At 29.2% G+C, this 288,358-nt stretch overlaps 12 protein-coding genes, 2 long non-coding RNA genes and 2 pseudogenes across 26 annotated transcripts; 5 read left to right on the forward strand and 11 right to left on the reverse strand.

Annotated features, from left to right (window-relative positions):
- Positions 1-12,469: 12,469 nt before the first annotated feature.
- On the reverse strand, positions 12,470-14,110 carry LOC149056223 (uncharacterized; annotated as a pseudogene).
- Positions 14,111-14,418: 308 nt separating this feature from the next.
- On the reverse strand, positions 14,419-33,362 carry LOC107161347 (sarcomere length short). The gene is made up of 9 exons (XM_015507719.2): positions 33,216-33,362; positions 32,932-33,021; positions 27,655-28,039; positions 23,597-23,775; positions 22,183-22,306; positions 20,857-20,972; positions 20,604-20,777; positions 18,721-19,308; positions 14,419-15,058 (listed from the first exon to the last, which is right to left on the reverse strand). Exons 1-9 carry the CDS (start codon positions 33,360-33,362, stop codon positions 14,795-14,797), a joined length of 2,067 nt encoding a protein of 688 aa, XP_015363205.2. The 3' UTR covers positions 14,419-14,794.
- A 159-nt stretch (positions 33,363-33,521) lies between these two features.
- LOC149056224 (uncharacterized) lies at positions 33,522-35,505 on the forward strand. 2 transcript variants are annotated; one of them, XR_016191382.1, is made up of 4 exons: positions 33,522-33,662; positions 33,962-34,144; positions 34,260-34,345; positions 35,303-35,505. It is a non-coding gene; the product is annotated as an uncharacterized LOC149056224 (long non-coding RNA). The 2 variants fall into 2 exon arrangements; XR_016191383.1 differs by lacking the exon at positions 33,522-33,662 and adding an exon at positions 33,754-33,895.
- mus81 (mus81 structure-specific endonuclease subunit) lies at positions 33,798-36,341 on the reverse strand. 2 transcript variants are annotated; one of them, XM_015507720.2, is made up of 8 exons: positions 35,980-36,339; positions 35,501-35,639; positions 35,301-35,416; positions 34,969-35,069; positions 34,704-34,905; positions 34,435-34,641; positions 34,246-34,359; positions 33,798-34,181 (listed from the first exon to the last, which is right to left on the reverse strand). In XM_015507720.2, exons 1-8 carry the CDS (start codon positions 36,103-36,105, stop codon positions 33,939-33,941), a joined length of 1,248 nt encoding a protein of 415 aa, XP_015363206.2. In that variant the 5' UTR covers positions 36,106-36,339; the 3' UTR covers positions 33,798-33,938. The 2 variants fall into 2 exon arrangements, with proteins under 2 accessions (XP_015363206.2, XP_089081688.1); XM_089225562.1 differs by having other exon boundaries at positions 34,704-35,069; positions 35,980-36,341.
- An 11,049-nt stretch (positions 36,342-47,390) lies between these two features.
- Positions 47,391-60,523, forward strand: Past1 (putative achaete scute target 1). The gene is made up of 6 exons (XM_015507723.2): positions 47,391-48,541; positions 57,038-57,146; positions 57,256-57,420; positions 57,514-57,703; positions 58,736-58,906; positions 59,420-60,523. Exons 1-6 carry the CDS (start codon positions 47,742-47,744, stop codon positions 59,623-59,625), a joined length of 1,641 nt encoding a protein of 546 aa, XP_015363209.1. The 5' UTR covers positions 47,391-47,741; the 3' UTR covers positions 59,626-60,523.
- A 1,718-nt stretch (positions 60,524-62,241) lies between these two features.
- On the reverse strand, positions 62,242-67,395 carry LOC107161346 (1-acyl-sn-glycerol-3-phosphate acyltransferase beta-like). 3 transcript variants are annotated; one of them, XM_015507717.2, is made up of 6 exons: positions 67,130-67,395; positions 64,734-64,964; positions 64,537-64,670; positions 64,280-64,461; positions 63,891-64,056; positions 62,242-62,918 (listed from the first exon to the last, which is right to left on the reverse strand). In XM_015507717.2, exons 2-6 carry the CDS (start codon positions 64,925-64,927, stop codon positions 62,764-62,766), a joined length of 831 nt encoding a protein of 276 aa, XP_015363203.1. In that variant the 5' UTR covers positions 64,928-64,964; positions 67,130-67,395; the 3' UTR covers positions 62,242-62,763. The 3 variants fall into 3 exon arrangements, with proteins under 3 accessions (XP_015363203.1, XP_015363200.1, XP_015363202.1); XM_015507714.2 differs by lacking the exon at positions 67,130-67,395 and adding an exon at positions 66,685-67,118; XM_015507716.2 differs by lacking the exon at positions 67,130-67,395 and adding an exon at positions 66,024-66,662.
- A 464-nt stretch (positions 67,396-67,859) lies between these two features.
- LOC107161353 (uncharacterized) lies at positions 67,860-75,798 on the forward strand. Its single transcript, XM_015507726.2, has 10 exons — positions 67,860-68,450; positions 69,108-69,188; positions 70,780-70,899; positions 71,040-71,702; positions 72,252-72,482; positions 72,562-72,677; positions 72,879-73,012; positions 73,705-73,921; positions 73,992-74,210; positions 75,566-75,798. The coding sequence occupies exons 1-10, from the start codon at positions 68,153-68,155 to the stop codon at positions 75,656-75,658; spliced, it is 2,172 nt and encodes a 723-aa protein (XP_015363212.2). The 5' UTR covers positions 67,860-68,152; the 3' UTR covers positions 75,659-75,798.
- Positions 75,799-82,298: 6,500 nt separating this feature from the next.
- spel1 (DNA mismatch repair protein spel1) lies at positions 82,299-96,534 on the forward strand. Of its 2 annotated transcripts, XM_089228011.1 has the most exons (16): positions 82,299-82,665; positions 83,874-83,923; positions 90,299-90,422; positions 90,489-90,622; positions 90,695-90,808; positions 90,900-91,256; positions 92,219-92,400; positions 92,484-92,681; positions 94,017-94,362; positions 94,427-94,601; positions 94,667-94,888; positions 94,989-95,221; positions 95,282-95,373; positions 95,492-95,714; positions 95,802-95,870; positions 95,930-96,534. In XM_089228011.1, the coding sequence occupies exons 1-16, from the start codon at positions 82,632-82,634 to the stop codon at positions 96,050-96,052; spliced, it is 2,676 nt and encodes an 891-aa protein (XP_089084137.1). In that variant the 5' UTR covers positions 82,299-82,631; the 3' UTR covers positions 96,053-96,534. The 2 variants fall into 2 exon arrangements, with proteins under 2 accessions (XP_089084137.1, XP_089084138.1); XM_089228012.1 differs by lacking the exons at positions 82,299-82,665; positions 83,874-83,923 and adding an exon at positions 90,093-90,228.
- LOC149056225 (uncharacterized) lies at positions 84,055-96,043 on the reverse strand. 2 transcript variants are annotated; one of them, XM_089228010.1, is made up of 2 exons: positions 95,911-96,043; positions 84,055-88,740 (listed from the first exon to the last, which is right to left on the reverse strand). In XM_089228010.1, the coding sequence occupies exons 1-2, from the start codon at positions 95,920-95,922 to the stop codon at positions 84,268-84,270; spliced, it is 4,485 nt and encodes a 1,494-aa protein (XP_089084136.1). In that variant the 5' UTR covers positions 95,923-96,043; the 3' UTR covers positions 84,055-84,267. The 2 variants fall into 2 exon arrangements, with proteins under 2 accessions (XP_089084136.1, XP_089084134.1); XM_089228008.1 differs by lacking the exon at positions 95,911-96,043 and adding an exon at positions 88,830-88,985.
- Positions 96,535-104,305: 7,771 nt separating the features above from the next.
- On the reverse strand, positions 104,306-111,866 carry LOC107172063 (uncharacterized). Its single transcript, XM_089227387.1, has 7 exons — positions 111,633-111,866; positions 111,385-111,500; positions 109,994-110,233; positions 108,558-108,797; positions 107,293-107,571; positions 105,505-105,582; positions 104,306-104,687 (listed from the first exon to the last, which is right to left on the reverse strand). Exons 1-7 carry the CDS (start codon positions 111,666-111,668, stop codon positions 104,471-104,473), a joined length of 1,206 nt encoding a protein of 401 aa, XP_089083513.1. The 5' UTR covers positions 111,669-111,866; the 3' UTR covers positions 104,306-104,470.
- Positions 111,867-114,525: 2,659 nt separating this feature from the next.
- LOC107172062 (uncharacterized) lies at positions 114,526-163,569 on the reverse strand. 7 transcript variants are annotated; one of them, XM_089225529.1, is made up of 11 exons: positions 163,400-163,565; positions 121,378-121,507; positions 118,579-120,423; positions 118,398-118,514; positions 116,013-116,086; positions 115,827-115,940; positions 115,689-115,760; positions 115,403-115,576; positions 115,227-115,331; positions 114,982-115,166; positions 114,526-114,912 (listed from the first exon to the last, which is right to left on the reverse strand). In XM_089225529.1, the coding sequence occupies exons 1-11, from the start codon at positions 163,430-163,432 to the stop codon at positions 114,837-114,839; spliced, it is 2,925 nt and encodes a 974-aa protein (XP_089081655.1). In that variant the 5' UTR covers positions 163,433-163,565; the 3' UTR covers positions 114,526-114,836. The 7 variants fall into 7 exon arrangements, with proteins under 7 accessions (XP_089081655.1, XP_089081659.1, XP_089081656.1 ...); XM_089225533.1 differs by lacking the exon at positions 163,400-163,565 and adding an exon at positions 140,107-140,222; XM_089225530.1 differs by lacking the exon at positions 163,400-163,565 and adding an exon at positions 124,427-124,566.
- Positions 116,643-118,389, reverse strand: LOC149056226 (uncharacterized). Its single transcript, XR_016191376.1, has 2 exons — positions 117,558-118,389; positions 116,643-117,517 (listed from the first exon to the last, which is right to left on the reverse strand). It is a non-coding gene; the product is annotated as an uncharacterized LOC149056226 (long non-coding RNA).
- Ino80 (chromatin-remodeling ATPase INO80) lies at positions 123,439-133,428 on the forward strand. Its single transcript, XM_015507722.2, has 28 exons — positions 123,439-123,929; positions 124,134-124,192; positions 124,441-124,637; positions 125,376-125,495; positions 125,563-125,736; positions 125,801-125,899; positions 126,028-126,186; positions 126,286-126,455; positions 127,042-127,246; positions 127,323-127,410; positions 127,471-127,586; positions 127,732-127,907; positions 127,973-128,175; positions 128,311-128,451; positions 128,516-128,625; positions 128,686-128,890; positions 128,964-129,060; positions 129,127-129,346; positions 129,410-129,761; positions 129,822-129,949; positions 130,018-130,112; positions 130,258-130,414; positions 130,480-130,554; positions 131,778-131,880; positions 131,938-132,110; positions 132,209-132,284; positions 132,346-132,420; positions 132,940-133,428. The coding sequence occupies exons 1-28, from the start codon at positions 123,808-123,810 to the stop codon at positions 133,059-133,061; spliced, it is 4,017 nt and encodes a 1,338-aa protein (XP_015363208.1). The 5' UTR covers positions 123,439-123,807; the 3' UTR covers positions 133,062-133,428.
- On the reverse strand, positions 143,628-144,163 carry LOC149056227 (uncharacterized; annotated as a pseudogene).
- A 1,696-nt stretch (positions 163,570-165,265) lies between the features above and the next one.
- LOC107161352 (putative glutathione-specific gamma-glutamylcyclotransferase 2) lies at positions 165,266-175,919 on the reverse strand. The gene is made up of 3 exons (XM_015507725.2): positions 175,258-175,919; positions 170,214-170,249; positions 165,266-167,109 (listed from the first exon to the last, which is right to left on the reverse strand). The coding sequence occupies exons 1-3, from the start codon at positions 175,414-175,416 to the stop codon at positions 166,645-166,647; spliced, it is 660 nt and encodes a 219-aa protein (XP_015363211.1). The 5' UTR covers positions 175,417-175,919; the 3' UTR covers positions 165,266-166,644.
- Positions 175,920-232,738: 56,819 nt separating this feature from the next.
- Positions 232,739-253,120, reverse strand: Delta (neurogenic locus protein delta). The gene is made up of 8 exons (XM_015507712.2): positions 252,419-253,120; positions 247,842-248,108; positions 244,628-244,685; positions 241,694-241,969; positions 238,106-238,166; positions 237,173-237,497; positions 235,602-236,821; positions 232,739-233,744 (listed from the first exon to the last, which is right to left on the reverse strand). The coding sequence occupies exons 1-8, from the start codon at positions 252,476-252,478 to the stop codon at positions 233,621-233,623; spliced, it is 2,391 nt and encodes a 796-aa protein (XP_015363198.2). The 5' UTR covers positions 252,479-253,120; the 3' UTR covers positions 232,739-233,620.
- Positions 253,121-288,358: the final 35,238 nt, after the last annotated feature.

Below are 288,358 nucleotides of genomic sequence, written 5' to 3' on the forward strand. Positions count from 1 at the left end.
TTTAGTCTTAAAAAATAGCTTTTATAGATTTTTATATGCAAAATTATCGATAATACTACATAATCTAGTTGTCTAGCAAGAACAGGTTTTATAGCAAGTATACCCAAACTTGAAAGTCGATCTTGGTCCATAGTTGATCGGAGAAAGTTCTTCACTCTTGCTAGTGTGCTGAAAGATCTTTCTGCTCGAGCTACTGTCACTGACAATGTGCAAAATAACCTTAGAGCTATACATACATTTGAAAAAATGTTTTTCAGTTTTTGTTTTATAGTATGTTTAGGAGGTTAAGAGGAGACAGGCCATTTTAGAAGTTAACTGCGGCTGAATTTAATTTTAAGTGATTTGTTTCTTCCACTCACAAGGTCTGCAAAAATGTCATGACACTGCTATAAAAGTTGATAAATTAATTTGATTTTTCAGCAAATTTTTCTGTTCAAAGTATTGGATATTTCCATAAAAAGTTAAACATTTCATCTATATGTTTCGAACAGTGTACCGTGTCGAGATATTTATTATGACATAGACACACAGTCATGTAAAATATAAAACACCTTCTTCTTAAACTGCTCTTCTTGATTGCAATTATCTACTTGAGTTGATCCATCAGCCAGTCTCTTTGTTTTCAGTCGTTTTTCTGGAAAACTTGTTGCACTATTTATATTGACACCAACAAGCTTGCACTCTTCCAAAAATGTTTCCAATTATTGTTTCTTAAATGTGTCATATCATTTAACAAGCTGTCTAAATTTTTCACTTCTACGTCAATAGTAGTAATCGATTGTGAACAGTACTTTAAACTAAACTAATCATATCGGTGACCCATTTATAACATAATATCGGTTCCACATTAAAAATAAGACCTGGTGGACTTGGCCAAGCTACGAGCCCTCTCAGCAGAAGCCTGGTCTGGCCCCCCTCTCGTAGGGCCTTTTCGTACACAGACTCTAAGCAGATAATTATACTAAAGCAACGCAATTTCATTAAATACGTTTACTAACAATTTTAAAAATGGTTCATTGTGTAATCATTGATGTTCGTCAGTAGTTACTCACACGGTATCTTTTATTCTTGTACACGATGTTGAAGAACGATTAACGATTTATGAAACAAAATGTAAATGCATATACTTGTCTTATATAGACATATAGTGCATAATTTTTTATGAGTTTTTAATATAGTTTCTATTAAATATTATAGATACATCATAGACGTGACTTTAATTTATATGGATTTAAGATTGAATTTTGTAAAAATTCGACATAGGCACGAAAATTAGCAAATAATTTGTAGTTGAAAAATTAGAAAATATTCCATTTGTATAGCTAAGACTTAATTATTTAATACAATATTCCTCATTAATATTCCATAATTACTAAAAAAAAAAATCTAAAATAATGCTATTGAAGTAAAACTTATTCCTTGATGTATGAATGGAAAAAATCATTACGAAAAATGAAACGCAACTATTGTTGTTATAGTGATTAGTGACAGTTATTACACCTTTGTTGTTTTATACAAATCTATAATATGTAATATGTATATATGTTTTTTTTATGCATATATTTCATATTATATATTTAATATGAAATTTATTTATTTAAGTAGAATAATAATTTATAATTCACTTATAAGTTCACGGTCCCCGGTAAAGAAGTTATACTTCCCCAGAATAATTATGTATTGTATTATGTTTTGGCGCTTTTAGAAACTATACTGAGAATTTTTTACTTTAGATCGCCCCTAAGTACCAACCAGATTATCTTTCTTACCATAAAAAAGATGCTGATGTAGAAAGTCAAAGTACTTTTAAATTGTAATGCCCAAAAGGTGATGACAGATAGAAAAAGACACACATTGTAAAATAAATACATTAATCGTTCCATTCAGAATCTAAGATACTATTTTAATACTTAGTAGTTAGTTTAATTTTGTCCAAACTTGTTATTTTTTTATAGTTTATTGTGTCATCTTATATTATATTATACTTACTACATATACTGTTTAAAGAAGAAAAATTCAATAAATTTGATAAACATTTAATACTTTTACATGTTTAAAAAGTTGTCATTCTCGGAGTTTAATATCTGCTATTTACTTATTACGTTTATAATATAATTTGAACAATTATTATTTGAATAGTTACTTACATAGTTATATTAAAATACATATATCACGCTCAGTAAAATATATAACAAACAAATAAACACTACCTTCCGGACTACCACAGTGGTTAGTATCCACTTGAAGGAATTGTTACCTATCGAAATTATGATTCATCCATTCGTATATGTGCATTTAAAAAAAGTAGTATTCATTCGGGCAAAAAAATTAAATCTTTGAAACACTAAATTATTTTTTAAATTCGTTTTGTACCTATTAAATTTGTAAATAAAAAAAAAATTAATATTATTATGAGTGTGTAACCGTGATATTTTTTTAACCCATACATAATCAGAGTAAGCTAAATACGACGATGATGTTTTATATCATGACGTTGATGTACAACTAATTATTTTGGATTTATATAGTAAAATATTACTAATTTTACTAATTATCACTATTATATTTTTTAATTTGAATTCGATTGTTTCATAACATAGGTAATAAATATTGTTATATCAATCATTCATACTTAGAAATATTTAAGTATTTAACAATTTAAAATTTCTAATCTAGCTTCAACTACGTAATTGATTATTCGATAGAGCATACAATACATATCAAAATATAAATATTTATATTATATTGAAGATTGCAGATTCCTTCTCGGCTGTCGATAAAATGAAAAATTAAATTTTATTCGGTTTTTGATATAATCGTTTTCGACAACGCGTATATTAGGTATTATCTGGTATTGAGATCATGTCCGAGAACAATATAACATCATAAAAGAAATTATATTGATAACTTATCGATAGGAACACAATATTATTTTATTATACAACTGTATTGCGTAGTACCTACAGACTTATAATATGAGCAGAAAAACCTTCTACAGCTCTCGAACAAATCGGCTTTTTAAAATAAATTTGTGCAATAATTTTTTTTTTTTACAAGCTTATACATATATCGTTAAGTCTTTACACGACATACCTTTTGTACTATGAAATATATTATTATGTTAAAATATTATATAAATGATATGTTATCATCGGACATCGATCATCCTTGATCTACCTTCCCCACCAAGAAAACCATAAAGTATAGGTAATAGTCTATATAGCTATAGCCTATAGCTCTTTCATCATTTCTAATGACACTTTTATACCAAAATATTATACATAGCGTCCTCGAACTGTATATAGTTAAATTATAATCGAAATTAATGAAATATAATTATAATATATACCTACCTATATATATTTATTTAATTAACAAAATAGCCTTATTTCTGCATTATAATTAATGTTTAATAAGTATATTATAATTTATAAGTATGGATATGACATATACATTTTGGTAAGCTTATATTCCACAAATATTTAAGCTTTTGGGCCGTATATCATTTGGACATCGTCTGTTTACCTGTCCCAAAATATCGTACATCGTTTGCGCATTAGTGGAAAATTATTATCGTTTACGCATTGTTTGATTACCTGTACCAAATGATCGTACATAAAATACGCATCAATATTCTAAACAATATAGAAGAGTCTAAAAAATTGTATTACATGATGTATATTATTATATAGATAGTAAATAATTTAAGATTATTAAACTTAAACATAATTAGGTACCATACATAAATATTTAGAGTTCAAATTTTGACAAAATTCATTAAAAACTCAAAAATTGAATTCTACAAAATTACATTTTTACTTAGTTTATTGTATAAATCACATTAGACATATGGAATATTTTAAAATTTAATATAATTACGTGAGCAAATTTAGAGATGAGCACATTTTAAGACCTAAGTTAAAAAGCAACTTGCGCATGGGGTGTACTATGCGGTGTACAGTACATCGCATATTTTTATTCCTATTGTTAAATAATATTGATGAGCAAATGATATAGGATCATTTAAACAGTCGATGCGCAAACGATGTACGATGTATTACCCAATAATCAAACGATGCGCAACAATCATACAAAAAAGGTCAAAATTAACTATAGTGATGCGCAAACGACAACCGTAAAAATTTAGTATCAAATAAACTAAAATTATAGATAAAAAATAAAAATAATGAAATTTTTCAAAACACTCCTCCATTTATACAGTTTCATCTTTCATGTAATATTCCTCCCGAGCAACGGTTAAAATATATTCTGGGTCAACTGCCTAGGTATGCTATATAGTCTGTCGTAGCACACCAGGCCAACTCAATGAGGGCACCTGAACAAGTTGGTATGTATATTATAATCAGTGACGTATTTAGGGGGGGGGGTCTAGAGTGGGCGATCGCCCCGGGCGGCATTTTTATAGGGGTGGCATTTTTACATAACCCATCTTCTGTTAATGAAAATAAAAATGAAAAATATGTGAATTATAAATATTTATTGTTTTGTAATTATAGTTGATAATAACTAAACCTATTTTATATTAAATATTTAAATGTGATTAATTTATAAAGATAACATAATGTTTAAAGTTTGAAATCTGCTTTTTTTTCTAACTTTTGTTCTAAAAAGGATAACGATAACGGGTTGTCACCGGAAAGTAAGCTCCAACGCGCTCGGTAGGTTGAAAAAATCAAAAAAAAAATTTGTGTGGGGGGGGCGGAAAAACATTGGCACCCGGGCGCCAAATTTCTGAATACGTCTCTGATTATAATGTATTATATATTTGATGAACTATACCAGAAAAACTATGTTTTCATAGAGACTGCAGGTTAGGGCCGTTTATTGTTGTAGAATATTGGGCTGTTTACCCCCGTTTGCCCATGAATAAATTTAAAAAAAACTAGCTTCCTCCCTGTATGGCTGTATACAATATATTTTACTGGTCATCCCAGACCACGTTACGCCTATATGTGATTATTTTGAAATGCGTAGTAATTTTTTTTAAATTTTGTGTTAAAATTCGTAGGTATACACTTCGTAGCTAAACTCAGAGTAAGAGTAATTATTATTTAGATAATTAATCAAATATAATATGAATTTTATGAAAGGTATTTTATAAGTTATTTGAATAAATGTATTCAAAACAAATAATATATAATCAGGTGTACCTATGTTTTTTTTTTTTTTTTAATAAAATAATATAAAAATTGTTCGTCTCCATTTATAATGAATAATTGCAAAAATGTATTATAATAATTTTTATTAGAATACAATTTTATTAATAGGTATGATTATTTGATGGTCATTGAAGAATAGCAATCATCATTTTCTTAGTCGTTTCAATAAAAAAAAATTAATAAACAACACGTTTGAATATACAACATTTAGTAGGTAAGTAAGATTTTTTTTTTTGAAAACTGAAATATAATTCTTGTTTATTTTTTAAACAATCAACCGTTGCCGTAATTAAAAACCCCCCTCGATGTCAATTATCAGACCATATTTTTACCAGAAAAAAATGTCCTAAGATACAAATAAAAAAACACATACCTACCTATAATTGTAAAAACAAAAAAAAGGCGTATTTAAAAAAAAAAACAAATATTTATAATATTTACTATATATTTCAGAAAACACAAACATCGATGTCAAGAAAACTTTTCGCGTCTACGATAAAAATTTCATCTTGCTTTATAATACCTGAAGTTAATATCATTATGTATTATTATACAGCCATACGGGTGAGGAAACGGTCGGTGAAGTGAACGAGCAGATGAAGCAGAAGAAGAAAAGGCAGAGAAGCAGTAGGTTAAGATGCAAACAAGTAAAGTAATAATAATAATGATAATAATAATAATAACAACAACAAAAATTATAATAATATAGCATAACAACATCCAAAGGGCGGAATAAGTGTGTTCGTCCGGGCGCGGCGGTGGCGGTTTTAATTCGTTTGCCAGTTTGTTTTGCAATGTTTTAACGCGTTCGCACGCCACGACTGTACACCGTACATATATATATATATATATTGTATACACATAATATTATATATTTTAACATTGTAATATCGCGCAAACCGAACGATATACCGTTCATTCTTTGCCGTCCATAAATTATAATGTCACTGTTGCCCGCTAGTTTTCGCAACTCTGCTGTTTCGGCTGTACACCACCCGAAGCGTTAATTAAAACTTTAAGTCTGCCGTTTCTGCGTGTACACAGCAGCTGCTCAATGTACGCGCACTACCTGCTGCTCAAGCAGTTTTCAGCTCGAGAGCGTTTCTGTATTATAATAATATGTATAATGTATAGGTTATTGTTATATAACCTATATAACCTATACATTAGGGTTATATACATTGTATATATAACAACTTTTATGGGCCCCACCTTCCCCGCGATAAGTATTTGCCGGATGGTGTATTTAGCATAAGACACTGCAGATCATTTCTAATTTCGACTGTTGACTTTTTTTAGAAAATATTTTTAACGTCGTAAGTTCAAAGCATTAAAAAACAAAATAATTTTTATTACATTTATATTAACATTTTTTAAAGTTGTTTTTATTGCCTTATACAACGTGCGAATTATTAATTATAAAGCACTAAGCAGAATGTTTTTTGGAGAGTAATTTCGATGTATACAATTTAAATTCCAAACAAGTGGTTAATTAGACATAACTTAATATAAGCATTTAAATTTATAATGAGTGGAGTAGTTATGTATTAACATTTTGCAGATAACTTCTGTACTACTCCATTCTGATCATTTAAACTTTAAATACTATCAAAACTCTTAAACTTGTCTTTCAAAATTTGATTTTTTATAGATTAAAATACTAAAAAGTACTGATCATATATCGCTTAGGAATAGGAAATCAAAAAAAAGCAGGTAAGTGAGTAACGTAGGTACTGCTGTACAGTAGGTGGCGAGTAGGTTTCTGCATAAATGACTTGTGATACATTTTAAGGTAAAAAATCATTGTAGGTAGGTATATGAATTCTAAGCGAAGAGGGTTTATCGGCCTATACTATATTTTATGGTATTATTGCCAATTAAGTAATTTATTTAACTATTAGAGATTAGACATTAGCAATAACTAAATAATTTTTCTCTAACCTTACTCAATCCATTTTAATCATAAATTATATTCTATTGTAATTATGACAAACAATTATTTGATTGTTAATTATTTTTAATACAAATAATGTAATTGGGCTCGTCCCGTTTTAATATAAATAAATAAATAACACAGAATATTTAGTTACACTTAATCTGTGTTTATATAATATCAAAACCACTTGCAGATAGGAGTGTTTATCATTTGCCTTGCATGCCCTCTTTATTTTCTATCCGAAGTCTGAAAGTCTATCTAGTCCTCAAATTAGTCAAATTTAATTTTTTAAGATTTTTATTTTCGAAAATAAATTCTCGTAACTATAAATATCTGTGTCCTATGTGTAATATTGTACTGATATACAGGCACCGTAATAGCCTAAGCTTTAATAATTATACTTAGGCTCAGTTGCGTAACTATGCGGGAGCAACGCATGCTTAAGAAAAACCTACAAATAACAAATAAAAAAATTATTTCATAATCAGTTGGTAGTGTTGGCACTATATAAAATATCTTAAAACAATCATAATTTATGTAAAAAATGTCATTTTCAAATTCTGTTAAACTTGTATACCTGTATTTATCCATTTTTATGATTTTATCGTGCCTTTTAACTGCAGGCAGAAAATACGATATAGCACGACGTCTGCAAGCTGTATAAGTATTACGCATGTTATTGCGATGAACAAGACCGGCTATTTCGATGAGAACCTGATACACAACACACATGCAACTGCGATAACTATATATTCATATAACTATCTAGGTCCTAAAGCATGCTCATTCTGTTGAAAATTGTCAATTATTCGTTTAGGTGACTTAACCTAACTATACCCTTAACGACTCAACCAATGTAGGTACTAGATACCATCAGTTACCCTCAAAATAATTTTATATAATATTTCATGCCTTGTGGTCAATGGTCATATAAAATAGGTACCACAAAATCAATACACCACGGCGCAACATTGTTTTAGTTGACGAGGCTATTTATAGTAAGGACTCATTATTATTATTGAATAATGGAAAAAAATACATATGTATACAACAAAAGAATAAATACAATAAATTAAAAATATAGTAATGATGACTAGTTTGTCAGAAAATAATTTCCTATATTGGAAAAATTCCTTATTTATCTTATTCTTGACCTGTAGACGCGATATTTTATGACGAGGTCAATCGTTGCATATTTTAATTGTCGAAAACAGCCAATGAGGGTAATAATTAATCAACACTCGCCGTCATACTTCCCGTTGCAAATACTGCCACCGCCGGGAAATCGATTTTTAAATGTGAAACAATAACGTGAGAGGCCGATAGGGTGTAAATTATGATATAATAATGAACGGCAGTTGCAGCTTGTGATTTAACGCGTTGTACTATTAAAACGTCGGACAGGCGCTTAAAGACTGTCCATGCCCCATTGCAGGGGTGGGCATCTCTGCCGTTAATTATTATGAATAATATATTATTATACATTTATAACATATATAATAGAGATTTCACACGCGTAACAATATGATATTGCGTCTTATATTTAGTCGTGTGTGTGTGCATTATTACTTTAACTTATTATTATTTTACTGTCATCTTGCGGCAGTGGTGGACGCGCCTCATCGTATGTATAGGCACAACATCTGGCGCAGAATTCGAGACCGCCACCACCCGTGCCGACGAGGAACGTCCCGAGGGAGGACGGCGGCCTGAACAGCGCACACTACACATACACACACAGCAGTGGCGTACCTATATATTTATGTGTATAATATAAGTATGTGTGTGTGCGCGCGCGCGTGTTATTATATTCCGTTGTTCGTCGGCGGGTTTTGTTTACACTGTGGGAAAGTGGTTAGTCAAGTGCTCCCAGCAATAAAAACACGCGCCGCCACTGTCGCCACTGCCACCGCGACCTTTGTGCGTCTCTCATCATATTATTTATATATATATATATACGAGGTGGCCACGCGTATTCACTAGCTGCGGTGTATAACCGCTGCCGTGGTCTTTGTTATCGTTGTTGTTGTTGTTGTTGTTGTTGTTGTTTTTGTTGTTGTTATCATTGTCGCTGATGGAGAGACACTTGATGTCGAAAAATTTTAATACAAGCATAAGAATGCACGCCTACACACCAATCTGATCAAGTGCAAGTATAGGAATTTTATTTTATGCTTTTATAATGACCGTTCAAATGTGTTAAGCCTATAAAGAGTCACGGGATACAACAAAAACGATGTGGTAAAAAATATGAGATAGTCTTATTCTGATGACAACTACTTGTTTTCCTCCGACAAACGACAAACCTTAGGAAAGGATTTATCACTTTATCATTGAACAGCTTTCGGGGTGAACAAAGCCTACCTACCAATGCCTAAGTGATAGAAATTTAACACTTAATGAGGACAAAACTCTTTTTATGACTTTTCCATTAATAAAGTCTGTTCAAATCTTAATCCAATAATAATTAATAACTGGATGCGTTGACGGGACACTCGTAATAATTTAAATAAATCTACCCATATCAAAGAAGTAACAATAATACTTGTATCATTTTCTACAATAATTTCGTGGAATCGGTTTTTTCAAAATTTGGTTGGTAAGCTACTCTTAATAATTAACAAATTTTACAAAATAACAAGGGATTTAATACCTATATCAATAATTCTTGTTATTTACTTTGCGTTCTTTCATCTATACAAAGTTAAAGACTCCAAGAGTAGTATAGGCTGTATTTTATCTAAAAACAAAGATACAAAATTTATAAAAATAAAAAAAAAACACAAGGATTTTAGCTCACAAACAAACAATTTATTTTTGATTATTATATTCATTTTTGTGGCCAATTTGCTATTAATTTATAAGTAAATAGTTATTGTGATTGAATATACATGTACCTATTTTATAAAAAGTGCATGTGTTCTCGAGGTGGGTGTATATTACTGCAGGTATCACAAGGAAGTTTATAAATATATAATATATAATATAAACTATATTTAAAATAATAAATTTCCTTGAACTACAATGATTAATAAGTGAAAATGCTTCTAACCAAAATTTAGTATAATTTATAGATATAGATACAATTCATGTAATTTTTTTTTCTTTTTATATATATTTCTCACTTTAAGCCCAATGGCCCATGTTGCCGAGGGTGTCAATAATAAAAAAAAAAAAAAATAAGCGAAAATATTTTTTATAAATTAAAAATTGGGTGGGTGAGTGACTAAACTTTTTTAAACTGCATTTGCTCTTAAAATACTATACTGTTTGTTATTGTATCTATTTGTACCTAGCTACTGCATCATATTATTTTATTACTTTATAGTTTTAGTTTATTATTCAAAGCCAAATTATACAACAATTGACAAAAAAAAAAAAAATGGTACTTATGAAAGTAGGTGGCACTGAAAGAGGTTTTTTTTGTTTTCAAAAGTAAATCAAGGTCTTTCTAGTCTGCTTATATAATAATTCATTTTCATATTTCTCAGAGCAAAAAAATCTGTACAGCTACCCCTTGCAATTTATTATACGTATTTACACTCACATATATTCACTCGTGTAAAACTTTAACGAAATAAGTTTAAACGGTGGCTCAGGCCAAACTACCTCATGTGGCGCAAAGCTTTAATGATCGTGTGGATGCCACGTTGATGGAGACTCCGGCGCTATCCCCTGAGGGACGCTCGGGAATTTTCTGACAACGGTTCGCACGGTCGTCATCGGTCGGGTCAATTGTTATAGCGCTTTTATTGCCGTCTGTCGTGCACATTAAAATAATAAATATAATGACATAATGTAGATCGCGGGAAAAAAATCATAATTTTCAAAACTATATAATATTTGGTTCGTCTGTTTATATTGGGCTTTAAGTGTACCTGCAGTATAATATAGCACTTGTAACTATCTGCAGGTCCGATGTAACATATAGATATTTACAGACAAAGGATATTCTACAAATTTTCGGAATTTTAAAATACACTCAAGGTTATTCATTCCATTTTTACATTGAAAAAATGTTGATGTACCTAATTGGACATTTTAATAATCAGTTTTTCAGTTATTAGAAGTATAAAAATGTTTTTACCAATAGAAGTGCATAGTCCCATCTTTAAAGTTGATATTTATTTTTATTTCCAAGTTGTTACTATAATAAGTTATTAAACTTAAATTAAGATAATATTTAGTCACCCAGATTAAAAAAAAAGATCTAAACTTAAAACAGGCATGGTAAAATAAATCATGATTTTGACTATAAATAAGTTAAAATGAGATAAATATCTCCAAGGATCTTCGTTTAACAGCCTCAAAAATTTTGGACTTATATATTAAAATTAAAATTATTTCATATAAAAAAATAATGTCCTGACTGACATTTCTCATTTCACGGGCCAGGGAAGAAATCTATAGTTATGATGACCAATCACCAATCTGCATTGTTTAGTCATCATTATCACGAAAATTTTCTTATCTTTTTATCTTATATAACTTATCTAAGTAATATTTTGGAACAAGATTTTAAATTTCCTTTGTATTCCTAAGTATTTTTATTTTTTACAATAGTTGTCTTTTATCCATTAGTTATCTAGATGAATAGCTATTAAATAAATATTTAAATGTTTTTGATTATCTTATTTAGATATTAATAGATAATTTTTAAAATATGCCACGTATAATACTAAAATAATATTATGTATTATAATTTATAGTCAAGGAATTGTGTTTACGGAAAGTATAAATAAAATTAATGTTGCACCCAGGCGCGGATCCAGCCTACATTAACATGAGGGTGGATTATAAATATCTAAATATATTTACTATTTACCTTCTGGTAAATACGAGTATATATATAATATAATATATATATATATATATATATATATATATATATATATCATGAGCGTAGGTAGGAAATATTTTCGGAGGGGTTTTTTGTCTAAATCTATATTAATATGATGAAATTAAGAATCATTTATTTGTATGTATTAAATAATATAATTTTAATTATAATTATTTATAACATAAATACAATATTTTGTCCATATAATTTACAAATTTAAAAATATAAAAAAAATTATAAGATAAAACTTTCTTTTCTTGGTTAGGTTAGATTGTTTTATTTAATTTCGGGGGGTGTTTGAACACCCAAACCCCCCCCCCCTTACCTACGCCCATGATATATATATATATATAAGCATGCACTAGTACTAAAGTACTTATAATGCAATAATTGTTTATTAATTATAACGAATACCTTTTTTTCTTAAACCGAATTGAATGTCTTTATTGAATAAAATATTACAATAAAATATTATATACAAATTTAAATGTTAAAACATATATTAGTTGCTAATCATATAATAAAGTCCAATCTACTGTTTTCTGATTGAGCAAATATGTCAATGAATTCATCATGGTTTATAATGATGAAAAATTCTGTTGAGCTGTTGCACCTGTAGATGGCAACGTGATAAGTATTTTTATTAAGACATAAATTCCAGAAAAACAGTCTGGGTCATATTGTTTGAGAGCTTCTAAAGGCGACAAAGATAATTGATCGTCTTATAACCAATTATTATGCCAAACTTCTGATTCACCCATTAACGTAGATTCTAAAATATCTCTGGGTATATTTATATCACAAGCTACTAGGTCACCGAATTGATTTATTACGTTTTTATTTTGTTTTCTAATTTACATTTGTCATCAAAAATAGATTTAATTTTAATTATGTTGGACAGCACCACGTCCAGATCATAAACTGACATCAAATCTTCATCAAATCTAGATTCTAAGTAATTTAGTAAATTATCGAGAAAGGGAATAGCGTTACTCTAAAATATTCTTCAGCAGATTCAGTTTGAGGATTTTCCTGTTTTTCATTACTTACGATAATCTTGGCTTATTAATTCCTCCTGAAATTCCCAAGTTAATTACTTGACTTTCAGTGGTTTTAAATATTTTGTTAAAACAGTTATAACTATATTCTCGTTTTTTTTCTTCAAAATACAAATTACATTTTTAATTATTATTGGAGCTGAAAATTTATCATGGCTTTTGGACTTCAATAATTTACTGATTGGAGATGTTATATTAAGAGGACACTACACCCGCGTGTGTCGTTCCGTCTTACACGCGAACTACATAGCAAATTTTCATTCGCTAGATTTAATATTGTGCTGTTAGTTTTGATATTAGAGTGAATTGACTAATTATCAAACTTTTTGGTAAGAACATTATCTGTGTTCTCATGTTGGTTTTTTACGATATTTTAATATTTAAATGAGTTATGTGAATTTTCAAATATTCACACTTAACATGCTCATAACTCATTTAAAAATTAAAATATAGTAAAAAACCAACATGAGAACACAGATAATGTTCCTACCTAAAAGTTTGATAATGGGTCAATTCACTCTAATATCAAAACTAACAGCACACTTGACACTATTGAATCTAGTGAACAAAAATTTGCTATTATGACTGTACGCGTGTAAGACAGAGACAACACATGCGGGTGTAGCGTCCTCTTAAACATTTCTGAAACAGTTATTAATGTCAAAATAAAGTCACCATACGATGATGATTTAGATAACAAATAAGTAAGTTGCTTGAGTTGCAGTATTTATATTATCCCAATCTGATATTTTGTCTAATGCCTCGATTATAGAACTTAACCCTGTTAAAAATTATAAAACACAATCATGTTTTTCCACCAATCTTGTTTCACATAATGAATAAAAATAAAAATAAAATACGACGATTTGTGACTGAATAATATAACAATACATAGGAAAACACAAAATATTAAATTTAATTAATACATTTTGCGAAAAGTACGGCCAACGGAGTGGGGCAGTCGCCCCTACCACCCTACTGGATCCGCACCTTGAACAGCCCAGATTAAGGATCGACCTGGGACATCGTACACTTAGTGTGTATTCCTTTCAAATTTAACTTCAAAAAACTTGTATCTCACATTGTAATTTATCATATTGGTATCAATTATTAGAAATAGAATATCAATTTAATATTTATAATAATTCATATTCAATAATTGTATTCAATTATGTGTGATATAAAAATAAGAACGTTTTTATTTTGTAATTAGGTACTACCTACTAAAATATTATTTTGTTTTATTGAAAACTGTTTTGAACATATTAAAAAAAAAAGTATTTGGGGGATAAAAGTGTGTCCCAAAATCAATGGACCCCAACTGTGCCTCTCCTGGTACCCCTATCCCCCCTATCCCCCTTAATCCAAGTTTAACCTTGCAAAATAGCTGAAAATTCACACGAGTCATAGTAAATAATATTTATTTCATCAAAACATAATAATAAGTATTAATCAAGAATTCATATTTGGTGGCTTCTTTACTCGCGTTTTTCTTTTTGTGTATACTCATGTGATCTTATATCATATATATATATACTTATTATGTTTAGTGTTAATTGAAATATATATTGTGTATTTCGATTTAAAATGAGCATAAAACCAGGTTAAAATATAACGCTATAATATTATAACAATAACAATACATTATAACGTGCGTTTTTGCATTAGTTAAATTATTGTTTTAATATTATATTTAACGACACAAAATCAATGTCAATAATAATTATCATTATTATAATACAAGTGTGTCGACATCAGAGGTGAACAAAGTGTTATTTTTTTATCCGAGTTCAGCTAACACCGAATTCAAGTCTTCTTGCAACACCAGCGACATCTCCTTTTGTTTGTTGACGTCGTCCTGGAGTCGTTCCACGTTGGCCTTGAGCAAGTAATTTCCTTTTTTAAGTGACGTCAACCGCCCCTCGTAATACTTGGATCGGCGACATAGGTTTTCTTTCTTCTGTTCGGGCGTGGCCGTTGCAGGGGCTTCACCCTCGCTCTGCGGTTCGTCGTCGCTTTCTTCACTCTCAGACGATTCGCTTTCCTGAAAACATATCACACGCCATCAACATTATCGTTTTAATTATAATTATAATAATCCAGAAAAAAATTAAGATTTTAATTATATGATAGGTACCTATTTGATATCTCTTGCTAAAACTAAAAAATGTATAACTTCACAATACTAATTTAAAATAACATCTCTTACTCGTACATTCATAATGAGATATTATTAATGACAATATATAGTATGTACGCGATAATAATATATAGTAAATAATAATAATATCTACAAATAAGGCAAGTGGAACCAAAAACTCTCATGCCTCGGGAATTTGTCAAATTGTTATTCTTTTATATGAACCATATGAAGACTTTTCATACAAGTCACATTGGTTTCTAAATTAAAAATTCTAATATCAGAATTTTCACCTTATAAAGTCTAAATATCATTTATTTACCCCCAAAAACTTGAATTTTGAAATCATATATATTATCGACGAATAAAGGATCGATTCTGTATAGCTGCTACCTCTTCGTTTGTTTTTGAAACCCGTTTTAAGTATTGAGATTCATATGCAATTATTATTTCGTTGGTATCTTTTTTTTCTAATTTTACAAATATTATTATAAAATAAGTATAAATAACCTGCAAGGCTTAATGTTTAATGCGCTTAATAAACATTTTTTAATATTAATGCGCACTTATATATTTGGTATATACGCCTTAAAATATGAATGAAAAATTCAAAATACATTTAAAAAGAAAATAATATTAAACAATGATGCAAAAATATTTTTAATAAACATTTTCAATAGCTAAGATACTGTATTTTTATTTTTTTAGTTCTTATTTACATTATTTAATTATTTAATCTTTTTTTTCAAGAATAACAGTCCGCAGAAACTGTGAACATTGGACGCGATATTACATTTATATATTGCATTAACATCTAACTATTAGTACAGTACATTAGTAGTTAAAAAAAAGAAACAAAAAAACAGAGACATGGTTGGGTATTGCAGTGATTAAATTAACTTCTTTAAAGTATTGTTGTTTAATGTTTTAAACATAACAATTTATTAAAAGTCTTGATATGTTATATTTTTTATCTGCATTTTTAATCGTCAACAACAAATTTAAAAATTATTTAGTCAATTTATTATAAAATCGTCTTTCAACCATAGTTAAATCTTTCACAAGATAAATCACTTATAGCCAAATAATTATGTTTATAAAAAATTAAAAGTAATTAGAAAATTACACAACAATGCCTGTATGTATAATATATTTTCTTCATTGGCGCATTTAGGAATTTGTTATGATGGTCTACATAATTTCCCCTACATAAAGCTGTAATCTGATGATTACATAATATATTATATCCATGTTTTTTACCCCGTAAAATAAATTTAATATCGTTATGGTCCAGTAGAGAGACCTAAGACACCACCATAAATATGACACTGATGTTATTAAACAGTTCTAAAATTTGTATAAAATTTAAAATATCTCAAATTAAGTTTTATAGTAACATTGTATAGTTAAGAATTTAATGATGTAAAACATGTATTTTTACCAATCTTAATTATTTCACGTAGAAACAAAGAAATACACGATCAAATACTGAAATACCACATCCCTACAAGTTATTTAACATACTTAACATGTTTAATAACACATAATTATTTATATAAATTAATTTTTTTGAACCAATTGAAATAATTATTAATTAAGTGATTCAAGTATTGTTATTAGATTACTTTTCATTATTATAGTTAGGTATCTTAGGATTTATTGTAGGTATGAAATAATATTATCGATAAATAAGTTAAGATAACTTTAAGTTTAGTGTTGGATAAATGAGTTTAGGAAAAAAAAGTGGACTAGTGGGTATCGCTCTGCAGCTCTGCTGTATAGTAGAAATGGAGAGTAGGTCACAACAATGGATGTGTTAAATTTTAAATTTAAATGCAATGACAGGTGAACGGAGATGATCTGTCAGTCTAGAATATATTTTATTATCTTTATTTAAATCATAATACATTTTATACGCGCACAATATTTAAATATAAATCTTATACGCTAACAAAATGTTTTCCATATTAACTCAGGAGTTTTTTTTTACATTTATTTGAAAAAAAAACTTATGGAGAACCTTGTGTTGGGTTTTTAACCTTAAGTATAAATCACAACAATTTTAAACTTCATAATTCCATGCAAATTTTTGCGATTTTGACATATTTTGTAAACATTTGAACTGTAAATGTTTATAAACAAAAATTGTGACTAACAATTTTTAATTTTTTTTTACTACAATAAGTATAACTTATAATAAACTTTGAATTAAATTTTAAAGATTTTTTGGGCATACAAATTTTTTTTGTAGGCATTTCAAAAAATATGAACTTAGAAAATCAAAAATTTCAATTGTCTATAAATAGCTTTAAAAAATCAAAATATTTTGAAAATTTAATCGCAAATAGATAACGTTAATATAAACATTTGGTGAAAATTTCAAGTATTTACAATGATTCGTTTTTGAGTTACTAGTAAGCTGATTATGGGTAAAAATTTCCGTTTTTTCGTTACTTTTTTAATGTTTTTCCTAACACTTTTGAAAACGACTGGAAACTTTTTACTTTTGAACCTCCCACAGTACCTAGATTTTCCTTTTCAAAGAAAAGCTGAACTTAGGACACAACAAAAAAACATATATATCATTATAAAATCTAAAATGTAAATAGTATATATGTTACGGTAAAAGTACGAATATCGGTTAAACCTAGGTTTCACCGACGACTGTTGGTAAATGTGCGAAATTCGGACATTTACCAATTGATTTCGGTTAAACCTAGGAAATACAAAATTATTCAGCCAAACCCCGAATGATTTTTGTAGTTTGTACTTTTACAAACGGGATTTGGTAAATCTTAAGATAAACAATCAATGTAAGTAAAAATAATAACTATTGTTGAAGTTCATTAGGTACTAAATTAATGACTAATATATAGTATTAGATACACACATTTATGTTATTATATCAAATTTATATTATTATTATTACATATTACTGCGATGTTAATAATTATTTTATTATTATTATCATTATAATATTAATTTACATGTTACTGCAAAAATTGAAACTATGCAATAAGTGACATTTTACTGCGATTAACTTAAACCATTTTTATTAAAATGTATTATTATTTAAGTATTGAGTTTGGTAATTTTTATTTCGACTTTAATTAGCCAAAAAGTTACCTATGTGATAAAAGTTGTTTCTATTTAATATTGCAACTGTCTTTGACTGGTGAATAAGAATTAATAAGGTGTTATTGCTTGAAAAAACGTATGAATAACAGATGTAAGTGCGATCAAAATATCAAATCAATAATTGGTAAATGTCCGAATTTCGCACATTTACCAACAGTAGTCTGCGAAACATATAGGATTAACCGGCATTCGTACTTTTACCGTGAAATATATATAGATACTACTAAATTTGAACTGTTTTTGAATACCTATCATATCTAATAATTATAATTTTCGTTTAAGTATAAAGGTGCAGTTAATTAAATTATTCTTCATTGATTTTAATATGTAATTATCATAAAAAAATGAGAACTTATCTCCATCTGTAATAAGTTCCCCCTGGGTTATGGTTATGTATGTAGAATATTTAGCACTTCTAGTCCACTTACTTCTTCCTCTTCTTCTTCGTCAAGTACTTCTTCGTCTTCTTCCTCGTCATCAGTGTCCCTCATCAGTTTCGCCATCTTGTCCACTTCTTTCTGCAAAATTTTGTACTTTTTCTTCTCGGACTTGAGCTCTTTCTGCTTCTTGGCCAATTCCTGTTTATACATTCGGCGATCCTTGAGTGCGGAAATCTGTTTGTCACGTACGGCTTTCAATTTAACTTCCAATAGTTTCAGCTCTCTGGCCGTCCTCCTGGCCTCGTCGATCTCCTGCGACGCGTCGCTAGAACCGTCATCTGAACTGTCATCGTCGTCTTCCTCCTCGTCTTCCTCTTCTTCCTCGGATAGGTGTTCGACGGATGGCATCACAGACAATTTTTTCATGGACATTTGTCGGGGGACCGGCTGTTGGGCAACCACTCGGCTAGACAGCGCGGCTTTCAGCTCCAACTCTAGTTTTTGATTTCTGAGCCAGGCGCTTTCAAGTTTCCGTCTAGTGCTGTCCAGTTCTTCGGCAGTCACGTGATACTTCTGCTCCATATCTTTGGCGATGTGGTCGGCTTCTAATGCCTCCGCTTTTAGTTTATTGATGAGCTATATAAAAACAAGACATACACATGTATTAATGCCCCTAGAACAAAGTTCCTTGAGTCGTTATCACATCAAACGCAGTGATATGGGGTGATTCATTTAACCTTAACGTATGATACTTATTGTTTCAGAAAACACAAATCACTACCTACTCAATAACGTACCTATTTAAAAATATGTCTTTAAAATAATGTTGATTACGATAATTATTAGGTACACTAAATTACACAAATACATTTCTTTCTATTTTTTAAAGTTTTCTTACTCATTTGAATGACTACATGCTTTTTCAAAGTCATATTCCAAAAGAAATATTATTCGAATTATCTATTAAAATTAAAATTTCAGACAAGTAAATTTAGTTTTAAGTACCCATTTAAAATTTAGATGACCGGAGTACCTAGTGTATAAATAGTTTGCGTAGTACCCCTGATACCACTACCACTACATTCCACTTATTTAAAATTTAAATACTTATAGAAATTCCCCCAACGGACAATGAAGAGCCCTCATCAGAAGATGAAGAATAATCAATACTATTAATATTATATTATACTGTATCAAAATTATTATTATTACTATTATTATTACATATATCATAAACTTAAAACTTATTACCATGAATTATATCATTACTATCATCAATTTAAATGGTAAGATTAAATTATAATCGTAAATATATTTGTGTTAGCACTTGGAGTGCTGAAACATTTTTAAAGCATAAATAAAAAAAAAAAAAATACTTAAATACTTTAAATAGTTATAACTCATAAACTACTCATCCAAAATTCGATTTTGATATATCGAAGCATTCGAAAAATATTCTGCTTTGGAATAATGAGTTAAAAATACATAATGCCACTAAAAAATTAAAAATTAAAACGATTAAAAATAGTAAATTGAAAAAGAATGTTGATTAAAAACGTTAATATAGCTATTGAAATGAATGCAATGACGTACATAGAGGGGGCAAACGGGCTAAAGTCCTCCCCTACTGACTATATTATTTATTATTATTTGTTTTTATATTTACCCATGATTTAATGCAATATATTAAATCGTGTGTTTACCTAGTTATTACAACCAGTCTATAAATATATATATATAGTATAATAATAACTACTATATAATAACTAATGAAGTATCTGCTTTATTTTTCAAACCTTATCTTGGGACAAATGAGTGATTTTTTATTTTCAAGTTCCTCCCCTCCCCATTAAAAAATCCTGCGTACGCCACTGATGCTATGCATTAAAAATGTTAAATGGATCACCCAGTACATATAATTAATTATGCACTTGTTGGTCTGTGTCTGATCTCATAGGTCCAGAGGTATTAAGTGGTTTGTCTTTAAGTTCTTCTTGTAAATTCGCAACTCTGGCCAAAAGTCGTTTATTTTCCCGTTCCAGTGCCTCTTTGCTTCGCAATTCCAATGCGAGCATTTGTTTGGCCGACTGCAAATCGTCTCGCACCTAAAACAATAATCGATCCGGCATGTATAAAAATAAGTGACTATAAAGCTAGTTATGTTATATCTTATAATGTGCAAACTTTATCAATGTCGTCGAGTTCGTCAGGCTCTGCAGCAGCGGCCACGACGTCAGCCATCGACACGGACTTTTGTATTTTTTCATCAATCGTTTCTTGTCTTCTAAACTTTCTAAGACCTAATTCAAAATATATACAGTGATGAGTCACTATACTCGATATATTTTAATTATTGTTAAAAAGTATTAAATTCTTTAATTATTTGAATAAAAAAATGAATCACCTTACTTTTTCACTCTGTACCTATGTTTATATATATATACTATAAATATATTTGTAATGTAACACCTTACTAAAAATCTAATAAAATCTTATAGATAGTATAAAATTATATAATTAATTACTGAAATTAAATAATAAATATTATTCGAATAGTTTTTGAACAAAAAATAAATTATAAAATACTGAACACTATAACCACTGCAGCTGTGATATAAAAACTTAAAGGTAAACCTCATATACTTTAGGCATCGTATAAATAAATAATTTATTTGTTTGTTAAATAAAAAAACCAACTCACAATATGATTATTACTTTTTTTTTATTTCCCTATAATTTGTGACGTCCAACAGTCAGTAATAGGTAACTTATTGTATTTTTTAAATTATTTTTTGTATTTATGTAATTGGATTTCAGTTTTTTTTAATCAAAATCAGGGTAGGTGATATTTTAATGTCATTATGTAAAATATTGTAATTTTCGTCAAGTTTTCTGCGATTCATAATAGTTTTCACCGTCCCTATGAGGTCTATCGTCTATATACATATATTAATATATTATTATTCCAATATAAAAACCTCATCGTACATCCGGGTAAGCGTCGTTATGTTAAGCAGAGGTATTCAAACTTTTTCATCACCCCCTGGGAGCAGGCACGTAGCACGAATTTTATTTTAGGAGGTGGGCGAAATACATTTTAATACATTTCTTAAACACGAATATAAATATTATTATTATAATATTTAAAACCTTTATAATAATACAAAATAGTCTATAGTAATTAAATATTTTCAACTAATGTCTTTAATATAAATTGTCTGTTTTTGAGCTATTATATCCAATACTTCATCTGTTGAGATAGACACTTCCCAATGTACTGAACTACTGACAGAAGAGTAAGTCCCGTTAAACGCTCATTTTCAGTTTTATTACGAAGCCGTGTTTTTAAGCAATTTAGTGCTGAACATTTTAATTTTAAGGATTAAAATTTTATACGAAAGAACGGAAAAATTTCCGTGGGGGGAGGGGATTACGTGCCTGCCTGGGAGCCACGACGCACAGTTTGAATACCTCTGTGTCTGTGTTATAAAATTATATAAATTATTGTACCTTCTATATACGGTTTGCTCTTGTCGTTCGTCTTTACTTTACGAAGTTTGACGCCGTGCTGGATGTCTTTTAGCAGCTGATGGTGATCGGTTTCTTCTGCTTTCGTTTCAGATTCGTACAAAAACTGTTGAAACAGTCACAATGCTATTATCGGGTACAAATAGTATTATTCACCAAGTCTACATCATGACCACATACTATATAAACGTGTAAGCAGTCTTGGGTAGTATAAATAAGAAAGTATTAAAAATACTTCTGATATAATTCTGAATTACTACTTAGAATATTTTATTCCCCTAAAAAAAATACTTTTTATTAAAGATAATAATTGTTTTTTTTCTGGGAAGTTTTACAATATATCTCTATACTCTTAAAAATTTTAAATCAAGGATCAACAACTGAAATTATATTATACTTAGAATTATTTAATAAGTTGACGTTAATTTCAAATTTTCTCTAAAAAAAGTATCATTGGTTTAATATTTTAAACAACAATCAAAAAACATTTTAAAAGTATACTAAATACTTTTTAAAAGTATTTTAGCCATGTTTGATATGATACATATCTGATACCTACTGTAAAATGTCAATATTACATTTTAAAAATTGTGGTTTATAGGGTTGTTGCAAATTGCAACAAAATTAGAATATTGGTATATGAGAAGTTGAGTGAATATCCAATACTGTAATTCAAATGCCCCATACAAATTTAATTTGACTTTCCGGTAGAAATTTTTTATTTCATAAGATTAGACAAACTCATGAAGAATCTTGTATTGAATTTTCAAGTCTTAGATTTAAAAAGGTAAATTTTTATGAACTTTTAATGCTTATTAAAAAAAATTGTGACTTTGTATTTTTAATATTTTTTAACTAAAATTGTAACAATATATAGGAGCCCTGTATCAAACTTTGAAGCTTTTCACCAACCGAATAAAATTTTGTCATTTAAAAACCAAAAAGATTGAAATTTTTAAATATCTATAAATAACTTAAAAGATTTGAAATATTTTTTTTATCAAGTACAGAAAATGCCAGTATAAACATTCAGTGAAAACTTGATGTATTTACAAGTAATTTGTTTTAGAATTGCACACCAATATCGGCAATATCTAAAATCGATTTTCTCAAAAACTGAATTTGCGTAAAAATGCCTGTTTTTCCTTAATTATTTTCATTTTTATTTTTCTCAGCGCTTTTAAAAACTACTAAGAATATCAAAATTTGACCTCCTCGATGCATCAACTAGATTCCAACCGGAAAAGCTACTGAAGTTGAAAATCAAAGAACTAATTTGACAACTTATCGTGTACGCTGCAGACACAAAAAAAAACACACATCATCATAAAATTATTACATTCATTCATCGCTCCGCTCAGAATCTAAAACAAATTATCTCCGATTAAACGCTTACCTGACCCTTGGACTTAGTACTAGGTATGATCGGAGCACTGCGATCATTGCACTCGACGTGCTTTAACTTCCTTCCGCTTTCCACTTCTTTCATCATGTCCGACCAGTCTGGACGTCTCCTCGGTCGACTTCGCAACGAATCCAACTTCTTCATTTTTTCCTGAGTCAGTGGTTTTTTAGCTGAGAAAATTAAATTATTAGATCACTAATGCACAATTATTATTCAAAATCTGACCTATGCAGGTGGATCTATTTGTAATATTTATGACACGCTCACACTAATAGTTGTCTTCAAATCAATTGCACTCGCATACGCTTTGAAATCGAAATATAATTATAATAATATAACATGGGAAGCAAACAACGGTTTATTAGTTAATCATTCTTATCGGACAAATTCTAATTAAACTTTTTGGTTGGAACATTTCCAACACTATATTTACGTTACATTATAGTCATCGTTCGACATTACTTTATACACTCGCACTCACGGCTAACACCTATATAAGTATATAACTATTAACTATGTAATCATTTTCAACCTTCAATTTATATTTTGCTTTACAACGATAATAGGCTTGTGATATATTTTGCCATTTTTCTCAAAGCAAAAATTGTTTGGTAATTACAAAACTTTTTTGCAAGCTAATCAAATTAAGTTTAAATTTCATGCAACTTATATTTAATTCTTATTATAATAATAGTTTTTAAATTTGAATGTTAATATAAGCTTATACTGTATACTAGTTTAAACTAATGTTTCTACAATAAAAAACATCGTTACTAAAATCAAATATGAATTACAAAAAAAACTTAAATAGGTACTACAAATAAATGATTCGTTTGAGAACTTAATATATAGTTTCAAAAAGTACTTTTTTTCGTACTGATTCATAGATTTACATTTTTTGACTTGTTTGGATAAAGGCCAATTATTATTTAGAGATGTTTATAAGGAACTTGTATGCACGACCTAGATCTTATTTCAGTATAATATAGTATCATTTACCGCACTTAAACTATTAAAAATTTCGAAATTATTATTATATTATATTAAAATGTTAGTAAAAATTTAATTTTCTACACCTCGTAAATAATCAGAATATTTAGTTGTTAGATGTAACATGTAATGCATATTAAATATTTATAAAACAAAAACAAATAATAACATTTCACATTTCACATTTTGAAACAATTGCTTACTTTATATAAAAATTGTTCTAAGCTTACAAAATCGTGAGTATAGCTATAATAGTATAATTATATTATATTAACTTAACTTTTGCGTATAATAACTATACGTATGTGTCTCAATTAAATTATGTGTTAGTAGATTATACGCTTTATCTTAATTACGCATTTATAGCCTTATAGGTATTATTATAACAATTTATTTTTATTAAAACTACAATGTGTATTTATTATTACATCAAATTCACAAAAAAATATCATTATAATTTATTCGTTGAAAAATGCGATATTTACGAACTAACCGATTTAAAACTTTCGACCATCATAAAAATGGCAATTTTGAAGATATCAACAAACTGCAAAGATCAAAGTTGTTCAGAAAAAATAAAGCAATCGAAATCCGGTCTTCAAAATAGAATTTCCTATTTAAGAAATTTTTATTTTAATGCGCATGCGCTGATAAAAATAATTAAAAATTAGAATTTATCAAAAACAGATGTATTTATAAATCTATTTGCAGTATAAAAATCCAGAATCAAATTCAAGGTCACGCGATCGAAATATTTCCTGTTACCTTTAAAATTGAACACACGGTATATATATTAACTTGTGTGTTTATTTAATATGTGAGTTAAACGACGATCATGAAACGCTAATAGAAACTCTTAGGTTCTTCTTGAACGGTTTTTTGACGGAGATTAGTGTGAAGGGTGAGGTTAGATATATACGGTGGACAGTAATTTTTCTTTATGTAATATTTTGAAACGTCTACATTTTTTAAAGATTTTTTAAGAATTACCCCATAATTGGAGACCATAGGTCCATATAGGTTTTAGTAGAGATTTGTACATAATTAGTTTAATGTTTAAATTGTAATAATTAATAAATGTATTAATTATTGTTGAGGAGTGTTTTAAACATTGCGTAGTCGGGAATTCAGCTGCAATCTTTTGGTTTTAATATGGTGTGCTCAGGTGAGACGGCGGTCGATTGTTAGTTCAAGATATTTAACGGTAGAAGTTGAAGGCATTTGAATTTTGTAGAGAATTGCAGGTGGATATTGTGCTTGTTTAAAGGATGAAAGTTGTACGAATAGATTTGGCTTGGTTGACTTTAAGCCGTCATTTTCTGAACCAGTCCTCCATTTGAGAGAGATGATTTTGGAGATAAGTGGAAGCTAGAAGCCTAGAACAGGGTCAGCGCGAATTGATATTATTGCCTTTTCATCAGCATATAGTAACTAAGGTGTTAGGCGTAATATGTTGGCTTGAGGTAAAAGTATTGAATAGAACTGGAGAAATAATTCCTCCTTGCGGAACGCCAGCTTTAATGTTTGCCATATTTGAATGTGCAGATCCATGACGGATTTAGAAGTAAAGGTAATCGAGATAAAATTTTATGAGAATATAGTAAATTGAGGGTAGACATTTCTTTAATTTATATAGTAGCTATCCGTTCCATACTTTATCAATAGCTTGAGACCAATCAAAAACCAAAAAAACTATTTTCATAACTATTTACATTACGAAATCGTTTTGAATCACAAGCATAAACTGAACCTGCTGAAATAGTGATGGATGCATCCGCAGTTCCCGAAGAAGCTAATTTCACTGACCACATAAAACCACCACCTTCGATTTTCATGAAAGGTGTATTGGATTTTAGAGGCCTTTGTTAAATTTCAATCTAGCTGATAAAAGTTGAAAATTTATATTACAAATCTGCCTCCCATTGACTAAAAATACAGACTGCAAATCCAGAATTGTATAGATTACTTATTCATTATCTAAAAGATCAAAACGCGGAATATCATACCTACCAACTAAAAGTAAATAACCCAACTAGAGTAGTTATACAACACATTCACCCTTTCACTTCTACTGAACTGATAAAATGAGAACTAGAAATGTGTCTCTATGAGGTCAGGCAGGTTAAGAACTACAATTCTACTCATGAAACCCCACCTAAGCTTTTTAATAGCTCCACCGATCGTTATGAATGCCATGACCTAGTTAACCAGGAAATCAAACAAAATGTTAAATTTAAAACTAACGACAATATTGATTCTGCAGTGAAAAATTTCACAAATGTAATTCAATCTGCGGCCACCCCTATAACCTTAAATACACTCTCCAAAAACCAATTTTCACTACGAAACAGCATACGTATGCTCATAGCAGAAAAACAGAGATCTAAAGCCGTTTATTAATGAACCCGCGACTACCATCCAACAGACAAAAATATAACATATTCACAAATTCACTCAAAAAAATCCTATCGAAAAACAAATCGATTTATATTGCAAATCACCTATCCTCGGCCCTATCGACTAACGATGGAAGTATTTGGAAATCAACTAAGCAATAATTATTACAACCCAAGCCATCCAATAAGAAAAACCGATGGTAATTTTGCCTCATCTGGCCTTGAGAAAGCTAAATTATCTAAAAATCATCTATATGATACGTTTCAACGCTACCCAGAAATAATTTTACCTGAAAATATAAATACTGTCCAAATGTAAAATATATATAATATTGGTTTTACCTAAATTCGTTTTTATATACGTATTACATTATGTAATAATAAAATAAACACATACGAGACAACCGCGAGTGAATGGAGTAAGTACCTCACAAACCTTGTATCATTTTCTGTTAGGTTATTTACCATGTTTAATAATTAAATTTCTAATTTGTATTATGGTTATATTATCATTGTAAATTTAAAAAGAGCACTCCTATTAAATATTCTGTACATACCTAAACTAATAATATATAAGGAGGTACCTACCAATAAAATAGTCGTAAGGAATATGGATTAGTCTACAAGAAGTTTAACATCGACAAAGTAGTGAATTTTCCTTACATATTGGTGGTAAACCGCTGTTGGAATTCGCCGTCACTGACAAAGGAGGTGGCGGTGGCGGTGGTGGGCCTGGTGCTCGGGATGGCATTACCGGTGGTGGTGGCGGTGAAGGCAGTACTGGTGCAGATGGCGGTTTTGGTGGCGGCGGGGGTGGTGTTGGGACCGATGTGGAAGTCACAGGAACTTGAACCACTTTGGTTGGCGGTGAAGATGGTGCTGGTGCTGAAGTCACAGGAATCTGGTCCATCTTGGTAGGCGATGGTTTTGACGTCGGTGGTGCAATAGTGGTTGTCACGGATGTCTTTTTTTTTATCTTTTCCGGAACTTGTGTGACAGCCACCGGCACGACCCTGCTATTGATCTGCAATGGACCTTGGTAATCGATCTGAATGTGCAAAAACAAAATTATGTACCTACTTGTTTAATATAATTATACTATTACGATTAATTATAGTTATACACTTATGGTCGTGCATTAGTGAAAATCTGCAGACTATCTATAACTTTTAAGTAGTAAATGTACTAAGCGCATCCTATGAATACCTACAAAAACGTTTTGAAAAATATACATTACAAGTTTTTGAATAACTTCAACACTTCCCAATCAAAACAATGTCATACCAATTTAAAATTAATATTTGATACAATATCTTATATTGCAATATGGTCGCGTTAAACTTTTTAAAAATCAATTAAATAATTAATTAAATTTCAACATCTTTAAATGGAAAATTAATAATTTTACTATATGGCAGTATTTGAATAAAATTAATTCCAAGAAGAATGGATGAATAAAACCAATTTCTTTTTTTTTTAAAGAGAACGAAAAGAGTTTTTTTAAGGAAAAAGAAAAACATTTTCAGTTCCATAATGAATGACTGAGGCACAATTTTTTTTTCAAAAACAGTTACAACACAAGTTATCTTCTATAAATAACTTGCCAAACACTGGTGACTGGTGTATGATAGGTATAGGTACATCGTACTAACCTCAAACAATGTCCAATATGAATGTAAAGACAAATATAACGAATAGAAAGTCAGTTTTAGTTGGTTAACTATTAATTATTATCTCATATTTACAATTACTTATCAGTAGAGTTAGGATGTTGATGACTTTTACATTTTTTTCCTTTTATTCTGTACAATGCTATCCTAGCTAAAAATTTGTTTCATGCTCCCTTGATGCAGAATATTCTAATTTTATTTTGCATTTTTTTGCATTTTTTGAATTTTTAGCTATAAATGCATTTTTTTGTTTTTTAACGTCATTTTTTCATCTTTTAGGGCATTTTTTGTACTTTTAATACAATGTGGGGAATTTTTCACAAATTATAGATTTTAGGGCAAATGTTACCCCCAAGTTTGGAAACAAATTTAATTTATTTAAAATCTAACTCTGGATTTGGACTATTAGTAAAAAATAATTTTAATATTAATTAAATATACATTTTAAATTTATTTATACCCATATCTATAATAAAAATTATTATTTATAAAAAAGTTTTTTCACTTACTTAATTAGTATTTCAGATAATTTTTAAGGTCATTTTTTAAAGTTTTCAGGGCATTTTTGCACTTTCTTTAGGGCTTTTTTGCATTTTTTTAGGGCATTTGTGTGTGTTTTTTAGGTCATCAACATCCTAACTCTACTTATCAGTTATCTGATGGATGAATGTATAGACTATAGAGAAGTTAAATTAATAAACCTTTTAACTAATTAAAATATTATAATTGCCAATATCATAATTTATAAGATTATTCAATGAATCTTTTACATCTCCATCTCGCCTAATCGCATTTGAAAACTGAAACTAGTATTGGTAACTCAAAACCAAAATAGAAAGAATTTAGTATTTACTCTACTTATAACCCATATAATTCTATTAAAAGGATATCAGCGCGACAGCGCACTATTTGTTTTATATTTCTGAGACCTAGACAAATTTTTTTTAGTATTTGACTTTTGAATAGGTAATCTTAGAGTAAAATTAGCCATCAAAATAATTATTAATAATAATATATTTGCGAGTTTGATAATTAGGGATCGGATTTAAATTTTCTAAAAACATCAAAAAATGCATTTATTAACGAGTGAAATTGTGTAGATACCTATAAAATATAAAAAAAATGAATAAACAGTCACATACACCACCGATTTAATATCCTTTAATAAGAAAATACTCCGATAAAAATTGTATTCAATTAAATCGGCTAATTGGTTGGTGTGGTATTCAGATAAATTTCAGCTTTGTCTAATTTAAAACCAGATTACTAGTAGTTATGTAGTTCAAAATGAAAATGATTTATATCGCATGTTAGTACTGAATTTTATTATTTTAGTAATAATTCGAAAAATAGATCAAATAAATGTCTTTTTTAATTTAAAAAAATGCGTTAAAAACTTTAAAAATGCCCTGAAAAGTATAAAATCCACTTAAAATGTAAAAAAAAAAATTGGAGCACTTGAAACACTTTTTTAGCTTGGAAAGCAACATGTAAGACATTCCAAAAACAAACAAAATGCAAATGCATTAAAATCCGAGCCTTAATGAATAATGATAATGTATCAATTTGTCTAAATGTTATCTATAAACAATTTATTATTCGTTTAAAATTTAAATCCACAAAAAAATGTTATTTTTAAAAACGAATATGAAGTTAAATAATAATAAAATATAATACCGAAATGTCAAACCTTCAAAATTATTATTTTTTAGTAGGTAATTTAGTATTTACCACTGAGATTATTTAAAATTTATAAAAACTGAATTTACATTATTGTGTTTTATCCATATTGCGCATGGATCTTAAAGATAAAATATCCATTAATTAAGCTTTAACAAACTCTTAACAAGTCTTGCGTCATGCATAGATTCCCGGAGATATTATATTAAGTATCCTATCCTATTATATTATCTACTCATAATTCCTCAATTGTATCTACTACTAATTAATAATTATATCTACCTAGTACCTACACAAAACTACCTTTATGATGCAAGTCTATCACCAAGAATACAAGACTTCGCTAAAAAACCCATTTTAATTCTTAGTTCTTACACAGTAAAAAATAGACACATATGTAAGTTCCTACACTGCATATATTATTACGCATAAATATAATATATATAATTTATAAGTTATTAATCTAATATCAGTCTTATATCATATGATATTGGCATACATTTTAATATAGGTAAAAGGTAATAATAAAAAGGCGAGTAAGTCGTGGATGTCGCTCTGCTGTACAGTAGGTTACAAGTGGGTTACTGTAATGGATGGAATTAAATTTGAATCCAATGATATTATATCATTGTATACGAAAAACGATTCTGAGCGAAGACGGTTTATCTGTCTAGAATATATTATAGATTATTAAAAATTTTCAAATCTTAGATTTAAAAAGAAAAATTTCTATGAATATATAGTTTAAAATAATTTGCGAATTTTCGTGATTTTTACACATGTTGTCAAAATTCAAACTTTGAATGCTTGTAAAAAAAATTGTGCTAATATATTTATTTTATTTTTCACCTGCTATTGTAAAAATATGTTAGAAGCCTTATATAAAATTTTAAATTCTAAGATATAAAAGGAAAATGTTTAATGAATTTTTAGCATAACATAATTTATGAATTTTCGTAATTTTTACGTATGTTGTCTAAAATTCAAACTTTGAATGCTTGTAAAAAAAAATTGTGACTAAGCATTTCTTTTATTTTTCAACTGCTATTGTAAAATTATGACAGGAGCCATGTATTAAATTTTCAAATCTTAGATATAAACGAAAATTTTTTTATGAATTTCAAGCTTGAAATAATTTGTGAATTTTCGTGATTTTTACATAATATGTTGTCAAAACTCAAATTTTGAATGCTTATAAAAAAAAAATGTGACTATGTACTTCTTTTATTTTTCAACTGCTATTATAAAAATATGTTAGGAGTCTTGTATTAAATTTTCAAATCTTAGAATTAAAAAGAAAAATTTTTATGAATTTCTATCTAAGATAATTTGAACATTGCCGTAATTTTTATGTATTTAGTCAAAATTTGAACTTTAAATGCTTATAAAAAAAAATCGTGCCTATGTATTTCTTTTATTTTTCAACTACTATTGTTACAATGTGTTAGAAGCCTTGTATTAAATTTTCAAGCTTTTCTACCGAACACATACATTTTTATCAATTTGATAACTTATTATAACTATAATATTATAAAAATTGCGTGTATATATTTTTTTTTTACCATTAAAATGTATGATACAACTTATAATACTATATAAAATATAGCATATTTTTTTTATATATAATATGTACCTGACTTTCACCGTATAGGAAGTAGGTATAGAAACTAACATAGGTACGTACCTGTTTTCCGCCGTGTAATAACTAATAAACGTACATTTTTTTTCGTGTTAAAGTGATAAAAAACAATTGTTGGCAATACCTACTTGATTTTTTATTGATTATTTTTATTTATTAGGCTTATAGCACGATAATTATAATAGTTATGTTTGATAAAAGTAATATTTAAATTAGGCAGATTAAAATAAAATATCTAAAAAAATATATGACATCTTTGCCTGATATCGTTAAGAAATGATAGCATGCCTATTTGTTTGCTTTCTGTACCTACATCAAATTTTAATGCCTTTCGGTTTCCTTGCTTCATTCGTATGAATTAGCCGTTTCGGTGTAATATATATATACATAATTAATTAATTAGACTAGTTAATGCGATATCTAGTTTGATATAATTATACATATTTTTTTTTTTTGTTAACCCTTATTTTTCACGTAGGGCGTATGCCTATAAGGCTGTTATGTATTAATGACGTCCTAGTGACTATCTTTTTACAAGTGCATTTTAAACGTATATACGCTTGGTAACGACATAACGCATTAGATCACCTTTCCAAAACGCACTTTAAGTCTATAAATATAATATACTATTACAGTGCCAATGCTGAAAAGGCGAAATGCATTTTTGTCAAAATCGAAATTCAGAATCGTTAAAACTTTTTTTTTAAATTTACTATCTGTATTTCATAACTCGATAAGTAAAACAGATGACTAACTTAACACTACTTACATACATAATAAAAATAACACATAAAACACAATATGAGAGAAATCATTCAGCGATGGTACCTGGTACCCTCCAGGTTTAAACTTAACTATAATAACTTGACAATTGTCTACCTATCAGTTACAATACAAGAACAACTGAGTATTAAAGGTATGTAAAGTTTGTTATAAGTAATTGTTTCTTACTTTGGGCACAATTTTTATTTCGGTAACTTTTCTGCTATCTGACGGTCCGACTTTTCTCAATTTAAAATGTTTTGCTTCGTCGGAGGCGGCCTGTCGACGTAGACGAAAAAAATAAATAGATTTATATCAAAATAACGAAAAGTAATAAATTATTAAGTCTGAGTAAAACGTTTAGCAGCGGTTTGCAAGACGCAAAAGTGCAACAGACGCGATTTTTTTTTTTAAGTGCAGCAATCAAATGAAACGCATCGCAAAAATATGCATTTATATTTAAAATTATATACCGCGATCGGTGGTTGGTCATTGATGCCGGTGGAAGCGACAGTTGCAGTCTTATCTTTGGTTCTCCACGGCACAGTAGCCTTCGGCACCGGGTTGAGTCCATCTTTCACCCACGGAGGACGAAACCTCTGATTGTTGTCGCCGGACATTCAAAACTTTTAACAGTACAATATTGTATAGATATCAAACGCAATATTAATACCGATGGACGATAGTGGTAATAAATAGCGATTCAACCGTTCGGAAAAAAATAATAATAAGCAACTAAATAAATATATTTGTATTTATTACATTTTACTAGACTATAGCTGGAAAGAAAATTCGTTAAAAACGCAGAAAATCAGAACGAATGGCAGTGGCGAACTGGACGGCATAAAAATAGAATTTATTATTATGGTGTGGGAAGATATTTCACACTGTTTGGCGACATTCCATATCAAACACTCGGAGTAAATATATATATTTATATATATCATATATAATAATATACAGAATGAGTGACGAAGAGAGGGGCTAAGATACGAAGAAAAAAAACTTGTACACATCTCAATGAAACTCAAGAAAACACCAATTAAACAGCATCATCAAAAATATAAATATAATACTATATTTTAAATATAAATGTAACACATATTTATTTTTATTACTTTCATTAATTTTCACAATAACATTTACCTAAAAAGTATTTATAATTTCATAATTAATCTTTACATTTATATTATAACTTAAACACGATTATTATTTGCAGAGAATATTTGAAACAATGTCTTGCTGATTGCTGGCCCAACAGTTTTGATTGGTGTACCATAGGATATATTTGCCAATAAAAGTGGATTACCTGATCTTCTAAACGCATTTATAAGTAATTTTGGACTAGGATATAGCTCAACAATTGCAAATGCTTTATGAACAGACAATCCTCGGATCTGAAGTAATTGTCGAATCAGCATATCTCGTACAGTCATGTTCTATAAAATTAATTAATAGTACATTACAGACAATAAAAAATTATTTCATACTAAATTAATATACCTTATTTTTTGCAGAACCTGACGAAAAAGTTTTAAAAGATATCAGTTTTACTATATTTAAAGAGTTTCCATAACCAGAATCTACTTCATCAATATGAGTTGTAAGTGTTTTGTCCTGTGAATATTTAAAAAAATATCTATTAACTTCAAATATACATTGATTTATATGGAAAGATTAAGATAGTTATACCTTGAACATATTTGTAAGTATATTAGAGAAGTTGGCAATATATTTCATAGATTCTAAATGATTTTCTGTTCTTACAATTGTAAATCCATCTATAACCTCTGTGTTTGCCAATGCTTGTTCTAAATGAGATATTGGTAAACCATGATATTTTTTTTCATTCTCGACTAAATAGATTTTGTTTTCAAGTCCACATTGTTTTAATCTAAACTATTAAAATTAAGTTTACAAACTTAATCTAAAATGTTATTGTTTCATAAAAATGCATTTACTTTCTGCTCGTGAAAACGGCCATCTTGAATACTACCTGATAGATCATCTAAACGTTTTCTTTCTAAGATATATGGTAACATAAGTTCTCTACCACTTTTGTCATGACAAATCCAAGCAAAATCTCCGACACTCAACCGTCTCATTTCGAAAGTCACATTTAAAGATGATAATTCTGAGATGACTTTGTCCATGTTGTTTTTTCTATTATAAAAAAATTTCCAACAATGAAGTATAAAGTTTCTAAAATATACACAATATACATACCGTAAACTACTTGATTCGCCTGTATCAATGAGCAACATGACAGTAAATTCATTTGGCCACAAAACAATCTTTTCTTTTTCTATAATGATAGGATTGCTTTTCTACTTAAAATAAAAAATTAAAGCATAAGCAATACATTTTTGATCTAGTAAAAATCTATCCATCTATCAATGAAAAAAAATCATTAATCTCTAAAACAAGAATTGATTATAGCAATTTATTTTTTTTTTTTTTTTTAAATTTATAATCTATCAGTATTCTAAAAATGCAGTGTTTAATTTAATGGAGGGATTCTGTTGTTTCTACCTAAAAGTTTTATATTTTATACTTACAGGCAAATCATCGTGAATCAAAGAAATGATTGAATTCTGATTATGGTTACTTGTTGAGGGTTGTAAGACATTGACAAGATTTGTATTTTTAGAAATGTCAGCCGTAATACCTTCATCTACAATATATCATTTAAATCTGTTAATATTAACATGTTATGTAGACAAAATAATTTAGTAATAAAATATATTTATTTAGATACCTGAACCTGAAGATATTTTATTATGTTGTTCAAGCTGTTTGTCTAATCTGGCACATAATTTAGGACCAAAAAATTTTAAAATTAAACATTCTTTACCACTCTTAAATGGCAATGGACATTTTCGTAATGAACTCAATGCCTATAATAATATGCAAGTCATTTAAAATTGATAAAATAATTATTGTACAGAGGTACAACAAGAGGTATATTATGTAATGGTATGGTACATATATTTATATAATTTCTTTTGATTTTAGAACAAATAGACAAAATAATATTTGTTAATTGTATAATTAAAAAATATTAATAATTTAATTTTAAAATTAAACAGTACCCTTAGTTAGTACTCAATTTGTTTAATGGTATGAGTAGATGTGTACATATAAAATAAATATATATATAACATTTAAAGAAATTGTTATATAAAATACATAAATGTGGATTTCCATAGCATAAATTTGAAAAACTAGATAACTTACACGTTGATAGCCATGACGGACTTCCAGACCTTTTTCAGTAGCTTCTTTTAACCATTCTGAAATCCATTGTTCAAACAACGGATTTGGTGTTTTACGGGTTTTACTTTTAGTTGCCCTATGTGACATTTTAAACTATTGCAATTCATAAGCGGGAAAATTTAATTTAAACTGAAATTTTGTTAGAATAAATAAACAATAATCACTATATTAAACATTAATGTGAAATAATGCGGTCACGTATTTTTCTAAAATACGAAAAGATTATATAAGAAATTAAGAAAACATTTGGACAAATACCGCAATTTTCTAGTGAAAAATTCAAAAATGTAATTAGGAGATACAACTCTGATCATTGGTCTAATAGTTGTCTTATTATCTAAATAAACTTGATAAATCTGTATCTTAAATCGTGGTGATAACCGCCACGACAATACGGTGTAACCAACCGTAATTCCATGACAAATTTGTCATGCGTAATAATTCCATATTACTCTGAAGGGCATCAGCAAAATGTTCACCAAATATTTTTAGACATGAATTTATGTGTATATTTTATGGGAAACTTTAGCTTGCGCTTGCCTATGCTTATTAAATTATTTTACTTACGGTTTTATTATAAAAAATAAACAATTTTTAATTTAATGTATTTTACATCGTATTTTTTTTTAATAATCTTCGTATTCAAATCTAATAGTAATATAAGAATATAATAAATAGTGTAATTATTTAGATTTATTATAGATAGGTAGTATTGTTTGTTTTTAGAATTTTCGAACATAATTTGTTTATATCCGTAATATATAATAATACATGTATTTATGTACTATATCTACTAATATGTATAAGATATGCATTGATTTTTGGGATATAGTATATTATACTTTATACAATTGATTATAAATACTAAATACTAATAATATTATAAGTAATCTTATTAATGCCTAATGGTTGCACCTTGGTGGCTAGATACGTGGATAGTTGGCTATGTAGACTTCTTATATAACTTTCATGTTTATAATGAATAGCTACATTTGGTATAGGTAGTTACAAATTGACAATTGTCTCCAAACTCCGCTCAAATACTCGACACTCGACTCGAGTAGGTATACGTTATTATATTATTCAGAAAATGAAGAAAATGTTATCTAATCTTCAATAGACTCTGTTTATAATATTCATCATAAATAATAGAAATAATATAATATATTACCTACCCAGTACCCACTAAATTACATTTAATTAATTAACAATTATGAATCTACATCACACTCATCAATTAAAACATTGAATAGCTGATAGTCATAATCAGTGATTAATGTAAAGTAGCTGCAGTGTAAAATTATGTAATTTTTTTTTTATCTTTTTTGATGTGGAAGGTATTTATTCAGTTATTCTTCGATCAAAAACAGTGCACCACAATAGGTAACGTTTTTAGTGGTCTATACTAAAATTATTACTTTATGCTTACCATATGCGGCAATGTGTTAGAAACCCCTAACAAATAAATTTTTATCGATATTAATTTTTAAAAAACTAATGATGATCGAAAATTGCAAATACCTATGAATAGTTCAACTTAAGTCGAAAATTTTTGAAAATTGCATGGTGGATAGAATATACTTATATAAACATTCGGTGAAATTTTCATGTATCTATGGTCATTTGTTTTAAAGTTACATCAAAAACCAAAATCGATTTTGTCGAAAACTGATTGTGCATAAAATTTCCCGTTTTTCTCTTAATTTTGAGTTTGTTTTTCTAGATTATTTAGAAAAGTATTGAAAATTTTTTACTTTTAACCCCCCAAATAAGAACTAACTAGGTTCACTTTCTGATCTAACATAAGGTACCAAAGTCGAAAATCGAAGCATTTTTACTTCCCCAAAACGTGATTACAGACATAAAAAAACACACATTATGGTCAAATAAATACATTCTCCGCCGCTCAGAATCTAAAATAACCATGGATCATTTCAATATTTTATATCTAATTACTCAATTAATTGTACGGACTAAAATCTTAGTCCATGATTAAATGTTAAAATAATAATAATAATAATATGTTAATAATTAAATAATGCAGGAAGCTAATTCGTCACTAAATAGCGATATGGTTCAAAATAGATCATATTATATTATTATTGTTTATTTCAAAATAAAAAGTTGTTTTTTAATGATATTTTTACATATTCATGTACATACTACATATTTGAAATACAGAGACCCAATTAATAGTTATTAATAAAGAAATTTTTTTCTAACTACATTAATTGTTGTAGCAATAGTTATATATTAGGGGGTACTGGGGGGCAACTTCCCTAAGGATTTGTGAATGTTATTACCATAAACGTTTGCACCCACATAAGTTTCTACCAAGTGCCACCTATGATGCTTATTGTAAAAAATCTTCCCTATAATTTTCATTATAGTATATAAATATGATTATTATTCACTATTTAATATAATGTAGGTACTTACAACTAATGTCTAAAAGGTTTAGAAAAAAGGAAAGTAATCAAAAATTGATCAATCATTTTTCAAAATACCTAGTTTTGATAGAATTTTGATCATAATCATTTTTTCAATGAAACTATATTTATTGACTAAATTTAAATAAACATTTGGTAAATATATTTATGTATAACATTCTGTATGGGTGGTGTTAAAGTCTATAGCTACTGGCTACGAGTTCACAACCGCTTACTTTTATCATAAGTCCACTGTAGTTGTAAACATCAGTTGCATAATTTAAAGCTTTTATCTTTGTTAGTGGTTAGGTAATAAATAATAATGCATAATAACTAATATATTATGGAATCTAATTAAATATTATAAATACAATGAATAAAACTTAATCAGACTGTAATATTCATGTTAATGTATTGTATTACACTATTACTTACTAATATTTACTATAAACTAATAAAGATATTTTTTTAATTTTTGTTAATTAAAAAGTATACAATTGAGTGGTGTTTAAAAATACTAGAAAGTTTAATTAATAGTACCTACTCTTAAGTATACTGTTTTATAACAGTCATAACTCATACAATAACACTCAATTCTAACTACATAAATTCATCAACTTTTGACATTAATATCCACTAAGCCTAAAGGTAAAAAAAGCAACATTGTTTGGTGCATTTTTTGTGGTACTAAAAACTTTAAATTTGGACCATAGCTTTCTTATATGTTTTCATGTAAACATAGAAGGCTTTAGTACCTGAGTCCCTAAACAATTCCAATAGCCCCCCTCTCTAAACATTTCCTAATTTTTTTTAAACATATACAACTTTATTATAGTATAGGTCCAACTCTACCCCCTCCAAATCTTAAACACAATTAAGAAGTTTAAATTTATTCTTCTTCATCTCTTTTAAACATTTACATAGACAAAATTTAATTTTTTACTTTTCTATAATTAACCATTACTAACAATAACTTGTTGACATAGCTGGTTAAATAATTAACCTTGAGATCAGCATATTAGATCAGCATATATGCTTGAACTTAATGTCCTGCCACAAGAAATTTTGCTTTGTAAAGCATACATACTACATTTACATTTATTTAAATTTTAACCTATTAGTATCCAATGTCCATACACCCACACCATAACTACATTAAGAAATATTAAATTATAATTTATAATTTATTTTGAATATATTTGATTCCAAATTCATTGAAACACTGAGATTAGCTATACCTAAATAATACTTTATAAACTTTAAATTAATTATCATATTTTGATTTATGTTTTTTTGAGGCACGTATAGTCGTATAATTAATATATAAATATTTATATCTATGAAAATATGTATAAATTAGATAGATAGGTACCTATAGTTTAAGAATTGTAGCTTCACAATAGGCGTGTCAATATGTCATATTGCCCTAAAATAATCGGCTAATATTATCATTTTATGAAACAATGATTATATATATATTCAAGTAATTGAAGTAATTCCAGTTTAGCAATGTTTGTAAAAGTTTAACTTAATATTATAAACACAATACGATTGTTGTTTACCATATAGTTTGGTGAAACATTTGACAAAATCTGATACCTAATATTATAAACCACAAAAAATACTACCTATTTTAATTTTAAATAACAATTTAAAAATAGTTTTCACATATAATGCATTATTCAATGATTGCGAATAACTTCCACAATACATTCATGTTTGGATATTATAAAAAATGAATATATTATAATTACAGTAGAATCTCTGTGGTAATCTGGACGTTTGATAATCCGGTATGTCCAGTAATCCGACTATATTAAACTATATTCTTTATCTGGCAAATAACCATAAAATTACTATCGAAGATGAAGTTGATAGAAAAGTGTTAAAAGCATCATTTCAGACAAAAAAACAAAAACAATAAATTGATAATTTTTTAAACCTGTCCTATCATAAGAATATTTCAACACAGTATGTAATAAATTAGTAAGTATGTACATATAATTATTATGTACAATAAGGTTAGGTATTCGTTTTTTAATAATAAAAAAAAATTTTAATTCAATACACTGATTTGATATCTGTCGGATTTTACTTTATCTACATTCTAGCTAGGTTGTTTCTAACAATTTCCCAATCTTAATGAAATAGTAAATAATAAAATTGTTTTACTATAATATAATAGTTTCCTGAAAATTATTAATTATAAATATAAAGTACAAGATCATAAAGTATTTTATGCAGCTCATACTGCTCATAGGTAAATAGGTAATTAAATGTAATTTCCTATAAATATTACTAATTCGATAATTTTTTTTTTTTGATAACTTTCAACACATCAATAATTATACTAACACCATGTCATAATAATTATAACTAAATCGATTATAAATTGCATTACCTACTTAAAATGAAAAAAAGTAATATTTATAAATTATAATACTTTGTACCTACAGTACTACATATTACTAATAATGATCCTTACATAAATATTGTTTAATTCATATTGAACATTTGTTTTTTATGAAATATATACATTAATGATGTTATTATTTCAACCATCAGATTGTACTATATAATGTATTATGTACACATGTAAATATGTAATGTATTGTTTACACCTCCTTGCCGTTATTTGTTAACTGCAGGAAACACTAAATAGGTCATTGAAAAATCAAATACTAGGTATATTCTTTATTTTTATTTAACGTAGGTATAATATCATAAATTATAAAATACATATTAATTGTATTAATATAGTATTAAGTAAGTAATAACTAGTTAACAATAATAATACATCAATATAATTATTGTGAATTAAAATACTTATTTTATTTATATATTATGTTTATATAATATAATATATTGTATGTTCAAACTTAATAATTCTTCGATATGATAACTGATAATTGACTAGTGAATTATAATCCTACAAATCACTTACGAGAGTCTTAGAGAGAACATAATATTAATAATTATAACTTTTTTTTTTTTAATTTGCCTTTTATAATTAAAACTTTAACCCATACAAACTAATGTGAAATTTATTGAATTGTAAATTATTTGATAAAATGTATACAAAAATGTTTTTAAGCAAATAATAAAGAATTTTTGTTCTTAAAAAATATATGTCAATATTGTATATAGAGATTTTAACTATTATTATTAATTATGTACATGAAATTTCTATAAAAGATTTAAAAAAAAAAATCTTTTAATGAAAATTGGACATTGAAATATTATTACAATTATGTGAATTTAATTAACTTTTTAAAAGTTCTATAATATGCAGCCGTAGTAGTCATCATTATTATATATTACATAAAATATGATATAATATAGTTTTTAAATACTGACGCTGAAGATCTGGCATTGGAGACAATAGTTTTATTTTTGATAAGATTATTTTTGCTTTTAAAAGACGAGCACTGTGTTTTACAAGAAATCGTTTAATTTTATCGATATTTTATATTAAATTATACTAATTATTAATAATATTGTAATTCCAACAATTGCCTCGATATTTTTTTGGATTGTATTATTTTATTGTCCTAAAAATTATAATAAATAATAATTATTTTGTTGACATTATTTTCCGATCGATCGCGACTATTGATTACGTACGATGTGCTGTGTGTAAAATTCTATTAGGTATTTAATTGTGTTCTTGTTTAATTGCTTGTTCTGTTCGTTTTCCGAGTTTATAATTATTTGTATTATTAATTAATAATAATACTTAATAAATGTTGGTATAAATTCACTATATGGATCACATTAATGACGATGAGATCGTTCTATTAATGGATGAATTTGAGGAGAACTGTACGTGGTTCTGAACTCAATGAAACTGATTTCCGGTTAGTAAATTGAACATTTATATAAAAAAAATAATAATTTTCATGAATACCTATTACGAATGCATATTATTTATTAAATGAAGATGTTACAGACGATTTAAATAAAACATATAATACCTACTAATTACTAATTAGTAATTATTGGCTCCTGTTGAACCCGAATTTTAGAACTACGCGTAGATGGTTTTGATCAACAAAATTTTGAAAAACCCAATGATAATTTATTATTGAATAGCTGTTTATTTAAAGTCAATTATTTTAGTTGTTTATTCTTTTTTTTTTTTTTATCTATATAGAAATTTATAGAAAATTATTATTTTTTTATAACTGATACATTTTTATTAATTATTAGATGTTATAGAATATAATGAAATTTTTAATTTTGGCTATCCCACTTAATAAGGAACATTCTACCACTGATGCACATAAATGGGGATTTGAAAGCGACGAGGAAGATGAAGATCACCCAATGCATGTACCAGCATCATATAGATTACCAGTGATTCATCGAAGACAAGGGACTCTTCCGAAATGGCGACAAAAACATTCTAAACCTAAACCACATCCATTTACTGGCAATCAGTATGTTACCAAATTGGTTACCACTTCAGAAGTAAGCGATAACTCCTCTGGGTCAGAATGTTTTCAACTGTATTTTCCACAATTTATTGTTGAACTTATAAAAAAAGAAACCAATAATAAATATTATGCATTTTCAATAATTCGATCCCGAAAAAGACATAACGTTAAAAAAAAATTCGATTTGGCAGAAGTGGAAGCCTTTAAATATTTCCAAAGTGTAATTTTTTTTTCTCTAATTTTACACATGAGTTTGGTAGAAAAATCACATATTAAAAATTATTGGTCAACTAATCCTGCTGTAGTCTTACAAACGACGTACTCTTCTAAGTTCGTGAAAAGGGATAGGTTTATTAGTATTTTTCCCATGCTATGTACATAGTAAATAATGATTAAATGTATTAACATAATTAATATGTTCGAAAAGGTCAACCTGGATATGACAGTTTATATAAAATTAGGTCTTATGTAAATTTTTTAAATGATAAAATGTCAAAATTATTTTTTCCTGGAAAAAATATCACCTTTTATGAAGAGGTGTGTCCTTTTCACGAGAGAGTTCATTTTAGGGTGTATATGAAAAATAAACCAGAAAAATGTGGTATGAAACTATATGCATTGCTTTGGATCCTCTAACAGGATACACATTAAGTTTTGATATTTATTCTGGAAAGAGAGAGGAAAATAATTAAATTATACCTATCTATTCCTCTATATTATATAATCGTTTATTAAAGCAGTATATCGACAAAGGCCATACTATTTACATGGATAGATTTTACACTAGTCCTAGTAGTCCTACGGTGTTAGAGTATTTTTGAGATCATAAAACGAATGGTGTAGGAACGGTGATGGCAAATCGTAAAGTACACCCAAAAGATACTGTAGTTAACGCGAAGTTAAAAAAGGGTGAAATGGTTAAGAAAAATATCGGTGAAAGTTATTTTGTTGAAATAAAAAATTATATAAATCGTAGACAATAGATAACATACTTCTTACCATTATCTTTGAATAGTTAATATTATTTTTACATACAATGATATTTTTTGCAAAATATTTAGTTTAATTTTAAGGTATTTTATTTTTATACAACGAATATATTATATTCACAGCGTTCTACGCAATATTTGTTTTCTTACAAGTAGTTATATCTTATTCCCTGTTCTAACATCCTCATTTTTTTGTACAGAAATTTATAAAAGAAATTATTTACAATAGCTATTATATAATATTTTAAATATTATATTTAGTTGTGAGTGAGAAAACCGTTTAGCAACAGCACATCTTCCCATGATTGTATGTGTTTATTTATTCAAAGCTGACCCAAATTTGATTTCAAATTTATTTCCCTAGAATATAAATTATAATATACTAATATCATAAAGTTTTATTCATATCACCCATTTATAATAGTTAGGTAGATACTTATTGCACCAATTAGAGGTATCTTATGTATATATATTTTAATATCGCTCCTTACAGTGTCGTAGGGGTATCGATATCTTATTATCTACACGAATTTATGATATTTTTTTAGTCAACGTTTCATAATTTGAAAAGATACTTTAAACTATTTAATCTCTCTCTGACACCCCCCTGCGTATGCCACTGGGTCCTCCATCATAGGGTTTAGGCCATAGACGCATATTGGTACCTAACTAAAATGGTTTGATTACCCACCAAGTCATATAAAATTGATATTTTGATAATAATTGTAAATTATTTAAAGAATCAAGGAAGAGTTATTCTGTAATGTGAAAATGTAATATAGCAGTGTAGCAGTCATTTAGAAGTTACCCAACTACCTATAAATACTACGTGACTAATTAATTGTATGAATCATATATTCATATATTATGTAGGCACTTCTGAGGTTCTATATTATACCTTGATCTTTTCGAATATTATTGTTTAAAGGAACTCGACATACATATTTTATTATATTATATTATATTAGTATATTCCGATTAGATATTATATTTATTCTAATACCTATTCATAATTTATTATTAATAATAATAATACCTATGTTAACGTCAAGGCTAAATAGTATAGTAAACAAGCAATCAAAAGTTATGTCTTATGTCTATCCCTATACACATAGTATATTAATATTTAATGTACTTATTACTTATAAACCTACTAACCTAACCTAACCTACTAACAGTTTCATTAATCAATGGATATAATAGATCTATATTCATTTGTTTATTTTATTTAATTTTCTTGCGCAAAGAAATATTAGGCATCACCAAAAAAAACAAACTCAATGGAATGTGAATATTACAATAAGATAAATTTAACGTACATAATATGATACATAAAAAACTATACCTACTTATATATAAGACCTATTACTATTACTTACTATTAATCATAACAATAAACAATAATATAATGTATTACAATAGTATATTAAATTTATATTGTTGTAAGAATGTTATTTATTTTTAAGCACAGTAATAAATGATAATATATTTATTTATTGATTAAATACGGGCTTAGGTTCAGGAGTAAATATTTACAAATAATAGGTAGGTATATCAGTAGAAGTGAGGCGGACGTAGGTAACGAAATTACTATAGAAATGAAGATTGAAGGGTGGGTGTTGGCTAGATGCGTTAATATATTAAATACCTACGATCAAAGGCAGCTGAGTTCAAGTTATTTTAAGAAGACGTCACAATTTTTTCATCTCAGACTTACAAACACGGTATCTATAGCATGCACATTTTGTTTAGTAATTCGCACGTTTAGTTTAGATTCGTTAATTTTAATATTTGGATAAATTGATCAAATTTTAAAATAACGATTTGTCTACATTTTACAGGGTTTTTCTTGGTATTTCAACTTAGAATAGGTAAATTGAGTATTATAAACAGCTATTCCAAAAGCCATCGAAAACACCACTATACAAACTACAGACAATATATTTTGTGTTATTATGATATAATAGATCGATTCACACTAATATTAAAGTTAATGAAACTAAACATGAAATGCTGAACGTAAATTTACCATTTTAATCACGTGCATGACGAAGAAAGCCGATGTGGGTACCTATTTATCCCTTAGCCAGAGACAGCAAAATTGAAGTAGGTTAGTAATTTTTTATCAGTTGAAAATGTTTCAAATGATAAAATGTGAGTAGTTATTTGGGGCTTAATCAACACTTGAGGGCTACAGTATCTAATTACATATATAAATATTCAGATATCCCGATTTAATAGGTACACGTTTTCCTTGACAAACAAGTTTTTCATTACATTTTAGAGTTCTTCTGTATTTTTTAAACGATGCTGCTGCAGAACAATGTTTATTATTACTTTTCATAAATTCCCATTGGCAATATTACAATAATTTAATAATTTATAATTCTTATAAAGAAGCGCTATAAATAATAAATTTATAATGATTACCTATATTGATCGTATGCCTACAAATTTGATTATAATGATTATATACATAGGCGCAAATAGACAAATTATTTTGGGGGGACTAAAGCCCCTCCTATAATATTTTGTAAAAATTATATATTCTCAGTACTAATTAATGACTTTTGAAACGGAGGGACTTGGCAAAAATATGGGGGGACTTAGTCCCCCAAAGCCCCCACCTATTTGGATGACTTGACACCTTAACATAACAAGACTATCGTAAATTTTAATAGACTACAAATTTGTCTTCATGTTATTATTTTTTATCAAAATGTCACCCTAAATTTTAGTTTTTTAATAATAAAAAAATGTATTCTAAAAATTGCGGGGGACCCTTAGTACGTCACTGGCTACAACGATTGCATGGCTATTTTGCTAATCAAACATGAGTACATGGCATTATTTTTTGTAAAAAAAGGAGAAAAAAATTGTAATTATATTATATTATATTAGGCTGCGGCTCGGTTTGTGCCACGAATTCGTGGTGTGTGTCAATCATTGAGGAAATTCTATAGCAGAAAACTTTTTTTTCAAATATTTCAATACCTACATACGCCAACGTTTGGACCGTTTGTTAGGTTGAATTCTTGGTGTTATTTTTTTAGAGCTCTTGGTGTTTAACCATGGTATAAGACATACAGTTTTTAAAAAAGTTAATCGTAATAAGTCGTGGTATAATAGATGCCAGATGGCCACAAAAGTAAAAAAAAATGTTGATCACGGAACTGGTTAATTGAGTTAAACAGACTCATGGCGTTTACAATGTTTGCAAACGTTTTACTCGTTTTAGGCTTCGTTTACCAAACAGACAGTCCGAATTTCTCCGTTGTCAAACGTTTGCATTGTTTGCAACGTTTCCCGCTATAGAATTTCTCATCGTGTATAATATTAATTATTATTACCCTAGTATGGTGTTACCGTAGAAAACCATAGATAATATATTATCTATGCGGAAAACCTGTTAAGGGGCAGCAGCTTGGTACACTTGTTTGATAAGATGCGACGCTATCGCGGCTTGCTGATAAGCGAACGTCCAACTCAGCCGTCGCGGCAGTGTTGTACTATTCAACTACTGTTGTACCTATATAGTAGACAGTATTCAACTATTGGCGTGTTGCAGTATTGCAGTGTTAACGTTAAGTCACTAATAGTCAGTGTTGTTGTCGTGATTACTAATTAATTGTTATTAAAGTCATTAAAGTTGTTAACGATTTCTTTTTTTTATCGTCGCCGTAGTATTATATCAGCCAAATTTCAATCTGACAGGTCCATTTGACATTTAGTATTCGTCGATTGTCCGTCTAATTGTCATGTATGCGGTGCGTGCGTGACACGACACAGTGTATTTCGAGACGTTTTTGGTGCTTACGTACGTGTGTGTGCCTTGAATACCTATTTTCGTTTATGCGAGTCTGCTGAACATGCTGGGCTGGTTAAGGAAAGATGATGGCAAGAAGATCGAGACGTACGAGTCCGTTTTGGACGGGCTACGGGAGAAGTACAAGTCCAAACTGTTGCCCTTAGAATTGGCGTACCAGTTTCACGATTTCCACTCGCCACAACTGGACGACCCCGACTTTGACGCCAAACCGATGATACTGCTGGTCGGCCAGTATTCCACGGGCAAAACTACATTTATAAAACATCTCTTAGAATCCGATTTTCCCGGAATTCGCATTGGGCCCGAACCCACCACAGACCGTTTTATAGCTGTTATGTACGATGAAAACGAATCAATTATTCCTGGTAACGCGTTGGTAGTAGACCCAAAACGACAATTCAGACCTCTGTCAAAGTTTGGCAACGCATTCCTCAATCGGTTTCAGTGTTCTTTAGTGAATTCTCCTGTTCTAAAGGGTATATCAATAGTTGATACCCCTGGTATTTTATCAGGAGAAAAACAGAGAGTAGACAGGGGTTATGACTTCACCGGTGTACTGGAGTGGTTTGCTGAGCATGTGGATAGAATTATTTTGCTTTTTGATGCTCACAAGTTGGACATATCTGATGAATTCCGTAGATCAATAGAAGCACTACGAGGCCATGACGATAAAATTAGAATTATTTTAAATAAAGCTGATATGATTGATCACCAACAACTGATGCGTGTTTATGGTGCACTGATGTGGTCTTTAGGAAAAGTTCTTCAAACTCCTGAAGTAGCCAGGGTTTACATTGGATCCTTTTGGGACAAACCGTTGCGATATGATGGTAATAGAAGGTAAAAATCATTCATAAATAATATTTTGTACAATTTAGTATAAACTATAATTGTATGTATTAATTGTGTGAGCTGTGATAATATTTATTGAAATCAAACTAGGTAGGTACTTTATCACTCCCTGATTGTTCTATTGCCAAATTTTAATTATTTGTGACTACCTAAATAATAACATGCCCATATCTATCTAGAATGATACCTAAACAATAGAAAATGTTGATAATATTATGATTGTATATATGTCATGAAGTCATACTAGTGTACAATTAATTACTTATTTAATTTTTTTAATTGAAATTAATATGTGAAAAGTTCAACATAAATTTATTTAAGTAGCCTTTGTTTACAATTTAACAATGTATCTAAACAATTGATCAGCCTTATTAGATTTATTTAATATTAATCATATTGTTTACAAAATCAATAAACTTTAAAAATTAATTCTTCAGCCAGTGTAATTAATGTGCTCTTTTGGATTTAGTGTAACTGATGCCAATTAGACCAATAAAACTAGATCGGATATTAAGTTTAAGACAAATGACTAATCAATTATATTTACATTACAACAATTGGCTATAAATTGTTCCAGTTTCTAATGATTAGAGATCCATTATATACATAATATATATAGGTATTGTTATTTTCTCTATGCCTAAGAAGATAAACAAGGTTAGTGGGTCAATACTTTCAAGACCATACTACTCACAATAACAAATGTTTTGACAATGTACAATAGTACAAACAATATTACTCGCAATATTATGAATATAATAATTTATTTAATTGAATCGTAGTTGTAGCAAACCAATTGAAAGTTAACTAGCGAATCTTAAACACGCGATAAATGTTGTTAAAATATGACTAATTATTTTTTAATTTATTGATTTACAATTTTATGTTAAATAATTTATATCATAAATTATTATTTAAATTAATTTACATTACAATTGGAATGCAGTTATCTAAATAAATTAAAGGTTTTCACTGTTTTCAGTTAATAAGTATATGTTATTATGTATCTACCTAAAACAAAAACAAATTTTTTTTTAAAATAATTACACATATACTTGTAAAATTTATAATTATATGATATTCAAGATTTGTATGAGATTTTATTCAATAAAATGGGATTAAATGTTGGATGGTCTAAATTAATAATTATTGTTGGCTGGTTGTTTTTATTGGGTACATAGATAGTTATGCTTAATATAATTTATTGAATTGCTTAATGCTTTTAAAGTACTTTTGTCTTATATTAACTAAATTTTAATAATATTATTTATAGGAACGAGTTAATATGAAGTAGATAACCATGTGACATTAATATAAGTGTAGTTAAGTACCTTCATAGATATTATCGGTGCCAATAAATAATTCAAAAGACAAAAATATCCTCATTCTTTTATTATTCAATTTGTATTTTTATATTATATTTACTAAAAAATAATACTTTTCACAGTTAGTGTTTTCAAGTGTGCGGCGAGAGGATAAATAGATAAATTACTGTCACGCCCATACAAGTTATTTTAAAAGCATAATTTAAGCACAATGCTCGCCAGTTTGTAATTTTCGTAATTATTTGTTGCATTTGAATACTTTTAATTTCAGGGTTAGAAATATCCATTGAAACTTTTTCAAATGAAATAATTATGATAAAGTATTTATTATATAAAATATGTATGTAGGTTAGGTTACCTACCTATAATAATTTAATGTTTGAACAGTAGCAAGGCGTGTGTTTATATAACTAGTAACTGCATCACAAGCAGGAGTTTGAGTTTAAACACACACGTTATTAAATACCGATGAAACAGACTATTAAAATTTATGGCGGCAATATCATATTTTATCTAATACGCGCATCGGCTGGTAAATAATATGATAAAATACGATGTGCCAATATTTGTATAGTTAATAAATATTTAACATCACAATTCATTGAAATTTAACTAGGTACCTATTACTGGCTATTACCTATATTATATTGTAATTTATACTTACCCATTTTTAAAAACGTTAAAAAAAGCGATCTTACTGGAGCCTGTAGTAGTGTAATAAGTACTACGCGAGTTTTCTAACAGCCGTAATTTCTTTTCCTTATATTAAACTATTGAGCTCTAGTGCACTACTAGTTAGTAGTTACTAGTAAGGTCAGTGACTAGAAATGCAATTCATTAATTGTATATAGAGATATAGACAACAGACCTTATATTCATTCTCCATTGTCACGTTGAATTTATCGTCATCCGTTTGCATTTATATTTACTATAAACTTTAAATTCCCAAGAAGTAATTAATTTCACATAATTCTTGTGTTTCTTCTCTATTTAGGTCTCGGATCGACATAGCATAGTTTTGTTCGTGCTTACTAAATTTGAAATAATAAGTATAAATTATTAATTACGAAATTAAATTATCATTAGAAAACACTACTCATGTATTTGTTGACACAAAATTTTTTGTTGATATTAGAGTGAATTAACCAATTTCCAAACTTGTTGGTATAAGAATACTATTTATGATTAAACGTCGACAATTCTTTAGATATTTTAATTTTCAAGAGAGTTATGGCCGTTATAGGTATTTGAAATATCACACATTTAAAATGCTCATAATATTATATCGCTTGAAAATGAAATAATAAAATAAAATCTGATGCTTAAACTTAGATTATATAGTCTTAAATAATAGTTTTATAATAAGTCATTTCAATCTTATATCAAAAATAATATCACACTGTATTGAAACTAGTTAGTGGACATTATAAGATGGATAAGTCAAACTCAATAGTCATTGGTACTTGGTAGTGTCTTCTTAAATTAAATTGAAAATTTAACTTGTTTAAATCTGCTGGGATTCAGAAAAAGTTATGTTAACAATTTTTACACTCTTTTGTTTTGTAATTATACGCCCTTAAATTTGTTTTATTAAATTTATGTTTCGGTATTATTTTATTATTATTATCGAGTGATCACTGATCATTCAAAATTCTGACAATAATTATACACATTAATTATGAAATAAAAGAAATTGGTGGGTATATAAAATACTATAGATTAATTTGGATTAATTATATAATTATGCATTTCGGAAAATTTGTCATTAAACTGATGTAATATTATTTTTTACATTTAACCTATAGTAACGTTTATCTGTGTAAATGTAGTCAAACCATATTTTTTTATCCTTATCTAATACAAATATTTGTTTAGACACTTTAAGTTTAGACTGTTAATTTGCCAAATGCTTAATTTTTTAGTTAGCTTACGCGTTTCTTATCTGTATACTTGATGATTCTTTTAACGGTAATTATTACATAATTTGAAATCAAAACAAAATTTTTGAAATCGATTTAAATTTTCACCACTTTTTTATGTTGACTTTTATAATGATAATATAATATACAACGAATGTCATATTCTGAAATTTCAAATATCTCAGACTTTTATAGTTTAATGTATTAGTTATAACTTATAAGCAGGCCTCAGATCTTTGGCACTAAAAATAATTAAAATAAGCGCTATAATATGACCTAGACATGAAAAATAATAAATATAAAAATTCATTCTGTTTAAAATTTAAAAAAAAAATATGAATTATTCTGTGCCACTTAACTCCGTCAAATACCTATGCAAATTGTATAATGTATTGTTATAAGTTATAACTAATTATAACTAGTCGCTTAAAATTTGATATAATTATTTTATTATAATATTTAATAACATAATAATCTATTACATTACAATTTTAAAAGATATGTCGATATAATAATGTAATTGTATACATAAATATTAGTAAAATAACGATTAAACACTTTGTTATCCATAAAAGTGCAACGTATTAAATTAACATGCAAGTTACAATTGGGTCGATTAATGAATGCTAACGTTTGAACTTCCTGAATTTAGTATAGGTACCTAATATTTTTCAATAATGTGTTTCAAGTACCGTGCTGATAATATGATCAGGAAAGTCACTTATAAGTTAATAAAATATTCATTCCCTAATATCAGGCATTAGCCGATGCAATTTATATTGATTCAACTGTGTTAGACTGTTATAATAATAATATTTATGTAATTGACATTGATGGATAGTTGGATATTTTCACTCGTAAAAGAGTGACTAATGGTGTATTTTTTTTTTTTTTTTTGCTCATCGGATTGAACTTGATAATCTATTACAAACACGAATACACATTATCCACGTGTAAATAGGTGTAATCAAACGCAATCATTATGCATTTATGACCAATGTACAGACTTGCTTACAACAACGACTTAAAATTATGTAGCTTATAATATAGTAGCCATAATATTTTAAGGGTTGAAATGGTTGAATTCGATTATCAACCAAACAATCACAACAAAGTAGAGAAACATTCAGATTATATCGGATTACCCAACCCAAGTTTTATACTAATTCAAAATAATAGTTTCATAGTTAATTCAAATATTTTATCGTTAAGTTTTATGATTACTTTGTTAACTCTGAAAATTCTAAAACCAATCGTGAATAAATCTGTTATAAAATTTGAAGGTAATTATTTATCGAGGGTATCTCGGTGGTTCGCTTTGATATTTTTATGAAGAAGCAAGTCTTGAAGCTGTACAATTTTTACATTTTAAGATGAACATAACTTACGTAAAAATAATAATAGAGATGTCCTAAGTAATATTATAATAATCTCACATTTAAATGTTTGAGTCACTTTACTCCAATTTAAAAAAAAAAACAAATTAAGATGAATTATTATTAGCAAAAAATTTGCTGTTGTAAGACGCAGACAACATATACGAGATCACGTCCACTTAACTAAGAAGGCAAGTTGGTTTATGATTTTTTCTTTTTGAGCTTTGTTTGGAAAAAGATATATCTATAGTTGGTTCAAAGAAACTGTGAAGGGGATTGATTCCCCCAGAAAACTTATTTTACTGCTAACGTTTTATATTTGATGGGGTAGGTTACTGTATGAGACTTACAGATTTTGCTAAAAACATATTATAATCCCCCTCCTCAAACCAAATTCCTAATTACGTCACTGTGAAGGAAAGATAAAAAACTGGTTTCATAAAAAATTATTGTTTACAATACCTTTAAAAAAATTTATATACAAGTGTAACAGATAGACCTGATAAAAAAAAAAAAAAATATGTTAATTCGACGTGTGACAAAAATTGTTAATGTTATGTGATAAGTAAATAATTTAAGAAATATATATTCAATTTAACCAAAAAATATTGAATTAAAAAAAAAAAATTTCCATCAAAATTGTTTTCATAATCAGATTTACAAATAGGCTATAATATTATAAAAAAATAAATACTAAACATGTTACGTAACGGGGCTAGGTAAATTGTGTCCGATATAAGTTTGGTACATTTTGAAAGCGGTAAATTGAGTCCCGCGGGGAAAAAATTGGTAGTAGGTAGTTGAGTCCCGGACAAAATAAGGCAATAGGTAATTTGAATCCCAGGGAAAAACGATTTTTGTGCATTTAAAATTTAAAAATGTGCACTTTAACATTTTTATTTGTGATTTGTGGACATTCATTGACTGCATGTATATGATTTTGAAAATAACAACATGCATTTTTATTGCATAAAAAAAAATTATGTAATTAATAAAAATGCATGTTGCTATATTAAAAATCATATGCATGCAGTCAATGAATGTCCACAAATCACAAATAAAAATGTTATAGTGTATATTTTTAAATTTTAAATGCATATAAATAGTTTTTCCCTGGGACTCCAATTACCTATTACCTTATTTTTTCTGGGACTCGACTTACCTACTACCTATTTTTCCCCGGGACTCAATTTACCGAGTTAGAGTCATTTGGGACTCAATTTACCAACCCCGTACGTAACACGGTCACTTAATAAATAAAAATATTCATTTGAACAAAAATTATTCTAAAAGTCAGTTTTATCTGTTACACCTTATTGTATATTCCATCTGTTTACAAAATAAAAATAAAAATAATTAGTAATAAATATAGGTAATACGATTGATTAAATATAGAATAGTCTATATAATATTATATAATCAATGGTAATACATTTGGTAAAATAAATTAAAAATCGTTTAAAATTAAGTTGACTAGGTACATCTACCAAAGAATCTAATTTTCTTTGAAATGAAACTCTTTATAAAAGTACATCACTGAAAAAAAAATAATTAAAAAATTATAACCCTGATAATAGACTTAGTTGCGCCACTAAACAAGCTCGTTCCTAGTTCTTTGATCATAAATTTGAATTCCATTTAATATTTAACATTACATCTAATGCTTGACTTTTTGTACCCCTATAAGTGTGATACGATATAAATTAAACTGCACTCCTTGAATACGATTTAATGATAGAAAACTTTTATTATAATTATAAGCACAGGAGTAGTGGTCACTGAGCGCTGGTGCTGGTACCTAAATAAATTATTACATATTTCTGTTGGAACTAATAGTTATTACTTATTATGTTACATGAGGAAAAATAATTTATTATTGTAACCCACTTGTTCTCAACCTTATATCAACGTGTAACACTTAAAAAAATTGTAATGACGACCAATATAATTTTCATTTATTAATACTAAAATATATTGATTATATTTTAGTTAAACAGATGTGTGTAAAAAGGAGCAGGATTATCTATTATAGATACTGCTTACAGAATCAATTGACATTGCTGTTTTTGTCCAGAAATCACTATCTATTTTCTGAAAGTATTTACTATTTGTTTGTGATTTATTACTGTAGTATGTATTCCATTACCTGTTACTATTATTATGATTGCATGTTTAATATAATGATTTTGGCTTGTATTTATAAACGATCTGAAGTGATCTGTATAGGCAGACTGTAGCAATTAATTTTTTTTAGCCAATAACAATAAAGTACCACGAAGAGGTAATACTTCTATTATAATAGATATTCTAAGAAATGATTTTATTTTTTTATCGCATTTATAAAAATTCATTGAAATTGTTAATAATTGTTACGCAATTCATACGAATTTTTTATGTAAATCATTACAACCGTATTAAATACACGCATAGCTTACAATTCGCAATTATTGTTCACTTCTTCGTCACAATTATTGACGCATTATTGTAATATTGCGCTCCTATAAGATTATTTGAATAAAATTACACTCCCCTGTTTTCATTTCAATAAAACGAAAATGTATGATGAAAAATTTTCCCTTGTAGGACATAATATGCATATCTGTATTCTGTTGAAAACTATTATTATTATTCACCCGTTAAATGTCTGTTGTAATATAATATTTATGAATTTGATTGACACTTATTAATAGTCAAATAGTTTAAAGTATTTACAACACCATATATTTTTACAAAATGATTCACACTTTATACAAACATTTGAATTTTATAAATAATGAAACATATAATGACTGAATACAACTCCAACGATGTAGAAAGAAAAAAGCTTAACATAAAGGTACCTGCAGGGAAATTAAATATGAAATAATCTGTTCCGATTGCTAACCAGAAAATAGTATCTGATTTTTTAAAAGAACTGAACTTGAGTCTAGAAATATTATAATTAATGTCTACAAAGAGTTCTATATAACTTTTTTAGTTGTAAAACACAATTTATTTAAAACCTCTTTATTATTTAATTTTCCTCTTATATTATTTTATATTCATTTAAAACTTCGTTAGAAACTTTGTTAGAAACAATAGAAACTATTGCCAAAGCTTTAGATTAATAAAATATAAATAAATACCTAAAAATATTTTTATTTTTTTTTCAAAATTATAAAAATTAATTGGTGCATTTGGTTTATTTCGAAAAAATAAAATTACTATAGTGACTTACTGAAGTGTGTGTTCTTTTAACAGTTAAAATGGATGGTAAACGTATCGATTTGTGAAAAACAATATAATAATGAAAGTAGGACATAAATTGGTACGAGTGGAAATGCCTTATAATATTGAGGGGCAATAATGTCCCAAATACCATTTATGACCTATATCTAATAAAATAAATAACAATACACCATATTATGCAGCACTGGAAGTACATTGCCCAATACTTCAGAGTTTATTGTTATTATTTGAAATTTTAAACTAATCGCTTATTTATTAGGTAGGTACCAGTAGTAACAGTAACAGTAGTACCTAAAAATCATGATATTATGATCTTGAGTTAGGTAGTTACTTGTGGTGTATATATAATATAGTTATTTATGTTAATATCATGGCAGAGTCGGTCGGTTATAGATAAATAATCTGTTATGTATGGTTTTATAGAATAATTTTAATATAAATAGGTACCCGTATATACGTTTATTTTTCACTGAACAAAAAGGACCTGTGAAATGGATAAAATTATTCTTGCTAATTCACTTATTACTTTAGTGAAGAAATTTCTTGCGATTTATTTTTATACAATAGGTTTTCAATCTTAAATGTACAAACGCCTCACACGTATATGATGTTAATAAGCTGTTGTGTATATTGTAGATTATTTGAAGACGAAGAACAAGACTTATTTAAGGACCTGCAGTCTTTGCCGGGAAACGCGGCGTTAAGGAAGCTAAATGACTTGATTAAACGCGCAAGATTAGCCAAAGTAATTATTATTGATAGAACTCGAACGTCATGCACTATTGAAATCCGAAATGTGGCACATATCACTAGCGATAGTTGTTTCCTTAAAAAACCGTTTCCGTTGTTTACAGGTTCACGCTTATATAATCAGTGCGTTACATAAAGAAATGCCAGCTCTTTTTAGGAGAGATGGCAAGAAAAAAGAATTGATCAAAAACCTTGGCACTATTTACCAAAATATTCAGAAAGAACAACAGATTTCGCCAGGAGATTTCCCCGATCTCAAAAAAATGCAGGTTTGTAAGAATATTATCGATTTCTGTATTAGGTATATACGTATTGTTTACGTATTATGATATGTTATAGCCTAAAGGTATATTATTTTTCAGGATGTACTGGTGAACTTAGATTTTAATAAATTCCAAAGTCTTAAACCGCATCTGTTAGAAGAGGTTGATAAGATGCTTGCCAACGACATCGCTAAGTTGATGGCTATGATCCCTTTGCAAGACATGAATAACCGTAAGATGAATAATGGAGACGTCGAACAGCAGCAACAACAGCAAGCGGTAGTCAAAGGTATTATTTTGATTTTTTCAAGTTTTCATATTCATATCTAATAATATAATGCTCGAGAAAACTTCAAATTTCCTCAAATATATGGATGTTTCCTAAAATGATCCTAAGTATTAGGTATTGTGATCAGTTAAGGTTAGTTAAGAATTTATAGTTAAAAAATATCAATATTGCAGATTATATATTCATAACTTAACGAATGAATTTCATAGACTCCAAATCATACTTATTTTCCATAAAAAATTTTTAATAGTTTTTCATTAAAAATAAAACATTTTTTTCTGGGTGTGAATCTTTAAAAACACATTACTTCTTTAAAAAATTGATTAACTTATTATAAGATTACATTTTAAAATAAATTCAACGGGCTTTATTGATTCCATTCTGACTATATAATATAGGTTCTTTTGGCTAATAATACAAAATATTGAAATTTTTCATTAAATATTAGATGTTCAAATGTTTAACTCAAAATCGTTCTTTTCTATAGATAGCCATTTAGATTTTGTCTTTCATAATAATTTCTAAGCATAATTATATAATTTTATTTCTGAAATTTCTATTTTACCAATAATTATTATATAGGTAGTTTATTTACGTCGTATAGAATACTACCTACCTAATTCGTTGGCTAAATTCAATTTAGATTCACAATTCTAGGGATTTTTTTCCAAAGGGTCGGAAATTTTTATTCCGGGATTCAATACAATAAGTGTTATTTTTAGATATTTTTGGTTTTATTTTGTTTTTAATTTTATTCTTTCCAAAACGTGGCAGCTGTTTATTAAATCCATAATTTGTTGACTTTTCCTTACATATTTGAAGAGTTAGTATTTTGTTTACATTTAACCCTCACTCATACCCCATATTTCGCATAGGCCGTAAAAATCGAAAATATACTAATACAGTAATAATACATCATTAATTATCATAGTGTTGTGTTTCAACTATGATGTGGTTCAACGATGTCCAACAATAACATTGAATTTATCATATTTATCATTAACAATAATGACATTCGTGTTCACTTTGTAGGTGGCGCGTTCATGAGCGTCCAGGACACGGCCAGTCCGTTCGGGTACAAGAGGGGAGAAGGTATCGACGCTGGCAAGGGCGAAACTGGTTGGGTGGTGGCCAAGGAACGGCAGAAATACGATGCGGTGTTCAACACGCTGGAGAAGTCTGACGGAAAACTGTCGGGAGCCGGTACGAAATTACATGTCATATAAAGCTAGGGCTATGAATTTAATTTACTATAAAATAGATTTAAAAACTATGAAGTAAATATGTAGGTACCTATTTGGAACTTACAGTTGTTTTTCATAAAATAAGTAGGTACGTCAAAAACGAATAAAGTATCCACTTATCTACGTACAAGTATAGTTTAAAATAAATGTGCAGTGGATCAAAAGTTGAAAGTTGTGAAGTACTGAAGTTCAATTATCATGTATCATCTAATCTTTAATCCAGGTAGTCTGCAAAAGGGGTTAAAATATTTCGGGTTTCATGTTGCAAACCAGGTACAATTTTTTGCGGGTTTAGTGTATCGTGATAAAACCGGTTAAAATTGTTTGCAGGTTTCGGGTTTAAAACCAGATTAACTTTTTGTGGGTATTGAATTTTGAAGTCTAACCTCCTCGTCGCTATGGAGACGATTATTTTTTTATATGTGAGACAGTGTGGGATGGTCTAACCAAGTTTTTCTCATTCTTTTCGCAGTGGCTAAAGCCGAAATGGTCAAATCGAAACTGCCCAACTCTGTGCTCGGCAAAATATGGAAGTTATCGGACATCGATCATGACGGTTTTCTGGACATCGACGAGTTTGCGTTGGCAATGCATCTGATACAAGTGAAGCTGGGTGGGCACGATCTACCCGTCGAAATACCCGATCACTTAATTCCGCCCTCAAAACGAGATATTTAGTGACAGACGAAAAAAAAACAGGAATCCTGTGTACATTATAATATATAGTAGACACAACCACCAACACACGAAAAAAATCGTACTCGACTGTACATATAATATTATTATATCATATAACATATGCAATGCGATTTTTGTTATATATATAATATGTGCATCATAATATGAATATATCGTGTACGTTAATTTATTTGTATATTTATATAGTAAATCGAACGAAATTTGTAGCACAGAGTATCCCTGTTTGAGTATGCCTCTATGCCGACCTATCAAATTTTTGAGTACGCTCCGTCGCTTTCGGAAGTTAAAACAACTAAAATTAGTAACTACACGCGTTATGATTATTGAATGGCAACCAAAGTTATTCATTAAAACACATAATATTTTAGATAATGTTTTTTTTTAATTTCATATATAATATTATATAATACCTATCTGTGTGATAAAAAAATGATGCTTTTTTGTTGTTATTATTAATGCAGAATTTAATTTTTATATTGATTTCGCAATAATCATGTGATATTTACTATTTATTATTATATATTATATTATATACTTAAAATGAGAAAAAAACGTCCATTTTTTTCGATCATTGATAAATTATACGCTATGCTAATGTAGATTATACGATGTAAATTAAATTATTGTTTTGTACTACAAACAGACTTATTATCGTCCAAAGTGTTTTTGCCCAAACAACATATTATATTGGCGGTGTTGGCCGTTTATATTGTAACAAGTAAACTACCACTATATACCTAGTAAATTATATTTTTATTATATTTGATAAATATTTATGTAATTTATCTTAAAGAAATGTATTTATATTTCATGTTACAAGTGTTATTTAAATTTGATTATATATTTTTGAAATTAAATGCTTTATTTATAAAAACAATATTCTGTTGTAGTGTCTGAAATCTTAGACGTGCATTTAACTTCGCTGTGCCAAGAAGTTAGAATTCTATTGGTATCCTTTGTAAAATGTATTTTAGAGGATTGTCTAAAAACCGTCAATGTACATTATTGGTTATCTATATATTTTCAAGTATCTATATCACAGTGGTAAAAATATTTTAGGTTTTTAATTTTCATCACAGCCATTGAAATTCTGAAACAGAATTTGACAAATATTAAAATAATTATACATTTATGTATAATATAAAATATTGTTTTAAAGACTGGGAAGGTTAGTGAAATTATTTAGTTAATAAGTTAATAACTTGCTATTTACTAAGTTAATTTTAAACTTTAACACAGAAACAGTAATTCTTTAGTTATTTAGTATTTGTAACACAATATTTCAAGTATCTGCGGTCATTTGTTTTAGAGTTACACCAAAATAAGGAAATCGCTAAAAGTGAAAATCCAATGTTGTAAAAATTTAAATTTCAAATGCTCATAAAAATTTAATTTGAATTTCCGGTGGACTTTTTATTTGTGATAAAGATTGAAAAACTTTTAAGGAATCTTGTATTAAATTTTCAAATCTAATCTTAAATTTAAAAAGAAAATTTTTTATGAATTTCTAGCTTAAAATATTTTGTGAATTTTTGTGATTTTTACGTATTTTGTCAAAATTCAAACTTTGAATGCTTATAAAAAAAAATTGTGACTATGAATTTATTTTATTTTTCAACTGCTATTGTAACAATATGTTAAGAGCCTTGTATTAAATTTTCAAGCTTTTCTGCCTAATAAATAAATTTTTATCGATATTAATTTTAAAAAAACTAACAATGATCGAAAATTTCAAATGCCTATGAATAGTTAAACTAAGTCGAAAATGTTTGAAAATTGCATGGTGGATAGAATATACTTATATAAACATTCGGTGAAAATTTCATGTATCTATGGTCATTTGTTTTAAAGTTACATCAAAAACCAAAATCGATTTTGTCGAAAAATGAGTGTGCGTAAAATTTCCCGTTTTTCCCTTTATTGTTAGTTTGTTTTTCTCGATTATTTAGAAAAGTATTAAAATTTTTTTACTTTTGACCCTCCCAAAGTACTAACTAGATTTACTTTCTGATCGAACGAGGTACTGAAGTCAAAAATCGAAGCATTTTTACTGCCCCAAAACGTGATTTCAGACACAAAAAAACAAAAAACAAAACACACATCATGGTAAAATCAATGCATTCATCGCTCCGCTCAGAATCTAAAAATGTATAAAATGCAAAGATTAACTAGTTAAAAAGTTAGTTAATTTATTTAAACTTTAAACTTAGCTTTTCGCAGTCAATTTAAAAATAATCCATAAAGTTAAAAACTTTTAGACGATTGTGGTTTATACGTAAATATTAATATAAAATAAAAATAATGCAATACTCTAAAATCACAAAAATTCGTTCTTTTTTTTTTTGATAAAATAATTTTGTATATTGAATTATTGATTTTTAATTGGTATATACAAACACAGTCACTCTCCATGTGATTTACATTCTATAATTTTAAAAATAGATTAACTTTTTTTAAACTGAGTTAAGTAAATATTTTTTCCCATATCAACTTAAATTTATAACTTGTTAACTTTTAACTTGACTTAATTATTTTCATAAACTTGCCCCCCTTTTAATTAAAATGTATATATATAAAAAAAAAAAACAAATACACTTAAAAGGGACTAAAATTTATTTTTAAAATAAAAATACAAACTGTACATTGTAGACATACATTTACAAATCTGTGATTAGTTAAGAAAATTGTTTGACAACAGCTTATAAAATACAAATAGTAATTTTTGGTGAAAATATATAAGTAGGTTCTTTAATCTTGCAAACAACTTATGCTCGTTTAATTCAGTATATTATTTTTCTTAGTAAAAAATAACATTTTTTTATAATTTCAAAAATAGAGTAACACATTTGAATATTTTTATTTCAAAGCGTGACAAATGCTATTTAAAAATGAAAAGACCATAAATATTTTAAAGTTCATGAATTACGATATTGTATGTCTTAACAAAAAAATAAAAAATATTTTGTCAAAAAATAAAAATACTGTAAAGCACACATTATTAGTACTGAATAACTATAAGCTTGATGTTTATTTATAGTTACAAAAATACTTTATCACGTTTAAACACACTAAAATATTGAAAGTAAAATATTCACATGAAGCAAAATCAATATAGTTTTAGCTGTCATTATAATATTTTGTTTTCAATTCTGCTGAAGATTTTGTGTATACTTCTTGCATTGAAGTTCTAGACTTCTCAATAAGACCAGTTAAGTCATCTTTGGTCATACCTTCAGTGGGTATTGGAGGCAATATTGTTATGACTGCATGACCTTAAATAACATAATGTATATTAGCAGTAATAATACTAAGAATTATATAATTTTCATGGAATTAAAAATTAAAAGTAAATACCTTTAAACCAAAAAACTTAGCATTAAAATCGGCTTCATACACGCCATCACTACGACAAAATAATATACAGTGAAAACTCTTTATAACAAAACTCGTTACAACGAAAAACTCTATTTTACATAATTAAGTTAACTTATAAGTTATAATGGTTGATTTGATTTAAAACCTATTAATTACTCTCTATTACAAAGTCTCAATAACGAAATAAATCACATGGTTTCTTCAGATTCGTTAAAGCGAGTTTTCACTGTAATTTAAAAGGACGTAAATACTGGAATTTGTAGTCTCCTTACAAGTGCGCAACATACCAAATTTACCCTCAGTTGATCACATGTAGCTTTGCTAGTTTAAAAATTAGAATGAATTGATCTCTTATGAAACTTAATGGTATGAACATTATCTGTGTTTGCATGTGGATTTTTAATGATAGTTCAGTTTTAAAGTGAGTTATTAATATTCTTATTTATGCTATTTTATACATGCAAAACTTGCTAAAAAAATTTAGTGTTGCAAAAAAACTTCATACACAGACAATGTTCTTGCCATCAAGTTTAATCAAGTTGATTCAGTCTCATTTTAAACTAATGAAGCTAAAAGTGATCTGCTGAGCTCATATTTGGTTTATCATACACATGTAAGAGACAACAAATGTCAGTGTTACGTTCTCTCAATGGTTTGAATTTAAACTTATCTATCTCTAATAAAAAACTACCTAATATGATTAGTTTATTTCTGTATGCACTGTTTTGACACAACAAATATAATTTAAATATTTTTGAAAATTAATTTTAGCCCTCGCTGCATAATAACGCACATATAATAGCAGTAACTGATTTTAATAAGTAAAAGATAATAGGATTAACATTTAACAGTCAACAATTATCATTTACCAGGATCAAATGTACGTTTTCCGTGATCCAAAAAGAAATATTGTGTCACAACTACTGGCTGTATTGGACATTGAGCTGAAATAGCAACATGGAATGCACCCTTTTTAAAATTTAAAAGTTCTGGTCCACCGTGCCTTGTGCCTTCAGGAAACATACAAAGCTTTGCCTGTTAAAAAATAAGTGAAAATAAATGTAAGAAATTACCAATACTGAATTTAATTTAAACAAAAGATTTTTAAAATATACTACCCTTTTCATTTTAATTATGTACTTTCACTACTTCTTAATGCTTATTATATAAGAAACATCAAAATATTCATTGGGACATCAAAATAAATTAAGAAAACAACTGTGCTCTAGAAAAGGATTATACTGTTAGCTGTAATTACTTGTTTTTGACGAATAGCTTCTCCAGTTTTATTAAGGGTCCTCTGAGCACTTTCTGCATTTAGACGGTCAATGAATATTGTTCCCCATAACCACGACGCTAGACCAAAAGGCCAAAAGTAAAATATTTCTTTCTTGGAGATAACGGTGCATTTTTCCATTACCGGATATATTTCAGACAATACTGAAAAAACAGTAAATCAAAAAATATACCGTGTTTATTATTTACAATAAAAACTCACACAAGTAACTCCTTTACCTAATAAATCCAAACAGCTTTGATGATTGATCAAAACAACACAACCTGAATTTTGAACAATATTTTCTTTACCCTTCATTTCCCATGTTATCCCTAATATTTTTGATACTTGGCGTTCACCCCATGCTGGTAATCTGATGAAATAATAAATAAAATATTAAACTAGATATTTTTTGCAAACATTTACATTTATTTACAATCCATTCCTGTAGTCCCTTGGTTTCCATAACATTAATGGTATGAATACAGTTGCAGAGATATATGACAATACTGTAAATATGGTATATTTGGCGTAATAACGAAAAGCATGACTAGAAGTGTACATGATGATAATAAACATGATCGCGACAGTGCTGGTTATTTCAAACTTATAGTCGTTTATCAGTAGCATTGTTATGAGGTCTAAGGTCGTAACATAATCAGGAGCTCTGGAACACAATAATTTATTTTTTGTTGAACAATTCTGTGTAGTCACAAGTTAAAACTATTTCAGGAGAAATTTTTCACAGTACACAAAAATTGTAAGTAGGTACCATATATAACTAAACATATTACCTAAGCATATGCTAGATGAAAAAATTATATATATAGAGTTTATGATCCCTAGTTTGTAACATTTCATTAACAATAATTTTGCTTGATATCTACAATTGAGGTCAACTATGTAAAATATCATAATATAGGTATAACTAATTATAATCATATATTTTTATAGGTACCGAGTAAAAATAATTTTATAATATGATGTTAATGATTTAATCAACGGAATAAATATTATTTTTTTCAACCATTGTTATGTAATTCTGATGACGTACCTATTATGTGGCTAAATATAATAATATTTAGTTCAGTGATTTAGCTAAGTGAGTATTCCAATTTTTAGGTTATTTGTTATATAGTTTTTGATACTAACTCTTCTACAACTATAACGCATTACTAAATATTCATAATACGATGAATTATAAATTGTTTATGATAATAAATAAGACACATTAATGAAAGGTAGGTAGAAATTATATAGATACAGTATACATTGTACAAAACTAATGGAATTATTTAAATTGTCCACATGTTAGTCTTGTCATGTACCTAACCATTAACCTAATATATTCAAATTAAAATAGGTGGGTACAGTTAGTAATTTATATTCATTATAATTTTTAAAAAAAAATGTGTTAATTAGGTAGCTTGATATTTAGCATTCATTATTGTTTCCTATATAATATATGTAATATAAAAGGTGCTGCGCAATATTAAGTGAGCACAAATTAGTCTTGCATTATTCAGAAAAAAAGGTTTAATTTATAAAGATGAAAGCAGATATGGAAAAAAATATGGATGTTTTAGATCTTAAATATCTAATTTTAACAGATTTTTTATTTTATTATTTGTCAAATCATCATGATATAATACCTACATACCCTATAGATATTTTAATTAAAACATGCTAATAAACTTCCTGAGATACTTCAAAAACGTGTACTTACAATATTAATTGATCAATTATAGCGTGAAGTTGGATTCGAAGGATTGATAATTGAATATTACAATATTGAAAAAATTATTATTTCATTGAATAGTTACGGCCGGCAAAATAATAAAAACGATAGGTAGCCAGGTATAGTTATTAACATTATTTAAGTGAATCTCGAATACCGAAGGTTTGGCACGTCGAGCGGTATCTTTAATAATGAGTATCATCCGATTTGGTTTCTGAGAACTATAATGAAGAGTTGTGGTGGAACTCGAAACGAAAAACCTGTGTAACTGTGCGAGGTCGACGACGGCGGTTCGTTATAATTATTACTTTTTAGGCACCTTATTGCGTAAACGAAAACTGGTCGTGTAATGACAATATGACATTGTTCAACTAATCTACTCTCTCGACGTGCGCTACATCGAGTGTCTTTAGAGTAGTAATAATAATAATAGTAATGAGATATAACGCTCAAACGATATTACGGAAATGTGTTGCATGCATAATTGATCAACATAGGATTGATTATGCGTCGAACCGCGCGACCGACAACCGGCGTAAGCAAGAATCAGAATAAATTGTTAATCGGGACGAAAGCGGCGATGACAGGAAATATTATTGAAGTTACACCGTTGGTTTTAATCCCAACTGAAAAAAAATAATTGAATTACCGTTTTTAGTTGAAGTATACTGCATTGCGTGTTCACGTTGTATGCATTAGTGTCTCACAGCGCGCGAAAACTAAGACGATGAGCGAACGGGCGTGCGGTTGGGAGAGTATCGACCGGTCGGAGTGTCAACACGTGGGGTATAATGTATAAAATTAATGATAATATTATATCATATCGATCAGAGGAGAGAAATGACAGGTAATTATCCGTGCCAAAAACAGAAGAAAGCACGTATCGTCTACGGCAGACTCGGCAGAGGGTAGTTAACTACACACAGTACACAATAGATTGGCAGACTGCCAGAGTCGAAATCTCGGAAAACTAAAATAGTAAAATCATCAATTATGAAATGGGCTCTCTATAAGGAGATAAATAGATAATACTAGACACGGACAAGACAGTCCCAGTGTCCCACAGGTCACAGTTAGTAGTTTAGTATTAGTACCACAGTAGCAGCTGCTGGACTGGTACATTCGGCTTGCAGCTGCAGTTGATAATGATGTTTTCGTACACGCACTGAAGCACGGTCACACTACAGAATGTAATATGAAACAATATATCAATATAATATTATAATATATCAATGGGTTGCACAAAAACACTTTTATGGCGTTTTCTACTACGCTCCACTGACTGCACCAGTGCATATTTTGATATTTCATCGGCAAGATTAATGTGCATTGAGTGGACTTTTTTATGTTTCACCTCAATGCACTACACCACTTTTTTGCACCCAGTGCAATGATAAGTACTCCAATTCCCTTAGATAATATACTATGGATGTAGCCACTCGGTATATTATGCTTGTGTATTGATATGAAGCCATAATGACTGAAAACGCTAGAGCTTGGCTATTACTGCGCATGCGTAAATGACTGATAATAGTATAGTATATGATCACAGAACATTATAATATATAATATTATTTTATATAATCTGTGATAATACTAAATATAGCATCAGATGTCGTCGGTTGGTCACATTGTACGGCGAGTGGTCTCGTCCATAGTAGAAAATAGTAATCGCCTCGACCTGACGTGGTATATGATGGTATACTGGGGTATGAATATTATGTCAGTGGTCACTGACTGTATCTGTATGATGTAAGAATATGTTACGCGCTGAACAATCCGCTGGCCCTTATCACGGTCCGTCGTGCGATAAATGATAATAATTATTAATTATTAATTTTCTGTGTAGTGTGTTCCGTTTCCGTACTTACTACTTGTCTTCCGTCCATGGTTCTCACTTCTCATTCCACGTCTTACACATTAGTTGTATTATAATTCAGAACTACAAAATACAAACCTAAGTTGTTAGAGAACTTAGAAGAGAACAAAACGTCATAATGAATGTTGTGGTGTCCAGTGAATGTAAATTAATATACAATTTAATATTAATGTTATAGTTGTTGAAGATCGGAATAATAGAAAATCGTATCATCTGAATCATCATCGAGTAACCGTGTATGCATATTATTCTAAGTACGAGACTTGCCCATTGCCCGGTATCAGTTGTCTTTGACACTACCGCTAACAGTAACACTAATAATAATAAACAGTTTTCCCGACTCTTGCGCTTTCTCAATAAAAATACGTTCGGGTCTAACTTCTGGTCGAATCTACATCGTCGACTATTTATGGTTTCACGAACAGATTTCACCTTTCCATCTGACAAATCTCTTATCTCGCAGAGTACCGTCGCTGTTACCGCAATGAACAGAAGAAAACTGAAATTGGACATGACACACTCTGCTTCAGATGGTGGTAAGTCGACAAAATCTCTTGCTGTTTAGGCTGATTGGTTGTAACTGTACTTACTATCTTCAAAACTATAATTTAATACTAATAACACTGGTTTTTTTCCTGATTGTTACGGAACACATAATCAATACATTATTTCTCACAACCCAGGGTGTATCAATTTTCATTGTTATTGAGTGATTTTAAATCAACTAAGTATCGTAGGGGTATCTAAGCGGAATATAGGCAGCCCACCTGAAATTTAGTTTAGCCTCCCATCCCATAAATTTATATATTTTTAGAACATATTATGTTGTCTGTCAGAAATATAATGAGCTATAAGTAGACTTTTTTTATAAATTATCATCTATGCCTATGCTAAGTACCATGACATGTTATCCTAATCACTTTTTAGTTACTTATGTTTTTTTCTTATACTACGTTTAATTGCTTTGTTGCATACAATTGGTGGTATTTCTTAGACAATTATAATGTAACTAGGCTTAATAAATAGTAAAAAATATAATGAAGTCTTAAAAAGTTGTGATATTGGTACAATTATTAATTATTTATAATGAGTAATGACAATACCTAATACTATATTAATTATATCTATTAGGTATATAGTTAAAAAGTATTTATAACCTGTAACGGCTGTAACTAATTAATTTATGTTTACAGAGTCTAAAGAAGTTGAAAATTACGTTAGTAATGTCAAAGAACAGATTATGAATGCAACTGAACTTAATAATTCTGACAATGGTTTGTACTTATTAATAGAAACTATTAGTTTTAACTTATTGTATTATTTTGGGGTACTTTTCCGTTTCCCAATTACTGCCTGATGCCGTGAATAATATTGTAGTAACTAGCTAATAAGATCATCTGGAATGCCGTGTTTGAGACGTCTTTGAGTTGGTAGATGTATTAAAATTGAAGTATAATGAACCTGTTGATTTATAAAGTGAACTATATGGAAATTTACAGCGAGGACAAATTGTCATTTATATAAGTATAACATATGTCAGTATAACGACAGAATAAATAAAATTAAATCAAAAGAAATTATACATGGATTTCTAAAAGTTCCTATGGGAGGTGATAAAAATACATCTGGCATATTGGATTTTGAACAGTAGCCTTTTTCCATGATATTCTTGTTTTTCATTATTTTTAGAAATATTTCAATATATGTTATCAAATGGATAAACTCCCCCAAACGATCTACTCTGGTTCTCTTATGTTTTTTACTTTTCAGTTTGGGAAAACTCCAAAGTTAGATAGGGTGATATGGCTAACTAATTCACTTAAAGTACTAAACTAGCTTATAACAATATACAAAGGCAATGACTGCAGTTGGCTACAACGGACTTTTGACTAGCAGTAATCGTGGCATTAGAGGTGGTAGTCGATATAACAAAATTAAGACCAACAGTAGTTGACGTAATGGAAAAGTTCCTTATTTTGTTATTTTATTTATAATTTCTTATAATAAACGATATATTTTTTTTAATATTTAAAAAAGAATAATTGCAATCTATGCTACAAGGCATAAGAAGTAAATTAGAGAATAAAAGTAAAAATAATTCACAACTGTGAATTATAGTAATAGGAATGCCATCCAATGATAGAACCCAGCATTATTTATTTTTATCTTTTTCTATATTAATCATAAATCATAATAAATGTTAAGCTCGGTGCAGACCAAGAAAAATTTTTTGGGAACATATATTGCTGACACTGTCATCGACAAATATTTATGTTACCGCTTATGATGGGAAATCAGAAACATTGTCGACGACATGTCGGAAACACTTGTTTTCGACAAATTTTTCTTTGGTCTGGACAAAGCCTTAAGTATATGTTTTGAATGAAATAAACATTTGTATAATAGTTGTATTACATTCAAGGTTATATTCAACAATAGTACTTACCTCTTACCTATGTCTAATGTAAAATATTTAAATTATTTTTTGCCATCTTGAAATGTTGATCAAGAGGACGTGATATCCACATGTGTTGTCTTAGCTTTACAAATACTTAAATAACATATTTTACACTCAGCAAATCATGTTTAGCTCCATTAGTTTTAAAATTAGAGTTATTTTACCTCTTATAAAATTTAAAGGTAAGAATATTGTTTAGACAATCTCTAGGGCTTTTCAATATAATTGAATTTTAAAGCGAGTTATAATAGTTTAAAAATACAACATAAAATACTTATAACTCGCTTAAAATATGTAGAGACAAACATGCGGGTAACATGAGTGTCCTCTTAATTAATGGATATTGAGCACTTATACTTGATAAACATAACTAATGCATGATTTATGTTTTTTTTTTTTTAATGTAGTATGGCAGGAATGTTATGATGATGTATCAGGTTTTATTTACTATTGGAATACCCAAACAAATAAAGTCACATGGGAAAAACCTGAACATTATGAAGCTGTACACAGTATTGAAAATCAAGGTATGTTGGACATTATTGATAACATTTCAAATTAGTGTACTATGATTATATATTATTATGAATTATAATAATTATCTTGAGGAATGATAAAATAAATCAAAGTATATGTTGTAATATTAATTGCTAAAATTATGTTTTAGATGTTGAAAACAAGACAAAAAACTCCAGAAAACGGCTTTCAAGTGATTCCTTACCTACCCTTGATTCAAATTTATGTAATGGTTCTAAAAAATCTAAATTAGAATCTAAAGTTTTAAGTTCATTGGTGGCTTATGGAAGTGATTCTAGTGAGGATGAAAATGAAGATGATAAGGATCAAAAAACTACTATACTTCAAAGGTTGCAACAAAAGGCTGAAATGTTCAAACAAAAGGAATTGGATAAATTATCTAAAGCTAAATCACCTGGTTTGTGTGAAACAAATGGTCAGCCTGATATTTTAGACATTATAGACAAAGAAGTACCTCCAGATTATTTAGTAGAAAAATCTAATACATCAAAATCTTCAGAAAAGAAAACTACTGGTGATATACTTGATATTTTAAAAAGTGAAGTACCCCCTGATTATGTAGATTCTATATCAAACAATAATACTGGAGAAGAAAATAAATTAATTGTTCAGTTGGATGCTAATGCAATTGGTAAACTACATTCAAAATCTATTGAAAATGATTCAAATTCTAAATACCATTTAAATACCGATGAAAAAATAAACAATTCGACTTCAGATTCTTTGAAAGAAAATTCATTTAAATCTATTAATCTAATTGCTAATTATGGTGAAGATGATCTTGAAGATTTAGGTAAATATTTCAAAGTATTCATAAACTTAATAACAATACCTATTTTGATAATGGAGAATTATACAGGATGATTTACCAAGCATGCTCACCCCTTTTTTTCTTTAATAATGAAGTTATTTAAAATCTGATTTTTGGAATCTTTAAATATACTCAAACATCATATTTTCAAATTCTTGAGATTTTTTGTACCATCCTTTAATCTTTTGAACAAATATTTTAATAACTAGGAAACTACTCGTTTGAATTTTGATTTTGATACATCAAAATTTTCTAAAAAATATCTGCTAAATAATTTGGAGTAAAAAAAGGGTTTTCATTTGAAAAACAAAAGTTTGTATTGCCACAGGATAAGTGTTTAAAAAAATTCTCAACTATTTAAAACATAGTCTGAGTATATTTAAAGATTCCAAAAATCAGATTCTGAATAACTTCATTATTAAAGAAAAAATGGGTTAGCATGCTTGGAGAATCATCTTGTATATGTATCTGTATATGATTAGTTATCTATTTTGTAATATACTAAAAATATTATTTTTGCATATATTATAGATGACCAAAAAAGCGAATCAACTGAGAAAACACTTGCATATGTCCAAGACCCATGTGCTAACATTAAAATTGGATTTGGTTATTCTGTCTCATCCAAACACAAAAATGGAGGTTCTATCAATTTTGTTAAAGGCGAAACAATAAATGTACATGATAATCATAACTTAAATAAGAATAATGTTTTCAAAAAACATGAAAAAGATACTATTAAAAACTTGGATATGAAAAAATGTAATGCATTATTGATTATTTTAAACTAATATTAGTTGATTTTTAATTATTGATATAGTAATTTTAATTTTACTTTTAGATAAAAACCATATTGAAGATTTGTCCTTACTGATCTCATCCAAATTACATTTTCTGTCAGATTGTGAAAATAGTGAAAAAATGTCTTCAGTTCAAGTTATGACTATTAAAATTGATGTAAGTTTAATGTGTTTTTAAAAATGAATTTTCTTTGTGAAATATTAAATTATATAACTGTATAATTATTAAATAGTTATTTAAAAATGTTTTATGATACATTAATCTTACTAAACAATATTATCTGTTAATGTACTTAAATTTTAAACCAAAATTTTATGTTCTTCTATTAAATTTTCAATAATATTTTGTGTTTTTTAGACTTTAATGGAAGCATGGAAAGATAGTTGTTTGAATGATGAATATTTCTCAAAGTGGTTGGATGAAATGGCTATTGAATTATGTACTTTAGAAGAGTCAGTTACACCGGACGGATGGACATGCCAATGGGACAAGTATGTGTCTTGTAATTTGTTAAAATTATGGACTAACAAAATATTTCTTTACAAAAAAATCAAAACATGTATTTTATTTACTAATATTCATTTAGAAGGGGGTTTATTTTTATTGAGAATTTTTCAACAAAATAATAGAAGTACTATTGATTATCAATAGTGAAAATATTTTGTGATAAAGGCTAAAACAGTATTTATTCTATTCATCAGAAAACAAGTAGGTATGTATGTGGGGATGCATCTACACAAGACATGTTCAACTTCAGTGCAGATGAAACAACGAAAATCAACAAAATTGACTTGAAATATGCAAATTAATTAATTATTTCTGTAATAATATTATATTTTTACTACTTTATATTTAATAGTATTCAGTTGTATGATTTGCATATGAGTCGTGTTAAGCGCAGGTGGAATAATATGGCAGAATTAATATCTACAAGACAGGTTTGTCTCCAACAGGCTCTACAACAACATTTTTTCATTATTAAAATGGTTATTTGAGTCAAACATAAGTATTATTATTCAATAAAGTTTTATATTATAAATTGCTATGTAAATTTACGAAAAAAAAAAAAAAGAAAAAATGTTAGTATAAATATTTTAAGCATATTTTTTTTAATTTTAAAATGTCTTTTCAAAACTATTAATACTGTTTGTTTTATAATGTTTTATTTTGGATATTATTTTAGAATTAACACGCGGTATTACTATCAGAATGATGTTGATGGCCGTACTCAATGGCAATATCCAACCGAGGAATCTGAATGTACCCCTTCACCACCTATGATATCTAATTCAAGCACTCCTCCTCCTCCAAATATTTCCGATCAAAATTCTTGTCATCCTGAACCAGTAGACATGGATATCGATGAAGATAACCATAAAGAAGACACAGAAATTATTGTTGTATGGAAAACACAATTGCGTTTGATAATCTTATTTCACTGTTATTTAGTTTTTTTTTTTTTTTTTATAGCCACCAATCCCTGGAGACGAACTATCATATGAATTGAATTCATTTTATGCCGATCTTGCTCAGTTTGAATCAAAACCAGCTGGACAAATTGAAACAATGATTGCTGTTCCACCACCTGAAATTATTGAAACTGAGTCAAAATTAAAAACACCTACTTATACATTAAAAAACACTCTTGAAGAAGAAAAAGATATTGTAAAACCAAAAAAGAAGAAAAAGGTTTTTATATTTTTTTTATCATTTCAACTGGTAGAAATTATCAAAATGGATAAATTATTTCCTCATAGTCTGTCTCATATCTAAATAAATAGATCATATTTTTGTGATACGCATACTCTTTCCTTGTATATCACATAGTTTTTTTATAATCAAATTGTGTCTATTTATTTAGTCATGGTCTGTCCGCAATATTTCAACACTGATCACTGATGCATTAATATTTTTAGAGTGTTATGAGCTTTTTAGATTTATACTATATTATTTATTTATTTATTAAAAAGTTATAATAGTACAATGAAGCAATATTTGGTTCATTATACAATAATTTAAATTGATTAAGTTCTAATAATGTTAGCAAATCTTAGTTGTGAGTTGGTATTTTGGTGATACATAGATATTGATAAAATTGTAACAAGTAAAATAAGTATAATCAATTTATAACATAATAATACTCGTAATTACAATAACAATAATAATAGTAGCACTACTACTATAGTGATACATGGATAATTGATCCAAAATGATGCTTCCTCAATGACAATTTTCATCACCATAATAAGGGGTTGGTCCATGGTATAGTTAGTGGTGCTAGTAGAAATAAGAAAGGAGGACTTAGCCTTATAGAAAAACGATGTGATTTTAAAGTTGATGCAATTTAAGAGGGACAGAGAGTCAATATCACCACTTAGTAGCTTACTGTGAAATTATGTTTACTTCAACCCTTCTGTCAGCTCGTAAGGGTATACTCTTGCGACTGCTGGTGGCCACAATTGATCATAATTACCATGCCACATGACCGCTGGCAGCCATAACAGAATTTGGCTTTATAATATCAACTTATTCATGGCATTACAACAATGCATCAAAAATATTGCCATGACGTAGTGGGAATCATTATACATTTTTTGATATAATAAGTATATTTAAAAAAAAAAATTTATATTATTAAACTTCTTTCAAACACATCAGCACATGGCAGTCAAAGTGGTGTACAATATGTAATATAACGTTAAAATAATGTCCACCTCCATTGAAAACATATACAATTTATTTTTAGAAGGTTACTGTCCAAAACATTTAAATATACATAAATGTATTTATGATATATCTTTATTATATAGTTATATGTTTTAAGTTGAATATGTATCTTATTAAAGATAGGTGTAATAGTCTTGTTTAACCAACTAAACCCTTAAATGAGCTCATACATTTTATAGCATAATTAAATCAATTGTTTAAAAAATATTCAATATTATATTTATGAATGTGAATAAAATAAGAATTAATTATAAGTTATTATATAACAAAATATTTAAATAATATAATGTTAACTGTTTACTATGGTTTTTTTACAGGTAGGGAAATTGGATGTAGGTCTGGGATTAAAACAAAAATATGTATCGTCACTGGTACAGAAATGGCAACAAATTCAAAATGAAATCAAATGACAACTGTTTTATCACTCGCCCCTTTGTTGTTTTAGATTAATTTCTAAGTCTTACCAATTGAAATTTTAACAATATGTTTGTAAATTATGTAATTACTTTAAGAAATATATTATAATATAAATAAATTTTAAATAAGCTAACTTTTTATGGAATTATTATGATGTGTTAAATCAGTTATTTAGAGGATGTCAGCAGCCTACACATTATTGTACACTAACAATTAGAATCAAAGAATCACAATGAAATAAGCTCACATCTAATGAGTTTGATTAAGTATAAACTTTCTTTATTTTAAGACAAGAACTTAATATAAGGCTTAACATATCAATAGTTACATGGCAGAGAATCATCTAAATTACACTTAGGGTCAAAGACACTTACCTAGAGAAAAATGTGTTTCTCCAAAGTGTATGCCGATATAATGTAACTATTGTTGAACAATTTTAATTTTATATATCCTTTAAAGGAATATTCCTACTTAAAAATTAATATGTCAAAAATCCTAGGTAATATTAAACAAATTTCATCTGTAGTATTTTTATTATATAATTTTTTCTCTAAAATCATTTTTTAATAATATTTGACCATTTTAAGTGACTATGTTTTCATCAATTAGTGTGCCTATACATGACCTCTTGTAAATTACTTAAAATATTATTTACTTCTTATATATATTTTAATTTGTAATTTGTATACAATTTTGTTGAATTGCTTACATTAGACCACATGAATAATGATTATGTTTGACATCCTTTCAATGCAAGTTATTATATATTATTGAACGATGTTTGATTTAGAACATATCAAACAGGCTACATAGACTACATGACAGAATTAAGGTTTTGTTTTCATCATGGCAATTTATACTCATAGTATGAACCATTACCATAGTATTACTGATTAAATGATGCAATTTTTAATACAATTTATAAAAATGTTAGTAAAGTAGAAGTTAGCAATGTACATGTTGTAAGGTATAATTTAATACAAGTTTTAATTGCTTTTTTAAGTTTTTAAAAGATGAATAAAAAAATAATAAACCAATCTTGGATTGTAAATCTTGAGTATAGCTCCCTTTTTAATTTTTAATGATGTTTAGTATTTATTAAAGGTAGGTACTTATTTCAACTTTGAATAATTTGTCAAAATTTTTTACATTTTCAAATTTATCCGTACCTAATGTTTGTTGTGTTATAAATGGGCGAATAATTAATTGTTTTTAAATCGTTTCTACCTATTAAAAGTGATCCTCCAATTTTTATTGCATAAACACACATTTTAAAAAGTATTTTTCACATATTTAGAGTTAACTATTATTTTTCCTATTGGGCTCATATTATCTTATTTTTTATCATTTTACAGCTCAGGGCTGGTAGTAGCTTCCATCACATTTATGACGGTTTTTTTCGACACACTGACACGACCACAAATGCAGTGGCCGGTCTTGAGAAAGATAATTAAATGAAACAATATAATTATGTTATATTAATATATTATATATATTATATAAAACAACATGGTTACTGACTGGCAACGGGCAAAAAATGTATAATTACTATAATTTATTGTTAATAACTATAATATAATATACTATCTCATAAGTCATAATAATAGAACAAAAACTTATCCAATATCACAGAACAATATCCAATGTATTATATTGTATTGTACATATTTTGTACTATTTGTACTCAAGGATTATGTCATGTGATACAAGACTTCATTATATATACATATCAAGGTGGATATCCACCGTGATACATATATTACCATTTAGGTACCATAGATAGTTTAATATCAATGAATATTACTTTATGATATGAACCACAGAATAGCTGATTAAATCACGGTCTAGTCTCAGAATAGTCAGAATAATAAATTATTCTGTGGTCTAGTTAGAATGTTAGAAAGATATCTTCTATTTATAGAAATACACCCTTGACCGTGGATTAAATCCACAGACGTCATATTCTTTACTAACTATTATAGAAGTCTGTGATTAAATCATAATGAAAACTGATAAGGGAATACACAGCTCTTATGGCCGCCCAAAAATATGATCATTTTTTGATTCTTTTTTTTTCAATCAAAAAAAATCATTTTTCAATCTATTTTGAAAGGGCTTATCAGTGTTAACCTAAAATTCAATATAAAATATCTTTAACACAGTAAATATTTAGTATACAATAATTTTTTGGATCTTCAGTTACCAAGTTAGCTTTTACTTCTGAAATTTACATGATCCTTAATTACATTATTCATTGTATGATGAGGCTTAATGGAAGAAAATTCATCTTTTTTCTTTATTAGCGCTTTTAACAAGACTAATAAGCTCAAAAATTAAAAATTACAATATTAAAATAAATAATTTACAAAAATTCAAACGAGGAAAACAGCTTTATGTATGAAAGAAATAATAAGTACAATGATACATTTTAAATTTGAATTTAGGGTACTTGTTTGTTATCGCCCCGCCAATACACCGAATAAAATTTATTGCCCCGCCACTCTTGTTTGTTATCGCCCCTCCAGTACATCGCATACAATTTATCGCTATTGCTAATCGTTTGTGATATATTTTAGAAAATGAGAAAACTAAATTTTATCATTTTTATGATAATTTTCGATTAGTTCGTTACAATAATTTGCAACAAGTGGGATTCAAACATAATACTGTAAACCACACGTATAATTTTGTCGATCCGGACACAGGGGCTCACACCCAACATATTGAGAGGTTGTGGGGTTCTGCTAAATGGGGCAATAAAAATCGTCGTGGGACTAACAGAAATTTTCTAGAATCATATTTGGCAGAGTTTATGTGGAGAACACGTCTCGGAAAACAAGACGCATTTGAAACTATCCTCAAAGATATTTCCGAATTCTGGCCTCCATTATAACTATATATTCATAATATATTTTCTACATTTTTCTACATATTTTCTACATTTTTGAATTTAAATTTTATACTATACATTTATATATTTAAAACTATTAAAATAAAATAACATAATATTATACATTGAAATATTTTTTTTTATTTATGGAGGGGCGATAACAAACAAGAGTGGCGGGGCGATAAATTTTATACGGTGTACTGGCGGGGCGATAACAAACAAGTACCTATAATTTTAAATATATTTTAAATAATCCAAACTATTAGGTACCTAGTGCATTAAAAGCATTCATAAACAAAGAGTTATCCAGTTATCGTATAAAAATAATATTAATTTTGTTAACAAAAAATATAACAATTATTATATTTGCCAATTTTCTGTAAAGTCTAGAATAAAATATAATTTTACTGTTTGAAACTACTAGAGTAATGATGTAAATTATCTTTATTTTTTTATGTTATTAAATATGTATAAGTAATTATGTATTTAAGTATTTTGGATGTTTTGGACATACTTGATTATATAAGACTACATTCTGCAATCTCCAAATTCTTCAAACGAATAAAAAACAATTCACAATAAATTAATAATTAATTTATTAAGAAGAGGTGACACCAGCATGAGTTTTATCCGTCTTACAAGTACAAGTAGTACAACATACCAATTTTTACGCTCAGCCGAACACGTGTAGCTCTGTTAGTTTGGAATTTAGTTTGAATTAAATATTGATATCTAATACAATTTAAAGGTAAGATTATTATATAGACAACCTCATAGGCTTTTCATAATATTTTAATTTTGATGCGAGTTATAAGTATTTTAAAATAGTAAATAGTTTTTACATCTTAGATAATTATCTTGCCTTTAAAATGTATTAGATTTCAATTCATTTTAAATTTTAAACTAACAGAGCTACACGTGTTCTGCTGAGCAGCTGAGCGTAAATATTGCCATGTTATGCACTTAAAAGACGGAGACGACACATATGCGGCCAAGCGGGTATCACGTCCCTTAGTAATGTATGCTTTTGTTCATTGACAATTAATTACTATTTTGAATTTGATTTAAACAATAATTGTATACTACTTTAAAAAATGAATTGATATATTTTTTTAAAGGATATACAATTAGTGTGCATATTGCTAAACTTTTAGATTCTGAGCGGAGCGAGGAATGTATTGATTTTACCATGTGAGTTTTTTTTCGTGTCTGTCATCACGTTTTGGGACAGTAAAAGCATTTAATCTATTCTGTGGTAAAAGTGCTTTGATTTTCGACTTCAGCATCTCATTCGATACTTCGATCAGAAAGTGAATCTAGTTGGTACTTAAGGGGGTCAAAAGTAAAAAATTCTTAATATTTTTCTAAATAATCGGGATAAACAAACAAAAAAATTAAGGGAAACACGGGAAATTTTACGCACAATCAATTTTCGACAAAATCAATTTTGGTTTTTGATGTAACTTTAAAACAAATTACCATAGATACATGACATTTTCACCAAATGTTTTATATAAATATATTATATCCACCATGCAATATTAAAAAATTTTCGACTCAAGTTGAACTATTTATAGGCATATGCAATTTTCGATCATTATTAGTTTTTTAGATTCTGAACGAAGTGATGAATGTATTAATTTTACAATGTGTGTTTTTTTTTGTGTCTGTGTACAGCATAACTAGTTTTTATTATACCGTGAAGTGTAGTGGCAATTGTCGTAGTTTCGAGATAGTTGGAGTCAGACTCGCTCACTACATTCCGGATGTATTCCAGCGACTATCAAATTATCATTTGTCATCGTCATCATCTCAAAAGACTGTCGCCGTTCCAGTCTGGATTCAACGGGGAGCAGCAGCACAGGTTTCACCGTTTTTTTGTGTATTAATTGTTGTACATTGAAATTGTATGTGTGTGTAAGCAATCAAACCTTTTGATTGACATACTATATTATTGTTTATTATTGTCTTTCCGCGTACGGGCCCGCGTAATTATTATTATTATTATTATTATATATATATATTTATTGTTGACAATATATGTCTGGCGACCATATTAATTAATAATTAGTAATTAATTAATATTATATTATTAAAAGACTTGTTTTGTACACCGTGGGAGATCCTACTCCCGTCCATCACTACGCGAGTCGTTAGTGCTAACCGCGAATTATAAAGTAGGAGCGGACGGCGCACAATTGATACATTAAATTTTCACCAAATGTTTATATAAGTGAATACTATCCACCATGAAATTTTCAAATTTTTTTGACTTAAGTTGAACTATTCATAGCTTATATGAAATTTTCGATCATTATTAGTTTTTTTTAAATTAATATCGATAAAAATTTATTTTTTGGGTAGAAAATCTTGAAAATTTAATACAAGGCTCTTAACATAATGTTATAATAGCAGTTGAAAAATAAAATAAATTTATACTCACAATTTTTTTTTTTTATAAGCATTCAAATTTTTAATTTTGACAAAATACGTAAAAATTCGCAAATTGTTTTAAGCTAGAAATTCATGAAAAATTTTCTTTTTAAATCTAAGATTTGAAAATTTAATACAAGATTCCTTACAAATTTGTCAATCTTTATCACAAAAAAAAATGTCCACCGGAAATTCAAATTAAATTTTTATTATCATTTGAATTTTAAATATTGACAAAAATTCGTCAAAACCATGAATATTTGCAAATTATTTTGTAGTTCAAAATTCAATTGAAAAATAAAATATTTGTTTCAAAATAGAATATATGACAATATTTAAATATAATATATCCTAGACTGACAAATCAACTCCGTTCAGAATCGTTTTTCGTATACAAAGATACCTATCATTGCATTCAAATCTATCCTACCCTAGTCAGAGGTCCACCCCACCACCTATAATGTACAGCAGAGCGACATCCACTTACTCACTTTTTTTAAAATTAATATCGATCAAAATTTATTTGTTGGGTAGAAAAGCTTGAAAGTTTAATACAAGGCTCCAAACACATTGTTACAATAGGAGTTGGAAAATAAAATAAATTCATAGGCACAATTTTTTTAAAAAAATATTCAGTTTGAATTTTGACAAAATACGTAAAAATCACAAAAATTCGCAAATTGTTTTAAGCTAGAAATTCATGAAAATTTTTTTTTTTAAATCTAAGATTTGAAAATTTTTAATTATCTATAATATGGTTAGATTCAAATTTAATTACATCCATCACAGTGACCCACTTGTAACCTACTGTATCTACAGCAGAGCGACATCCACGACTTACCCGCTTTTTTACTGATATTTTATTTGATTGATTTTGACATTTAGTCATTTTTTCTCCATACCCAAAAGTCATAAATTATGACTCCTAATACTTCAACCTAACATTTTAAATTTGTTCAAAAAATGATACTACTTGTTTTTAAGGAACTGTTCTATTAAATAAATCTTATCATTATTAATAAATAATAGTTTAATTAGTAATAAAATACTAAATAGTACCTACATTATAAAATTATAAATTTATAATACACTTACCGACTTCCCTAATATGTTCATCATACATATATAAACATAACAAAACAAGACTTTATTAAAAAGATTATTATCAGAAGTTTAAATAGATGTTCTATGGGATAATCCAGTGACTATACTGCAAAGAGGTTATACAAAACGTATTCTCAATTCTGTGCGATAGCAAACGCGACGTCGTCTATTTTGGCGCCAATTGATAAAGGAATATCGTCATATCGTGTGTGGTGGCGGCGTGGTGCGGAGCACATTTTAAGACTTAAGTTGTAACTTGTAGAGTTTTAGCACAGATAATATTATTATAATTATATTTATCTAAATCTAATTTTATAATATTTCTGTGGGTTTTAGAAGCGCCAGACACGGTTAGAAATATCTTCAATCGTGTCAATACTGAATACTGCTAACTGACAAGTGATGAACTATGAAGTGACAAGCCACAACTTACTTGTTACTGACTAAAAAAAACTCGTGCATTTTAAATATCGTTGTTGTATTCGACCTGTTCTGACTCGTACTTGCCTCGCAATTATCGTCGATTGTTTGCTGACGAAATGTCCAAAAAACCGATAAACCATTTGAATTTGGGTAAGTTAATACCTTGATTTATCAGAAGACAGAGACACTTAACTGCATTGACCAGCAGATACGTTTTATTTGCTGAACATTCCCGAAAATTTTAATCCATCGATGAAACATAAAACTGAGATTGTGATTTATACTAGATAACTATACAAATTCCATGACAAATCCTCATTTGTAGTGTTATTCCAGTCCTTGATCAGAGACCCAGGCACAAAGATTTCAATCTGTTTTTGAAAAGACTTAAATTGTAATGTTTTATTAAAATTTAGTCTCCAAGATAGAAGAAAAATTATAAAAAAATTTTCTGATTTTGAGTACACCTTATATGGTTGCTTTTTTCCCGACTATTATTTCTTAGTTATGATATTGTTAGTATATTTTACCATCCTCCTTTTTTGATTTTCATTTGTGCCATTTGTGGCTCCCCCAGATTGGAGTTGAACTGTTTGTTCACTGCTTGTCCACCATGCAGCATTATTGTATAAAAAAATACACTTGAGTATTATTTCCCCCCCCCCTCAAGCCATAAGCTAAGTTGTTACCTCTGACTTACTATCATTCTCTTGCTATTAACATATTAAAATGTATTTTTAAATTTTTTTTATAATGTTTGAATAATAATAAGTGTGTGTACGACTGTCGGCTTTACCTATCCATTGCTTGTTATTTGATTTTATCCCATAAACCAGGGGTGGCAAACCTTTTTTGGGTTTAGTGCTAAATTTTTGATATCAAGAGTTTGACAATTTTTCGCGAGCTCTAAATTTATAAACATCGAATAGAAAATAATAAATATAGTTATAATAATATTGTTAAATAATCAATTTTACATATAGGGTTATAGGAATATTAAAACTTTTAAAATGTTTAAATTATATTTTTTTGAATTTTTCACATGCAAACTTAGCCTAATTTTTCGCGTGTCATTAGAATTTGCCCAATATGTCACTTATGGCATGCGTGTCGTGGGTTTGCCACCTCTGCTATAAGCCCAATTTCGTCTTATGAGTATTATAATTGTATAGGTAACTTATTTCTACATTTTTTGGATGAAACTTATTACTGTTATTGGTTATTTATTAGGAATGTTTAATCCGTGTTTAAGTAACATGTTTAAATTAAATTTTATATGCAATTATATTTATGAAATCTGTATAATTATCCATGTTAGTATTAAATATTATATTTAGGTATATATTCTTTATTTTCAGATCCAGAACAGCAAAAGACATTTGTTCGGTTTCATAAATCATTACCTGATGTAAGATGACAATTTTTAATGAGTATCTATTTATTCTAATTTATAATCTATACATTGATTAAGAAAATAAATAACATTGAAAATATTAAAATAATTAAAAGTAAAAAGTAATATGTTAAAAAATAAGCAACTTTAATACTACTGGTATCTTTATTCAATAAATTAGTAAAGTAAATAAGTTTAACAAATTTTTAAATACATTTTAAATATTTACATTATATTAAATAATTTTACATTTAGTAAAACAAAACAAAACAAACAACTTTAAATAAATTTAAACAACTTTTCAAATATTGTTAGGTATAAATATTTTATACAATAGATCGGTTAGTTTGTTTAAATATTTAACATGGGTTTCCAGTTATGCTTGAAAAGCCTACTTTATCATTAATATTAGATGCTATCTGTTGAGCTTTATTCTTGGCATTTTCAATGGTACCTTTAAATTTATCTCCAATTTTTTTCCAAACTGAAGATTGTGTAGTTACGTTTTCTGAGAAATGATCATTATCTGAAGTCTGATTTTCAATTGTATCTTGTACAACTAATTTTGAATCTGTTTTTAATAATTTAGAATCTATAAAATCAGATTCTGGTTCAATATATTGTGTGTTTTCATTAGTGGTTTTTGAAAAGTGGGACTCTTGTTGACTTGTTTGTATAGGCATGCTTTTTATATTATGGTTAGTTGAATAAACTCTTTGAACATTGTCATTGTTTATGTTTACTGAGCTATTTGCGCCAAGAATTTCATGTTCCAATTGACCTAATTTATCGAAGACACTATTGTATTGAGAGTTGATAGGTCTATTATTATCTACTGATAATTGTCCAGTTTGTGATGACAATTTTGATGATTGAAAGTCTATATTTCCATATTGTTTTTTGAATGTTGGTTTGTGTCCTTCAAAATCATTTGTATAGTCAATAGTTTGTTGTCCTTTAAATGCTGGATTTTTCATTGACTGATCAAGATATGTTTGGTAATTAGTATACACATTTCCTTGGTTACCGTCAACATTAGTTTGTAACTGATCTGCGTTACTCAAATTAATATTTTTTTCTATTGTGCTTTGACTTTCAAACACTCCAATACTTTGCTGACCAACATATTTATTATTATTCATATTTTGTTGACCAGGCGTTCTGATATATTCTGTGGGTTGTTGTCCTAGTACTCCTAGGTCTAATAATTGTGATGTTGTACCATAATTTGATTTAAAAAATTCTGATCCTTGGATTTGCTGCCCAGGAATTGGTTGAGAAAATATTTGTTGACCCATCCCATATTGTTGACTTGATTTTTCATTTGTATTAATATTCACTGGCTGTTGTCCTATCAAGTTAAGTTTATTCTGATGAGATTCACTTTTTTTAAATTGTTGACCAGCTGGTTTATGTGGTGCATATAGGTTGCTAATGTCTACAGACTGTTGTCCTATTTGAGATGGTTTTGAATATCCGTGTAAGTCTACTGATTGTTGACCAACTTCTTCATGTGTTTGTGTTGAAAATGACTCAATTTTTTCAAATTTTTGACTACTTGGTGTTTTTGGTATGTTTAAGTTGCTGATGTCTACAGACTGTTGTCCTATTTGTGATGGTTTTGAATATCCATGTAAGTCTACTGTTTGTTGACCAACTTCTTCTTGTGCTTGTGTTGAAAAAGACTCAATTTTTTCAAATTGTTGACCAGTTGGTTTATGTGGTGCATATAGGTTGCTAATGTCTACCGACTGTTGTCCTATTTGTGATGGTTTTGAATATCCATGTAAGTCTACTGTTTGTTGACCAACTTCTTCATGTGCTTGTGTTGAAAATGACTCAATTTTTTCAAATTGTTGACCAGTTGGTTTATGTGGTGCATATAGGTTGCTAATGTCTACCGACTGTTGTCCTATTTGAGATGGTTTTGAATATCCGTGTAAGTCTACTGTTTGTTGACCAACTTCTTCATGTGCTTGTGTTGAAAATGACTCAATTTTTTCAAATTGTTGACCAGTTGGTTTATGTGGTGCATATAGGTTGCTAATGTCTACCGACTGTTGTCCTATTTGAGATGGTTTTGAATATCCGTGTAAGTCTACTGTTTGTTGACCAACTTCTTCATGTGCTTGTGTTGAAAATGACTCAATTTTTTCAAATTGTTGACCAGTTGGTTTATGTGGCGCATATAGGTTGCTAATGTCTACAGACTGTTGTCCTATTTGAGATGGTTTTGAATATCCGTGTAAGTCTATTGATTGTTGTCCAACCTCTTCATGGATTTGTGTTGAAAATGACTCAATTTTTTCAAACTTTTTACTACTTGGTTTTTTTGGTGCATATAGATTGGTATTGTCTACAGACTGTTGTCCTGCTTGATATGGTTTTGAATATCCATGTAAGTCTACTGTTTGTTGACCGACTTCTTCTTGTGCTTGTGTTGAAAATGACTCAATTTTTTCAAATTTTTGACTACTTGGTGTTTTTGGTATGTTTAAGTTGCTGATGTCTACAGACTGTTGTCCTATTTGTGATGGTTTTAAATATCCATGTAAATCTACTGTTTGTTGACCAACTTCTTCTTGTGCTTGTGTTGAAAAAGACTCAATTTTTTCAAATTGTTGACCAGTTGGTTTATGTGGTGCATATAGGTTGCTAATGTCTACAGATTGTTGTCCTATTTGAGATGGTTTTGAATATCCGTGTAAGTCTACTGATTCTTGTCCAACTCCTTCATGTGTTTGTGTTGAAAAAGACTCAATTTTTTCAAATTGTTGACCAGTTGGTTTATGTGGTGCATATAGGTTGCTAATGTCTACAGACTGTGGTCCTATTTGAGATGGTTTTGAATATCCGTGTAAGTCTACTGTTTGTTGACCAACTTCTTCTTGTGTATGTGTTGAAAATGACTCAATTTTTTCAAACTTTTGGCTACTTGGTTTTGTTGGTTCTGAAATATGATCTATAACAACTGGTAATTGACCAACTGGTGACAGATTTGAGTTCAGTGTTTTCTGTTTAAATCCTTGGTTTGTAAAAGAAATACTACATTTCTCATCACAGTTAATTTGATCTTTTGTATTTTGACTAAATGAATTGCTCATAAGGGGAGTAGTGGTTTCTAATTGTTTTTTATCATTAAATACTTGAGAACTAATTGGGCTGGTTTGATTGAATGTATATTTTTGGTTGTTAAAAAATGTGTTGTAACCATTGAATTTTTCTGTGTCCCCTTGTGGCAAATAAGTAGTTTTCTCTGAATTAGTATCTTTAATTAATGTCGGATGGGCACTTACTACACTAGATGATAAATATTCTTTTTTGAAACTTTTTGAATACCCATTTGGAAGTTGTTTTGTTTCTTCAAATTCCACAACACGACCATTTTGACCATCATTATTAGTAACAATTTCTTTTTTTACCTGAGTAACAATATTTCCATTCTTGTCTCTAAATGTTGATGTAACTCCTGGTACATTTGTCAAACTTTGATCTACTGTAGACTTAAAATTCGATTTAATTCCTAAGTTTTCTCCATTAGTAGGTATTACTTGTCCTTGATAATTTTGGAAAGATTGACTATATGAACTCAATTCGCCATTTGATAATTGTTCACTGTTATAATATTTTTCTACATTCAATGGTTTTTGAACAAATGTAGTAGGTTGAGATGATCCTATTACGCTAGATGATGAATATTCTTTTTTGAAACTTTTTGAATACCCGTTTGGAAGTTGTTTTGTTTCTTCAAATTCCACAACTCGACCATTTTGACCATCATTATTAGTAACAATTTCTTTTTTTACCTGAGTAACAATATTTCCATTCTTGTCTCTAAATGTTGATGTAACACCTGGTACATTTGTCAAACTTTGATCTACTGTAGACTTAAAATTTGATTTAATTCCTAAGTTTTCTCCATTAGTAGGTATTACTTGTCCTTGATAATTTTGGAAAGATTGACTATATGAACTCAATTCGCCATTTGATAATTGTCCACTGTTGTAATATTTTTCTACATTTAATGGTTTTTGAACAAATGTAGTAGGTTGAGATGATCCTATTACGCTAGATGATGAATATTCTTTTTTGAAACTTTTTGAATACCCGTTTGGAAGTTGTTTTGTTTCTTCAAATTCCACAACACGACCATTTTGACCATCATTATTAGTAACAATTTCTTTTTTTACCTGAGTAACAATATTTCCATTCTTGTCTCTAAATGTTGATGTAACTCCTGGTACATTTGTCAAACTTTGATCTACTGTAGACTTAAAATTTGATTTAATTCCTAAGTTTTCTCCATTAGTAGGTATTACTTGTCCTTGATAATTTTGGAAAGATTGACTATATGAACTCAATTCTCCATTTGATAATTGTTCACTGTTGTAATATTTTTCTGCATTCAATGGTTTTTGAACAAATGTAGTAGGTTGAGATCCTATTACGCTAGATGATGAATATTCTTTTTTGAAACTTTTTGAATACCCATTTGGAAGTTGTTTACTCTCTTGGATTTCAAATGCATGAGAACTTAGGCCGTTTTCCTTATTATAAGTTTCTTTTTTTACCTGAGTCACAAGATTCCCGTTTTGATCTCTGTATGTTGTGGTAATACCTGGAATACTTTTCAAGCTTTGGTCAACTGCTGAACCTGATTGTAAATTGAATTTTGTTTCCATATTTCCAAAATTTGAATTAGAAGGAAACTGAGATTTCTGGTGTGAAAAATCACTCTGTTGATATTCTGATGAAGTGGTTTTTAATCCATTTATTATTGGACTGGCATTTGTTGACAATCCAATGCATAACAGCAAATACAATTTGCAAACCTGAAATTTAAATTTAAAATTATTTTTAGGTAAATATTAAAATAAACTAAATAATATTTCATTCATCACTAAATTAAGTTTATTCTTACTTTAAGCATTGTTTGCATTTTTTTCTTAAGTTATTTGTATTTATAAGCTTAAAATAATTGTTGTTATATTAAACACTGTTCACATAAACCTAATTGCACAGAGTTAAACTTAAAGAGTGATCTAAGTTTAAACATATTCTTGAATTTATAGAATACACTGTCGTGTTTATTTGTTATAGTCTAAAAACCCAATAAATAATAATCATGAATTACGGGGAAATGGAAAATAGTTTGTATTGTTTGGACCTTGAACTGTTATAGATAACCTTAACCCCAAAGTTGTTTGAGAACTATGTTTTGTACATAGTCCATTCAATTATAAGTAACAATAATACCTTAGTAATAACCAATATTTTTAGATTGATATGACATACTGTTAGTTATTTTATTGTAATATTCATAGGCATAATTGGGTCACATTTTATAGTTTTAACTTAAATTTTTTTAATGAAATTTATATTTCAATAGAAAAAAATATTAAAGTTCCCTTGGAGCTCATTGAAAATATTGTAATTTGTAAGCACTAATTTCCCTAATCTCTGTCTTTTGTTAAAAATTGTAAAAAGTAATCTGTAAACCATAAACATTAATTAAAAAATTAGTAGCCACATAGATGAATCACTGTAATAAAACAATCACTTAAATCATTCTCTATTATAGGTTTGAAAATATATAATTACCTATTCATTATTTAATTTGTATAAAAAACTTAAAATCTAAAAACCATTTTAATAAAATTAGTTTTATTCAGAATTGTTTTTAAGATTATAATAATAATAATACACCCACTGCCCAGGGCCAATATTAGAAATCTAAATTTATATTTACTGACAATTTTTTGTAAAAATTTTTCCATGCTTTTGCTACATTTTGTTTAGAGAATTCTGAACCCTATGCTATTAATTTAATTAACTTTTATTCTTTTATTATTTAGTTTTCTAATTACTATCTATTGATTTGAAACATATAATCTTTATTGATATTTACTAGGTTGGCTGCAAGAAAAAAAAAATTAGCCATTGAATTTCAATTATATAGTGATAAATGTATTTATAATTTTAAATTTCCGTCATATATGATAATTAATGTTAATTGTACACCTTTAAGACAAACATTTAATTTACATATCTATTTCATACTCTTATTAAATGTAAAAATGTTATCAGTAGATTATTTGTGTATTTAAATTTATTGATATAGTATAATATTACAAAAAAATATTTTACTATTAAAAAAAAAAATATATATTTGAGTAATGACCCTAATGGCTTTGAATAATATTATGTCCTTGTATTAAATTATTATTATTGCGTTTTATAACATTTTATCTATATGAAATGAGTTTGTTCAGCCTTTAAATGAAAATGTGAAATCCCAGATTTCAGTAAAAAAGATAATGGTATACAATTAACACATTTTAATCTTTAGTAGTATTGCCTTGAACTCATGTCTTGGAGATTTAATTTTAGAAACCTTTAACGACTATTCGTTTTTTCAATCGGCAAGATTATTATACTGTCCATGGTCAAGATGCTACTTTTGCTGCTAAAGACTTTTACAAGACAAATCATTCGATAAAAATTATTGGGTCAGGTAACGCTTCTAGTAATAAGTTATTAAGTATAAATCTTAAATAAGAAATTGATTTTATTAATTTAGATGATGAGACACTGGAATCATTGATATTCAACAAAGCTAATTTTGAAGCATATATAAAACAATTGTTGTTGATCAACCATTACAGAGTAGAAATTTTTGTCAACAAAGGTGGAAAATGGGCTTTAGATTACAAAGTATGATTATTTTTGATGATTTTACTCTATAAAATCTTAACATTTTTCTGAATGTGAAAATTAATTATTTAGGGTTCACCTGGTAACTTATCTCAGTTTGAAGACCTTCTGTTTGGAAATGTAGAACAAATTGAAGCAAATATTGTTATTGCTTTAAAACTAAGCCCAGAATTCAAAAACAACAAGGTTTAACTATATACATAAACAACTTGATACTATATAATATCTCAATAAAAACAGTTATGTAAATTATTTACCTTTATTTTAAATTTTTTAGATAATTGGATTAGGAGCAGTAGATACAGTGGAAAATAAATTTCAATTAAGTGAATTTACTGACGATGAATATTTTTCTCACACTGAATCAATAGTAATTAAAATTTCGCCAAAAGAATGTATCCTTATGACGGATAGTAGCAATCCTGATGTAGAACAATTAAAAAAAGTAGTAGAACGTTGTGGAGTGCTTGTAACAATGAGGAAAAAGTCTGATTTCGGCACGGATACATTGATACAAGATTTAAACAAGCTTATTATGTTTGAAGAAGGACAGCAACCAAATGCTCATACTTTACCTGAATTACAACTTGAAATTGCTTCTGCTGCTATAGCAGCAGTTATAAAATACCTCGAAGTATGTTATATACTTATATTATTTACCTATATAGAGTGATCCATTTAATGTAAGACACTCATATATAAACAGAAATCACTAATGTTTTTGAAAAAGATTTCTTTACATAATTCTAATTCATAACAAAAGAATATTTTTGGAATAAAATTATATTTTTATTCATATCATTTTTATGTTTTTTATTCTTTTAAATGACAACATGTATGTTCCATTTCATATTCTAAAGCATAATATTATTTATTGTATTCTATAACAAAGGTATTCAAACTTTCTCATCCTGTGGTTCCTATGAGTGTTCACAATATTTTTACGGCCACCAAATCATTATGAAAAAAAAACAACACACAAATACAATATGGCCAATATGTAATATGGGTGATAAATTACTGATAATAACAGTGAGTACTAGAAATAAAACTTAAATGTTCGCGTTATTAGGTGTGCCGTTTTCATTTCCATAATAATTGTAAATAATATTTATAATAATTATACAAAAGATAGGTATGATGTTGGTTTATGTTCCTTTGACTCAGCTTACTTTGCAAACTCTCGCGACGCCCCTGGGAGTTTGAATACCTCTGTTATAAAAAATCACATATTGTACTATTAATCTATTAATTATAAATTTATAACTTAAGAGGATGTGATACACGTATGTATTGTGGCCATCTTACAAGTATGTAACTAGCAAATGTTATGCTCAACAGATCACGTTTAGCTCCATTAATTTAAAATTTAGTATGAATTGATCTCTTATAAAATTTAAAGGTAAAATTATTATCTAGGTAATCTCAAATAAGGAATTTAAAGTGCATGTTGTCATTAAATAGGTACAAATTAAAAATGTTTATAGTTTTTGATATAATGATTGTCTTTTGTTTAATTTATTATATTTATTACAAGATATTATGTATATTATCTAAAACAATATTTTATTTTGTAATAAAAATTGTAAATTACAGTTGTCATCTGATTCGGATAACTTAAATCAATTCAGTGTTGATAATTTGGGATACGACAAATTTGTTCATTTAGATAGTGCTGGTGTTCAGGCACTTAACTTATTTTCCAATTCTGGTAATATGTCAAAAAATGATTCTATTTTTGGAATTTTTAATAAATGTCGATCACCACACGGGCAAAGGTTAGTTGAATTTCTTTAGTACAAATAAAATTTTTAACCACTCTAACTCAAAACACATTCAAATTTTAAAAATCAAATATTAGATTGTTAACTCAGTGGATTAGACAACCGTTGAGAGATTTGAATAAAATTAATGAACGTTTGGATATTGTTGAAACTCTTGTTACGGATACAGATATTCGACAAGAACTATATGATCAACATTTGCGTACAATACCTGACCTCCAAGCTCTTATACGCAAGATTCAAAGAAAAAAAGCTAATCTACAAGACTGTTATAGGTAATAAAAAAAAATTTTGATAAAATAAAAATAAAAATTTACTACTAAAAGGGAGGATGTTTACACATTTGTATATTTTTTCCTTTAATAATAAAAGTAGCAGAATATAACAGAAATTTATTTTGTTACCTTTAGAACGCAAAGGTAAAATTATATGTTGCATATTATGTTAGCATATTTCAAGCTTTTTTTTTCAAATCATATTTTGTTTTATATTTTAATTTGTTGTCGTAAATTTTAATATTTAATTGACACAATTGTTTAAATTACTTATAACGAGTAATATTGATGTTTTAGTACAGAAATATTTTATGATGTACCTATTATAAATAAAAAAGAATTGATTTTTTGTTTGTATTGGATAGGCTCTGAAACTACTGGCCAATTTGAAAAATTGTTTTACCATTAGAAGCCGATCTTATCTTTGATGAACATATGCTACTTGTTATCACAGGAAAATGATTCATTCCTACGGGAAATGGGTAATAGAATGATGGGTAGCATGAATTATCCTTCCGTACTTATTTTTTTCACACAACTTAGTTGAACCGATTGAATTGAAATTTTATTTGGGTATTTGATGATTTCCTGAATTATTTAAAAAATACAAATAAACTTGGTAGGTAGCGCTACTGTTCGTATGTCAACTACTAAACAGTTTGAACAATTAGGTTGAAATTTTGTATGTTTATTTCCATAGTTTCACAGACACAAATGTATTAAGCCTACCTGCTCTATCTTAATATACATTAACCACATTATTTAAGCAACATATTTTAATTTTACTATCTTTGTAATTCAGTAACTAGTAACTGTAATAGTAATATAAATAAATAAATAAATAATACAAAAGCTTGAAGAACAAAATATTAGAAATGTACAAGCTTGTGCTAAGGAATCGAGCTCTGAACGTTACGAATGCCTTAGGAATTAGAGAGAAAGACAACAGACGTCAACGGCTAGAGTTCGCCATCGAGTTTCAGCTCACAGTAACAGATTGACTTACCAGGGTGACTGAATTTCACTTACTGCTGCAAGTTACATCCAAAAAGATTTGAACAATCACAATTTTTTAAAGGGTTTTCATTTTTTAAGGGCAACGAAGTGCACAGGGTCAGCTAGTATTTTATGTGTTCAAATTTTATTACATACTATCTGATATCCCGATGTATATTTTAATTCTTTGTTGCATATTTTGATGTTTAATAAGTATGTTATTACATTTTATAGAACATATATTAAACTTTCATAATGCATAAAAATCCACCCCAAAGTGATTAAATGTGTTGCTTTATTATTTGATTAATATAAGTATTATTGTACTGCTTTATCTAGGATATATCAAGCAATACAAAAGCTTCCAGACCTTGTACAAACATTGAGTAATTCTGATAATAAAACTCTGAATAATGTGATTACAACTCCATTAAAAGAACTTGTGGATGACATGAATAAATATCAGGCTATGATTGAGGAGACAATAGATTTCAAACTAGTTGAACGAGGCGAGTTTCTCATACAATCTGGATTTGATGAAGAATTGCAAGAAATGAGAAATCAAATGGATGACTATGAATCAAAAATGAAATCAAATTTGACCAAAACTAGTGGGGCATTAGGAATTTCTGTAAAATTAGATTCAAATTCACAATATGGATTTTTCTTTAAAGTGTTATTAAAAGTAATTCCCTGTTATATGTGTATTGATATTTGAATATAATTAAAAATTATATATTATGTTATAGGATGCCAAGACTGTCTCAAATAATAAATCATACGAAGTTTTAGATACCACTAAAGGAGGAGGCATGCGTTTTCGATCATCTAAACTAACTGAACTTAACACAGATTATCAGAGTATACATAAAAACTATTTGGAACATCAAAAGTCTATTGTAGTTGAAGTCATTCAAACAGCTAGTATGAAAAACCTTATATTTTAAAAACATTCCACAATTACCTATTTAATCATTGATCATATGTAGGTAGTTACAGTGCAACCATACTAAACCTAAGTCGAACCCTAGCGCAATTAGATGTTTTAACAAGCTTTTCTATGCTGGCAGCCAGTTCTTTACGTCCATATGTAAGACCGAGTTTACATCCTCAAGGTACTGGTTTCTTAGACTTAAAACAAGTGAGGCATCCTTGTGTTGAAGTACAAGATTCGGTGTCTTACATACCTAATGATGCTTACTTTAAACAAGGTCAGTTAATAAATACAGTTTAGATATTGTATAATGTATTAATTTTATTGATTAGTGCCATTTAATTGATGTATAATATATTAAATAAATTAAATTTCAGGAAAATGCACATTTAATGTAATAACTGGTCCAAACATGGGTGGCAAAAGTACTTACATAAGAAGTGTTGCTGTGGCCGTTTTTATGGCACACATGGGAAGTTTTGTTCCATGTGACGTTGCTGAAATCAGTGTGGTTGATGCTATTTTAGCTAGAGTTGGAGCAAACGATTCCCAGATTAAAGGATTATCTACGTTCATGGTTGAAATGATAGAAACTGTATCTATACTCAAAGTGGGTTAACAATAAATTAAAATGTCTATACACCTAGTTTAATTGATGTTTTCAATTTAGAGAGCTACTTCAGAATCATTAGTAATAATTGACGAATTGGGTAGAGGTACATCAACTTATGAGGGTTGTGGAATTGCCTGTGCTATTGCAGAGTAAGTGAGAGTATTTTATTTTCTAAATATAACACTAACTTTAATGGCATAAATGGATAAAAGCAAATCATAACAATTTAAGATTGAAGCTAAGTAAATTGTATTTTATATTCTATAGACGTTTGGCAGCTGAAACCAAAGCGTTTACTTTATTTGCGACTCATTTCCACGAATTAACTAAACTCCACGAGACTATACCAACTATCACCAATAAACACGTCTCCGCTGTTACAACAGATGATAGTCTAACGCTTTTGTACCAAGTGAAACCAGGATCTTGTGATAAAAGCTTTGGTATTCATGTTGCAGCTATGGCAAAATTTCCAAAAAACGTTATTCAAGTATTTACTCATTATCATCTTAATCAACATTTTCTAAGTATTATGTAATTTATAAATAATAATTTTTTCTTATCTTAAACCCATTAGGAAGCAGTAAAGAAACTTACTCTATTAGAAAGTTTTCAAAGTAACCAAATGATGGAAGACAATCAGAAAGTAGTTAAATATACTATTTATATTAAAACTGGGTACTCACAAATTTTATCATTTTTTAGGAAATCAACGAAGCTGATAAAGAAAAATTTCTTAACGAATGTAAACGTTGTGCACAAGAGTGTAGCTCATCGGACGATGAGTTGTTTAATTGCATAAAAAAACTGAGAACTGAGTTCCTATAATATTAGTATTCAATTTATGATAACAATAATTTTTTTTTTATGTACAAACATCTACTTGTTCATTAATTTTTGTAAAGATAAAATTAATGTTTTGAATGTAACAAAACATATATAGTAATTATATTTATTTGTGCTTATCAATTAAACTAAATCATAATACTATCTTTTTATACTTTATTATAATACATCCACTTAATTATTTTTTACAACTATATTTTATGAATACGTCAACAATTATTTGTACAAAACTTGCAATTTATTATTTTTGATTAATGTTAATACATTCAAAATAGATTATCATTTATGTATTATTTTAGTCGTATTGAAACAATTAATTCAAATTCTTAGACATAAAACATCAACAATAAGTCCAAATAAAAGTGTAATTTTAGTTTTGAAAGCAATATTTTTAAGTTTCTTAGTTATTTATTCAATTATTTATGTACTTTTCTCCTATTCAAATAAACTTTTTAATCATTAAATTTGGTTATTATTAAAATATAAATCTCCATAATGTATTTTCTTAGAATTCTACATGTTAGATAATTCTCTCTCAAGAATGATGAATATATAATGTATATATTTCTAGAAAATTGTTTCTGATGATTTCAATTTTCAAATATTGTTTTTGATATATTATTAGGTAACAATGATTAATTAAATTTAAAACTATCTAATATAATGTAAAAATTTTATGCATAGTGCGTATTATATGTTCAAGCACGTTGCTTAAAAAAAAATTCAATTCAATGGCAAAAACACACCAAAATATACTTTTTTGAATAAGCTAACTTTTAGTTATTAATTTAGGGTAAAAATACAATTTCGACATTAAAATAATCTTTTAAAATTATGTAACATGCATTTATGTTATTAACAACAAAACACAATCATTAAATACTGTTAAGAATCTTAAGTAATCATAAAATAAATTATGTTGATCGTTATTGATATAGAATTACTTAAAAATTCCACTAATCAGAATTTTAACAAATGTATTATAGTAGATTAATACATTTAAAAAAATATCACCCTTTACATTCATATAAATCATATTGTTACAGATTACTAACCTAACCGTGATCAATGTGGAAATAAATGGGTAAATACTAAATTGCAAAACTTAAGCATAATAAACAAGTAGCCTTATAATAATTTACTCATTGGGTATAAACTCTAGCAAATAAATGCATTTATATATATAAAAATAAAAATAAATAAATATATAATATTATGACTTAAAAAAATAGTATTGTTATAAATAATATATCTGGAACAAATAGTAACAATTTATAATTTATTTAATTCTGTTTTTGTGCATTTTTGTAGTCAATAGTTTTCTTAACTTTCCCATTCTACCCGCAAATAAAAACATTTTATTAATGATATTAGTAAAAAAAAGCTAACATTGGTTTTTTTTTAATTGTTTTGGTTGATCTTATCTATACAGGTGTCAGGTGCCTTGTATTATTTTCGTATGTTTTGGATTGTTATATAATATATCTAATGCCAATTGTAATTTTTTTCACAGTGGGTACTAAGATACAGGTAACAAAAATATTCAAATAATTGATGAGGGTATTAAGTTTATAAAGCTTAGGCCTACTTTTTTTAATTGAGGCCGCCCCTCCCATTAATTGAAATTCAGACTGCATACAAATTATGTCTCGATTATCTGAAATCAGAATATGCTTCAATTTAAAACTAAATGCAATAAACAATCTCGATAATAAGCCCTCAAAACTCATTCATAGGGAATTGTCAAATGACTTATCAACATTAATCAGTTATGATTTAACTCAAATTCACAAAAATATGCACCACACCGAGCATCTGTAATTCTCAAGTTGTCGAATAATAGGTATATTATAGATTTAAATAATTCATTGAAAGAAAACATCAAAAATATCCAAGATGAAAAGTTTCTATTAGTTAACACTAATAAACAGTAACTAGTTTGAAGTTCTTAAGTCAAGTTAACACAATATTTGATGGAACTCTTAAAAGTTACCCTGTATTTTTCACAATTAACGGTTTATCAAATGGAAATTACACACCGTTTTCATTTTTTGTATGTGCAAAATTGTAGAAACTTCTTCCTTGTATTGAAAGATTTTTTTTTTTGCATAATTATCTATTAAAAACTTTGTATCCGATAAAAAAACAACTTTGTACCTATCGTCATATGATTTGAAAAAATATTTCTACGTATTTAACTAAATTAATTTAAACATTATTTAGAAATCAAAGTATACTATGCACGATGCACCCCACTGATATAATATATAACTTTTTTTTTTGCTATTTTTTTACTTATTCTTTTATTCATATATTTAACGACGAAAACAATATTTTTGATGTAGGTACATAATATTATATCGGATACAATTAGTATGTTTGTTAAATATTAACGGGACATAATTCGTTTGAAAAAGAGATCTTGGGATGCAATTCGTTTGCTTCGCATATGCAACCTCTATAAGACGCAGCAATCGAAAATTGATTTTTTTTCCTTTTCCCACTCTTAACCCAAACTATCATAAGACTAAGACAGGAATATATTAAACTACCTACCACTCATAGTGTACCTATGAATATATTATACAGGGTGATCTGTTTAAGGCTTATGATTATTATTTCAAATAATTTTTAATTTTTCGAAATACAGTTTGTAGACTAATTTTCTAATTTTCTATTCCTTTGCAGTTCCGTAAGCACACAGCTTTAAAATAAGATGTATTACAGTTATAGCTGTAGCTCAAGAAGGGCTATTAAAATACTATATTATGTTAAGTATTACCATTGATTATATATATATTATTTATAATCGTAATTAAACCAACAAACAATAATTCCAAGTGGGCCATTCACCCATGCCCCCTTCAGCTACGGCACTGATTTGTAATAACTTATGATATTATGTTAATATAAAATTGATTTATTAAAATTATTACTTGATGGCTACAGACACCATGTCCATAAGAAAAGTATTTTAAAAGGTAAAAACAAAATTAATGAAGTTACTCTCACATAAACTTTTTTTTGCTTTATTTTTAAATAAATCCACATCATCTTTTACACTTTTGTATCAAAAACAAAATCAACTGATTTTATGAAATTGAAATTTTAGGAGCGTTATTATATGACGTGGAATATGGTATAATTGGTGTACAACATTTTACAATACTTTCATCGACAAATATTCCATAAGATATGCATTTTGTATTATCTATATTTGAAATGCCATGCCAAAATATGTAAAATAAAAAATAGATCATCGAATCATATGTAGGTACCTATCATTATGAGGTGATTCGTGGACCTAACACTGATGACATTTTTAGAAGGATGTTGTGAAAAAAAACATAAATAGCTAGATGGACCAATGAATGTAAATCCTATTTCCCGTTGGCGATTTATAACTTATAAAGTTATAAATGATATAATAATAATAATATAGTATACAATATTAATGAGTATGCGGCTGATAACATATGCCCCTTTCCCACAGATACAAAATATAAATGACCTTAAAATTAACGTGCATGATATTTCATCTTAAACTTCTGGTTACTAATTTTCATTAGAATAAAACTAGATTCTTCATCTTTTTTTGAATAAATGAATTTTTTTTTTTAATTTGATGAGAAGCATTTTTTTACAAACATGTTCATTGAAATATAACATAATTATTATAATTTAAGCCTTCTCTCTTCTGGTATAAGGAATTCAAATTCTTCAATCATATCTTCTTTGTCAGTTTCAATAGAAATTTGCTGTTCTATGAATATCAACATCAATTCATCGAGAGGCACTTTTGAGTTATCACTGCAACTTCATTACGAACGCTGCACGGTAAAGATATTTTTATTACTTAATTATTGTTCACTGGTCGGTCATGACTCATGCTGGCGATCATATTAGCTCAGAATAGATTAAATTAATTTTACTATCAACTATTCAATTAGGTACTATAATAAACATAAGACTTCATTATTAAGACATTATAAAATTAAAGACGTTATCATCGTCATTTGTAGGAAAATATAAATAGTAAATAGTGTTAATACGTGTGTGAAGTTGGCCCACCCACTTTAGAGTAGGGACTTAAAATCTTCACCAATATTTTGTGAGTTATTTGCGAGAATTTGCGAGTTCACTTTTAGAATTTGGGAGTTAGCCGTTTATGAGCAGCAAGCAAAATAAATGTTGTCCTAAAACTTTGAAATTGGTATCAAACGAGAGCCTCTAATTTGCAAGAATTTGCGAGTCCACTTTTAGAATTTTCGAGTCGACTATTTACCCACAAAACCCACTTTTTTACCGTGAAGTTGGCCCACCCATGTTGTCCAAAAACTTTGAAATTGGTATCAAACGATAGCCTCTAATTTGCGAGAATTTGCGAGTAAGCCGTTTGCGAAATATTGATAGGTTAGATTACAAAAATATAATTTGTTTAAAAAATATTGATTGAATTAAAAAAAAACTGAGGATAACAAAATATAATCAACTAAAAAACTTAAAAACATGATGTATTAAATAAATATATCTACCTACCTCAGTTGATAAAAAAATATTAATTGAATAAAAATAACATTGGTTGATATATTAAAGGGAATTTAATTAGATAATATTAATTGAATTAAAAAAATTAAATTAGTTTATTTGATTAGTTTAGTTGTTTTTTATTTTTATGTTATTTTATATTCAAAATGGCTTTTTTATTTTGCGTATTTCGCGTAAAGTATATTTTTGCCTTCTATGTTTCATCTTTTATTTTTTACTAAATTTATAAATTAATCAAATTTGAATAATGATTAACCTAACATATCTATAAATATAAAAATTTAAAATATAAAATGAATTACATTTGTTTATAACAATTACACTTTAATCGAAAAAATCAATGAAAATAATGTGAAAATTCTGAAAGTGGTCTCGCAAATAACTCTACTCTACTAAGGTATTAGCTCAACACATAAATAACATTATAAACGTAACCTAACCTAATACAATGCTTTTAACATATTGTAACAATAGCAGTTGAAAAATATTAAAAATACATGGACATGATTTTTTTTTATAAACATTTAGAGTTCAAATTTCGACTAAATACGTAAAAATTACGGCAATGTTCAAATTATCTTCGATAGAAATTCATAAAAGTTTTTCTTTTTAGATCTAAGATTTGAAAATTAAATACAAGGTTTCTAAAATATTTCTACAAGCATTCAAAGTTTGAATTTTGACAACATACGTAAAAATCACGAAAATTCGCAAATTATTTCAAGCTAGAAATTCATAAAAAATTTTTTTTTTAATTTAAGATTTGAACATTTTTAATAATTTATAATATATCCTAGACAGATAAATCGTCTCCGCTCAGAATTGTTTTTCATATACATCGATATAATATCATTGGATTCAAATTTAGTTCCATCCATTACAGTAACCTACTGTACAGCAGAGCGACATCCACGACTTGCCCGCTTTTTTTTTCTTTTAATGTCACTATAACAATTTATTCGTTGGATATTCGTTGGGTATTCAAATCACCGAAACTCTCTCATCCAATACCTCTTCTCTCTAACAATCCCAGGCAACCCTGGCCGGCGTTTAAAGCGTAGCTGGCGGTGTGATCTACTAGTCGACTATATAGTTAAAAGTCCACTAATCACTACTATCCCGCCATGAAGTGCTATTATTGAGTAGCTTCTTTATTCAAGCCAACTATGGCCTATAATTATGCACCCCTCCGTTGTGCTTATTGTAAATATTTCTCTTACAGATTGTACAAATTAAATAGGTAAATATGTTTAAAAAAAAAATTTTAATATTATGTATATCTAATATTTGTATCAAAAGTGTTACATTAAAATAAATTATAGCGCAAATCGCTGAATCAGAATAGATTATATGCAGAGCCCAGTGTACCTATTTACTATTTATTTTAAAGGTTAAAATATGGACCAGCATGCTTAGTGATTCACCCTGTATATAAATGTATTGCGATTTGAATAATAATACTTATAATTTACTACGTCGTGTTTAATTTTAGATCAGTGGCTGGTAGGTACTGAACCGTATCGCTGATAAACGTACCTATAGGTATTGTTTTCAGATAAAAAATATAGGTACCTACTTCATTACTATTTAATAATTATCATTATAAAAATAATAAATAAACGTTGAATTGTCAGATCATCAATGATTAAAAAAATAAAATTCATACCTAATAATACGATAATTGTTTATCTCTATGGAGTTTATAGTCTAGATAATTTTGATATGACGAATATAAATATAAAACAACCTATTTACATATTAGATAGAGCAGGAGTACCATTCGGGATATGGTTACAGGTGACAAAATATACTTGTACACCTTTATTTTTTTCTGCACCTTATTATTAGTTATTTGATTGCCATTAAATCCGACAGCCGATTCGTAAAAATTAAAATATATTATAAACACCATAATGCGTATATTATAAAATATATACATATATTAATACCTTTGGACTGTGAATGTACCTAATTATATATTATTGGTATGCATAACAATTAACAGTAGGTATGTACATATATTATGGGAATGTGGCGAAAACGGTAATCGGTAAAAAACGACAAAGTTATAAGTTATAATAATTAATAAATAATATAGTATATAGTATTATTATAGTAATATTTTTGTGCCATTATTTAATCAATAAAATTAAAAACCATGATGATTGTGATTTTTAGATAAAAATACATTTTTGACGTTTTTTACACAAGAAAAAGCGGCATGACAATGAACAAAATTAGTTTGCTTATATATTTTGTCTAAAAAATACTTTAAAGTACCATTGGATTAAAACTTTCGGATGGCCGTGCGTATATACACGACATATCACACTACTTTTAGTTATTTTTTTTTTATTCCTCTTGAGAGTTTTACACCGGTTACGAAAAAAACAAAACCCGAAAGCTGTTGACGCGTTTATTTATATAAAAAAATTTTAAAACGTTAAATATTATTTTTTTATGGAAAATATGCATGAAAATTGAAAGGATATAGTTTATTATGAAAATCAAAACTGTATAGATTACAGCTTTAAAAAAAAACTCAATCACAAATCACAATAGCAATGTTCTGAGGTGAAGCGTCGTTGTAGTTCCCAGATGCGTAACCATCCAAGTATTTTAGTGACAAATCTTCTCTTCACCATAATTACGTTTAAGTCGTCAGTCAGAATTACATAGAAAAAAAAAATTATTTTCATTTTAGTTTTCAAAAAACACGACACTGAAAGTATCACAACCGATTATGTGCCTGCAGTTTAGGGCGATCGACCCCGGACCAACGCATTCCACCACAACCATCTCTTCTTGTACATGTAATCGGACTGGCGGGAAAGACGACAGTCCCATACGCCATAATCTGAGTATTGTAACTTGCATTATTATATACCATAAAATTGTTATAATTAGGCTATCGGGAGTCGGGACTATCGACAGTGCTAATCTTCTGGTCAAGCTTTATAAGCCGGAATCGAGCTGGACGAAAGTCCATGTAAATAGTTATTGAATGAGTTGACACCTAGAGATATTTTTGAATAAAGAAAGCGTAATGTAATAAGTTCTCTTCTATTTGAATTTTTTATTTCTATAAGGCGGAGACACTCCTACACCGGTTTACCTATAATATTAAGCCAAATAATGAAATAAAACAATTATTGTTTCTCTCAAGGTGAACTGAAGTAAACAGTAATATTATGCAGTGATGTAAATATGAAAATTCGACCAACATGCAAATACCAAAACCGGCAAAACCTAGGTATGTAAAAAAAAATACTCACTATTCTGGAAGGCTGCGCCTTTTGTTTGGTATCCAAAACCGACACAAAGGCCTTATGGGCTCTCAACATTAGAGTCCAAATGGAGCCGAATCCCCTATTTAAGCCACTGAGTATTTACTCTATTCAGAATACAAATAAGATAATTCTACGGCAAATTTCTGCGCATGGACGTAGCTTTGTTCCAAAACATTGACATTGCGCTCGACTCGTGGTAGAGGAAGTGTCTGACCTTCGAAGGCAAAACTTGTCGCCGTAAAGATAACTTCTTATTCTGAATAGGCTATATAGTGTATAGGGTATATAGATATATGGAATAACTAATACCTAATGACTATAATAATAGCTAGGTAAAGGACATTTTAATAAAATTCACTATATATGTATACAGCATCGTACAGGATTATACGTCCACTGAGTTTTTATAATATTCTATATTTTTAATGTATTTTTGTCTTTATTTAAAAATAATACAACAATCCTGTGCGGCTGTGCCTACCAAAATACATTACTATATGACAATGGATAAAACTATCGCTGTATCTATTATGTGTAACGTATATACTACTTAGACTAGTTCCTATCTGCGATTATTGAATAAATCCAAAATAGTGTCGAATCTTTTGGATTCCATTTCCAATATTTTCTGTTGTACTTGTTTTTTTGATTTTTCTAATTGTTCATTATAATTTATCGTCGTCGTTTCCATCATGTGTCGTTGTTGTTCCCATTGATTGGAATCATCAAATGGGCCCAACGTTTTGGTCGTCGTGGTATTCTCTTCATTGTTCTTGCGACTATACGATATAAATATAATATAAATTAATATTATACAATATCAGAATAATATAACGCATACTCGTAAATATAGATAATAGTTAATATAAAAACAGAAAAGGAAACTGCATGTGTGTACTATTCACTATAGTTCATAAATAATAATAATCGTGAACATGACCGGTGACAAGAAATTGAGAATTATTTGAACCTTAACTAATCAAAATCAATAGACATTGATTCATCACAAATATGTTAAACCTGGTCGAAAAAAATTCCTTTTTTATATCTACTATCAATCGATTAAAATTCTAAAAATTCTATTTAAAAAAGCGGGAAAAGTGGGTATCGTTCTGCTATATAGCAGATATATGGTGAGTAGGTAACTATAATGGATGTGTTAAATTTGAATGCAATGACAGGTTGCAACGTAAATACGTGATACCAAAACGTAACGTCCAATTAGAATGCGATTTGATCGACGAGACACAACATATGATGTAGCTGTGAATCTGGGCTTTAGTCTGCAAACGTCCCTTTGTGTATTTTATATTGATATTATATTGTGCGCATTACAGAGCTATACATTATAATGTTACAGATAGGGGGTGTAGCGGCCGGGTGGATTAAGGCGTCGGTTGTGACGCGCACCGTCGCCAATTTGAATCCCGGCCATGGGCGGCATCGCTTTAACCGGATAGTTCACGCTTGTCTGGAAAGTGAGACCGCCCCCCCCCCCCCCCACCCGGGCATGGCAGAAACCTATGGGTGCCCATTCGAAATTCTGCCAAAACATTCTGTTACAAATATAGGTAGGCACTTAATAATAAAACTCACAGATTTGATATTTTTTTGCCATAGACACATGTGTAATTTTTATTGGTAGGTCTAATCCATTCCGCAGGCTTATAATACCTATAACATAAACGTTTACAAGATTATTAAAATTAATTATCTCCTTCAGCTTGTAATAGTGTAGACACAACTAGTAACTACACAATACAGCATTTCAGCCTAACGGCCGTATGATGCAATTGCCAATTTATTGTTAAAAATTAGACTTAATCTATCTTAATCTTTGAGCTGTAATAGTTTTAAACTAAAAGCGTTTTAAATGTTTTAATAATAATAAAAATATGTTATATTTCTTTAAATAATATGTTTACAACGGTATACAGCAGGGGTCACCAAATGGCGAATGCATTTTAACCGGCCCGCAAACTGAGAGAAAAAGCCAATAATTTAATTATATTTTCAATTAGTTTTAGTTAAACAATTAGTAAGTGTATATTTTAGATTCTGAGCGGAGCGATGAATGCATTGATTTTACCATGATGTGTGTTTTGTTTTTTGTTTTTTTTTGTGTCTGTAATCACGTTTTGGGGCAGTAAAAATGCTTCGATTTTTTACTTCAGTACCTCGTTCGATCAGAAAGAGAATCTAGTTGGTACTTTGGGGGGTCAAAAGTAAAAATTCTTAATATTTTTCTAAATAATCGAGAAAAACAAACTAAAAATTAAGGGAAAAACGGGAAATTTTACGCATTCTCATTTTTCGATTTTGGTTTTTGATGTAACATTTTTTTTAAATTTAGTAACCTTTTAGTAACTAATTGTAACCGGCATCAAACAATTTATAATCTAACTGCAGTTTCCGAAAAACCTCAATTTGTATTTTAGGGAAACAATATTTTATTAACATTAGATATTTAATAGGTACACAACGTTTCGATAATATTCCATTTATATTTTTTTTCAAACATAATATTTTAAGATGTTTGATGAAAAAATAAATATCTTTGATACACGACGAAAATACAAATTTAAATATTTTTAATTTTCTATAATGGATAAATTATAATTCCTTTAAAATGGATTTTATAATAGTTCTCTATACCAAAATTCCTAAAAATTTCAGTGCTTTGAAAGTATGATACTCTTGAAATCGCTAAATAACGTCATGTTGATTTCATACAAAAAAAAAATAATTATATCTATATGTAAGGTTTTCAGAAACTGTAAGGTGACAAATTGTTTGATGTCGGTTACAATTAGTTACTAAAAGGTTACTAAATTTTGGGATAGGTCCAGATTCGATAGGAAAAAGTATATAATATGTATAGATTGATTTAATTTTTGTCGAAAACAATGTATTTATTATATTATTAACATAACAAAGAATATTTAAAAATAATTATATAAATTCGTCAAAATTCTATTTTCAGGTACAAAGTAAATAAGATATACAATGCAAAATCAATATAATCGTTCTTGTTATACACTCAAATTCTATTTCAATTTCTAAAGTAAAAATGTAATTTATTTTAAATGCAAACCTAAAGGTAAGAGCAAGCGATGAGACCATCAACAAGTTAAAATTAATTAAAGCCATTAAAGGAACTCAATAGGTATAGAACTTTTATTTTTTTATTATTATTACATTAAGGTACCCCTAGCTTACGCTACGGTATAGAATTAAGAGACTTTCTCTACTATAAACTTAATTTAAATAGTTAAAAATAGTCAACTTATTACTCTACCTTGCTGGAGGTTATGGTTTTTAATAATTAATTAGCCAATCACTAATAAATTATAATAATATTTTTATAGATTGTCAATTATATACCTTGTAGGTAGTTCCCTATTAGCCAAAATAGACGAAATGGGGTCCAGAAATGGAAACTTTTTCTGTTTATTTCTCATAGTAACAACCGTAATATCGAATATCTTAGGTTTTGTCAGAATCCGCTCGGTGAAACTGTAATTTTTATGTGACAGATTGTAACCATTTTTCGGTGTTGTCTGATTTGGCGAATTGTCAGTCACGTTCTCTGTAGAGTGTTTCGGAGTTGTTGTCGGTCCGTTTTTCTGAATCGTAATGGGAGTTGTACTTGGTGATTGTGTCCTAATATACAAATATGATCATTGATCACGTGTTATATACTTAAATCCATTAACATAACAATATATTATATGTCTTTACAAAAATTCACTGAAAAAAAAAATAAAAGACAAAATTCAAATGTAAGAAGGTCCCTCCCTCTAATATATTTACATCATCCTCTAATATATTGTGTTATATATAATATATAGGGTCAAAAAAAATGTTTACTTCATTAATGCAAAAAAGACTATAGAACACATTTTATAATACATCATTATAAATTATAATAATACTTCTGTTTCATCCTCAATCCATTACCAACATCACACATTTCATCACAGCCGCCAATCTGCTAACCAAAATTTAATATAATTTAGATATAGATACAATTCATGTAATTTTTTTCTTTTTATATACATATACGAGTATGTCTCACTATAAACCCAATGGCCCATGTTTCCGAGGGTATCATTAATAAAAAAATAAAAATAATTCTGTTTCCCAAATTTGACTATCCTCGATATTCATAAAGATGTTGTACATTTATTTAAGAACTATTGAGATGTTGGAATTATGTATTTAACCTGCCAAACAATTTTAATTTTTGTATTGAAATGAGCATAATTTTATGATACGTAATAATAAATGTTGATAAATTCAAAATGTTTATAAGTTACTAATAAAATTTACAGATTTAATACAGAAGTGTTGGAGAAATTGTATTCAAATTTAAAATTAGATTAAATCGTAACCATTGGGTTAGATTCATCGAGTGAAAAATAAAATAACATCATCGTGAATATAAACTTAAATCTTTCCATATTATTGAATTAACTTAATGAGTCAAAAATATGAATTAACTTTCCTAGCCTCGCATGCAAAAAGTTGTGGATTGCAATAATTATAAATTTGAGAAAAATTTAATATTTTGTTACCTATTTATAAATTAATAAAAAAATAATAAGTTACAATAAATTGTATTATTATTTGTGATCGATATTATATACCTCGTAGACGATTCCCCAAGTTTTGTCTGATTGTAGTCGTTCGTCGAAGTCGGCTCAGTGGAACTACTGTATTCCTTGTTAGTCGATTTTGGCGAATTGACGATAACGTTCTCCGTGGTTTTACCGTCGGCATCGTCAGCTACCATAGTGTAGTTCAAATCCGTGCCAGACGGCGTACCCGAAATCGTTGTCGTATCGTACACCCCATTCGCGTTAGTAGTTGTTGTTATTTCGTTTGTCCTATAATAAGCAAATATTATTGCTTGTATTGGCATAACTCGCGCAGCAACTATTTTTCATTTTTAGTCGTAAGTCCCCTACTAATTTTATTTAAATTATATTTAACAAAATAAAAATTAAGGGAAAAACGGGAAATTTTACGCACAATCAGTTTTCGACAAAATCGATTTTGGTTTTTGATATAACTTTAAAACAAATGACCAAAGATACATGAAATTTTTAACTTGTTGTAGCACTGAAAACATGCATTTAAAATGTGATGTGAAACTTGACGCAGATTTTTCAAACCGTAGCTACAAAATAGGACAAGTGAATCGTGTCATAGGGTAGATGATAGGTCCCTCCCTCTAATATATTTACATCATCCTCTAATATATTGTGTTATATATAATATATAGGGTCACGAAAAATGTTTACTTCATTAATGCAAAAAAGACTATAAAACACATTTTATAATACATCATTATAAATTATAATAATACTTCTGTTTCATCCTCAATCCATTACCAACATCACACATTTCATCACAGCCGCCAATCTGCTAACCAAAATTTAATATAATTTAGATATAGATACAATTCATGTAATTTTTTTCTTTTTATATACATATACGAGTATGTCTCACTATAAACCCAATGGCCCATGTTTCCGAGGGTATCATTAATAAAAAAATAAAAATAATTCTGTTTCCCAAATTTGACTATCCTCGATATTCATAAAGATGTTGTACATTTATTTAAGAACTATTGAGATGTTGGAATTATGTATTTAACCTGCCAAACAATTTTAATTTTTGTATTGAAATGAGCATAATTTTATGATACGTAATAATAAATGTTGATAAATTCAAAATGTTTATAAGTTACTAATAAAATTTACAGATTTAATACAGAAGTGTTGGAGAAATTGTATTCAAATTTAAAATTAGATTAAATCGTAACCATTGGGTTAGATTCATCGAGTGAAAAATAAAATAACATCATCGTGAATATAAACTTAAATCTTTCCATATTATTGAATTAACTTAATGAGTCAAAAATATGAATTAACTTTCCTAGCCTCGCATGCAAAAAGTTGTGGATTGCAATAATTATAAATTTGAGAAAAATTTAATATTTTGTTACCTATTTATAAATTAATAAAAAAATAATAAGTTACAATAAATTGTATTATTATTTGTGATCGATATTATATACCTCGTAGACGATTCCCCAAGTTTTGTCTGATTGTAGTCGTTCGTCGAAGTCGGCTCAGTGGAACTACTGTATTCCTTGTTAGTCGATTTTGGCGAATTGACGATAACGTTCTCCGTGGTTTTACCGTCGGCATCGTCAGCTACCATAGTGTAGTTCAAATCCGTGCCAGACGGCGTACTTGAAATCGTTGTCGTATCGTACACCCCATTCGCGTTAGTAGTTGTTGTTATTTCGTTTGTCCTATAATATGCAAATATTTTATGCACAATCAGTTTTCGACAAAATCGATTTTGTTTTTTGAATGTTTATATAAGTATATTCTATCCACCATGCAATTTTCAAACATTTTGACTTAAGTTGAACTATTCATAGATATTTGCAATTTTCGGTCATGTGGATCATTATTTGTTTTTTGAAAATTTATTTTGATAACAATTTATTTGTTAGGCAGAAAAGCCTAATACAAGTCTCCTAACATATTTTTACAAAAATTAATTTTTTTTTAATTTTTTTATGCCATTATAAATGTCTACTGAATAAAAGTCTTATTTGGAGATATCTTGCTGTAGCTTTCAGCCCTTTCAGGTGTATAATTTTAACACTTTATAATATATATATATATATATAATTTAAATACTCGTATTTTATTTATGACATCATATTTGTAACAGAATTCGAAACTTTTCAAAGTTATTACAAAAATTCGAATATAATAAATGGAGATCCAACAAATCGTGGGATCTTTCCAACAACGTCCAACAAACCGTCAACAACAGTGTAGGATGGGTTTTATTGTGTTTGATTTAGTGCGTTGGCCGTTGATGAAAATTTGGCGATGGTTTTGGAAAATTGAACATGACTTTTTTTTTACAGTCCAAAAAATTTTAAAAACTATCCAACAATGTCTAACAAAATTGTTGGATAGGTTTAATTGAAATCTGTTACTTGAGTGCCGCCAAGTTCACGGACGTATACAGGGTGATTCTTTTATCAGACAAAACTCATATTATGTTGTGTATGTGTTGATACCACCTAGCATACAACTATAACACACAAACACCACTCAAAACCAGCCAACTTTGGGTGGCTATATCTTGTAAACGGACTAACAGAAAATGAAAATTTAAACGTGAAAATTCATTAAAAATCAGCCTTTTTAGTTTATGAAATTTTAAGTATAGGTTGTCATTTGAAAACCAAAAGTTGATACCTGATAAATATAAGGGTGAAAATATTAAAAAAATATATAGTTCTAGAACAAGATAGATCTGAAATTTTGAATAAAAAAAATTCGAAAAAAGTCAATAGCTTTTGGATTAATGAGTGTTGTTTGATAAAAGAATCACCCTGTGTATATTAGGTATGTGTAGGAGTAATGAATTTCTACTCACCTTTGCCAATCTGTTGTAGATTCCTCTGATTCGAATACGAGGATCTTTGTCGTATAGGTGGTTCTGGCAGTCGACACTAAAGTGTGTACGATTAATGCGCAAAACAACATACATATCTACAATTAATTAATTATTAGGTTGATTTATTATTTAGATTATTTAGTTTTTTTTATTGGATTATCGAGAATCGGCTGTATTATACGATGTATGACTGTATGAGTTCTCTCGTCATAGCAAAAATATCTCACATCATAAGACGCAGTCGACGTTTTCATTTTGACCATCAAGCTTTAAATTCTCTGTAAGTGGGTATTTGACGTGTATAAGTATTATTTTATTTTGGATCGCGAATAAAGAAATAAGTATATTATGTTGAAATCGAATTGTATATTCATACACACGACGGTATCTAGCTTACTACATCGTTAACATCAATAACTATTATAACTTAGCGAGATTTATTCTTCAAGTTCGGATTCTTATTACTGATGATTGTGGTATTCAATAATGACAATAAATGTCGAATAATTATAACTATCGATAATAATACAATAATATAATTCAATTATAATTATGACGAGTTTTACTGATTGATTCCAAGAAAGAAAATACGTAATATATGACATAAAATATAATCGACATTTCATAAAACTATTGTAATATAGAAAATAATAATATTTTAAGATATGGGTATTAGGCCATAATTACTCGGCATTTAGGTGTACAATTCATTATTGTGTGGACAATAAAGCATTGATATTTAATTAAATATTGTATTATTTAATAATAAAATAATTTTAAACTTAGTATACTATTATAGTCTATAACTCTTTAGACTTTAAGCGTATTAGTTATTAGTTTATTACTAATTAAATAAATAATTTATTTTTATATTATTTCCGTTTCGCCCAGAGTAGTTTAGACCAATTTAATATTTAGTTTGCAATGATTATAATATTTGAGTATCATTTAGTGTTATCCAGAAATTTTAATAAAATTCGTGATATACCTACTGATATGTTTACACGTCGACGTGACATACCTAATATACGCAATACGATCAAATCTGATAATCTCTTTTGTTCATTACTTTTACAAGTTTTAAGTATGTAATTTGTTGTATGGGTTATGTACCTTTTATATTAGATAAGATCAGCTACGGTGATGATGTAGCGCATTCATAAATTCGTAGGCATAATTTTTTCGGTGTGCTTACTGCGCTTTATAGATTTAAATTCGATAACGAATTAACGAGTAACGACTGGATTTCTTATCTGCTATCGATTTTATATATTATCATTTATAAAAGATATTTCTTTTGGATTTATTTTCTTAACTCAATTACCGTAATTTAATTACTATAGGTTTTATAACGTTCCCTAAAATATAATATTTGACTGAACCATTGCCAACTTAATTTTAAATTGGTCTAAACTACTCTGAGCGAAACGGCAATCGTATAAAAAAAAATTTGGGCGAAACAGGGACGGTCATTTTTAGGCGAAACAGGCTACGCCCGATAGAATATATTGCGACATTTAAACATTTTAAACATGGTTCTTCATTGTTCCCAAATAATTGGCGGAAACATCTTTTCACAAAAATAAATTTTAGAGTCAACAGGAATCATACCTTTTTTGTTTTGGCGGAAAAAGCTATGCATAAATCAGGGTACCGGTTTTTTGGCGGAAACGGGACTGGCCCAAATAGTATAGGTGCCTATTATAATGGGCCACACGCCCACACCAAACACGGGGAACAGAAAAAAAAGTCTCGGGGCAAAAAAGTCCCGGTGGAAAAAAACTAATAAAGTTTATAAAACTTGGAACATTTTACTGTCCACAAGATTTTTTAAAAGCTATAGCCCAAAATATTGTTACAACGATAATAATTTATACAATGGTTTTTTTTTTATAAATACATGATGTTTTTTTTTTATTTTGTAAAAATATTCCTGACAAGTTATTCGAGTTAATGATATATGTATGAAATATATTATTTTTCAATAATAATATTATTGACTACAATTCAGTGACATATTTTTATTTATAATATAATTGTATTATTTATTATTTCTTTAAATATATCTTTTGTGTTAATTGGCTATTATATTGTTACATAATAATTAGCTATTGTCTTTATAAAACTGACTTTTTTCACCAGACATTTTTTACCTTTTTTCTTACCGTCAGCAAACACATAACTTATCATAAATGTATGTATAATACATCCAAAAATATTTTTAATTTAGTTTAGATAATATACCAATATATGCGACATGTGTTCTGTACTGTTGTCTAATGCGGTGTAACAAGTGTCAAAAAATAAAACGTAATTAGCTTTCTTGCTTATTATTGAGATGGAACGTGGATATCTCTGTGTGGCTGGGATTATGTTTTAGCCTACACATTTGAAGTATGAATCCAAGATATGGAGATCAGGATTTAATGTCTGTTCACACAAGCTGAATTTCTCTCCTTGAGACGTTAATGTGCTAGTGTTATGCAAATATCATGGCATACATATATTTTTTTAAAGTGTGTAGTTTTTATTATTTTTCATAATATTAGTAATCAAAATTTTCTTTTTCATTGCTATTTTTTTTATTTACTATATAATTATTTTTGATAAAATATTGGCTTAGTTATTTATGTAAGTGTTGTTTTCAGTAAAAAAAATTTCCAAAATTTTATATGATCCCTACAAAATATTGAAATTTATAAATCTTCGTTGATCCCATACAAATAAGTAATAACAAAAAAAATATTTTCAACATATTACAAAAATTGTATTACTTTTATAGTTATTATCTTTAAGTTTAATTATTAATAAATTCACTCAAATACTAAAAATAACAATGCTAAATTTAAATTTGCTATGTTACACTTTCGTAAGACAGAGGAACATACAACGTCCTCTTCAGTAAATAGTTGCAGTGGTGCCGAACACATATTTTTATGAGGCGATTTGCCCCTGTATTTAATTAGGATAACTTTATGATAGTTAAATTTACAATATAATTATGTGGGTAATGGATGGTGGGCTGTGGTAGTAACTTATTTTTATACTTTGCCGCTCCAAATGAAATATAAATCTGCCACTGAATAGTTGTGAAAAATAAATAAATTGTACAACTAAAAATAAAATCATTGTTATAAATTAATATATTTTAAGATAATAAATGTTAAATAAGATATATCAATAGCAAATATAATTTGTAACAAAAATACTTAGGTATAAAAATAAAAAAACAATAAACAGATAACATCCATGTTGTGGGCATAATTTACAACTATTGTCTATTAGGATATCAAATGAAACTATTCACTTAACTAGAGTAATCAACGATTAAAGTTAAAAAAGGTCAATGAAAAAAACTATAATTATGTATTTAAATACATGTAAGCAGTATCTAATTTAACATTAATAAATATACTGATCTAAACATACTTCTAAAATTCTGAACTGAGCAAAGAATTCTTTTTGATAATAACCATAACTGTCCCTGGTACTTCAGGTTCCAAGTACCTGAAAGAAAATTTTAACAAAATTGTATTGAATTCTATGATTAAATAATATTTAAAAATACCATCTTACATTAAACGTCTATCAAGAAGTCTTCTTACAACAACGGGTTTAATCCGAGCAATACCCTTAGGACTATGTTTTCCACGGCCTGTAATAATAGTAAGTTGTCTACCTCTATTTCCTCCATAATATTTTTTCAAATTTGATATATGATTATCCAAATAAATATCTAGTGCTAAAATAGCATCTGAAACCTTACAAAATATAACATTTAATACATTTTATTTATAAAAAATACATTGAACTAGCATTACTGTTAAATTGTGTAAATCTAAGGAAGTGGCATTTTCATTTTGTTTAACCATATCTACAAGAGCTTTGGTTTTAGCATGTTTTTCGTTTTGCTTAACAATGTCGGCCTATACAGTAAACATAATTAAATCAGGCCATTTATAACTTTCCAAAGATTAAGTTTAAGATGTGTAATTACTCTCTCTAAATAATGCGCAGTGACTGAAGGATGTTGTTTTGCACTTAAAGACTGGTTAGCTTTTTGCAAAAGCTGTTGTCTTTTGATTGAAAGTTCTTGAGCTTCTCTTATATAATCTTGATCATTATTGGATGCATTATGCCCTACCCTATTTACACAACTTCCTTCATTTTCCTACAACATTTCTACATTATATTTAACAGGAAAAATATAAAATATTTTAACATATGTGACTATATTAACATATTAAAACATAATTAGTTATTGAGTAATGAATGCTTATTACTTGAATAGTTGGAGTGTCTTGGTTTAACGAATGTTTAATTCCAGATGCCTCACTTAGAAATTCATTTGCTTCCTAGGGAAAATTTTAATTTTAAGATTTAAATTCATAACATATGTATTAAATAATTTACTTATTTACATGATATTTATAATTTTTAGCACGCAAAACATTTAGAACATGTGTGGAATTAATATGTTTAAATTTTTCCAACAACAATTTTTTTGTTAAAACTGCAGAAAATGTAAATTCTCCCTGTAAATACAAATTAAAATATCTTATTAATTGTGGCAAAATTAATGTCTTTTTTTTATTATTATATCTTACTATATAGGGATTTGAACTACTGGAAGAACATTCTTCTGTAGATTCTTCTTGTAGTTTTCTAGCCAAAGTTTCATCTAAAAATATCACAATTTAAAAAATACTAGTAATACTAACTTAATAATAAAAACAATGTTCTCTTTGCTAATACATCAAAAATAAATATTTGAATACTGGCTATTATATAAAATATATGCAAATATGCAATATCAATGATGATTTACAAATGATTCTAATATTTTATTACTATTATTTAACAATTCATTCTTACTAAAATATTAAGTAATAAGAAAATTGATCGTAAATGGTATAATATTCAGTATAGTACATTTGTATTACAACTAACAATAGTTTAATCAAATGTATTATGTCTAAAAGGAAACAGAATTTATGAAACTTATTAATTAATCTATTATTTAATAATATTAATATGATGGTATCATTAACAACTCTAGTTATTTTATTCAATTATATTCTTGTGTTTACATAACAAATGTGTTACTAATGAAATTTTTTTTTAAAAATATAGCATATGAAGAATAACCAAATTTTTAATGTTTATAAACAATACAAATATTTTAATAATTATCAAAATAATGATAAGCTAGATTTAGTAAAAGTAAAAGACAAAAGAGCAATAGGCACTAATATTATTTATTAATATATCAACACAAGAGATCTTTACTCTAATATTATTCACTATAATATAATCAATATATAGGTAAATGTTTTTAAATTTTAATAAATTAACACAATAATATGAATGCACTATAAAAATATTATTAATTACAATTAAAATAGATGAACATTTTACAGACAACACAATTTTAGAAAAAACATGTTATGGAAGGCCAGGAGAAATTTGAAGGCATTCTATCCCCAATAATATGGCATATATAATTCATAATTTCACAAATTATATGTTGTATACAGTGCCGCAACTAGTGGTGGGACTGGGGGTGCTCAGCATCAGTTATTTGTTGTGTTTTAAATTAAGTCCATTATTATTTATAATTTTTCAGCTAATTCAAATTGATATACCTATTACCTAGATAGTATACATACTACTAAGAATAATTAAAAACCATAATGGTTAATGTAGTTAAAGTTGAGTTGTTATTCAGTCTCACAATGTATTTTATTTTATTCATGTGCCAATGTCGAACATTAAAACTAAATTAAATCAACGACTATCAAGTAATTAATTATCCAAACAAGAACATTAATATTTTAATATACTATTATCATTTATCACCATGTATAAAGGCAAAACTACATTTATTAAAGGACCATGTATTAGAATACAAGTAAGCAAATCCCTAATTTCCACCAAGTTTACTTGAACTGTTACACTAATGCCAGCATTTAATATCCCTATGAACAGTAAACTGATTTTTTTTTTTAAATAACTCAGAATTAAAAATTAGCAGTCTATTAAAATGTATTATATGTTTTGTTATATAGAGGTGTCAGGTCATCCAATATGAATAAATTACAAAATTAACCACCTATTCCCAAAAAAAAAAAAATCAAATCCAAGTACGCCACTGACTGGCACTATGTATACAAATAAAGACTTCTTCATAAAATTAAAAAGGTTATTAGTTATTCCTATACTCAGTACTACAATAGAAATAACCTGTTCCAGATATTATACAAACTGACAGAAGCGTCTATTGCAGGGATAGCGAACCTATGTTAAGCTTATCACTCTGTGACATTCACGCATTATTTCACTGACACGCCAATTTAAATATAATTCATAATTTTTGTTTCAATTCCAAAAAAATGTCTGATAATTTGAAATTAATTTTAACTTCTTATTGTAATATATCGTAAAAAATCACAGATATCAGTATAGCATGTATTAAATTAAAATCTCTAAATTAAATTCCAAGCAGCTGGAAAAATGCAGCAACAGATTTCTCATTAAAAGCTAATTTTTGTAATTAAAAAAGTTATGTGTCTATATTAATATATAATAGTAAATAGTAAATGCTATTAAGTTTAAATATAACAAAGTATATATATACCTAACAACAAATAAAATCATGTTTCTATGTTTAATTCAATTATTTTTTAAGCAAAAAAAAGGCCTGAAAAGCTTCTGACACGTAAGGCAAATAAAATAAAACCAAACATTTTGATTTGATACGCAGTTATCAAAAGGTTCGCCATCTCTGGTCTATTGATTGGTGTTTCCCTCACTTTATGCCATTCAGTATTAGGGGGATGCATTGATCGAACATGTTTTGATCGGGGCGCAGATTACTTCTCTCGAGGCATGGAGTATAGAATATAATTAATACATTTTAATATAATTAACTACCTATGTAAATGTAAAAAAAAATTTAAACCATAAAAATATTTAAAATAAACAATGATTACCTTGTAAAATGGCATCTTGATTACAAACATCTAAAGGTGTATTTGCAATCAAATAATAATAAAGTTCTTCAGCCAATTTTTCAGGTAATTTCACTGGCATTAGTAATGTATTTTGATCTAGGACCAAAATTAGGTATTTAATAAAATTAACAATTTTTTATGGAAAATACACCATACTCACTAAAATTAGGAGAAAAATCGCCGAAATAATCACATAATTGAGCAAGAACACTTCTATCCATAACTAATTGAACAAAGTTTCCTGCATCATCTTTTTCAAACATAGGATCTTCTTCAACACTTTCAGAACTTTGAGAAATTAAATCAGTATTATCTATTGCATTTTGATTTTCTTTAAATTTTTTTATTTTTAAAACATGGTCAGAATACAACGAATCACCAAATGTAAATTTATTTTCAATATTTTTCCTTAAATCATCATTTAAATTAAATGTTCTCTCTACTTTTTTTCCAAGTTTTTTCTTTTTACAATCAGTTACTTCAGCGATTGTATTAACTGCTTTTGACAGTGAATTTGATGGAGAATTAAATAAATTATTATCTAGTTCATTATTTCGTTTCAAAAGTTCAATGGAGTCTTGACGTTGAACATTTTTAATACAATAATTTTCTTCGTACTCTATAAAACTACACAGTTGTTGCTTCGATATATTATGTCCGGACTCTACCAACATATCTACAATCCAGTCAATATTTCCTTCGCATTTATCAAATAATTCAATAATTAATGAAGAGATATTTTCTGGGAATCGTTGACAAAGTTTATTTAAGCTTAGTTTAGGTATCATTTCTTTAAGATCGTTAGTTATTGTTCCTTTATCTAATTTTCCACAAGGTAAATTCAAAATACTTAGATTTCCTTCGTTAATATTTCTGTTTCTTCCAAAAACAACATAGCTACTGTACTCTTCTTCAGGTATTTCATTTAGGACATCCATAAATAAAAAATCATTTTCAGATGTGTTAACAGCTTTATTGACATAATTTGAAGGATATACTACCGATAAATGAGATTCTTCATTCATATCAGGAATGTCTTGGGACAGGCTTTCATAATCATTGCCTTCAAAAATATCTTCTTCTTCTTCATATTTTTCTTGTGTTTTATTAATTGTAGGAATCAAAGAGTCATCTTCATCATTATTGTTAACAGGAGTAGATTTTTTTTTTTTACTTTTTACTTTTTTTTGTTTTTGTGACACACACAAATCTTTGAAATTGTCAATATTCTCTATTTGGGTTTCATAAGCTACATCTATTTGATTTATCAGATTGTCACAAAGCTGGAAAGTTTTAGCACTGTTTGATTGTATTGGTGGTTGGGTTTTCTTATTGTATTTTAATTTATATTTAGCTAACAGACTATCAACAGTGATATTACGATCATATCGACGAAGGAAAGAAATTATAGTATCATATTGTACTGAATGTACATTTTTCTTGAACAACTCCATACTATCCCATGCCCATTCTGTATTAGGTTCAACAATTTCAATCCAATATCCATTATTCACAGCAGTTTTAGCATATTTTTCCATTTCCCAAGCTTCACAATTTGTATTGTCAATAATAACTGGAGTAACTTCTAATTCAATGGCTGTTAGGAATTTTTGAAAAACCCAATTGTGGGCTTCCACTAATTTATTATAATTAAAATAATATTTTCCATTTTTTTTGTTAATAAAATATTCATCTGCGCTAAAAATAAAGTCATTAATATTAACATTCTTATAGCACAAATTCAAAATATTAGTTGCCAGATATGATTTTCCACTCCCTTGACATCCTCTCATTAATACTAAAACTTTGAAGCGTTTTGATACTAAATATAGTATTTTATTAATAGGTGTTTCAGTTTTGGATAAACGTTCCCAATTAATTTTTGGAATATTGGAAGTAGAAGCTGCGGCTGATTGATTTTTCTCGTCATTAGATAGTAAATGTAGATTTGGTTCAGGATCAGGAATCTTCGTTATTTCAATAAGATCACGATATGCCAATAACACTATTCAAAATTTAGGAAACAAAATCAAAAGATTATTTTATTTTAACATGATATCTTATAAATAATTATTGAGAACAATATCTATGATAAATGGGCTTTCAGTCCTTTACTCGGTCATTATAAAACAAAATTATGCCATATTGTTGGCAATGAATTAGAAACAATAATAAGATAAAAACTGATGAAATTCAATTTCAGGATAAACTAAATTGGTCTACCATTTTAAATTATTGAATTAAAAAGTAATAATAATAGTATGGTTAATTAAAAAAAGTTAATTTTTTAATACATAGGTAATTGGTAGCATGGGCGCAACTAGGGGGGTCTTGGGAGTGCTTAGCACTCCCAAAATCAAAATTAGCACTCCCAAATTTTCTGTACCGATTTTTTACATTATCGGTGACAGTAACACTTCTGATTTTAAAACAAGGGGGGGGGGGGTTCTCATATTGTGCTTTAGATTTTAGCACTCCCATAAATTTTACCCTAGTTGCGCCCATGATTGGTAGTATTTTAATATTAAAAAAAATTGATTAAATAAATATTATAAATTATAATATTTATATTCTATAATAACCCCTTATAGGCTAAGTTCAAATTTGAAAGCTTTATAGTGTAGACAACAAGAACCTTTCTACAGTTTTAACCCGAAGGCCAAGACCATAGATTATAAAAATAAAATAATGGATACAGAAAAATACACTGGGATTTTTCTGTCGCTGAAAAGTCTAGATTTCATCTATTTTTAGATATTTATGCAATTTGTATAACAGGTATAATGTTGAAACTTAAATGTAAATAAAGGTAAAGTATAGTACATAAATATTGAATTAAAAACCAATTTGATACACTATTAAATTAAGATGATGAAACTGTGAAAGTTACATTATTATACAATATAAGTATTTAGACATGATTTAAGCAAATTATAATTACTTGAAATTTATAGCTTACAATCATTATTTCTGCTTTCTATCACCATTTCAATAACATCATGATCAACGTGTCCAGTAAATAAATTCAGTAAATCTTCTTTTGTATTTAAACAACTCCAGCTCATGTTTTTTATTGAGTAATTTGTCATCTAAAAAATGAAAACCAAATACATATTTATAAATGTTTAACCTTTATATAAATTAATAAATTAAGAATAAGAATTAATGTTTAAATATAAATAGAATACGAATGTAATAACAAATGTCCACTACTCTGTATTAGAATAAAGTATTATAATATAAATCATTTTTTAGTACCGTTTATCAATTTGAAAGTTTTGATTTTTTTAATTGTCTATTAATAGTATTATTATTTATTTTATTAATCTTTAAACTCACAAATTATCTATAATATAATAAATAATTGAAAAAATTAATTACAATGGTCATACTTTAGTCTATGGTAAACTTTGTTCTTTTGATTGTTAAGTGTAGACTGAACTGCTGTACCTACTACCTAGCTGACTGTTGGCACACACTACATAGTTTTAAATTTTTAAATTTTTAATAATCAGACATAAGCCTTTGAGTCGACAAGAAAATATTTCGATTACTGATACAGTTATACCTAGCTGATAAGTGATAACCCGCAACACGTGTCAACATATTCAGTGCGCGCCCACAAAATACGCGCCTAAAGAGTAAAGACCATAGACTTATGTCTATGGTAAAGACTCAACTACCAGAGTACCAGACCCCAATAGAGAATCTTGGGAAATATGTACACGCACCACGATTTAAGATATATCTTAAATCGTGATACGCACATAAGTATAATCATAGAATATTAGTATAATATTGCTTAATGCATCAGCCATCAAGTGTTCTTATCAATCTGTTATAGCTTTAATTTTATTATTTATATCTTACATACTTACATGCTTAGATCATAATGTACGTATATGATCCAAGCTTACGTGTTATAATATGACATTACGACAAAACATATTTATTTTTTAATATTAAAAATATGTGAACGGCGGGCCCACCTCTTCGTCCTCTTTCCTCATAAGACCTTTCTTATTGACCTATATTATATTGTATCTACGTCAATTATATCGAATAATGTCAACATTGTTAGAAGGAGATACCCAATACCCGTGCCATGGACACCCGCGGACACGGCTTTAGCCTTTAGATGTTTAGATAGACAATCTTTATCTTATGCACGGTTGCACCACAGAATATGAAATATATTTCGTTGCACCGTGGACAAACGATCATTGAAAACAGTCCAATAGTAAATAAGCTAGATGGGGCCACATCTTATATTATGATTTTTAATATTATGATGTTAACCCATAGACCTTATACCATTATAGAGTATAAGGTCTATAATATGTTAACCATGATTTAAGATATACAAGTATTATAGTATAGTATTATCTTAAATCATGATGTTAACCGTGGTTTTGGTTTTTATTATATATTACGTAATATAGCCTAGCCATAATATAGGTCATGATCATAGACATAATAAGATAACAAAATAAGATATCTTATTATTCTATGGTCATGATATAGGTATAATTCTGTTTATCAACATTTTGTTGACAATTTTTATTGTTCTATGTAATTACATGCAAATGTAATACCTAAAAAAATATAATATTAAAATATAAAATTATTTTTACAAATAATAAAAGGTTCCAAATTTTAGCTCCAACCAAATAGTTCCAGATAAATATAATTAGGAAAAAAAATTTTCTTAAGTCCCAACAAAATTTAAAATATTATATAGCCCTCCAAAATAGTATCTTATCACTTATCATATCAGTTAAATTTGTAAACAGTCACCTCTTAGATAACGATTGGTGGCCATTTTGTTGGAGACATTATTTTACAAGGTTTATAGATTATAATCTATAAACCTTGATTATTTTATACATGGACCCTATAAACTAGTTGATAAAATAGTTGATAGGTCTATGATTTTATACGTATGTACTACACGGCTTAAGATAGAATCTATCTTAAGCCGTGATGTACTATAGAAGTCGGCTATCTAGTATTTTTATATATCTGTGGATTTTTCCATAGACCTTGTACTTATCACAGAGTATGTTTTCGGAATATATTGATAACTGATAAGTCTGATTAGTGATTAGTGATTAATTTTCTTCTGTGGCCTGCGCACTGTGCAGTACTGCAGTCAATCATCATTCTCATTCATTCAAAATCAAAAGTCTTGCAAGTTCTTGTTGGTTACAAGATATTTACATATTACACTTCATATTGAAATTATATTATAATATTAGATTTTTATTTAAATTTTGGTTTTTGATTTCATTGAAATATAAATTTTTAATAATTTGACCGAAAGTCGAATATGGTTGTTTGTAGTTTTAATGAACAAATTTAAATGATTTGTTAAGTATAGATTTTAATAATGAATGGTGAAATGAATAACAACGAAATAGCTTTACCGCTACATTACCAACAAATTATACAAGCTATAAATATTGATCCCTATTTAGACTATGTGGAAAACATTTTCAAAACACCTCTTGGGTAATTTTTAATCATAATAAATTTTTATAGTTAAGTTTTGTACTTTATAGATGTAGTATGTATTGTATTGTATTGTTGTAACTAACTTAGGCAGAGCTAATTATAAATTTAATTTATTGTGTAGCTGGTATAATGTTTAACTATAAATTAATGAAATTTAAATGTATTATATTTATACCTAGTAATAACTTATTATATTTTCAGTGAGGATTCAAGTGATACTGATTTAGATGGTGATTTTAGTGATCTTGAAACATCAGAAGGTAATTTCTCTGTTTGTTCTTCATTTAAAAACTTTTAAATGTCAATATAATATTAGTAGTGGATAAATCCATTATGCTTCATTCTCGGAAAATATGGAGATAGGAGAATTACTCTCCATTGAATCGCAAAGGAAATAAATAATAAACTAATATATTTTCATTTTGTAGAACAAAAATCAATTATAGAACATAATAATATTAACTATAGATTTGTATTAGTTAAATAATTTTTACTTTGTTCATCTTAGAACTTGCTGCTGATCGTTCTCGTTATTACAATTTATCAAATGTTGGTGATGACCGCTTATGGCTACAAAATCTTCTTTTGGATAATGATGATTCAGATGATCCTGATGATGTGGTAACAGAAGAAGATCTGCATATCATGATACAGCTACATTTGTACAAAAAAAAATATCAAAAACAATTCCTTTCTGCTAAAAATGTAAATTATATAATGAAAATAATTGATATAATTGATATAATTTACTTTGTCAATTTGTAATTTTATTGAAAATTATTAATTTTACTATTTCAAAATTTTCAATTTAAATATAATATTAGGACTTGACAGAAAAACAATTTCCATTTTTTTTTTTAAGATTAAATTTACTTATAATGAGTCTTAATTGTTATCATTTATTTATACTACTACACAAGCTGAATATGCAATATACGATTACTGAATTTACTAGTTAATTATACATTTCGATAGCATTATTATCTAAAATTAGAGCAAAATGTGTGGTCATTGGTTGTGGTTGACATCAGACAGATTATAGTGTGATCATCAGAAAAGTTTGTTGTAGAAGTGTAGAATAAGGGGCAGGTGAATGAGTAAAGCTTGATGGTAATTGGAAATTCTTAAGAGATAGCTGTTTAGGTAAATAAATTTCACCTGTGAGAATGTTTGAATGGAATGAAAAATTAGCAGTCTACAAGATATAAAAGATTCAGGAGATATTAGACAAAAGTTTAACAATGGAGAAAATACTGATTGTTGTAATGATGTACCTTGAGGCTAACACATCTAAGAATGGTCTTGCAATCATTAATTAATATCAGCCTTTAGTTGATATTTATAAGTTATGGTTTTGTCAAATCCTAATATTTGAATTTTTGGACTAGTATGTTACAATTTACAAAGCCTTGTTTTTGAGTCATTAAATTATTTTCCTTACAGAAAAATCGATGTCGATATTATGGTTCTGGTTTATTGTCTAATTTTGATAAATATCAAACTAGAACTGAAAAAAAACCTATACAGAAGGCAAAACCTACAACTGTTAAACATAAACACAAGGTATATTATATAAATTACATAAATTTTCTAATAACTGATAATACAATATGTCAATTTCTATTTACAGATCTCTGACAATGAAAAAAAACTAGCTAAAAGGAAAACGAGGTCATTGAGTCCTACTGCCAAAACATTAAAACTTGAAAAAAAAAAAGCCCTCTTGGAAGCAAAAACAGCACAAGTTATATTTATGAAAAGAAAGAAGTTATGGTTACATATGGCAAAAAAAGAAATGGGAAAAGTAAAATATAATAAGATTATTTTTTCTAGGAAATAAAAATAATTTTTTTTTTAAATATTTATAGGTACATAGAATGAAAAATAACAATCATAAAGAAATATTAATAACATGTCGTCGTACTGCTCAGTCTTGTATGAAACATCTGCGCCAAAAAGCTATTCAAGTAATTTATTATATAATATTTGTTTTTACCATCCTTACCAATTAGGTTAGGTGACATGAAAATTTTAATGAGAAGTGTTGCTGGGCTTTTAAATATTTTGTGTTAACATTAAATTATTATATATGCAGAGCCAAAAAAATATGAAAGAAAATGTTTGGCGTGCAAAACGATTGACACGTGAAATGTTAACATATTGGAAAAGATATGATCGTAATGAACGTGAGACTCGTAAGAAACAAGAAAAAGAAGCAGAAGAACAAAGAAAAATGGACGTAGAGCTAATGGAAGTAAATATAATTAATATTTTTTGGATATATGTCTCTAATCTATTTCTAATACATTATTTAATCATTTTGCATTGTATTTGTTAAATGAAATAAATTTAGGCAAAACGTCAGCAAAGGAAATTAAATTTCTTAATCACACAAACAGAGTTGTACGCACACTTTATGTCAAAAAAGCTTGGTCAAAGTTCTGCCGAAGAGCAACTTCGAATTCTGAACCAATTAGATGAAGAAAAAATACCTAGATTGATGCATATTGAAAATTACAACAGGTTAACCTTATAATTACTTAATAGTTGATTAAATAGTGTTGTCTCTGTCTTACAAGTGCGTAACATAGCACATTTTATGCTTATCAGATCTTGTATAGCTCCATTAGTTTATAAACTAAAGTGAATTTACCTCATAAATTTTAAAGGTAAGAGTATTATTTAGACAACCTTGTGGGCTTTTTATTATATTTTAATTTTGAAGCAAGTTATAAATATTTTGAAATTGTAAATTGTTAGTACATCTTAAACTACTTATAACTTGCTTTAAAATTAAAATATAATAAAAAGTCCTTGAGGTTGTATAAATAATAATACTCTTATCTTTAAGGTTTTTATATGAGATCAATTTCTTTTTAGTTTTAAAACTAACGGAGCTAAACGAGATCTGTTGAATGAAAATGTGCTGTTGTAAGACGGAGGCAACATGTGGGTATAACATTTTCTTAATGATAATTTATATTAGATTGTGTAATTAAGAAAAAATTTATTTTAATATGAGTTATAATTCTAATGAAATAAAAATATTTCAGACATTACATTTTAAATTTTTATCTTTAATAGCTTAAATGTATTTATGTTCAATTAGTGAAATATATAAGAATAAAGCATTACAAAACACTCAAAAGGCACTGGATGCTCATGAACGACAATCTAATGAATTTGATGATCCTGATTTTAAATTAAATTTGCCTCCTCCTAATGAAGAAAGACCACAACCAACAATATTTCAAGGAAGTTTGAAACATTATCAACTTAAAGGAATGAATTGGCTTGCGAATCTTTATGATCAAGTAAAATTTGTTTTTTATTATTTACTAAAAATAATTTGATTGATAACAATAGTAAATATTAATTTTTTAATGATAGGGAATAAATGGAATATTAGCAGATGAAATGGGATTAGGAAAAACTGTACAATCTATTGCATTTTTATGTCATATTGCAGAAACATATCGTGAGTTAACTGTTATAAGAAGAGAAAACCATAGAATATATTATTATTTTGGTATTTTAGATGTGTGGGGTCCGTTTTTAATTGTATCTCCATCATCTACACTCCACAATTGGCAGCAAGAAATAGCAAGATTTGTTCCTGCTTTTAAAGTTGTCCCATATTGGGGAAATCCACAGGTACTTTTTACTGATATGATATAATAATGCTTTAATATTAATTAATTAAATTACTTCATAAAGTAAGTATTAATTGTATTAATTGTGTCTGAAGTCATATTATATTAACCTTGCTTATATTATTTTTATTATCCTATCTCTGCAGGAAAGAAAAATTTTAAGACAATTCTGGGACCAAAAAGGATTACATACCCAAGAAGCTAGTTTTCATGTGGTTATAACAAGTTATCAATTGATTGTGAGCGACTTTAAATATTTTAATCGTATTAAATGGCAATATTTGGTTCTCGATGAAGCTCAAGCTATAAAAAGTACCAACAGGTATAAGTTATTTTTAATTTAAAATTAGAAATTATTAATTATTAAAAATATAATTATTGTTGTAGTGTCCGTTGGAAACTATTATTAACATTTAGATGCCGTAATCGTTTGTTGTTAACTGGTACACCAGTACAGAATAGTATGGCTGAACTTTGGGCCTTGTTACATTTTATTATGCCTACAATGTTTGATTCTCATGACGAATTTACTGAATGGTTTTCTAAAGATATTGAGAGTCATGCAGAAAATAAAACAGGCATTGATGAAAGTAAGATCATAATTTTCATTTACAACTATATTCAATGTTCTACAACTGCATAAAAAAATTCTGAAATAATTAAAAATTTTTAGGGTTAAAATAATTGTAGATAATTGGTTTTTATTGATAAACATTTTGTTTTAGAACATTTATCTAGGCTGCATTTGATTTTAAAACCATTCATGTTACGAAGAATAAAAAAAGATGTTGAAAACGAATTGTCTGACAAAATTGAAATCTTGAAGTACTGTCCACTTACTTCTCGCCAAAAAATGTTATATTCCGGTAATTAAATTATTAATTCCAATTGGTGAAGAACTTATTACTTTACTTAATGGTTTATTTTTAGCTTTAAGGAAAAAGATCCGTATTGAAGATTTATTACATTCAGCTGGTTCTTATCAATGTTCACCTAATGTGACATCAAATTTGATGAACTTAGTGATGCAATTCAGAAAAGTTTGTACTTATAGTTTTTATATTAAAAATTAGCATTATTATTAGATACATTTTTTTTAGGTCTGTAATCATCCAGAATTATTTGAAAGAAGAGAAGCTAGGTCACCTTTTTTTTTCTGTCCTACAGAATATATTGTTCCTAAAATGATTTATTTTGACAACTCAGTTAAATATAATTTTTTGAGCAAACAACACTTATTTGCTAATAAATTTTTTATATATAATGTTGAACAAGTCCACCATAGCTGTTTTCCTACAAATAATGGTAAATATTAAATTTATTTAAACGAAATATATTTATGTTTTAATCCAAATTTATGACTAATTTATATTTATAGATAAATCACATAGATGTAACACATTTTGCTTCAGTAGACTTTTGAAAATGTCAGCAACTGAACTTTTTCAAATAACAAATGGTGGACTATTTTATAGGTAACTTATGATGTATAATCTTTCAGTTAGTTAACCACTTACTAATAATTGTCTTTTTTTTTATAGAATATTCAATATTTTGATTCAACAAAAAAAGGATAACCTTATTAGTGAGAAAAATTTTTGGGACAAAAATAGTATATTGTGGCCATTTATTAAACTATGTGTACCAAAGCAGTTTATATTTATTACTCCAATTGTAAGCACATGTACTATTACTCATACAACTCATTTGCATCACCATATGAATGAGACAATGGAACACAAATTACATCGCCTTAAACGAGTATAAAAGAATCAATATTTATAGTTAATTTTATTGCTTAATTATTAAAGTAAATATTTTTAGGAAAATTCTGATATGAATATAACAATGGAAAAAATTTATATTGAGAACATATCATTGAATAACTACAATCCTAGACCATCACAAATATATAAATGTAAACCAACACAATTTCCTTCATTTATATACTTTTATTGTCCAAAAGTAACAACAAAAGCACGTCAATTATGGGTTCCTGGTAGTAGATCAGCTGCATATAGTTGGCAACGGCATGAAGCTTGTGATTCTGCCAAAGGCTATAGTTTAATATTTAATGGCCATTCAAGTTTCAGTCATAATCAATGGTCATGTGAAAATGTAGGTGGCATAAATGCTTTAAAGCCTCACAATGGATGGTCCAATATTAGCATACCAGGTAGTTAATAAATATTGAAGTCCTCTAACATCAACCGCAAATAATATATTCTTTTGTTAGATAAACAAAGTTTAGTTACTGATTGTGGCAAATTGAAAATTTTGGATGATTTACTAACAAAATTAAAACAAGAAAATCATAGAGTTCTAATTTACTCACAGATGACAAGAATGATTGATATTTTGGAGGTAATTTAAAGATTTTGATTTTGATTTGTGTTTTTTATTTTATTCATACATAATTTTGTATTGTATAGGAATATATGTGGTACAAAAAATTAAGGTATATGAGACTTGATGGTTCATCTAAAATATCTGAAAGAAGAGACATGGTTGCTGACTTTCAAAATCGGTAAATACTTAGACAATAATTATAGTTAATAATTATCATTTTTTTCCATTTCACAAATCATCACTATTTTCTTACACTATTTAAAATACCTATTAAATTCAAATTTTTAATAATTATGTTATCACGGTTTTTTGTCATTTTGAAGGTCTGACATTTTTGTATTTTTATTGAGTACAAGAGCTGGAGGACTTGGAATAAATTTGACTGCTGCAGATACTGTTATATTTTATGATAGTGACTGGAATCCTACTGTTGATCAACAAGCAATGGATCGAGCTCACAGACTTGGTCAAACTAAACAGGTTAGTCCTATACATTTGTCTGGATTAAATAATTACAATAACTTATAATAATCATGTCGTTTTAGGTTACCGTTTATAGACTAATAACTCAGAACTCTATAGAAGAACGAATATTACAGAGAGCAAAAGAAAAAAGTGAAGTATGCAAAAAAATTAATATTTATTACTACTACAGTTAAAAGGATGTAACTCTAATATTTATTGTATCTATCTTACAAGTGGGTGACATAGCAGATTTACATTCAGCAGATCATGTGTAGCTTCAGTTGCATAAAATTAGAAAGATTCTACTTCTTACTTTTTAGAATATTACCTGGGTTTTTATGGTAATTCATTTTTTAAGTGAGTTATAAGCATTTTTAATTAATGCTATACAGGGTGTCCTGCGAGGATTCACCCATTGCGATATCTAACGAAATAATGGCGATATCAAAATTCTGGTTTTGTAATAAGACTCACAGGGATAAAAACTACAATTATTTGATATTTTAATTTATTTTAATGTTTTGGTAAAAAAATTAAAAAATGTCTTTTTTTAATTTAATTATTTCAAAAAAAATTAAAGATAGCCATTTTGTTGAGTTTATTTTTCTAAAAATATTGACGTTTCAAAACTTTATTTTCATTAATTTCCTGATTTTTAATATTTTTTTTAGTTCCAAGAAAAATTGCGAATTATTTAACACCGTAATGTTATCAAACATGTGACCCGCCGCGCCGCGCACATTCTCATACGGCTGGTCGAATACTTTCCGTGTTCCTAATAGTTATATATTTATAATCATATTTTATTTCTTCAAAACTAGAAAAAAATATTAAAGATCAGGAAATTAATGAAAATAAAATGTTGAAACGTCAATATTTTCAGAAACATAAACTCTACAAAATGGCTATCTTTAATTTTTTGGAAATAATTAAATAAAAAAATATATATTTTTAACTTTTTTACCAAAACATTAAAATAAATTAAAATATGAAATAATTATAGTTCTCATCCCTGTGAGTCTTATTACAAAACCAGAATTTTGATATCACCATTATTTCGGGAGATATCGCAATGGGTTAATCCTCACGGGACACTCTGTATTATATACACAAAACTTGCTAAAAAATTGAACTATTCTAGAAACCCCACATACGAAAAACAAATACAGATAATGTTCTAATAATCATGTTTTATAATAGGTTGATCCACTCTAATTTTTAAATTAACGTAGCTAAACATGATCTGCTGAGCATACATTTGGTATGTATGCACTTTGTAAGATGGAGATAACAAATGCCAGTGTTACATACTCTTAATTCTCTTTTAAAAATTAGATAACAAATGTACTAACAAATCTTTTACTAAAACTGTCAACAGATACAAAGAATGGTAATTAGTGGTGGCAATCTAAAACCTGATACCTTAAAACCAAAAGAAGTTGTCTCTTTACTTTTAGATGATGATGAAATTGAAAGCAAATGTAAGATAAGAAAGTAATTTTATCTACATATTAAATAAACATTAAAAACTTTTTTAGACCGTCAAAAGCAAGAAGAGAGAAGACAACTAGAAGAAACAAGAGCTGAAGTATTCAAAGAAAAAGATAAGAAGCGAAAAATAGATGTTAATAAAATTGAAAGTTCTCCAAAAGTGAAAAAGACTGAAGATATATCAACTATTGATGATTTTGTGTTAAGTCCTCATAGTGAGGTAAATTTGTATTGTATTTTAAATAAAAATGTAATATGTGTGTATAATATACATAGTAAAATATAATAACTGTTTATCTGAATATCAAATGTTTACAGAGTAGTTTTGCTCACGAAGAAACTGGCAGTGAAACAACAATTGAACATGACGATTCACCTACAAAACCATCCATAAGTAAATCAGATAAATTTTATATAGTTAAATTATTTGTTAAATAATTTACCTCTTATTTTAGAAACACCTACATCAACAACTAAACGAGGTAGAACAGTTCGTAGAAATTGTACGCCAGTAAAATCCAGTAGTCTCGGTAAATGTTTAAACTTCTTTAGAATAGTATCTATAATCACAGTGGCATGGTGAAGGTATTATTTTGAAGCAATTTCTGTTTCAAAAATGTTGCTGGATGGGTGTTCCCTTTACCACAAGATACCTAGCCACCTTGGTGAATAGGCATATCATACAAAATAGAAATATATTATGTATAATATGTAAAATACATTCCAGGATCTTCATCATAAAATCTGTTAATTATTGTTCAAAAATGTAACACTTAGTTGTAAATTATTATGCCGAAAACATCAGTATGTCGATGCCGACAGCCGTCATCTGTCGGTTGCATTGCATTATTAGGAAAACACAGATAAGCAATAAGCTGGTTGGTTAATTTTGTAATTTTCTGTTGTGGAAATTTTGTTATGATGGACAAGTGTGGTCACCTAACCTTGTATACATTTTTACTCCTCACCAAAAATGAGTTCAACATGCCACTGTACTAATCGTATCAATTATCAATACTTAATCAGCTATTTGTATTTAAATGATTTAGTTTCTGGAGATGACAGTTCTAGAACAAAAAAACTGAGCCCATCAAAACGTGCTGTTCGTACAAATCAGAAGACACCTGTTTCAACAAATTTATGTTTTAAAAGCTCTCCAAAAAATACTTAATTACTACAAACATTATGATTAAAATTATTTTAGTTGCTCTTTTTGATTTTTTGATTGTAAATTTTATTACTCATAACTTATAAGTGAGATTAAAATAGTTTAAAAATAAATAAATGTACTAATTTTGAATAGTTAACGTACTCAAGATTATAATATATTTTACTGATAATCAATTCAACTATGAGCAATGATTGACTGTTTGTAAAAAAAAAATAACTTCTGATCAACTGAATATTGTAGTATACAATTTTGTATAAAATTATATGTACTTTTATAGATGTTTGAAAATTCAGATTTGTGTTTAAATCAGATAGACATTTAAAGTTTACTGGATATAAAATAAAATAAACTCAGCCAGTTGTGTAAATTTGGCTTCAGTTTCTGGCGGTATAGAAATATTTTAATTTGAAACCCTCCAATATTTCAAATTCAGAAAATCCTGGTGGAAAACTGTTTTGGTATTATCCTATTTGTAATTAATTTATTAGTATGAAAAAAGATCCTTGTTTGGCATCGGCAGTTAAAAACCTTATAACTTTATAGCTTCTTGTTTAATAAACAAATATGAACTTTTGAAAATAGCAACTGGAGGTATACAAATTTTTATGATTTCTTGGTATTGCATTACCCAAATTTAGGTGGCGTGTGTGTGTATGTGTTTTTGCTGAACAAGGTGCTTAACAACTGCAATAACTAATATCAATCAGTTTAATAATAACGGTTACAATTCCCCAAACGTTCATTTTTATTTTTTAACCCAGTGTTTGTAGTGAGCTTCACGAATGTTAGTGTAAAGTAGAGTGTTCAAAATTAACTTACTTGGAAATATTAAAAATATATATAGATTTTAAGCTAACTTAGAAACAAATTAAATAAGTTGAATTTAAATTAATAAAATCATCCAACTTGTAAGTTTTTTTTTTCTTTTTTTTTTCTTTTTTTTTTTATTAAAAGAAAATATATACAATCTGTATAAACAATACAATAAGTAATATGGTTGATTAATAACTTGTAAGTTAAACTAATAAGTTGAAATTAACTTAACTTTTGAAATGTTAATTCTTTATTGCCAACTTTGGAAGACCACATGATTTTCTCAAAAAAAAATATTGAATTTACTCATTCTAACATAATTTACCAATATTGGTCTACGTGAAAAGTTTAAATTTAATTTTTTTTCTCTAATCTAAATTAACTTATAATTTCATTATTTACTTCTGTTGTATTAAGATGTCTTATGACGTTAAATTGGTTTCTTCACTAATACATGTACTTTTATTTAATTTTGAAAATGTTAAATTAATTTTAAAAAATAACAATAAATTAAAATTAATTCAACATTCTTAAAGTATATTATATATAAATTTTCGAAGAATAAAATCTACAAAATGAAATTTCAGAAGAACTTTGCACAATTAAATATTAATTTTAGGTGTCAAATTTACTCTTTAAAAATGGCTTCAAATAACTTTGAACCGTATCCGCTACCAAATATCTTTAACTAGACAATAATCTTAAAATGAACAATCCATAAAACGCATATTCAATAATTGAAATGGAAATCTTCATCGTCGACATTAAAAAACCAAACAAAATTTATTTTTAAGAAACTAAATGAAAAATAAACATAATATTGTGAATAAAAAGTGAGAAATGTATCATATTTTTAAAATCTAGCACATATATTTCAGCCAGTCTAATGACATTGAGTTGCTTTGAATTAACAACTTTCAGACTGGAGCCCTGTGTGCGTATGTTGGTGCTTCCTCAAATTGCTAGGTATATTGATTGAACGACTTGTCGCACACGTCACACGGATACTGTCTCTTGCCCTCATACGTTCTCTGGCTACGCTTGATATCGTTCATTTTACCGTTAAATACGTACTTTGATTAAATTTTAATTGATTCTGTTTTTATTTAATTATGTTTATAACTGACTACTACCAATTTAACCATGCCTTATTCAAAATGCGTCCTAATTGAAAAATAATATATATTTGTTTCAAAATTGAATGTATGACAATATTTAAATATAATATATCCTAGACTGACAAATCATCTCCGTTCAGAATCGTTTTTCGTATACAATTATACCTACCATTGCATTCAAATCTAACCTACCCTAGTCAGAGGTCCACCCCACCATCTAATGTACAGAAGAGCGACATCCACTTACCCGGATTTTTTTTTTTTTTAGATTCACACTTAGGTAACAGCAAAACGATTTAATTGATCACACATTTTTTTCCAAATTATGCGGGACATTTGTTTATACCAATATGATGATCACGTGATTTTTCAAATGCTTGTAAAAATGCCGTAAATTTTTTATCTAAAAGTTTTTGAAGTAGGTATCTATTTAATTTTTGATGAACTTTTTGATATGAATTTTGAATTTTTTTTTTGAACTTGAGGAAGTGCATCGTGGGTGCTATTAAAGAATGATTATATGCAGCCCGAGTACTAGTACTATTCAAAAAATATAATCAAATTATTCAAATGTATTATAAATTCGGTATTGGTAAATAAAAACTGCAAACTTCTTCGGTTCATTCCGAAAATGAACGCTCGTCATACACAAGTCATTTAAATGATATTCACCTGTTTTCGATCGAAGCCATGTTTTTACTCTTTTCAATGTACCTAATACCTACTGAACGATGTTTCTATTGTGCAAGTTATTGAAGGAAATTATAAAAATACGTCAGTTACTATAAAAATCACAGTTCAATATTCGCAATGAGCCAATAAACGATCAATCGAAATTTAATCACACTACACTTATTATTCAACCAAATTTTTATCAATCAATGTTACTGATTGCAAATATCTGATTCCTTAAAATATTTTCAAATTGATATTGTTTACTAATAAGATCAATTGTTGCTTGGAAATCATTTATGGTGTACTTTTTAATATTTGCAATATGAATTAGCTTATTGAAAATGCTGTATTGTTTGCAATTAAAAATCGTTTCGAATGAGATGATTTAAGTGAATATTTATCGGGTGAATATTTCTCTTGTACCGACATTTTTATTTTTTTGTTATTCAATAATAATGAATAACTGTCATAGACATATAAAACAAGTTTTGTATGTCTATAGAAAATTGATAACTGTAGATAGTTGATATTTAAACCATATCTTTATTTTATCAATTTCTATACTACCTATATACAATTTTCAGAATATTTTGGCTTGTTTTGAGCTGTTAACAGATATTTTTAACTTTTAATTTTTTTTTTTTTCTATAAATGTTTATAAATTGCATTTGTTTGGTCAAAAAGCGTGAAAATTTAACCCAAGATTCTTGATATAAGTTTATATAAATTTGAATCCAATGATATTATATCATTGTAGGTATACGAAAAACGATTCTGAGCGGAAACGGTTTATCTGTCTAGGATAATAGGATATATTATAGATTATTTAAAATGTTCAAATCTTAAATTTAAAAAGAAAACATTTTATGAATTTCTAGCTTGAAATAATTTGCGAATTTTCGTGATTTGTATGTTGTCAAAATTTAAACTTTGAATGCTTATAAAAAAAAAAATTGTGACTATATATTTATTTTATTTTTCAACTGCTATTGTAAAAATATGTTAGGAGCCTTGTATTTAATTTTCAAGCTTTTCTACCCAACAAATACATTTTTATCGACTATCTACAGTAAGTTATTCGTTTATGAATAGCGAAAAAATAAAAATATTGGTACAAGAGAAATCAAGTAAATATCTATAATGTTGTTGACATTTAAAATTAAAACGGTCATAAACATTTAATTTGAATTTCCGGTAGACATGTTTTATTCCATAAAGTAGGCGAACTTATAAAGAATTTTGTATGGAATTTTTAATTCTTAAATTTAAAAAGATAAATTCTTATGATTAAATAATTTTGCTCAAAATAATTTGCAAATTTTCGTGATTTTTACGTATTTTGTCAAAATTCGAATTTTATATGCTTATTAAAAATAATTGTAACTATTTGTTTTTAATATTTTTTTAACTACCATTGTAACAATATATATTAAGAGCCTTGTATTAAATGTTGAAGCTTTATTACCTAATGAGCAAAATTTTATTGACATTTCTAGACAAAAAACTTAAAAAATTGGAAGTGTGTGTAAATACGAATAGGAACAAATGTACGAAACCATTTGGACTTGGCCGTTAGGACGTGAGGACAGTAGGTCGGCAAAAATATATACAATATACATATATATATAAATTAAATAAAACATATTATTATTATAATAGACCATTAAAATATATCATAAAGAATGAAAACTAATAGTTCTCGATTTCTGGTTTATTTATAGGTTTATAAATTATATAACCATTGATAATTGATATTATATGTTCAAAATATATTACGACTGTTGGTATCGTATATCATATTGATTAATATAAAACTTTACGTATAGTTGTTATTACCTACCTATAGATTAAATTTTATCATTTTGGCAATATCTAGGTATTAGGTACCTATAATAACAATATAACATTAATGTAATATAACTTATTGGTGATTACAACCGATTGGTTATATACGTCACTTTATTCGCTCAATTCAATATATCTATGTAATCACTAATTTGTATTATTATTTTATTTCTTGTACTATAGGTACCTATTTATATTGAATTATTTAAAATGTGTTGATTGTAAGGTATTATTATACTATTATTGTTTTTGTTATTATATATTGTAAATTGGATATTGTCCGTATAAATATTAAAATAAATGATTAGTATAACTAACCAATATAATTTGTTTTAGATTAATTTTTAATTTTTATATGTATTTACCTTTATAATATAATATAATGTATTTACATTCAACTATTTTGTATTCGTTGTTGACTTATTATAATAAATATAAATAATTTATTAATTTTATTTACTGATTTATAATTTTTTATTTTTTTGATGTCCAAACGGCTACGTTCATATAATGTCCCTAGACCGCTAAAAACATCATAAAACAAGTCAAAATGTTTTGAATGGGGTTTTATCGACTCTACCGTTTTAATATCAATCACGCCGGCTATCGATTCCGCCGAATGTTTATTAAACAATAATCGATAAAAAAATTTCAAAAAACAATTCAAATATTGTTGTCTTAAAAGGACAATATTTATTAAAATAATAAAATTATATAACTTAAATACCTACCTTATATTTTAAATAGATTTTGTATAATATAATATTCAAAATGATAAAAAATACAGTTAATTTCACGTAATTTAAATGATTATCAATAATTGTCGTAAATAATAATATAGGTAGGTATGGTAAAACGTTTGCTGTATTATGTTATGGTAAAAATAAATTAAACAGTAAAATATATACAAGGTATAGTTATTTTTTCAAATATTGGTTTGAAGCAGGTTTTACATGTGCGAATCTATCGATTTCTTTATTTAAATAATCGTCAAAAATGTTTGTTACATAATATATTTATTTTATTATCGTAATTTTTGTTTTTGTTGATTTTATTATGGTTTAGTCCTCTTATTATTATATAAGAATCAGTTTATATTTTTAATTCAATACATGTGATATGTGAAAACAAAAAAATATTTATATATACTTTAGTGAATTGCGTGTTAGAATGAAACGATTCACAACTGTTAGTTGTTCGTTCCGAAGAAATTTAAGACAACGGCCATATTTTTGGATTAAATTTTGATGTTTCATCAATGTGATTTTTTGTATAAGATTAATTGATTTTTCCGTTCAGTTATAACAATTTCAAAATTCATTTTTACACGAGACGAGCTCAAGGCTATACAACTGTCACTAAATGTTGATTATTTGAACACAGGACATAGTGAACGGTATTTAAGATCATGAATTATGATCGATAAGAGTTGTTCCTTAATGTAATAAAATATGTAATTTTTTCAATAAAACTTTATTAAGTTATTATAACTTTATTATTATATTAATTAAGATATTAAAACCGATGCGATAATACACGATTTCTACTGGAATAAATATAGCTGTGTATATCATATCATATGTTAGGTACATGCAGTTGTGTATATCAAGTTATATGTTCATTGTCATGTAATATTCTATTTGAACTTAATTTCTTATAAGTGCAAATTTGGACGTGCAAACGTGGACTCGAAAAATTAAACAACATCGAGAATAATCACATATTGGATGAGTATACAAAAAAAAGCCAGAAAATGAAGACCAGCTTATTAAACAATCAAATGCCAATTGCAGCATTAGTGGGAAAAACTGTCAAAATTAAAATTCCAGAAGTCGATCGAAGTAACGTTTAAAAAATTAACAGTCATACCAAATAATACTTGGTGTAAAATGCATCACAATATTAATGTTGGCATGAAAATACAAAAAAAAAAACATTGTGTTAATATGGTAAAAAAAAATGTTTGCAAAAACTTAGGAATTTTTTAATAATAATGTAATAATGCATCTATAGTCGTACTCAAATGTTTTTCTGAGTATTCGTACAATACGTGTTTTAAACACTTTTAAAAATAAGCAACTGATATTTCTGCCCCTAATAGAATACTTTTAAAAAGTATCTCTAATACAAGACTGTTTGTTTTAAATAGCAGGGGACGATTAGAAAATAGTTTTTATGCACTAATTCTTGCGATTTTCCAAACTGGAATTGATAATTATTTTCGTGAATGGTGACAATCTAACTACCGACAAAAAATTGTTTTTAATTTAAAATTATTTTCTAACTTAAATGCTGGCGAGACGCGTTCTGGCCATTTCCATTACTATTTTACTTGTTTTTTGAATTTTTGGTAGAAGGATTTCCGATGCGAACTTCAAAACTATGATAGAATAATAATGGGACTGGTAGATAACATTTTTTCAACACAAACATTTATAAAATATTAGTTTTAACTAGGAATAAAATTATGGAAAATCGTTTTTCAAGTGCCTGTTATGGCACCCGGATTTTTAAGGAGAAGAGGAGTTTCTTATGATCTTCCAGAATATGCTTGTCCATTCATGTATCAAGAAAAAAATAAATATTTTTCTTACTTAATATAGTTAATTGCTGGCGACAGGTAAACCCGAACAGCCCATGTACACTGCAGTCTACACACGAGTTTAGTCGTCACTTGTCAGTCGCGTCATGGATCGCTTACTACGCAGTACCTACTGCTGTTTGGAGAATTTTCATGTTTGTCGGATTTAAACCATTTATTTGTATCAGATTCAATTCTAAACAATTTTGTTGTATGCCTATTATTACATGACAAAGACGAAAGACGTGTCCCCATACGCCAAAAGTAACGATGTACAATAAATTATATACTATTTATAATGCTCTATTATATAGCTATTAAGTAGGTACTTTTTTTAGGTACGTATATCATGTATATTCAATATTGTCCACACTACTGTAATGCTATCCGACATCCGTACCAGATATTTTTCATTTTTACGACACATATTATAATAGCACGCACTGTCGAGTTTAACTCATATCACGCATAATGTTATTATGATATGAGGTTGCCATCATTCAGATTGTATTATAATGTAGGACGATTTTTTATCACAAATAATGCACGAATAAACCATATGGTATAGTGTAATAAAGTATTTTGACTATCAAGATTGATGAATTTTAATAAAACATTATCATCGCAAAGGCCAGACGTACGGGAAATTGTATAGACGTTTAAAATCGAATGGTAAATCTGTTGGAGTCATTGGTATACGGGGAATCAAGACATCTTCTCCTTTGTATTTTCCCTTTATGATTGGGTCATATAATCGTGTATCGTCATGGCACCCATATCTCGCACATCCCAGTGTGTTGAGTAGTTTCGGAAATAAAGTAAATAAGCATGTAAATTTAAATTTAATATTAAAAAATTAATTCCGAACATTTTCATACTCACTCACCTTCTAAACCTTCTCTGGACTTCCACAAATAATTTAAGACCAAAATGAGCTGAATCGGTTCAGCCGTTCTCGAGTTTTATCGAGACTTACAAACAGCATTAGATCTATATATATATTATGTAGGTATAGACGGTATAGTACCTATATTTTATATATTGTCACAACAGACAACATGTCATAACTAATAATATTAAAACAACAAAAAACTAAATATTTTTATACGTGAAGTCCAGCCTTTTTTTGTGGCTTTTAATTAATGATTAAAATATAATAAAAACATAATAATAGGCTGGGTAAAGCAAAAGAAAACTGTAGTAGGTACACAATAGAATCAGTGGTCACTGGCAAAAAACAACTGACAACTAACATAATTTTCTTTGGTAAAATCAAATAATATATATTAATCGGGACAATAGTAATAATAAAAAATAGAAAAACGGTGGAGCTTACAAATCAAAGTCAATGCGGCAATGGATGCGCTGCATTGATATATTTTACGATGCGTATTCGCGTGCGAGCTTGCGACCGCTTGACGAGTGTACACTGTGCAGTAGGAGCTGCACACCAATTGATGTGTATTTGTGACATAACTCGATTAAATTTTAGGAGTAAAATAATAAATTGTCGTTTTTGTTTTTAAAATTTAATTTTTTTTTATGTAATAAATATTTACAGTTTAACAGATATTGTATTAAAATTAATTAATTAGTTTACATTATTATTATACATTTTCACTATTGTATCTATATTAATCTATGTGGTGTGCCCACACCTGCACACCTAGGCACGAGCCGTCACTGCAATACACTGCCACACTGGTATACAGAATTAGGTACAAAGTTATAAAAGTGATAAGATGTAATAATAACTTAATAAAAATTTAAAATGTATAGCAGTATGAAATATAAATATCTTATTCAGAACAATTAGAACTTAAACTAGAATTTCTATGCACAGTATGCACTGAAATAAATGATTCTCCTACTATAAAGCTTAAAGCCTCGTCGGATATAGCACGACAAAATCGCACTAGAAAAAGTATTCTAATTACCATTGTTCTAAATTTTTTAAACCTTGCAGGTTAAGTCTTAGTTTCAAAATCTTGTTAGCACCACTATACGGATGAGGTGAAGAGACGCAAGTACGAGATTTTAGAAGTGTTTGAAATTTAAAAAAAAAACAAACTATTGTCAGTTAATGACCAAGTTGTCGTGGCATATTTTAAATACAAAACTTATTTTCGTATAAACAACACCGTCAACATAAAATAATTTATTAGTATTATATATATATCAATTCGACGACCACCACCGGGCTGCACACGCACATTTAAGACAAAAAAACGCCTAAAAAATGCATAAAAAATTTATTGTGGTCTGTTTCTATATTAAGTGTGAAATATATATATATATATGTAATATTACATTATGTGCATATATATAATAATGTATGAAAACGTATTTAATGTGTACCTACGCACGATAATATAATATTTTTTATATGACGTATATGCAGCTATATATACGTATAATATAAGATATGCCATCGATCACGTCATATAAGGCACGAATTCCAACGTTTAACACCACGAAGTATTTATTTTTTTTAAATTATTATTATTATTATTATTATAAGTGTTATAATATTATTTTGCCGAGGAAAAAATGTTAAAAATTTGGTGATAAAAAAATAAAAGAAAAAAAGTAAACGAAAAAGAAACAACATAAATAAATATTAAAATCACATGCGCACGTGTATCACGCACGAAACATATTGACTGTGCAATAGATTTTGTTTTTTATCGATCACGTGATCTATAATTAAACGTCGGCAGTCCAACAATGATGACGCGCGTACAAATTGCAGGGGAGTAGAAAAGTCAATGAGAATGTATACCAGGTAATGGTGCAAAGTTCATTTCGAAATGGATTATATGCATAATAAGATGGCGATATAAAACCGTGGAAATGCAAATCCATATACGTCGAGCGGCGTGCACGGAAATATATCAGCTAATTCGAATAACGGGAACGATAAGGTTGTCAAGATTGGCCTGGCCTCATCGAAATATTGTATTATATTAATTATTAACCGTTAACAACAAAGCGAATATATTATATAATAATAATTTTTTTCTTATTTAAATATTTACATTCTATGCTTCGTCGCTTCGTGGCACCTTATATACGGAGTGATCTGTTTTACGCGTGAAACACTATGAATATAATATTATCATTTTATTAGAGAACGCTAAAGTTTAAAAAAAATTCTACTTCTACATAACTTTAGGTTTAAAAAAACAAATTTTTACTATTTATTATCTTTATCATTTGAATATTGTAATATAGATTTTTAATTTAATATTTCAGAACAAAATATTATTCGGAATAAAAATCCAATTTCTGACAGGTAGTTTTTTTGATATTGTAAGCATAGGCGTGTCCAGACCTTTGACGCAGAGGGTGCAACCTGGCCAAAGCCCCTTAGCCTCCCCCTTTTTGTACAATTTTTGTTAATTTCAAATTCGTCCCTATTTCAGATGGCATATAATAGATGTGAGTAGGTAAATAATTAGAATAAAATCACGTATAAATAATAAATATAATATTATATAATATATATGTGTCAGTTAGAAAATTTTAAAATAATTAAAGTTCTAGTCGCCGTTGTGTATTGTTAAGATGTTTGAACTTTTCAATTATGTCTTCTGGATCTAATTCAGATCCCAATTCCTGTTCAACAAATACTATAACATCATTGACTCCAATCGATCTTGCGTCATACAACTTCTCAGCTTTGTTTTTACCAGACTTAATTTTGAAAAAGATCTCTCACAAGAGCAACTTGTGACTGGCATTGTTACAAAAAGAGTTAATATCTTGTAAATATTTTGAAAACTATTACATAAATTATTAGTGGACAGATTATTTAACCACTGATAAATAGTTTTGCTAGTTTTACCAATTTCAAATTCTGGTAACGATTTTAACAATCTGAGTTCTGCTTCAAGTTCACTGTAATTTAAGTTAGACCTATTGGAAAGTAAAATTAAGTCATGTTCATGCAGGTTAAACTGTAATAAACATCCAATTGCACTTATTAGTAAAAGTGTTTCTTGACTAAAACGTTCTTCTTATCCGTTTAAAAGGTCATCTAAAACTGTGTAGTACACAAAACATTTCATTTTTGTTTTTTTGTCAGAGGTAAAATGTTGAGTATTGGTTGATGTCAATTCGACTAGACACTTTTTGTTTGTTTTATATTTGGTATCTCTATTTTTTGTGAACTGCAAATGTCCAAAACTTTGTCAAATAATATTGAATAGTTATCTTCATCAGTTCTTAAGTCAGTTAATGATTTCCTTAGTGCTTCAATAATTGATACGGCAGCTAAGAAGTCTAGGTCTAGTGATTGCAACCTTGCGCTAACTATGCGAATTTGAATTAGAATAGGTTTTAAAACAGTTAAAGCAAATATAAAATTGAAACTTTTTAGATTGTTGATAAGTCCATTTCCATCATGACGTTATCGTGATATACGTAGGAAAACATCGAAATAAATAAATCGTTATTATCACGTAATCTTGTTAATTGTCCCTAAATTTGGTATAGTACAATTGGTATGTTCCGACAAATGCATTTGACCCACTTTTGATTTTGATGCTACCGCTTATCAAATAAATAATAATATCAAGTCTGAATAGAGTGGTTATGTATATCTAAAATTTTAAATCCAAGGAATATCTTAGTTCCTGCCACCTGAAATCGCAGGGGGCCGGCGCATACCCTGCACCCCCCTTGGACACGCCTATGATTGTAAGTATTTAAAGTTTAGACGAACCGAATAGTAAACCAATATTTTACGGGGTACCTTTGTATTATTATGGAAAAGATTTTGGCGCAATGCCATTTTTTCTCTCTGTTGTTTCAAAAAACATAGCACCGTGGAGGAAAATTACGTGCTTTAGGGTATACTAATTATATTTTAATGATATTTAAAAAAAATTCTTTAATATCTTCAAAAATTCAAATTTTTAGAATATTTTTCATGTTTTATTTTGAAGCCAACGTAAATCGTAGTATGTACAATATTTATCATCGTAATAAAAACCATTATATTGTTGTAGGCTGAGGTAGATAATAGTTGTCTGCAGATAGTGTCTAACGGTGGACGTGTAATATATAAGTATTAAGTATATAGATACCAATTTTTGTTGACTACTATTTTCATATCTTCATTTTAATATTTGTATACAAATAATTATAAGGAGGTGATGAAAATATTATGTATTATTAAGTACTTCAATTTTAGTGTTAGTTTTTATTTTAAAGTGTCCTCAAAAAAATAATTCTCCATTGTACAATGTATTTTCGATTTTCGTTTAATAATTTTGCGAACCGTAAGAAACATTTTTAAATGCAATTTGAAGTACATATTTTAAGATTTTGTACAATTTTTTAGAACATTTTGGAATTTTGATGGCACTACAACCTCGGCCTGACCTGAATTATCATATTTTGTTTTCGTAATAAAAAGTAATAATATAATTAGTATACCAGCCATCATTACCTCTTGCAGTTGGCCCCAAAAGCTGTTAATTATTATACTTATATTTTGCAAATATTTTTTAGGGTACAGAAACAGTCCACTAACAGCAGAATAAATATATTGTTCAATGATTGAGTTGTACAATATATAACTTATAAATTTATAATATAAGAATTAAGAAGTAATAGCTCTATATATAGTCGTATTATACTTCATATTATAATATTATATAGCGCAAAATCTCAGATAAATGCTATAGGTACCCTATAAAATATATTATTATACTGTTGACACTTGAGTGTAAAATAATTGATGTTTTATTATAATAGGTACCTACGTGTTCTCAAAAATTGGATCAAATTTAACCACGTGAAGGGATTGACTTTCAGAAAGTCGTATTTTTTTATCAAACGTATACGAGGGAATAACATTATTCTATTTGTGTGTTATTATCAAATATGTTATAAAAACCAATGGAAGGTTTTGTATGTGATTGTTATTTGACATAGTCTTGAATTTTGTTGTATCATTTCTATTAGTGGATGGATATATAAACTAAAGACATATTTACAAAGAATATTTTTATTGTAAGTGTTGAAAACGTTCCTTTTTAAAAGGAACGTTGCTTCTTGCTTCATTTCTCGATTTTTTATTCAATAAAATAAACTTCTATAGTTTCCACCCTTCATTCACGCCTTCAAAAATAACTCTTTCGCATACCTAATAACTTCAAAATGAACTCGTTATACTTTCCAGGTTTCTCAAAAAAATAAAAACTATTAATAATACACCATAGAAGTAATAATATAAAAAATAAAATGCATTTTATGAGTATAGATGTATAAGTGTTTTGTTCTAATTTTAAATACGTGTAGGTTATAAATATAAATATATTACAGTAAAATAAAAATAAATACAGTGTAAATTGCTAAAATGCATAAGAACTAAGTTATCACAATTTGCTATATGGTAAATATCTTCTTACTTTTGTTTAATTTGTTATGGCAATTACTATAAAAGGTTAAAAATGAATGTTATTAGTGTTTATAGAAGACAGTATGATGACATTGTTATTTGTCAATGTCCACGAATATCTCAAAATATACGTCTAGATCCAAGAGTTACCGTAAAAATGTATTTGAAAATATCAGTATTGATCTACAGCACTGTAGTTGAAATGGGGTTGAAAAATTATTTTCCAGCGACCGTTTCTTCGTGAGCGTCACTCACCTATACTACACTTTGTATTTTCCGTTTATTATTATATTATTAAAAAAGCATATTATAACAAGCATTGATGACGGAAGAAATACGCCCTGAATAAAAATGTTTACTATGAAATAAAACTAAAATAATTTTTCCTTGGGTAATCACCATTAATTAAAATTATAAAAAGGCGGGTAAGTCGTGTATGTCGCTCTGCTGTACAGTAGGTTACAAGTGGGTTACTGTAATGGATGGAATTAAATTTGAATCCAATGATATCATATCATTGTATACAAAAAACGATTCTGAGCGAAGACGGTTTATCTGTCTAGGATATATTATAGATTATTAAAAAATTTCAAATCTTAGATTTAAAAAGAAAATTTTTTATGAATTTCTAGTTTGAAATAATTTGCGAATTTTCGTGATTTTTACATATGTTGTCAAAATTCAAACTTTGAATGCTTGTAAAAAAAAAATTGTGACTACGCATTTCTTTTATTTTTCAATTTTTATTGTAAAAATATATTATGAGCCTTGTATTATATTTTCAAATCTTAGATATAAAAAGAAAATACTTGATGAATTTCTAGCTTAAAATAATTTCTGTATTTTCGTGATTTTTACATAATATGTTGTCAAAACTCAAACTTTGAATGCTTATAAAAAAAATTGTAACTATGTATCTCTTTTATTTTGCAACTGCTATTGCAAAATTATGTTAGGAGCCTTGTATTCAATTTTCAAATCTTAGAATTAAAAAGGAAAACTTTTATGAATTTCTTTCTAATATCTAAGATAATTTGAAAATTGCCGTAATTTTTACGTATTTAGTCAAAATTTGAACTTTAAATGCTTATAAAAAAAAATGTTGACTATATATTTCTTTTATTTTTCAATTGCTATTGTAAAAATATATAATGAGCCTTTTATTAAATTTTCAAATCTTAGATATAAAAGGAAAATTTTTTATGAATTTCTAGCATAAAATAATTTACGAATTTTCGTGATTTTTACATAATATGTTGTAAAAATTCAAACTTTGAATGCTTATAAAAAAAAACTGTGACTATGAATTTATTTTATTTTTCAACTGCTATTGTAACAATATGTTAAGAGCCTTGTATTAAATTTTCAAGCTTTTCTGCCAAACAAATAAATTTTTATCGATATTAATTTTAAAAAAACTAATAATAATCGAAAATTTGAAATGCCTATGAATAGTTCAACTTAAGTCGAAAATGTTTGAAAATTGCATGGTGGATAGAATATACTTATATAAACATTAATTGAAAATTTCATGTATCTATGGTAATTTGTTTTAAAGTTACATCAAAAACCAAAATCGATTTTGTCGAAAAATGAGTGTGCGTAAAATTTCCCGTTTTTCCCTTAATTTTTAGTTTGTTTTTCTCAATTATTTAGAAAAATATAAAGAATTTTTTACTTTTGATCCCCCCCAAAGTACCAACTAGATTTACTTTCTGATCGAACGAGGTACTGAAGTCAAAAATCGAAGCATTTTTACTGCCCCAAAATGTGATGACAGACACAAAAAAAAAAAAAAAAAACACACATCATGGTAAAATCAATACATTCATCGCTCCACTCAGAATCTAAAATAATAATTTAAATAAAGTAATTTAGTATTACTTTTTTAATCCTACTCTCATTTATTTAATTATAATAGCTTTTTACTATATTTTTTATTTTGAAGCGAGTTATAAGTATTTTAAAATTGTAAATGTTTTGTACATATTATTAAAATACTTATAACATGATCTGCTGAACATAAAATTTTCTATGTTACACACTTGTAAGACGGGGACAACACGTACGGGTATAATATCCTCTTAATCATGTTAACATAAGTAAAAATACTATAAAGATTATAGATTTAAGTGATTTAAGTTCTGATAAGTATTAAGTACTAATAATATATGTTTAGTAGCCAAAAGATAATATTTCAATATTTTTTATAATAAACTAAAATGTATGACTATATAATGGCTAAAATAAACATGGTCAATGGGGGGGGGGGGAGCTATAGCCCCTTTAGCCACTTCTCTGACGGGGACTACACCACTTCACAGCAAAGTATAAAACTATAAAATGTCCAAAAACAAAATACATGTACGATAAACGACCGCTTCATGGCGTAGGTTCTAATCTCAGCTCTGAGGTATTGTATAATAGCGTAGCATGATAAAATATGTCAATATCTAACTAAAGGTGTGTCTTTGATTTCATGTCACCGCCAATGCGGTTTGTTTGTTCTCACAATAAAACCTAAAGCAATGACAAAGCGTCTTTCATAATCTTCAGCTATCTTAAATATCGTATTTGAATAATTTTAAAGCATCCGTCCCCTGTGTATATATAATTATAGGTTACTGTATACATCAACAGCGATAACTATTCACTAAGTACATCGTATAATTAACTATAATTACCACTTATTATTGTTTTAGATTATATAGAATTTTACATTTTTAGTCTGCTCAAATCATTAATTACTACTAGAGTACTACGTAAAATAAATGTAAGATAAAATTAACTGAAAAATATCGGTTTCAAGGAGAGGTAACTAATATATTGTATAATATTATTATTACATCTTTAGTTTTTTAAATTTTTAAATAATTTAACTGATATATAATTTTTAAAAATTAGAATATATAAAATAAGAATAAATATATTAATTGATTATGAAGATTAAAAATGATAATTTACACGAAAAATATATCAAATTATTATATGCAGTGTTGGGATTAGATAAGTACTTTTTTATCTAGATAAAGATAAAGATAACAGGACAAAAATGTATCTAGATAAAGATAAAAAGATAACACAATTTAAATTTATCTAGATAAAGATGAAAGATAAATACATTATTATCTAGATAACAAGAAAGATAAATTTAATTTTTTTAACACATTGAAATCCAAAACATTTTAAGAGTACACCTTTGATACTACTTAGTACTTCAATATTATATAAACATCGGCTATATGAGTAAATTAATGTTAGCAGTAGACATTATTATTAATAAATAACTAAGGTATAACTGAAAAAAAAACATTTTTTAAATAAAGTATCAAAATCAAGAAAAAACTACACATTTTACACGATTCGTAATAATGTAATGTAGGTATATTTGACTACAGTGTCCGGCCCCCTAATGAAAATGTAAATAATAAAAAATAATACCTAAATAACATTATTATGAACATATTTTTTTTTTTTTACTAAGATGACTCGACAATTCAAATTTAAAGTATTAGCTAGTTATCAATTTATCATACAAATAAATTGACAATCAAAATGTGTATTATATTTGTTTGTATAGAGATGAATTTATCTAGATGAATGATTTTTTTATCTTGGATAATTATTTAGATATAATTCAAATATTTATCTAGATAAGATAAAAGATAACTAAATAATTATCTAGATAAGTCTCAACACTGATTATATGATAAAGTATGAAAAGGTCACCTATAGTCAACTATAAGGGCACTATGATTCCTACTAAGGGAATTTTCAGTAATAAAAATGCATCTTACTCTATATTATATTTAATATATAAAAATACATATACTAAATACCTATACTTAAACCTATCTAACTTAAGTTCAATGTAGACAATTTCGATGTGTGAGTAGGTAGTAGCCAGTAGGTAATAAATGACAAATGAAATAACTTTATACATTTTAATTATATTTATAAATTTATAATATGCATGGTTAAAAGTAGTTAATGTTTATTCATAACCAGTAACCACATTCACCTAACAAATGAAAACGTACTATAATTTTTGTTTGGTATTATATGTAAGCTGTAACCTAACCTATAATAATGATGATGTATAATCATAGTACTATATATGATGCTTGCACAGAGTTCAAAAACTATGTCCTCGAAAATTTTTAAATTGTTCATGTTTATACTTTTGAATAGGTACACGAGTGCAATATAAGAATGTTTTAAAATAAACAACGTAGAACTGAAACAGGAACTCAGGTTCAAGTGCACATATTATAGTGCACATGTATTATTATATACAATACGTTTATGTCATGTACAAAACAGGTATATACGTTTAATATAATATAGGTACAATGCCAATTGTACGATGCATTTTACCCTCATAATATATGGTAAGCCATTGTCCCGACGACTGTGGCTAGCTAGTTAAAGTCAATGTCAACTGAATTCCACGAAACGCCACCCTTACGGTAAAGGTATTTTTTTCTTTGAATTTATCGACACAAATCAGGCGTCGCGTTCCGGCCGTTATATTATATGATTTCCAAAATGAACCGAAAACATTTATTGGCTTCGGACATTTTTACAAGGTACCAACGACCTGTGTGTAAAGAAAAAAAAATGACATATCGCACTGATATTGAACGCTGAACACATCCTTCTTAGACGGGAAACCATCTCCTATTACCGTTTTCGAAAACAATGAGAAGGTCAAAAACATTAGCCGAAACAACCACGGTATCTGTAAAACGTTAACTATTAATAATTGAATATATCTATTGGTATTTATAAATCCGTGGTAAATTACAACCACGGTTAGATATAATGAATATATATGTTTGTTAAAATAATAGCTTGAATTTTTTCACGCAAAAACGATCGTGTTACTATTATTGACATTACTCGTCATCAACAGTATACCTTATATGCAATACGTGTGTGTATAAGACATTGGCAGGCACTTTATATCTTAGACAGTAGGAATATGTAATATGGGACTACGGGGTCACGGGGTCACGGGGAGGATTCATCATAGTAAAAAAAAAAAAAATACTTTAAACTATCATGTTTGTAATTATTACATGTTTATGTATATACTATATATATTTTGTAAGGGAGGAGGGTCCAACACTAGGTACTAAACAATGACTCCGTTCCTAGGGGTTTGATGTTCATGCAAAATTCGTAGGTATTGCCGGTATTGGTTTGAGACAAGTTGCCTACATTTTTATCATTGATAAAATTATTTTAAAAAAGAAAATTCCTCAGTGAATATAATATAAACATGTCATACGTAACTTTCAAGTGAGCGCCGAGTGGCATAGGTGCAAGAATGAAAGATGCTCATTATGACTATATAGTTTTTCATTTACTATTACAAAGTAAATAATTATATTATGTTATTACGTAATAGTTAATACTACTTGTGGCTATGAAATATTTCAGCAGTATCATTTAAGTATCAATACTATAGCATATACATAACTATAAAATACCAATAATACAATTATTTATTATTGTGTTTATTGTTTAATATTTATAACCGTCTAATGGATATTACGATTAAAAACGCGTTTTAATATTCCTTTTTTATTGTTTAATTTTATTATATAAGATTATAAGTGTACGATTTAATTTTTTTTTTTTTGACAGTAAGCTGAAACTGATACTATATTGTATTTAATACTTAATGGAAATAAAATTTAAAACCATCGATGATCGAATATATCATATCTATTTCGATCAATACGGATTTAAATAATGATAATAATAACATAAAAGTATAAAACAATAAAATAAAATAAATTTAGTATAAAATATCCATTAACTGTATTTCTGGTATTAACAATTACAATAAATAAATGTTGCTGTTATTAATTTAGTATAGGAAATTCTCAATTGTCAACTCTAAAGGAATCGCAGGATAAAACTTACCAATTTAAAATCAGCAAATCAAAAAGCCTAATTTTACTTTCAAATGCTCATTATATTATTATAAAGTATAAACTTATCTACGTATCATAATATAAACCTATTAGGTACTTTAAATATTCCCATAAATACATTTAGACGAGTTGAATATTTCAAAAATTTTTGACGTTTTAATAGTTAACGAAGTTTGTTCTTCAATTGAAATATTTGAAGTTATACGTGGTAAGAGTGCCACCTATACTTCTATTAAACTCTCGAAATTTAAACACGAATGCTGTTCTTTAATCATTATTCGCATATACTGCACCTAGTACCTACATCTGATATTAAAATTAAATTTACATTAATTAGAGGAATTTTGTTTTCATATTGCAACGTAGTGATGGATATCAATAAAACTTAATTAACGGTCTTTTAAATTCGCCGTCACGTAATATACGTAATATACATAGCAGCCTTGAAATTGACAATACAGCAACGGCATGATAGTAAAGTTACAAATTACACAGAACAAAATGCAGGTACAAATATATTATTATGAAATATAATTTAAAGATTAGAAAAAAATGGAAAATTTTAACGTGTTTATCTAATATGTATAGGTGATACCTCGTACCTTCATATTAATATTATATTATACATATCCACAGAGGTAAGTATATATGTATATCCAGTGCCAAATTTAACCATTGTGCCACTTTAAGCACTTAACAAATTACCACCTTTTAAAATAAATACTTTTCCAGTTTAAAAATGTTTTTAAACCATAAAATTATAATTGTTTCCATTATTACTTTAAATAAAACATTTTAAAATTTGTTGCATTTCTTAAAATTATTTGCCGCCCTTTAGAAATTGTCACCTTAAGGACTAGCTATAATAGTGTTTACTGGGAAATACGGCACTGCGTATATTCAACGAGATCCACCGGCTCGTCGTCGTTTCAGCATTATTTGTAAAAATATTTTATTGGTACTTACCTACAACCTACCTATATATATATATATATACAATAAACATTTATATATATTTTTTTATACATATCGCCACATATAAAAGAACAAACGGCCTCGGGTATACCAGATTTGATGGGCGCAGTGGGTCTGCAGGGGGTTAAAACGTGTCGACGTTATTCTACGGTACTCCGCGGGTGCAGCAGGATGCGGGAAGGATGCAGCGTGGGGGTGGTATACGCAGCAGCAGCAGCAGAAGCAGCTGAGACGACGAGTGAGCAGAGTATAAGATAATGGTTGATAAGGCAGCCCGGCTTAAACGACGTGTATACACACACACACGCGCGCGCGCGCGCACGCACACACACACACACACATATACTACGCATCGTCGCAGGACCTTTTCGCCGCAGCTGGTCCTCGCGGTCCGAGTCCTTTTCAAAAACAGCTGGCTCTCAAGAAAACCGTGAGAACTCTGTAGACACCCGAAAAGGATATATTCACACACAGTGCGTTTAATTTCCCACACACAATATAATATAAACACGCTTCTATAGGTATATTATATGATGTTTTTATACCCATACAGGTGGCGTACGCGTACGATTTTCCACTTTTCTCGGCCCGTATTATGTAGTAAGTAGGCAGCTACAGATATAATATGAAATTGTCGCGCATATAGGCGTAACTATAGAGGTTTAAATCTGGAGGGGGAATAGGGAGCTTTATAGTTTTTACTCATTTAAAATTATTTCGTATTGAAAATTCTACCTATTTTTTTGCTATATTTATTATTTAATAACAAATGTGTGGTGTATAAGAGGTAACTTACATTAAAAAAATAAATACGCTTAAATGTTATACCTACAGGTTAATTTACACATTTACAGTTTATTAATAAATAAACGTAAGTAATATATAGTTGTATAATAAAATATTATGCCTACTTATAATTATTTGGTGCTATTGTTTTTCCTCTTTTTTCAACGCAACAGTCTATGTATTTGGTATACCTAAAATGCTTATAGTAATATAATATACCAGTATGGGAATATGTCTAATGCAAATAATATGGTATATGGTACCTACATTTTTCTGCAGTCTTCGAGTTATGGAAAATATATTTGAATCTCCAAAAGCCCCCCTAATAATTATAGCCAATAATGTCAATGTAAATATGCATACGATAGGTAGGCAGGCTATATTATACAAACTTAATATATATTATATTTGCACAATATTTTTATATAATTTATTAAAACAGTAAGGTATTTGCATTTCTGTGTATATAGGCGCGTATATAATTTATTTTACATTGTATATAAATTATGATAGTTAGGAATTAAGTAATATCATGCTCGTAAACTTGTATGCTTATATAAAACAGATAGGTAGAACACTTTATAAACACTATATACAGCCATACTGCAGGGTGATTTATCATGAATGCTTACTCAACCCCGTAGGCATTTCGACTATATTAATTTATTCAAATTCTGATTTTTGGACATTTTAAGTGTATTATGTTTAATTCGAATCCATTTTAAATAACTTAAAGATCATAATATTTTCAATTATTCAGCTCTTTATATAATATTTAAAGAGTACCACACGACGATACAAACTTATTTTTTTTCAAATGAGAGTGAACCATTTTAGGTAATCAACTATACTGTAAATTATTAAACGGATGAAATTTTTAAGATTTTAATTTATTTAAATCAAACACAAATGGAAAAGTTTCAGAGTTAGAAACAAGTAAATACCTAAAATACCAATATAAATAATAACGTTAATATATTATAGATATACTATAAGTCCATAAAAATGGTTGTTACAAAAATATAAAAAACACGCAACATCGTAATTATGTGGACTTATTATTATACTCAGAAGATTATCATAAATATACTCAAAAACTGGTTGTTCGAATTTCGATTTTGAAATATCATAATATATCAACATTTTCTAAAAAGCCGTCTAATTAACTATTTCCAAGAAAAAAAGTGTGATTTTCATTTGGAAAAAACTAGGTTATGTCGCCAAATACTTATCTTTGATGGTATATAAAAACATCAAAAATTCAAAAACTCGCTCTTCATAGATAAACTTAAAAATTCTAAAAAAGAGAATCTGAAAAAATTCATTATTAGAGAAAAGTGGTAGTGAGTATGCTTGGTGAATCGCTCTGTATATGTTGCCAGTTATCGCATAAACAAATAATAAATGTTTAGTCCAGTCAAAACCAAAGAGGAATTATTTCAAACAAGTTTGAAACCATTATTTTTCACATTTTGGTTGCACACTCGGCTACTAGTTAACATACCATACATCTCACACACATTTCGCAATCGTGGACAACTTGAAATAAAAAATATATTATACAATATACGTATATATATATATATATATATATATATATATATAGTTACCATGATTTATCGTGGAAACCGCAGAAACACTTATATTTATGTCGAATATGACGATGATATTAGTTTTAATAACATTAGTACCGTAACTATATAAATGTTTTATAAATGGGGGGGGGGGGGCTCACAGGGTGCCTCCCCTAATGTAATAATATTATATTTTATTTATTATTCATATATTATATTATTTAATTATTATAAGTATACCGACTGTATAATATTTCCTATGCACTATGCAGCAATAATGACGTATAGGTACTATAGAATGATACTTCCAGAGACTGCATAGCAGTAGCTACTGAAATATTATTAAACATTTACAACGTTTTGACGTATCGTACTACGTTGCAGGTATTAAGTATAGTATATATATATATATATATATATGTATATAATCTGACCTGCGAGGGTGCAGGCGTATATAGATAATGAATGTATATATATATATGTGTGGAAGTTGGGTACGGGACGAACGTACCCTGCTCAGCAGTCAGGTGGTAATAATAACAACATGTCTACGATAGCATATTATAAATAATAATCGTATCATGTATATTGTATATGTATAGCCGTTCAGATTGATCAAATCCCGCAGACCGCAATCGGGAGAGGAATAATCGTCGTCGTCGTTATTATGAGTAAAATACATCCTGTTCTTGGTGTCTAATGTCTATATAAAACCCCTATATAGGTATACAATAATAGATACATGTGTATATCATACGAGTTAGGTTAGGTCAAGGGTCTATATTCTATAATCTACTATATACGTACTCGTTTTATTTTTTTAAGTTGTAATATTTTTGAAAATATTTTTTCACATTGTTTTTGAGGTCAAAATTCCAAAACAATATACAGAGTGATCACGATAAAAGGTACCACTGTAAAAAAAAGTTTTTTTCTATTTTCAAAAATGACCAAGTCAGAGTAAGTCAAAAATTAAATTTATTCATAATTCGTGTTAAATGATATTTTCATTTATAACCACTGGAAATAACAAAATAGATGTGAAATAATACCCCCGTGCCACTGCATGCAGTAATCCACCATCTACGACTTATCTAAACTTAAAATACTTATAACTTATGAATCTATGAGTTAGGTAATTATAGGTATAACCGAATCATATAACTATACTCATTAAACATTAAATTATCATGTATTGAAATACTGCTCCGAAAAAAATGAAAAATGAAAAATGTTTACTGTATTTAATTCAAAAAAGTCGCGAACACTCTTCAATAAAATTAATAACGTGTTAAAAAATTTAAAATTTTTCTGTTTTTAAAAAATATATTTTAAAAAATTCAATGCTTTTTTGAATAATTATCGTTGACACGCTTAAATGGATCGCTCTGTGTCTGTGTATAATAATAATATACGATTATATTTTGCTTTTTGCGTTCACGACACGCATGAAATAATGATAATTACAACAATCAAAAAATATCTACGATTTACACCGAAGTCCCAGTGTTCCACGTACAGGTACAGTATGCCGTAAACATTATAATATATTATTATATTCTGTGCTCCCCGTCGTCACCAGCTACCGGTCTTCGACGGTTTTTTATGATTTTTAATATCCACTCGCTGTGCGTATATTGTTCTATACAATAACAATGCGCGTCTAACAAACGTGTTCGCCGTCGTACGTCGTAATTAATGAAGCCCATGTGTATACCTATATATGTACCTACTACCTACGTATAATATTGGCGCGTTAATCATTAATCTTCGTCATTTTGTGACGAGGAGAAAAACGAAATCTTTTGCACTGATCTCGACGATTATAATATTATTACTCACGCACTTTGGGAACCGCATACGATGACAACGGGTCGCTCCGGGCGTTCATAAAAGCATTATATAATTATGTTATTGTCGTACTGTACCTATATATATATATATATATATATAACTTATAACTTGGCACCCATTGTTGTATGTGAATGTGTGATGTATGCCTATCGGTAGCGATCTACGAATAGGATGATTGTAAACTCTTCCGATTTTAACGACCTGCAGTAATAAACTCATGGTGGTAAATTCTTTTGGATCTACTTTAGTGAACTATCTGCAAAGGGTATAACAACATTATAAGCTCTATGAAACAGTATTAAAATTAAGTATGAAATAATTCCATTAGTACATTATTACCTATTGTATCATAATATTATATATATATTTTTTATTATTATTTATATTATATTATATATTATATTAACATACAAATTTAAAAAATTCAATTACTTAAATTATAGTAGGTAAGTAATAATAAAAATAATAATAACTTACATCAGTTTCTTTATATATGTAAACTATATAATACATAGGTACAATTTTAGTTGTGATATTAATAAAATAGAAAATCATTAGTTAAATTTAATACTTATTCATTTGAATTTGATATTTAAAATAGTATGAAGAATGAAGATATAATATGTAAATTGTTGTAGTAAATTAAATTTTTCAGCTGGTAAACATCATCCAGGACCGGGAGGGTTTACTAGTTTTAAAAATCAGTATAGAGTTTTCCACCATATCTTAATTTAAATTTGATAAAAGATCAATTCACTCTAATAACGCATAAATTGATTTTATGAAGGCGAATTGTCTACGCCGCGCTGTGCGTGTGTCAGAAAAAAAATGGTGACTGACATTATCTTAAGAGCGAAAAGGATACAGAAGACTTAACATGATAACTATTATTGATTTATTTAATACTATTAATCTGATGTTAAATTTAATTATAATTATAAAAATTCATATGTTTTAATAAATTCAAAATATGTCTCATTTAATATGTATTATCTATAATGGTTATTTTGTTTTTGATAAATAGCCTATAATTTTAAATAGGAATATAAGAAAAATGTTATAAAAATCAAATATTTTGATAATGAAAACTTCATAAAAAAATGTATAATAGGTATAAGATATTGTAATAATGTAATCCAACAATTTTCAGATAGCTTATTCTCTGTTACTCACGAAACTTCCGTATTATGTACGTATACATACATTTTTGTACGTGAATATTCGTGTATTTCAAGCTTAAAACTATATCTTCGCGTGAATGTGATTATTCGTATCTGCTATATCAGTATATAGTCGATATAACTTGTCGGATAAGAGTTATTTTAAATATTAGCTACCTACGATATATACGCAAATTATTGAATCCTTGAGAAAATCTCAAAATATATATCACTTAGAAATAAATGTTACATCTCCACGTTTGAAGCGTCAAGCATCAAGAAGAATCCAGCAGGTGGCATTCGACATTCCACCAATTCTCAGAAAAACATTATCTATACCTACGTTTCACTATGACACCAACAAAACATTCAACAATCAACAGATATATATTTCAAAATTCGAAAATGTTCTCATTTCAAATTTGGGCCAAGGTTTTTGGTGAAGATACACAAGATCATTTTACATTATCTATCAATATGTAGCATTTTACATTTTCAAAAGGTACTATTGCACTAATTAATACTTTAGGTAGGTACCTATCTATCAAGGTGTATTGAAAGATTCAAAGATCACACGCAATAATGAAACCGATGAAGGCAGATACTGATGTAGAACCCTGATGTAAATCACAACTTACAAACATAATATTATATTATTATATAACGCTTGTCGTATTCGAATTTCGAATGATCATCGCCTGGACAAGGATCGTTTTACTATTCGAATGCATATTAATTATTATAATACGTTTATGATATAATATTAAGTATAATATAGGACGTTAGTATATTGCGCATCAGTTGTTGTATAATATTATATCATATATTATATTATACTGTATAATTATATCGTCAACAATCGTTTTCGGAGACGGCGTGTGTTTCATTTTTACCCCATTGCAGGCGCAGTAGTTGACTACCTAAGTATACCTTCAATTATGTTTGGAAATTATATTGCTCTCTCTTAACTCGCTATATAGGGTACGCATATATAATATGCTCCGGACCGGAACAAAAAGGATTAGGTGGGCATACACTTATCGAACATCGTGATGTCGTGTCCGAGGAGATTAATAATAATAACGATTTTTTTTTTTTGGACAGACTATTTTTTCATTAAAAGTGCTCGTCAAATCGACTCGTTTAGACCTCGGCGCGCATTATTATAACAATATTATACTATTAAAAGATAAGAATAATTACATACCGTATCTTGATTCTAAACATTTTGTACACGCATAAATGCATAAGAATGGGTCGAATATTTCGATTGGTGTAGGATGTATTATATGTAAAGTATATACATAGGAAAAAACAGTGTTCAATGAATTAACTGTATAAATAAATCTTGTACATGTTTTCAACGTTACTCTATTACGTAGGTATCTGTCTATAAAAAAAATAGAATGAAAAAAAACCTATATGAAATGCATTTAAATTAAATCTCGCATAAAATCAGTTTTTTCGTAGGTATACCACCTATGCCTATTAATTATTATTGTTAAAACTTTATATGGTACAAAATAATGTTACAGCCTATATGTAAATTCTATTAGATAAAAATCAGGTATAAAATAATACAAATTTTTATAGAAAAACTTTTCCAGAATAAAAAAATTATTTCTATTGTATTGCTATTTTTTTTCAAAGTATATTATAAAATACCCTAATGCGACGACTAATCAGTGTATAATTAAAAATAGCATAATAATATAATAATTGTTACTGTAATAGTATATGGGTCTATAGTTTATACTCGTAATATTATTCTAATCTATAGTACCTATCAGCAATATATTTTTATAATTTATATAGTACCTAATTTTAGTTTATTATTACATCACGAGGCATAACATATGCGTTATATACCTACGCCTATCATAAGTACGAGAAAGTTCTACTAATCTATAAGTGAAAATGGAATAAGTGTAGTAACTATTTTGTAGCAGGCAGAAAAACTCGATGTTATAGATAACCATAAATATACGAATTGTAGAGAGTGGTATCTAAACTCAAATTATTTCGAAATCTTTTAAAGCTTTTGAAAATAATTTTTAACATAATTCAATGTTCTTATAACACAAGATTTTTGAAAAAGTTTCAATGAGCAGGATTTCTACGTAGCAATGGACCATCATTTTGGGGGAATGACCTTATTGTATCATTCTATTCGGTTCATCACAACGTTAAATACTCACAAGCCATTATTAATTAATTATACTATATGTGTGAGGCGAATTGACAAAAACCAATTATGAACATCAGGCAGGTTTCAACCTTCAACTTACTATCTAAACGTTACCACCAAATACGTTTTATCTGCACTAGTAATACAAGTAATACATTTTAATTTAGAAACTTTCATTTTAGAAAATTATATAATTCAAATATAATCTGATCCCCTGGAATTTTGGATCCCTATTTCCAAGAAAAGTTTTTTATTATTTTGTATAAACTATAGTATATCGCATATATTTTAAATATTATCATTACCTCTGTACGTATTATTTAGTTAAGATTGTAAATAAAATATTTAAAATAATAAAATATGTATAGTATATTTTTAATGTTAAGAAATATGAACATTTCTGATTTTCACGCCTTAGTTAAAAAAGTATGCTTTATTCAAAAATAAAGTTTAACTTTTAGATTTTCAGAAACTTCTCCTTAGTTTCTTGAATAGTAAATTACTGAATTTTACATCACTAATTTGTACATATAAATGTAAATTCTTATATGTTTATTTAAATGTTATACATTTATTAATAAATAATAATAAATAAACATTCTAGGAGTACTAAAAAGCATCATCCTTGAGGGACTTAACTCCGTGCTTACAAATCCTACCTAATTTTATCGTCTATGTCACTAAATTCATTTGAAATAAGATTTTTATGTACCTATATAAATTCTCAAAAAATTATTTCACTTAGAAATATTAAATTGAATACGGTATTTATGTATTGAAATTTAAATGTTTTTATTCAAAAATAAAAATTTGTTCTTAAAATCCTGTTTTGTAATGACTATTAAATTTTAAAGTCAATATCTTACAAAAAAAAAAAATTAAAATAATGTAAAAAAAATATTTTCAAAATCGTTTTGGTGATGATAAGTATTAAATGTTAAATAATTATACAGACATACAGTACAATACAAAGTGATTCCAACTGATTCGTCAATACATCTATTAGTAAATCTATAAATTAATATTTTTTAGAAATTTTTGAGTACTTTGTGTACTAAGGATAATATGTTTACGATAATATCACTGAATATATACGTTAGTAATTATTAGTACAAAATATATTATAGTCAATGATAAAAGGGTTGGAGATGGGAGTTGGGCTTGGGGGATGGGGGAGGATTGCAATGATGGATAAATCCAATATTTTTATAACTTGTAAACATTTGTTCAATAAATACTAGATCTACTAAATATCACATAAATTTTATACTTTTATAAAACCACTTTTCAGGTTTTTCTATAAAAACATTATATAGTTTACTTAGAAAGTAGTTAGATAAAAGTATATATATAAATATTCGTTTATAATAATTTATTTACAGTAAAAAAGGTTCGGACTCTTTAATAAAAAAGAAATTAACCACAGGTACTCACAAAATGGAATATAAAATTTTGAAAATATGGTATACTTGAAATTTCCAAATTATTAGAATTTGAATTAATTTATTATTAAATAAAAAAATGTAAACGAGTATGCTTGCGTAATGCGTAATAATAATACATTATTGAGAGATGGATGTACAATATTTGAATTAAAATATTTATTTCGATAACAAATCGTTGGCCGATGACATACAAATTCCAAAATACGAATTGAATGATAAAAAAATAACAGGTTTCTTGTATTAGATATTATTATGAAATTCGTTACAATATAATATTCGGTGCGTATATAGTATTATAAGAAGAAACGAGGTATAACAAAAACCTTAAAAATATTTTTATTAATGATACTTACTTAGTACACCCACAATAAAAAGAAGTACAGATGGTGTCTTTATTTATCCTCATAATATATTATGGTATATACCTACGCCACCTGCTTTATATTAACATTGTCAATTGTCATATTATTATTGGGTATTGACAACTGTTCCTAATTAACCAGTATCTGCCATTTCCGGTTACCTGTTTCACTAAAATGTATATAATACACAATGTACTTAAAATAATATTGTTTGAATACCAAATGACTGGTTATGTGGTAATAATAATAATAACTAATAATACTCTTATCCTGTATCTATAAGTCCAAGCGGGATGTGACTGGAGTTAATTTACATTTTTACCGGTAGAAATTGTAATAAATAATGTGATTATTTAATTTTACATTTTTTGTAAGCCTCTAAAAATGTACACAATTCACGTCTATGATTAAAGACTAATGAGTGTAATGACATAAGTGACTAAAATTTATGATACTTGGTTTAAAATTTAAACGACGCCATTTAGAATTAATATATTAAATATTATTAATGGTTAATGATAGTTAATTATTTTATAATTTTACATCTATTTTGTTTTTATTATATTTAAATTATGTAAATAAATTATATGACATTTTCATGAACTTACCGATTGCAGTTCTAGATGTTGCAGTTCATCCATTTTATTAATGAAACTATATTCTCGAACTACCTAATTAGAGATTTGAATCCAATACGATCTTGGATTCTATGTCGTAATATATAATATTTAAGCATTAAACATAATATAATACCTACGTCGCTATAAACAATGAGGTATATTACTACAAAAATATGTAATTTTTACTGTTGAATTGCAGAGTGTTTATATGATGATTATTTGACGCTATCAAAATGAATTATCAACAAAGATAAAACTATTATTTTATTAGTTAAAAGTGCATTATTATTATTATTATAGTAATATAATATTAGTATTGTGATAAGGATTATATTTAATTCTTCGTATGTTATTTAACAATAAATTACGAATGAAAATTTATTTGAAAATCATAACTATCTATTATGTTTATATATTCAAATTAGTATAATGTTGATTAAAACAAATTTCAACTGAAAAATAATTAGTTATTAGTAGATTATAAGAAGACGAAATAAATTGTTGGCGTATCAACACATTGAAAGTCTTATATTATAATAAATAGATTCCAAACTAGAGAAATGTGTATAATAAACTTTGTAAATTAAAAGTTATAACCTATTATCATATTTTAAAATCACACATACTTAGTTTATATCAAAAAGGAACTAAATTTATAGAGGCGTGTTCAGAAATTTTCAATTTTTTTTTTGCAAGTCCAAGTATTTCGCCTTTTTGCTAGTCAATTTATTGAAAACTAATGATTTTTTTTTAAGACACCGAGAACATTATACATAGGTAAAAGAATCGACATATTTTATTAATAATTTACTATCTGTTTGAATACATCCATTACACAGATAATTATATTACAATAGTATAACGCTATAACAACTTCAGCTACATTATATTAATATATATTATTTTAAATTAATTTTATTAATTGAATAGGTATTAAGTTCATATAATAATAAGTAATAACTAATAATAACAAGCCAACAGGTGTCATCGACCGTCACTAATGGTGATTTTTTTTATCTTTAGTTATTTTTGCCTTTTGTTTTCGTACTACTCTATACCTCTAAACTCTAGTGCTCTAATATTATTTTTATATATGTATTATACCTATTAGCATTATGCTTACTGTCACAAGTATTTTTTTATATTCTACAATTATAATATTTTAAAAACCAAGCACTAATTTATTGTTTAAAGAAAAAATCAGTATAGATATCACAGATGATCTACTAAAATACTGACCTGTTTTGGATATTTTGAGTCCTAAATAGAATAAAGTATGGTAAATTAAAGTTTTAAATAATTTATCATTTTACACTACCATTTATATTACAGAATAAAAGGAACGAAACATTTTATTAAACAGGTTATTTTATGTACAGATAGGTACTCGAGGTATTTATAATTTGCATTTTATCTTTATAAAATACGATAACAATTATAATTTTAAAAACTGATTTTTTCTTTATAGTTTAATTTTTACTCATTAAATCATGAATTCCTTTTTGAAAAAAAATATCAAATAAATATCTTATGCGATAAAAACAAAAGGAAGTATGACTGAGACTGCAAATATATGTACGTTATATACCTAGTGTGTCTACTAAAAAAATATATTCTTTGTTATCACAATAGAAGACAAATATAACTTGAAAATAAATTATAAATGCGCACATTATGTGCTATTTATTCACGAAAATACTATTTTGGAAGAGTTCCACGCTCAATTAAATATAGTGTTCACCCGACACATTTTTAAATAGTCAAAACTATGTATACGACGTGCGCAATACCTTAATTTGGCAAATAACTACTATGCATGACCACTTTAATTTTTCAATAAACACACATACGTAATTCACAGACACGCGCATTTGTTATATACAAACTACGCATTTATTTATTTACATAAAGTTATACAAGTATATAAATTATATAAAATAATTGCATTAATAATACAAAATAAATATACCTCCGCGGTATATAGATAATATAAACTAGATATAAAAAAATATATATATTTATGTATAATATTATGTATACTATTTTACCAACTAGTATATTATATTTTAATGGTTTGGTATATATTTTATACAAGATATATTATAATATAATGCGTTCGACTTAGTGGTACAAAAAGTGTACTTGAGTTCCTATATTTTATTATATTATATAATATAATAAAAATATTTAGGTTTTATACACACGTGAAATCTAAAATATACCCAATCCACAGCGTAGGTATTATATATTAATATATTATGATGTACACATTTTAATATACATGTATATGGAAGCTTTCAATTGAGAGACGTTTAAACACGTCGATATATAAAATAACATCACATACACTTATACATTAATATATTATAAATACATATTTAAGTGGTAGGTACATTATGTTTTGGATATCTTTCATAATTTTATAAAAATAATAACAATACACCGATCACGGTTATCGTCATGTGAGTATAAAAATAAAAATATTGTAGACGAGTGCAATAATTCGTGCAGAAATCAATCCATCGTACGACGATAACGGTAATCACGATAATGAATAATGATGAAGATAATAATAATAATTATAGTAATAATAATAATAGTAATAGTAATGGTATAACTTAATAAATATTAATAATAATTATTATATTAAACATCAGCGAAATAAAATAATTTAGAAATTTAGGTATTATAATATTATTCATCACCCTGTGTCAAAGTCAAAGTTAAAATTTTTTACTTATTTCTTTAGAGTGTGGCACTGTGGCACACAATATAACTACAAAATAAATAAATCATATCGCACAGATTCAGAGTATTATACATACATATACAAGTACGTGTCGATTTTAACGTCAACGATATTAGGTATACACAGAGATACTCGTCTCTCCGATAGTAGGCACGTATTATATTTTTGTTCTTATAATATATTTAATATACGTCTATAGTAGAATTATTACTAAATTCGCGTCATGTAGACGAAAACTGGAAAGTCAAAATATCATCACACATTTTAATTTTTATCGAGTCGTGTAAATGTCATCCGGAGGTGTTTAATATCAAAATATATAGGTAGTTAGATATTCGGGCATTTGTGTTATAAAACTTATAACAATTTAATAACGTCACTCATAATATAAAAATATTACATTTGGGTTTACGACGGTAACGAAGTAACGTGCACTCACATACCTATATTAATGACATATTATATGTATAACGTATAATGTGGGTCAGATGTTCAAACACCTTAACTTCTTTTCGGGCACCATGGACGAGAACGACCGCATGTTGTTGGTGGTAAGCACGTCGTCGGGCCGCACGCCGATGGACTGTAACCGTTCCAGCACGAGCAGCTCGAGCTTGCTGAGCTCCACGTCGACGCGGTGCACGGGCGCATTCTGCCGCTCCCACCGCGCCAACAGAATCACGTACTCAGCATTGTGGCCAGCCGGGCCCGCACACGTGGCCACCTGAGTGGCCAGCTCGTCGACTGGCGCTTCGCCCAGCCACTGGCCGTTGTCCGGCGTGGCCACATAAACGGTCGCGTTCACGGTCCGCCCACAGCAATCGTCCGTGTCGTCCGACTGCACGTCTACTTTGTGCACCTCGTAACCGCCCAGGTACACCTCCCGCATCTCCAAGTACCTGAACGCAGTCTCGTCCGGCAACAGGAACGCCTTGCCCCATACGAAACCCTGCAACGATACCAAACACACTCGTTATAGCTAGAATATATAAGTATAATACTTATAATAGGTAAGTATACTATTAGTATAATAATATATTTTATCGGTAAATATGACTAGATTAGGGCCTTATATTCGTTTGCATCGAAACAAAAAATAATTATTCAATTTTCCGCCAAAACCAACCATACCAATATTTATATAGTAAAAAATATATATATATTATTATTAAATATATAATTAATTTTGAATTTTATACAATAAACAGAAGTGTTTTTTTTATGTAGGTATATATGTACATGTTGTCACGTAGGTCACTTGTTACATCTAACAGTGTTGTATAGCTATGAGTGCAGGCACTGGGGGGGGGGGGAGTGCAATACCAGGATATATATGAATTTATTGTATCATATAAAATAAACATTATGGTGTATATATATATTATAAGCGCTCCGCACAAACAAAACTCTTAGTTGAATAATCAAGAAAAACGCAATTATTTTCGACGGATGCAGTAGGTAACTACCGAGAGTACGTTAAAATAACCATGACACGTATTTCATGTAGATTTTTTTTTTAAACAGACTCATGTCTGTGTGTATTTAGAAGAATGTAATTCAAGAGGTACTTGAATGGAAACATTGGAAATCCTTAGAAGAACAGACTGGTTCGTTGAAAATATCGATGGATGGATCGTGTTTATGAGCAAGTTTATATACATTATATTATATATATCTATATAATGTGATATGATAGTTAAAAAGTAAAGTAGTCGACGATGGCTAGGGGATCAAGAAGAAAGGTGGGCAATAAATAATAACATTTTAGTTCGGTCGGTTAACATAAACTATAAACAGCTTGTTAAGTGATTTTTTAATTTTCAACGAAATATTAACCTTTACACTCGAGTTGGTAGTTTGTACACCACATATAGAACTGAGTATAGATTTTATCAAACACACAAAGTCAAAATGTATTGATGAGATCAGTGATTACTCGTTAAGTTCATACTAGGTAATTGCTGCATTCAACGACTGCGTAATACATAATAAATTAATAAAACACAATCGTTGAATCGTTTAACTGTTTAAAGATAATTTATAAAATCATAAAAAGAAAATCACTTAATCGTTGCATTATATAGGATAGTGTATAGTGTTTTTTTCATTTACACGGCATTAAATTTGGATTATATAATGCATATATTTTTGCAACAGGCTATTAGTAGCTAGTAAACATTTGTGCAAAGTTGTTGTATTATGCGATTTGTACATAAAAGATTAGTATGATGAAGTTTTAGGTTAAAAAATACATAAACTTAATCATTATTGCACATAATATTATTGATAAAAGTCAAGACCTTGTGAATAATTTAGTAAACTAATATTTTTAATTTAATTAAAAACACGTGCTTAGTTGTATAGCTCATAATATTATAATCTATAACAATCTATAATTATTATTATAAAAATTACAATTAAAATAAATTAGTTGAAAATAAGACCAATTATTCTAATCTAGTAAAATATAATAGAATTAAATGTAATTTTACAAATGTTTATAATATTGAATATTATAATTACAATTATTATAGATTGAATATTGCCAATAATGCTATTGGTCCTTAATAAAAAAATGTCCAATCGAGTCATAGTCCTTATAAATAACCTATAATTTGATGCCTTAGTAATATATATATAAGAAAACGTAGAACTATTTCAATGAGAAGAGAAATGTAGGTATAACATAAAAAACTACCCTTGCAGTCTCTTATTAATATCAATTTCATTTTCGAAATAAAAAAAAAAAAACAATAGATAGGCATATCGATTGATGAAATATGATTTTAATTTAGAAATAACGGGAGTAGTAAATAGTAATATTGGAATTGGGATTAGAACCTTTTTATTTTATGTAATGTCTGTTATTATTTTTAAAACCCTCTCAAGGTCACAACAGACTCTGAGTTTTGATTTGTAGGTAATCGCTACCGTCTTATAAAAATTGTAAACCTATACTTTGAATCATGATGACGTACCTAAAAATCATTCACATTTATTATTTTTCTTTTTTGAACATACTATTATTAATTTTAATTTTTAATACTTAGATACTGTTGTATTACGAGCAGTAATGTTATATTCTTATTAGTCTTAACAATATCTGTTTGTTCTTACATAAAAACAAAATTATAATACCGTATCATAAGCATTTTTATGATTTTTCTGAATACTTAAACAATTTATTTACTTTATATAGGTGCCTTACTTAAAATTTGTAACATATAAAAAATATTTGTAGTATCTGTTCTAATTTTTAATTGTCTTCATAATATTAGATTATAAAAACAAGCAAAATTAGTACCTATATAATTATTTTAATGATTTCTAATTTTAATGACGTTCATTAATAAATATACAATTATTCGTTTTATGGAAATATTAATTAAATAATAATTTAACACCATAGATATTTAAGTATTATAAATTGTAAAAATGATGTATGAATAACGATTATAGAAAATTCTAGATAACTTCCTATTTAAATGTATCAATTTTAGTTAAAAATTTGTATTATTTGTGAATATTAATTATTTAAAAACCTTATTACCTTCAATAATTTATTATTAAAAGTATTTTCAACATGTTTATAGTTGTAACATGTATACATGTTAACAGTATTAGTTAGAACTTATTGCTAAATATTGCAAATAAAATGAACTTCTTGGTTTGTACTCGTACAGGAAATTGGTGATAAATAAATGTGTACACCTACTTTTGTTGATAAAATGGTCTTACTTAAATCCATTAAAACATGCATGTGTCTTACGTACAGAATAGGTATATTAATTTGACATTAGTTTGAATGTACTTGATTACTACATATTTATTTATTATCGTTTCCTGCATAGTTCATTTGATATACTATGTTATTATCTATAGAATATATAAACAAAATACAACACAACACACAGCATTTCTCATTCACTACCAATAAGCTACGAAGGACATATTTTTTTCTGTTAACTAAACGGAATGCGGTAAAAAGAAAAATAATACGTTTCGTTTCGGTATCAAGATGCATATAAAATATATATATTAAATTTTAGTTACCTGAGGGTCTTCAACTAATGTGGCCACACGTCCAGGCTGAAAAATATAACATTAAACATAGTTAGTCAACTACTTTTCGTTTATATTTATATAAATAATAACAACAATAATATTAGGCATACATATAATAAAATATGTGAACAATACTTTCTGATGGGAGTGGAGTAAAGGCATGTGTTTGCTGAATGGCTTTGTATTAGATACAGTTATGATTAAACCATGTTCATAATAATAATAATATGATGTATGTCTAAGTAAGAAGACCATATTGTGGTGTTCCTAGTTCACACTTTCCCAGTTGTAAAAAATTCAAACAATAGACTCCTACAGTGAATACAATTTTATTCTCTTGGACCTCGTTTTCTTTTTGTATAATATATTTCTTTCACCTTCACATTACTCATGTTAATCGACATTTCGACTGTCGTATCAACTCAACTATTTTATAATATACCAAGTATAGAAATGTTGAGCCTACATTAAATTATTCTTAGAATAAGATTATAATTACCTATTCACTAAATTTATTATGTTAATGAGATTTTTAGTAATAAATAATAATAACTCGTATAATTGTTTGGGCCTTTCTTCATCAACACTCTAATAGTCTAGTCGCATTTTAATTTACAGCTCAGTCAGCCAACTATTACTATAATCTGTTCCCTTCTAATTTACTTTCCAGTTCCTTTAACTCATCCAGCATCATCCATGCTAACATATGCAGTATGCACTTTCCATCTTGAAGAAGCCCTGTGCAATATCCAGCTTATCTCATTTTGCTGTACTTCTCCTCTCCACGACGTTTCAAAATTTATAATCAATAATCATTTTTATAATTTTTATCTACTAATAAAATATTCATGCTACTTTAATTACCTAATTATATTATAATTATCATCATCACTAATAATATATAATAATTGGAGCTTTACCTCAAAATACATTTTTTTTTCAAAAATAAACTCATGTAAGTAATATTAATAAATATTTTAATCTAAGCTAATTTTACCGATCCTCTGAATAAAATTACATAATTTGTAACTAATAGCTGTTAATAATTAACAAATTAAAATTAAAAATTAAAACGAATGTTTATTTTTAAACAGACGATGCTAACTGACGATGTAAAAATAATGATTACTTTAAAGTAATAATATAATTTACTATGATATAATGAATATTAAACTAAAGTAAAGTATTGTACTGTTCATACACATAAAACCTATTATTATTAATTACGGTGGTTATTAACTTTCTGATTACTGTTTATTTGATACAAATTATTATAATGGTTCACTAGTCATCTGACTATATACGTAGGTATTTGGACTGGAAAAAGTTTACAGATATTAAGATCAATAACATCTTAAATATGATGAATAAAAAAATCATTCCAAGTAGTAATTAACTTTGAATAATACATTTTATTGAAAAAATTTAGCCAACAATAATTGTTGAAGATTTAAAATGCGACTTAACCAATTTTTTCAATGATTGTATTGAACTCGTTCCAATTCCCTATATAATTCAGTATAAATTATGATTAGGTACTATAATGATTAAAGATACTATTTTGCAATCAATAATAATAAATTCCATAAACTTATAATAATGATAAAACACTTGCTTTTTGTCTAAATCATAAAATAAATAATGTTAGGTCATATAAGTCCATTGTCCACCTTAAAAAACTATTATTAAATAAATGTCACATTATAAGCAATGAATAACAGACCCACGAAGCGTAGTATGCAATTAATGATTTAATATTTGCTTATACGTATAATGTATATTGTGTATATTATTTACATAGATAATATGAATTTAATGAGAAAAATTGATATAGAGTACTTGAATAAATTGACCATAAATTTTCTTATTTAAACACCTGAAAATTAACGTCATTCAATAGAATTAAATATTTATTTTTATTTTCAAGTTTATTTCAAATATAAAACTTATATATATTTCATAAAAAAAACAATAAATTAATCCTCACTAATTTATCTGCAAGCTTATTATTCATGTAATTTAAAAATAATATTACCTTCCTTATCAAAACTTGTAATCTAGTATCTGCTCTAGGTTTTTACTTTCGTATACTTTGAAATAAAAATCATTTAACTACTTTATTTTACATTAAGTTATTCATAAATATTACCACATTACGTTGTACACATAATATATGGATAAATATATAGTAAATATACACTATACATACAGTATCACATACTGTCATTAATAAAGTAAAGTTAATTTTTAATTTAAAATGACACATGCAATGTTGCAATTGACATAATACCATCCAAGCAATATAGCACATAGGTTTGTCGAGGACATTTTTTTTTTTTATAAAAGAATTTTATACATAAATTGATAACTATTTAAATTATTAAAACTTGTAATAGCATATCATATGCTGACACATTTTAATATATTATTTAATTAAAAACATTATTATTTACATTTTTTTTCGAGTTAATGTTTTAATATTATTATGAAATTATATCAATGTTTTAAATACTGTTATCATACCGCTATATATAATATTAGCTTTTGATAATATTATATTAGATTTAATTCAATTTTTAAGGAAAACAAGATTATTAAAATATCTTATAGGCTTTTTATATTATATAAACATGATTGTTGATAAATGATAAGTCATTTATAATATTATTAATAAATAAAATATAATAAGGCACCATATAAAATAACAATTCATTTTGGGAAATTAAAAACCATCGTTAGGAACTATATAAGTTCAATATTCATTTAACTATAATAATACTGACCTTTACATTTTTTAAAAATAATGAATTTCAATAAGTTAAGATCACTAACTAAATCATTTTTGGTGATTTAATTGATAAGAACAAAGTCTAGGGGCTATAGCCTATATATAAGTATATTTATTTTCATTTCATCAACTGCATTTGATAAAAATGATTTTCCTATATTTATTTAGTATAGAACTAGGTATTAAGTATTGAATATTGAATTTAATGTATACATTTTATTTTGCATGTTGAATTTCTTAAAATTGTATTATGTACCGTTATTATTACTTAATTAAATAACAAATAAACAGAAAATGCAACAACAATTTTACAAAATGTTTGTATATTGACAAGTGAATATAGTAGCAAAAATTCAAAACACATAATATGCATACGGTGAATGACGTAAGAATAGTTTTTATTGATACAAATATATACAATAAGCAATAAATATTGTTAGTTGTTTAATTTTTCATAGTTAATTTATCTACAATAACTGTAGGTACAATTGATTTTAATATTTATAAATAGTTTTAATGTTTTGTGAATTTTATAGAATTGTTATTGTTTATTAACAATCTAAATTGTGTAAATAGTATAATTTTTATGTATCACGAATCACAACGTACGACAATTCAATAGTTTAATCAAATAAATATCGAAACAATATTACTCTATATTACAAATTGTGCTAACATAAAACAATTTAAAAAAAAAATATGAATACAATATGAATGCTTTGATGGATAACTAATATATATTTTTAAAATATAACTATAAACAAAACAATATGTGAGTCTGAGACATTTCAGTGATTTCATTCGGGTTATACGTCGAGGTCATTTTTAAAAGAAAACTACACTAGTCTATCTAAAATTCCGTGGCCCGGGGCCTTCAGTTACTAATGAACAAAAATTTAAACTAGATATTAAATAACCAGTTTAGTAAATAAACTAAACAAAACTTAAGAAAACATACTTTTTCACAAGTATAACTCAGCTCTTGAAATTTTATAAGCCACTAAAACATTACATAAAAGGGTGACCTTAATTTTTAACAAAGTAAATTTCTGTATCGATTGTGACACAATTAGTTATAATAGAAATAACGTATAAGTGAAAGGCATTTTGGTGACACTATGCATCTGTACGTATAGATAATTCAATAAAAACTAATAATTGTAGGGAAAATATAATAATCCAAATAAAATTATCCTGTTAACGAATACAGTGCTTAATTTAATTTCTACCAAACTTGACAATATGCAATTGTAATATGAATTAATTAATGAATAGGCACATGAAATCGATTTCTACGAAAACTGTTCGTCCATGTTTAGATGAATGTTATGGAGAATTTTTATTTTCTTATGGATTAATTACCTACTGAAAAACCAGTTTGATTTGCGGGAATACATTCCTTGTTGGTGAATATATAAAAAACTAAAGTAAAAAACATCTTAACATAATATTAATAATTACAATGTTAAAAAAATGATCTCAGCAGTATTGGTTTTTGCGAAATAGCGAAATTATTAATCTGAGAAGCCCTTGTTTTTCTATAGCCATACCTACCACTAAACAAAACACATTAACAATTATTACTAAGACTAGACATGGGAATAACTGTCTACTCCAATTTCCTGCAAAAAAAAAAAAAAAAAATAGGAGGTCGTTCATGGACATAATTTTATAGAAACATGACAGTCAACACGCAGTGCAAACGAGAAAAAAATCGAACGTTGTCATCAATTTTCCGTATAGGTACGCAAACCGTAAATCATGTAGGTACTACGCACATTTTAGTATGATTATAATAAAGGGACAGTTTCAAGTGGTTTGACTTGTGTAGTCGATTTTTAGTAATTTACATTGAGGCCCTTCCAATAAGCATCAGTAAAAGAAGAAAAATCGTTCAAACGTGGCGTTAACACTAAAAACCGTCACGTGGCTTGCACGGGGTCGTGATAATTGTTTCCCCCATAAGGCAGCAACCACTCGGCGGTAGCGGAACCACTTGGCGATAGACAGTGGTTCTCAAAACGGACGGGAAATAAAACGAAAACATTGCATCAGCCATGTACTCACTTGGGCGGATGCGCACAAGCGTGTGCTTATTACACGCTTGTGGTTATGTTTATATATATAACCATATAAGTATGCATTTATTATGCGAAGCAAACTACACGTATTAACGGATAAATATTAAAATAGATAATATTTATATAGTAAACTTAAAAACCGTAATAATAATAAAAGCGTTACCTTATCCTTTGTCCCTCGGTGCGCAATGTTGCCCTGCCAGAACTTCCTGGAGAAACCCTTCACGTAACCGACCATTGAATCCTTGAATTCAAAACCCGGATTCCAGCACAACGATCCATATCCAAACACCCAGTACTCGGGATCGGCCACATCAGCCATGAAAACTGTGGACTGCGGGAAGTCCGGCTAACGAAATTGTACAACGTCCGTCGTCGTGTGTCGTCCGTATGGTGTTAAAGGTGGCAGGTGTCTTGTCGAAAAGATGATGATAGTGACAACGTAAACGACGACGTGTGATATAATACTAAATTATAACGCGTTATTAAGTATACGATAGTAATATAAAGCAATTGCAGTCGATTATAATAATATTATATTTAAATGAAAAAAGCGCGCGAGCTCTCAAACTATGCGAATAACTTTTAAAAGCATCAAGCACGCTTGCAGACATGCGCTGTCAAGTACGCCGAGCGGCGAGCGGTACTGGTCTGCACGTCGCTCGTACGTAGTATATTACAACGATATGATTTTTTTCGACAACTAACGTAACCGCATAACGGCGCGTTGTCCGATCGCGTCGGCCGACGACGACGACGACGACGACGGCGGCGGCGACGACGACGACGGTCCGGCCCCTACGGTAGCGGTGGTCGACGGCGGTGGCGACGGCACGGCGTAATAGTAACGCGCGATTGTATTATATTTTGGATTCTGCGCGCTGTCGCGTATCTGTATGCCGCCACCGATTGTTGATCACTATGGACACTATGATAATAATAATAATTAATAATAAACTCGCACTAATAATATTGTTCGTCTGCAGATGTTTGCGCTATCGCTGACACCGGGTCAACAGACGTTTTCGTTGTGTGCATAGATATTTATTATTATTAATTTTTCTTTTTAGACGGCAGCGCGAAAAAAAATTCGCTCGCGCAACAAACCGATGAACCTAAACGCCAAGGTCGACGCGAAATATGTGTGGCAACGGACCCTTTCAGTTTACACCAAAATACACGCATAATATAAAAATATTATAATATGTATATTTATAGTTACAATGATAATTACGTTCGCGTAACGTAAAATATAATAATATTATGATGTAATATATTATGTACAAGTAATAACCGCGAATAAAAAGCACGTAATTACGTCAATTTTGACTGTGTGTAAGTAAATTATAATAATATATAATGATACATTACGTTAGTGCTATAGATCACTGGTTCGACATCGTCGTCACCGTAAGTCGTCAAAACCACACATTCGCTCAACTGACGGCAACTATTATAATTTATAATATAGGAAGCCAAGGTACACACGTTTATGGCGTAAGATTAATAACATGCTATTATCATTTGGAGCGTTGTAACTGAACAAGTATGATAATAATAATCCAATCGTGACGAATTTAAGGTTGTTGGACCGATTTTTCTCAAAGAATAACATCCTAGTTTTTTAATTGTTTATCTCTTATTTACAATTATACGTACCTATACATACTATTTGAAATTTAGATTTAGGTTTCTTCAAATATTTTGACGTTGTCATAAATTCCGTGTTTTAATCAAGTAATAATATCGCGTAAAAGTAATTTTTTTCTCATTCCAATACGAACTGCAATACAAACCGTCAAATTATTTAACACATGTATTGATGAACTATATATAATAGATAACTATTAACTATATTATATAATATACTATGTTATATTTGTATAAAAATTATGTGTTAGATCTAATACAATAACAATCCTGTATGATTGCGTATGACAGTCTTAAAGTTATCAATGATTTGTGGACTTATAACAGGCATCGTATCCTCATGATGAAAAGGTAAACATAACTTTAAATCATGTAATGCAAGAAGTTATAAATTTAAAGTCGTTGGATTAATTTTCGATTACCTTAGATTTAAGTAGCATTTCATAATCTTACTATACTTGAGAAAACCAATTCAACCGTTGTTTGCACAAAATGATTGTTAGTAAATTAAATCAAATAAAAGATTCTCAATGAACAGCCTAAAATAATATTCTAAAATTAAATATATACGATATATCTACCTTATAAAAGATCAAGGCATTAAAATATGCTCAAGGCTCTTAGTGAAAAAGGTGCCAAAATAATTTTCTATACTGAAAATCGTTGAAGTTTATATAATAAGTTAAATTATTATTGATAATAATTACTTAAAATTATTGTTGAATGTTGGATAGTTATAGTTTATTTATAAAAAAAAGATTAATCATATCGATATCATAAGTAAAAACAATAAAAATAAAAACAAATTCAATATCAATTTTTAATTTATAAGAAACTAATTATGTAGGTAGATAATAATACTGAAGTGGTTCAGTAGTTATACAGCTGAATATTGATATTTATTATTAAAATAACTTTTTAAATAACAAAAAAAAAAAAAAAACAAGAAAGTTACTCTGCTGTAGGTATATTTGGTTTCTAGTGTACCTCGTCATTGAATAAGTCAGTGTAATGACTGTAATGTATAACATATATTGTGTTAAATTTGCGATAATTTTCGATTCAAACTGAAAAAAAAAAGGTTATCTAGTGGTTATAAAAATGGTTCATGATTTTATGAATTTATTTAATAGGTAAAAAATATCAATGGATACTACCTCTTACATTGCGTATTTTGACCACTAGTTTATTCAGTCTGTATAGAATAAAGTATTAATAAAGAATTTGCCTATTTATTATTTATACTTGATACACATTATATAATATGCCTGGGTAGAGGCCAGTGGGGCGCCGAAGAATTTTCAATGGAGGAGGAATGGGATAAGTAATAAATTATTACTAACCACAATTCATTTTAACGTATTATTACTAGTTATAATTTAATTATTAATGTTTTAACTAATAATACATTAAAATTAATTGTGGTAGTATTTAAGACACACATAAAGGGATTTATGTGACAATGGTGAGGAATAAAATTCCTAAGTCTTGTCCTCTCACCAGGGTCATGGTACTGGGTTTGGTTGTATATACCTACTTCTTCTGTGATGTATACTCAAGTCTAGTCCCAACAATCCCTTTAACATAGGTAGTTGCTATAATATTCAAAAAATATAACTTTAATTAATTCAATACTAAACAGAAACTCTATTAAATTGTATAACACATTGTCATAAATATGTATTATTAAACACATAAATAACATTTGTCGACCATAAAGAATATGTATTTTGTATTCCACTGTTTAAACTGTATATTATTTTTTAATGGCTAATGAATTAAATATCAAATAAAATAAATGGCTAATTACTAGAAAATGTATGATAAATTATAAAAGCGATTAGTATAGTGTATTAATATCTATGAATTTTTAAAGGAAATTAAATATATATATATATATAGGAGTACATCGAGTATACTTTATAGATAACGGAAAGATAATTACATTACATAAGACATAACAATGTATTTTTTAAATTTATAAATTTTTTATCAAATTGAAACATAACAGCTCAACAATTATTCAGGAATTACAGCTAATGTAGTTTATAGACAAATATTATATGAACGATAAAAATCAGCTTAATAAACAATTAGTATAATATGACATATTTGAATAAACAATCTTATTTAAATTAAATTTAACTAGACAATATTTAATTTTATCAGATAACAACTATTAATAAACCCGGCAACGACGGGTAATTCAGCTAGTAATACATAAAAGGAAATTAAATGTAAAAACAAAATATTTATTTTTTCATAGAAAGTTTGTAATCATGTACCATATGTAACCTATATATTACGTAAATTTAAAAAAATTTTAAAATATGTAAATAGGTACTGGTCTTGCACTATTCTAATCTTAGCATAATACGTTCAAGATTAATTTTTTAGAAACACTTGACACTTTCATCGAGTAAAACAATAGATTACTTTTAGAATAAAATGGTTAAAAACGTTTTAAAAATTATAATCCGTTTCACAAATAGTATGTCAGTATACTTATAACGCGATAACACGACGAAGTCTATACTTCAATGGACTATGGTTATAGTAAAAATGAAACATAAATTATTTTAATTTTAAAAATTAAATATTTTCATTTTTATTGCATAGGAAAGGTTTGGTATTTCATAGAATAACTCTGGTTTACTGTGGTATTTAAGATAATAAAATAAAAGTTATTATAATTGTAAATTGTAATTTTTAATTTGTAGTGCATATATATAATTGCAACGATAACTTTAAAAAAGTGTAAAATTAAAATTCTTAAAAATTTACAAATTTAATATCATTCTAAAATAATTAAGCTATTTTTGTAGATCATTAGCCAAAATCTAAACAAGTGCAAAATCAGATAATTTCATTCGAATATTTGACGAGTGATTTTTCCTCCGATATTATTATTTATTTTTAATGGTGACAGGTGTAATGTACATAAAAATACGAAGACGAATTCTCTCGCAAATGAAATGCCCTACTTCTAAAGAATGCCATACTCTTACATTCTCTATTTTTTTTATTAAAAATATTATAAATTAAGAACAAAAAATATTCCAACAGATGGCGCTTTAGTTCAACTTGAATTTTATAATATTATAATAAACATGTCATATTATTTTTTCTGTGACAAACTGACAATCACTGTCAGAGTATAGCTGTGACACAAAAATAGGTAATAAATGAGATTTCTATAATAAGTAAATACTAAAAGTTATATTAAGCAGTTCCTTAAAAGTTAAGTAAATCATAGTTCCACCCAAGAAATGAAGAAAATATGTCCAATACAAAATTACAAAACCTACAGCTTCAAATATTTATATACAAAAAAAAAAGTTGTTCTGGAATTTTTAGACAGAGAATATTACAATAGTTATTATTTGAAAACCTTCTTTGTTTTTTTTCATCTTAATAAAGAACTCCCTGTAACGTAACTTCGTCGATTAATTTAATTCAGAATAATTTTATATTATTTTTATTATTAGGTATTTTATATTTCGAAGTTAATAATTCAATAATTGCATAATATTTTCAATACATCATATTGAAAATGATAGTAATAACTAATAACTGATAATAATTAACAGATGTAATGTAGTAAATACTGGTCATGGGTTTTGGCTTTGACAGTTTTCTTTATAAAGATTAATGTGTATCATAGGTTTTGTATGGACATTTTGTTCACTTAAATGGATTGATATAATAAGAAAAAATTCAAAGAACTTACTATTAAACAAGACTACAAGATTGAGCATCAATAATACATTATAGATGCTACTAACCGATATTACATAAGAAATCGAATCACATTGTTACTCTTTTTCTTAAAATATATGAATAAAAAGTTATTGTTAAGTTAACTAATTTATTTTAAATTGTTTCTAAGGTTTGTGAGAACATTTAATAATATAATTTGATCAACAAATTGAAACGATGTACTTAATACACATGCACATTATTTTTTTTTTTTTTATTTATTGAACATTTTAGCTTCGGCAACATAGGCCATTTTGCTTTTGACAATTATGTTTTTATTTATAAGTTTTTACATATTAATCACTTAAATCTATTTATTATTAGATGCTGTTTTCTACTTTTAATGACTTGAGGAATGCTAACAATTTTTCTGGTTGGCAGTCGGGGCCGATTATTTCGTGCAGGCTTGATATCATACATTATTATTTAACATCAATTAATACTATTATAAAATTACTGATGTTGAAAATGTTATTAAAACACAACTATCCTATTCTATTCGATAATTAATTATTAAATTACATTCGTTTACACTCAACTATTAAGTAGAACCCACTTATTTGAGTATAAACATTTCACTGAATATTAAACCTACATTTTACTGACTTTAATGACTAATGTTAATAACTACATTACTACAATTAAAAAGTGTGTATACATTGATAAAACAATTATATAAGTATTTCCATATCTATAGTGATAGATGCATACCAAATAGATATACAACAATGGTTTTCACATCACAACATTTTAAATTTCGAGATCACCTTTTTAGTATCTACCAAAAGTCACATAGATTGTTATTTCTCTTAAATTTTTACCAAAATACACAATATATTCCAAAGTAAAGATTAAAAAACTTAAATAAAAAAAAAACCATCATATTATAAAACAATAAACTAGGTAGTATATTAAAAATTAATTCAGTAAAAATAGTTAATTGTGAAATATGATAATAGTTTATAAGAAAAAATAGAAATTTCAATAAACACATCAGCTGGTATTCCGTATTCAATAAATTTTCTTCATTTTAGTATCGATTTAATGAAAGTACGTTACACCAGCACCACAACCTAAGATTTTTTATTTTAAATTGGTTCCATGATTTAGTAACCGATTAGTAACTATTCATACCCATGAAGTTGGAATTCGTAACCTAAACAAAGCACCAGAAAAACCGCTTTTCTCAACCGGGTGCTGGCGTAACACCAGCTACCGCTACATCTAAATAGTCTACTCAGAAAGTTCAAACCTAATCTAGGCTTTAGTAACTGATTAGTAACCATTCGTAACCACGAATTTGGAATTTAATTTAATTATTTTTTAGTTGGTTACCTTGGTTGTTATTATTATAAGAACTTATAGGATATAGTAACTACAATAGGATAACCTATGTCCTGAAATCACGTATAAACCAAACCAATAATAAAAACAGAGACCTTTATCTGTATTCTATATATATAAAAAAAAAAAAATAAATAGTGCTTTAAACTGTGACACAGTTTAAATATAAATAACAATATAACATAGGTTATCCTATTGTAGTTACTATATCCTATAAGTTCTTATAATAATAACAACCAAGGTAACCAACTAAAAAATAATTAAATTAAATTCCAAATTCGTGGTTACGAATGGTTACTAATCAGTTACTAAAGCCTAGATTAGGTTTGAACTTTCTGAGTAGACTATTTAGATGTAGCGGTAGCTGGTGTTACGCCAGCACCCGGTTGAGAAAAGCGGTTTTTCTGGTGCTTTGTTTAGGTTACGAATTCCAACTTCATGGGTATGAATAGTTACTAATCGGTTACTAAATCATGGAACCAATTTAAAATAAAAAATCTTAGGTTGTGGTGCTGGTGTAACGTACCTGTTTAATGATAATATATTCGTAATTTACTCACTTCAAACCTAAATCTTCTCCAATCTTTTCAATCGATCAGTCTCCGTCTTATGACAAATGCACCTTGGTATGTTAGTAACCTTACAATCCATAAAGACCTGAATATTCCAACTCTTCTCACCCTCGCTTCAACACACTATAAAAAATTGCACTCCAAAACAAATAATCATCCAAACCCGCTAATTTCTAACCTCTCCTCCAAGACTCTCCCGGATAACCCTCCCCGTCGACTAAAACGTAATTGGCCTCGTGATTTACTTCACTAAATAATAATAAAAAAAAAAAAAATAATAACCAGTTTGAAGTAGTGTCAATGGACGCTCCCTTCAGTCAAGCCTCATAACCTTGTAAATAAATAAAAAAAAAAACCTCCCATTTACTTATTGTTTTATTTTTATTACAGATTGTAAATTTATATTATATTAAATAAAAAAAAAAAAATTTACTCACTACTTACTATCATAATTCATAACTATAGACACCTAGGTACTAAACATTCGTTAACGTGCACTATCTAAATCGGATAAATACACTTTCCTCCCTCAACTGTTTGAGAACCACTGTTAATTGTTATATATTCAATGTAGCTTAGTATACTATACTCTATACATAATGCGGTATAACTTTTTAACACATTTATAAATTAATTATATTATAATAATGGCAATAATGCTAAACACTACAAGATCACGTGCATATAGTACAATAATTAGTTTTCATACTCATGTTCGATTAATAATTGTTCACTAATCAAGAATACAGATAATAACTTAAATAATTTAATTTAAAATTTATTTATAAAAAGTGTGTAAGTGGATGTCACTCTACTGTACAATGGTTTACAAGTTGGTTACTGTAATGGATGATATTAAATTTGAATTCAATAATATAATATCATTGTATACGAATAAACGATTCTGAACTGAGGCGATTTGTCACTTTGTCAGACTAGGATATTTTATAGTTTTAAACTATATTAATGATATTGCTATTATATAAAAAAAAATTTAGACCTATCACATAAATTCAAAATTAATCAAATCAGATTCATTAATCCATTATGTACGATATATATTATATCATTATAATATAGGTACATATACTCAGTCATTCATATTTCATAGTACCTATATACAATTTATTATAAAGTATTAATATAAGTCATTAACGAAATTAACTTTTATATTAGAATATAAAGTTTACTCACAAAGTCTATATATTTTAAGCAACCACGAATAATATTTTTAAATCACAAAAATATAACTAAATTTGTTTTTCTTGATTATTTAATATGTAATTTCATCCAAAATTGAACTTAAAATAACTATAAAAAAAACTGTTCGCGTAGTTTTTAGATTTTTCTTTTCGCAGAATTAACTACGTATGCGGAACCTTGTTTTAAATTTTCAACCTTTAGCTATAAAAGGTCAACGGTTAATAAACATTTAATAACTAAAGAACTCGTAAATTTTCAATTGAATAAATTTTGTCAAAATTTGAACTTTAAATGATTATCAAAAAGCGTGCTTATGTATTTTTATATTTTCCAATTGCTATTATACTAACTTATGGGGAACCTCGTATTGAATTTTCAAGTTTTTTAACCCATTGAATAAAATTTTATTGACATTTTAGAATAAAAATTTTAAAAAATGGAAAAATTCAAATGTCTCTAAATAACTTAAAAAGATTGGAAATACATGTGTCTACGTTAATTCGTTTTAGAGTTATGTCAATATCTATAAAATTGATTTTCTCTAAAAATGATTTTGCTTAAAAATCTCAGCTTTTCCTTAATTTTTTTAATTGTTTTTCCCGGTCCTTTTATAAACTACTGATAATTTCAAAATTTCACTAATCCACATACTAAATTTACTTTCCAACTTGAAAAGCTACTGATGTTGAAAATCGAACCATTATTTCAACTACTTATCGTGTACACAGACACACACACACCCAAAATAACATACATCATTGTAAAATCAATACATTCTTTGCACCGTTTAGAATCTAAAATGTTTTAGATGATAAAAATTGTTACGAATAATTTGGTTAATCATATTATATTCATATCAATAATATTAATACCATAAACATGTAATTATACGTGTTATATATATACAAAATAAAAATTAAAACTCTTATAGATGTAATTTATGAGCATACAGTTTTAATGATTATTTAGTAGTTATAGTAATATACTTTATTATTAGTATATCTATAAAATAAAATATAAATGATATACCTGTATGTATTGTAAGTTGCAGATATAAATCGAAATTATTAACAATTTTAAACTATACAATTTAATCTTAATAAAGAATTATCTGTAATATTAGGCGTACATTTTTATTAACTACATTCGTACCTCAAACATTGGGATAAATTATATATTTTCTTTTATACAGTAAGTAAGAAAAAATAAGAGTTTTGAATATTTTTCGATGAGTATCCAGTTGAACAAAACCATTATTATCACTCGTAGTATATTATGTAGTCTGATTTCTTATTATACTATACATGATACTTATTATATTATAATGAACATTGTGTAATATTTACACCTAGTCTATTCCTACATAGGTATTACATAATATAGGTACTCGATCCTTGTTAGTTTATGATTCTATAATAATAGACAGTAGACTTATGGGTACTATTGCTGCTATTTAATTGCCATAAATTTATATTTATTTATTTAGTTTTGCTTGTTTTTAATAACAAATCAAAATTAAAATGAGATTAGGCTATAAATTATATTATAGATTCTAGATAGCAATAGGAAATTGATAAAGACTGCCATTTCTTTACCATTATCCATTGCAATGGACATGACTTTATTTTATTTTTTATAATTTATCATGTATACAAATTAATTATATTACGCATATATATATTATATACAACAATATATTATGTAAATAGTTTCAAAAATTCTGCATGCCTATTGTTTTCTACAATGATGAGTGTCTTTAAATGAAACACCTCATATTTATGTATATATTATACAATATATAGATACATAGACAGTATACAGCTAAAACAATAAATATTACACATGTCTCTGATACGACCAGTTATACTGTATGGATCTGAAACTTGGCCACTTAGAAAAATGGATGATAATAAAATCATCGTCTTTGAAAAAAAAGTGCTGAGGAAAATTTATGACTCAATCAAGGATGAAATAACTGGGTAGTGTAGGCGAAAAAAAAATATAGTGCTGGAAGCATTATATAATGATTCGGATGTATTGAAGGTTATATCAGAAATAGAGGAAGACTACGATGGGCTGGCCATGCTTGGTGGAACCAAAATCTATTACTACGTAGTACGTGCAGTGATCAAATAAAATCATGTAGGTAAAAGACCTTTGGGGAACCAAAATGAATAAAAAAAATTCAGGAATAGTTAATCGATATAATTTTGTAAAATTAATATCTTATAAATTTTTACCAACACGCGTGTGATTTTAGATTCTGAGCGGAGCGATGAATGTATTGATTTTACCATGATGTGTGTTTTTATTTTTTTGTGTCTGTCATCACGTTTTGGGGCAGTAAAAATGCTTCGATTTTTGACTTCAGTACCTCGATCGATCATAAAGTGAATCTAGTTGGTACTTTGGGGAGTCAAAAGTTCTCAATACTTTTCTAAATAATCGAGAAAAACAAACTAAAAATTAAGGAAAAAACGGGAAATTTTACGCACACAAATTTTTCGACAAAATCGATTTTGGTTTTTGATGTAACTTTAAAACGAATGACCATAGATACATGACATTTTCACCGAATGTTTATATAAGGATATTCTATCCACCATGAACTTTAAAAAAATTTCGACTTAAGTTGACCTATTCATATAGGAATTTGAAATTTTCGATCATTATTAGTTTTTTTTAAATTAATATCGATAAAAATGTATTTGTTTGGTAGAAAAGCTTGAAAATTTAATACAATGGTCTCAACATATTGTTACAATAGCAGTTCAAAAATAAAAGAAATTCATAGTCACAATTTTTTTTTATAAGCATTCAAAGTTTGAATTTTGACAAAATACGTAAAAACCATGAAAATTCACAAATTATTTTAAGCTAGAAATTCATAAAAAATTTTCTTTTTAAATCTAAGATTTAAAAATTTAATACAAGATTCCTACAAGTTTTTAAATCTTTATCACAAATAAAAATTCCACCGGAAATTCAAATTAAATTTTTATGAGCATTTGAAATTTAAATTTTTACAACATTGGATTTTCACTTTTAGCGATTTCCTTATTTTGGTGTAACTCTAAAACAAATTACCGCAGATACTTGAAATTTTCACTGAATGTTTATATAGGCATTTTATATATTTGATAAAATTTTCAAAATATTTAGATTTGTTTTGAGCTGTTTTTGAACTGACATTTTAATTTTTCAACTTTTTTAGTTTTTTTTTCTATAAATATCGATAAAAACTTATTTGTTCTGTAGAAAAGCTTGAAAATTTAATACAAGGCTTCTAACGAATTGTAACAATAGCAGTTAAAAAATATTAAAAATTCGTAGGCACGATTTTTTTTTTATAAGCATTTAAAGTTCAAATTTTGACTAAATACGTAAAAATTACGGCAATGTTCAAATTATCTTAGATAGAAATTCATAAAAAATTTTATTTTTAATTCTAAGATTTGAAAAATTAATACAAGATTCCTATCATATTTTTACAATAGCAATTGAAAAATAAAAGAAATGCGTATTTACAATTTTTTTTTACAAGCATTCAAAGTTTGAATTTTGACAACATATGTAAAAATCATGAAAATCACGAAAATTCGCAAATTATTTCAAACTAGAAATTCATAAAAAATCTTCTTTTTAAATCTAAGATTTGAAAATTTTTAATAATCTATAATATATCCTAGACAGATAAACCGTCTTCGCTCAAAATCGTTTTTCGTATACAATGATATAATATCATTGGATTCAAATTTAATTCCATCCATTACGGTAACCCACTTGTAACCTACTATACAGCAGAGCGACATCCACGACTTACCCGCCTTTTTTAAATATAATTTTTATTTTTATTTCTTTTATACAATATCTACCTATGTATTTTTTATATTTGATTTATAATATTTTTTATATTTTTTCTTTGTTTAGTACCTGTATGTTATCGCCATTTATTATTATAATAAAATTCGAATAATTTATAATTTTAATAGCAAAAAAAAAACTATAATAAACTGTGAAAAAACATTTTTAACCAAATCTTTGGTCTAAATAGAATATGGATCATAAACACTCCTAAGTCTGTTAAAATGGGAAGGAAAGTAATAATATTGTATTTTGTATAGTACCTACTCACAAAAAAAAAGAAAAAGAAAGACCTAAATAGTGTTGTACCTGTGAAAATCCCAGACCCGACTAGTATTATGGAAATTTTTAATTTGGGATCCAACTCAGATGCAGCCCCAAGAATACGCTAGGAAGATATTATAAAAAAGGATTATGAACAGATGGAAGATGGATCCAATTGGATAATCAATGTTGGTTGTTTAATAATAATTTTAGAATATAATCTCAAAAGAGTAGAAACTTGATAATATTTATAGATTATTTATTAAATTATATGTGATATAATTTTTAAAACAATTGTAACGTGGTTGGGGATGACCAGTATATATGATATGATATTCAGGGAAGAAGTTAGTTTCTTTTAGATATATTTTAACCGTTGCTCGGGAGCATGAAGGGTGCTCAAGGTTTAATATTACAAATAAATGCAGACCGATCTAAATTATTGTTAATACATAAAAGTTTATTATTAATTACGAGCAAAATGTGGGGCTGTCTCAGAGTTCAGGTGCGCGTGATGGTAACCACGGAGAACTGCCGTTCTCTTAAATATTCATATTTGGCCGTCGCATTACAATAATATATGTGTGACAAAACAGGAGCGGCTTAATATATATTCAGCATAATATTTATGTTATGTATATAATATTAATGTTTGTATATAATATATAGGTATCTATTGTGCATATTATGTTAATATAATATAAGTTATAATTTAACAATCATTACACAGTTTTCAGATACCTATAAGTAGGTTTTATAGTTTTATAAATTATAATTATTACTTTTACAAGGCATTTTTTCTTTTCTTATTTGATGTAATGTACAATTTTTAAATTTATTTATTAAAAATTTATATTATTTTATGTTTTTTCCTTTATTCCTGGTCCATATTCACTCTTCTTGTTTCTAGATATAATATATAAATAGAATTTATCTGGTAAATTATTAATCAACAATATAGTATTATACATAAAAATATACAATAGTGGCAATAATATTATAAACGTAAATCAACGTGATATACCAAGGTAAATTCAACTGTTATAAACAGCCAACATGGTAACATAGGACTATAGGAGTAAAATAATTTAGAAATAGAGCTTACAAGAACGTTAATAGTTAAAATTGAACAAATAATATGTATGAACGGTCTTGAAAAGCCTGAAAAGTATATCATTATAAAGGGACTGAAGATTTAAAGTATCCTACATTAAAAATATAATTGTTGATAAACTTGTACCACTAGAGAATGCAATTATGAAAGACTCAATGTACCCTTGCATAGATATCATATTTAAAATTAAAATTGATAGCTGAACTAAAAATAAGGATACTGATAAAAAGATAAAATTGACATACTATATTATTTTATAAATCATACATTTACCTATAATCTATTCATGAATGTGACAAAAATAATTAAACAATAAGTATATACATTGTACATAAGTTGAAAGTTTAGAGTTGTACATAATAATAGTACCTATGCAATATATTCGGTGATAAAAATTATTCTAAGAAAGTAAGAGACAGGTCAATGAATATACCGTGATCACCTAAAGTGTATAGTAATTTATTGTACCTTAGGGCTTAGATCATATACACTGGATAGAGCTATGATTTAAAATCTTGAAACATCGCAGTTCGGGCACAAAGTCATCACTGCGCATGCGCAAAACTGTTATATGATAAGAGATTACTGATTAATGCACAAAACACAAAATAATATTATAAGATATGACCGTCGTGAAGCACTGACTGATAATAATCATTATACATTTTTTAATTTCTATTTTCCATTGAGTACCTATTTGAGTAAACATTTTTTTTTTTATTATTGATAATAACTAATAAGGCTTCAACAACAAGGTCATTACCCTGCAGTAGGTTTACATTTTTATATAATATTTACAATACAGTTTTGTTAGTAATGAGATTTTTTACAGTATTAGATTTTGGTGTCAATGCCAATGTATTTGGAGTAAATAATTTTATTTAACTATTTAAGTAAAATTTAACATTTAACATTGTAATAATTAAAAAAATACCTATATATAAAATATAAATTATAAATATATTTTTATTTTATTTTTACTTTATTAATAAATATACAATCTATACGCAATCGGCACAATAAGAGTACCTATGAGCTAATGACAATGACAATATAATGAAATTTTGAATGAAGAAACCACCCACTGATGATACTTACGTCTTAAATTATTTTGTTTTAACTTTAATATTATTATTATTATTATTTTATTTTTTTTTTTTGTGTTAGGAATTAAGTAGGTCTCTACGACTCTGCACCATTTACGCTTAAGGCGACGAGGAGGGTTACCAGGAATGGTTAATGAAGCTAGATTTTTTATAAGTTCGTTTGGATGAGAGTTAAGGCGTAGGTGGAATCGTTCATAGTAATTTTTTGCCTTAAATTATAAATATAAAAGTAAGTTTGTGTAACATTTCATTTTTTTTTTCATTTCAAAATATGTTAAGAAATATCAGTATTCAGCATTTCAGTACCTAATCACTGTCACACATTAATACATTATTAGTTCCTTCCCCGTCTATTTCATATCTCACGCATGCGCAATAAGTAGTTCGGGCCCGAATAGATCTGCTTCAAACACGGACTACGCGTGATATACGCTATAGCTCTATCCAGTGTATATTATAATCCAAGTATTGTACACTACGAGTATCGGAGTATGTATATAATAATGTAATCACCCGCTCGCAAGTAGGTACTGTAACCACTGTGGACCACGGTATAAATTCCACTTTGGTATACCGCTTTCCGTATTTGTTTACAATAATATTAATAATTATACTAGCACGAGTGGATATTTACGATCAATTTATTAGTCGATATTAGGAAAACATCGAAACTGTCATCGCCTACTATTTTTTTTGCATCAATTATCTCGTCCTAAACGATGATCGACCAGTTTTCGTGCAGTCCACCGTTTGCGATAATAAATATAATGTATTTTACATAAATTAAGATATGTACCTACCATAGTGCAATAGATTCTGGCGAAGTGGCGAGAGAAGTTTTGTATTATATCGTTTGCAAACCTCAATTCTCATGATTCCTAGTCTTATGAAATGGGTGTTGCCTGTTTCCGAGAATTACATCTACTGAGGCTCTACTAGGTAAGAACTATACATAAATATTATTATTCACTGCAGGTCCATCGTATAAGAATTTACATTTATAACGTACACCTGCACATCTATACGACCGTGTTATTCATGTCGTGTTTGATAGTATTTCGGATTTCCATATAATGTGTGCATAGGTACACTGTACTATATAATTGTATATTGTATATTATACTTATAAAACTGACTTAAGATTGTGAGATCCAAGTAAAACAATAACAAAAAAATCACATAATATAACCAAGTTTAGTAAACACTAAATATAATATAAATAATATGATACATATTAGTATTAAATAATACCTAATATATATATTATTATTATTACTTATCGCCGTTTCATATCATATTATTCATAAATATAGATCTTTTACATGTATTTAATATATCACGTATAATAGATCTGCGGTGGTATTATAACATATAAATATAAATAATACAGTATATCCACAGACTATATGAAAATATTTTCATATAGTCTGTGGTATTACAAACCATAAACAGTGGAAGCGATATTATTGGGATAAGTGAAGAACGTGAATTCAGCGAGACGAAAGACAAAAGCAACGCATCCAGGTGGGCGCGTAAAACGAAGCATGGTATAAAAATGTCATCTATATCTGAGCGAAAACGTCCCACATCTTGTCTATATCACGGGTAATGAAAGGTATTAGATTTTATATATGTAATTTTAACACCTATGTCCTATACTATGTATGTCATAGGTAAAAAAAAAGTAGAAAAATCATGCAGTAAGTTTGTGTAAAGTTATCGTTTTTTATTAACTATCGTATTATGCTTATTGCTTATCTCATTATTGGATGATATCTTATTAATAGTTATAGTCTTCACATTAGGATTATACAAATGTATTCTTTTTTTATTGCCTTATTAATAAAAACATTATGACACAACATTACAAGAAATTGTATAATTTTTTTTTTAAACTAGCTATAGTTGTATTAATTAAAAGGAAGCTTATAGCCATACTATACCAACTGAATGGAGGAAATAATTGTAACGGTAGGAAAATTCAAAATAGCTCAGGTAAAGTTGAATTTATATTCATTTATACAATAATCGTGTGAATAACTTATTAAATAATGTGATATAAAAATATAGCCAAATAAAATTTTATTCCAAACATTTTATAAATTATAAAATAAATGCATACAGACATACTACATGTTAAATACTCTACAAATGATTTATTATATAAATTATGACGTATTTAAAAAAAATTATGAAATTAAAATTATATATTATGTATATTAAAATTTTAAAGGTTAGTACTTAACATTTTTAAAATATTGTAATCCTTGCTATAAATTAATAACTTATGAACAATTAATCAAAAGATGATATTGTTTTTAAATAAGAATATCTATATAACTATACAAATAAATTATGATAACTGGACCAAACTATTTAGTATCTATTCCTTAAATATTTATACAGCAACTTTTATAGGTTATAATAATCCTCTAGGTATCGTGGTTAGGCATTAGCTACCTAGTAGAAACGTTTATTTTTATTGTATTGTTCTTTACTGTAGTCGCGCCTCTACTTCGTGCAATTGCAATTTGTATACATCCGTGTAGAATATTATATCCATTCACATGTTATGATTAGAATTAATACTTGTGCATGCGTGATTATGGTCAAAAATATTATTTAATTAAACTTACATAATTCATTATTACGATTTTTTTTTTATTTAGATAAGCTACAAAATTAACAAAAACATAGATTATTGCCTATGAAAAAAAAGGGTTAACATGTTTTGAATTTGTACAATATCATAGGAGATTATATAAATTGGTAAATTTTAAATATTTCAAAATTTTGCCATGTTGGCTGGATTAGGACCGAGTTCTTCATGGAGATTGTCATGTACTTATTTGTTTTATAAGTGCATGTAAAATAAAACAAATTTATGTTCACCTGCTAACGTTTGGTTTCGTTAGTTTTAATATTATAGTTAATTGACACAGAAAACCATTATACAAATTAATGGTAACAACTAACAACATATTCCATGTGTGGTTTTGGTAGTGCTTTTTTTATGTTTTGATTTTAGGTGAGTTATGAATATTTTAAAAATGCAATATTTTACATAACATTAAAGATACTTATCTACTTTAACTCGTTTGAAAATTTAAGTATTGAAAAAATATTTCCAAAAAAACAGACTATGTTGTTACCTTTAAATTTGCAGTTGAACTACAGTCTTAAAAGTTTATTTAAAGAAAATACTTTAAAAGCAAAGATTATTAGTCTGTTAAATGGTTTAATTTTCTATTACATAATATGCATATCAGGTTTTTTTTTGTAAGACGAAGACAATAATAAATGTAGTTAATACTAGCGTTCTATTACTGATTAATTAGATTCCAAATTAATATTTTTTTAGATTATTGTAAAATAGAACTTATAGCAACCAAAGAATTCAATTTTGAAACTTATATTTAGAATTTCTAAAATGTTTGATTCTTTAGTTATTTTTTGTAATTTTGTAATGTTGAATTATTTTTTCCGTATATTCACACATATCTTATGAACATTTTGTTTAGCATTGTCTCATACATTTTCGTAAACTAATGAGGTAGTGAACAATACAAATTTAAATTTTCTTTTCAATAAAACTTACTATAGGATTTAAAACTTCATAAAAGGATTTCTAAGGATTTTCAATATATAGTGAATCAATTAACCTAGGTAATTTAACTGATTTTATTCCTTGGAAAAAAAATAATATTGAAATAATGAAATCTTGTTTAAAATTTTAAAAAATAGTAAAAAAATAATTTGTATAAATTATAATTTTCTTAAATTAGGTATTATGTTATTACTTGATAATTATTACATACAAACAAATTTTCTATTAATATCATTTATTAATCATTCAAAATATATTATGATATACATTAAATTCATGCAGATACGTGAAATATATTTTTAACACCTGTTAATTTTATGATATAATTTTAAACATAAGTCATTAATGAATAATTCGTCAATAGTTACTGTATTATTTAGTATTAACGCCTATCTGTGTTATTATAAACACAGTATATTACATGTATTCAAATATAATATAACTTAAACACTAGACTTAAAAATTATATTCAGTAAACATAATGTAATTCAAATTTAAGAATTCCCAAGGTATATCAGCATACAGCATAATATATATAGGCATTATAGCGAATCGCTTTACATTTTACGCATTAAATAACTGTATAAATTAATTACATAATAATATTCAACTATAATTTTACCGTTTATAACTCTTCTGATGTTATAAACTATGTTTCAAGAAATTAATTTTTCTTAAAATGTATATGTGAATTTTACCTTCTTATATCTAGATCCCTGTGAGCTATCGAGGAGAGTATATTATATTATATCAAAATGTCTTTGAAAATCATTTAAATAATTATAAATTCGATGATTAATCATTATTGAGTAGCAATTTAATGGATTTCTAAGATTCCTAATTAGATCATCGCCCTGAAATACAACAATTCTTTTTCTAGATCTTCTTTTCGTAGACCATTACATTTGATGACGTTCATAAATTACATACACATTAATACATTTATGATAATGAAATTAGATTTTATATACTGTGTACACAAGTACAACAATGTTGCAACTTGTGGTTTATTATATATTTTATATTTTATATTTAATTATTTTTATTATTGCACGTAGTGATCCCTTAATTACGAATAATTTTGTATTGTAGTTTATAGACCGCGCAATCGAAATCCACGAGGACATTAAGAAAAATTCCCTACTTTTATTCATTACGATCACGAACACTCACGTCGTAGATTAAGAGGTTTAAATTACTGGAGAAGAGGTCCTTAGAAAATAATATATAATACTGATACACACACACACACACACACACACACCTATATTATATATTATGTGCGTAGGTAGTGTGTTTGTTTTTTCCCTAATATAATAATATGCATGTTTAAAACGCATCGTAAGCGTCAACGAAAGAGGGAGAGTGTATAATGTGGTAGGTACCGGAAGCGATGATTCTGTGTGCGAGTGCGATCGTGTGTTTTTTCATTATACGATTTTTTTTCTTCTCTATTTTTTTTTTTTGCGGGGCGGAAGCATCGGAAACCTCCCGTCTTCCCGTATCGGGTTGCCCCCAAATCCTTGCAAGTGCACGCGGCTAGAATGAGACAAAACGACACGGCTGATGCGTAAGTGAAATAGAGAAAGAGTGTAGTAGGGTATATATATTATGGTCGCGAGCGGTGTGCCAGTGAATGAGTGTGTGTGTGTATATGCATGCAGGAGAGACCGAGGACGGACGAGTGGCGCGCGAGAGGGCGCCCGGACCACCTGAATCATGGCAACCGAAACGACGGCACCGCGCTCCTTTTGTCAAATCCATTTCCTGTGTCGCCCCCGCGGGCTTGACAACAGTGCACACATACACACACACGCACATACGCAAACACACAATAGCATATCCCCGGCCACTCACTCTGAAAAAAACCCTTTTGTAAGCGACCGCCGACGCCGCCGAGCACGCTTTTTAATTTTTTAATAATTCTATTTCGGATCACTCGACGGAGGCGGTGGCTCTAAACAAGAGGCTCTTTAGACGCGCTATTATTATTATATTAATAATTATATTATAATATGATATGTTGTAATTTATATAGGTACATCATCACAATATCATTCATCGCTACAAAGTATCCCCGCCCACTCTTTCGGTTCCCACTTTGGAATGATAAGGACGGCATTAATGTCGTATTATATTATTTTATATAGGTACCTACGTTGAATCCAATTAGAAAACAAATTGAGCACTGTGACGCGCAAAACGACGGCATCTAAAAAAGCAGTGTTGCATCTTGTATCTATATATTAGCTTGTACTTATACAATATAGGTAGCTCTATACGACTATACGAGTATGTACATTATTGTGCCGTTGAAATAATAATAAGTTAAAGAGGTATCGCCGATGGCTGCTGTGGCGACGACCCAGGCGGTCAATCAGATTTTGAGAACACTGATGAATGCGCGCGTGATGTGTTAGAAAACGAACGCCTGGGTATTGCGTAGTTATATTTTTAATTGCCACCAATTTATTTACACATTAAGCCCAAGGAAAGTTTACTCGTTCCTACTTTGAATATAGATTCGAATGCCGTTAAGTGCTGTTTTGTTATCGATTTGAACTTGGTACCATATATTCATATAGGGGTAGCCCGAGTAGCGTAATGAATTGTTATGAGGAGGCTTAGCTTACAATGTTTCGGGTATATATCTAAAAAAATGTATGGAGGGGCTAAAAAAAATTTAGCCCTCTACCATTCCACACCTATGCATAATATATTACCTATAGTGTAGACATGGCTATATTTATATCGATGTTAAATATTTAATTAGATATTAGAATTAATATTACTATTATCAAATTATTGAAAACATGCATACTATAATCAATACAGACATTATTGTTTATTAATAATGATGACATAATTGTTATTATGATTTGATAAGGTATTAGAAATCCATGGAAATAGTTGTTTTATTGCAGAACAAAATATAAATTAATACTAATTTATTGACAGTTATTTTTCATAAAATATTTTTTTTTCATCATACTAGCTATAATTGTTTTAATAAAAAATTGTGAATAATCCTTAATTTATTATTATCCAATTTAGTAATATGACAAACTGCATTTAAGTTCAAAATTGGTAATTTTTTTCCACTTATACTATTACTGAGAAAATCTGACGTCATAATATTATTTATGTATTTTAAATTTTTACATAAACCACATTATACATATTCATTTTATATACGAGTATATCTAATTTTAACAAGCTGATTTAATTGAAAAAAATTCATTAACGTTAGGCTATAAAGTCATCATTATATGCTTTTAAAATTATGTTTAAAAACATCTAGTTTTAACTCTTAAACAATCAGTATAATATACTATATAATATATATATATATTATAGGTATAGTGACACCACATTTCAAATGAAAAAAGGTGTATACACACTACACACAGTCGTATAACGTGTATTTAGACCGTTGTAGGATGATATCTCAAAGTGGCAGATGATAAGATGTTTGGAATCAATGAAAATAATATTCTATAGACACAAGGGCTAGGGGGGATTTATATATTTGAAACGTCTTCTTGTTTTCACAGGAACACTGTTTAGTGGGTAATAAATACCTATTGGCTATTTTTAGGATAAAATTTGTTTTCTGATCAGAATGAACTGAAATTTAAACTCATATATTTTTGTTATATTTAATATAAATGATGAGGATCATCACTGATGAGAGCACACTTTTTTTATAATACGGGAAACAATGATTTATAAAGAATGCTTTTATAGTTCATACAGATTAAAATACGTTTACAAACTCCTTTAGTATATTTATGAAAATATATAAATTTTTGTAATTATTTGAACTTTTATTTCAAAATGTATATTTAGTTATAAAAATTAGTATAGGTGCAATGTATTTCAATATTATTTTACGCGATTCGTAATAATTATTCATAATAAATCATTGCCTAGGTACTATTTATTAATAATAACTGTAATAAAGAAATTATTATTAATAATCAAAAATTAATTAATTAAAGTATTTACTATACGTAAAGCTAATAGAATCAAAAATTTAAAAAAAAAACTTAAACAAAATTGTTTTCAATAACTTTTAGATTTTACTACAGGTTAAATGAAATAATGACATAGAAATGGGCATAATAAATATTTTTAAACCCTAATACTATATTTAGTTATAATTTACGATACCTTAATATTTAAAAACAAATTTGGAAGTAATAAGTGTGGTTTTAACTATACTATCTATTAGCCATTAGGTATAGTCAGTGGCTGAATTGGAAAAAAATAATAAAGGTGGACTCTAAATGAAGTTGAACAATTAAGCAAATTATTTTAATAGTAACCCTATTCCTACTCTAATAACTTAACCCTATGAATATAATAAAGGGGTACGCTATAATTTGAAGAAAAATTAAGAGTAGCTCAGTCCCCCTGCGTTCTCCCTCAATTCAACCACTGGGTATAGTTTATATTTTCTATACGGCCTATAGGTATTTGTATTTTTTTTTTTTTTTATTTAAAATTAAGCCGCAACAACAAAGATTATTGGCTGAAGTTAAATTTAGCATATGGTGATAAAGGAGGGATATTTATATAATTCAAGCTTGGGGTGTGAAGGTGTATTTAGATTAGGTTATATAATTTAGTTAATTTTAAAAAGGTAAATATCTTCTGAATGTTGTCGGGGTCAGGACCAAGAGCTTCGTAAAGATTGTCAGCTAGTTTGAGGTTGACTCTAACAACGTTGTGTTCACGGCAGAAGCATATGATGTGTTTGACTGTAGGTGTTTCGCCGCATGATAGACAAGGTTCGGGATCCGTTTTGGACATTAAGTGTTTGTGGGTTAACCATGTGTGACCGATTCTAAGTCTATTAAGAATTACTTCTTGACGCCTGGTAAGTGGAGTGGTTGGCCATGGGAGAATGCTGGGTTTGATTTCGTTTAGTTTAGTACGTTGGGTTGACCAGGAGTGTTGCCAATTTTTTAGAATGTGATCAGTAATAAAGTGTTTTGAGTCTTGCAGAGTATGTGAGCCGATGATTAGAGAGTGAGGAGATGAGATGGACTGTTTGGCATATGTGTCTGCTATCTCATTTCCAGGTATGCCGATATGACTAGGTATCCATATCATGGAGATATTATGTGCGTTGTTTTGGAGAAATGATATCTGGTTCTGGATTTTTTGTGAAATGCTATTAGGTTGGAAGTAATTTTGGATGCTTGTAAGTGTACTAAGGGAGTCGCTTAGTATAATGGATTTGTTTATTGAGTCCTGTTTTATAATATCTAATGTATGGGAGATAGCCAAGGCTTCGGCCGTGTAGATTGAACAATAGTCAGGGAGCTTGAGCATTCGTCTGGTTTCACCGAATGTAACTGCAGCGCCCACGCCGGCGTCTGTTTTGGATCCATCCGTAAAGAAGAATATGTGGTCTTGGTATCCTTCGAGAATAGCTTGTAGTTCACTTTTATAAATGTTAGGTGTAGTTTCGCTTTTCGGGAGGAAAGATAACTTGAGGTTGATGTCAATGTCCATAGTCCAAGGGGGAGTAGTCGGACATTCATGTTTAATTAAGTCAGAGAATTTGAAATTGGAGTCTCGTAGTTCAGTTCTGAAGCCGTGGTGGATGTCTAGGTTGTTCTGGGCTCGTCTTGCAGATAGAAGCATGATGTTTTTTTTTCTTATGAGACTTAGGGGTGGAGTATAAGAGATGTTGAGCAAACTGGGAATTGGACTCGATCGGAATGCTCCGGAGGCTAGTCTCAGTCCCAGGTTGTGTACGGTGTCAATCATTTTTAAGCTGGATGGTTTAGAATTGAAAAAGAGGAAGGATCCGTATTCTAGCTTGGAAAGAATGAGTGATGTGTATATTTGTTTAAGGGTTGTGGAGTTTGCTCCCCAAGAAGTGTGAGCTAGAGTTTTGAGGATATTCATTCTTAGCATGGTTGCTTTTCGGAGATCTTTAAGGTGTGGGTTCCAGGTATTTTTGCGGTCGAATGTGATTCCTAGTATTTTAATTGATTTTGAGGTTCGTATTGGGATGTCATTCATTCTAATGTCTAATGAAGGATATTTTTTAGATCGGGTGAATGTGATGCACTGAGATTTAAATGGGGAGAAACGGTATCCTGATGTCTCGGACCATGCAGCAAGTGATAATATTGTGTCTTGTAGATATGGTTGTATGCAGGATGAGTTTTTTGCTGAACACCAAATGTTTAGGTCGTCTGCAAAGAGAGAAGATTTTACTGGGAATTTGATTCTTTCGCAGATGTCGTTGATGGCTACGAGGAATAAGGTGACTGAGAGAGTGGATCCTTGTGGTACTCCATTTTCTTGATTGAAGATTGAAGAGAGATGACCGTTAATTTTGACTTGGAAAGATCTGTCTTCTAGGAAATGTTTGACAAAGATCAGTAGGTTACCGTTACATAGGATTTTTTGTAGTTGTTCGATTATCCGGGGGCGCCATGTGGTGTCGTATGCTTTCGCTATGTCGAGGGCAACAAGTCCCAAGGCTTGGTTGGTTTCTAGGGACTTAGTTATGTCTTTTTGGATTTCATGTAGACTGTTGTAAGTGCTCCTGTGTTTGCGGAAGCCATTTTGTTGAGGGGAAAGATAGTGAGTTTTTTCGAGAAACCATCTCAGTCGCGAATCGATGATCTTTTCAAGTATTTTACACATTGTATTGAGGAGAGATATTGGTCTATATCCCTCTGTGCTAAATTTGTCCTTCCCTGGTTTTAAAATCGGGATGACGATGGCGTGTTTCCAAGATTTTGGGATTTGTCCGGTATTCCATATTTTATTGTACAGGTGGAGGAGGAACTGTATTGCTGATGCAGGTAGGTTGTGTAAGAAGCTGTATGGGATTTCATCAGGTCCGGGAGAGAGGCTAGAGCATTTGGAAAGGGCCCAGTTTAGCTCCTTAGCGCTAATGGGGATGTTTAGATGGTGTTGATCCTGGTTTAATGGGCTGTAGTTGGGTTGGAGCAAATGCTGTCTACTGGTCAGGTTATTATTAAGAAATGATTCATTATAGTTGTTATCAGAACTGTTCAAATAGAAATGGTTACCGAGAAGATTAGCAACCTCGATTGGATCGGTGAGGAGAATGTTGTCATTTAATATGAGAGTCTGTTTTTCTTTGCTGTTGCCACGTAAAGATCTGATTTTGCTCCATACAGAGCTGGGGTCGCTTTTGGGGCCTATGGTAGAAGTGAAGTTCTTCCAAGAGGATGCTTTACTGCGTTTTACGAGGAATTTTGTTTTTGCACGAAGTTCTTTTAGGCGTATGTGGTCCTCGATTTTTCCCGTTTTTTGGAACCGTTTTAATGCGATATTCTTTTCCTTAATAGATAGCTTGATTTGGGGGTTCCACCAAGGAACTTTAGGATTGTTTAGAGTGCCATTTGTTTTTCCAATTGATATGTTTGCTGCATTAGTTATAGAATTGGTTATGTGGGCAACGTCATTTTCGGTCGGACCATCTGGAGGAGGAGGGTTTGTGTTTACGTAGGCTTCGACTAGTTGGGAGAAAAGATTCCAGTTGGGATTTTTGAGTTTCCATTTGTTGGGAGATGTAGGCGAAGTTGCTTTGCTAGTAAGAAGCTCGATCTTGATTGGGATGTGATCACTGTCGTATATTTCGGGTAGAGTTGACCATGAAGTGCGTTGGGCAAGGTTTGAGCTGCATAATGATAGGTCAATCGCTGAGAATTTTCCGTTCGAGGGATTGAGTCGTGTGGGTTCACCGCTATTAAGTAGTACTATGTTGTCAGTCTCGAGGACTTTTTCGATTTGTTTTCCTCGGTCGTCGGTTTTGTCCGATCCCCAGCTTAAGCCGTGACTGTTGAAATCTCCCAGGAGGAGAAAGGGGGGTGGAAGTTGTTGTATTATGTTCACAATATCAGTGGATTTAAATAGTTTTTGGTTCGGTATATAAATATTGCAAATGGTTATGCTAGACTCGAGCTGGATGGATGCTGCCACCACTTCCAGAGGAGATTGGATCTGGATTTGGGAACTTGGATAGTCAGATCTGACCAGTATCGCTACTCCTCCGCTAGCTCGGTTGCAGGCTGTTCTGTTGGTTGAGAAGATGTTGAAGTTTTTGATGGGCGGGGTGAAGGTATTGTTGAGGTTGGTTTCTTGTAAACATATGATGATTGGGTCGTGTTGTTGATTTATTAGTTTAATATCATTAAGTTTTTTGGCAAGGCCGTTAATATTCCACTGTATTACATTTATGCTCATTATATATGTTATATTGTTTGTTATTTATAATTGATTTTGTGTGGGGTCTGTTGGTTCTTCGGGTATTAATTGGAATAATAAATTGCGAAATTTAGTTAGTTTAGTTTTCATTCTGGAGTTTTTTATCATGACGTAGGTTTCTTCGATTATTGCCATTAGTGTACGTAATTCGATGTTAGCTTCTTCGCATAGGGAGCGTATATTCATGGACTTATTTGAAGAGCATTCAACCAGGTACTTGAATTGGGTGTATGTTATTGGTAGGGGATTGTCGTCATGGAATAATTTCTGGGCCGGAATGAGGGGGTCATCGGGGGTGTCGTCGTCAGTGATTGATGAAGAATTAGACTGAGATCTTATTTTTTGTTTCTTTTGTTTTTGAACTGGTTGCTGGGCTACTTTTAAAAGGGGGGTTGAGGGGGGGACATTAGGGATGAGGTGTCAGATATGGGTCTTTTGTTTTGAGTATTGGTCTGCATAGTTAGAGGTATTTGTTCGGTATTAGGCGGAGCTTGGGAAGACGATATGATGTGTTGTTCGTGAGTATCTGATTCCTTGTTTTCCGTATTGATTTGGGCGGGTGGTATTGGGGGTATATGTTCTTCATTGGTGTTCAGATTGGTGTGTTGAACATCGTGTTGGGAAGTTTGGCTTTCTGCTTGGTCAGGATCGATGAAGGGTGGTGTCAGATCGCTTGTTGGAGTGTCTATAACAGTATTTTTGGCAAATGTTGTAGGAGGAGAAGGTGTTTCGGAGATAGTAGAGACATTCTTTTTGCAGGTCTGAGCTGTGTGACCCGTTGTCTTACATGTGTAACAAGTAATCGTGTCATCCGTGAAAAAAAATTCTGAACTGAGACTGATTATGGTTTAAGATCAGCGACCCGGGGAGTTTTATCGTGTCTTCGTGCTTGATATATATTTGTCTACGGAAACTTAGAATGTGTTCGTAGCCATCTAGGTTAATTCCAGCTTTAAGGAAGTTTATTTGTGATGTAGGTGATATACCCAGATTGTTTAGGGAGTGGAGTATTACGTGATTGGGTATGGACGGGCATACGTTAGAAATTACTATACGCTTAGCTGGGTTTAGTAGTCGTCGTATTTGTATTTCTTGACCGTTTATAATTATTATTTGTGTTTTAGACAGAAGGGATTCGAGAATTTCTTTACTGGATAGAAATATGCAAAATCTATTGTTGGAAATTCTGGAGACGAATAGTATATTTCTAGGTTGAACAATATGTCCAATGGCTAAAATATAATCTTTTTGTGGAACTCCGTCGATTGAATTGAATACTATCGCTTGTTCTCTGTTAGGAGTGGTCTCCTTTGCTGTGATGCTAGCGAAGTTATTGTGATTATCTGTATTATTTATATTGTTGCTGGTAATCTGACTGGTGTAATTAACGTTATCGGCGTTAGTTGCGGTCGTGGTAGTGATGACTGGGGGAAGAGGAGGGCTGACGGCGGTGTTCTTTTCGATAACGGTCCGTTGCGATATTAAGTTGCGCGTATTTAATTGGTGTGTTTTGGTTGAAGGTAATGTGAAATTTTTGGTATTGGTAGCAGGTGAATTTGTGGTTGTTTTTTTGGGAGAGCGTAGGGTGTTTGCTCTGTTGAGGTTTGATGGGGGGGGCATTTTGCCCGATGTGTTTCTGTTCATTTCGAAATTGCCAAAGATAGTTGGGTGTATAATTATATAATAATCATATTACCTGATATCGATGCAATGAAATGTGACTGGGGTTTTGCTATCGAAGCTATAAAAGCGCACTCGCGGTAAGATAACACACGTGTTGCTCTGTCGAGTGAGGAACACGTACTGTATTTGTATTTTATATTCAGTTATGGGTAATGAACGTAAAGTACGTATTTATTTTACTTGAAATACTTATTATTGTTACATACACATTTTTACTATTACGTTTTTCCTAAAACTCTGAACTCTGAAGTCTGAAGTCTGAACATGTTTCAGCCTAGCGAAATGTTCATATTTTATTTATGATATAATATAATATATAATTAATATTTAATACATTATACAATATTCCATATTCCCGCTTTTTCAATGACTTTTAATTTGTTGAACTATTATTGAAAAATAATAATGTTAAAAACTCAAACTTCTTATAGTAGCATCTATTAAAAATTGCACAAATCATGTATAAAAATGATTTATTGATTTGTTTATTTAAAATAATGCGTAAACTAGAGTTTAGAAGTATCGAGACAATACATTTTAGTATATGGGTTGTAACCATAAGTGTCTACAGGCGCATAAAGTTTTGTTTTTACTTTTTAATGGAAGTTGGAAGGTGTTACTGTCAGGGACGGCTTGGCCCACCGGGATACCGGGAGATTCCCGGTGGCCTGCCTATTGGGATTTTTCATTGGCCTGACGGCTGTATCGCATTATTTTTTAAAATAATTAGGTAGTTTTTAATTTCTTTAAACTAAAATTACATATTTAATATTAGTAAACTTGTATACTATACAGTATAAAAATCCAAATTAGAACACCCGTTGTCAGTAAATTGTAATATAATAAGTTATTAGTGCTTATTACTATATAATAAGTAATAACTAGAGTTGCTCATGGGTATTTTGGAATGCATAAAAGCATTGTTATTATTGTGTATGTTTCGTCGGAGTTTGGAGAGATTAGGTACTTCGCGGCTAGCGCACACGAACGCGGGCCGGGATTGCTATCTAAATAGTGAATAGTAATAATATTCACAGCCCATACCACCTACTCTATTTTTAGTCCGATCCAACTATATTGATAACCGATAGAAATTATTACAATAATATTATTCTATGAAACGTATTTACATTTTACACACCAGCTATAATAATAATTGTATTTTATTGTTTATAAAAAATTCAAGCATATAGTGGCTAATTGAACTTTTTGTTCATTTCTTTAAAGAAAATCTATAGAGTCATAGAGATAGGTGTAACTAGAAACTAGAATGTCATGTTTCGAAATTTAATTGAGATGTACAGTTTCACTAAAATATTGATACTGAATACTGATTGAAGGTTGAAAGTCTATTTTATTTATGTCCTCTTACATAATTAATTAATAATATAATAAAAACTAAAAGATAAGATAATAAATAAATTGGTAGTGTGGGAGTAGAATATAAGCTCAGCAATCCCTTACCCCCCTCCACCACTATAGTAACGCCTAAAGGTAAACATTAATAAGTGGCCTGGGTAATACATTTTCCCGGCCTGAATTTTTCTCCCAGGCCGTCCCTGGGTACTGTATAAATATTTCTGGCGTTTTTACTAATTGAATGTAACTAATTGTTTTTAAAAACTATTTTAGATTCTAAATTATTTAAAATAACATAATTTAATGCCCACATTATAATTGATGATATTGTAGATTGAATATACCATATGTATAATGACAGGGGCGAACGCAGGAAAAAATTTCGAGGGGGTTTGAAAAAATTTAAAGTAGTGATTCATACTTATATAAAATTTGTCAATTCAATTTAAATTATAAAACAAGATCTAATCTAACCTAACCTTGCGTAGATATGTTTTCAATCTTCAAAGACAAGAAAAAGACCGTTCCTAACCTATTTCGAGGGGCGTAACCCCCCGCGTTCGCCCCTGTATAATGTGTGGTATTTCTCAAAGATTTAATAGAGTTTGTGTGCGATATTAATTCATAAACCGCATACATTTATGTTATAAGACTATCAATTTATATGTTGAAACACATCCTTGGATATTTAATTGGATACTCATGTTATTAATTAAAATTTTAAGCTCATAAAATAACGTGAAGACTATAGAGAGGTAATAATTGAATGGGGACGTGAACCTTTTGTCAGAAGCATTAAGCATTTTTAGTTATGTTATAAACATTTATAATCGTCATGGTTCAAAAAATATAAGTGTAATTTAGATATTAGACCTACCAACTAGTACAATATTTACTCAGTTTCCTATTGAGTTAGATATGAATTATTTTTCAAGTTTATATTATCATGATTTTAATAATATTTAGTTCATGGTAAATTTAATGTTTGGGTTTATATACTGTATTTATAGATGGTTTTCATTGTATTATTGTATAATATATGATTAAATATTATTTATATGTAGCACTGTAGTAGCTTTATGTAAGTAATCCATTAATCATCACCTACAAATAAATATTATAAAATAAGGTAAAAGTTGAATAGTAAAGTCAATTAGTATTGGAACCTAGTACCTGCACTTAAAACTTAGGTATATATTTATATTCTGAGCGATGTGAGTTTTGCTACGATGTAACCCATACAGTAAGTATGTAGTATGTTTTTAAAAACAATTTTTGTACCTGTTACCACGTTTTGAAATAGTAAATTTATTCTAATCAACATTGAGATTTGAGAGTGGCTCCTGGAAGGAAATTTAAGCTAGACGATATTTGCATACCAGATTTCGACAAAATAGGGTTTGTTATTTCTTTTTTGAATAAAAAAAAAAAAAAAAATCATAAGGAGAATTTTTATTAAATATTTATTTTGCCGTTTACTAGACATAGAGTAAATTTCAAAAATAATTGGATATTTTAGAACTGTTATATTTTTTAGACATTTGAAGATGTTCATTTCTCAGACAAAAAGCTTGATAATTTAATATGAGGTTCAGCATTATATAAGTTTAAATGTTACTAATACGTGGTTTTGTTAGAAATTGGATATTTCAACTAAAGATAAAGTTTTAAATGATTTAAAAAAGATATATTTTTCCTAAAATTATTTAGTTATTTTAGTTACTCATAGAGAGTAGAAACTTTTTGTTATGATGTATGAAATTACTGTAATTATTATCTAGAATCAATAATATTTTAATTTTTCAAAACATTTGGTCTAATCTTAAGCTATTTATACGAAGAACCTATTTGCAGTTTTCTACGCATATATACATATCACATATAACATACAAAAAAATATACCTGGAATGATAGCTGTCTTACGTGTAATACATTAAAGCCAACATTTGTGCGAGAAAGGCAAACAATTTACTATTTAAGGCTCTTATATTGTGCCTATGCTAAGTTATAATAATAAGTTTTAATAATTCTTAAGACTGATCTTTGATAATTCCTTAGATTTATATAGACATGTTATAGCTTTCCATATCTTATATCATTCCTGGTTTATTCTATTACATGTCTATGATTCTATGGTACCTACCTACGTTAGTTTTATCTACTTTTAATTTAAATCTTTTATGTCACGTGTTTGAAAAAAATTAGATCCACCAACCAATTGAACCAATTCTAATAATAATATAAATCCAATATAATACTGACACTATCTTTAGAAACATAGATACTAATCCACTTATATTTATCTCACAGAATCGTAGTTAGTTTCTCCGTTTCTTTTTTGTTGGCATACATATACATATATCTTAATTATTATTATATCCTATAAATTATATTGTAGCATATATTTAATGAAGGTGTAATAAATCGTTTTTCTGAAACATTATGAATGTTTGGTATCTGCTATTTTATCGTTTATTTTACTTAAAAGTAATAATAGTACCTATAACGCTAAAAAATTATTTGTTTTTTTAAAATATAAAAAGTATAAAATATATAATATTTTTTTAAATAGTCAAATAAATCAAACATAAAAATTAGAAATTAGAAAAATATTTTAAAATTAATTTGTTTCATCTAGAACTCCTGAAATTAATAACATTATAATTAATTGATGTAGATATGTTTGATAATTAAAAATAAGCCTATTTCTCATATTATATAATGTTCAATAGTAATAAATATGATGGTACGTGGTCGGACCAACGTGAAAGATATTAGGACAAGCCCTTTAGTTTCCTGGCCATGTGTTTTCCTGTTCACGGTTATCTAAATCCAACAGAAGGGGTAACAGACGTCATAACTTTAGAAAAAACCCTTTCGGTTATTAATTATGACGAAATAAATTTCCGCATAGCCATCAGGGACGTTCTTTTTATAGAACGTGCATATATCATGTCAGTTTAGTAATATGATTTACACGTTCCTTTATATAAAACACCATATTTTTTACCACCCCTTAAAAATTAAAAAGCTGAACTAATGTCTAAAAAAGTGTCATGCCCTCATAGTATAATACTTTTGGTTTCAATAGCTATTTAAAATTATGTACATTTTTAGAATCATAATATACAACTATATTATATACCTATGTATAATTATCTTTGTAACTCGATGGTCCATTTTCCTTTTAAATTCCTTCTTTTTGTGTATTTAAAAAAAAAAATGAATAATAATTTGTAATGTGGAATATAAAATATGAAATAATAAAATGCAAAGAGCTCGATGAACTCTAGACTAATTAAAATTCGGTATCTCAAACTCACGTCTTCAACTATATTATGGTGGCTAGGTATTTCACTAATTATCCGGTATACCGTTATGATAGGTATGTGTAGTCCGAGATGGCCTCTATATAATAAAACAATATACTGCTGCCTGCTTATTGTATGTGTAATAATAGTAATTATGATTAATTAACCTACCCGAAATGGTTTGTGTGTTTTCCTTTCGAGAATCTATTACCAAAAATAACAGTCAATAATTTGAATGTAAAGTTTAAAAAGATAAATTTTTACCTAGTCATTTTCTGTATTGATATACATCATTTATTTGGTTTGGCCATTTATATGCAGACTTTAATTCATTATCTAATTGTATGCTTTTAAGTTTTGATTAATTTATGCTTCAATAATTTTAATACTCTGCATTGTACCTAATAGATTATAGGTAGTTATACAATGTATAATATGTTATGACCAATGTTTTATTATTGATATAAAATTGAGATATTACTGTTGGTTTAAAATACGATTACAAGTTACAAAATATATATAAATATATTAATGATGTAATTTAATAAAATAATTGACTTATAAATTATTATAATGGATATTTAAATGTATAATTAGAATGTTGTACATGAATAATTTCAAATTTCAATGCATAAAGTAAATATGATGAGCAAGTTGCTTAAAAAAAGTAATTGTCTTTTGACTAGGTATAAAAATACTTAGAACCGGAAAATAAAGGACATAATATTTATATTTTTATTTATTATGTATAAATGTATGATAACTATTAGGCGTACAGTTTATTTAAGCTTATAAATTTTTACATATGCAGATATTCCCAAAGACATAGAGTTCATGAAATAACAATGAACTTAAAATACAATAAAAGAGTAACATAATAAGTTTAAAATATTAAATTCGAATAAATGAATATTGGATATGCATATAAAACTATAAACAAATTGAAACGTACCTACCTTTAATTTAATTAGTTTATAGATATATTAAGCCGTGGGAAAAAATATTTTTAAGAGTTTATTTATAACAGTTATCTTACATTTGGCTAATTTTTATTATTTTTATTATTTTAAGTATCAAAAACTAACATAGTGTTTAGTAACTAGGTAAAGTAGTATTGAGTATAATTTTTATTATTTCAATTAAAACGTTCAATATTTTTCAAAAATCATCTCCCACGACAATAATTGTTGTTATGAAACAATGAAGAAGGTCAAAAGGTTCATTAACTTTAGACTTGATAACAATAAGGGGACTCGGCTCTAGGAAAAATGTTTGAAATATGGAAGGCCAATTGCTTGTAATAATTTATTATAAATGTACAAATATTATTTTATTATTATTGTTATATTAAATCTCAGCTTCAATCACGGGTCGAGTATTGTAGTGTACTTATCGACTTTTTAAGTTTACGTCGTAAAAACGTTATCACTATTTTAATTATTTTCCAATTTATTATGCATTGAGTATAGAAAAATTAAAAAAACAATTAACATTATTGAGGATTTATAATAGCAGTCTTATTATAAGAAGTGCCCTACCACTTCTTAAGATAAATGGGGATTAAAGAACGAATTGTTCAAACTCGTTACACTTATTGTAGTTGATTATAGAATAAATTCAATTTCAAATAGCTTTTAGTTTATTTTATAAGTTATAACTACTAGTAAATAAGGTAAGTACTTTTGTTAAAATACTTAGTATCAGAAATGGAAAATTTTTTTAATAGAAATTAGAAGGTCTAAAAACAAAGATCAAAAATTCAAAATACATCATATGGACCAATTACATTTATGTATAACATATCTTTTTTTAAAGTTAATTTATATAATTTTATAAATAGATTTTTAAGAACTGCAAAATAAATATATTGTATAGTTTTTCATACACCGTCGTCACTATATATACTATGAAGTATGAGTACCAGAGTACATCTGTATCTATATTTTATTCACAAAGATTAGTGTAAAGCTACAGATTCGATCCAATCGCGTTTATCGGAGTTTTCTTTTTACTCATTCCCCTTTATCTTCCAGCATATTTATTTGGAATTCCGGAAACCAAAAACACGGTTTATATTATGTACATGTTTAGTGTATACGAAATACCTACATTAATCACGTACCAAACACATCACTTATACAAGTACATATTATACACAAGACCCGTCCGAGCAACCCTTCTGTGGATTTAAACTTCTCAGATCAGCGGGGCGCCTGTTCATTTCTTGAAAACATCGATGACATGTACACGTCTTTACCTTTAAAAAGAATAATACACCCAAACATGTCAATAACTGTTGGTTTTCTGCGCGGCCCACACACAAGGTGTGATATGTGTCAGTTTTATTTTTAACTGTGCCAACTGCCAGCCTACATGTTTATATGTACTAGTGTAAGTACCTACTAATATCGTAGCATAAGTCATAAAGAAATATTATATACATGTACATTTCTGGGGACTATCGTGTACTGCACGGCGACCGGTGACACACAAAAGGAACATGGTACAAGGTATTCGATTTTTATTTTAAGATTTATAATCGAGACGGACATTGATGTGTCTGAATAAGAACTGGAGAATATGTTCGCCCCGGAGGCGGATAGGTAGGTACTCCATACACACAATAATATACAATACGAGGAATTAATTAAAAAATGGCCCACCACAGGACATATTTTCCCATGACCACTCTACTTACTGACTGGCGAAACTGTTTTTTTTTCATGCCGCATTCTGTTTTATTATTATTATTTTTATAAACTAAAATAAAACACGTATTTATAGCAGCGAATTAGTTATAATAATTATGTGGATCACTCACATTAAAACCATATTTATAAAGGAAATATACTTTATAGTTTATGAAGTAATTACTTAATAGTTTTAGAATACAAATGTATACCTAACTAATAAATTATTTTAACTGCTTAACGTCAAAAGTTTATATTATATTTTAGGTTTGCATTTCTGACATTTTGAATATTATTACACTATTTACTTGTATAGTGTTGAGCGTTTTTCAGTTATCGTAGATAGGTACACTGTATTTCCTATGATAAAGTAGGTACCATATAAACTATAAGTACTTCATTGATATTATTGATATATTATTATATTCGTAGTTTGTCATAATTTTTATTCTGTTTCAGTAGCAAAGCACGTGCTCTAATTTCGTAAATATAATTGCTTTAGATGTTTTTCTCATAATTAAGTAGGTATATGTAGGTAGTCACTTATAAAACAAAGATACGCATTTGGTACCTTGTTTTATTGAAGAGTGTTAAGAGTAGGTACCTCCAAATTAAGAATATGTAAACTATTTACCTGATGAAAATGCGCTTGTTATACGTGTGATTCCTTTAATGGTTTTAAGCGTATAACAAAAAGTTAAATAAAGGTTGTCGTTTCCAAAAAAACAACAACATTGCATTAACATATTTTTATTTATGAATTGTTCCATCATAAGCACATTGCACATCGCACATACAAGATATAAAATATGTTATCAACATCATAATAATTAATAAATGTACATTAATTAAATTTTAACATAGTATTCTAATAATTTTTGTTAATTACAAATATGGTCATTTTAATCTTTTACACCATATGAAATAGTTGCTTCAACTTTCATTACTAGTGTTTGTTCCTATGTATTAAAGGACTATTCTTTTTTTTTAATTCGAAATTTTTTATGAAGTTGTTTGGATTGCTTCTTGGTACAAGCTGACGAGTATGGAGTTCTAATAATGCTACGTTAATATTTAAGCTATTATGTTAGTATATGTATAGGTACTTACTTTTGAATTTCTACAAACAATATAAAAATATATATTTGTATTATTTATAATTTATTCTAATACACTAATAAAATAATTACTTGGTATTATAATAATATGCTTCAGCTATGTAAATATCTAAATGTTATAAAAAAATAATGTTACATATTATTACATGACCTATTTAAAAATTTAAAATAGGTTTAGCTCTAATTGTAATATGTAATATTGGTTATAACATTTTGTGTGTGGATTAAATATTTTATTTTCATTCTAATTGGTAATTACTAATTTTATTAAAAAGAAATGTTGTATACAATACACAGTTTAGTTATTATTACCATTTTTGTATTTATTGTCTACAGTTTTTAGTTATTTTAATGATTATATTGTGCGTCGTTTATGTCACGTGAAAAGGAAATCTGTTAAATAATTTATTTACACATCATAAAGAAAAATTAAAATCATAATAAAATATACTATTTCTATCATAAATTGGGAGGGGTAACTATTAACTACAACAATTTGAAAAAAAAGTTCGTACATTTGAAAAAATTAAATGAATTCTAGTAATATTCATATTTCAGTATACAAATATAATATTATAAATAATAATATTTATATCAAATTATTTTAATAGTCTTAATAGTTAATATTATTATTGACCAAGGAATCAGGGTCTCCTGATTATTCGTATATTATTTGACAATATCGTTATTAAAAGGACCTGATAGTAGTATTATAATATATATATGTTACAGTTAAAGTGTTGACTTCCGTTATTTTATGAAATAACTAGGTAGTTCATGAATTACCTAAGAATATTAGTTAAAGTATGAAATCATACATGACAATTATACTCTAACTAGTTATTTCATAGAAAATCTAGTTATTCAATACAATTTTAGTTAGATATACGTTAAAATATGTAGAATACATTAAAATTTAAAATACATTATAAGATTTTATTTATTTTAAATTAAATCAATTACAAATTAGTTATTTTTACATGCAATTGTGACATTTAGAGTTGCACAGTACTTTTTTTTCTTCTGCAAAGACATCGCTTTGTATCACATTTTTTAATACAAGTGTACTTAAAAAACCCTAATCGGTTTCTAATAGTGACTACGCAGTTGCCGCAGATTTTAATGTAACACTATCATTAGTATGATGGACAGTAAAATAACGATACTGTACATGATATTTTGTATACAATTTGACACATTAATTAAGTGATGCCAGGTAATATATAAAATAACTAGTTAGAGTATAAATTATATACATTAACTACACGTTTTAGGTATTTTTTAAATAACCTAGTTATTTCATAAAATAACTGATTCAACACTTTAATTGTAACATATACCTATACCAAATTAATTTCGTTCAGTTGATTTTATGATGCTAATTATAGTATTCCAACACACAGTGTTCTCTTTTCAGTTTTTTAAATATTTAAATTTAAATAGAATTGTGAAAATTGTCGTATTTTAATATTTTACTTATTAATATTTCGCTTTAAAATGAAAATAAAAAAAAACTAGGATAGATATCACGGATAATAATATGTTTACCTTTTAAATTTGATATTAGGTAAATTTACCGTAATATCAAAACTACCAACACGCAATGGATTCTGTTGAATTAAAATTTACAATGATGTACGTACTAAGTTTATAAGACAAAGACAACATCACCACCCAAGTGTGTATTACGTCCAAGTTGAATAGAATAAGTCGGAAAAGATAAATAACGAATAATTGACACTTACGATTTCCAGATATTAATAGGTGTTCTAGATCACGTTTTGGAATGTATTTATATTGTAAGTATACTGTATAATGTGTATGTTTATTGTGTATACAACCACTATGTTATAACCAGTAGACTTCGGGTACCTCAAGCCCTCAAGCTTCTTCTAATACAACCCGCAGAGATCGATTAGGTCGAGCTGCAACGCCTGGAACCGTACCATACGGGTATTAGCCATATCTGGACGGTAGAGTATATAATATAAAGGTACAGCAGCTATACATTATATCACAGTCTTACGTAACCCCGTGTGTGGCATGCATTGTGAGAAATCCGATACCTGCAGAGGGAGTAGGGAAATGAAACGGTTACCCGGAAATCTATCCCTAACCCTTTTGATAACGATTTATGCAGTGCTAAGAGATCGGTAGATAAGTAGTTTCATTAGATTTAAAATGTAGGTAGATGGTAGGCTAGTATGTACGGTATAATGAGATATCGGGTCAATTAATAATAATTGCGTTATCGTATAAGTTAAACAATGGTCTAAGTCTTTTGAAGTTAAGCCAACATGGCAATATCGAACTCCATAGTAGATTAATAATAATAAAAAAAAATTTAGTATTCTCGCCTGGAATTAAATAATTTTTAGGAGTCTTACAAAAATTCAAGTTTTATACATGCCAGAAATAGCCGTGCCGGAATTCGGTGTGGTGCTAAATTATATGTACACTGCAGTGCAATAAATTTCTGGATGAGACTAGAAAAAAGTTACATATAATCATATAATCATCATTACTCAACAGTATCGACGATATTCAATGCCATCGAGGAGGTATTCAAAATTGTTGAAGTTCGAGAATAGAAAGTTGATTAAAAAAAAAAATTCGAAGGAGGAGTTCAGTCTTCCAATTGTGGGTTGAGCCTGTTCTCGATCGTATTATATATAAACGGTATAATACCTATGTGTTTTAAACGTTAGACTATACAAAGTGGAAAAATCTCTGTAGAAAAAAACACAACTATAACCAATAACGAGCGATTTCATTTAGGCGGGCCGCTAATTACTATTAAATAATGGACGGGATAATTACGACACTGTAGCGCGCATATATGAATCACGCGGTATACGCGCAACGCGCAACGCGCATTTCGTTGTTAAATAGTGTGTACGTATATTATTTATTATTATTATTATTATTATCGTGTTATACGAACAAGGGGCAGAGACTACTACCTAAAAATGAACACGACGTTGTATACTTAATATATGTACAATATGTATATAATAATTTATATTATTATTTATTATACAGTGTATATTAAATAAAATTAAAAAAAATAGTAATTATAAACGCGTGGAAAGAAAACACAATAGACGAAAATAATAACAAACAATATCATATCAATAATAACTAAATAAATAACTTACGTTTGCATTTCACACTCTGCAAACCCGTGTGATGTGTTCATGTACATAATATTAAACACCCTACACCTATAAATAGGTATATAGTTTTATCTTTTATACACTTATACATGTGCATCAATGGCATTGTTATACCATATAAAAAGATGGGTCACGTGGATATAATATTATTATTAGGTATAGGTACAGCCGGTACAGGTGTTTTCTTATAAGCGAGTGTCAGTCTGTTGCGATGTAACCATTGATACGATAGTTCACGATGTACAACCGATAAAAGAGATAATACGCGAATTGTAAGGTTAACGAGGAGGATTGCAGATTGACATTTGATTTTTTATAACGTTTTAAAGCTATATTGTTAAAACGAATGATCCTATGCGTGTAATGGCGCCGACTACAGTTTGTACAATATACGCACAAATAAACAAAATAATACTCGATAATTATAGCGACACAATAACGTGTGGGTCTAACAATATTTATTTCTCAATCATTAATCGGTGCGGTGCATTTTTGTCTTTTTACTTTCAAAAAACACAACATGATTGCGCAAAAATTTTTTTTATATTGTCTGATTCAATTATTATAGATTTATAAATTCACCTACAGTGTAAAGTATTATACCTGTATGCATTATAATCCTGCAGTCACATTGTATAAAACAAAAATTAATAATTATTATACTAGAGTTTAATACACATTACACACGTGTTATTATATAAACAACTTAATACTTCATTAATTATAATAAAAGGTACGAAATGTAAAAATAATATTTATTATTTCATCAAACAAACATTACAAATAAATAATTATATTTAACAATTTTTACGATGATGAATCTGCCCTAAATCCATGGGTTGTGATGCAAAAACAGCATTGGTGCAACTAGTAGGGGTTCAAAACGATCATTAGCATCCCCAAGTTCTAATTTAGTACCCTTCGTTTGTTTGGTCTAACTATTAATATTATAGTACCATTAATTTTATTTTTTTAAATATAATATAATAAATTATTAACAATATAGTTGTTTGTTATATTTTCTCAAACATAAAAGTTGTCAATGTGCGCAGTAAAGTTATTTTAGGTAAAAGTAAGGTAAAAGTGCTTGATCGTAATTGTTATTCCCATCTCAATACGCGAGTCTTAGCAGCAATTTTTTTGCTTTGTTTATTAGCCATATATAATAACAACATGTTAATATATGTATATTATGTGATATTGCGGCCGAGAATCAGATACATCCATGAAAATATTTGTAACAAATTACACTGGAAAAGACAAAACGGAACCATTAACGGAATTCTTTATTTCTGGTTGTGTATATCATTATATATAAATAGAGATAGTCTACCACGAGAGAAATATTAACATAATATTCAAATTGGTATTCACTGCAGCCATTTATTTTTATTTTAACAGTTTTTCATGTATTATGGTAATACGCGAATACTATACCACAATACGAATCGATTAAATAATGTATCATTTACGCGATTATTTCTTAGGATATAAAAATGACAGATGCTGTATATTATATTATATGGATATTATAAAAAGGAATACTACATAGGTCGTAACAAAATCCAGATAATATCCAACGCACAAAACAGAAGTGCTGAATCATCAATTATTTAAATTAATTTATCAAAATACCATTCGTTTTGACGAGTTTAATTTAATCGGAATATTTGATTATGAGTTCCAGTTGAGTAAATCGGATTTTTCGTGAAGAATTTTGTACCCGCCGACTAATAATATTTGAATAAAAAAATAACACTCACTGTTTAATGCTTATAAATAATATAACTACATAATAATTATAAAAATCTATATTACATTAAAACGTATATAAAATTATATTCTGTAGAGACTTTTACAATTTCCATACATTAAAACATTTAATTCATTTTAAACTTTTAAAGTATTATTGAATTCTAAGGATGAAATGTTTTATGATTAATCTCATTAGTATTAACTGCAGTGGCCAATGTAAATAACTAAAAAAACATGTATCCACATATTTATATATTTTGGCTTATCGATTATTTCCCTTGGTTTTTACAGCACATTTTCGGCAATTTACCAAAACTGTTATATTGTGAATAATGAATATGTGTATATTAATGAAGTGCCACAGTGAGAAACGCGATGTGTTTCAGATACTACTGCAGTACTGTATTAAAATAAAATTGTTTATCATGAAAAGGTGAACGCATAATATCTGGATATATGGTTTCTCTTTAATTCATGTCTAGTTAAGCACATTATTTTCTTCTTATAAATATTTCAATATTACTCATTTTGAAAATATGCGCGTAAAAAGAATAATAATATTAATATGTTGGGTTATAATAAGTAAAGAAAACATCTATTAAGTATTATAATGTAACTTTATTCATTTGAATGTATATGTTTTTTTTTAAACTTGTACATCTAACAGTTTAGTATTTTGAAATTAATTAGTCACTCAAGTTAACGAATAACGATTATGACGCATTGTAGGACAATGTTATTTTTATTATTTTTATTATTATTATTAATATTTTTAATATTTTTTCAGAAAAAATTGTATTATTTAATAATAGTTGTCATAATAATTCGTTTACCTGCGTTAAAAACAATATTACTTTAGTAAAATAAAATAGTTATGTTTAAATGGACAGTCAGTGCAAGTTGTTACATATATTGGTGAAAATCAAAATAAATAAATGTATACCTGCAGCACTGAGCTAATGAGCTCTAATGATTGACTAAAATTGTCTTTTAATATCAGTAGAATCTTTGATTCACCTAAAAATAAAATAAATATAGAAGCTGCCTTTATAGGATATTTATCCTATATAAATAGTCGCATGATTGCAAATACAATGAACAAGACGTACATTATTATGACAGCATATACATTTTTTTTGGATTTGTATTTTTTTAAAATAAAAATTTTGTTTAAGCAGTCTGAATTATTATTGAAATATAATTTTAAATCATATTATCATTGTGAAAGTTAAAAACAATTGATTTACTCAAGTTTAAAATATAGTTGCACCATACTTTTATATGAGAATATACCAGAACAAATATTATGCAAAATAAAATACGTAATATTATTATTTGTTATACATGCAGTCTACCCGTCATGAATGGACTTGTATCTGATTCAATAGCAGGATTGTTGCAAATATCTATAAACATATTATATGTATAATAAAAAGAAGCGCAATAGTTAATATTCATTAGTCGTCTACAAACATCCGGTTTAAATAATGTGATATCTGATAATTGGGCTGATGGAATATCGATTTATTTTATATTTATATTTATATTTATGAATGAACAGGCTAACAGCCCAATAGTACAATACAATTTGTAGTAATGAACATGAATATTATAACAATAAATATTTAAACGCCAAACAATACACGGCGATTATATACAAATAAAATAAGACAATAATTAAACAAAGGTAAAAACAGTAATAAGTAATAACAGATTAAGTATCAAAATTAAAATCAACAACAAAATAGAACTACCTAAGAGAAGCATAGGTGCTCATTACATTATTATTTTTATAGAATATTATTATTCAGTAATTCGAACGCGGAACTAATATCGATTAAAAACAAAATTAAATTTTTCATATTTTATTAATTTATGACAGTATAAATTTATATACACAATTATATTTTATATATGCAGTTGTGATATTTTGCGATAAATTCAACGTACGTATAGATTATAGAATAAACGTATTAAATATTACTGTAACGAAAATCGAAATTATATAGGTACAAGGTGAATTACCAAGTGGCAATACCATATGATCTCCTCCATTATTTTATTTAATACCTAATGAATATATTAAAATTCTGAATTAAATAAAGAACATAATATAATAAAAATCAGGGTTTTATTTTTAATTGGAGAGTGCCCTAGTCCATAGAACTGTGGTGATACAATCCTCTGTTTTCAAATGAGAACTTCTCTTTTTTATTGTAAATTATTTACTGTGAATTTTTTTTTTCACAATTTTGATATAGGTATCTAATTCAAAATTCTAACGAGAAATTTTCCAGTAATTAAAATGTTTATACTAAAATATAATAGTCCTTAAAATGGTGATCGTAAAATATAAAATTGATGTACCTAATATATAGATCTAGTGTTTATTATATATTTTGATAAGTTTTACAAATTGCATTAGATTAACCTACGATTTTTCAAACTCATATTACTTATTAGTTATTAGTACGTATACGTGTATACACAAAACAAAATAACTCAAAAACTACTAGTCCTAATTTTCCAAAATATTATCCACTAAATAATTTTTAGCGATAAAGAGAAATTCTCATTTGTTAGACAGAAGGTTGTAAGATCCGTACAACCTATCCTATACGAAAAATCTCAAGAATTTTAAAGTATTGTCTTTATAGATTATATATAAAATATTTTCAAAAATGAAATTTTAAATAACTACTTGCGGAAACCGCATTATTGGAGCAAAAAAAGGCGTGAGCATATGCTTGTTAAATCGTTGTGTCGTAAATTATGAATATCATAATAGCAAAAAAAATTAAAAACTATATTATATTATTTGATCTGAAAACTTCTAAGTGTCCATACGTAGAATTGTGACTTCTGTGAAGAAATAATTGCATAAAAATGTCTGAAATTTGTTTTCGTTTATATTTCTTACAGTATAGCTATATTAATATAATATAATATAGTTATACCTACGGATGAGAAAATATTTTTAGACATTATAATATATGTAACCTAAATGCCGCGTGGAAATGTCGAAAGTGTGCAGAAAGATTTTGCGAACGACGGCGTTAAAATCGCGTCCGTTCGTCTTCACAGCCGCCGCCGCCGCCGTAACGTGGTGTCGGTGGACGAGCGGGAGGGGACGCATCGGGCAAACGGCAATATACGGCATGTACATTATGATGTGTTTAATAATATGTGTATACAATAAATATATGTGATATAAATTATAATGTTAGGTAATAAAAACACTTACATACATATTATATATATGTGCGTATGATTTTGTTAGTCCGTAGTCGCGAATGGGACGTACACCACGACGGTTGCGACGATATAATCTCTCTTATGATATGTATACAATAATATATAGTTTATTGTAATACGTATACACCTACCTATGTTATGTAGCAGAGAGACGAATGATGGTTTTATAATAGTAAACAATATACATATTAATAATATATCTGGTACACGTGGTATATTATACAGCGAAAGCCAAAAGTCGTTACTTAATCAACATTTCTACGCAGATGCATGAGTGGTATCTATATATTGGAAAACGAGAAAAAAAAGAATTGCCTCGGCCGTGTATTGTAGTAATATCAATATAATATAATTAATTAATTACAATCATCTTTTACTTGCGTACTGTACAATACCTATGTATAATAATATAATATACGTATATGTGTAGGCACGTGTGTGGTGTGTGTACGCAGTATAATAATTATGAACCTATACAATTTTACTATACGTGTACAACAAAATATCGAGTACAGTACTACACACGTACAGTCTCTCACTGCCGCCGCTTAGTCTAAATATATGTTTACCTCCGAACGAAAATCGTTTTAAAATTAATAATGTTATTTTTCTTCACTCTTCCTCCATCCCCAGCCAAATCGCCTTCCAATCTTTGCTTCTACTATATACATAGGTACTTCGTGGGATTTTTACATTACTCAAGGGGTTTAAGGGTAAGTATTTTGTGGCTATTTTCTCAGTTACACAGACTCACTAATGTTTGTCCAACGAGAACCTTCTTTTTTACTGCAAATTATTTATTGGATAATTTTTTAAAACATTTTAATGAACCTAATTCAAAATTCAAACGAGTAATAGTTTTTCAGTAATTAAAATGCGTATACCAATAGGACAAAAGTCTTCAACAACGATTTTACAAAAATATAACAATATCATATTGTCAATATGCAATATTATAGTATATAATAGTGTCATATATACTTTGAAAATTTTTAAAAGTTATAAATGTTATGGTATAGATTGTCAATACATAATAATGTAATTATTACCGCCTTATAACCACGTACAGCACAATATCTATATAATATAATAGTAATGAAATTCGCATATGTGTAGGTACGTGCGTGTGTCTTTGCAGTATGATAAATATACGAACATGCAGCAGTAACTATATATATATATATATAGGTACGTACGGCAGATCGTGTACAACACCACACACGTACAGTCTCTCACCGCATATAGTCTAATATGTTTTCATCCGAACGAAAATCGTTTCGAAATTAATTACATTTTTTTTTTCACCACTCTCCCTCACCATCCACAGCCACGCCGTCCTTCAATCCTTGCTTCTCCGCCGTGTTCCTACCGCGCGCGCTGCAGCAGACGACCGTGTAGGTTAGGCGAGTGTAATAATATCATATACATATTATAGGTAGGTATAGGTGTTTTATTTTTTTTTTTCGTTAAACCCTACACAACTAATTACACGACCGTATATAGTATAATATATGTGTACACAAACAGCGTGCGTATATAATATTATATAATATTTATATACGATGTATATAGCTGCGCATCGGCGCTCGGGGGCACGCCCCCCCCCGGCAATATAAATCTCTCCCTGGGCCGCCGGCGTAGCAGCACAATCCGGCAACCGGCTTATTATTCGTCTTCTTTTTCTTCGGCGATTCAACGCGCGTCCGTGGAAAAACTCAACAGACCGAATGAGGACGAGGAGTGACGGAGGTAGGGGATAAGAGTATAAGAGAGAAATAATGAATTATCGTTTAAACGAAAAAAAACTAATATGAACATTTTCAAATACATCGCGAACGATTATAATCTAATTATATTATAATCGGACCGTCAGCCGCCGCCGCCGACCGTAGTGGTAGTCTTGCGCTGTATAATAATAATAACAACGTACGCGTACAATATTTTATATTATACGGTGTGCAGCGCACGAGTTTAATTAGGTATCGACCGCTTTGTTTTATCGTTATTAATTTTTTTTTTTTTTTTTTCGATAGAATGTCATAAGACACGGCGTGGCGGCTGCGGTATCCGTATTATAGTCGTTCCCACCCTCCGAGTGCTCACTGCCAAAAGGGGTGGTTCGCTATTCCAAATTAAAAATAATAATAAGTATAATAGCTAGGTAACCTACGCCGGTTCGTAATCTCCTACCGCGAGTCATCGTCCGACGCGCCTTTTTTTTCGGATGATTTAATATAGGTATTAGGTGCGTCTCCGCCGATGCTGTGCGCGACCGTGAATCCGAAAATAAACACTCTGCTTTTATACCACTGGAGATTATACCACGTCGACGATTTTAACGTTATAATAATCCGTCGCTTGCCAAGACGCTTTTGCTCAAAAGCAACAACAATTATAATAAACATATCCTCTCGATGGCAATTATAGGAGGGAGGGATACTATATACGCGTTTGTATGGCATGGCGGTATGATAAGCTCCTCTGCACGGGACTACAAAATTGGTATGCATATACAGTGGCGTATATAACACCATAGGCCGACAACATATTTTATTATGTCAAGTCTTCCATAAAAAGTACTCCACAAAATCGAAAATATGAAAACATGTTATATTATAGTTAGCGCCGATTGTCATTTGCGCATCATACTATTGTTAATTTTGACCTTTTTTGTAAGACAATTGCGCATCGTTCAATTTTTGGGTTATACATCGTTTGCACATTGACCGTTTAAAAGGTGCTATATTATTTGCACATCAATAGAAATGAAAAAAGGTGTACACCCAAAGCGCAAGTTGTTTTCTAACTTTGGTTTTAAAATCTCTAATTAACATAATAATTCACATAATATTACATTTTCAAATATTGCATAGGTATGCTGTGATTCTAAGTATAAAATATGTACGATTTTTTAGAATGAAATTTTTTAGAGTTTTTGATGAATTTGGTCAAAATTTGAATTTAAATGTTGATTGTATGCTTATCATTTTTATTTTTATGTTTGAAAATCTTAAATTATCCATTCTCTATATAATATTAGTTAATAGTTATTAATTATTATACATCATGTGATACCAATTTATATCCTTTTATTGTATTGATGTGCATTTGATGTACCGATAATAATTTGGTGCAGGTAAACCGACAATGTGCAAACGATGAATGATATTTTTGGACAGGTAAACAGACGATGCGCATGATCGACGATATGGGTAAAATTATACTTAGGTTTAAAAAAGGTAATGATCGAACTGCACATTATGGCCTCAAAAAAATTATTTCAAAAAAATTATCATGCATACCTATGAAGGGGTTAAACAATTAGTAAACACTCATTTTCTTTCCCACTTACAAGCTTATGAAAATATGGCACATAATAATTTTAATCATAGGCGTTATTCTATACATTATAGTATTAAACATATTATAATAATAACAATTAATTTTTAATTAATTTTTTTTAAATCATCAAATTTAATTTTTTTCATTATTATATATATATATATATATATATATTTTTATTTCGATGATTTTTGTAGAAATGACAAACTGTATTGAAGAATTTTAGCATTGTAATAAACTTTTGAGTACCTATATATAAATCAATAATATTTTTCTATATTTTTTTTTACTGGTACCGTGTTGTTGATTGTCTTGTGTCAGTGTTCTGCATTAAAATATAAGAATCGATTTATAATTGTGTTAAAACATCAATAAATACAAATTTATCAATTATTATGATTAAGCTCTGTTTTTGAACGATTGCAGTTCGACCATTACCTTTTTTCAATCCAAATATAATTCCACCGTTTCTTTGTAGGTAATCATTTGTAATTAGACTATCCCAAATGATATATGGCCAATGGCCATAGATACCTCTACCTATTGTGAGAAGTACACAACCGTTGACACAACTTGTCATAGTTTTCGTGAATGATTGTTGAGTACTGCCGACGTACGTGCATTGTTCCTGTTAAAAAGGATAAAAAGGTTAGGATTTCGTTTTCCTTCCAAAATTAACCTTTGAGATTTGAAATCATTAAAATCTAAATTCTGAATTTTTTAGTTGGTTGTTACACATTATGTTATTTTGAAAATTATATTTACGAAAATAGTACTTTTTCACTCACAGTATATATGGTCGAATTTCAGTGATGATATCTATTAGCTTATGCAGAACAACAAATAATTGCAGATCGCATCCCAATACTAATTTATTTTTAAACATTTTAATTCAAGTACGTCCGAATACTATATAATGTATACGTACAATTAAATAGTTCTATATTAAGTACCTAAAACAAATTTACTACCAACTCCTATCACAAAGTAAACAACTAAATTTTTATATACACATGGAATTTTTGAAAACAGTACGTATTATAAGTAGTAGTACGTCTATGCCTAGATTTGATTAAAACGAAGATCAAACTTTTATTCACCTTGGCGAAAACGCCGGGAAATTTAGTTGTCACATAATTCTAGCTATTTCGGTATACGTACTATATTCTATATAATAAAGGCATAACATATTGTTTAAGGTACAATAATATTTAGATAAGCGTAAATCGTTTCCTATCCGCCGACCGTTTGTAAGTAATACGATGGTAAACGGCAAGAGAATTGTGCTTTTCAATACAATAAAACGAATTAACACGTACGAGAGTAGGTACATTATATTATATTATTATACATAACGTAATTTTGTAAAACAAGTAATTTCGACGATTTTCCCGTGGGACGCGCGTGTTGTTAAAAATAATTGTAACAAAGTAGATGTAGGATAGGTTACAGAAATAATATGATAATGAAAAATTATAATTAATATCATTTATTTTTCTTATCGAATAGGAAACGGCGAAGACGCGACTGCTATATATAATATAATATTATACGCACCGAACAATCGAAACGGAAAGGAATTAATAGCTGCATATATTATATGTATAGTATAGCTTTTTTATTATTTATATACCTATTTTTTTTTTGTTTTATTATTATATTATTAAAGCCCAGTGGAATGTTGTGCACGTCGGGTGGAAGAGGACACGGACGGCGGTGCTGTGAGAGACGGAAAAATAAACAGGCCTAAAGAGCAGTTGTTGGTATAATATTATACGAGTGTTGTATATACAGGGTGATTCATTAAGCATGCTCACCCCCGTTATAAGGATTAATAATGAATTTATCCGAATTCTGAACTTTTGAATTTTTAAATGTATTTAAGCCATATTTCAAGTTTTTGAGATTTTTTATGGATACTATCTAAGAGTTTCTTGTGGCAATACAAACTTCTGTTTATTTATGAGATTTTTACATTATTACTGTTCAATGTTCAATATTTAGTAGATCATTTTTATGTGCCTAATTCAAAATTTGTACGGTTTTTAAGTTATTAGAATGCTGCAGAATGTATAACCCAAGATTAATAGGCCTTAAAAATTGTTTTTTATAAAAATATAAATTATAATATGTGTGATCAGATCTGGTATATTTATTATATTGGACCGATTTTATAAACAATAAATATTGAATATTGATAGATTAACGTTAATTTATTATATATATAATATAACAACTCAAAAATGATATCCTTTGGAATTTTGATTTTGATCCGTTAACATTTTCAGAAAAATTACTCAACTCAATAATTAGCATTAAAAAAAAAAAAAAAAAATGTAGCTCCACAGACACTTGCTATAAGAAGTACAGAAAAGCTCGACAATTTGACAATACCGTACACGCGGTCTCCGAGTATGTTTGAAAATATCCAAAAATCAGATTTGGAATAACTGCAGGATATCATTGAAGAAGAATAAAAAGGGGGTGAGCATGGCTGGTGAATCACCCTGTACATAAAATGCAGTATACACATAATGCGTATAATACGTACCCACATATTATAATAATAAAAATGTAATCATTCGGCACGATTTTTATCCGCGAACGACCGCGCACAGAAAACAATAAAACGAAAAACTCGTACGTGTAATTTCACATAAGATTAGAGTTGGTGGAGGTACCTTGGTATGATGGTATATACCTACATAACCGCTATATGCACTCGTATCGCGTGCACATATTATATATACCTATATCCAGGTACGTAATAAATGCGTAATGATAATAATATTATTATATATTTTGTATCCATCAATCTTGCTCGTTTCCTCGGCGCATCCTTTTCGCCATAACACGCCCCTCCCTCCGGTCCCCCGCACACGCGCTCAACTCGTCCACAGCCCATTCACGCCGTCGACCCCACGACGACGTCTTGGTGCGCTGCGGGACGTGCTCTCGGGACGGCGACGACCAATACTGCAGCGATGGCAGCCGCGCGCGTTCATTATAATAACAATAATATTATAATACCGTACACAACAATACGGTATCCGCATCGCGTGTACATAATATCATTCGCCAAATTATACGTTTCCATAGCAAACGCGCGCGCATTCCGGAGACCCGAGTTTCCGGTCTGCCGGTCGACGGTCCGTCTGTCTGTCTGCCGATGACGGCGGTGCGGTGGCGGCCTCGCCATTCTATTATATAGAAATGCGCATGTCTATCATCTATGCTATATCATTATAATAGTGTGCTTCTACCGGAGATTCATTTTGCATATTTACCAAATATTATTAATATTATTCATTTTGCATGTTACCAGCGTTTTGTTTGAACACATTTTTTCCGGTGCTTGTCTGCGCAGTCCTATCACAACTAAACGCATTATATATATTATATTATTAGGTGCACGTAGTAATATACGCGTTTTTACGGCAGTTGTTTAGCAAGCGCTATTAGATATATTATTTTAAAATCATTTTGTAATATTTACAAGCTGAGCAAATAATATAAATAATATAATTAAGCCAGACTGTGCTAACAAACCGAATCCCTGCAATATCCCTAACGCATGTGTATGTACATATTATCCTATATATTTTTTTTTTTTACGACATTTTTCATCACATTTCCAAGATATCTGTAATGAAGTTTTTGTAATTTGAATTCGTGACCCGACTAAAATACTCGACTCTTCGATAAAATATACTATATAATATGGTCGCAACCTGATGAATAACTAAAGGCAATTTTTCTTTTCGTGCGGTAATTCCCAGATTTTTTGGTAGAAATGCTCGTTACAGGAAATCGATTTGTTGGTTGTTATAATTACTGTCGAATATCATTGATATTTTATATGCTGTGTACTTAAAATGTTGTTGCTTAAACATGCTGCAACTTATATTATTGTGTCTTGTAGATAACTGTCTTACAACAAAATACCGCAAGTTTAATCTGTAGTAGTCACGATGTAACAGAATTAAATAAACATTTTTGTACGGTTAGTTTATTTTCGTACAATCTATACGAGCATATAACTAGATAATTGGGATCCGTGATTTTTTAACTTTATGGTTCCCCCTCCCCCTCCGACAATCGATGACTAACAAGCCATAGGTAGTAGAAAATAAATTACGATTTTACGCAATTGAGTAATATACGCGAAGGGTATTGACGGCAGGGGGTCTCAACCTCACCTGAACCGTATGAGATATGTTTTCCTTGTTAAATTAAAATTATTTTTAGTTAAAATTCGATAGACACTTCTTCCCCGGCAAAATCAACATCAGGGACTTATCGATTAACATGCATGGAAGGGTCTGCTGCAACAGGTCTCGTATCAGCCGTCTCAATAGAAAACATTAATATTTTTAAAATTTTTATTTTGTGAGCATTTATAACATACACCATATTCCAGAAAAATTCCCAATCTAATAGGTAGAATTGCAATTATTTCGATAGCCCTCTTTTACCGAAAAAATACATAGAAAACATATAGAAAGAAGGCTAATCGGCCTCTCTTCCTTACGTGTACGTCACTTATAATATATGAGCTTGTAATATACTATGCATGATGATGTTGTATGGTTATAAGTAAAACATGGTGACGTATTTTTTTGAGTCGATATTGTTGAATTCCTCAATTCGCCGTGTTGTCTGGACTCGGCCGGAAGACGTTAACATTTACTATAGAGAATTTTATTTTTAAGTGTAATTTATTATATAATGCACTGCAGTCGCTGGAAAAATGCGGTATACATTGTACACGATATAACTATATAAATAATATAATATAGTCGCACACTCACACACTTTACACTATATCTGGTCCGGTTCCAACTATCGATTTGTAGAAATTCCTATTTTCGATGACGATATCGTCATCGTCGCTGGAATCTGCGCCATAGAGGACCGTCTAAATTTAGAAGTTTTCTTTCTCGTCCGCAAAGAGAGGTGGCTAATAGGGCTGTAACACGATTGCGCCCGTCTTACCTTTTTACATTCAAAAAACCGTAACACGATTGCGCCCAGCAAATTAGCACGATTATGTCCGAACACCTTTTTACGCTACATGATTGCGCTCCATGCAATATATGTCTTGCCCTTATAAATATCGGTCTTTGCCCAATACACTTTTTAAAAATACAGTCGAAGTAGTAACTCAAAGTTGAACTTAGAAGTTCGAGTTATCCAAGTTCGACAAGTTTAACAATTTTTCTTCTTAATTTTATAGGCTCATAGGACTGACAACAAAATTAAATTGTTGGTTTGGTTAAAAATTGTTTCTTATACATTTTTTTACAATATGTCTAAAATAACTCAATACAATTACGAAAAATACTGTTTATAATTGCTTTGCTATAATTATTTTTTAATAAAAGGTAAATTAAAAAAAAAAAAAAAAAATTAAGAAAAATACGAATTACATTTTTTTTTTCATTGGTTATAATATTATATCATATATTGATATTATGTGTCCACATTAGTATACACTAATAATATATATTTTTTTAAATTATAATATGTCCAAATATGTATATAAGAAAAACCCAATAGAATTACAAATTACATTTTATGGCACAAAATTGTGGTCCCATTGCTTTCAAATATTCCATGTAGCTAAATTTTCCTGTGTATTAGTTTTATACTTGCATAGACATTGGAAAAATACGTTTACGAAAAAATAATAATGTCATAACAATGTTTGTCATGTATTAATACAGTCGAACTTGGTTAACTCGAACTTTTAACTTCAACTTTGAGTTTACTACTTCTACTGTATTTTTAAAAATTGTATTGGGCAAAGACCAATATTTATAGAGGGCGAGACATATATTTCACAGAGCGCAATCGTGTTGCGTTTTTTGTAGGTAAAAAGGTAAAACGGGCGCAATCATGCTAATTTGCTGGGCGCAATCGTGTTACGTTTTTGGCATGTAAAAAGGTAGGACGGGCGCAATCGTGTTTCACCGGGCTAATAGAACTCTCTCATCTATGTATTATATCTCAGTATAATATGTATCTATATATATATATATTAGTAAGTCCAGGGCCAGATTAACCATTAGGCTCGACGTACAGGTACAGAGCAGCCTACGACTAACGACCGCGGAGGGTGTGCCAGATTAACTAACTACGAGGCACTGCAGCATAGGCACAGGGCCTACGACGATGGGTGTGCACTTGAGGCCATTCTTACAAAAAATCATTAATAAACAGGAATTCGATCAAAAAAATCTGGAAACTCGCTGTAGTTATATAGTTGATATATAGGAACCTGAAAAATCTTTGTATTTGATATGAAAAGGATATTTTAATATATTTATTTATTTTCTATTATAATTATATTATAGCAAATGGACAATGATAATATATGAATAGTAGCCTTGTGTAGGCTCAACTATAAAATTATTCAATCGGACCCTAACCTAACCATTTTTTTTTTCGTGCATGCGCACCTCATAGCCGCATCGATGGCGGAACAACCGCGTCTGAAACCGTAATATCTCGGGAATAGCCCACCCACACCATCAACCTGAGCTTCAAAGAGTTTGCCCACATTATTGAGTAGACACAACGGGCGGTAAGATGATGGCTCACCCTCAACAATACCAGTCTTGTCAGCTTTCACGCCCTATAGGATAAGTGCCATAGGACAGGCATTTGTTGAACATTGCAGACAGCAACCAGCAACGCAGTGTCAATGTGTCATCGAGAACTGGCGATTTTTGATTTAATGCGGTCTACCCCTACGCGAAGCTCATCCATCGTCAGTGCTGGCACATCAGTAATGAGAGCGTTCGCACGTGTGACTACCGGTCTTCTGGGGAAGAGACCGCCAGTGACCCTGGAAAAAACCACTCTCTCCATGCTATTGTCGCGGGCGGTGTGCCACTCAGCTTTTATAAGACCTTTTTTTTTCAGTAGGAAATCGTAGACAGAGAGGGCATTTTGGAGTCCCATTGCTGTCTCCCTGGATACGTCGTTTATTGGTTATCAAAAACATTGTAACAATACATAAATAGATAAGTTAAATTAACAAATTACAAACATCGGGGGGCCTCTTACCTCCCTAAAGGTTGCCGTTCGGCGCACAATATTAAAATACTCAACTAAGGTTTCAGGGGCTACCCTGATTAAGCCGCTTTCTTCTTTCCGGCGTCTCCTTCTGACTCATAACAGTCATAACATAGCCTTGACCATCGGCGTGAACAGGTTGCAGTGTAAGCAGCCGCCAGTAGTCTCCTCTGCTGAAAAAGGGCACTAAAAAATTGCATGTTCGGCATCGTCAACGGCGGCCGAACAATGAACACATATTTCACGTGTTTCTATTTTTATTTTTTTCCGTTTGATTTGAACTGACGGCAACGCGGAAATTGCTTTCGTATTACTGCCGCGATGGCTAAAGGTTTAGGTTAATATTAACCTAACCTAACCACTTGATATTTTTTTTTTTTAATAATTTGGACTCTTACAAATGATTAGTAAAATATAAAAATGTTTTCTTTGTTAATTTTTTCCACGATTATGGTGAAAATTTTGAAAAATCGTCACACTTTGGCTCATAACATATAAGTATCGTCGAAAGACGGGAATACCATGCAATTGGTATTTTATTTATTACAAACGTTGACATCACGATAAATTCGATAATCGTGTTAATGTTTTATTTTTACCTATTCGGGCTATTATTGTATTCTGCTTATTTGTTCATCTTGGTTGAGCTCGAATGTTCGAAATATTCGATAGCGTATATAATAATAATGTTAGTATTGTGATTGATAAATTAGTGACCAGCCGACCAGCGTAATTTGAATAATTAATATAAATAAGTTATGTTTTACATATTATATTATGCCTTTTTTTGTCGTACCGAGACAGCTTACATTGACACCAAAAGTATTTTGCATCTAATGAGCTAATTCGCCTGGACCATGGTATATAGTAAATAACTCAAGTTGGCAAGTTCCCGTTAAATTTCCCAAAAGGACCATAATAATATATTATATTTTATAGATTATAATTGATATAGAATCTGCAGTGTTTGAATTGAGGGTAGTCGTGGGGGGGATGGAGTTTTCTCTTTAAAAAAAAAAAAAAATACTTATAAATGCCCCTTCTGATTTATATCGTAATTATTAATATTTTTATTGATTTATAATAACATATACATCCGAATCAATCCATATTTTCATTTACACTTTCAGTGTAATACAATGCGAGCAATAGTGCGCGAGTATGCCTTTTCATGGCACGTAAAACGTCGATCGGTGTATAGGAAAACGGACGGTGTACATTATAATAATATACTCACGAGTCGGTTGTCCCGCGATAATAAGAGAACGGGGACTGGCATCACTGTTCTCATCCGTGGTCGACCGCAATCGATCATCTCTCGTGTGTGATGATGGGTTTTCCGAAGAAAACTTCCGGTTGAACGCGGGCACGGGACTGCATCCGTAAGTGTATGTACAGAGGTGTACGCATCGGTTACCGCCGGAGGAGGTTTGCGGTCTGAGAACTACGGATCGCTTATATATTATATATTTATTACAACAATAATATTATAATATCCGTAATAAATCGGATACTACACGGAGCAGCAGCGCGTATGCTGTACCGTCGGACCGTCGCCGTCGTCAGCGATCAGCGGCCACCGTCGGTAATTCGTTTTTGAGGTTTTTTCGATTCAATAAATCCAATTGCGGTGCCACGATCATGTGGTATTGTATTATTTTATTCGATCGATAAGTTGTTATTATGCTTCGTTTACGGTCTGTCCGCACGTTCCGATGTGCAGCAGAATATTATATACGAATGGATATCGCACGAGACGTAATGATATATCTACATATAATATTATTATTATTTAACTCGCGGTCGATACCCGCGGCGGTCACTATATCCTCTACATTATTACAATAATATCATTATTGTATTCTTTGTGTACATGTGCGTGGCACCCGTTGCGAAAATGGCATCATTCTGCAGACCGCAGCAGCCGATCGGCGCACGTGCCCCCGCCGTGGACAAGAGAACACCACCGCACGACGGAAACCTCGACGGTCATATTATAAGGGAAAGGAAGCGATGAGTATGACGACTATTTGATAATAATAATATAGTGGTTTTTGTTTTTTGTTTTTAATCATTTGAAACAATCATTTATTAACAAAGGAACAACAATAATATATTTAAAAAACATTTAAATGAGTCAATTTAACAAATTTATTCACTGACGAAAAATAAATGATCGTTGTTTAGAATTGTAATTTAACTTATTTACACTTCCGATATTATAATATACAAACGAAGAATTAGGTTTTTTTTTTACAAAATACAGTACAAAAAACTTAAGTATAATTTTTGTCTTACACGATTACGATATATATATTTATAATGCGTATAATGTATATATATACCATAATACGCGCTATAACAACGCTTTTACTTTTAATTAATTATTACATTAATGTTTAACAAAAAATTCGTCGTCCTAAAGACTCGCACAAAAAAAGTCGTATAAAAAACTACAAAATAATGACTTAGGGATTAAATAACAGGAACATGTTTTTTTTTTGTTCGACACATTAATTAAATTAATAATAATACTTATAATTATATGATTATAACAACAACAAAACGATCACAACGCCTAAGAGATCATCACCCTGGCTCTATTTTAAATTTATTTATAATGATGGGTATATTATATATATATACATATATATGTAAATAGATTGAGATTAGAATACATTTATCTTTTTCAGTTGTCGACGTTTTTTACGTGTTTTTCTTTTAACGGAGAGGGAATAATAATATAGTTATACGATATGATGATGTTAGTATGGGTAGGGCGGGATTAGATGAGGGTGTTAGAGAATTAGATATATTAATATGTAAATGTAGTCTAATCGTAATATTACGGCGTAAGCCAGTCATTTTCAAATGTGTGTGGTGTGGTGTGTGTATACAAATTGAGAAGGTCAAAAAAAAATGTACTGACAGATTCATCAAGAGGTCTACTTACAAAAAAAAATATTAATATATATATATATATATAATATATATAACTTAATTAACAGTCTAAACTTGAGTGGCGAAAGAGTGTTGGTCTAAAATCATCGATTTCACGGCCGCTCTTTCGTACTGAAGCTGCTGGTGTAAGTTGCGATGATAATGATGTTGAGCTTTGACGGGTGATACCTCGCTGAAACAGAACAAACACAAAATTTAATAAATACGTTCGTCGGACAATGTGCACATAAAGGTATTGTTGCAAAGAGAGTTAAATTTTTAAGGGTTAAAATTAGAAAGACATTTTACAAGTGCGCGGGTCTTGTAAATATGTGTATAGTAAGTGATCATTAGTGTGTGAGTGTGTGTGTGTGGGGGGGGGGGGGTCGATGCTAATGAAAAGAAATAGTGGAGTGCTCCCACATTCGCATGTCCAAGTCACCACCTGCGAGTGTGAACGGTAAAATAGTATCAGTTTATTTGTACATCGATGTGGCCACATTTTAAGGATTTTTAAATTTAAATTTCGAATAATCTACATTTAAAATGCCATAACAAAATTTGAAAAAAAGTGAACAGATCGATCTCAAGTTGACATAATATATAATCAGTTTTCGAAAGAACAGTCGCATAGTTAGGGGTCCAACGGTATGATCGACAAAAGATTGATACACATTTTGGTTGAAATAACGACCATTTGCAATCCCCGAAATATTATAATATAGGCATGAGGAAAGACGCGGCGGCGGCGGAGTTGTGTTAAGTCAGTGTAGTTGCGGTCTGATATAAATGAAGTCCTCGAGTCTCGACAATATAATATTAATAATATATTATTATTATTATTATTATTATTATTAGTCCGTTGTCGTATTGCGCCTAGTCATCAACACATTCATCGTCGGACCGCGGCTGTACCTACCAGACGACGACGAATAATAATAATAATTGTGTCTATCAAACACACTTCTATACATATTATTATCATTATATTTATAACACTATAACTGCAATATTAGGCTAGTATAGTAGGTAGGTACATGCGGCATTATGTTATTATTTTGTATCTACTGACGCGCTATCAAGACATTCCGCCGCCGCAACATTAAGACCTCACACACGTAATAAGACGACAATACAATATTGTATTCTGCCGATACAATAGAGAGAGCGAGAGAGACCCGTCGTCGGTATCTTAATATAATACATGTTTTATATACACACAAACATTCGGACACAATCACCACCGCGCCCCGCCGAGACGTCTGTTCAAAGTATACAAAAATATAACATAAATGTACGAGTGAAGTATGCTGCGGAGACGCAAACATTATTCGAGGAGAACACACGCTCACTTATGTATTATACCTACATATGTATATAATATGTGCATTACGCTTTATTGTTAAATGATAACGTCATACGCATGGTGAACATATTATTATTATTATTATATATTATACGACTCTGGAGGTTTGGAAAAATCATTGTAGTCGAAACGTGTGTCATTACGACGAGCGCATAAGGTTCGGACGACTTATATGATATATATATATATAGCACTAAAAAACGTTCAAACATGACGAGCTTATAATATGTGATGATATATTATATATCATATTATATGCCCCCAAAAACGTTTCATACGCATGACGAAGACAAAATATAAATAAAACATCATCATCATGAGAATATAATAGAAAAGGTTTTCTTTCCCCGGAAACTGCAGGTTGAAAGCTGTTACAGGTCTAAACGCATATGCTTCAAAATCATATAATAATATATGTATAGTCTGCAGCTTAACTATCGCGAGATCGCCATTTATTTACCGCCAAATTGATAGTTTATCCCTACATGAAATTTCAAACTCAATAGTATAATTTTCGAAACCAAATTTTCAATTTTTTTCCCCTACTCGAATCTTTAAAATCTATAGTGGTAAGGGCGTCTCTTTCAGTTGACCACGTTATTACTTATTCTAAATAATATCATCATATCTTAATGTAAAGCAATATTACTGTTAGTGTGATAATTTTTATAGTGTGATGCTTACTTATTTATGTTGTTGCATTGGTTTGCGGCCGAATCGACCGATATGACAGATATCCTGCGGTCCAACGCGTTGATCGCGTCCTGTTCCTTGAACGACATCCGGTTTTGTCTGTCGGTGTTGAGTAGCTTCTGCCTCTGCAGTGACGACGACGACTGAGCTGGCGTCAGCGACGGTTGCTGCATCTTGTTGGGTGCGGCGAAGCACAGCGGTTCCGAGTAAACGTTCTCCCTGGCCGCAGCCGGCAGAGGGTCCCACGAATTCCTGATTACGTGTGGGTCGCCCAACTTGGCCACACTGTGTATCGAGTTCTGTTCATTTTGCATTCTCGCGTTATCGTCGGCCTTCTTTTGGTCGCGGCGCCGGCGGTTCTTCATGCACAACACCACCACTATGGCGGCCAATACGGCCACTGGCACCGACACGGACAGCACCACCATGAGCACGCCGTTGACGGACGCCTGCACCATCTCGGGTTGTTCCTGTACCACCGCGGACACGTGTTTGGACCTGTCACCTAGCGTGGTCGGCCGCTCGTCGGTGCAGTTGGCGCCCGTGTAACCGACGGGACACTCACACCTGAAGCCGCCATCGCTGCCGCCGGTGCTCACGCATGTACCACCGTTCGCGCACGGCGACGACAGCACGCACTCGTTGACGTACCTGCTGCAGTCTTTGCCGCCGAACCCGGGCCGGCAACCACACCGGAAGTCGTTCTTGAGGTTCTCGCACGTGCCACCGTTGGCGCACGGCTTGGCCACGCAGTAGTCCACTAAGCTCAGACACAGGTCGCCGACGTAACCGGGCACGCACTGGCACCGGTAACCGTCAGCCTGCGCCTGGCATGTGCCGCCGTTCAGGCAAGGGTTGTGCTGACAGTGATCGGGTAGGTGGCAGTGGGCTCCCGCGAAACCGGGCGCGCACTTGCAAGTGTAACTTGAACTGTCTTTGCTCGGAATGCACGTGGCACCATTGCGACACGGGTCCGGCTGACAGTGATTGGTCGTCTGGTGGCAAGTCGGTCCGGAAAATCCGATCGGGCAATGGCAAACGTACCCGTTGTTGTTGATACCGGTTCCGGTTCCGTTGTTGGTCTTGGCAGTGTTGACGCAAGTGCCGCCGTTCCCGCACGGTGAACTCGCGCAGGCAGGCTGCGTGGACGTCTCGCATCTGACGCCTTTCCATTGGCTGGGACACGTGCAGCTGGAGACGGATCCGGTTTTCTGCGGAAACAAAATATAAAAAGGTTCAAGACTGGACAGTATAGGTACATAATAATAGTATTAAAATACGCGTTTATTGCCGCATCGCGAACTGACAGCAGACCCAACGGTTAAATGCACCCCCATCCCATCATCTGGGAGATTTAATTTTTTTTTGCCAAAAATTAAGATTTAGATCAATTCATTTTTAATTTACTGAATTTATAATGCTATACGTGTGAGAATACACGACGGAGGAGATTATCTGATTGAACTAACATTTGTAGATTCTTCTTTTTTTCTTCCCCCCTCCCTATACATTTTGATACAGCGTATGTGATATTAATACAAAGAAAATAATTCGACGCTCACCTTACACGTACCACCGTTGAGGCACGTCAGTCCAGTAGAACAATCCATTCCTGGTCTGTTGGTCAGTCCCATGTCGACGTTGCACTCGGGCCCCGTATATCCGGGGGCGCACGAGCACGTATAGAGGCCCTGGCCAGTGTTGAAACACGTGCCGCCATTTTTGCAGGGCGCGTGGTTGGTACAGTAATTCAGGTCCTGGTTGCAGAACATACCACCCCATCCTTCTTTGCACAGACACTGCCACGGTTTTTGGCAATAGCCGTTCACGCAACCCGGATATATCTGACACTGGTCGCATCTAGCTCCTGTCCAGCCTGCGTGACATCTGTGGAAGGGAGAGAAAGAAAAACACGAATTTTTAGCAGTTGCTGTATATTTTTTTTGGCACTACAATTATTACATATTATTATATACCAATCGAAGTTTTGGTGGGCCAAGCGGTGTATAGGTGGAGATGGGCTATAGATGAAGGTCCGCGTCGAGTGGAGGTGGGTGCGGTGGGGCACGGGAGTTTGAAAGACGCGCGGAGGAAATAACGTTTAAATATTATATATTATTCTCGGCGCGCTGATTGAATCAGATAAATAGCCGCAGCACGATCGATCCATAAATAAACAACAGGAACGATATAGTGTATACTTGTATATACATGACGATGACGGTGACCGGTTATGTGGGAGAGGTGCTTGGGTTAAGGTCGTCGGATATATGGATGGCCGTGAACCAGTCGGAGACTTTTAATTACCGACTCGAAAAAAATAAAAAGAATACTAATACTATACATACGTACATTTATACGGCACGTATATAAAACGGAAAAGCGAAGGAACATAAATAGAAGACTTATGGACTCGTATATGTTTATAATATATATTATACATAAAGGTTCGCAGTATATAGGTTCTATAATATTATATTATATAGGTAACTCACTGGCAGGTTCCTGGAGTCATGCACGTTCCTTTTTTCTCGTCGCAGCCAGGTGCGCAGATCGCTGTAAAAAAAAAAAAACAAAACAAAAATGAATAAAAATATAATTCAAAATTTAAAACGCTTAAAAAAAAATTGTCCACACACGCACACACTTTATATTCAATAACTCTCGGTGCAATACGTGTAGTGTGTACGCACACGCGCGCCCATATATTTATCGTCCGTATACATTGGAGCTTTATGCATACATATATATAATATACATGTATTACATTGAATTTAATTTTTTTACCCCGAGACAGTAGTGGCGAAACCGGAACCCGGCAGATGTTGTCCGACCCGTCGAGGGGCTCGCGTGGACGGTTTTTGGCGTGTGTGCAGTTCAACATTATATAATATATAATATTGCTCTCTGGCTGCAGAGCTGCAGGGGGACAAGTGGCCGCCGCCGAACGCGTTTTGCAGCTGCCACCCCGGGGCCAATGGGTTTTTGTTGTTATGTCAGACCCACACTACGCGTGCGTATACATATAAATATAATACTGCTCTGCAACAGCACCCCGATGTGTGTGTGTGCGTGCAGCGGACATATATACAGCTATTGTTCCCCGCTGGGAAAATGCGGGGCGGCTTGGCGAACTGCACAATAAACCGCGGCCGAGGAAAATTAAAATAATACGAAATATTAAATATTATACGAATGTGTGTGTGTGTATAATACTGCAAGGCACAAGCGGAATAGGACGGTAGTGATGACGACGATGATATTGCAGCACAAGTACGAAGACAACGACGACGATTGCGGCCAAGAATGTCGGCGGGGGGATAACGCGCTCCGCAGAGACTTAATGCGATTTTCGTGACCGGTCGGCAAGAATTTTTCATACGTGAATAATAATAATATTATATAAATATATATCTGTTTGCTGATCTTGTTTCGAAACGTTATGAATGGCGACAAATTGCACGGGTTCTGAAACGTAATTACTCTCTTGTGGGATCCGCCGCCGCGATCGCGGGAGAGAAATACAATACATATATAAAACGTAATGTATAATATATAAATAAATGAAACGAGGAAAGAATCGGAGATGGTCGGAGAGCGAGTGTGTGTGTGTGTGTGTGTGAGAGAGAGAAGGGAATAAAAAAACGAAAACCGGTAACTGGATATACAGAAACAATGGCGTTTAATAATCGTTCGTATAAACGGTTCTGGTGGTCGACGGTGGCGGAGCGATCGGGACCGACATCGACGGCGGCGGGTAACCGATACTCACCGTGTAATTACAGGCCATCTCTTCAGCTCGAATCTCTCTCTCTCTCTCAGTGTGTGTATATGTATATATGATTATTGTGTCACCGGTTATAAGAACTCGTGTGCGGCGGTGGAGGCAGTGGTAGCCCCAGTGGTCGGAAACTTTCGATGGTCTGCAGTCGGCAGTATTCGCCCAAAAACGACCGAATATGACAACCGAATCAATCGGCGGAACGATCTGATTAAAGAGACGCGGTCGAAAATGATTACAATAAATCCGTAATCGGTCCCCAAGATCGAGAAAGAGTCGTAAAACGCGACCGAAATTTGCTCGTAAAAACACTAGCCACTCGCCTAGTCACTAGTCATTCCCCCCCCTCCCACCACACCATAACCGACTCCTATACCGAATAAGTAATTATTGTCGCCGTCGTCGGCAGCGGCCGTGATTTATTAACGTCGCACATAAATAATACATTTTTTCCTATATAATATTATATTAATAACGTATTCCGCGCGTACGCACGAGAAAAAAAAACTGTCGCGCGCGATGTGAGTCATGTGTGCTCGTACGGTATTTTTTTATTATTATTATTATTCGTGTGTAAAACAAAAGGAGCGTAATATAAAGAGATAGTGATCGACGGCGGCGTCGAGGTATGTATGCTGGTCGGTCGCGGCCACGGCCGTCTGTTTAGGAACCACTGAGCGCATAACAACCTGACAGGCACACACGGCGCGCGAGAGAAGCCCATAGCTATGGAACGAACGTTACCGTGGGAACCTGGAGGACTACCGGAGCGGCGGCGGCGGCGTGTCCGAGAGACGGAACCACCACTGCCCGTGCACAAAAGGACTGGCAAGGCAACGACGGCGGCGGCGGCGACTACTACTACTACGACGACTACTACTACTACTACTACTACTTCTTCTACTACTATTATTAATATTACTACTACTGGCTGATACGACGACGAGAATCCGCGCGACGGAAGGTTGACCGGAGCGACGGCGGTCCGACGATGGACGGGGACGACTAACAACACCACTCATCATCATCATCATCATCATCATTGGATACCGATAAATTATACATATAAAACGCACGCTGGACACAACCACTGCTGCACGGCACGGTTAATTTTAAAATTTCCTTCCTCCTCCTCCTCCTCCTCCTCCAGCAACTCCTTACTCCTACTCCTCCTACTACTTCGTAATACCATTATTATTATTATCGTCATCGACGAGCGGGGTACAACCTATTATCTCGTTATTATTATTATTATTATTATTATCATCATCGGACACACGTATTAAAACGCATATTATTACATATTATTATTATTTTTACTATATGGAGAGAGATTGGTGGCGTGGAAGAAGGCAAAACAATGAAATCGCGTCCGCGCAATCATGGTAGGTATTACTATAATATTATTTTCCCTTTTTATAATTTTTAATTAGTTACTCGCCCCGAATGAAATTTAATTTCGAAACGTAAAATGGGCTGCGCGCATATATAGATACACCTATAAAAGTCCTATAGGAGGGTCTTCAACGATCGACGAAAACACGCCTCCGTCTCGCTGTACAACCAAACGCAAGTGGTAATAATAAAATTAAAATAATTTAAAACACGCTCGCACTCATGTACACGAATGCGGTATAGCAATATGGGCTATAGGGATGGGTCGAACTTCAATTTTTTCACTTTTTTCCCCGGACTGCTCGAATACAAACTCTATTATACTATCTATACACTTAAATGATATATATACAGGGTGTCTCACGATGATCTGATATGGAATAACTTTTGTTGTATTCAATATTTTATAACTTTTTTTCAATTTAATTCATAGACATTTGCACTAGGTACATTTTTAGTATACTTTTTTTATAATATGTTAATACTGAAAATAAAACTCTTAAAAATTGATAAAACTATTTATAGATAAATTCAAAATACCTTATTTGTGAATCTGATTATAGGAAAAATTTTAATGGTAAAAAGATTTATTCAAGTCAAATAGTTTATATTTTAGATTTTTTTTAAATTTTGGTTAAATTAATTTAGAACATAATAACTTTTTTTTTAAATCTGATTTTTGAGAATTTGCTAATATGAGAATATTTCTTAAATTATTTACTTATCATAATATATTATATAATTTTAACAATTTTTGTCATACGTTTAATTAACATTTTTTTTTTTTTTTGGATCTTTCTGAGACACCCTACATAGTATGTTTGTAATACAGTTAACATATTGAACTTGATTTTTCTCGAACTTTTCGAGAACCCATCCGTATAGTTTCACAACTAAAAAAACGTACCTTTGCTGCAATAGCTACCAGTCCATCCGGGCATGCATATCATGTCTCCGTCGTCCGAGCACAGGTAATGCCCGAAGTTGTCATCTCTGGGCCGACAGAATTTCGCGCATCCGTCGCCGTGATAGTTATCCTCACAACGGACCCTGTGCTCGTAAACGAGTCGCGATCGAACCCCGCCGGTCGACCCGGCATACTCTTGTTGTACCCATCCGTCGCTGAGTTTTAGGAACCGTTGATCCGTGATCCGCGTGATCAACGCCGAACCGTTGGTGGTTCCTGCAAGAGAGAAAAAAACAATCATCAATAAAATTGTAAAGGAATGAAAATAGAATTAATAATATTAATTTTAGAATATGTGGGCAGTGTCAATTGGTGAAGTAGGTAAATACATTTTTATAGCATTATTCCATGCATTATTGTCACAAATCGTTTTCTCGAAAACAATCACCACTGAACGACACGTTTCAGTCACATAAATTTATAAACTTAAAGAACTTTTTAACGTACATTGTACAGTAAATATTAATTTAAGTCATTTTTTTTTTAATGGAATTTTTTTGCGATTTTTTAGGGTTAAATAAAATCTCAGACCTAATAATAACAATAATAATAATAAATAAAAATATTTACAATAAAACAATGTGTCGTGTATAAAAAGTATTCGGTTCTCATATAATATGTGCGAGCGCGTGTGTGTGTACTGTGTATGTGTGTACACGACGAACGGGAGGAGGCGCCGGCGGACGAACGCGGCAGACACGTCGGCAGAGGCACCGTGGGAGAATAAGACGGTCACCCACCGCCCAACAATTGGTCACACACACACACACACACACGCACACATACACACAAACGCGCGCGCGCATAATACTCACACACGCCGTATGAATGCTACGTGCCTACCGTTTTCTTCAGCCGTTTCTAACGTCCGAATAAAATGGAATAATAATAATAATAATAATAATAATAAAGAGCCAATACAGCACAAACAACAAAGTGATTTCGACTCTCCAATAAGCCACAAGGCGGCGGCGTCGGATACGCGTATTATACTTTAATATTATTTATATCGATATAATAATAATTGTGACGTAATAATAAAAATGACGTGTTTTCGGTGTCGTTGTCATCGCTGTTGAGCAGCATCCTCAAAGACGTTTTATTTTCGGTACCCATATAAACGTTTCCGGGGGCCCGGAATTCCTATCATTTCCACCGATTTCCGTATATATTATTTCCGTGACGAGATTATTTCTGGACCCGTCGTATTTTATGTCGTATGGGGATCCGAGACACCGCGGGGCCCGGGTCTTGGCTCAGAATCAAAACGGAAAAAAAAATACAAAAATACAAACCCGAAAAACGTCGAAATAAAAGGTCTATTATAAAATACGCGCATATCGTCGGAAAAGGGGTGGCGGGGGAGGGAACAACGAGGAGACGGCTTCTCGCGGCAGCAGCAGCGGGGAGAGAAAAGAAAAGAATTCCCGTCGACAACGACGACGTCTGGTCCGGATTTTATTCAACGACAAAAGCGTTGAAATTTATGCGCTTCGCGATTACCCTGCCGCCGCCGCCTCGAAGAATACGACATGCATTTTTTTTTTTGTCCAACGGAGCACACACAAATCACACAAAAGAACACGAGAACGAGCGCGCCTATATATATTTTTATACATTATACGCATACGCGAGATGAATTTTAAGAATAATTGTATATACGCCGCCGCCACCCTTTTTGATTTCGTCCAACGGCGTTTGTCGTTTCACGAGCCAAACGATTTCTTCCCATGCGATTTTGTCGCACCAAAAATCTGAAGAATTATTATTATATAATATTATGTATATACGCAGACGACTATTCAAGACGACTGCGTAAATACGGGGACGGAGCCAACACACACACCACCTTTCCCTCCTTCAAACCGACGTCCGGAGTTTTTTAATTTTTAGTTTACCATCGCTATGGCAAACAAACATAAATAAACAATAACGCTGCAGCAGTGTATATATAATAATATAATATTATGTAATAATAATAATAATATATTACTCAATCGTAAAAAAATTTAAACGTTAACGCTTTTTTTTCCAGAATAAATATTGATGCACAAACAGGCACCACCACTATACCAAACAGATCTTATCAAAACGCACGACGATGTTGATAAGTCACTTTGGAGCGGCGGCGTTTGAGTTACCGCTAGAGTAGTACACGATATTGTTATTATTGTTATATATAGGATAAAATGTGTTTTCACATGTGTCGTATACTATACGAAGACGACGTATTAGTAATACCATTATTATTATTATTATTGTGCCAGTCGTCGTTAATATAAAACAGCCGAGCCGAACCGGAAATAAGAGTAGGTAATTAAGACATTTAAATTCATGAGAGTAGTTTATGTCAAATCTTTGTCGTCGTCGTGCAGTGCCAGCGCGCTTACGGACTTGTCGATTTAATGTTGTGTTTTTATGAATGGAACACAGCGGTCCAAGGTCGCCAATGGCCGCGATTTTACTATAATATATACGCGTATATTATTATATGTACCTATAATGTGCGCGCGTACGACTCGTGGGAAAACGGATACACTGAACAGGTGTTGTTTGTGACTTGTACAGAAGGGTAGGACACATATATTTCGAGGGCGTGCAGAGCGTATAGGGTTTCTGGGTATATAGACCCAGATACTCACACACAGACGACCCTACTGACTCAGAAACATAATATTTTTTTCCGACATTTACCTACGACGCATAATAATAATAATAATAATAATAATAAAAATATTAAGTATACGAGAACACACGCGACCGAGCGCGCACCAGATAATTGTAAAAATAAAACGTAATACGTGGATAGATGTTGTGTTCGAAACCTTAAGCAAACCGATTCGTTATCGTTAAAAATTAAAATATAATATGTACCTGAATTTCTTGCCGACGACGGTTCGTGCCACGCTTCCACGATGAGTGAGAACGTACCCTGTAAACAAATAAGAAAAGAAAAATTAACAAACAATGTTTAAAAACGAGATTTTTTTTCGACGTCCATATAATATGGTATCACTAATCAGTTATTACTTATTATATTAATAATATTATTTTGTCATCGGCACCGACGTTTGAGCCACGTGGTAAACGTCATATTATTTTTATTATTATTATTATTATTATTATTATTATTTTAATTTTTAACATAACGCGGGCGTATTTAATAATATTGTAATATCATTATTTGTTATTATTATTATAATCACGAAATACCATCATGGTAAGCGGTTTCGATTATAAATCGATACAGAGGTAAATTATGCAAAAAAAAAACATTTAAAAAAAACCCAATAATTTATCGCGTTGCTTACAGGAATAGCCCGCATGCAATAATGTTAGTGCATCTAGTTTCTCGATCGTGTAAACTGTTAACGGAGTAAAATCGTCATTGGTTGGAGTGGATTGCGCGCCGCAGCAGACGAAAATAAAAATAATAATAATATAAAGATAGTATATTATAATATTATATAGTGGGCTTATTTGAAGTAGTACTGTAGTAGTATACAATATATAATAATATATAGTATTGAAATAACTATTGTGATTCTTTGAGGTTTGTTTCGGGACAATAAAAAAAACGAAGAAAACCTATCCTTTCTTACATATTATTATTATCATCATTATATACAGAGAGAGACGCATTGACAAGCAGCAGTCTGCAGGTAAAGGAGATCCTAATAATAATAATTCCAATAATGAAAAGATCGATTAATTTTTATTCGTCCGTCCAATACACGCCCATCGTGCACGGCCGCAATTATTTTAACAATCGGATACCCTCTTCTAATTGCCAGTCGTGTGACAGGTAATCTCGAAATATTTCCGAACCAATTAAAATATCCACCTGTATTATGGTTGTAGACGATGATGACTTTCAAAGGAGGAACGGGAAAAAAGTAGCGCCAACAGACTGACACAAACACACACACCACAGAGAGGGAGAGAGAAAAATCGTAACGCACTCGAACTCGTTTTCTGTGTGTACCATTATTATTTATTGTCGAATAGAGACGCGCAATGGCAAGTATCTGAATTCGTGCCATATGGGAGATGAAGCGCTTAAGCCTATCGATTTCGGTCTATATATATTGTTACATAATAACGAATGCACCCTTCCTTTCCGGTTTCCACAACTCCCCGTGGAAATCGGTCATCTTCCACCACCCGAACGCCAAATGGACCGCAATGCCGTAGTGTATTATTTCCCCTGTGGGATGGCACACGTGAGTCACATTGCTGCAACAGCAGTTAATCCTCGCTCCCGCAAAGCTCTTGAGCTTTAAACGGATATATATTATATTGAACACGTCAAATCGTTTAATCGGACGAAAAATCGTGATTTTAACGAGTAGGCGTTCCGTCCAAGGAGAGCTACTAATTTTCTAGCACGAAATAAAACCAGTTTTAATCAATAGTGCGTGATAAGATCTAATTAAAAAATATCAAACGTATATTTATATATAAAATAAAAATAATAAAACGGGAGCGATTTTAACGTACACAATATTCGAAACTGGTATTTATGACATTGAATGTACAGAGAAATACACGAATGGAAGTCAGTTTCCCAGTGTATTTATCGTGTATTCCACCTATGTATAATAAAATATACGTCTGATGTCTGAAGAATATTACGAGAACGGAAAAAAACTCCCATAATTTCTACCGTTCTTGACAGGTTTTGATTTCACACTCCCTGGGTATCTATCTCCAGCACACCGAATCGCACGGGTACATTATTATTATAATATTATGTACGCGCCTTGTAAAGGGTTTTTTCTTCCGTCCGTTGTTAGCATTTTTGAAGGTTAAGGTCCCTCCCCGGGACGTAACGGTAAAACGGTCCGCAGCCGCGCCGGGGAGGATTTATTATCTCCGATTCCGCTACCCCTAAACGCACACATAATACGTATGGGCACAGGACGGGGTGCGACGCACAAAAGAAAAGGCTTCTGGAAAAAACGTATATAACATACAAACACGCGACGGTACAATGATATATATATCTATTGCAGCAGTAATCCGGCGTGATGAACCCCAACGGCGGATACCTATCCCATCATATACCAGAGCAGGTCAACCCTTTTGTTAGAATACAAGACAAGACAAGATCTCTCGAATATTTATGCGCGCATATCCTATGCACATAATGGTAAGTAGTGTGTGTGTGTGCGGGCGCTTACAATACGTACGGAATGTGTGCATATATAGATCCCATTTATTGTATCCTTTGGATATAATAATATAATATTATAGGTTTCCTGTGGCGAGACGAAGGAGGAAGCGAACGACAATAATATTATAGCATAAGACCGTCGTCGCCGTCGCCGCCGCCGCCTCCTCCTCTTCCTCGTTCCGTATGATTTTATTATTATTGTGTTTACTCGCGGAAACATCGTGTACGTGCGTACACGTATTATACACACGTAATTCAACAATACACTGGAGCAACGGCCAACGAGATATAGATGCTATAAGGTAGGGATGAGATTTCAATGATCGTTGCCTTTTTCTTCTTTTATTAGTAAGTGACATATGATGATAGTCGTTTAGCTACAGATTTATCTCACGTCTTGTCAAACGAATTATTTACTGAATTTGATATAACATTTTTGAAATTTTTAAAAGCATTTTTAGAAAAATATTATTTCAAGATAATAGGTAACGGAATAGTATTATATTATACTTCACCGTCCACGAAAACAATTGAAATATACCCCTTGGATTTGAAATTTCATACAATATATAATTAACACGAAACATTTATATTGTCCAACAACTTGCCTAACAGGCAAACCTAACACCTTTATGATAAGCAAACACAAATAAATCAAATGCAATAATGAATAACAAAATTCCAGCTATACATATTATTATAATTAAAATGATATATTTAAAAGTAATAATGCTTGGTATATCTTAAAGATTGAATACCTACACTATAAGCATAATATTGTTTTAATATATTTATGTCGTGGTTAACGATTTTTTTAAATGTATTCTACAAATGGGTATATATTAATAAAAAAAAATTAGGGCATTAATGTAATTTTCATATAGTTAAGTATAACACGTGGTATATTCTTACAGGCCATGTGAAATTGAAGTGGAACGCTATTGGCGTGGCGTTGGCCGGCAGTGTCAGGCTGTTCTCGCCAAGCACGGGCGTGACGACGTCACCGAACGTGCATGTGGAGTTCACGTTTATGTTGGTCTCGTAATGTTTCAGGCACGCCCGGAACTTTGTCCGGCACGGCGTACCACACACGCCACCGCAGCACAGGCCAGAAGCTTCTCGGCCCAACTCGTTGCTGAACGATTTTATCCGCAGCTCGAATACGCCGTTGCAATCCACCTATATAGACAATACAGACGTTTCATTAAATTCTATTAGCATACTATGTATTTACTTTATTTCCGAACAACATATCGTCACGCAAAAATACGCGACCGCTGTACGAAAACGAACGCGTTTATACGATACTAACAATAATAATAATGAGTATGTGTCACACTGTCACACGCATGCGGAGGAGAGCTCGCAATCGTTTTTCACAATCGACGACGTTAACGCCCAACGGGTAAAATGAAATACGCGCGTACAATAATATTTAAATATAATGCAAGAAAAACGCGTACTCGGCGGCCCACGTCGTTATATATTATGCGCAACGAGCTTGGCGACAGAGATACGACGCGTCGACAGGTGGTAGTGACGTTGACGAGAAGACATAAAGGTCGTCTCCGTTCAAAGGACGGCAGCGGCGGCGCGGGCCAAAACAATGGGTGAAAGCACGACTACCTAAATCGGAATGTCCTGAGCACCACGTACGCGTATTGCCCAAGGATATCAATATAAACGACGGTGACGATGACGATGACGAGGGTCACCTACTCGCAGACAGCGAAGAGTGGCTCAAAGGTCGCATGTGAAATGTGACAACGTTACTGGAATTTGGTTTTTTTTTTTTTTACTCGGTAAGGATGCGTTTTAATTTTATTTTCCAATAAAAGAAACCATAAAGGAGCTATCTAAAGCAATATACTGACTGCAGAAAAATAGAGAGATTGTAAGAAAAAAGAAGACATACACTTTGATCTTGTAACATGCACGGAGGGTAGAATGGCTATCTCTCCTCTCTTCATTATAACTATTATGTATTATAGGTACTAAGAAAGAAACCAGCTACATAAACCTCCACGCGCATCTTAGGTAACGGACTAACGGCCGATAGAATATTAATATTATTGTGTACCTAATAATATGAAGTGGCATTCGAAGAAAACGCGAATAGCCTGAGAACACGCGAATTTTTTCTCGACGGCGTGAACCTATAACACTAACACACACGAACAGCATTCGCTAACCGTGATACGTATGTAGGTGAAAAAATTGTCGTCAACGAGCGTGATAATAATATAACGCAGTGGCGGCGGCGCTATCACGGCGGTAACCATACTTTTATTACGTGCCGAGTATTATATTATTATTGTCGTGTAGACTCGCACATAATATATGTATATACGTGCGTGCGTGTCCTGTATGAAGCGCATTTCTACAATATACTATCTCACACACACGCCACAATAATAAGGGGCCGGTTGGAAAAGGCGACGACGGCAGTAGCCAGTAGGTATGCATTTTTCTGGTTTTGATCGTTTTATATTATAGAGAGGTGTGTGTGCGAATGACGACGTGTAATCGTAATTTATTGGACATAATATCATACGCGTTTTATTATTGCCATTATATTATTATTATTATTATGTTAGACCAGAAAACCAGAAATTTCCTAGCAGATTGTGGCGCTGGGCGGTGGTATATACTATATAGCAGCTATCCTGGATCGTACACCTTAAATGGGTTCAGGTAATTAACCGCATAACAAATCATACATGTTTTATGACATTATATATATTAATACCGTTATGAAGAAAAAGTATTCGTCAATTTTGTTTTATTTTTCTGATGTGTGTTCTATTAATTAATGGATCCGAAACTTGTCGTGTAAGTAATATCTTATTACTACACGTCGCGGCGGCTCGATTTAATCGTTAATAATTTTATTATTATCATAAAAAATCGATCGATTGTCAGACGTCACGCGCGGGGTAAATTACACATACATTATAATATGCGATTTACTCATTGTTTTTATTATTTTACATCACAATTGTCTATAAAGTGTACAAATGGCCTACATAACACACCTCGGCCACGTATGATATCATTAGCTAGGTATATTGTCGCTATACTATGGTCGCAGTAGTGTACGGACATCATCTCTATTTATTTGATTCCAACAATTTTATTGCGCCCCCAATGTGTTATATTTTTATTTTAGTCCGAAAATAATAATATTATTATAATAGTCGCCGTCGACGTTTTCTAAATTCTGTATGATGACACGCGTCTTATTCAGCCGACATCATGACATAGGTTAAAGACGCGCGAGTGTGTTACTGCATTTTATAAAAGTCATTCATTCCAAACAAAAAAAAACAATAATAACCAATGACTCGACACGTTTAAAGTTTCTTTTTATTTATTTTTTTTTTTCTAATAAAGTTAGGTAATGCGCTCATTGTTAGAGCCACTTGTGTTTGTAAATATACCGAAATACGGTTTTTTTGTTCCGCACACACAACACCGACGTCTTTTCGATTCGAGTTTTGCAACAACCGTGGCAGGGCCAGCAACACAACGAGAGTACGACCAAGACGTCATAATTGCCCGTCGACTACGACTAAACATTATCATTTGACGATGATTACATTATTATTCTACAGCCCCCGCATCCCGATTCGTAGACTATGGAGAAATCTTTGAGACATGGCATACCACTGAAATAATAAGGAAATGGATGAACCTAGCAGGCTGTTCCTAATACACGGATTGGTGTGCCTGAAACATAGGTTTCTATAAAATTCTGTGCTATAGATTAGCATTTTAGAATAAAACGAACAGCTACAAAGAAATAATTATAGAGCCAGTTATTCTGTGTTTGGGAACTTTTAATCGATCAAAAAAATTACAAGCCATTGAGATATTGTGCAGGAGTTTGTGGTTCGAAGAAATAGTTGTAAACGTTTATTGTTAAGAGTTTAGTCAACATTTCTAGTGATAGTATGAAATAGTTAATATTTTTTGTTGATAATTCAATAGCACCTTGTGGTTATTAGCTCTCCCTCCTCTTCTGGAACACGTCATTATCGATGGGTAAGGCCCATCCCCATCCGTTTCTATATTATCTGTACACAACACGCATCGTGTGCCTTATCTGCGGCAGATATGCTGATAAGTTTGAATGTAACACTAAACCAACTATAAGTCAACGTTCGAGCATAGAACAATATTGTCTTATACCATGGTATACATCCTATGATCACAAATTAACTATTGCGGTAGTACGATGACGGGGGAGCGAAATATATAATTGGTTCAGGTAATCACTTCACCCCCTCGCTACGAACCGATAATGACTGCGACGGTTCCGAGAAAATACAAAATTACCTATGTCGAGTACAACTCGAACATAACAATAATGTCCAACAACAACGTCGTTAATCGTTATCACGAGCTAAACAATATAAATAATAACGATTAAATTATTATATAATTATAAACAGTAATTATTAAAAACTAATTCCACTCTGCCGGACGGTCGGCCACCATGAATGGTCTATAATACTATAATGGGACCGCCGCGCCGACGGACATTATGGGGTTATATTATTATTATGAACACTCCTAGCGCGTAAAATCATCGAAAAAACGTTATAAAAAAATAAAAACTATTATACAATATATTTATATTTATATATATATATAACAACACACGCATATTACATTGGTTATGACGATAGTAATATGCGTATATGTATATTTCGTGAACGGGGAGAGATATAAATAAAACGGAACGACGAGGCAACTATGAAGTGGAGAGGAAGGTACGCGGCGCGCGTGGGGAACGCGAGACCGTATATATGTCAGCGGACCGTATTATTATTAAAAACCAGGTTATGGGCATCTTTGTTTAATTATATTTTATATCGGCCGTTGTGTCGGGTTGACGTTGAACAGGAGGATTTTAACGAGAACGGTCGGTCGTCCGCGGCTAGACGAGACTAAAGGAATTCGTAAGTATTATACTTGATAATAATAATAATTATTAATTGCCGTCGTGACGACGACAATGAGTTTCAGACGCGTGTGCGATACGATATTATTATTATCGGGATTCGGGACATCGCCGGTGCGTTATCGTGCAGTGGTGGACACTGGACGATGATCAGTCTACTGGTTAGAGCGAGTTTTTGGCATACCTACTTATATCATCGGCTAATACCGCGACCGAGGTTGTGAAAAATAATAATAGTATAATACCAACAACAGCCTACGAGATTTTAAGTCAAATTTATTTTCGTCACTCGGCGACAATGATATATTATTGTGATAATAACTTTATTGCGGGTGTAGGAGGGGGCACGACCCTCGTCGACAAAGACGGCGACGACAACAATCTATCGGTGTGGTCCTCGTGGGAATATCATAGCAACAATAATAATAATGACGAGGATCCGAGGAAGGCACAAAAAAATGTGCATAATAAGACGGTTTGCGATATTTCATTATAATAACAACATGTATAAATTTCTACTCACGTTTGTAACGACGAATGTGATGATGCATACAATGCAATATAGACACCACCGGTACCGCATGGTCGTCGTCGTCGACGCACAGCGCACTGATAACGGACGCGACACTTGTGTGCGCGAAAATGATATTTCGTATTATTCTCGAAACACGCGGCGAATATCCCGCCGACTTGGACTTAGACGTTGTCCGGTACGCGTGTACGTGGAACGCAACGCATCGCAGAGAGCACACTTTCGCGAAATTCAGTGACGACGACGCGCGCACAACCGATTATTGTTATGATTGGTGAATGATGATAATAATAACAACAACAAAAATGATAATATTATGTAGATGCGGACGACGAACACCCGTGGTAGACAATAAAAACGCACTTATTAAAAATAAGTAATATTTGTAAGTATAAAATTAATTATCACACAGCACGATTAACAGAAGAGGTAATAATAAATGTGGTATAATAATTCATGTGTACACAAACCGTATAAAATAGTGAAAAAAAATTTTTCTATAATAATAATTATAAATAATTTACGTTATGAATGTTCATTTTATAGATATATAATATTTCTGTCGCCGGTGGAAAAAACTTCGACAACGCGAACCACTGAGACACGGCGCGGAGTAGCAAGAGATACGCGCGAGCGCTATCGAACGGTCGCGGATCGACGACTGTGGCGGACTGACGATGTGACGGATACGAATATTATACGATACCGGCCGCGTCGTCCGACCCGGAGGATACGTTCTTGCGGCGGCGGCGGCGGTGCCCGTGCGTGAGCGTGTTTCCAGTCTGCCGCCAGGTGTCGGCACCGTACGCCCATCCCCCCCGGGCACCAGGTGACACACGCCGCCGATCGCACGGTAGTCACCCCTCTCTCGTCGCGGGGTGGTTGTGCCGTATTCGGGGCTTATACGTTATTATTATTATACCTACAATAAGTTTTTTTTTATGATTATTACTATTATTATTTTCACAATCACTCAACCCCCACCACTACCACCACCGAAACAGAGACGTACCTAATATATTTATTTATACACTGATATTGCGATGGCCAAACGCCCAAACGACGTATTTAAATTATTATATCAGTGCTCTATTCGAATTGAGTCCCAGATAAAATAAAAAAATACGCTCTGACACCAAAGTTGGGAAAATTATCAAATTAAAACGTTAACTACCTATTACAATTTTAACAAACGATTGGATTGTTTACATAATTTAACGTGTATCTTGGGGCCCAGCATCTTTTAATTTTTTTAAATGAGAATCTCCAGAATTTTTCCTGTTTACTTAATAAGCAATTGACATTATTGATGCTTCAATAGAAGATTTAAGTTATTTAAATCTCTGTGTAATGTATAATAATAAGTTTACCCAATTATTAAAATAGATTCGTGATACCTATATAGGATTGTAGGGTAATATGATGATTTTAAAATCAAAGTAAAGTATAACATTATTTGTAAATTCATTTTTAAAGATTACCATCTTTAAATTTAAAGTTTTTAAAACACAGAAATCACCAATTGTTCTAATTTTGATTTAGGTACATTTTCAAAAAAAAAAAATTATCTTCTTCGCGTTGTATACAGAAAGGTTTGAAATTATCAAAAAACTGATTTTAAATGCTTTATAAAATCTTAAAAATTAAAAACATGGTGTTCAAATAATAACTATATACTTAAAAATTCCGAAAATCATAAATCATTATTAAAGTAAATGGAATTAAGTGATAAGTATATTTGGAAAATCATCATACTGTATGATTAACGATGAACGGATGATTATTAGACTTTCTCTATTCCATTGATCAATGATCATGTTATATACAATTATACAAAGTCAACTCCTGTTATACTTGCAATATTATTCTAATAAAAAGTATATTCTTTAGTATGCATCACTTCAAATATTCCACACCTTAGTTAAATTAAAAATCGAAATTTTCTACTAACCTGCAGACATATACGAATCTGTAGTCTGTACATTTTTTCTGAAGAATTAGACAGAGTCTTATTTAAATCCGATATTATTATTATATATATTTTTTATAAATGTACAAATGCATTACAATGCATTCGTTGCTTATTCATCGCTGTATTTTAATAATGGTATGCTATTATAAAAGTAGACCTGTTGTTCCTTCGACAAAATTGAGACCACGATGCGATTTTTTTCCATCAAACGCGCCACGATTTGAATGTTAAATTACCACCGTGTTTGCGTGCCTACAAAAAAAAATTCGCGTGGGACGTTTAAAAATGCAATTCCCATATTCGATGGACACGATATATGTCGTAATATGTTATAGTGTGTGCTGTGCTATATATTATAATATTATTTTACTCGCGCGTCGCACCGTTTGTCCCTCGGAAAATTATTCCGAAACAATATAAGTCATCATTCCGCCATTATTGTGGTGACGTGTTCATTGCGTAAAGACTAAATGATTGATGGATTTGTGTATCGCATTATATGCATTTCTAAGTAAATATCAATTTTTAGTATGTCTTAAAAATTAAGCTCATTAAAAACATTAAAAATTATTTGGATCTAAGTTTTTTCATCTATTCTGTTTGTTGGCATAAAATAGATATTGAATGACGTAAATGATGTAATTTATGTAAATAGTAATTTTTATTTGTGTGTCGATATTTAGATAACTTTAGTTGGGAGGGTTGGGGGCTACGTCAAAAAAAATTTGAGCTATTTGCATATATTCTGTGTTTACATTGTCTTATCTATTACTTTCCTACAATAGTCTTCACGGTTAAAACAACAATTAGTGTTTTGTATTATTGAATTAAATACAAAAAATGCTTGTATATAGTTTCGCAAAAATATCGTTTATTAGTATTTTAAGTTCTTGGCTGCAGAGCGATGAATGTTCATTTTATACATTGTAATATTCATTTTTTATTTCAATATTGTGATGGCAAATTATACGAAACGGCAATAGTTGATTTCAGATTTACCTATTGTGTTTTAAAAACTCTTTTACGTTTATTATTATACGTAAATAAGAAAATAATATTCTATAATTTATTCCGAAAATTAAAGTTTTTATTTATTTAAATATATATAATATGAATATATTGTTTATCATTGGTTTAAACATATTTATGCAGTTCGATTATATTGATTATTAAATTATATAGGTAGTCTACAATATATAACTATGAATGGCATCTTTGCGTTTTCTTTTACACACTTAAAAAAGGAGAAATAGAGTTTTTATTATCATAGCAATTATACCTAGATTATTATTAAGTATATATACTATATACCAATAATAAATGGATTAAAAACATTCTCTAAACGAACTAACCATGTATTATATTATAACACTATATTTTGTTTTTTTATTGTTCTAGGCGTCGGAAAATTATGAGAATTCAACATGTTAAAATGTTGCTGAATCTCATCGTGTGATTTTTATTTTTTATTTTATCACGCTGCTGCAGTGGAAATCAACGTTAACCCAATTTTTATAGTGCCAAATTGTATATGATAGCTGTCCTTCGTCGTTTAACTTGCACTAAAAACTCATTTATTCAGATTCCAAATAACTACTGAACTATATGAAAATACTACCCATATAAACGAGTAAATCCATAATATGTCTCGAATATATATTTTATAGATTTGGAATGTGTGAATTACCTAATGCATAAGCTATGGTCCCCTCATTGCCGGACTTATCGTAAAAAAATCTATATCATTATGAGGAAAAAACCAAGAAGTAAAATTATATTCAACTGTATAAAATAAGTACTACCTCCATGTTCTAACTATTTGAAATATAAACTAAACCTGCATTCATTACTGTATAATAATACTATAATAGTATATATGACCAGAAGTGACTATTATACACCACTTATATACATATAATAATAAGACCTGAATAATTTAACGGAACTCGAAAATTTTTCCGTTTTATAATTAAAACGAACTATTGAAATAAAGTCGAAAATACAGTGGTAAAAGATACCTAATACATAGATTTTATACTAACTAGATAAGATACTTTTATATTATTTACATTGTTATCAGTGAAACTTGTATATACGGAGACGACCGCCGTTTTGCTGGTTGGCATACACAAAACGTACAGTTTTTTTTTTGTTACAAACAGAAAGTCTAGAAATAATAAAATACAATACAACATCAATTAATATTTACTATAAATAAAAATATGATATAGCATACTATTTGCCAACCAAGAATATGGAAGAATCCGGCTTCAACTAATGCATGGAGTTACTTGTCTAGTTAGTATAGAAGTCTGTCAGTCTGTGACCTAATATTATATAAAAATTATAAATATATGTATAGGAATACAATATACATTCATCTTTATATTCGTCCGAGACGCTTGAAATTTCATATTAATATTATAATATATTACTATAATAAGAACTGACGATGATGATATGCCTCGTAGCGTTTATATGAACGAAAACAATGGATGATACGATGGATGGTCTAACAAACAAACGTATTAATAATAATAATATTACATTATCCAACAGTATAATATACGCGTCCGTGTATGAAACTGCGCGCGAGCGGAAGAGTTTAACTTCCGGACACCACCGTGTACTACTGCAGCAACAACGGCCATATTGATATTATATCTACTCATATTACTCATACTTATATTACAATATTATAAAATAATACATACTATATAGCTTGTAGATTTAAACGAAAGCGCAATTTTAATTTTGATGTTATGTACTCATTATCAATATTCAATTTATTATATGATATGTGCAGATTGATTCATTAAACATGTCGTCAAATGTATTACCTCCCTTTTTGCTTTATTAATGTACTTATTTAAGTTCTTATTTTTGAATATTTAAGCATATAGTAATTATTGACCCGTAATTTCAAATACTCGGATTTTTCTACATCATTATTTAAGAATGTGTCCCGTGAAGATATGTTAATAATATTAACTAATTTTTTCAAATAAGAACCAATGGTGCCTTCTAAATTGTTAAGGAAAAGATTTTTTTTTTAAATTATGATGTATCAAAATTATTAAATTTAGAGTCATTAGAACAAATAAAATAAGGACAATAATCCTTAAAAATATTAATTACTATGATTTTCAAGTAAACAATCAAAAAAGGGCGATTATTAAGTTTAAAAACAGAAGTTGGTATTGCCACCAAGACATATAATATTTTAAACATTATCTAAATAATTGAAGAGTTTTAGGTGTATGTTCATTAAGAATACTTAAAGTCTTAAATATACTTGCAGACTGCAGTGCTTGGCTAGTCACTATGTATAAACGCGTTTTATTTATGCGAGAATATAATGTATAAAACCTATACCTACGATTAACACCTGCTTGCCATATACATATATACTTACACAATATGATTGTACCTATATTATGAGTTTTACAAATATACAGGGTGATTAACCAAACAGTTTCACATCATTTTAAATTTGTTTATAATGGATTTATTCAAATTCAAATTTTTGATATTTTTGAATATACTTGAAGACGATATATTTTTTTTTTGTATTATTTAATTAATAAAAGTATCTGGTGACAAATTCAGTTTTACCAACTAGAACTCTCTCCCACAATTTTTACTGTTAATTATTTAGTGAATACATGTTTAAAAATGTATATGCGCCCAATTCAAATTTCGAGCGAGTTGTTTTTCAGTTTTTAAAATGTTTATTTTAAGGGTATAATAGTCTTCAAAAATGGTTTACAAAAATATAAACAGATGTAATATTGGATCTAGTTAAGTAAAAAATTAAATCAAGTATTAAAATTAAATTGTTTAAATTATCATATCCCCATATCTTCCAAATATATTAACCAAGTATTCTTATAGTACCTATACAAACTAAAATAATTCAACATCAGCTACTAGTCCGTTTAAAGACCAGATTTTGAGGTAGTGCGTCATTGAAGAAAAATATGGGCTGCATGCTTGGCGAATCATCCTGTATAATTACGAATGTTCTTCACTTAGCCGACCGAACGAGAGCGATAAAGAAGAATATCACAACGTGAGTCCGCTTTATTCCTAGCTGCAGCAGAGGTAGTAAATATATATACCTCTTGTATATTGTATAATATATCCTATATAGATTATAGGTAATGTATTTGTATAATAGACACAACGCCGTTTTGTCTTTTTTTGGACGTTTTGCTGACAGGAAACGTGTAAAGTAAATTATATAATATATATTATGGGTACTATTTAGACAGCCCGTGGTGTACGGTATTACACACAAAATATCCCTCGATCGCCGACGCCGATGCAGCAACGTTAAATATAAACGCGGGATTTATTGCGCGAGTAACAAAATACGCCTTTTAAACCTTTTCAGCGGATGCGAAAGAATGAAAACGTTTAATAAATCACGCACGGATTATATTATTATATATTTTATTATAAACGCGCGTGAGACGTACGTACCTACCTACATACATTCGGTTTTGTGATTCGTGTCCAGTGCACATATACGCACTGCATATTATACAGAAAACGCAACAGCTTACGTTATATTATTATTATTTTACTGGGTGTTGTAACGGTTTTTGGCTCCAAACCCCTCGTTAACATAATAGGAGGGGTTCCAACCGAGCGCCCCTGCGTGTATTCATATTATATTATTTTTGTATATGTATATTGTATTCCCGTCACAGTGCGCACGATGATAGAAGTCGTATTTCGTTAACTCATCAAAAAGAATAAAATATTTCTATTTAAAAAAAGAATATTTTTCTCGTTTTTTGGTGCCTTTTTTAAGTTATTTATATTTATTTATTTTGTGTTAACACCCCCCACGCCGAAAGGACTTACAGAGTTTACAATTTAAAATTAACTAAATTACGTATAGCTAATTCAAAATATAAAATATAATACATAAAAGATTTGTTATGACTATATTTAAGTTAAATATGTGCATAATGTAATATAAATGCACACGGTAAAGGATTATGAGAAAACCTAAGTTAAACTTTGTTGTACGAATTCCATATACGATTATATTGTACATAATATGACTTTATTTAACATAATATGATAATGCACGAGTGCGTTTTAGGTCTGATGAAAGTAACACATAGACTCTGGTGTTTAGAGAAAGGTCTTTCCACTTAATTGTTTCTGATAATTCTGAATATTTACGATTTATTCCATTAATAACCAAATGCATAATATAAATTTTACATCAGCCATTTTGGAGTGCCTATATACCATAACACTAAGAGAACAATTTTGCATACCTATTTTATGAGCAATCGTTCAAATAAATCTTCTCTGGGTTTTTTAAAATTTGTCCATTTACCCTCATCAGCCAAACTAGACCGGGATTTAAAATTATGATAATAATGATCCAAAATCTAATACAACCAATGGCGTACAGTCTAGCTAATGCATAGTATAAAACTTTTAAAAGCTATAATAGGCACTATGTCTGAGAATTCCCAGCAATTACGTTTAATAAGTCCTAATAGAGCTCTACCGTTATACATTTACAGTATGTAGATTGTATATAATATAATACAAATATGATGTTTATAAAGTATATTATGATGTATAACAAGCATGCTACGAATAAAAAAACGCTTATTTCAAATGCAGGACACATAAAAGTGGACGTTTTTGCAAATATTAAATTTGAATGTGAATATGCATAAACGATCGTTTAAATGGTAACTTACCTATATGTCGTATAATTTTGTGAACGGGTTACACATAACACATGCACGCGAGTAAGTATAATATGCGTAGAGATAATATAATAACTACCTATATATAGACGATTACTGCTGCTTCATAATATGCATTTTATTTTATTTTTTAAATTGTATATGCCTTTGTGGCTTTGTTTGATGCATACTGCAGGTATATAGATCGTAAACCTGTTTACGTCGTTTTTATTATAATAAATATATATATATCATTTCGTATTCAATTCATAGTGTACCCATATAATATAAACGACGAATATAAAGATCGATAGACTTTAAATAACATAATGTCGATATAATATGGGTATGTAGTGAACGATAGTACTTACCGGAAGGTCATTAATAGTTTATAAACGAGGTTGTGTGATCTCATATAGCTAGACCGTACACTTCGTGTCCAAACAGTAATAAGATTGCTATTCCGTTCAAAACGGTCGTTTATGTGTATACTGTATAGTGAGTGTGCCAACTGCCAATTTGGCACACAACAGAGTATTTTTGATTGTATCCAATTTTTTCTCACAGCTTTACAAACACACACACACACACACACACATGGACATTATATATTTATATTATTATTACTATACAATAATTTATAGGTATATTAATTCATATTGAAACGTGATGTAAAACATACATATTAATATTATTCAAATCGTATAATATCGCAGGGCTTGTAAGCTTACGCAGTTGCATATTTCTTTTTGCTACGAAATAAGAAAACGTGTTAATAAGCGTGGTGAAAATCTATTTCCATAACAACATAGTAATAAAATAATTAAGTTTAAAAAGTGCATACATTTTTGCATACTTAGATTATCTTGGCATTATAATATTATGTTATGTATAAAAGATTTTTTGTAATTATTAGCACATAATTATTTCATACAAATTACATAAATGTATTTGATTAGATTCATTCTTATTTTTGTATATCTAATATCTGTACGTATGAGTTTTATTAGTTTTACGGAAGTTCAACGGAAACAATTGTATCGATTGAAATCGTAAGGAATAAAAAAAATACTTTTAAATAGGATAACATTTTATTGGATATTTCTTATTATTTCAAAATATTTACTTTTTATTTTTTACTTCCCATATTTCAAGTGTACCTTTATAGTTTGAGATTTTCATTTATATTTTCGAACTTGTTAGAGCTTATTTGTCAGTTTTTAGTGCACGAGTACATGTTTATTTATACATTTTTTAGTGCTCGAACTTACGAGTCTTACAATAATATGAAATTACATAAATTAACGATATACATACGTCAATACGTTATGTATATAATTACGTTGAAAAGGACGAGACAACGTGTCGGCGGAGGCTTGTGGTCGATATAATATGCAGCGCACGACCCCAACAAACATTTTTTTTTTTACCAACCCTTTCTAGTTTATATAGTTGTTGTAAACTACTGTAGTAGGGTAGGTACACGTCTACCACCGGTTTAAAGAATGAGGGTACACATAACATGTAATAATACGTCGGAGCCGGCTGCCTACCTGCCGCCGTGGATCGAAAAAAAATTATTTTTTTAAAGGGGTGGGGTAGGTATCCCTTGGTAGCGATAGGTAGCACGGACATCACACAGACGTTTTCTATGACGGACAGACACCGTGCGTATATATGTATGGTAAAAATAAATATGTAGGTATTGTTCACACTGCAGATTACGATCAAGTAAATGCTAACGTTTAGGCGGATCACGGCTGATGAGAAAACCTTTTAATAATAATAATAATAATTATTATTAATATTAATATTACTAGATTGCTGTCAAACTGTCGAAACATACCGTAAAAATTGTTTTCATCATACAAATTAGGCATAAAATGGAAGTTTACCGATTGCGTTAAATAATAGCCGTTGGTAGTTTAAATTTAATTATTAAAATATGTAAAAATAATATTTATTATATTCAGTAGAAAGTAATAAGTTACTTACTTATAAAAACATGCAATAATTAACACTTAATCACTCACATTTATGTGCGCGGGATTAAACATTTATCATAAATTATAATGACATTTCGAACCAAAGTCCGATAGATACTGTTATATGGGATATATTTTTACAAATCATCTTTTGTCATTTTAAATGCAAGTTTATTTGTTTTTTCCAAAAGCAAAAAATATTTATCAATCAATTCACCAACTTAATATATAAGAATTCATTTTCATTTATTTTAATATACATAGATTATACGTATAATAATTATTAATAATTCAATAGATTTTTTCTGGTACCTACATAACATTATAGGTAATAAAGATAATATGCTAAAGAAAAGTAAATAACACCTATTTTATTTCTTATTATCTCATAATGGTATAGTTTCTAGTAAATTTTTATAAAATGTATCCAATATATAGCCATTAATATAAAATATACAAACAATTTACTCAAAGTTTAAAAATTGCCATACAAATCCTGAAAAAATCTTTTAAAAAAAAAAATCAAAACTTATTTTTAAGCTCTCTATAATGTATGTGACAAATTTACAGCGTAAATGCAATTTTCATTTAAACCTAAGTCTTAGTTTTACTATTAAAATATATCAACAACAATTAATATTCATATTGTACTTGTAACTGCGCATCTACCTGGTAGGTCTTTCACTCCTGCCAATATATAATATATATAATTTATACAAACAAATAAACAATACATTATGGTATAAATAATAAATGATTTACAATAAGTTGTATGTTATTATTATGTTGTAGCATACATATTTTTTTCGTTTTTTAATCCTATTAGATCAAACTAAACGATATTTTACGAGTATATAAAATAAAAAAACTCAATATGTCATTATAATAGCGACCATGAACCGGCTGTTGCTGCAAGATTGTTCTTAAACGTATTAAGCGTAAATCACGGTTCTATAGCTTTTTTTTTAACTTTTAAATTAAATAAGTAATCCTTGTATACCTACGCTTGAATATTACATTCAATGGTCATTGCGTACGTAATATAATGCAAAACGCATTACGCATCATTATTACATTTATGTACGGAGTGTGTAAAAAATAAAAAGTCTTTATAAGTGATGACTGATGATTAATGAGTAGTGACAATATAGGTATTTACGTACAGTGTTCTGTACCTATAAAACTTTCTTATAAATTTTAATTCGTATAATAGATATGTATGTGAAAATAAAACAAAACGAAAACCGTTAAAATATATTGCTATATACTGAATAATTAAAATATTCTTTAATTTTGTGTTCAATTCCGTTAACTATCCGTTTATAACGTACACGTCGGCAAATTAGATTTTTTTATTTCATTATTATGTTTAATATTGTTTATACATACATAATATACAATAAGGTCGGCCTGATATTGTGAATATAATATGTCAATTTCACCAGAAATCGTAGGTAAAAAAAATAAAATAGGTTATATTATATTATATTAACTGTGCCAAACAATATAAGTACATACGTGTTGGCGTATATATATCGTTTGTGGCAAAACTACATGTAAATGGGTACTTATAAATTTTCTATATATACCTACATTTTAAAAATATACCGGTTTTGATTGTGTTTTTTTTATACCGATTGAATTTAAGATAATTTAAATTAAATATTAAAAAATATTATATCTAATAATATCTTATAATAGATTTATAAGTGAATTGTGAATATTCTTGATTTGTACTCAATTGTCAATTCATATTTTCCTTTCGTAATTATTTATGTATGCCTATTTAATTTCTGATAAATTCATCAGCGCAAAAGATATTGTGCAGGTACCTATAACTAGAAAAATCGAACAATTAATGTGATAATATTCAATTACTTTTTAATTAGGTATCCTGCAATTATTTAAAACACTTTAAATTCATTTCGATTGTAAATTACTAATTTATGTTAATAATTAATAAATATTAATTAAACTGGTTTGTACGGGTATAATGATATTACATCTAATTATATCTCGCATTTTGATCACACGTAATTCATATTCTATATTGTGGTGTTGCATGTACTCATATGTACCTATTATTGCAGTAGTTCGTTAAATAATGAATACAAACTTGAAACTATCAAACAATTATATAATATATGAATAAGGATTAAATAATGATTGTATTCCGACAATAATTAACTTTTAGTATGATATTATTATGACAATGAAAGACACGACTGTTGGCGTTATACAGCTGTATAATGGTATATATGTATAAAAAAAATAAGATATACTATTTTGTGTGTATGTACTGGCGATGCGTGTGATATACAATATATTGTTATATTAAATAGCCGATCTTATTAAAATTAATGATTTTAAAATTGATACGTTCTATAATGTGATAGTAATAATATGCAATAATATTCGTATAATATACGTACGCGGATGAGAGCTTAATTTTTTATATGTATAGAAAAATGTTTGCATCAATACCGGTCTCTATTTGAATAATGATTTTATTTTATTTTTTAAAGGTGTACTGAATAGAGGTAGAGGTATACCTATGGAGCAGCTGCAACTCACTGAACGCCGAGGAAAAAACAGCCGGCTGCAACTATAAACACCCTGCACACGCGCGCTCTGCAGTGTATACGCGCATTTCATCGTGATAATAATATTGTGTTAGGTATTCACTATTCAGTAATTGCAACAAGTTCTCAAAGCCCTGTTGGAATATTATTAATACATATTACTCGTTCGCATATATAATAATATTATGTCATTGGCGTACCGATATTATATATATATATATATATAGTATAGTATATACAACATACATGCGTTTATGTATAAATATACCGCGATGCAGGGACCGCTAGATTTTTCGAGTAATATATTGTTATATACTGATGCGAAGATGGAAGAGCATATTTTTTTAGCGCTTACCTTAAATGGTGATATATTTTTAGTTCACGCGTAACGCGCGTTGCCTAAAAAAAAGTGCCTACCGTCTGGTATTTCGTTTCGGAAAATAAATTTTTAGCAACACACATGTGTGGTTCATTATATATAAGCAGGGACCGCATGCAAATCCTTTTTTTACACACCACTAAATATAGAATTGTAAAAAAACAGTTCCATTTGACGACTGACGAAAAAACTAGTCGACGCGCAGCTGTCTAGCAACTGGAGTCTCGTTTTGGGCACTTTTTACTGGAAAAGGTGTTGAAAATATTATACACGCATATGCGCATATGTATAAAGGTACCCTGTGCCACTGAATGGCGGAGAAAGGCTTTTCTGAAGGAAAGGGTTGAATATACCTAGCTATTGACTTTTTTTATGTATATAATATATATATGTATACACATACACCTATACATAAACATGTATTATATATATTTTGGTCCGCGGCGCTGCAGACGCGAGAAGCAACAGCTGCCCAGCAACAGTTGGTATGGGAAAATGACAGCTGTCTTTCTCGACTGAACCAAAACACACACCTATTGTGTGAAGACTATTGATTTCAAAAGATTTAATAATTATTATAGATACACTGCAGGTTTATAATATATAGGTAGGTATATCTACTAATAACTCTATACGTCTCTATTATATACGATAACCAGTCATAGACGAACAACATAAGTATACTGCAGTGAAACAATTATTTTTAAATTACAATTATGAAATATTATTCTATAATATATAGATACCTATATGCATAAAGTATTCTGGTGTTCATCGTATTAGATCCATAGTGACAGCCTAGTATAGCTAGGACAATAAATTATAGAGAAATTAACGGAGAGGGCATTAAGATCAAACTAATAAGCTAAGGTCGAATTCTAGTCAATAGATTAATATAACTTATTATACGTATACATAAGTATTTGCAGGCTAGACGGGCGACGATGATAGATTTTTTACAAATAATCGTTGTAAATAATATACGGCAAAGGACATAGTTGTCAAGGTATATCAATCTATGTTCTGAAATATACACGGCGATGGCACATAAATTGCGATAAAAATGCACCGACATAAATCAGGAATAAATGATAAATATAACAGGTATTAAATGCATCTTAATAAAAATGAATCTACTATTTCATATGTCCTTGAAAATTTATTTATATTTTTATGCAACTTCACCTTCAACATCGTTATGTATATTAGAGTTACCTATAATACCAAGAGGATAAAATGTAAAGACTATTGGAATCTATTTAAATCAAAGAAAGGAAACTTATTGTATTTACCTACCTACATAAGACTTTTCTATTTTTTTAAATTATTAACGACGCTTAGGATATTCTATGGAATTTTTCAGTATCCATCAGAAGATAATATATTGTCAAATGATGATATTATGTCACATCGTACAGCATAAGTTTAATAATAGTTAACAGTAGTCAGTAATAATTATACATTTAATTTGTTTTCCTTTTCTTTGATGTATTGCAACAAATCGAGTTAAGGTTGAAAGTTGAAAATGAATATTTTATAATTTGTTCAATATAAATATAATAGTTGTGTTATAAAATCGTTGATGGTATATACAAAAAAACTTTTTAGCATGACAGATATAATACGACAATATTATGTGATTAAAACTATAATATAAGTATAAAATGTGTGTGCTTTAAATTGTAGTATTACGTATGTTGCGTGACTTACACAACATTTTAAAAGGAGGTATGCACTTAAATGTTAAAGAATATGAATATCTTTTTCAACTTTTTACTTTTTTTTTGTTATTTAATGTTAATATTCATTATTAAAAAACTGCTGAATTAAATTCATAACAATAAAATGATTTTATGCAGCTTCTATGTATAAAAATCATTCTTGATTTTCATCGTTCATAAATTATAAGAAATAAACATAACAATAACACTGTACATTTTATTTTATTTTATTCTAAAGTTATATAAACTAGAGAAATATTTATTTGAAATTATTCTCTATTTACACAACAGTTACCACACAATCTTACGGGTAAGATTTTGCGTACCACCTAGAATGGCGAAAAAAAAAATTGCACAGCAACAATAATAATGGACAGTGGGTAATTATTAAAATATATAATGTAATATAAAACACTTGAAGTGCGTTTAAAATCTCAAATTATGCACACAAAAAAAAAAGAAAAAATGCATCGAAGAGTAAAATACATAAGCAATAAAAAACCGCATCAGATATATTTTGACATAATGCATTTACTGCGACTTTGTGGCCCTAATGATTATACCTACATGGACAATATTATATAATACGCGTATAATAAATTGACTGTCGACGAGTTTTCCTAAAAAGTGTGAGATGTGCCCGACATGCGCGACCCGTCTTTATTATGGCAGTCGCCAGTCGTAGGTAAGTGACGATGACGACTAGAAACGAGAACTGCTCGACTACCTGTTGTACATGGGTACTACGTGCCTATATGTCCTATATAGGTTTATGATATAATTATTTTATCGTGATGGAAGTTATAATAAAGACACTGCAGCAGCAGCAGCAGTCCTGGATCAGCATCAGCGCGTTTGATGTTAAACAATTTACTTACGATAAAACGATTTATACACGCATCTATATTATTATTATTATTATTATTATTATATGAGGTCAGTGTATAAAGCACAGGATTTTTTTTCTGGTCATCGAACTACATGAGCATTATTTACACGAACGTTCTGGCCGCGGAGGATATATAATATTATAGCCAACTGAAACCACCGACGGTCATGTCATATATATTGTTGTTGTAGTAGGTACATGTGGTACATATAATATGAACATTACTCGGAAATACGCTTTTCATTGTACTATATACCAGCTATACCTACATAATAATAATATTATACAGGATTATTATTACTTCGTGTACGAATAAACGCATTGCCGGTATACACCTCATCATGATGTTCGTCGTAATGAAGACATAGTAGATACGTTAAATATAATATAATAAATATATTTTTTAAACGCGTATATTTTATACGATATTATTATTATCATTATATGTGTGTTTTTTCTAAAACATCAAAAGACTATCAGCGTTTCACGGTGAATAGAGACGTATACGTACTTTTTTATTATTATTATCACGAATGTGTGCAGTGTTCGACTCGCCGCACACCACATAATATAATATATTAATCTATGTTTGAGTAGGTACCTATACAATAATACTAATAATAATAATATAATATTCGTTGATAATGTAGAAAAAACGATTTTTAATTGTGTTTAACGTTGCCGGCGGTCGATACATTACATAATACATATGTAACAATATATAAACTCATAATAAAAACACACAGATCATTTATCAACCATGGCCCATTCTCACCCGCTCCATTCATTTTCCATTTGACAATAAATATTATCCATATTCTGATTTTTAATGTTTTTAAAACATATATTTAAAGACAATATTTTCAAATTCTTGAGATTTTTACATATTACAATACACTTAGCAGTGTCCTGGACCCTGTGGTGATGTAAATATCCATTTTTAAAATGAAAACTCAGATTATAATTGGTAATTATGAAGTAGATATTTTTTTTTATAAATGTTGATCTACCTATTTCAAAATTTGAATGAATAGTTTTTCAGTTATTAAAACGTAAATACTATAAGGCTAATAATAGTCTTTAAAAATGGTTTTATAAAAAATAACTTTGACCATTTTTATAAATTTAATTAAATTAAATAAATTTTATAATAAAATTTTATAAATTTTCATTAACTACTAAAATGTTCAATAAAATTTGTCGACAAAATGTAAACAAACTTAATAGAACTTTCAACAAGTAAATATTATAAAATGTCTTATAGGTGTGCGCAAGCCTCTTTTTCAGGTTATGCAAAAGGCTGCCACTGACGTGCCCTGGAAGTTATTTTAAGCATGTAAAATTCTGATAATTTATATATACCTACACAATACACAAATGTTGAAAAGTCTTACTGTTTAATTTAAAAAATATTATAGCAAATACAATGACAAAATACAAAAAGTGTGTATTTCGCTAGGTTAGGTTAGGTAATACTTGGTAGTTAATAACTAATAATTGGATGTTTCAATTTGCTAATATCACCTGGCCATAGGTATGTTTATACGTCATATACCCTGCATACCCCCTGCGGCACGCCTATGAAATGTCTTTCATCTTATGAAGTTAAATCCACTGATATCGTAGATAAGCATTGAATATGTGATGTTGCTATGCTGATGTCATGACTGTACAGTGTGCAATGTGCATTATTATTACGTTGTATTAATTTTGGATAAATATATAAATACATATACTTATTAATGTATAACATATATAATATATAATATATTTATACGACAGAATTTGAAGATTGATTTATCTCGAGAGTGCTATGATCTATGAATAATTTTGGAGCTAAGCTCCATCCTGGTACACGCATATTATAAAATATTTTGCAACAAAATGTGACGTTTATTCGAAATGGTGATCAACGTGTAGTCAAAATCTTATACATGACGTTACAAATTATATTTCATAGTGCGCATCATCACGGATTTATCGAAGCCGTATACGTGCACCCGTTTACATTATATCGTAATAATATTTTAAACGCATCCGATATCGTAGTGTCGTGTGTAAATTATAGCCGTAGATTGATACTCCCATAGTCCCATCATGTTCGTATATTATTATTATTTTATACCGGATGATCCTTGAGTGTAAAACACTCATCATTTCAAAAACTATTAATGTTTTTAAAAATATTTATTTTACATAATTTTAAGTCGTTAGAAAACAATTTTTTTATATCGACATATCTTTTATCAAATTTTTACCCTTTTTAATTACTAATAAAAGAAACAAAATTGTTTTTGGAATATTTGGATGTATAAAAATTAAATTTTGGATGAATATAGTTAGTTGGTATTTTGTTATATCCATTTATATAGGTAAGGTTATATAAGTTTAAAATTTGGATGAGCGAAGTAGTGGACCAACACTTTGCGGGGTACCTCTTTATTAAACCACTCCAATTATCTAAGCTTTAAATAGCTATAATACTAATGACCTATATTTATTCGAAATTTGGTGTTAATAAAGATCAAAAATCAAAATACTTCAAAGAATATTCTGCTTCGGAATATGAAATTAAAAATGTAGTTCATATTTCAGAGTAGGTAGTGCACTACTTCTCACGAGAACATAAGAAAAACAATAAAGTAAACATAATTTTCCTGGAAAAATATTGTTGTTTCATAACCACTTAAAACTATATGTAAAAATAAATAATTTCAAAAACATTAGTGTTCTCTCAAATAATGAATGTCTTACGCTAAATGGATCACCCCGTAGACGTCGACCGGAGACAAACGGACGTATTATATTACCTACAACATGAATACACGATGGGTATACGATGAAACTTCTCTCTGCAGCAGTTACGGCCCTCTTTAAAACACAAATCTGTATTAATTATACGGATCGATTTTCTTAGTCCCCGAAAACGGTATAAGATACACATACAGTATATATATAAGTTATAGGTATATAATGTATATGTATAAGTATATGTAAAGTGAAACACACGTTGTCAACGCGCATGCCTTCCAATACATTATTATAATGGCATGTCATCCATAATATTAATATATTAAACAGAATAACGAAACGTTAGCTAAAAACGTACATCGTTTTCCCAACAAAATGTTACGTATAATATATTTATAATATTGTATCGGGTAGAGTATATTAAACCAAAATATGATTCCTTCTCGGATGAATCTTACTGTCGTAGTCGTAAAAACTGCCAAGTCGTTTGCAATGCAAACATATTTACAGTCGTTCCCACAAGAAAATGTTCGTGCCGGATTGTATTCGCTGCTATATTCGAATCGTATTCAATGCAATTAGGCGATCGGTCGCAGACGACGTTTACTATTATAATATTACCAGAGCTAAAAATATTGATGAATACAAATAAAAATTTGCAAAATATGCATTAAAAATCTCAAAAAATTCAAAAACACGTGACGCGAAATAACTGGAAAAATTCATTTTTCGAATCTGCATATATTTAAGCATCTATATGTATGTATTATGCATGTATGCTTGTGAGTAAAAAGTGGGCAAGCACATATAGGTACCAGTGTTCCACTCTTAACTCTACTGTATAGTAGGTTAAGTCAAGTGTACTTAGTCATTGATTGGGTCACTGTAATGGATGTGTTAATTTCAATCAATCTATAGCTATTATCGTCGTATACAAAAAACGATTCTGAGCGGAGACGGATTAGCCTTTTGGTAATCATGATCGCCATACAATGATTTTAATAATAATGTTACAGAAAGTAATGATATATCTTTTTTCCTCGATTATCTTAAAAATTACTGAGAAATGGTTTACTTTCAACCCATACGGTAGGTACAAACTATAGTTCCAATTTTCTACTAGCTGGATACCTTTGATGTCGATGATTAGAGCACTATTATAAAAAATATTATATTATATAAAAAACACAAATCATTGTAAAATCAATAAGTTCATTATACTGTTCAGAATCTATAAAACAAAAAAATGAATTTTCTATAACATTTAAATAACATATTTTACTAATTTTTCAATCTTACTGCCTACTGGTATGTTAGTGTATTAAGATAAATTCTTACGCCAAATACCAAAATACAAAACTGTTAAACTTCCAACTGGCAACTATGAATATAAAATGTTAGTCGACAGAATCGAGGATACCCAAAGGAGATTTATTAGAATATGCAACAGATTTAAAACATATTACATGCGGAATACTTATATTGCTGGAATCGAGAATTATTATACCTATATAGCATATCCCTTTTATAAGTAAAAATCGTGATAATTCTGACCTTTTATTTTTAAAATAGCTATTATAAACGCATCTGTTAACGTCCTGGGTTGTTGAGTGCTAGTTTTAGGGTCCCATCATTCAGTACTTGACGTGATTTCTCGTTTTATACTACACCAGTAAACGTTATTTTGTTATGTTATACAATATTATAATAATATAGCCCCATTCATAAGAATTCTGCGTTATAGTGATGAATCTTTATTTGATTTTTAGTTAAAAAAATTATTACATGTTTTTAAATATTATGTTTCGTTAACAACATTTCATGTTTATAGGTACTGTATCTCTGGCAGTATAATTTCGCGGACGTTATTTTTATTATATTTATGTAGGTATTATAAAACAAATAAAATATGTAAAATAAAATGTTATATTATATTTCACACCACTCGATTATATGATAATATAAATTGATTAAAAAATGTACAGCAAAATTTATAATCTGATAATTTATTTTTTACCTTATTAACAACTATAGTATTAAACTATGTATTCTGATAATTATTACATATTATTATTTTAAACTTATATTTGCTTCGCAACAATTGCCAAGTCCTGGGTTGTTTATATATGTACTATAATTAGAACTGTGAGTTGAATGCATTGAAAAACCTTCAACTTAATATCTCGAAAAATGCAATGTAATTACTATATAAACTCTTAAAAAAATGCATTAAAACCCAAATATATGCATTAAAATCTCAAAAAATCAGTATGAAACGTTCTAGTAAGTATAGGTACTAAAAAGAATCACAATTTAAAATTAAAAAATCTATCAAGTGTAAACTATTTTAAATAAAAGTTACTATAGATACCTATGCCTACTAAGTGTGATTTTTGAACAGTACTTATTATCTTTAGTATTTTATATTTATAAGATAAAAATTAAACAATATTATTCATAGAACTGTGTAAAATGTTATATATATATATAATATATATATAGTTGATGGAAATTAATAAAAAAAAGTACAAAATGAACTAAAAATGTCAAAAGACCTAAAAAATCGAAAACTTAAATAAATGCCTAATTCAAGCTTTGTAAAGGAAGCTGTAATGTTTTATAGTGGGCTAAAAAATGATGCAATTTTCTACAAATTATTTATTGCTTTAACATAAAACTGCAGCTCTGTATAGTATCGTTGTGCTTGCGGTACAATGCTTGTATCGCGCATACGGTACGATACACGGCCGTTTCGCGAACTTCCTGCGTTCATTTCATCAACATCTTTACCGCTGGCTTAACACAGGTATAATATTTATGTACCGATCTCGCGACAGTTGTTTTGCGAGACGTTAAAAAAACCGTGTTGTTTTTCCAAATCGTATATAATATTCGGTTCCTATACGTAGCCTTGGTGATGTATAATACATGCACTATACATATGTGGTACATTATATTATATACTAGAGAGAGTATACAGTATATGTACCTAGGTAGGTATATGAATATTATTTTTTTCCTCCGTCTTCTTTCACCGCACTACGGGGGCAGATGGTGTGGCCCATCAGGTAAAGCTGGAAATCAGGGTGTTCGGGAAGACGACCAACTGTTGGAGCGGAGCAGAAAATCTGGCGGCAGATGCGGATTGATCGCGAGCAGCACACACGCGCGCACGCATAGAAGACATCAGCGACGATGACGACTACGACGACGACGGCGACGACGATCGACGGTTCTTCAGTACATATACAATATATTATTATTATACTCAAACACACACACACACACACATACATACATACGGCTATGCAGTATATGCTCTCCACATCGCGGGCACACACACACGCGGCAGCTGGCACGTGCCGGGCAGATGGTTTGACAGCAGACACGTGTTGCATGTACACCACCTGGCCCCGCACCCCAACAGGTTCGCAGTTTAGGTATATACGTATATAGGTATAATACGCGTGCACACACTTATCCTCAGCACACACACACACGCGCATATATGTATCTATTGGTGTATGTAGGTACACGCTGTTAAATTTTCTTAATATCACATCAGTGGCGGTGAGTAGGTATAATATTATAATAATAATAATATGTGAAAAGGATCGCGGGGACCCCCTCGGGCGGTTACCCCCCTCTCGCCAATCGCTCAGAATCTGCAATGCTGCTGCGGAACACGCACGCGCGCGTATAATATTATAGTTGGTTTTTACCTGGTGGCCTACTGCAACGAGATTGCAAGCTGTATGTACCAGCAACTATATATACATACATATACCTAGCTATTATGATGATATGTACCCGTATACCCGGTACCCGAGATCCAATGCATAATATATAATATATTATAATATTTTTGAATATTATCGCGGATCACGCGCATCCGGCAACATATAATAATAATAATAATATTATGTGGGCCCGCGGTATATTTATTTTTGCTCAGGTGAAAATCTCCGGTGCTGCAGGACGGCTGAAAACATGATGCGTTTTTTTGTCCTCGTGTTCAATCGATTTCAAAGAACTATAATATATTATTATTTATTATATTATATGCGGCGCTATACACCCCGTATCGTTATAATCTGCATCCTGCACGCTGCAGCACTGTAAGTATACAATACTGCACTTTGCAGAGATTATGATATCGCGCATAAGACCAACGACGGTTTTTCATTTTTTCGCCCACACTTTTTCCGAAAAGAAACAATAATCACGGCGTTTTGAAATCGTAAATTATGTAAATATAATATACTATTATCCGATCCCGAATATGTATTAGCGTTTATAGATACTTCCTTAAACAGAAGGCGTGTTAAATCATACTGTAATTGGTTTTTTTTTCATTCACGTATCTACAGTGTTTGTAATTATATAATAACGCAGCCGGTGCCTCAGCTCTCTACATAGACAAGAAACCAAATTTTTTGCGTAATTATCTTTTAAACATTCGTTTATGAATCTTTATTGAGGGGGTTTCTTTTATGTGTATAGTGGTTATTTTATGATCATTAGGAGTGCGTACATTTAGCTGGTAGGTATCTATACATAACCTATACTCCTATTCTTCATGAACTCGGCGCACGCACAACGCATCACACAAACGCCGACACCTATCATAATGGCTGATGTTTGGGCGTTAATGTTTAAAAAACGTAATTTCAGTAGTAGGTATAGGTACAGGCTGGTTTATAACACGTTGGTAAATCGCTATAATATACTATTTGTACGCAACCGGTTATGATATTTTATACTTTTTACGTCAACAGAATAATAACGAAAACGATTTTATATAGATACTGCTCGGAAAAAAGAATATTAAAGTTTTGAATAATTGTTTACTACCTACCTATAAATTACGTATATGAAACTACTAGTTATAGGACGTACCTATACTATATACTTTATTACTTTGACCAGACAAACCCTGCGACATCCCATGTTGTATCAAATCGTCAAAAATACTGTGTGGAGTATAATATGGTATTCAAATATTATTAATAATGTCATATTATATCTAACTGCACATCGGTAAATCACTATATGCGATTTGTACTCGACTGGTGGTGGGTTTTTCGTACGGTTGTCTGTCAGTAGAATAACAAAAAATAAAAAATTAATAATAGGTACTCCTACTTATTTGAGACTCTGAGAGGTAAGCGATTCAACTCTCAAGTCGTTATCCCAAAATGATAAAACAATAGTAATTATAGTGATAACTTGGAATATGTTATATTGCCAAATGTTCAGCAGCCTCTACACATGAGCTGGGTACTGAACCTCTCCATTATTTAATAGTAATATCTGGTCGGATGAGTTAGGTACTTGTGTTAATCAGCCTTACAATATTCCGTTTTCTGTTCGTGTATGCATCATCATTCATTTGTGCTATGGGCCATTTAAGCTTGGCAGTATACTATTGTGTCATTTAGAACGAGCCCTGCAAAGATGGTTTCTGTCACCTGTATAGATTATTATACGTACATTTATATGTTTAGGATAGATTATACTATCCTTCGCACGACTACCGTCCATTTTTGCAAGATTTTGGTCTTTCCTCTCCATCTGATAAACGCCTATAAAAAATTGTTGAAGCTATAACATGTACATAGTTTATGGTAATAAGTGATTGAATTGGAAAAATATTAGAAGCATACAATTCAAGCACTAAACCTATAGTAAGCCTGTATACGTTTATTGGCGGATCCATTAATGCTACCTATGACTTAAATGATTTATCGATTGAACTTTTAAGTCTCCTACCGTCCGAACTAATAGTTCTTTTTGTTTTGTTCCCGTCCACATGCACATCGCTAACTACGTCACTATATATGCGAGGAATACTAACCAATTGGCTGAACGATACGTCCGGTTAAAAGTGTTCAGCATCCATGCAGCCGACAGTCAATAATGAATGTTTTTGAATTTTATAATTTATACAAGATTATTGATTAACTTGTGAAACCTAATATTTTTGTTACTTTGGTCCGTCGCCTATCAAAGTAAAAATACTTATCCAATATTTTTGACTCATGGGCGCCCATAGGTAAAATTTTAAGGAGGGTCTGCAAGATAAAAAAAATAAAAAATGTAAGACAGTTATTTTCACATATAAAAGTAAATATGCATGTTATATATATATAGGTACAGTTGATTAAAAAACATTTTAATTAGTATAGAAAAAAATAGAAAACCAAATAATCTAGTCTAATATAATATTATTCCGTATTGGTTAATTTAGAACTGCAAATTTCTTTATTTCAAACATATTAATGATATCTTGAATGAAAATATCTTTGTTTATGTTCACTCTTTTACCATGAAGGCTCATCATACACAACCCATTTATATTATTTTTTGTCCAGGGGGGGCAAGTGCCCTATCTTGCCCCCCCCCCCAATGGGCGCCCATGTATCTACCTATTTAATATTATAATTTTATGGGAGTATAAAAGCAATGAATAATAATGTCAAATAATATCTACCTCGTGCTAATAATATTATTATTATTGTGGCTTGGTGAGGCGCGGTCGTACGCTCAATCTGCGGAAACGCACTGAGCGTACGTACCGGCCGCAGTTGCTAGCTCCCGGATGGGTGACCACCCGGGATTTTTAGCAACATATCCTTGCCACACTTACACAAACACGTGTTACAACCCTACCCAATTAAAAACCTACAAACAAACATACAAAAATAATCCCTACCGTACCACCCCACACCCAATGGCCTATGTTGCCGCGGGTTCTCCTTACAAAAAAAAAAAAAAAAAAAAAAAAAAAAAAAAAAAAAAAAAATTATTATTATTATTATTATACTTACCTCGGATGTTTTATACACTTATCTACATAGATATTATAGGTACGTTCAACTGCGCTGCTACTGCGCCTAATATGTGTGTGAAATATTATATTATACAGGTATGCTGCGTGCAGTTTTTATTGCCTGTCTGAATTGATAATTAACAATAATATATTACTTTCTCTGATTTATATATTATATTATATAAGTTTCAATAATCGATTTTATTGAATTATCACTTTGTCGCTCAAATCGCACTTGATATTTATGCGCAAACATTATCGAGTAAATACATCTCGTAAAATATTATATATTATATTGCATTAGGTATAATATAGCTGGTACACATATAATGATACTATATGGCTCGCGGTTCGGCGCACGATAGTCGCGCGCGTTTTCTCTTCGAGCCAATATCATATTATTATTATTATTATTCTCGTTTGTATTAGTGTATAGTCGACTTGTGCATCAAAATCGATTTATAGTTATCACGTGTTTTAATGTTTAGGCCAATATAAATGTGCGCGTGTACTGCAGATACGAATAATATATACATTTATATCGTATAGGTATGTATGTATAATGCATAATATGTACAATGTTACCACATATATGTATACAAAGAGAGAAGGAAATAATAAAGTGCACGTCGTCGTCGTCTGTGTACAGTTTTTCTGTTCATAAAATAAACGATATTTATGGGATACCTACTATATACTGTACATTTATACAACTGGAATGTATTATGTTTCTGAAAAGTATCGAAGGCATTTAAAACTCGTTATTCTTTAATGTACATAATATAATACGTTATTTTTTATTTTCAGCAGAACGCGGATTATGCGTCCGCAAAGCGCGGAAGAAGATTTTTAAGATTGACGAATATACGAGATCACAATAATAATAATCTTTACCACGAAAAATACTCCATTTCGCTTGCATAAAATATACCTACAACGATGTATTAACAAAAATATTGTTAATATTAAATTTTGAATTGTAGTAACGTTATTATGGACGTAACGGACCTTTTTCATTCAAGCCATTAAGCCTTGTATTTTTTTTTATATATTATATTACTATACAGGGTCTAACAGAAAGACTTGACTAAAAAAAAAAAATGCAAATTCATCGTATGGCAAATTTTTTTAATATTATATGATAAATAAATAATTTAAGAAATATACTCATGTCAGCAAATTCTCAAAAATTATATTTTTTAAAAAGTTATTGCACTCCAAATTAATTTAACCAAAAAAATATTGAATTTAAAAAAAATTTTTAAAAATAAACTATAGTTGATTTAGATAAATCTTTTTACCATCAAAATTGTTTTTATAATCAGATTCACATATAGGCTATTTTGCCTATTTTGAATTTATCCATAATTTTTTTATTAAATTAATTTTTTTTTTCAGCACTAAAAATAAAACATAAAAAACGTATTATACTTGTAGTGTTAGGTTCACTTAATAGAACAAAATAAATAAATAAATAAAGAATACTAATGTGAAAAAAAGTTAGTCCAAAAGTCAGTTCTATGTGTTACACCTTGTATATAACTCCATACTTGTTGCACTTATTTGATCATACAGATAGTAAATATTCCGTTTTCTAAAAAAAGGAAAAGAATTTGTATTTTTATGTTTAAAGAATTTAATCACGGTTTTAACGTCTTATTTATTATTATTCCGATTGAAAAATTCAATATTAGCCTTTGCATTATCTGCCGCCATTAAAACGCTTACAGGAGAAAATACTGGTATATCTTTATTTATATTTTTTATGTAGAATAAATCTTTAGTTATCGATTATAGGGCATTTATTTAAACGCTTGATAAGAAATTAGAACAGATCAATGTTACCTATAGGCTAGAGTACCTCTATCATCAGTACTGATAATACTTAGCTGAACATGGCGTTTAAAGGATAAGCTTCGAATGAATCAAATAGGTGAAGCATATTCAAGGTGAGATCTTACCAATGAAAAATAAACTGAACTAATATATAATATAGCCAATATAGGTACCTATAGTGTACCTACTATACTAATACGGATATTATAGCATAATATATAGGGATTCTTTTCAATATTTAAATTATTATTATTATGATAGTTGTTGTTAAGTAAAATTACGTACAGAAAGTTGTGAGAGAATGCGTATTGTTAAAACAGAATCGTCTACTATTTGTGGACACATGTGTTTCTCATGGTTTTATAATTACCGAGAAATTATGTGTACACAAAAAGGAAAATTTAATGATGTCATTGCAACAAAATTAAGCTGCCAACGCACAAACGTACAATTATATTATTATAATGAGATTACGGTTGATCTATAGATAAATTGCATTTCACGAACAATAATATATTATAACATATCGTTGTTAAACTATGGCACGGTTTGTAATGTAATATACGACTGGGAAGTTAAAATTGTCGAATTTTTAACTTTTTTTTTTGTTTTAATAATATTACTGACTACATAACATTTAACATTGCCCTTCACCTATTGCTAATGCAAGGTTAAAAATATTATTATCCTATACAAGTCAACGAATTTAAGAGGACGTCTCATCCGCACGTCACCGTCTTACTTATGCATGACGCATATCAAAATTTACTTTCAGCAGTTTCAGTATCTATTTTCTAATAAACACAAAGTAATGATACAAAACATGTAATCCAAAGATAAAGATATGCAATACGGATTGGACAAGTCACATACAAGTGTATACATTTATATAACTATAGTATATGTATAGTGTATATATAACGTATACGTTTCCTAGAAGTTAGAATAGTTATATAGGTAGGTACCCACTATAATTAATAAATATGCTATAGCTATATACATACAAATTAGATATAGTAAAACTAGACTAAGATTGTTAAAAAAATTAATAAGACTAATAAAATCCGTCATTTGCTTTAAATTAGCGATCATATGAGTAATTATTGTAATTCGTTTAGTTTTCTTGAATTCTTGTTCAAGAAAGAATGATAATACGAAGAGTCAATCTAATGTTAGCTGATCAAATCCAATTTTATTGTTAGGTTAAATCGTTAAGTGTTTAGATTGAACTTTTTTATGAAAAAATGAATAGTAAAAACATTATCAATGTTCTCTCTTAAAAATTCCGAAACAATAATAAATATAAGTTTAAGTAATATAATATAATAAGTTCTTCTATGTACATATTATATGAATCGAATTTTTTGTTGGAAAAGCTATGTCGGGAAATTCAGAAAAAAAAAGTAAAAAGGCGGGTAAGTCGTGGATGTCGCTCTGCTGTACAGTAGGTTACAAGTGGGTTACTGTTATGGATGGAATTAAATTTGAATCCAATGATATTATATCATTGTATACGAAAAACGATTCTGAGCGAAGACGTATTATCTGTCTAGAATATATTATAGATTATTAAAAATTTTCAAATCTTAGATTTAAAAAGAAAAATTTTGTATTTTGTCAAAATTAAAACTTTGAATCCTTGTAAAAAAAAAAATTGTGACTATGAATTTATTTTATTTTTCAACTGCTATTGTAACAATATGTTAAGAGCCTTGTAATAAACTTTCAAGCTTTTCTGCCTAACAAATAAATTTTTATCAATATTAATTTAAAAAAAACTAATAATGATCGAAAATTTCAAATGCCTATGAATAGTTCAACTTAAGTCGAAAATTTTTGAAAATTGTATGGTGGATAGAATATACTTATATAAACATTCGGTGAAAATTTCATGGTCATTTGTTTTAAAATTACATCAAAAACTAAAATCGATTTTGTCGAAAAATGTGTGTGCGTAAAATTTCCCGTTTTTCCCTTAATTTTTAGTTTGTTTTTCTCGATTATTTAGAAAAGTATTGAGAATTTTTCCCTTTTGACCTCCCAAAGTACCAACTAGATTCACTTTCTGATCGATCGAGGTACTGAAGTCAAAAATCTAAGCACTTTTACTACCCCAAAACGTGATGACAGACACAAAAAATAAAAAATAAAAACACACATCAAGGTAAAATCAATACATTCATCGCTCCGCTCATAATCTAAAATGATATTTCCAATGAAATCTGCGCTTAAAATTATAATATTATTCCTTGTACCCATTATGCATCTTTTTGGCCTTTGAGATTTTATTCCGTCAAACGTCTGAAGTAGTTTTTCATTATAAATATGAGTCGGTTGAGCGCAAAGTTACTTACGCGTATTATATATTTATTTGTTTTTAGGCTCTATGTGCAGGTTAACTGAATAAATGTGGAATTAACGCGTTAGTATATATTATACTATGACTGTTGTACAGGTATAGGAACAGTTTGTTGGACATTTAAATTCCCCCATTAAAAAATAATATTGCTGCTTATCAGCCGTACATCCAACCACCGAGTCGTGTATACACTTTCCATGCGTGGCCCGCATAGAGGTATATGTATATATTATAATTTATAATATTGTAGGTATTCAAAATGAGGATAAAAATGTAAATGGTTGTTCGTATTGTTTAGCGAAAACAAACGTGACTAAAATATTATGTCTCGATAATGTCCTTTTATAGAAATATCTAACTCTCCATATATATATATATAATAATATTGGAAGTATACATTATATTATATTATTATTATTATTACTATCGTCGACGTCGTCGTCTTCGTAGAGCTTGCGATTTTACTCATTTACTACGTACACGAGTAAGTGTACTTTTATATTTCGATAACGTATTGCAGTTATATTGCGAAATTATAATAATATTATCATTGTATGAAGTCGTCGGTATATAGGTACCGCCTATAGTATTAGTATACCCCACCTATCCAACTGTCAACTATAATATACTCTGGAGCACAATGAACATTAGTCATATTGAAACTCGCTCATGACCATTACCAATGTACCTATATATATTATATACTCAATGTACCGACTGTACAATCTCGTAGAAACATGTACATACTATAATAATATAATATAAATAAATAATCAAGATGATAATAACCATAATTCATAAATAATAATATCTGACCCTCTGCATGGGTAAGTTTTCGTTGTGCGTGTGCGTCAAAAAAAAAAATATATATGTATATCAAATAAAAACCGATGAAAAGCAAAAACCATTGTGTTTTAAAAGCTGTATTTAAAGAAATGACGAATAATTTCTCAATTAGCCGTATATGGTTCGTTACTGTCCATATGTGTGTTGATTACTATGTACCTACACTCTGATCGCCGCGGTACAAATATGATTGTAACCGAGTGAAAAAATCTTGTCTTGCTTTACGATTAAATTGGACCGAAATTATTTCCCGGGTCTCTTTTTGTTTTATGTGTGTTATTTTTTTACACAGGGTGACTCATTCATTATAACTTATAAACATATGCTTAGCCCAATTTTTTCCTTAAGTAAAGATTTTTTTCAAATTCTGATTTTTTGAATTTTTAAATAATATATATATATATACATATTACCTATATGTACTATATTATACTGTATGGCTATATAAATTTTGTTTTTCAAAACGAAAATTACCCAGTTTTTACAGTAACTTATTTAGGGGGAAATGTTTTGAAAATGTTTTATATAAATTACCTTCTAGAAATTCAAACAAGTAGTTTCTTAGTATAATGAGCATGTTTATATACCACAATGATAATATAGTCCTTAAAAATTGTTTTACCAACTACCAACATATATTTGGATGTAATACGAGTATTGAATCAAGTATTTATTATACTTGATATAATTTGGAAAAAAATATTATAAAGTAGGAATGTAGTTAGATTAATCGAATCGAGATTTTTTTATTTCTAGATTAATTCATTATTAGCATTATCAAATTATCATTAGCTCCCATGTTTTCCAAAGCCATTATAACGAACACATAATTATCCTTAATACACAAAGTTAAATAACTTAAAAACTACTAGTTTAAATGTTGATGTTTGACATTTTCAGAAATAATTATTCATTAAATAATTTACAGAAGAATAGGGTTTGAAAAACAGAAATTTTTATAGCCAATTGCTACAAGATACTCGATAATTAGGTAGCTACTACCCTGCAGTGCCTACCGAACAAAAAATCTCAATAATTTGAAGTATAGTCTTTATGTATGTACCTATATTAAATTTTAATAACTCCAAAAATAAAATTTTGAACAACTGTTTTGTTGAAAGGGGGTGAGAATGCTCAGTGAATCTCCCTGTATTTATAAATTATTTGCGATTAGTTTTTAGTTCACTTAAAAAATATATTGCATTATTGTTTCAGGTACAGGAAACCTGCATAGTGGAACTAGCTAATTACTAATTAGTGCGTCGGTGTGTACCTATAGTTTATTATTTGTAGTGAGTAAGTGACGTAATTACACAAATAGAAAATAACACATACACACATATCATTATGATAATATATGTACTTGTTAATAGTTATACTCGTTAGTGAATTAGTGATACGAAAAAAAAAACTAAACGGTTTTAATTTATTCCCAATTATAAATTCTATGTGCGATTGTAAAAGTTGCAGGTATATAATATGGTTTTTTATAATATGTACCTATATTTGATGTATAAAAATTGTTTTTTTTTTTGTGAAATGTAATTTATTTTATATTTGACCAATTATAACACGGCTCTATATAGTTACTTTAAAAAAAATATCTTTACCTTCGCGTTACAAAAAAAAAAAAAAGTAGTATTATAATACTATCAATAACCTCATTTGGAAACCTTTAGGTATGATTTGATCGAGAAGTCAAAAAAATAAAAATAAATTTTAAAAAGAGTTTGATAAATCAGGTTAGGTACCTACAGCGGGGGTAAAAAAGGTACCTAACCTACGTATAGTATAAGTTTTAAATATTACTCATGAGTCATGACATTTAAAACTGAATTCTGGTGAGATAAAATTTAAAATAATTTATACCCAGCATTATGCAGCTATTAATCGTATTATTATTTTCCAGTATAATTGCAATTTTTTAATTCTCCTTGACTGTTACTGTTAGTCTATTACTCAAAATGGTGGCAAGTTATATTTTAAGGATTGTTTATCAAAAACAATTACTAGATATCTGCAACAGTAAAAATTAGCTTTTTTATAGAAAAAAATAACAGTTAAATATTATATACTTAAAATAAAAGTAAAAAGCAACGGAATGTTTGCTTTTCACTGAGAAAAATTTAGTGTTATCGTTTTACAAATAATACACCAATACGGCTATAGATACTTTCAAAATAAAGCAGTACTATATAGTACCGGTACGATGATACAACCATCATTAAATAATACTAAATAATAGCATATAATTTGTTGGTTCGTTGGTTGTTGTATATTATATTAATGTACAAATCAGTTGAATGCTATATATGCCGTTTTTAAATATTATAAATTCATTACCTATGCCAGTCGATTTCCTTAACCCTACACAAAATGCAGAAAAATATTTGTTTTTTTTTTTTAACTAAGCATCTCATAAACTCATTAATACACTTGAATGCCATTTAAAAAATTAAAAACCATTGTTAAATTAATAGGTATACCTAGGTTTTCAGTTGCGAAATTAAATATCTAAGTGGGCTTGAAAGGCAACTACTAAATCATTTTAATATATTTATATATGATATAGATGATATATTACTTATACAAAGTCAAAACAATATCCCACACACAACAGCAATTGCGACTTGCTTTGCGTGTTTCTTATAGGTGAATTTATCTCGAAAGTTGAAGTATATCACGTTTAATGATACATTATTTATTATGCATGTCACAAGTTTATATAATACGCATAATAATTAGTGCCCAATTAAAATATTATTATTTTCAACCTATTGAGGTTTTGGCTTTCATCACAGATTCTGCATCAGATTCAAAACTAATTACATTTTTTTCAATTGGATATTATAATTTTGTTGATTAATATTTATTAAATGATACTATAAAATTATTTTAGTATATACATTTTTGAATAATATACATTTCAATATAGACACTATTGTGTTTGAAATAAACATAATAATATATAGTTAGTAGGTAGGTATTTGTACATTAAAACTTTGAAAATTACACGATACTTTATAATAATAAAAATATTTATTTAATGTAGTACCTATAAATAACATATATTAACCTATATTAACTATATAACTTTCGAAATAATTAATTTTTAAGTTGTAGCTACGTAAATTATATATATATAAGTACTAACTATTGGCTAGTTATCATTATAGAGAGTATAACGTAAAATAAAAATAGATTTTGTGAAATATTTTTTAATATGGTTAACCTAACCATAATTAAATAAAAAATTCTTAATCCAGATAAATTCTCATAATATAATAATCCTGTTATAGTTTTATGTCATAATAATACACAGCAACAAATTTATTATATAGAACTTTTTATGTGGTTGTCACTTGTTGTCACTACTCTCACTTACATATTTAATATTTATGTCACATTATTACTAAGTAAATATAGTTATGTGTCGATTAATCCATTTATTTTTCATATCCAGTTGTTTATATATGGAATAACTTTAACAGTATTTTTAACAAGGTTTAGTACCATATAATTATTGTATATTATAGGTATACATAAAATATAAAGCTCGGTAATTAAATCATGATATATGTATTAATCTTCGAGTAAAATAATTATTGTACAATATGAATTACAAATAATATGATTAATTAGGTAAATATCTATATAGCCAATAATCACACAATAAAATTTATATTTTAAAATACGTTATAAAACAACATTCATTTTCACATATATGTATAATGTATCGGTTATGTTTTGAATTCGTTAATAGATTTTAGATTCTGATCGGAGAGATTAATTGTGTTGGTTATATTATGGTGTGTGATTTTTATTGTTGTTTTAGTTTTGTATTTGTGGACAATTTTTATGATAAAAAAAAGTTTCAATTTTTCAACTATGAATGTAGAATGTATTTTCCGCATTTTGGTAAAAAAAAAAACATACGTCCATGAACTTGGCCCACCGACATATTAATATCAATCTGAAAATGGTACTAAAATTTTGCGAGTAATTTGCGAGAATTTGCGAGTATAGTTTTAGAATTTGCGAGTCACTTTTACCCATTCCAATGTCGAGTTGGGCCAAATTCATGTAGCCCACCCACTTCACCCGATTTCCACCAAATCGGTGCCAAAAGCTTCGTTTTGATTTGCGAGAATTTGCGAGGGCATTTACCAAATTTGCGAGTGGCTCAAAGCACAGATACGAGCTTTCAAAGTTCTGAAGTTGACCCACCCACTTCACCCGATTTCCACCAAATCGGTGCCAAAAGCTTCGTTTTGATTTGCGAGAATTTGCGAGGGCATTTACCAAATTTGCGAGTGGCTCAAAGCTCAGATACGAGCTTTCAAAGTTCTGAAGTTGACCCACCCACTTCACCCGATTTCCACCAAATCGGTGCCAAAAGCTTCGTTTTGATTTGCGAGAATTTGCGAGGGCATTTACCAAATTTGCGAGTGGCTCAAAGCTCAGATACGAGCTTTCAAAGTTCTGAAGTTGACCCACCCACTTCACCCGATTTCCACCAAATCGGTGCCAAAAGCTTCGTTTTGATTTGCGAGAATTTGCGAGGGCATTTACCAAATTTGCGAGTGGCTCAAAGCTCAGATACGAGCTTTCAAAGTTCTGAAGTTGACCCACCCACTTCACCCGATTTCCACCAAATCGGTGCCAAAAGCTTCGTTTTGATTTGCGAGAATTTGCGAGGGCATTTACCAAATTTGCGAGTGGCTCAAAGCTCAGATACGAGCTTTCAAAGTTCTGGTTAATACGTCAGGTATGAGCTTTCAAGTTCTTAAAGTATTCATATTTAAAATCAAATTCTTATTTACAAATACTTTTTTTTATTTCGTTTAGCTACGTTATGTTTTAAATTGTATTATAGAATTCTGAAATTGATAAAATCAACTCAGTTCTATTGGTTTGTATAATGTATATACAAATTTTGAATGTACTTATTTGAAATTACTTAACTAAATTAACTTTTTTAAATATTATTTCTAATTCAGTATCTGTATAATTCCGTTATTGAATACTTTTTAAAATTATGTTTTTCAAGACTAGGTATTTCTAGGTTCGGTGGCGTTAGTATGGACTATGGAAGAATAACATTTTTGTACATGAGTAACAAGTACCTAAAAATAATTCTTTTTTAAGTGTTAAGTGATGTGTGTCAGTTGTCGTTCTATAAAAATAAAACTCATGGAGGACACCATGAACATGACACCCAAATACCCCTTTGATTACGCCACAGTCTATGTCCACTAAATCTTACTAAAATCTTATTTAGGTATATCTATATTTGGTAATAGGTACTAATTAAGGAATATTCCTTATATATATATAAAAAAAAACGACTTACGAGATTCACAAAATTGTTATGTTTACCTAGTGGCACCTAGTTGTCTTTCACTTAATTATATTTCCAAAAACACAAAATAAATTTATACATATTATATTACATTGTATTATGTCAATGTACACCTATTACATATTATTGTCGTTTATATTATATTTTTACTGAATTGGAAATTTGTACCAATTACTAAGTCTATTCATCATCAGTTGTTTTATTCATTAGCAGTTAATCCAAATTCGTTACTTTAAGCTAAAACTAAAATACACCATTCGAATTCTTAAGTTGGCTCACACAATGCAATGATTTTTATTGATATTATAATACGTCGTATGAAGACATTGAATAATTACACTTACATAACATATGTTCAGAAAAAATAAACATTATTCAAATATTAAAAAATAAACAGATTCCTATGAAATAATTACTACAAAAAAAAAAAAGAAAACTTATCCTTGTTAATAAAAATGAAGTATAAATTCAGTAATGCGTAATTAATTAGCACTTAATCGCATAATAATAGGTTATCCTTAACATTTTTAGATTTTTAAATAAATTTATACAATAACAAACTTATACAAATTATAATCTTACTCCTGTATGTACATTAAAATATGAGGAGTTATTTTTTGTTGGTATACACGTTTAGTTTGTTTTTCCAGATCATTGTGTAATTCCCAAATATTGTTTGCTCTTTTTACAAATG

The sequence above is a fragment of the Diuraphis noxia genome, unplaced genomic scaffold (assembly GCF_037042655.1).
Source record: "Diuraphis noxia isolate RWA-SAM2 unplaced genomic scaffold, SU_Dnox_SAM2 contig0004, whole genome shotgun sequence".
NCBI classification, from domain to species: domain Eukaryota; kingdom Metazoa; phylum Arthropoda; class Insecta; order Hemiptera; family Aphididae; genus Diuraphis; species Diuraphis noxia.

Excerpts from the sequence above, each read along its gene's own strand:
- LOC107161347 (XM_015507719.2), bottom strand. The coding sequence starts at position 33,362 with ATGTCCGGCGACAACAATCAGAGGTTTCGTCCTCCGTGGGTGAAAGAT. Across the intron at positions 33,022-33,215 it reads ATGACCAACCACCGATCGCG|GCCGCCTCCGACGAAGCAAA; the intron begins GTATATAATTTT and ends CTACGTCGACAG. Across the intron at positions 23,776-27,654 it reads CAGCGGTTTACCACCAATAT|CTAAAAAACCACTGACTCAG; the intron begins GTAAGGAAAATT and ends TAATTTTCTCAG.
- mus81 (XM_089225562.1), bottom strand. The coding sequence starts at position 36,105 with ATGTCACATAGGGCAACTAAAAGTAAAACCCGTAAAACACCAAATCCG. Across the intron at positions 34,360-34,434 it reads TACTTACAAATATGTTCAAG|GACAAAACACTTACAACTCA; the intron begins GTATAACTATCT and ends AAATATTCACAG. Across the intron at positions 34,182-34,245 it reads CAGGTTCTGCAAAAAATAAG|AACATGACTGTACGAGATAT; the intron begins GTATATTAATTT and ends TTAATTTTATAG.
- Past1 (XM_015507723.2), top strand. The coding sequence starts at position 47,742 with ATGCTGGGCTGGTTAAGGAAAGATGATGGCAAGAAGATCGAGACGTAC. Across the intron at positions 57,147-57,255 it reads AACGCGCAAGATTAGCCAAA|GTTCACGCTTATATAATCAG; the intron begins GTAATTATTATT and ends CGTTGTTTACAG. Across the intron at positions 58,907-59,419 it reads CGGAAAACTGTCGGGAGCCG|TGGCTAAAGCCGAAATGGTC; the intron begins GTACGAAATTAC and ends TTCTTTTCGCAG.
- LOC107161346 (XM_015507717.2), bottom strand. The coding sequence starts at position 64,927 with ATGCTACTGATAAACGACTATAAGTTTGAAATAACCAGCACTGTCGCG. Across the intron at positions 64,671-64,733 it reads AGGGACTACAGGAATGGATT|ATTACCAGCATGGGGTGAAC; the intron begins GTAAATAAATGT and ends TTATTTCATCAG. Across the intron at positions 62,919-63,890 it reads AAAACGTACATTTGATCCTG|GTCATGCAGTCATAACAATA; the intron begins GTAAATGATAAT and ends ATGTTATTTAAG.
- LOC107161353 (XM_015507726.2), top strand. The coding sequence starts at position 68,153 with ATGCATATTATTCTAAGTACGAGACTTGCCCATTGCCCGGTATCAGTT. Across the intron at positions 68,451-69,107 it reads ACACTCTGCTTCAGATGGTG|AGTCTAAAGAAGTTGAAAAT; the intron begins GTAAGTCGACAA and ends TTATGTTTACAG. Across the intron at positions 74,211-75,565 it reads AACCAAAAAAGAAGAAAAAG|GTAGGGAAATTGGATGTAGG; the intron begins GTTTTTATATTT and ends GTTTTTTTACAG.
- spel1 (XM_089228011.1), top strand. The coding sequence starts at position 82,632 with ATGTCCAAAAAACCGATAAACCATTTGAATTTGG. Across the intron at positions 94,363-94,426 it reads TCTTTAAAGTGTTATTAAAA|GATGCCAAGACTGTCTCAAA; the intron begins GTAATTCCCTGT and ends ATTATGTTATAG. Across the intron at positions 94,889-94,988 it reads TGATGCTTACTTTAAACAAG|GAAAATGCACATTTAATGTA; the intron begins GTCAGTTAATAA and ends ATTAAATTTCAG.
- LOC107172063 (XM_089227387.1), bottom strand. The coding sequence starts at position 111,668 with ATGGTCAAAATGAAAACGTCGACTGCGTCTTATGAT. Across the intron at positions 111,501-111,632 it reads CGTCGACTGCGTCTTATGAT|ATATGTATGTTGTTTTGCGC; the intron begins GTGAGATATTTT and ends AATTAATTGTAG. Across the intron at positions 110,234-111,384 it reads TCTACAACAGATTGGCAAAG|GACAAACGAAATAACAACAA; the intron begins GTGAGTAGAAAT and ends TGCATATTATAG.
- Ino80 (XM_015507722.2), top strand. The coding sequence starts at position 123,808 with ATGAATGGTGAAATGAATAACAACGAAATAGCTTTACCGCTACATTAC. Across the intron at positions 127,587-127,731 it reads CATATTGGGGAAATCCACAG|GAAAGAAAAATTTTAAGACA; the intron begins GTACTTTTTACT and ends CTATCTCTGCAG. Across the intron at positions 127,908-127,972 it reads GCTATAAAAAGTACCAACAG|TGTCCGTTGGAAACTATTAT; the intron begins GTATAAGTTATT and ends TTATTGTTGTAG.
- LOC107172062 (XM_089225529.1), bottom strand. The coding sequence starts at position 163,432 with ATGGATGAACTGCAACATCTAGAACTGCAATCG. Across the intron at positions 115,761-115,826 it reads CTAAAAATTATAAATATCAT|GAAGCAAATGAATTTCTAAG; the intron begins GTAAATAAGTAA and ends AATTTTCCCTAG. Across the intron at positions 115,332-115,402 it reads CTGCGCATTATTTAGAGAGA|GCCGACATTGTTAAGCAAAA; the intron begins GTAATTACACAT and ends TTTACTGTATAG.
- LOC107161352 (XM_015507725.2), bottom strand. The coding sequence starts at position 175,416 with ATGGCTGATGTGGCCGATCCCGAGTACTGGGTGTTTGGATATGGATCG. Across the intron at positions 170,250-175,257 it reads ACCGAGGGACAAAGGATAAG|CCTGGACGTGTGGCCACATT; the intron begins GTAACGCTTTTA and ends TATATTTTTCAG. Across the intron at positions 167,110-170,213 it reads CATTAGTTGAAGACCCTCAG|GGTTTCGTATGGGGCAAGGC; the intron begins GTAACTAAAATT and ends GTATCGTTGCAG.
- Delta (XM_015507712.2), bottom strand. The coding sequence starts at position 252,478 with ATGCGGTACCGGTGGTGTCTATATTGCATTGTATGCATCATCACATTC. Across the intron at positions 244,686-247,841 it reads ACTTCAATTTCACATGGCCT|GGTACGTTCTCACTCATCGT; the intron begins GTAAGAATATAC and ends ATTTGTTTACAG. Across the intron at positions 237,498-238,105 it reads ATGACTCCAGGAACCTGCCA|ATGTCACGCAGGCTGGACAG; the intron begins GTGAGTTACCTA and ends TCCCTTCCACAG.